The sequence below is a fragment of the Bombina bombina genome, chromosome 2, assembly GCF_027579735.1.
Source record: "Bombina bombina isolate aBomBom1 chromosome 2, aBomBom1.pri, whole genome shotgun sequence".
Taxonomy (NCBI): Eukaryota; Metazoa; Chordata; class Amphibia; order Anura; family Bombinatoridae; genus Bombina; species Bombina bombina.
This window is the reverse complement of record NC_069500.1, coordinates 602298320-602586677: the sequence shown is the minus strand read 5'-3', so window position 1 is coordinate 602586677 and position 288358 is coordinate 602298320. Positions and strand designations below refer to the sequence as shown.

At 38.8% G+C, this 288358-nt stretch overlaps 1 protein-coding gene across 3 annotated transcripts; it reads right to left on the bottom strand.

Annotated features, from left to right (window-relative positions):
* Positions 1–72974: 72974 nt before the first annotated feature.
* Positions 72975–284889, bottom strand: PTAR1 (protein prenyltransferase alpha subunit repeat containing 1). 3 transcript variants are annotated; one of them, XM_053702517.1, is made up of 8 exons: positions 284797–284889; positions 255670–255839; positions 218901–218967; positions 177478–177582; positions 152822–153035; positions 150467–150771; positions 106152–106495; positions 72975–74841 (listed from the first exon to the last, which is right to left on the bottom strand). In XM_053702517.1, exons 1-8 carry the CDS (start codon positions 284880–284882, stop codon positions 74786–74788), a joined length of 1347 nt encoding a protein of 448 aa, XP_053558492.1. In that variant the 5' UTR covers positions 284883–284889; the 3' UTR covers positions 72975–74785. The 3 variants fall into 3 exon arrangements, with proteins under 3 accessions (XP_053558492.1, XP_053558491.1, XP_053558493.1); XM_053702516.1 differs by having other exon boundaries at positions 106193–106495; XM_053702518.1 differs by lacking the exon at positions 72975–74841 and having other exon boundaries at positions 100017–106495.
* Between the last annotated feature and the right edge of the window lie 3469 nt (positions 284890–288358).

Sequence of the window (288358 nt, the reverse complement as noted above, 5' to 3'; positions counted from 1 at the left end):
ACTAAATACATACATACCTGTGAAATAAAATCTAAGCTTGCTGCAATATAACTAATAGTTATATTGTAGCTAGCTTAGGTTTTATTTTTATTTCACAGGTAAGTTTGTATTTATTTTAACTAGGTCGACTAGTTAATAAATAGTTATTAACTATTTACTAACTACCTAGTTAAAATAAATACAAACTTACCTGTGAAATAAAACCTAAGCTGCCTTACACTAAAACCTAACATTACAAAAAATACAAAAAATATCAAATGAAATTATCTAAAACAATAAAAAATTATTCCTATTCTAATACCCTTTTAAAAAAAATACCCACCTGAAAGTAAAAAAGCCTAATCTAGAATAAACTACAAAGGACCCTTAAAAGGGCCTTTTGTGGGCCCTTAAAAGGGCCTTTTGTAGGGCATTGCCCTAAAGTTAACAGCTCTTTTGCTACAAAACAAAACAAACACCCACTAACAGTATACAACCCCCACCCCCAAACCCACAAAATAAAAATAAAGTAAAACCTAATCTACCCATTGCCCTGAAAAGGGCATTTGTATGGGCATTGCCCTTAAAAGGGTATTTAGCTCTTTTTCCTGCCCTTAAAAGGGCATTCAGCTCTTTTATGAAATGCCCAATCCCTAATCTAAAAAAACACCCCAAAATGAAAAAAATACATTACAAAAAATAACAAATTAGCAAAAATAATAAAAATTATTCCTATTCTAATGCCCATTAAAAAAAAAAAAAAACCAAAATAAAAAACCTAATCTAGAAAAACCTACCAATAGCCCTTAAAAGGGCCTTTTGTAGAGCATTGCCCTAAGTTAAACAGCTCTTTTACCTGAAACAAAAATACAAAGATCCACTAACATTACACCCCCCCCCCAACCTACAAAATAAAAAAAACTATCTAAAAAACCTAAGCTACACATTTTCTGAAAAGGGCATTTGTATGGGCATTGCCCTTAAAATGGCATTTAGCCCTTTTGCATTGCCCTTAAAAGGTCATTTAGCTCATTTACAAAAAGCCCAAACCTTAAACTAAAAAAAAAAACACCCTAAACACCTTAAAAAATCCTAACACTAACCCCCGAAGATCCACTTACAGTTGCTGAAGTCCTGCTTGAAGGATCTTAATCTCGGCAGCTCCATCTTCTTTCAGGCAGCTATATCTTTATCCAGGCGGCTCCAACTTCATCCAGACGGCAGGCGGCTCCATCTTCATCCAGGAGGCATCTTCTATCTTCATCCCGACAGCGCGGAGCGGGTCCATTATGAAGACATCCGGCACGGAGCATTCTCTTCATATGGTCGCCGACGTATACTGAATCTTCATTGCAAGGTACGTGATTCAAAATGGCGTTCCTTGCATTCCTATTGGCTGATTTGGTTTTGGAAATTCAAATCAGCCAATAGGATGAGAGCTTCTGAAATTATATTGGCTGTTCAAATCAGCCATGAAAAACATGGTTGCCATGAAAAACATGAAAGGTCTTAGTTATGTTGCTGAGAAAAATGTTGCACTATGGGAGTACTAGCCTTACCTACACGAATAGTGGACAAATGTTCCCTAATTCTAGATCTTGTAGTGAGACCTACATACTGTTTCCCACACCTGGTGCAGGTGATACAATAGATAATGTAGGTAGAGGTGCAGTTAAGGCAGAAGTTTATACTGTATATTTGACCAGTAGTAGTAGAATGAAATACATCTGAAACAATAAGGTAGTCACAGGCCCCACATCTGGAACTGCTACATCTGTATGACCCTTACTACAATATTGTATTTTACCATCGTTACATTGACGATCTGATCCTGATTTGGAAGGGCAATGTGGAGGAGCTCAGTGACTTTATTGACAGGATTAATGACAATGATTTGGGTCTCAGATTCATCTATGAAACTCATCATAGGGATATTAACGTTCTGGTTTTGGTACTCAGTGGTACCTAAAATAACAACATAAAAACCAATCTGTACAGAAAACCCATATCTGGCAACTCGTTACTTCATGCCAAGAGCTGTCACCCTAAGCATGTGCCCTACGCAATTGTGAAGGGGCAATTTATTTTATTTATTTATTTATTTATTTTATTTATAAAATATTTTACCAGGAAGGATACATTGAGATTTCTCTCGTTTTCAAGTATGTCCTGGGATCACAAAACATTGCATTGATACAATAGGGTACAATAAAATACAAAAACAACAATAATAATACACAATATAAGCAAACATTTAACATAGAGCAGGTACAAAATATTTAATCAACCATGACAGGAGCATTCTGTTTTGAGATATGTATAGAGAGATCTCTTAAAGGATTTTAGGCTTGGGGAAGTTTTTAAAGTGTGAGGGAGGTCATTCCATAATTGTGGTGCTCTGTAGGAAAAGGAGGATTGAGCTGCTTTCTTTTTGTATTGAGGCAAGCTAAATAATGTGCTGTTATTGGATCGGAGGTTATAGGAGGTGGGAATAGCAGGGCAGAGCATTCTGCTCAGGTAGGGTGGGAGCTTTCCAGAAAGGCTCTTAAAGACAAGGCAGGAAAGATGGAGGGAGCGTCTGGATTCCAGCGACAGCCAGTTTAGTTCTTTTAGCATGTCACAGTGGTGGGTCCTGTAGTTACATTGTAGCACAAAGCGGCAGAACGAGTTATATAACGTATTTAGTTTATTAAGGTGAGTTTGTGGAGCAGGTGCATATACTATGTCCCCATAATCCAAGATAGGCATCAGCATTTGCTGTACAATCTTTTCCTTTACTGTAGGGCTGAGGCAAGATTTGTTTCTGTACAGGGCACCTAGTTTTGGATAAAGTTTAGAGGCAAGTTTTTCTATGTGGAGTCCAAAAGATAGATTGGGGTCTAACAACATACCTAAGTATTTAAAAGAGTGGACTGCGGTCAGCGTGCAATTGGATTTTGTTTTGATGCGAAGATGGGAATTTTGTAATTTTTGTATTTTAGGTCCCGTTCCAAAGATCATTGTGACCGTTTTGTCAGTGTTTAGGAAGAGTTTGTTTTTCGAGATCCACTTTTCTACCTCTGTGAACTGGTCTTGGAGCACTGCTTCAAGCTGCGGCAGATCAGATTTGTTTGCATAGATTACCGTGTCGTCTGCGTACATGTGTACAGTTGAGGATTTGCAGACATTAGGCAAATCATTTATAAATAATGTGAATAGTAGGGGGCCGAGAATGGAACCTTGGGGAACACCACACGTGACTGGGAGAGGGAGGGAGTCACTGTTAGAGACAGAGACATATTGTGATCGATCCGATACATATGATTTAAACCAGGTTAACGGGCGATCAGAAATACCAGAGTTTTTTAGTTTGAGAAGTAGTAGGTCATGGTCCACTGTGTCAAAGGCCTTTGCAAAATCAAGGAAAATAGCTCCAGTTAGGTCTCCTTGTTCCATGCCAGTTTGGATGTTGTTGCAAACTTTTAGGAGGGCAGTTGTAGTGGAGTGATTCGGTCTGAAACCTGATTGATCAGGGGTCAGATAGTTTGAAAGTTGATAATATTCGCATAATTGCGTATGGACGCATTTTTCTAAGATTTTTGATAATACAGGGAGCAATGATATAGGACGATAGTTAGAAACCAAGGTTAACTCCCCACTTTTATGAATAGGCACTACTCTTGCAGTTTTCCAGAGTTTGGGTATGTATCCAGACACCAAGGATTCGTTAATTAGGGTTGCGACAGGCTTAGCAATTGCCGGCGCACTGAGCTTCAACAGCATTGCTGGGATTTGATCAGGTCCTGACTGGTTTTTCATTTTTAGATTATTGAGGTGTTTCTTAATGACATTGAAGGGTACAGGTCTAAAATTGAACTTTTCTATATTGGGTCTTTGCTGTTTTAATGGGGCCTGATCCACATTTGTAGCTTCAGGACAAGTGCCATTTATTAGTTTGTCAATCAGGGTGGTGGAGCATCCTACAAAATAATTGTTAAAGGCATTTGCTACTTCTAAGGGGAGTTGCAGGTTTTGGTTATCCACATTGACAGTGGAGGGTTGGGAGTGGATTGGTGGATTTTGTAGGTTATTTATGATTTTCCAAAACTTTCTAGGGTTACATATATTATTGTTCAGATTTTCACAGAAATATTGTGCCTTAGCCAGTTTTGTTTGTTTAGTACATATATTTCGCCATTGTCTATATACACAGTGATCATTCATAGAGCCAGTATGCTTGAACTTTGACCACAATGAATCCCGAAATTGGTACATTTGAATGAGGTCAGCTGTGATCCAATTCAAGTGTGCTCCTTTTACTCTCACCTTACGCAGCGGTGCATGTAAATTCCAAACTTGTAGGAGTTCAGACTGAAAGAATTCAACTGCAGAGTCTAGATCTGGGATTAGGTTTAATCTGTGCCAGGGGAGGTTCTTGATGTCATTTAGAAATGATTGAAGATTAAATTTTTTGAAGGACCTGGTGATTTTAACCTTGGGAGAGGATTTAGTAGCCTTTATTTTGCGCACACAGTACACTAAGCAGTGGTCACTGAAATTGTTAGGGAGAACACCTGCCTCCTGGATTCGGTTGGGAGAAGAGGAGAGAATCCAGTCGAGCAGGGTATGATTATGGCTTTTGATGTTTATGCGAGTTGGGGAGGAGATTAATTGTGTTAGCTGCAAAGATTTAAACAGCGAGCGACAACTGTTATTTTTTGGATTCAGCCAATCGATGTTAAAATCTCCAAAAACCAAAATTTCACTTTTTGGGTTTTGAGTTATGGATTCACTAAGGAGCTGTGCTATGTCCGAAATGGAATGCACAGGGGAGCTTGGTGGGCGGTAGATTCCTGCAACAATGATTGATTTACTGCACGGGATCTCAATTTTGCCAGAAAGGAAATCAAAGTTGGCAGGAGAGCTAGATTTTTGTATGGGGGTGAACTTTGTGGAGTTGTCAACATAGATTACAATGCCGCCTCCTCTCTTTGCTCTGTCAATTCTATGGCATGAATACCCAGGTATTGCAATGGCAGAGTCAGGTATTTTTGCAGTTAGCCATGATTCAGAGATAACAATGATTTTTGGCTTGTATTGTAAACACCAAGCTTGCAGTGCATCGATTTTTGGAAATAAGCTGCGTATATTACAGTGCACAAAGGAGAGGCCTTTTTTAGCTGGAAAGCTAGGAATGGAATTTGCTGGGGGACCAGGGTTAGACTCTACATCATTTGCAAGGGCAAGTAGCATAAGGAATAGGAATTTGGACATAGTTTTTTTGCTATATAGTGAATGGCATACTTTATAATTTTGTGAGGTGGGGGTAGGAGTGCTATTTTTTATAACTCTCCACCAGCACTCAGCAGATAAGTTACAGCAACAGAGCAGGCCATGGTGTATGATAATTTGTTTTCCAGTTTGAGGTGGGTGATTATGGCGGTAATGAAGTGAACAAAATTGGAGTGAGAAAACGGTTGTCACAAATATCAGTATGGTCATATTTTGATACATGTTAGTGCTATGGAGTGTGTAGGTGAAAATAAATCAAAAATAGTAAAATATAAAAAAGAAATATATATATGTATATACACATACACACACATATATATTCACACACTATTGATGTGGGATATATAGCTATTTGTAGGGAGGGAGGGTATGTATTCTAAAGGGTTAAGTGAATGGAAGGATGTGCTGATTAGTGTATGCAGCTGTCAGTTTAGGAGAATGAAAGGTGTGTGGGAGACTATCTATAAATGGGAGAATGAACCTGGGGTGGGTGGGGTGAGGGGCAGGGTGGGAGGGTAACTATCATCCTTTAGCTACCTGATGCAGAGAGCAGTGTCAGCTGAATATGTTGGTCTGTGAAATGTTCTTTAGACTTGTTTTAAGTATACTTTAAGTCAGCTGATGCAGAGAGGTAAAGAGGAATTGTTCGGATAAGGGTGATTGCCAGACCCAGATGAGGGATGTAACACAACGTTTGAGACAAAGGGGATACCATGACAAAGTGGTCAGGAAACAGGGAGGTTTCATTTATGACTAGGTAAGCTTACTTCTAGACAAAAAGCATGAAAAAGTAGATTTCCATACTGGGATTACCTTTGTCACTGACTTTAGCTCCCAATATTATGAGATAATAGTGAAACATCACTTCAGAATGTTAGTTGCAGATGACAGACTAATCAATTGTGTACATACAGGAGCCAGATGTTCCTATCGTAGGAATATGACATTAGGAAATCTCCTGTCCGCATTAAGGATAAATTGGTGAGAGCTGATATTGGGGTAAAGAAAAAAGTACAGAGCACAATAACTGGTCAAAAACGAAAGGGATGTTACCCATGTCTATCTTGCATTAATTGCAATTCTATGATTAAGGGTGACACTTTTTGTCACCCCTATACGGGTAAGAAATATTCTATAAATGAATATTTGACTTGTAGGTCAGAGTATATTATTTACGCAATTAAATGTCCGTGCTCCTTGATGTACATTGGTCAATCGACTAGGGAGGCACGAGAAAGAATCTCTGAGCACAAGTCGAATATTCGTTGTGGAAAGAAGGATGCTCCAGTAGCTGGCCACTTTTTAGAGGCAGGCCACAGAATAAGTCAATTGCGTTTCCAAATCATTGAAAAGATTAATACACCCAGAAGAGGTGGTGATAAGGAAAATATACTGACTAGGAGAGAAACATTTTGGATAAATTAATTATGCACTTTTTGGCCGAGAGGCTTGAATAGGGAATGTAATTGGACTGCCTTTTGGTAATTCAATAAAACGGAATGATATAAAAAGTCTCCCTCTATAGTATTGTACTGTTAAAATAAATAAAAGGTCTCCCTCTATAGTATTGTACTGTTAAAATCATATATAGAAGTATGTGCGCCCACATATACATATTGACGTGAGATTTGATGTCTCTGAGAGTTCGTGAATAAGTACCTAATGTTGAATATCCAATATTGACCAAATATGTAGGTGTGTCGGTCTACTGATGGATAGTGAATTTAGATATTACAAAATCAAGTTAACTGATAAAATGAAATAAAATTGAAATAAAAACAATTCATCCATCTGTAGTTAGATACACTTGACATATATATGTTTTTAATTTAATATATTGTGGTTATCAAAACAATGATTAATTGAATTTTCAATGCATTTTTAAATTCTTATTAATATAAATTGTTGTCATTTATATATTGATAGATTGATTAACACTTATTATTTTTAATGTTTAATATATGAATTTTTCACATATGAAATGAAGATATATTTGCAAGACAATATGATGATGTTTCACTAGGTGGCGATATTGTTAGCCATCAAAATGCACTTTAATACACATTTGTATGTTATATTATTGCTCGTCACTAGAGGGCAACATTGTATCCCTTTCAATCACAATTATTTGGCGCCATTATGGCTATTTAAATGTTTGTTCACTAATCAATGGTCAAGCTTGAGAAAGGGCAAAGTGAGGGCCTGAAACGTTGCTTTTTTGTATCCCTATTTGCACAATAAAAAGTCTTTTTGCACCAGATGGAACATTTTTGTTTCTTTGTATCGATGCTGGGTTTGGTGAACCTGTTCCTGGCTGTGCAGTGAGTGCTGTGTTTCATGTTACATTGTTGCAGAAAGTACTTACCTGTCAGCACTCTTGTCTACTGTGCTTACCTTAGCTACAGTAACTGCTTCCAGTAGATGGGCCCATCCGAGGCAGAGCTTACAAGTAACAGCATTCTACAAACCAGGAGATTGGCAGATAAATCCGCATTTAGGGCTGTGGATCCCACAAGGAGTAGTCCAGGGTACTGGCAGGTAAAGAAGCGGGGACACTGACAATGTATTAAAAAAATAATACTTTAGATAGGAAGTGGCATGAAAAGGCTGCAAAATGGATTAGGCTTTAATCTGATTGGTCTCTATATGAAATGAAATGTGTGACTACTTTTTTTGTCGTGAAATGACTGAAGACTTTCATCTTTAGCAAAAGAAGAATATGTCTTATGGTACTTTAGATTACCGTAGGAACCACAAGAGATTCTTTTATACACATACACATTATTTATTATGATGCAATGTTTTTTCCAGCATGTAAGTGGCAATTTTGTAAATTAAAACTGAGATCATATTCAGTGAGAATTTTATTTTTAACTTTATTACAATAGAAATCATTAGAAATACTTATTGTAGAGATAATTACAGAGTCCTGCTATAAACGTTACCCAGCCACAGGAACATATCCAGGACTGTTCAACATAAGCACCTGGTTTTGAAAAGTGATTTTTACAGCTAAAATGTCTTTATTAAATAAAAAAAATATATATACAAAAGGTACAACACCCCCAGCACGATACCATCTACAAACAGGTGGAAACATTAAAGGGACATGAAAAAAAAAAAAATTCTTTTGTGATTCAGATATAGCATACAATTTTACACAACTTTCCAATTTACTAAACTAGCTGCTGATTGGTGGCTGCTTATATATGCTTCTTGTGATTGGCTTGCTGGTGTGTTGAGCTATCTCTCAGTAGTGCATTGCTGCTCCTTTAAGAAAGGAAACCAAAATAAATTAAAATAAAGTAAATTGGAAAGTTCAAAATTGTATGCTCTATCTGAACCATGACAGAAAATTTCGGTTTCATGTCCCTTTATTAATCTTTTCTGTACATGCTGTCACTACAAAATCTGATGGAAAATGCAATGTTGGATACTAAAATTTATGGTAGTAAGAAAATCTACAAATCTACGAAAAATAAATAAATAAAATGTATATTTTGCTTTAAAAAAATAATGTAAACCTATGAAGGCATTCACAATCTTGATATTTATATTACACACAGTAGCAATACTACTCCACAGGCAGACATTTTATCATGGAAGCGCTGCCAATGATATGATCAATAATTGTAAGTAAGTCAATTTTATGTGCACTTTTCCTTTTGAATGTAATGATGACACTGGCTAATATCATAGATGAATATTGCTATTTGTCACCAAGCTCAGAGCACTCACAATAAATTATTATAGGCTTTGAGTTGTGTTTTTGGTGGCGTGATCACTTGGGTCTTATAAATAACATTGAAAAAAAATAATCGTCAATACCATTTCACTGTATCAATTCCCTAGTATGTTTTGGGGAAGAAGAAAAAACAGACATTTGATTTTTTTTTTTTCATGGTTGGAGAAATCTCTCTTTAGTGAACTACATAATTGTCAGTGCAACTGGAGATGTCATGTGACATCTGATCTAATTAGCTATGTATAAAATCATATTATATGCAGGGTTATGCTACTGATCACAACATTTGTAATTTCTCCAGATTTTGTATGTATCAACCAGAACATTACATTTGGCTACATTTATTTTTCTGTTTGAATAACACACTTCTGTGTTACCAGCTCTAGTCCAACAATTTCCACATTGAATCTCAAAGAATAGGTTTTAAACTTTTAATATTTTTAATTATGTTTATGTATGAAAAAATAGTGATTTAAAGTTTAAGACATTTATAATAAAAAGTTATTTATTTCTCTCTTTCTTTCTTTTCTCCAAATATAAACACACAATAAGAATAATTAGAATGGCCTCCGCCAAACACAAATAAATCCCCCAACAACCATTTGCTAGCTCTTTTTTAAAGACAGTGATAAGTATAATTACACGTTGCACTGATCTCATGAATTGTAAAGTAAATATAACACAATACCAATATAATACAGTAATAATCATAATTACACTTTGCACTGATCTCATGATTGCTGGTTAGTCCCTTGGATATGTTGTATATTGTCACTTATTCTCTTACTTAAAGGGATACTAAACCCAAATTTTATTTCACGATTCAGATAGAGCATGCAATTTTAAGCAACTTTCTAATTTACTCCTATTATCAATTTTTCTTCGTTCTCATGCTATTTTTATTTAAAAAAAATAGGGCATCTAAGCTAAGGAGCCATCCACTTTTTGGTTTAGAACACTGGACAGCACTTCTTTAATAGCGGGTGCATTTAGCCACCAATCAGCAAGCACAACCCAGGTTGTGAACCAAAAATGGTCTGGCTTCTAAACTTACATTCCTGCTTTTCAAATAAAGATAACAAGAGAATGAAGAAACATTGATCATAGGAGTAAATTAGAAAGTTGCTTAAAATTGCATGCTCTATCTGAATCATGAAAGAAAAAAAATTGGGTTCAGTGTCCCTTTAACCCCTTAATGACAACTGACGTACCAGGTACGTCATGCATTAACAAGTAGTTAATGACAATGGACGTACCTGGTACGTCAGTTGTCTAAGAGAGTGCTGGAAGCGATCGCAATCGCTTCCAGCAGCTCTCAGGGTATTGCAGTGATGCCTCCATATGGAGGCATCCTGCAATACCTTTTTAGAAGACTCCGATGCAGAGAGAGCCACTCTGTGGCCCTCTCTGCACCGGTAGCGATGGTGCCGGTTCGTTGGTGGGTGGGAGCGTAACAGGGAGGCGGGTGGGCGGCCCATCGCTACCCGGCATCCGGTTCCTAGAAGTGCAATGTGCACGCCGGGTGCCGGGAGCATGCGGGGGCGCGCGTGCGCGTGCATGTGCGTGCGTGCGCGCGCATTACCTGGCACTGACACTGACACCAATGAGGAGGGAAGAGTAGGGGGAGAAAGATGTTTTAATAAAATAATATAAAAGGATCTGGGAAGGGGAGGGGGATTGGGGGATTGTGGGGGGCTGCTACACTACAGAAAACATAAAAAAAACCAAAAGAACAAAAAACACTTTTGTTTTTGGGGCAAATTGGGTACTGGCAGACAGCTGCCAGTACCCAAGATGGCCGCAATTAGATAGGGGAGAGGGTTAGAGAGCTGGGGGGGGGGATCATGGAGGTTGGGGCTAAGGCAGGAGTCCATCACAGCTAAAATATTTTATTTTTTTTATATAAAAAAAAAAAACTCCTTTTATTTAGTACTGGCAGACTTTCTGCCAGTACTTAAGATGGCGGGGACATTTGTGGGGTGGGGGAGGGAAGAGAGCTGTTTGGGAGGGATCAGGGGGTGGGATGTGTCAGGTGGGAGGCTGATCTCTACCCTAAAGCTAAAATTAACCCTGCAAGCTCCCTACAACCTACCTAATTAACCCCTTCACTGCTGGGCATAATTTACGTGTGGTGCGCAGCAGCATTTAGCGGCCTTCTAATTACCAAAAATCAATGCCAAAGCCACATAAGTCTGCTATTTCTGAACAAAGGGGATCCCAAAGAAGCTTTTACAACAATTTATGCCATAATTACACAAGCTGTTTGTAAATAATTTCAGTGAGAAACCTAAAATTGTGAAAAATGTAAAGTTTTTTTTTTATTTGCTCGCATTTGGCGGTGAAATGGTGGCATAAAATATACCAAAATGTGCCTAGATCAATGCTTTGGGATGTCTTCTAACAAAAAATATATACATGTCAAGGGATATTCAGGTATTCCTGACAGATATCAGGGTCCCAATGTAACTAGCGCTAATTTTGAAAAAAAGTGGTTTGGAAATAGCAAAGTGCTACTTGTATTTATGGCCCTATAAGTTGCAAAGAAAACAAAGATCATGTAAACATTGGGTATTTCTAAACTCAGGACAAAATTAAGAAACTATTTAGCATGGGTGTTTTTTGGTGGTTGTAGATGTGTAACAGATTTTGGGGGTCAAAGTTAGAAAAAGTGTGTTTTTTCCATTTTTTCCTCATATTTTATTATTTTTTTTGTAGTAAATTATAAGACATGATGAAAATAATGGTATCTTTAGAAAGTCCATTTAATGGCGAGAAAAACGGTATACAATATGTGTGGGTACAGTAAATGAGTAAGAAGAAAATTACAGCTAAACACAAACACCGCAGAAATGTAAAAATAGCCTTTGTCATTAAGGGTAAGAAAATTGAAAAATGGTCCGGTCATTAAGGGGTTAATAACCCCCCAATCCTTGCATGCCATTGCCCTCTTACATACACTTATTCAATAATCCTACAATTTTCCTCTCCATATTATGACAAACCCTCATTTCTACCATATAAACCCTTTATCACAGTCATAGTCACTCACTCACCATTATGCCAGATACCACTGTGTGACAATTGTAGTGTAACTGTAGCATTTCACTGATGAGATGTACAGAACTATATTAGCTCCCGATCCCTTAATGATCAAGCAAAAATGATATTTCAGAAATACTTTTTTAAATCTTAATAAAATATATTCAACTTCTGTATCATTTAAATAACCAGTATCCCAAAAACACGTGTGATATACCACGTCTGAAAGATGGGCTTCTAAAAACAATGATGGCATATTAAAAATACCATAAGAGCGTTAATTGCTACAACTTTTTATTGTTTCTCCTTGAGCCTCAGTGCTGGTTTTAGTTTTTACATTTACAGTCGAAATCAAAGGTGAGTGTAAATTTGTTTCTATTTTTTGTATTATGTTTATTTTTTAAAGTTTAGGAAAGTAAATAAAGAGTAAAAATAAAAAACCATTAATGACAGACTTTGAATTAATTCTTGGTTTCTGTTTTTTAACTCCCTACCCCAAAAAAGGAAGGAGATGCCATCCCTTTTCCCTATGTTTTATATTTACGACCCTCTCACATACGTCTAGAAATCCTAAATAATTCTTTATTGGGTTGTGCTATACATATAAAGATATATAGGATACAACAGCTACAGTAAAATAGAATACAAACGGTTAAATGCAAGTGACATTGTATTGATCTGTAGGTCAATGTGAGATAAACAACATTCTCTGTTCTAGATTACAGAGACCAACATATTCAACACTGAATAATGAGTCACTCTGTTTTAGTAAAATTGTATCCATTATTTATTCCAGCACGTTACTCCCTTCCCTCTGTAATATCCTAGCATATCTTTTATGTGAAACTTAGTGAACCAGAAAAACTGGAGCTAGCCATAGAAATTTTAGGCCAAATAAAAGGTATAATAGATATAATATAAAAATAGATATATGTAAAAGCATAAAAAGGGACATCATAGCTCAAGCCCTGATATACAACACCTTGTCCCTGTATGCAGCATATACTCTATGTTATGCTTTATTTGTATTTAGTTATTAGCTGTTTTACAAACAATTTCTTTATTACAGTACCTGCCAAAGACCTGGAAGCCTTTGGTTTCGACAGTCTTTGGTACTTACATCTGATTTATTGCTTTATGCAGTGCAACCTTCTTCACCAGTGGGAATACGTACATTTTGACACTATGTTACTGTCCTACACTTTTTTTTCTCTTGGAGGTCTATAGAAAAAGACTGCTTTGGAGAATTTGAACATTATATTGTCACTTTGACTGATATATTATGTCTGCTTTTTTCATTTAATGTTTTTCACATTTCAACATATGTTAAATAACTTGACACTGTGCTCTCAGTATCAATAGCTTTAAAGAAAAACACTTGGGACTTTCTCTGATAAGGTAGACATATCTTTAGCTATTCTCTTTTCTGATATGGATGAGTTTATTGCTTTCCAGTATCATATGGTGATAAGCTAAGTTCCCTACAGCTCCACCTACTGTCCAATCTACTAATCACAGATATTACATATAAAAAAAAAGTTGCTTGTGCAACTCTCACAATATGGAATAAGATTGCTGTCAAAAACGCACACCTGTCTCATACTTTATAATTGTACATAAATTATGACATAAGAATACAAATCTAATGTTTCAAATACATATTTTTGCTAGGCAAACACAGCCCTATCACTTACAGAAAATGGATAGTATTTTAGAGAAATGTGGCAAAATGGGATAAACAGATATATTGTGCTTGAAAGTTTGGTGTATTTGAAAGAATACAAATGTAAAACACAGTTTATCTACTACTACTTTACCTATAACGGCCCTATTATCAAAAACTTGCCAGCATGGGGAGAAATCAGGCAAAAGCTTTTTTAACATTATATTGTAATTTATGTATCTCTCCTTCTTCTGATCAGAAGCAGTAGTTTTCTGCTATTCCCAAACAGGGGTTAAACACATAGAATTGCACAGTCGCTAATACTAACATTTCATACTCTAACCATTTATATTTATTTGATAGAAACAATAGTGTTTATTTGGTGTACATAGGGCCAGATTACGAGTGTCGTGCTAAAATTTTTTTTTTACAAGTTGAAAGTAAATTGTTTGCGTGCAAGCAAAACCCAATGTGTGCTAACTTCAAGACTTCAGATATCACAGCCACATTAACTCCCATAGGACTTCAATGCGTGCTGTCAAATAAAAACCTAACACTTATTGCTCACGTGCTAACCCAACACCATGTAAGACCTACAGTGCTAATCCCGAAGGTAGTTATGAATATTTCACATTCCTATGTTCTTCACATAGAAGAAAATGTTCTTTTTTTAAAATATATATATTTATATATATATATAATTATTTATATATATGATTGTTTTTTGTAAAATATATATCTATAGTACCTATATATATATATTTATAAATATATTTATAAATATTTAAATACTCAAACCAAAAAAGAGATATATGGCAACTGGCTTAAAAACTAAAAAAATTCTTCTTTATTTCTTCCAATTAAAAACATGACTTTTAAAATCAAAATAACATGGCACAGACAGTAGACACGTCTAACATGTTTCGGCCCTGACTGGCCTTATTCATAGACACTCCTTGTCAGTCTCAGCTGTGTGGTTTTATTCCACTCTCTCTTATTTGATTGGTAGTCTGTGCTATGCCTCCTTTCTAATATTAACCCTTGATGTTGTATTTACTCACTACATGTACTCATATTCAATTCATTTAATTTGTGAGCTATGTTTGATTGCATAATAATAAAAGATGTGTGACACCTTCTTATTAATGTATATGCACTATTGAATGAATAAAGTAGTTTATATATTATTGTTACCTTTTTATAGCTAGTATTATTAGTTGCATCCCTGCTCATTGTTCATCTAAACAATCTCTATATATTTGCAGTTTCCAATAGATCTTATTTCTATATTACAACTTCAGATCACTTTTGCTATAAATTTAACTAACTTTATACTCTATGTCTCACATTAAAAATTCAAAATCAAAAAATTATTATTGTGTTGAAATAAATAGCACTTATGAATCACTTCATTATTGCAATCATGTGAGGTCTTATTTGTTTATGTGTATTATTAGCTTATCCTATTTAAGAAAAGCATGTCACAAACCTCCACAATTATTTCTTTTCTAGTATCTATGTTTTTAATAGATTAACTTAGTCCTGATATCTATAAGTATAGCAATGTTAAGACATAAGTGGGCCTTATTTGATAAATAAACAAGGAGGCTTTGGATTTGCAAGCATATGATTACCAATGGTTAATCAAATCCGTCTCAATATTCATGCCATTTGGCATACGTGTGTATAGCTTGAAAATCCAAAATGCCTCCTTTTTGTAGAGCTCCTTGATTTTACTACCTCCCCTAGGTTTATTCTTTATGATGTCAATGATCATCCAGGTGAATGTTTTTTTTCAATATCATTGAGATGCTCACGTATACGTTCTCTTGTTTCTCGCGTTGTACACCCTACATACTGTTTCTGGCAAGAGGAACAAGTTATCAGATATATTGCAAACTCTGAACGACAGTTCGTGCAGAAATTGCAATCAAAAACCCGTTGCGAGTAGCTTGACTGGAAAACTTTACCAGTTCCAGTGTAACTACAGGCTGTACAACCATGTGAGCCACATCTGTAATGGCCTTTACAGCTGAGCCAGCTGCTTTTTTTCAGTGGTTTTCTGAGAGCGCTAGGTGAGATGATGTTCCCTAGTGTTAGGTTCCTTTTAGAAACAAATCGGCAACCCTTATCTATCACAGCCTTTAGCGCTTCATCAGCCCTCAGAATCGGTAAATTTCTCTTGATAATGTCACAAACTTGTCTATATTGGTTGGTATAGTTAGTAACAAAGGTTATTTCACTCTTCTCTCTATCTTTTTCTTGTGTTTTAGATCTCAGCAGGTCTGCCCTTGGAATTCTCTGGACCTCCAAATACGCTTTGCGTAAGGGCCCCTCTGGATAACCCCTTGCTTTGAGCTTTTTCCAAAGTATCTTACTCTCTGCTTGGTAATCAGATTCTCTTGAGCAATTTCGTTTCAACCTAATAAACTGGCCCTTTGCCACGCCATAATTCATATGGCGCGGATGACAGCTCTTGGCGTGTAGAAGGGCATTGGCAGCAATAGGTTTTGTATAGAGGGTCGATATTACTGTTCCATCTTCTATGCTTCCCTCTAATTCCACATCTAAGTATGACACCTTTTTGTTTTCAAAGATATATGTAAATTGTAGCCCTGCCCTATTGTGGTTCAGATGTTCTACAAAGGAACTACTTTCTTCCTCTGTACCCGACCAAGCCATTATAAGATCATCAATATAGCGCTTGTACGCTATAATTGAGCTCCTAAATGGATTGCTATCTGTATAGACATGGGACAGCTCCCACCAACCCATGTATATGTTGGCAAAAGCTGGGGCAAATTTTGCCCCCATAGCTGTCCCACGCCTCTGCAGATAAAACAATCCATTGAACTCGAAAAAGTTGTGTGTCAATAGGAATAGGAGTGTACGCAATATGAAGCTTTTGAGATTATCATCATATTCGCTAAAGCAATCCAACATATATTTCACAGCCTCTAGACCTTCCTTGTGGGGTATTGCCGAATATAGGCCCACCACATCTATGGTGAGCCAACTATAGTTAGGCTCCCAAACAAAGTTATCTGTCAAATTTAACAGGTGCTTGGTATCTTTAAGAAATGATGGTAATCTCCAGACGACGGGCTGGAGTAGAGATTCAATCCAATTGGACAGGTTTTCAAATAGTGAACCTATACCTGACACAATTGGGCGTCCCTTAACATTGTCCAGGGACTTATGCACCTTTGGTAGATGGTGGAAGATCGGAGTGACCGGTTCCTCCACCATCAAATACTCAAAAGTGATAGAGTCTATTACACCACACTCCAGTCCGTCGTCCAGTAGATCCCTCATTTCTCTTTGATAGGTCTGGACTGGGTTCCCTCTTAACACGAGGTATACCTCCTTATCCTCAAGTTGCCTTAACGCTTCCTGAACATAGAAGCTCCTGTCCATGACGACAATGGAGCCTCCCTTATCCGAATTCTTTATTATCAGACTCTCTCTCTGCTTCAAAAGCTTTAGGCCTCTTTTTTGTTTCAATGTTAAATTCTCTCTATGGTTTGTTTCTTGTGACTTTAATCTCACTAAATCCTCTTCCACTCTCTTGTGAAATTGTTCAAGTATATTGCCCCTTTTCTGGGTAGGGTAAAAATCTGACTTAGGTCTATATCCTGTATGTGAGCCTTTGATTGTCTCTGATGTATTGCTATCTCTTTCTAACTGATATAATGTTATGAAATCTACAGCTTCATTCACCTGAAAATGATCATTCTCCACCAATCTCTCAGCAATATTCTGTAGTGGTACACCCTCTTGTTCGATATTTCTGGCATATCTCTGGCAGAAATAGAGGACTTATGAAAGGAAAGGACAATTAGCAGAGATTAATAACGGACATAGTCTGGAGACAAGCAATTAACAATGCTAAGATTGTGGGACGATTAAACGAATAAAATAGAAACTACTGACAATACAAACGATAGTCACTGTCAGGATTCTTTATATAGCTTCATACCTAACACTACTTATATATATATTGATAGAAGTGTTATAAGGTACATTAACATGGCTACCAGTAATTTTTATTCATTATTAACTCTTGAGGAACTAGAGAGAAGCAGACCAACACTGAAGGACATATTTAATCCTGAAAATGAAATTAAAGAAATCTCAGAGGTTTTTCTATTAATGGAAAAAGCACTAATGAGAGAATATCAAACATGGTGGGATATAAAGTCCCTGGAAAAGTATGTTGATTTAAATATGATACCTAGGGGTCTGAGGCTAAAGAAAAGGCCTACTCTCCTAGTGGTTGATGATGCATTTCTCGCAGAATGGAATGATATACTCACAGAGTGCTCTATAAGACTTATGAATCTAATCATTAAACATAAGGAAATAAAGTTGATAGAGGCAAGACAACACATACAAGACATACAAAAAGACCTAAATGAATTTGTGGGACATAAACAGTATGAGAAACTTGATAATCTACTTAAACAGACAGTGGACACTATGAAAAGAGACATTGATAAACTTAAGTTTCGGAAATTTACAAGGGACTCTGAGGACTATACCTACAATAGGGTCTATCTTAAGAATTCCCAGCAGAATAGGAGACACAGACGACAACGCAGACAGCACAAAGGGAGAGATCAAGAACCTCAAGAGACAAATAGACAACAACAACAGTCTATATCAAATAAAAAACAAGTCACCTTTTCTGATACTGACCCAGAGTCTAATGACGAAATAGAAGTACAAGACTTTGTGGACTTTATGACAAGTGGTCCCTCATCCGATGAGGCTGAATTGAATAATGAAATTGTTATAATGTATCCACCAGACCCACACCTTACTCAACCCTTACAGGCCAATACTAGTGGGGGCATACTCAAACATAAATCTAGACAGACTAGTAATAAAAATAGATATGTCAGAGCCATAAATAATGAAGAACAATCTAGACAAGGGGTTAATATTGAGCAGCCGCAGGTTTTTCAAGAGGCCGTGGCCGGACAGGGAGGAGGGGGAGGAAGGGGAAGGGGGAGAGGAGGGATACACAGACCCTAAACATCACAGGGAGGAGAACAACCACTAGCACAGAGAGAGAGAGAGATACACTAAGGAGAGGGAAACAGAACAGATACAAGGTGTGAAAGTAATTAATCTATCTTCTGTCACTCTAGAAGAATCAGAATTAGAAGTTCTAGGATTAGGACTTAACTTTGTGCCTTCAGTAGACTTTGATGTGTTTGAAACATTGTTAGATGTGAATAAGCTGGTACGTAAGCTTACATTAAAAAAGTTTTTCAATGCAGAAAATATCGAACAAGAGGGTGTACCACTACAGAATATTGAGATTGGTGGAGAATGATCATTTTCAGGTGAATGAAGCTGTAGATTTCATAACATTATATCAGTTAGAAAGAGATAGCAATACATCAGAGACAATCAAAGGCTCACATACAGGATATAGACCTAAGTCAGATTTTTACCCTACCCAGAAAAGGGGCAATATACTTGAACAATTTCACAAGAGAGTGGAAGAGGATTTAGTGAGATTAAAGTCACAAGAAACAAACCATAGAGAGAATTTAACATTGAAACAAAAAAGAGGCCTAAAGCTTTTGAAGCAGAGAGAGAGTCTGATAATAAAGAATTCGGATAAGGGAGGCTCCATTGTCGTCATGGACAGGAGCTTCTATGTTCAGGAAGCGTTAAGGCAACTTGAGGATAAGGAGGTATACCTCGTGTTAAGAGGGAACCCAGTCCAGACCTATCAAAGAGAAATGAGGGATCTACTGGACGACGGACTGGAGTGTAGTGTAATAGACTCTATCACTTTTGAGTATTTGATGGTGGAGGAACCGGTCACTCCGATCTTCCACCATCTACCAAAGGTGCATAAGTCCCTGGACAATGTTAAGGGACGCCCAATTGTGTCAGGTATAGGTTCACTATTTGAAAACCTGTCCAATTGGATTGAATCTCTACTCCAGCCCGTCGTCTGGAAATTACCATCATTTCTTAAAGATACCAAGCACCTGTTAAATTTGACAGATAAATTTGTTTGGGAGCCTAACTATAGTTGGCTCACCATAGATGTGGTGGGCCTATATTCGGCAATACCACACAAGGAAGGTCTAGAGGCTGTGAAATATATGTTGGATTGCTTTAGTGAATATGATGATAATCTCAAAAGCTTCATATTGCGTACACTCCTATTCCTATTGACACACAACTTTTTCGAGTTCAATGGATTGTTTTATCTGCAGAGGCGTGGGACAGCTATGGGGGCAAAATTTGCCCCAGCTTTTGCCAACATATACATGGGTTGGTGGGAGCTGTCCCATGTCTATGCAGATAGCAATCCATTTAGGAGCTCAATTATAGCGTACAAGCGCTATATTGATGATCTTATAATGGTTTGGTCGGGTACAGAGGAAGAAAGTAGTTCCTTTGTAGAACATCTGAACCACAATAGGGCAGGGCTACAATTTACATATATCTTTGAAAACAAAAAGGTGTCATACTTAGATGTGGAATTAGAGGGAAGCATAGAAGATGGAACAGTAATATCGACCCTCTATACAAAACCTATTGCTGCCAATGCCCTTCTACACGCCAAGAGCTGTCATCCGCGCCATATGAATTATGGCGTGGCAAAGGGCCAGTTTATTAGGTTGAAACGAAATTGCTCAAGAGAATCTGATTACCAAGCAGAGAGTAAGATACTTTGGAAAAAGCTCAAAGCAAGGGGTTATCCAGAGGGGCCCTTACGCAAAGCGTATTTGGAGGTCCAGAGAATTCCAAGGGCAGACCTGCTGAGATCTAAAACACAAGAAAAAGATAGAGAGAAGAGTGAAATAACCTTTGTTACTAACTATACCAACCAATATAGACAAGTTTGTGACATTATCAAGAGAAATTTACCGATTCTGAGGGCTGATGAAGCGCTAAAGGCTGTGATAGATAAGGGTTGCCGATTTGTTTCTAAAAGGAACCTAACACTAGGGAACATCATCTCACCTAGCGCTCTCAGAAAACCACTGAAAAAAAGCAGCTGGCTCAGCTGTAAAGGCCATTACAGATGTGGCTCACATGGTTGTACAGCCTGTAGTTACACTGGAACTGGTAAAGTTTTCCAGTCAAGCTACTCGCAACGGGTTTTTGATTGCAATTTCTGCACGAACTGTCGTTCAGAGTTTGCAATATATCTGATAACTTGTTCCTCTTGCCAGAAACAGTATGTAGGGTGTACAACGCGAGAAACAAGAGAACGTATACGTGAGCATCTCAATGATATTGAGAGAGGAAGAACAGCAACAGGGGCATCAAAGCATTTCATTCATGAACATGACGGTAGTGCTAAAACATTCACCTGGATGATCATTGACATCATAAAGAATAAACCTAGGGGAGGTAGTAAAATCAAGGAGCTCTACAAAAAGGAGGCATTTTGGATTTACAAGCTATACACACGTATGCCAAATGGCATGAATATTGAGACGGATTTGATTAACCATTGGTAATCATATGCTTGCAAATCCAAAGCCTCCTTGTTTATTTATCAAATAAGGCCCACTTATGTCTTAACATTGCTATACTTATAGATATCAGGACTAAGTTAATCTATTAAAAACATAGATACTAGAAAAGAAATAATTGTGGAGGTTTGTGACATGCTTTTCTTAAATAGGATAAGCTAATAATACACATAAACAAATAAGACCCCACATGATTGCAATAATGAAGTGATTCATAAGTGCTATTTATTTCAACACAATAATAATTTTTTGATTTTGAATTTTTAATGTGAGACATAGAGTATAAAGTTAGTTAAATTTATAGCAAAAGTGATCTGAAGTTGTAATATAGAAATAAGATCTATTGGAAACTGCAAATATATAGAGATTGTTTAGATGAACAATGAGCAGGGATGCAACTAATAATACTAGCTATAAAAAGGTAACAATAATATATAAACTACTTTATTCATTCAATAGTGCATATACATTAATAAGAAGGTGTCACACATCTTTTATTATTATGCAATCAAACATAGCTCACAAATTAAATGAATTGAATATGAGTACATGTAGTGAGTAAATACAACATCAAGGGTTAATATTAGAAAGGAGGCATAGCACAGACTACCAATCAAATAAGAGAGAGTGGAATAAAACCACACAGCTGAGACTGACAAGGAGTGTCTATGAATAAGGCCAGTCAGGGCCGAAACATGTTAGACGTGTCTACTGTCTGTGCCATGTTATTTTGATTTTAAAAGTCATGTTTTTAATTGGAAGAAATAAAGAAGATTTTTTTTAGTTTTTAAACCAGTTGCCATATATCTCTTTTTTGGTTTGAGTTACATTTACGGCATTGGAGAGTGCCGTTTTGGCCTGGCTACCTAAACTATTTCTATTATTCCCCACGGATGGAGGATTATCCCACAACAATCTGCTGAGGAACCGCCAGGACCGGTGACACCCAACCTGTAAAGCCTGCATAGCAACATACCCCGTTTTCAGTGAGGCGAGTAGAGATAACTGCAGCTACCCGATACCAGAGGCAGAGGCAAGTCACGTGACCGGAGGGTCGTGTGACGTCAGACGCCGAGACTGGTGCGAGGAAACGGAGTGCAGCGGCAGCATTCGGTTGGAAACCGTACAACCAGAGCAGGTGAGCTGCTTGAAAGTTTATAGACAAATCGCCAACATTACCTGGAGTAAGAGGGGACACTGCATTGAAGAGGAACACTCACAGGCGTCAAGTGAGGATCGGAGGGTGTCACAGAGAGCGGTAAGATTTCTTTTCATCACTTTCAAAGCCTTTACTTTTTGCAATCCTTTGGTTGATAAATTAAATATTTAAATATACACATATACCCAGGGGTCAAGTCCTACAAAATAAAGTGTGGAAACTCACCAAGACTTCCACCCTCCTTTATATATATATATATATATATATATATATATATACATACATACACACACACACAGGGGTCAATTTATTAAAGTCTGGTGGACATGATATGCTGCAGCGTATCATGTCCACCAGATATCGCTGAATACAGACAGCATACGCTGTCCGTATTCAGCATTGCACAAGCAGTTCTAGTGAACTGCTTGTGCAATACCGCCCCCTGCAGATTTGCGACAGATCGGCCGCTAGCAGGGGATGTCAATCAGCCCGATAGTATAGGATCGGTCGGATTGCTGTACGCAGCCTCAGAGGTGGCGTATGAGTTAAGGATCAGCGGTCTATAGACTGCTGCTTCTGAACTCCTGTTCCCGGCAAGCCTAAAAGGTGAATTGGCCCAATTCGACCAATAATAAATTGACCACACACACTCTATTTATATGTATTATAATTTATAGACTTTGGTTAATGAAAGCAAATTAAATTCAATGAAGCATTGAATGGTTGCCTTTGGGCCTGAGAATCCTCCTTTGTCACAGAGTCTCACCCACTTAAGGTGCAATTTTTATATTTCTGCTGAGGGGAGCTAAATAACCCCAGAGCAAACCACACAGAAATGTAACCACCATGTGTAATTAAATATAATAAAGATAATATTCATAACATGGGTGATAACACAGCAGGACTGCTGACAGTCTTACATATAGTGTATTGTAGGAAGTGTTACTGCCTATTACTAGAGGATCTCACTATCCCTCTAACCAGACTGTGGTCCAGCTCCTCCCATCAGCAGCAGCAGTGTTTACTGAAGTGTTTCTGTTCTCTGTCCAGAGGGAACATAGTTCCCCCTGCAAAAATAGTGCAGGAACTCCGTTCCCATGCGTTCCCGTCTAACTTGACCCCTGCATATACCTATATATGAAAAATATAAAAATATGAAAAACAAACTGAAATCTTTTAGGTAAAGGGAAATAAAAATAGAAAACTAAAATAATATGGTTGCATAAGTGTGAACACCCTTAAACTAATACTTTATTGAAGCACCTTTTGATTTTATTACAGCACTCAGTCTTTTTGGGTATGAGTTTTTCAGCATGGCACATCTTGACTTGGCAAGATTTGCCCACTCTTCTTTGCAAAAACACTCTAAATCTGTCAGAATGCAAGGGCATCACCTGTGCACAGCCCTCTTCAGATCACCCCACAGATTTTGAATTGGATTCAGGTCTGGGCTCTGGCTGGGCCATCCCAAAACTTTAATCTTCATCTGGTGAAGCCATTCCTTTGTTGATTTGGATGTATGCTTTGGGTCGTTGTCATGCTGAAAGATGAAGTTCCTCTTCATGTTCAGCTCTCTAGCAGAAGCCTGAAGGTTTTGTGTCAATATTGTCTGGTATTTGGAACTGTTCATTATTCCCTCTACCTTGACTAAGGCCCCAGTTCCAGCTGAAGAAAAACAGCCCCAAAGCATGATGCTGACACCACCATGCTTCACTGTGGGTATGGTGTTCTTTTGGTGATATGCAGTGTTGTTTTTGCGCCAAACATATCTTTTGGAATTATGGCCAAAAAGTTCAACTTTGGTTTTATCAGACCAGAACACCTTTTGCAACATGCTTTTGGGAAACTTCAGATGTGTTTTTGCAAAATTGTTTTTTTTTTTTTGTAAGAAAAGGCTTCCGTCTTGTCACTCTACCTCATAGCCCAGACAAATGAAGAATACGGGCGATTGTTGTCACATGTACCACACAGCCAGTACTTGCCAGATATTCCTGCAGCTCCTTTAATGTTGCTGTAGGCCTCTTGGCAGCCTCCCAGACCAGTTTTCCTCTCGTCTTTTCATCAATTTTGGAGGGACATCCAGTTCTTGGTAATGTCACTGTTGCACCATATTTTCTTCACTTGATGATGACTGTCTTCACTGTGTTCCATGGTATATCTAATGCCTTGGACATTCTTTTGTACCCTTCTCCTGACTGATACCTTTTAACAATGAGATCCCTCTGATGCTTTAGAAGCTCTCTGCGGACCATGGCTTTTGCTGTAGGATGTGACTAATAAAATGTCAGGAAAGACCTACTAGAACAGCTGAACTTTATTTGGGGTTAATCAGAGGCACTTTAAATTATGTCAGGTGTGTACTGACTCCTATTTAACATTATTTTGAATGTGATTGCTTAATTCTGAACACAGCTACATCCCCAGTTATAAAAGGGTGTTCCCACTTATGCAAACATATTTTATTTTTTTATTTCCCTTTACCTAAAAGATTTCAGTTTGTTTTTCAATTGAGTTGTACAGTTTATAGTTCACATTAAATGTGTAAAAAGTTCTGAAATGATTTATCTTTGTCTCATTTTTTTACATCACAGAAATCTGACATTTTAACAGGGTATGTAGACTTTTTATATCCACTGTATGTATATATAGATATATATATATAGATATATATATATAAAAGATGGTGTATATAAGCTGTGTGGTTTTCCCAATAAAGTCTGTTCATGTTTCACCTTAATACTAGTCTTGTCTGGTTATTAGGGTGGACTCAAGCAGGATCTTTTGGCGGAGATACCCAGTCGGGGTATCCGGGGTCCATCACAATGTCCACACAGGAATGGAAAAAGCCCTACCCACTTTAGGGCCAGGAACTGGTGTGTCCATTTCAGGGAGCCGAAGAATTGGAGTGCCCACATGGGATGAAGACAGGAGTGCACACTCTAAGACCGAGACAGGAGTGCCCATTCGAGGTTGAGACAGGAGTACCCACTTGAGGCCGAGATAGGAGTGCCCGCTTGAGGCTGAGACAGGAACAGGATACAGAAGCTGGGCAGACGCCCTCTGCAGAATTTGGGTACAGAGGCTGGAATCTGGTACTTGGCAGATACGCTCTACAGAACTTGGTCACTGAAGCTTGAAACTGGTGCTTGCAGGCTCCCCCCACAAGACTTAGTGCAGAAACAGGGAACCAGTGCTTGGTAGATGCCCTCTGCAGGATTTGGTGCTGAAGCAGGATACCAAAGGGTTTGGCAGGTGCCCTCTGCATGGCTTTGGTACAGGAGCAGGGTACCAGAGTTATACGATGGTGACACAGGATAACAGGTAGCTGAGACAGGCAGGTAACGAGATAGTAATCAGAAGTCTAGCCGAGGTCAGTTACCAGAAGGCAGTCTGATTAGTCATCAAACACTGGAGAATTTGGAAGAGTAGTAATAAGTCAAGACAAGTACCAGATAAAGCAAAAGATATGGATTGGGTGCACCCAGAGACACTGGAAGAAATGCTTTGGTCTTAAATTTCAGTTTAGCCCAGTATTATAACCAAGCAAATTAATGTCCTATTATAGTAAAAATTTTGTATCATAATATATTTGAGAAGTCATGCTCTTAACCATGACCAATAGAGAGTTTAAAATGTGTTTAAAATACATTTTACTTCATTGAAAGATACTATGTATACGTAGTTAAATATCAGAGCAAAACAGAAACAACAGATAAAATCAACAATTCATAAAACACCAATACATAAAAGCAATCACTAAAATGTTAAAGATATCACAACATCACATAAAAGTCAATAATGATAATGAGATATTTATGTATCTCTTTTCATGATATGAATGTCCTGTATTTATTGCATTCTGAGGGGGATTCCTTAGTATGACACTAATTACTTAGGATATGAATGTTGCAAGTTTAAAATATTGCAATTTCGCAAAGTGGCAGTTACTGGTAAAAGCCGTTAGTGGTATAAATCTTTCCCAAGCCATTCCTGCAGCTTACTTTAAAGCATTTCCTTGAGCTACGATCCTCACTTCCCTCCGTTCTGGATCCTGTGAGTGCTGGGAAGTCGCCTGACTCTCAAGTTACTCACTGCGACCTCTGGACTCGGGCTCGATTTATCAATCATTTGGGGAATTCTCCTTTCTGTTCTCCTATCAGTTCTCCGCATCTCGCCTATGGAGAGGCGCACATGTGCGCCCGTATTTATCATAAAAAAGTAGTTTTTTTCTTCATAGGAGAGCTGAGGAGAAATAATTATAAATTTCTCCAGTCGGATTAGTATCTTCTCCTTATTTATCACTAAAAATAAGCAACTATTCTCCATGTCAATCATATATAAACCAATAGAAATATTTATACAGCCTTCCTAGTAGCTTTGTTAACGCCCCTCTTCAGAAAACTTTCCTATAAGAAAATAGATCTACATTTTCATTGTTTTTGTGCTTCAATTTTAGCGCTTTTTATATCTTATTTTTTTGGCGCTCCATTATATATATTTTTTCACTCCATCAGAAATTATTATTGTGCTCCAATAACCATTATTATTGTGCTTTGTTATAGATAATTTTTGTACCTTGTACAACCCTTTTTTTGTAACTGCTTCTACAATTGGTAGAGAATAGATTTCTAATACTGTTCTCCACTGTAGCTATGGAGAACTTTAATGCAGGAAGTTGCAGGATAACTTTCAGTCCTCCACATGAGACTATAACTGATACATTTGTAAGTAGGAGAATTATGAGGAGAACTATATGAAATACGACTAAAGAGATCTAATTTAACCCTTTTTTTTGAGAACATGTTTGTGCCAAGTCTTTTCTATCTTGAGTAGTTATTATTTATTTGTTAATTATTTTTTTTTTTAGAAAAGGGGTTATACTAAAATTGATGTCTAACCCTTTTGGGTGTAATGTCTCTAACTCATATATTCATTTTAATTCTAATCTCAAAAATTCATTTTCTATGTCTCCTCCCCTCCAATTTGGTTTGAGTTTTGCGATTGCTGTATATCTGAAATTCTTTAGATTACAGTTATTACATTAAACAAAATGCTTTGGGGCTGGGAGGTCCTTGTTTCTGTCCTCAGAGGCATTTTCTATAGTCAGGATGTGTTCTCTGACCCTTTCTCTAGTTGACTCGCCTACATACTGCTTCCCACAGCTACAGTCTATTAGATTATATTTATGTCTGTACATCCAATGATGTCCTTAATTTCATATTCTTTGCCTGTTACATTTGACCGGAATCTTTTTTGTTTCTGTGAGTGTCTGCAATCTTTGCATGAACAACATGGAAAGAAACCTTTTAGGGCCTTGCCGAATAGGTCTCTATCTTCATTTTGCTTTTTATGTAATTCTGTGGGAGTTATTTTTTTTTTAAAGTAATTTTTATTACTGAAACACCAAATAAACAGATATACAAACATGAGACAGTTAGTTAATTCTATCCACAATACACAGTCATTAAGAGTCCAAGTTAAAGCGTCTCTAATAGGTGAAGCTACGTGGTGGTATTTCAGATTTTCCTGGTTTTCTTAACCTCGAAATCTTATGTTGTTAGTAGTTGTTTAAAGTCATTAGGGTACCGTTGAGATTGGGTACCACTCTAAGAACAAACAATTTTAAACAGTAATCGTTTTCACAAAAAGCAGTTTGTATAAGTAGGGTGTATTTCTATGAGGAGATTGGATTACTCTATGAGAACTGTTTCCAGATAATTTCTAAGAAATAAGCATAGTATTAGGGTCAATATTCCTCAGGATGCTCAGAAAGAGAGAGCAGGGGGAGAAAGGAGGAGAGAGAAAAAAACCAAGAGGGGAAGAGTAAGAGGAGGAACTATTAATAATGTAAGCAGAGATTTAGTAGTTAGGGAGTAGGAGGTAGAGAGTCCCAGGGTTCCCAAATCGCACAATGTAGATCTAGAATTCCTCTATTAAGGAATACCGCCTCTTCCATGTTTCTAATATATACTAAGATTTCATTAACTTTGGTTATGGTGGGGGCTGCCTGCTGTTTCCAATGTCTAGCTATAGATAACTGCGCCATCATGATATATATGTAGAGATATGTATGTGATTTACAGTTTATAGTTTGGGAAGTTCTAGGTGTAATAGGTGCATTTCTGGTATATTCCCTGCAGGGAGTCCTAAACGGGAGCAAAGGTCAAGAACTTTATACCATAAGCGTTGAATTGTAGGGCATTTCCACCAGATGTGGAGGTCATCATCTAGATTTTCAAAACCTCTCCAACAAGTTGAGGGGTTTTGGGGAGACATTTTATGTAATCTGCTTGGGATCCAGTGCCATCTTGTTAAGAGTTTGTAAAGAGTTCAAATAAGGTTATGCAATGTATAGCCTTTTTAGTGTCAGTAATAGCCAGTGACCAATGCTTAGGTGGTATTTCTTTGTGTAAATCTCTTTCCCAGGCAAGGATATTATGAGTTTTAAGCATGGCAGGGCAATCTAATAGGAGTTGGTAATGTGAGGTCAATGGTTTATATCCCTGAAGACCCGCTTTCCATCTGGATTCCCAGGGAGTCATTATTCTGGGTTTTTCTTAGTTTTGGGGGAATACACTTAGTTCTGCAGGAGAAAGCCATTTTTGTCCAAAGTATAGTTCACTAACCATTTGTATGCCAAGGCAATCCCAGCATTTGGGGTTAAATTCAGGGAGAGAAAATAGTCTCCCTATAACAGGAGACAAAATGCAATGCGCCACCGAAATGGCTTAAAAGACAACAAGAATGTCAGAGATATATGTATAATACTCAATGAGTGAAAAAAATGTGATAAAAAATTGTGTGCACTAAGATTAATGGGCACTGTGATATGTTATTGTGCAGACTAAAATAACAAATGTGTATAGAATAAAATGAATGTGAATTACTCAAAATAATGATGAAAAGGTGAGTTGATAAACGTGGGATAATGTAAGATCGTAGATCACAGATCTTATACCATAAGGCATTAATATTCTAAATAAAATGTGAAATGATATACAGTAAACAAATCAATCAATTTAATATCTCACAATCCTGTATTTTGAATCCTGTGAAGCGCCAAGTCTCTTAACTGAACAGACGCTGTAAAGCATCTTTCTCCGGTTCCTGTTGCTGGAATAATACAGAGACAGAACAGTGTTGCTGCTTGCATGACTGGATGATTCTTTTCACTTGGGGTTCCAGCCACAACATTCGGTGTAAGTAAGACTTGTCACCTTTAATTGTGGATCCGTTTGTGCTTCTCATTCGAAGCTCCTTATTTTCCAGTGTTCCTGTTCACACTTTGGAAGGAACACCAAAGACTATTTTTGGCATCATCCATGAAAGGTATTTTGTGGTATATGTGTTTTTTAATTATATGTTAGAGGGGGTGGAGTAAGTGCGCTAAAAAAAGCTAAAGGTATCATAAAAAGTTTAATTTCTTCTTAGTGATCGTTAGTGTTAAATTTGAAAAGAATTGTTATTTTTTATTTATTTTATAAAATATTTTCTTTTAAAGCAATACAACCTAAAAAATTATTTATGCTCTGTAACGTTAACCAGTGATAGAGGAAAAAAGTGTATTCTTATAAATTATATGTGCTAAAATTGCTCAAATAGTAATTAATAAACTTATCTAAGTGATGTTGTAAGAAAAAAGGGCTAAAGTGAAAGAATTGTTAAAAAGTTATTACTAGTGTTAGAAAAATCCTTATGTGTGAAGACTCCTCACATGGAGTGATAAAACTTATGAAAACTAAGTAGTCAAGAAGCTAATGATACACGATGGTAGTAATATCAAATGGCAATATTTGAGAATATCTATTAATGGGTTCAAAGCTGCATAAAAATGGCAAGTTCCCTAAAATCTCTTAGAAGATCCCTTATACAATAAATGTGCACAGATGTAAAAATCTCACTAATTTATTATCAAATAAAAAGTATAAAATTTAACAAGGGGACGTCTCCCCGGATTTCAACAAAAAAAATGTAAAAAAGTGAACCGATCTCTGTAGTAATCAACAAATAATCAGAGACTGTGTATCATATAAGCACAATATTTTGCTGTATTATAAACTCTGGTGATGACTCTTATATAGTGGATTCGTTATCCGGATTAAAGTTATTACCACTTTAGCAGTACAGGTAGATAATACAGAATTTCTATGCAAGTACCGTAATTGGTTATGTTAACGGACAAAGTTATGCTTTATAGGAGTGATCACACACTTCCTTTTGTTATAGTAAAGTCAAGTTGTAACGCTTACTTGTATCCTCTGATTCTTAGAAGAAACTCTGGAGCCTGTATCCGACGGCTATCTCCAAGCTGGGTCAGTACGCCACATGGGTCTTGGCTTCTGACGTCATCAGTAAATTTACCGGTTGTCAAAGAGAAACTTTCAGCTGGGATATATGTTATATCCAGATATGATTTGGAAGATAAGTCCGTTATTTAACAGTAGATATCACACCCTGCACCTAGTGCTGATGCACGCAGGGATAATTGGAGCTCAAATATTAATGATCCAAAAAGTAGAAAAATAACCCGGGTTACCTCAAAAATTAGTTAAAAGTTGTTGTAAAGTTCAGATGTCATCATCTGTAGTGGGCACAGTCACTTAGATCGACGCGTTTCACTCACCAGGGAGCTTTATCAAGATGCAGGTGACTGGCAAAAGGTGTTCTTATATAGGTTGCAGGTAGTTCTGATTGTTTCCTTCCAAATGCTTTTTTGTTAAGGTGGAATCACAGGTGTTATCTCCATACAGGTATCATACTCTTTATACATGGCCAGAGTCTTAAGGTGGAAATCTTTAAACTCAAATCAAAAGAGACTTTCACTTTTTTACATTTTTTTTGTTGAAATCCGGGGGGACGTCCCCTTGTTAAATTTTATACTTTTTATTTGATAATAAATTAGTGAGATTTTTACATCTGTGCACATTTATTGTATAAGGGATCTTCTAAGAGATTTTAGGGAACTTGCCATTTTTATGCAGCTTTGAACCCATTAAAAGATATTCTCAAATATTGCCATTTGATATTACTACCATCATGTATCATTAGCTTCTTGACTACTTAGTTTTCATAAGTTGTATCACTCCATGTGAGGAGTCTTCACACATAAGGATTTTTCTAACACTAGTAATAACTTTTTAACAATTCTTTCACTTTAGCCCTTTTTTTCTCACAACATCACTTAGATAAGTTTATTAATTACTATTTGAGCAATTTTAGCACATATAATTTATAAGAATACACTTTTTTCCTCTATCACTGGTTAACGTTACAGAGCATAAATAATTTTTTAGGTTGTATTGCTTTAAAGGAACACTCAATCAAAATTAAACTTTCATTATTCAGATAGAGCATGCTATTTTAAACAACTTTCCAATTTACTTCCTTTAACTAAATGTGCACAGTCTTTTTATATTTAAACTTTTTGAGTCACCAGCTCCTACTGAGCATGTGCAAGAATAAGTGTGCATGCATTAGTGAATGGCTGATGGCTGTCACATGGTACGTGTATGCATTTGTGAATAGCTGATGGCTGTCACATGGTACAGGGGGAGTGGAAAAAGACATAACTTTTAAAATTGTCAGAAAAAAATCTACTACTCATTTGAAGTTCAGACTAAGTGCTATTACATTGTTTTGTTATCTTGCATTTGTTGATTATGCAAATCTACTGTGTTGACTGGTCCTTTAAAAGAAAATATTTTATAAAATAAATAAAAAATAACAATTCTTTTCAAATTTAACACTAACGATCACTAAGAAGAAATTAAACTTTTTCTGATACCTTTAGCTTTTTTTAGCGCACTTACTCCACCCCCTCTAACATTAAAACTACACTGAGAAGAACGAAGGATCTTCTCATTCTGTAAGTTGTGTGGTATCCTCTTTGTACCAGCGCTCTACTGTCACCCCACAGACTACAAATACTTTTTTAATTATATGTTGTTTGGATTCCAACAGCTGTATTTTAATCCAATACAAATCAGATACTATGCTTTGTTACATTTGGCATTTGTAATGCTTTAAGTATCGATCTGATACTAATGTTGCAACATTCGTATATGTTTATTTCTATGAATTCCTTTTTTATTGTGAGATATCAAATTGATCACATTTTTACTGTATATCATTTCACATTTTATTTAGAATATTTATCCTTATGGTATAAGATCTGTGATCTACGATCTTACATTATCCCACGTTTATCAACCCACCTTTTCATCATTATTTTGTGTAATTCACATTCATTTTATTCTATACACATTTATTATTTTAGTCTGCACAATAACATATCACAGTGCCCATTAATCTTAGTGCACACAATTTTTTATCACATTTTTTTCACTCATTGAATATTATACATATATCTCTGCCATTCTTGTTGTCTTTTAAGCCATTTCAGTGGCACATTGCATTTTGTCTCCTGTTATAGGGAGACTATTTTCTCTTACTAGTATTGTCTAAGGGGATTTAGGGATCCCCTGTCTTTGTGCTCTGCTTTTGGCAACTTATCTACAGCGCAATTTTCTATCTGTTTCACTGGTGTTTGATTCAGGGAGGCCTTGCACAAGAACCTTGATACTTTGTATTGGGGAGGGGAGTGGGCGATCAAAAATGAGGGTCGAAGTCTGAACCATATTGACAGGAAATCGCTCATTATTGGGTTGGTGGTGGCAATCTAGGATTTGCAGTGTTGTGGGACCCATATTAGGTCAGGTAATAGAATACTGTGTGGAAAAGAGGCTTGTTTGAGGTCATACCATCTTGGGCATTCGATTAACGAACTTTAATCATTAGACTACAGCTGATGGTTTATATGATTTAATTAAGGAACAAAATAAGATTTATATTAACTAAAAATAACTCACAGCAACTAATTAATATTTAAGGAAATTGTATTATAATCTTAATGAGTAGAGATTTATCTATACACAACTGGGATCTCCTGTTAGGGATAAAGATCAGTGTATTCTATGTGTAAATCTATGTTCTGATTTAGATTAAGAAACCTTATATATGTAGATTATTGTTCATGCTTAGGTGTTTTATTTTGGTTAATCACACAAATGATAGATCTAACTCAGCTTTGTTCCATTAAGACCTGATTAATCTATAGTTTTATCACTCTATTGCATGTGCATATAATTCAATATATAGAACTGTAAACCTATAGAAATATAATTATTTCATGTAATCTCTGCTTGGTCTTTTCAAGGGTTAACACATTAGCTTTTGATATATTATATATAGATGCAGGATGTGAGAGTTTATTTTGGTTAAGAAATAAGTCTGTTAATATATAATATATAATTACCACAAAAGTGAAACTGTTTTCCCAAAAATACCTTTTGATACATTTTTTAGTGTTAAATCTTTAGACAATCTTTAAATTTACTATATTACAATATAGAGTTAAATTTGCCATTTCTAAATCAAAACACTAAATAAAATCATACAATGGAGCAATTAGAAGAAAATTCATATGTTTTAGGGAAATTTAATGAGGAAAATGATAATGAATATGAGCACATTGTCCACACATTGGATAGTTTATTTTTTGAAATAGATATGTTAAGGAAAAAAGACATCAAATTAGAACTAGACATCAAATCATTCATTTTATATAAACATGACAAACGAATCCCTAGAAGATTAAGAATGAGGAAATTTCCCTCATTCATTGTTAGTGATTCTGACTTTATTATAAAATGGAACAACATTTTAGACATGTGTTCTTTTACTTTAATGGACCTGTTGGTTGAATACAAAAAAAAATCAAAGGTCAGACTTACTAAATGAAATGAGGGAAGTACAAGAAAAATTAAAAACTTACCAAAATTCTGTGGCTTCGGAGGCATCGGGCTCGAACATTTGCTTATCCTTTCCAGGAGGCTAGCCCCACCATGACCTATTTGGGTATTCAGTTGTCCACCAACGTCCAAACTCTATACCATACTAACATCTCGCAGGTGTGCCAGGACATTGAACAGACCTTGGAAGGGTGGAAACGCCTTCCTGTCTTGCTTACGGGACGGGTTAACCTAATAAAAATGGTGATTCTTCCACGTATTTTGTACCCCCTTTTAATGGTACCCTTTTTAATAACTAAAAAAGACATGGCACTTTACACTAAGGCTCTCTCGAACTTCTTGTGGAAAGGGGGAAGGCCTAGAATAGCACTCACAAAGCTTTACGCGCAGCCGATGCATGGTGGGTTGGGCAACTGTACAATTGGGCAGCGCTTGACCGCCTCCTGCTCGACTGGCAGTTAAAAAGAAGGCACTTCTATTCACCTGCATTGGAGAGCCAGGCTTTGGGGACGTTTGATCTCTCTTTTTTGCCCTATGCTCTACCGAACAATATTCCTGCAACGATTAGGGAGAACTTTCTCTATAGGGATGTGCTGAGGGCATGGCGGCTAACTCTTGACCATATCGGTCGCCGGTATGTATCCCCAAGGACGATCCCGCTGCGACATAATACGAGTTTAACCCCCGGGATTGATACTTCCCCTTTTGTCGCATGGGATAAGGGACTATGCTGTGTAGGAGATGCTCTGGACCTTTCTAGAAAATGTATCAAATCATTTGCTGAATTACAAACCCAATTTGGGATACCGAGGGCGCACTTCTATGCTTACCTCCAGATGAGGCATTACATTGCTCTGCTGATTAGAGATGACCCACACTTCTGGAAGCCACATGCCTTGGGCGCAGCAGTGACCTCATTCAAAATAGGCAACTTCACAATCTAGGTAATATACAAAACACTACTAAATCAAATTGAAGTTAAAAATCTAGCCCTACTGGAGGAAAAGTGGAATGAGAACCTAGAAAGAGAGAATCTGACACTGGTGATACAACAGAGTATTGAGAATGTTAGAAGGGCGACGCTATCCATGACTCTCAGGGAATCTCAGATAAGATTGTTGCATAGAGACTACATTATCCCACGGAGGTTGGCTAAGTGGAACCCTAGAGTGATAAATGAGTGTAGTAAGTGTAGAGTTAGCGACCCGGAATTTCTCCACTACTTCCTCACCTGCCCACGGGTTCGACAGTTCTGGGGTAAGATCACTTTCTGGGTCACCAATGTAGTTAAACTCAAAGTATGGATTGACTTAGCACAGATTTGCTTTCTAGAGTGGACAGAACAAAACTCCAGAATAGCCCCGCTGTTGACTACCATAGTCCTGATAGCTAGAAAGGTTATCCTGGGGGTTTGGACAGAGAGTACGGCTCCTGCTTTCAGCATGTTCAAACACACCCTACACAAGCAGCTGCTCATAGAGCAATTAGACACTAGGATGGACACCAATAAAAGACTGAAACAGTTCATAAATAAATGGCGGGCATATATTGTGACTCTGAGCTTAGACTCACAACGGCAACTGCTGGCCCCTTTTGCAGATACGGAGTTCATGCTCGCTGCCTCTTTGAGGGGTGAATGGGGGTTCCTGTACCAGACTCAGGGTGGTGTGGGGGGAAGGGGGGAGAGAATTACCATATAGGGTGCGGTCTTCTCCCTTCTTCGGTTCCCCTTTTTTTTTCTTTTTTTCTTTTTTTTTTTTCCACAGAGAGCGTATATGAAGCACTAATTTTCTGTTTTGACAGATCAGCCAGTTGAGTTTAAGGTTATTAGTTGAGTTATGTTGTTATTACTTATGTTAGCTAGGTTTACATGAGCTTCCATTGTACAGGAGGAGGACGGATGTTGAGGTTAAAAAAAAATAAAAAATGAGGGGATGGAGAAGAATATTGTGATGTACTTGTTGACTTTTTGTATCAAACCTCTATGATTGTCTCACCTCAAGATGTACTTGCTAATTCTTTTTCATTTCCTCAATAAAAACAGTATTTAAAAAAAAAAAAAAAAAAACTTACCAAAAGGATATAGAATTTCAGAGTTATTGCAAACAATTTGAAATTAAGATAAATACTTTTAAAAAAGAAATGTGGCTATTCAAATCTAGGAAAATGCAAAGAGACAAGAGAGATTATGATTCAAAGCAAGTATATAGATGGACTTATGAGGAGCAGGGGAAGCCTAGATATTTTAAAAATCAAAGGAGATTCAGAAATAAGAAAAATGATAAAACAGTAACATTCTCAGATACAGATTATGATGTTGACTCATCTGATAATTAATACAACAATGAGGATGTAACTCCTGCTGTATTACAAACACCAGAAAATATAGATATACAAATCACGCAAACCAACAGTCAAAAAACGGGGATCCCCAGACATTATCAACAAGAAAAAAACACACAGAGGAAACAGGGGTAAAGACAGTAAGCTCAAACAAAAACAAAAACAAAAGCAGTTTCAATACTCAGAAATATCTTGCCCGCCGGCAATCTTACCACAAGGGGACACAGAAAAAATATGCAACCAGATCGCAAAGCCAAACAAATCAAAAATACATTTAGATAAGAATGTAATTAATTTATCAACAATTACTTTATTATTATTATTATTATTATTATCAGGTATTTGTAGAGCGCCAACAGATTCCGCAGCGCTGATTACTTTGAAAGAATCAGAAATATGTTATCAAAAGGGTTACATTTTGTGCCATCTACTCATTCTAATCTATTCGAAACAATACTAGATGTTAACAGATTTGTCCAAAAAATCACTTTAAATAAACACTTTTTTTGGTATGAATGAACAGATGACACAAACTAATACCATTGAAACTGTAGGGTGTAACAGTGATGAAATACTAATGTTTTCTGATTGGTGTGCAGTACAGGATTTACAACATCTGGCTAAAGAGAGTACAAATGAGGCTATTGACCTCATTGAAGACAAAGATGTGCAACATCTACATAAAAAAGCAAAAAGTAAATTTTATCCTGTTCACACGAGACCTAAGGTCCTGGATGTCTTTCAAAAAACGATAGAAGACAAACTAAGAAATCTTGATGAACAAGTCAAAAAATCTAAAATAAGTCAGCGAAACATTACAGTTAAAGAGAAACAAACTTTACAAGACTTAAGTGAAAATGAGGAGATAGTGATCAGGCCTTCTGATAAAGGAGGTAATGTGGTTATTCTAAATAAATCTGACTACATTACAGAAACAATTAAACAACTTAGTGATACGGAGGTTTATATGAAATTAAAATCAAATCCAACTCAGCAATTTAAAAATGAAAAGGTAGGAATAATTTTATTAGCAAAACATAATTGAGTAATAAACCAACAAACAAAAGATTCTCTTATACCATCATTTCCAGTCACTCCTATCTTTCACTATTTTCCTAAACTTCATAAGGATCCTCTACATCCTCCCGGTCAATGAACTTCTCTCTGATTTGATAGATACTTTCCTTCAACCGTTAGTAAAAATATCTCCCGGAGTTTTTTCTAGATACATATAGTAACTATGAACCAGCTACTAAGCGCTTCTTAGTAAGTGCAGTAGAGTATCTACTGACACACAATTTTTTCATGTTTGGAAGTGATTTCTTTCTACAGAAACGTGGGACAGCTATGGGGCCAAAATTGCCCCCTTATACGCCAACCTTTTTATGGGTTGGTGGGAGCTGTCCCATGTTTTTGGGGAGAGAAATCCTTTCAAAATGGATATAAAATACTTCTACAGATACATTGATGATTTGTTCTTCATTTTTGATGGGGACAATGAGAAGACAGATCTTTTCTGTCAATATCTGAATGACAATCAATGTGGAATAAAATTGGTAGGAGAGCATAACACTGAATCCATTAACTTTTTGGATATTACTATTTATGTAAATAAAGAACAACAGACAGCTGAAACTAAATTATATAGAAAATCAACGGCAGGTAACACAATACTTCAATCTAACTCATGCCATCCTCAACATGTAATAAGAGGCATTCCCAAAGGAGAATTCATAAGAGCAAAGAGGAATTGCTCAACTGAGGAGGAATATGTTAAACAAGCACAAATTATTACAGAAAGACTAAAAGTTTGAGGATATTCAGAAATGTTACTAAGTCAGGCCAAGGCAAGTGCAGATATAATGACCAGAGATCAACTTTTAAAATATAAACAACCTAAAAACATCAATAGACATGAGAAAGTAAAGTTCATTACAACTTATAGTACAGAATTCAGTAAACTCTGTAATATAATCAAGGAGAATATACATATTTTACACGCGGATACTGTTACTAAACAAATTACACAAAAAGGTTTTGAATTTGTTTCCAAAAAAGCGAAAACTCTGGCAAATTATTGGTCACCTTCTGAAGTATCTAAGAATACTAAATCTACATGGTTAAAAGGCAAGAAAGGTTGTTTTAAATGTAGAAGGACTGCATGTAAAACTTGTAAATATATCACTGAAGGAGATACGTTCAAATCAAGTACAACAGGACATGAACATAAAATTAAATATTTTATCAATTGTTATACTAAACATGTAGTTTACTTATTAACTTGTAATCAATGTCAGACTTTAAGTCCCCTAGGGATCAATATGAGGAGAGACCTAGACCTTTTCATATAGACATAAACCTAGTGCTATAGAATATATAGCCAGAGAGGCAGGTAAATTATAGATGACAATGTGTATAATAAGGTAAATTCTCATCATTCTTAAATCTATTTTGATGGCATAAGAAGGTAAATGTTTTCTGAAATGAATTTGACTATGTAAATATATAAGCATTTAAAATTTGTCTCTCAGGGATCATTTCTTTGTACTGCTTTTCTATATATAAAAAAATCTTCAATTGCAAATACACTAAACAAATGTTATATATATATATATATATATATATATATATATATATATATATATATATATATTCTGATGGCATAAGAAGGTAAATGCTTTTGAAATGAATTTAATTATGAAAATGTATACTACTACTATAAGTTCTAAAAATTGTCTCTTAGGGATTATTTCTTTCTATTGCTTTTCTATAAAAAGAATATTTCAATTGTAACACTAAACAAATGTAATATATATATCACTAATTATATGATAATAGATACTTTGTATAATCTGTGTTTTATCTATTAATGTTATCTAGATAGAAGACACATAGGGGCCTATCTATCAAGCTCTGAAAGGAGCTTGATGGCCTGTGTTTCTGGCGAGTCTGACTCGCCAGAAACACAAGTTATGGCGCTGCGGTCTAAAGACCGCTGCTCCATAACCCTGTCCGCCTGCTCTGAGCAGGCGGACAGAAATCGCCAGAAATCAACCCGATCGAGTACGATCGGGTTGATTGACACCCCCCGATTGGCCGTGAGTCAGCAGGGGGCAGCGTTGCACCAGCAGCTCTTGTGAACTGCTGGTGCAATACTGAATACGGAGAGAGTATTGCTCTCCGTATTCAACGAGGTTTTGCGGACTTCATCCGCAGTGTCGGATCAGGTCTGCAAGACCTTTCTTAAATAGGGGCCATAGGCATTATAGAAAAATGATGTATATCCCTTTAAAAATAAAGGTATTTAAAGGTGTGTGGTCTGGTCACACACATGCGGTGACCAAGTGCGCATGCGCACGAAACTAGTCTTCGTTGACTAAACCACACTTACCTGTGTTGTTTTTCTTCACCAAAGATTTGTTTTTACCTGCAATTTTCTAATAAATTTGTTGAACTTTTATTCTCGGAGTGGATTGATCCCTTTGTTTGGGGAGTTGGAGCGCACTACACCTTGGATTTCTTTTGCATCTTGGGCATTCGCCTGAGTTGCCTCAAGCAGAGATATGAGAAAGCATTGCAGCTTCATAGTATAATTTAATATTGGGATAGCCCAGACCACCTTTGTCTATTGGGGCTTGGAGCATGTGTCTAGATATTCGGGGGCGGGTATTTGCCCATACATAGGAGTTGAGAAGGGATTGGTAACTATCTATAAGGCTCGAAGGAAGTTTTAGGGTTAAGCCTCGGAACAGGTAGGTTAATTTGGGTAAAGCATAATTTTAAAAGCTGATATCCTACCCATCCTGGAGACTTCTTTGTATTTAAGCAGTGACAGGTCATGTTTAAGGGTGTGAAGCAAGTGGTGATGGTTGGTGGTAATCATTTATGGGAGATTGTGGGAGAGATAAACACCTAGGTGTTTAATGCCATTTTTATTCCATTTTGAAAAGGCACATGTTGAGCAAAAGGAGGTTGCTTTTTGGGTGGTAACTAGCCATAGAATAAGCTATTATGCTATTGTTCTTTCCCAGGTTGAGCACTTCTCTCTTTTTATTTATGCAAATTATGACTCTTAGGGAAGTCTCCCTAAGTGTGATGCAGGAATCCAGACGTGGACCCTTTACGCAGTGTGCTTAGAGGGATATGGCTGCACCTCACTGATGAGGCCCACACTAGGCCGAATCGTACGTCTGGCATTTTGCTGTTTCTCTTGTTCTGTCAGAAATCTATGCTTCACTGTTTATTCTCCTGCCTGTCACGTATGTGTCCGTGTAACCGAACCCACTTCCTTTACTTAATGTTCATGCAGACATTCACAGCTGCTTAGTTAATTTTGTTTCAAGCAATTAGCTGAGCTCATCGACTCCTCTACTCTCTGACTAGAGAGATATCGAATTATTCCACTCAATTGGATTACAACTTGTTTCCATCTTCCTGCTTATTAGCAGATACCTTAAAGGATTAACTTTGTTTACAAGTCTTGGCTTTTCAGCTAAAACTTACACACACTCTTCTCTGGAGAACTACAACCTTCCTGTCATTCATTCGTCCTCCTGTTTCCTCTAACAAGAGAGGATTTCTCCTACGGATATCAGCATCTAACTTACCGGACTGTTCCGCTCCTACAAAGTGACTGAGCCGCATCCTCTGATTCAATCCTGAATAGCGCTCCGTAACCGGAGTTTGGCCACTCCCCCAACTCTGAAAAGAATTGTTCTGTGAATAGGAATCACTTACACCAATTCCTATGACAGCCTCCTTATGATTCTGGAGACCAGCTGGTGCACTGAAGAGAAGCGCTCCGTGATCGGACCTGAGTCACACCCACCTCTCACGTCATCTTGTCAGTGTAGACTGAAGCTGCAGGTTCTGTGTAAGAAACGCTGATTAGTCTGCCAGTCTGAGATTGTGCAACCTTTTATCAAACAAAATCATATTGATAGCAACAAGTTGATACTTGTCTTTGCTACATAACATTCAGGTGCTTCTGAACAACTTCACTTAAAGCACATTCAGGTCTCATTCATAATTTGATCTAGTGCAAAGTGATCCATTTTCAAACTAACAAGGATTCTGCAGTTGAGATCCTTAAAGAAATACTACGAGGTCTAACTCAATGTTTAAACCTGACACGTTCAGAGAGGGATTGCCTGGTATTTCGGGGCTGGACTGTACTGTTAAGTCAGGATCAGACTGATATGCTACAGGAACATTCTCTGTGAAAGGCACATGTTGAGCAAAAGGAGGCTGCTTCTTGGGTGTTAATTAGCCATAGAACAAGCTATTATGCTATTGTTCGTTTTCCCAGGTTGAGCATTTTTCTCTTTTTATTTATGTTCTTATATATGTTTTAAAAAGTTTTTTTCCCTATACTGTTTATATTTTTTAGATTTTTTTGTGCTTTTGTAAATGATTGGATAAGCCTCTATAATTGGATAAAGAATGGTCCTCTTGTTTTAATTTATTTATAATTTTCTATTATAATTTTCCATTTAAATTTAAAATTTTATGAGTATATATACAGTTAAACGTTTTTATATGTGTACCTATTATAAGACTAAAACTTGAATATAGTTATATTACTCTCCTCTTAAAAATACTTATAAAGACTTATAAAGACAACTTTATCTGTGCATTTTCCTTCCATTTATTGTGCACAACTCATGTGTAAAATCTATATTGTAAATATTCATATTTAGAGCATGAGAATAGATTCCTTAAAATGTTTAAAAATAATGAGATCACGATTGTGTCCTATATTTGTATTTAAGAATTACTGTGGGTTCTGTTTTTCATAACGTTCAGATAATTTATTTGTTTTTATTATTATTATTATTATTATTTTATTTCTGTTAATTTCACTGTATTATATGTACAGGGAGTGCAGAATTATTAGGCAAGTTGTATTTTTGAGGATTAATTTTATTATTGAACAACAACCATGTTCTCAATGAACCCAAAAAACTCATTAATATCAAAGCTGAATAGTTTTGGAAGTAGTTTTTAGTTTGTTTTTAGTTATAGCTATTTTAGGGGGATATCTGTGTGTGCAGGTGACTATTACTGTGCATAATTATTAGGCAACTTAACAAAAAACAAATATATACCCATTTCAATTATTTATTTTTACCAGTGAAACCAATATAACATCTCAACATTCACAAATATACATTTCTGACATTCAAAAACAAAACAAAAACAAATCAGTGACCAATATAGCCACCTTTCTTTGCAAGGACACTCAAAAGCCTGCCATCCATGGATTCTGTCAGTGTTTTGATCTGTTCACCATCAACATTGCGTGCAGCAGCAACCATAGCCTCCCAGACACTATTCAGAGAGGTGTACTGTTTTCCCTCCTTGTAAATCTCACATTTGATGATGGACCACAGGTTCTCAATGGGGTTCAGATCAGGTGAACAAGGAGGCCATGTCATTAGATTTTCTTCTTTTATACCCTTTCTTGCCAGCCACGCTGTGGAGTACTTGGACGCGTGTGATGGAGCATTGTCCTGCATGAAAATCATGTTTTTCTTGAAGGATGCAGACTTCTTCCTGTACCACTGCTTGAAGAAGGTGTCTTCCAGAAACTGGCAGTAGGACTGGGAGTTGAGCTTGACTCCATCCTCAACCCGAAAAGGCCCCACAAGCTCATCTTTGATGATACCAGCCCAAACCAGTACTCCACCTCCACCTTGCTGGCGTCTGAGTCGGACTGGAGCTCTCTGCCCTTTACCAATCCAGCCACGGGCCCATCCATCTGGCCCATCAAGACTCACTCTCATTTCATCAGTCCATAAAACCTTAGAAAAATCAGTCTTGAGATATTTCTTGGCCCAGTCTTGACGTTTCAGCTTGTGTGTCTTGTTCAGTGGTGGTCGTCTTTCAGCCTTTCTTACCTTGGCCATGTCTCTGAGTATTGCACACCTTGTGCTTTTGGGCACTCCAGTGATGTTGCAGCTCCGAAATATGGCCAAACTGGTGGCAAGTGGCATCTTGGCAGCTGCACGCTTGACTTTTCTCAGTTCATGGGCAGTTATTTTGCGCCTTGGTTTTTCCACACGCTTCTTGCGACCCTGTTGACTATTTTGAATGAAACGCTTGATTGTTCGATGATCACGCTTCAGAAGCTTTGCAATTTTAAGAGTGCTGCATCCCTCTCCAAGATATCTCACTATTTTTGACTTTTCTGAGCCTGTCAAGTCATTCTTTTGACCAATTTTGCCAAAGGAAAGGAAGTTGCCTAATAATTATGCACACCTGATATAGGGTGTTGATGTCATTAGACCACACCCCTTCTCATTACAGAGATGCACATCACCTAATATGCTTAATTGGTAGTAGGCTTTCGAGCCTATACAGTTTGGAGTAAGACAACATGCATAAAGAGGATGATGTGGTCAAAATACTCATTTGCCTAATAATTCTGCACTCACTGTATTTCTTATTTCCAAATAATGTTTCTGACATTAAACCATATTTATCTATGAAACACCATATCACATTTTACAATGAAAATGAGGTTCATGTGCTTTAGCAGAGACTAATTGCTGGCATTAGATTGGATATAATTGCATCACCAAAATAAGTCCTCTACCAATTAATTAATTTAAATGACCTGCATAAGAAAGGTATTTAAAGGTGAAAATGAGGCAAACAGGATTAGCTGCTTGAGAAAGGCTGAAGTCCCAGCCGAAATGCATAGCAGAGACTAATTAATCAGTCACCCATAGAGCCACCGTATGCAGTACAGGAGCAAAAAGATCCAGAATTGTATACCCTTTAAAGTCCAGAGATCGCAGTGAGTAACGTGAGAGTAAGGCGGCTTCATGGCACTCGCAGGATCCAGGACGGAGGGAAGTGAGGATCGTAGCTCAAGGAGGTGATTCAAAGTAAGCTACAGGAACGGCTTGGGAAAGATTTATACCACTAACGACCTTTACCGGTAACTGACACTTTGCAAAATTGCAATATTTTAATCTCGCAACAATTATATCCTAAGTAATCAGTATCATACTAAGGAATCCCCTTCAGAACGCAATAAGTCCAGGGCATATATTGTAAAAAAAGAGATACATAAATATCTCATTATCATTATTGACTTTTATATGATGTTTTGATATGAAGTGCTCTGTAACATTTTAGTGATTGCTTTTATGTATTGTTGTTTTTATGAATTGTTGAATTTTTTTAATAAATATTTTTATTGTTTTTTACATAAAACTGTGACATTTTAAGCGAGAAAAACAGTCTAACAATATTGTAATGTACTTATCAAAACAGGTATGTTAACATCCATTAGAAGCTGTTACATTATCATACTTGTTTACATCATAAACTGTTTAACAGATATATTATGAAAATTATTAAAAGGATACAAACAATACCAGACTGTCTCTTTGTGTATCCATTTAACCATTTCTTCCAGAAAAAGGAAGGGAGAAGTGGGAAGAGAGGGAGAGGAAGGAGGGTTAAAGGACCAGTAAACACAGCAGATTTGCATAATCAACAAATGCAAGATAACAAGATAATACAATAGCATTTACTCTGAATTTCAAATGAGTAGTAGATTCTTTTCTAACACATTTTAAAGTTATGTATATTTCCACTCCCCCTGTACCATGTGATAGCAATCAGCCAATCACAAATGCATATACGTATAGTCTGAGTTCTTGCACATGCTCAGTAGGAGCTGGTGACTCAAAAAAAAGTGTAAATATAAAAGACTGTGCACATTTTTTTTTATGGAAGTTAATTGGAAAGTTGTTTAAAATTAAATGCTCTATCTGAATCATGAAAATTTAATAAAGCCTGAGTGTCCCTTTAAGGAACAAAGAGTGGAAGGGAAAGGGGAGGTGTTGGGAACTCCTTTATATTATTTCTTATTTTTGGGACTTAGAGGCCTACTTATCAATCCATCAACCGCAAATACGCTGGAATTCCACAGCGTAATCGTGGTGAGCTTGATTCCCCTTAGTTATCAAAGCCTACAGACTGGCAAAAGTTGAAATCTGTGACGTAACATACGATCCGCCAGTCTCAGTCCGACACAGATCGATGCTTACGTCATTACAGATGTTCCGAATGCAAATTCGGCACCATCTGACTACTTTTGCTAGTTAACAAATATCTAACAGGTACGCTCACCACTATTCCGGCCCAGTGTACCTGGTTTTCAATCCGCCGCCCTGGAGACAGCGGATGCCATAGGAATCAATGGGAGTCTGAAAGCAGCGAAAGCTCAAGTTCTCTGCTGCTCGATATCCCATTGATTACTATGGGAGAATAAAAGTTATGTTTACACCTAACACCCTAACATAACCCCAGAGTCTAAACACCCCTAATCTGCTGCCCCCTACACCGCCGCCACCTACATTATACTTATTAACCCCTATTCTGCCGCCTCCTACATTATGTTATTAACCCCTAATCTGCTGCCCCGACACCGCCGACCACCTACATAAAGTTATTAACCCCTATCCCGCCGCTCCCGGAGCCCACCGCAACTAAATAAAGTTATTAACCCCTAAACACCTGGCCTCCCACATTGCTAGCACTTACTAAACCTATTAACCCCTAAACTGACAGCCCCCCACATCGTCATAAACCAAATTAACCTAGTAACCCCTAAACCTAACAACCCCTTAACTTTACATTAAATATTAACTCATCCCTATCTTATAATAAATTTAAACTTACCTTTAGATTTAAATTAAACTAATAATTAATCTACCCTAACTATTATACTAAAATTACATTAAACTATATTAAACTAATAATTAATCTACTCTAACTGTTATACTAAAACTACATTAAACTACAAATTAAAATACTAATACAGGAATATCTGTGATACTAAGTACCACAGGTCTCCTATAGGAGGCGCTAGAAAGCGATGATAGATATTAAAAAATGCTGAGTGTGCATATCATAACACCATATACATAATGTAAAGAAGTTAAAATTGTAAAATATATGTATACAAACGTAGCACGTGACCAATATGGCAATAGATAAGTTCAAATAGTGTCACAAAAGTCCATATGTAGAACAGGCAGCTCTCAGTCTTCACCCAAAGGATGATGAAACTTCTATGATGGAAAACTGTAATGGAAACAGAAACAGAGGCGCCACATGTGTAGATCAATAAGGACCACGGGAAACCAAACGAGAATAGATACAGGGTACTCACAAACGTGAAGGCACTCTATTGTGCCTGTAGATGCAGGCTGGTATTCTAACAGCAAACCAGCTGGCTGTATAGGGCAATCCCCGTCGTGATATCCTGTAGCTCTGAATCTCCAAACTACAAATTAAATTAACTATATTATATATTTAAACACCTAACCCTAATTTAAATCTACAATAAAAAATTACAAAGTTACAAAAAACTAACAACTAAGTTACAAAAAAAAATAAACACTAAGTTACAGAAAATAAAAAATAAATTATCAGATATTTAAACTAATTACACCTAATTTAAGAGCCCTAAGAAAATAAAAAAGCCACCCCAAAATAAAAAAAACCTAACCTACAATAAACTACCAATGGCCCTTAAAGGGCCTTTTGCGGGGCATTGCCCCAAAGAAATCAGCTCTTTTACCTGTAAATAAAAAATACATACCCCGCCAACAGTAAAACCCACCACCCACACAACCAACCCCCCCCCCCCCAAAAAAAGCTAACTAAAAAAACCTAAGCTCACCATTGCCCTTAAAAGGGCATTTAGCTCTTTTTCAAAAGCCCAAACCCTAATCTAAAAATAGAACCCATCCAATAAAGCCTTAAAAAATCCTAACACTAACCCCCGAAGATCAACTTACAGTTTCTGAAGAGCCGACATCCATCCTCAACGAAGTGGCAGAAGTCCTCATCAAAGCCGGCTGAAGTCTTTATCCAAGCGGGCCTGACGTCTTCATCCAACCGGGCAGAAGTCTTCATCCAGACGGCATCTTCTATATTCATCCATCCAGCGCGGAGTGGCTCCATCTTCAAGACATCCGGCGCAGAGCATCCTCTTCTTACGACTTCTTCTTCGGAATGAAGGTTCCTTTAAATTACGTCATCCAAGATGGCGTCCCTTAGATTCCGATTGGCTGAAAGAATTTTATCAGCCAATCGGAATTAAGGTTGAAAAAATCCTATTGGCTGTTGCAATCAGCCAATAGGATTGAGATTTCATCCTATTGGCTTATCCAATCAGCCAATAGGTTTGAGCTTGCATTCTATTGGCTGATTGGATCAGCCAATAGGATTTTTTCAACCTTAATTCAGATTGGCTGATAGAATTCTATCAGCCAATCGGAATCTAAGGGACGCCATCTTGGATGACGTCATTTAAAGGTACCTTCATTCCGAAGAAGACGTCGTAAGAAGAGGATGCTCCGCGTCGGATGTCTTGAAGATGGAGCCACTCCGCGCCGGATGGATGAAGATAGAAGATGCCGTCTGGGTGAAGACTTCGACTGCTTGGATGAAGACTTCTGCCGGCTTTGATGAGGACTTCTGCCGCTTCGTTGAGGATGGATGTCGGCTCTTCAGAAACTGTAAGGGGATCTTCAGGGGTTAGTGTTAGGATTTTTTAAGGCTTTATTGGGTGGGTTTTATTTATAGATTAGGGTTTGGGCTTTTGAAAAAGAGCTAAATGCCCTTTTAAGGGCAATGCCCATACAAATGCACTTTTCAGGGAAATGGGGAGCTTAGGTTTTTTTTAGTTAGGTTTTTATTTGGGAGGGTTGGTTGTGTGAGTGGTGGGTTTTACTGTTGGTGGGGTATTTGCATTTTTTATTTACAGGTAAAAAAGCTGATTTCTTTGGGGCAATGCCCCGCAAAAAGGCCCTTTTAAGGGCCAATGGTAGTTTTTTGTAGGTTAGGGTTTTTTTAATTTTGGGGGGGCTTTTTTGTGTAACAATGTTTATTTTTTTTGTAACTTAGTGTTTGTTATTTTTTGTAACTTAGTTGTTAGTTTTTGTAACTTTGTAATTTTTTATTGTAGATTTACATTATTTGAGTAGGGTTAGCTGTTTCATATATAAAATATAGTTTAAGTTAATTTGTAGCTTAATGTAATGTTAGTATAATAGTTAGGGTAGATTAATTAATAGTTTAATATAGTTTAATGTAATTTTAGTATAATTGTTAGGGTAGATTAATTATTAGTTTAATATGGTTTAATTTAAAACTAAAGATAAGTTTAAATTTATTATAAGATAGGGATGAGTTAATATTTAATATAAAGTTAGCGGGTTGTTAGGTTTAGGGGTTAATAAGTTATTTAGTTTATGGCGATGTGGGCGGCTGGCGGTTTAGGGGTTAATAGGTTTAGTAAGTGGTAGTGATTTGGGAGGCCAGAGGTTTAGGGGTTAATACCTTTAGTTAGTTGCAGCGGGGTCCGGGAGCTGCGGGATAGGGGTTGATAACTTTATTAGATTTGCGGTGGGGTCCGGGAGCGTCGGTTTAGGGGTTAATAACTTGATTTAGTTGCAGCGGGGTCCGGGAGCGGCGGCATAGGGGTTAAACAGTTAAGTATAGTGGCGGTGTTTAGTGACAGTATATAAATAAAGCTGGGAAAAAGCAGAAGAGCAGTGAGATCGATGACTGTTAGTTAACAACAGTCCGCTGCTCATCGCCTCGTACTTGTCGTAGTCATTAAAGTGCTATTTATGCTTCTAGTGATCTCGCTCCAGTAATTCTGGATCAGGGGACATGTCCACCAGATATGATACAGGTTAGTTATCTCTCCACAGTGTCTCCAACAAAGTGGGGAGGCGTGTGGGTATGTACTGTGTAGTCTTTGTGGTGTTAAGTACCATCGCGAGAGTAGTTTATAGTTAATTTCTATTATAGTTTGGGAGAGTGATGATTTTTTTTAATCGTCATGAAGGCTTTCTTCCACTGTGTATCAGATAGTGTAGTATTTAGTTCTCTTTCCCATTTTTGTATGTAAAATGGTCTGCAGCCGGGGAAGGAATGTTGGATTATTTTATGTATCAAGGAAACGTTGGATTTGGGGATTCTTGGGTTGAAGCAGAATGTTTCAAATTGTGTGAGTGGACTGATTAGATCTAATCTTTGTGGGCTGGTGTTTATGGCATGATGCGCTTGAAAATAAGGGTACCAATTTTGGAAAGGGGGACCTATTCCGGGAGCGGCGGCATAGGGGTTAAACAGTTAAGTATAGTGGCGGTGTTTAGTGACAGTATATAAATAAAGCTGGGAAAAAGCAGAAGAGCAGTGAGATCGATGACTGTTAGTTAACAACAGTCCGCTGCTCATCGCCTCGTACTTGTCATAGTCATTAAAGTGCTATTTATGCTTCTAGTGATCTCGCTCCAGTAATTCTGGATCAGGGGACATGTCCACCAGATATGATACAGGTTAGTTATCTCTCCACAGTGTCTCCAACAAAGTGGGGAGGCGTGTGGGTATGTACTGTGTAGTCTTTGTGGTGTTAAGTACCATCGCGAGAGTAGTTTATAGTTAATTTCTATTATAGTTTGGGAGAGTGATGATTTTTTTTAATCGTCATGAAGGCTTTCTTCCACTGTGTATCAGATAGTGTAGTATTTAGTTCTCTTTCCCATTTTTGTATGTAAAATGGTCTGCAGCCGGGGAAGGAATGTTGGATTATTTTATGTATCAAGGAAACGTGGGATTTGGGGATTCTTGGGTTGAAGCAGAATGTTTCAAATTGTGTGAGTGGACTGATTAGATCTAATCTTTGTGGGCTGGTGTTTATGGCATGATGCGCTTGAAAATAAGGGTACCAATTTTGGAAAGGGGGACCTATTCTTTGGGCAATATCTGTTTGTGTGCATATTTGTTCATCCAACAGGAGAAGGTGAACCGGAAAGTTCGATGGTTTGTCATTGAGTTTAGGGATTTGTGAAAACTTAAGTCGGCCAAAAGTTGGGTTGTCTATCAATGTTGTCATTGGGGACATTTGACTCTAAATTGTTTGAGTGGTAGAGATTAGGTTGGCCCATATTTTTAATTTGCTGGCTATGTAATAGTTGGAGTATGTGTCAGTAGGTCTGTGTTTCACTGGGGTCCAGCACAGTTCACCTAGGTTTTCTCTCCCTATCATCTGGAATTCTATGTGGGTCCAGGGTTTCGCAGGTGATGAGTGATTCCACGTCACTATTCAGGCAAGGTGAGTGACTCTATAATAGTCTAGTAAGTTTGGGGCACCTATTCCTCCATGTTCTTTAGCTAAGTACAGTGTTTCTTTCGGTATTCTCGCTTTGTGGTGGGACCATATAATGGAATCTATAATTTTTTGTTGTGTGTGAATATAGGATTTGGGTAAATGTAGGGGTAGTGTCTGAAATGTATAAAGGTATTTAGGCAGGATAGTCATCTTGACAGCGTGGGCTCTGCCTGTCCAGGAAAGATGTCCTTTTTTTTTGCCATGAGTCTAATAATTTCTGAATTTCTTTTTGTAAAGGGATGTAGTTTAAATTATGTAAACTGGGTGTGGGCGGGGTTATGTATATGCCTAAGTAGTGTATAGAGGTTTGATTAGAAAATTTGTGTTGTCTGTGAGATATTGGATGTCAAAGTCTGGTAAGTTGACGGGCAGGAGAACTGATTTATCCATATTGATGGAAAAGTTTGAGACTTTTTTTAATGTCATAAACACTTTGAGGAGGGGAGAGATGGAGAGGGTGGGGGATCGTAATGTTAATATAATGTCATCGGCATATAATAGGCATTTTTGGTGTATGCGTCCAAAATCTATCCCTCTAAAATCAGGGTTTTGTCTGATACGGGCAGCAAAGGTTTCGACTGTGAGGGCGAATAGAAGTGGTGATAGTGGGCAGCCTTGATGTGTGCCATTTTTAATGGGGAAGCTGTGAGAGAGTGTTCCATTGGCTCGGACCCTTGTTGTTGGATCTGTATATAGAGCTTGGATGCGGGTGAGGAACATTTTTGGGATACCGAATTTCGACAGAGTGGACCACATGAACTTCCAGTCCACCCTGTTGAAGGCTTTCTCTGCATTGGTATAGAGTAAGATTAGGGGTATTTTATTGCTTGTAATGGAAAATAGGGTTTGTAATACATGTATTGTATTATCTTTGGCTTCTCTGCCAGGAATGAAGTCTACTTGATCGGTGTGGACCAGATCAGGTAATGCTTTGTTTAACCATTGTGCTAATATCTTGGCATACAGTTTTAATTCTAATATTGAGGAGTGATATGGGTCGTTAATTAGTTACTAGTCTTGGGCCTTCTTTGGTTTTGGGATAACTGAAATTGTGGCTTCTAGTAGGGATGTTGCGAGACTAGCTGATTGATCTATTGAGTTTTCTGCAAATTGAGCCTCTATGTCAGTGCTATGAAAGAGGTTATTTTTGTTTGTCCCTGTTATTTGCCGAATAGATGATTTATAATATTGTTTCTTCAGAGATCTGGCCATTAAACAGCCTGCCTTGTTATTTTCAGCAAAGTACTTAGCTCTTGTTGTGAGGGCTTGTAAGTGTGCATTTTTAACTAGGTGATTGTTCAGTTCTTCCCTAGCTTGCTGTAGGTCTGTTAAGTATTGCTCCGAGTCAAGATATTTCTTAAGAGCTTCCTCTGACACTAGGAGTCTTTTTGTGAGCGTGTTGTAATATCCTGATCTGAGCTTGCGTTGTCTGTGCGTGTGTTGCATGAGCTTGCCTTTTATGTAGCACTTGTAGGCTTCCCAGTTATTCAAGGGTGAGGTAGTGTCAGGGTTGTTATGGGTGACAAATTAAGTTGTTTTTTCAGTAATTTAAAGGGACAGTCAACACCAGAATTTTTATTGTTTAAAAAGATAGATAATCCCTTTATTACCCATTCCCCAGTTTTGCATAACTGACACTGTTATATTAATACACTTTTTACTTCCGTGACTAACTTGTATCTAAGCATCTTCTGACCGCCCCTAATGACATGACTTTTAGTTATCTATTGACTTGCATTTTATCCAATTAGTGCAGTGTCTGCCACTAGCCACGGGCGGGATCACAATGTTATCTATATCAGTGATTTGCAACCTTTTTTTGCCGTGGCACACTTTTTTACATAAAAAAATCCTGTGGCACACCACCATCCCAAAATTTTACAAAATCACACATTGTAGCCTAATACAGGATATATATATACAGTATGTGTGTGTGTATGTATATATATATATATATATATATATATAATATACACACTGTACTGTGCTGTCATGCCATGCCTCCTAGTACCTACAAACTATACATGACATATTGACATTTATTCACAAACAATCATAATGATTGTCTGTGAATTAATGTCAATGTCATGGTTGTAAATGATGCCCGATGAGCCTGTCACATACCTACCAATATTTCAAAATTTGAAAGAGGGACACCCTTGCACTGTTGTCAGTCTGCCGCGGCACACCTGAGGATCTCTCACGGCACACTAGTGTGCCACGGCACACTGGTTGAAAAACACTGATCTATATGGTTTACATGAACTAGCTCTCCCCTGTTTTGAAAAGTAAATAAAAAAGAGGCGCCCTTCAAGGGCTTAGAAATTATCGTATGAGCCTTCCTAGGTTTAGCTTTCAACTAGGATACCAAGAGAACAAAGCAAAATTGTTGATAAAAGTAAATTGGAAAGTTGTTTAAAATTACATGTCCTATTTGGAAAATGAAAGTTTTTTTTTTTTTGGACTTGACTGTCCATTTAAGTGATTAGTTGCACATCGCGAAGATATAGTCATTTAGTTTCCATGTGCAGTTGTTTTGTGGATTAGAGGACCAGGAGAAGGAGTTGAAAACCATGCTATGTCAGACCATGTTGTGTGGGATATACGGGAGCTAATCAGTGATGATAGAGTGGTTTGGTCACAAAAAAGGTAGTCAAGTCGAGTGTAGGTGTGTTGGGGGTTTGAGAAAAAGGTGTAGTCTCTGGTTTTGGGGTGTGTGGTCGTTGACCACTTGGCTTTTATTTGGCTTTTGCTCATGTATGAGTGACCTGTTGAGGTGTCTAGATGAGGGCAAATGGGAAAGTTAAAGTTACCGCCTAGTATCATTGGGCCTTTTCCTATAAGCGATTGATGACTGTGTGAAAAAAGGAGGATGTTGGGCGATTGGGTGCATAGAGGTTTGCCAATGTGAGCGGTCTGCCATAGTAAAGTCCTACTTATATCAAAAGCCTTCCCTCTAAATCTGAATATTTGTGTAATAGCTCAAAGGAGGAACCTTTTTGAACAAGATTTCCATTCCATTTTTTTGTTTGACCCTGAGCTGAGGAAGTGTTGGTCATAGTAGAGCTTGGAGATATTTGGCTCTTTGGTTTTTAGAAAGTGTGTTTCTTGGATAAGTGCAATGTCTACTTTTTGTTTATAAAGGTAGTGTAAAGCTATACAGCGTTTTTCAGGAGAAAGCAGAAAGTGTCTGTATCAGCTGGATCTTGATAGATAAGTATTTTGCCATTTTTGTTGATTAGTAAGGATACTGGGAATCCCCATCTGTACGGTATCCACAGGGAACGTAATAAATTGTTGATTTTAACTGTTGTTTCTTTTTTGCTCTGATGTTTAACTACGTGTACATAGTATCTTTCAATGAAGTAAAATTTATTTTGAACACATTTTAAACACTCTATTGGTTGTGGTTAAATGCATGACTTCTCAAATATATTATGAAACAAAAATGTTACTATAATAGTAAATTAATTTTCTTGCTTATAATACTGGGATAAACTGAAATTTAAGACTAAAGCATTTCTTACAGTGTCTCTGGGCGCACCCAATCCATATCTTTTGCTTTAAACTTGTAATTCCAATATTAGAGGTCTTTGTTGGATCCTTGTTTGGGTGTATATTTTCATTCTATTAACCATCACTATTAAAGGGACAGTACACTGTAAAATTGTTTTTCCATTAATGTATTTTAAATGACTTGTTATACCAACTGCAGGGTATAAAATATTTGAGAAATTCCATTTTCATGCTTATTTGTGTATATAAAGTAGCAGATTTTGTGCTTTGAAACCACAGCCTATTACAATGGGTTGAACTTAAAGGTGATATCAGATCTCATTATGTTCTAAGTTTGTGTAAACAGACTTGTTTCCTTATCATTTATTTTGCTGGAACACCAAAGCTCAATACATAGAGAGAACAATGGAAAATTATCATTTTATTACTTAACTATCCTGCATCCCACTGAGAGTGTAATCTCTTCTACTGGCTGTGTATACTTAGACGTTTCAATAGCCTATACTCCAGTATTAATTTGTTCAGTGTAGGTGGCGATACCACAGGCTAAATCAGCTATTTCAAATGCTGAAATAGGAGTAAAGGAGCTACTTGTAACCAATTTAATACACTAGCAGGTTAAAAGGATCATTGGGAATATTTTAAAGGGGAGAATATTTTTGGGTGAACTGTCCCTTTAACTGTGATACTATCTAAGAACTGTTTGATTTTTTATCAAGTACCAGATAAGCAGTCTAATCCTTTGTAGTACACTGAGAAGGTAAAAGAGAGAGGTCAGACGACAAGCCAGATACAAGAATTCAGGACAGAGGCACAAACAAAGCTGGTAAACCACAATGTCATAGCAGGGAGTGGTCTGTAGGGCTGCCTCAAATAGCAGTGCTGATTGGGAAACTACCTGCAGCTGGAGCTAGAGAGCTAGTCAGTGCAGGTAACAGCACAAAGAAACTATTAGACTGAGCCAGTGGCACAGTGACAGAACAACAGGCTGGGAGAGAATCAGCAGCAGAGGTTTCAGGTTCAATCCTGGGCATGACCGTGACTATGTATATATACATACTGTACATAATAGCCTTTCCAGACACCCTACCATATACCCTTTACTCTTATATTTGTTTTTATATTTAGATGAATATTATTTATCAGATAGTTTATGTATAAGTGTAACAATTTATTTTAATGTACTTATGTTGGGCTTGGTGCACATTTTTTTTTACCCCTTACGCTAGTTTTTCAGTCGCACTAATGCGATGAGTGCCAATTTTGTCTGCGTTTGAGCACACCCAATTACTTTCAACTTTTAATACACACGCAAAACCTGTCTTTATGTTAATTTTTGTTTATCACATGACTACCAGCATAGTAAAATGTTAAAGGAATTTTGAGATTTCAGAAAGCCTAGTTGACTAATGGTATGCTAACAATACTGCTGAAGGTTTTTCATTTTTTACTAATGGGACATTAAACACTATTAAATAGTTACTCTTGAAGATCATTCATAATTGTTACTAACTTTCCTAGGTAAAGGAGCAAAGATAAAATGTTTTGTATTGGTGGCTTGTATTTATGAAGGTTGGTGGAGCAAACAAACCTCACTCCCTGACAACTTCCCAACTCCACCACTTTGGATCTCATGAGACAAAAAAGAGAGGATGGATTAGTGCACAAGTAGCAAGACTATTTATAGTGTAATATTAACTCACAGGGGGGCATGGTTGGAACTACCACTTGTGCCAGGGCCGGTGCTAGGATTTTTGGCCACAAAGGCGAGGATACATTCCCCCCCCCCCCCCCGATTACATACCATTCCATTGCTAGTTAAAGGGATATGTAGCCCAAATTTTTATATCATGATTCAGATAGAGCATGACATTTTAATCAACTTTCTAATTAACTCCTTTTATCAATTTTTTGGTTCTCTTGGTATCTCTATTTGAAAAGCAGGAATGTAAGCTTAGGAGCCAGCCTATTTTTGGTTCAGATCCTGGGTGGCGCTTGCTGATTGGTGGCTAAATTCAAATCAAACAGTAGTAGTGATGCATAGCAAATCAAACAGTGGTAGTGCTGCATGGCAAATCACTAACACACAGTAACAGACACTAATACACATATACACACACTAACACAGTCACAGACACTAACACAGTCACAGACAATACACACACACAGTCACAGACAATACACACACTAACACACAGTCACATACACTAATACACATGTACAGACATACACTAACACACAGTCACAGACACTAATACACATATACACACACACACTTACATACAGTCACAGACACTAATACACATATACAGACACACACACAATTACACAGTCACAGACACCACTAATACATATATATAGAGACACACACACTAACACACAGTCACAGACACCACTAATACATATATACAGACACACACACTAACACACAGTCACATACACTAATACACATATACAGACACACACACCTACATACATTCACAGACACTAATACACATATACAGGCACACACATAGACACCACTAATACATATATACAGACACAGACACTAATACACATATACAAACACACACTTAAACACAGTCACAGACACTAATATACATATATGGACACACACACTTACATACAGTCACAGACACTAATACACATATACAGACACACACACACACAATTACACAGTCACAGACACCACTAATACATATATACAGACACAGACACTAATACACATATACAGACACACACGTAAACCTAGTCACAGACACTAATATACATATACGGACACACACTAACACACAGTCACAGACACTAATACACATATACAGACACACTCTAACACAAAAAAGTGCTGCTGCACTGCAAATATTTAAATGACTACATAAAGAGTATGTAGTAAGATAGCAGAGAGAGCCAGGCCAGCGTTGCATGCATGTTACCAATATGACTAGATTTTCAGATGTAAGGGAAGCCACAAAACCCACAATGCCCCTAAATAACCCCAAATATGTAATGCATTTGGACAATACCCTCTAAACATTTAAAAAAGCTGCCTAGAGTACATAGGGCTCAGCAAAAGTAATTCTTTTAGACCCCCCTCTTCCCACACTCAAAGATAAGAGAAGTGTTATAGGGGGAAGGTTAAAGAAGGGAACAATTCTGTGATATCTGCAAGTCAGTTAAGTTATTAGGAGACACTATCACATCTGGAAACTGTGATTTACTACTTGTTCAGCACTAAACCTTCGTGGCTCCTAAGACCTATCTGCCTGTTATCAGTATCAAATAGCCTAGCCTGACAATAATATAACGTCTTCCTTTTCACAGGGCTAGACCTTTTATTACCAGTGGTGGTTTATTTTCTATGTCACACACACTCACAGGCACTCCATGTAATATGGCCACCTGATTCCTGAACAGCAGCCAGCGCCCAGACCAGCCCCAGGCCAGCACCTATACAAGGATTTGTGTCTACTGTGTCTGTGTGACACTCACTCACAGAAATGAAATTATATTTTAAGGATGTATTAGGTGACCGGTCCGGTCCGTGCTGGGATCTGGCTGCTTGCTTCAGCCTTCAGGTCAGCCATATATAAAATATATTTATAAGGAACTGTGCCCCACCCCACCATTCGTTGGTACTTCTACTAGTAGAAATGCCAGCTCCAGTCTCCAGCCGGACCCCTCCTCAGAGCTCCCCCCATTCCTAAATGCCTCCGGATCCCTCCTCAGAGACGCCCACCAGCCCAGGCCACCACAGTGCCACGCACCATTCCTACCTGCTCCAGTCTTCTTCACTCGTTGTCATCTGCTAGACTGTGGTGGGCAGCGCCGCGGGCGGGCAGGCTCACTCAGTCACCACTGCCACCTCACTCACGTGGCTGAGGGCTCAGCCTCAGATGGATGGTGGCAGTGCTGCTGCTGCAAGATTTCTCCCCTCCCTGAGTGATCTCACTACTCTGGCAGCGGCAGGCAGGCAGTGCAGCAGCTGCGCAAGGCAAGTGAGCTCCGCCTTGTTGCCTCCAGTCCACTGTCCTCCTCTCCACTATGACTCTGAGAGTCTGACACACTGTGACTCCACACACCACTGAAAATAAGTTTAGTTGCGGCAGCCGGCAGGCGCAGAACCACCACGCAAGAAGCGATATTCAAAATTAAAAAAAAATATATATTTTTTTAAATCATAGTAGGCAGTTGGCACCACTCTTAGCGCCCCCCTGCTAATGCGCTCTAAGGCGGCTGCCTATTCTGCCTAATACAAAACGCCGGCTGTGACCACGGCACTACGGCCCAAGTGCTGGAGGGGGCCCATAGCAGCTATTCTACACATAGTCTGGTGAAGAAGGTTCACAATCCTAAGGCAGGGAGCCTTTTATTATTGCATCTTAGGTCCATCTTATCTATCTATCCTCAAAATCATTATACAGAGCAGCATGTATTTGATTACTATTGCTTATTACTGAGTTACCTTTGGGCACCCTATGCTGAGTAGGTCCACTACTGTAGGGGAGAAATATATATATATATATATATATATATTGGACTATATTACAAGTGGCTGTGGCACGCTAATGATAGTGTGCACGCGATATCTAGTTTCGCTTGACTGTGCTACCATTAGCACTCAGCTTTGATACTACAAGTCTATAGTAAAGTGTGCAAACCAGAAAAGGGTTAGTGCAGCCAACTTCGATAGAGCAAAACTATTACTTTCAATAGATATTGCGACTGAGGTAATTTGCACTGGTATTACGTAGAAAGTTATAGTTTGTACTCGAGCAAAAGCCAAAACTGCGCTAGAATACTTAGCTCACCTTCAGACCTGACACGATTTTTTGCCTTTCGATTTAAAAAACAAACAAACCCTGTCTGTCCCTCTGTCCTGCCAAGTATACCATGCTGCACAGATGCTCTTGTATTTATGGCAGCCCTGGAAGAGCCCTCCTCCTCACAGAGCCAGTAGTTGGCTCTAGTCTTTAGCAGAGGAATAGGGGCGGAGTTCATTTTGTTCTGCTTAGTCAGGCTTGCAGTGAGTGGCGGGCTATTTAATTCATAAATGGGACTGTTAACTGTTAGGAGTGACTGAAGTGCAAAGCCTGATATCTGACTCCTCTGTTTCCAGCATAGGTTGTTACTGTCATAGCAGTGGCTACATGCATCATCACCCACAGATCTGGAGCATAAGCAGGAGGGGCTGATGAGCTGCTCCTGCTGTATGTCACTCAGCACATCCGTTTTGTTTAAGCTTCTCACTATCAGTCTCGGCCGTTTGGTTATCAGCAGGAGCTGCCGCACTAGTTTTACTTTGTTTTGACATACTTACAGCACCACCACGCTGCACTCTCTCTGCTTCCTGCTCCACCATGCTCCTAGTATTTGCTGATCGAATGAGTGAGGTCTATCTGTGAATCACATAACATGGAAGCACATTATATCTGTAGCAGTTTTGTTCTTCCTGGGACTCAGCACTTACAGGTTAGAGACACAGGGCTGACATAGCTAACATTCTTATTTATCCTAGTTGCAGGCACACAATACTAAACACAGTTGTACAATGCCTGAAACCAAATAACAGCCCATTTAAATTAAAGCTGTGAGATGCTACATAGTTGTCCCTTCTGTATTATATAAATGTGTATGCTATGCCTAGTTGTACTTGAATGTACATGTTTTGTGTGTATGTTGTGTGTCTGAATGTATGTGGTATGTATATGCTGTTGTGTGTCCGCATGTATGTGGTGTGTGTATGGTATTGTGTGTCTGCATGTATAAGGTGTGTGTATGTTGTTGTGTGTCTGCATATATGTGGTGTATGAATGTTATGTTGGTGCATGTTTATTTGTAAGCTTTGCAGTGTATATGTTGTGTGTCTGCATGTATGTGAAAGCTGTGTAGTGTGCGTAGGCTGTTAATATGGTGTGTCTATGTTGTGTGTCTGCATGTATGTGGTGTGTATATGTTGTTGTGTGTCTGCATGTATGTGGTATGTGTGTATGTTGTGTGTCTGCATGAATGTGGTGTGTGTTGTGTGGGTGCATGTTTATTTGTATGCTCTGCAGTGTGTATGCTGTGTGTTGCTGGGTATTTGAGACTGTGTACAAATGTGAATACACTGTGTAGTGTGTGTTTTTTGTGTAGTGTGTGCGCGCATGTTTATTTGTATGCTCTACAGTGTGTGTGTCAGGATTTGGGCGTCTGGCGGTCTCCACGCGGTCAAAATTAGGAACAACAACCTTATTGTGAGCATATATTTATTTATAAGATTCTGTACAGTTTAATGCATTTTTCATTGAGAAATGTACGTTTAACAGTTATTTTTAAAAAATCGCTGTTAAAAATTGTGATCGCGATATTTCATGGCCAAAAATCGGGATATTCATTTTTCCCATATCGCAAGCCCTTTGTATGTATATATATATACATATATATATATATATATATATATACACACACACACACACACACACAGTGCAGGTTGCGAGGACGATAGCAGCCATGTTTGTCTCCCCAGTCATCAGCTGCCAAGACAAACATCGTCTGACCTAGTTTCTGTAGTTGTAATAAAACTTAGATCCCCATGGCAATATTTGAAGTGTGCCTTCACTGAAACTAATTTTAGTTTCAGTGAGCACAATGTCTGCACTGTGTAAGTACACATTAAATAGCCCCCCCTCCGCAGTGAAATGCAGATGAACGGTGATGTCGACGATTTGGGCATTAGTCACGCTCCCATTGACTTCTATGGGAAAGACATCGGTGCTCATCGGCATAGCTCGGACATGCCCCTTTTCTTTGAACATTCTGACAGGCTGGGATGCCGACGAGGCAGTCAAAGCAGTTTCCTGACAGTCCGTCAATTTGCTGTTTTGCACTTACCTGATTTCCCTGATACAAGTCTAGAGTGTGCCACAGAGTATGCAGTTTGATACACATTTCTGTCTGGTTTGAAAAGAGACACATTTGTTAATTTATCACTCAGACCTAAAAATGTGGAATTACATGAAATGGTTAAATATTTTATATGATGATCCCTATAATATATATATGTTCTAGGTGAAATTGGCTAAAAAAAAGTATCAATCTAATTTGGAGGAAAAGAAAAACCCTTGCAACAGGGAATAAAGATAGAGAAAGAGATAAACCTTAACATTAAATAAAGGCGTTTCATGCATACAGCTATTTGCTACAGGGATATCCACATGTAAAAAAGATTATTTGCTGACCATGATTAGAAATGCTGTGTCGTCACAGGAGGAGCGCTTACAGCAGGTTACTCTAACAAACATTCGGTGTACGAGCTCTCGTCAAAGAGAGGCCCTGAAGGCATTTAAGTGAGCCACTCTGATGGAAACAAACTTCCTTTTGTAAAGAGGTATTCCTTATCCACTTTCAAAAACCTGGTCTTAGGATATATCTAGCCTGACCCTGAGTGCAGTTATTAACCGTGGTCGCTTGCTGGATACTAAGTTGAAGAAACTGTGGCCTAGATTTGGAGTTTGGCGGTAGAAGGGCTGTTAACGCTCCGCGGGTTTTTTTCTGGCCGCACCATAAATTTAACTCTGGTATCGAAAGTTCAAACAAATGCTGCGTTAGGCTCCAAAAAAGGAGCGTAGAGCATTTTTACCGCAAATGCAACTCTCGATACCAGAGTTGCTTACGGACGCGGCCAGCCTCAAAAACGTGCTCGTGCACGATTCCCCCATAGGAAACAATGGGGCTGTTTGAGCTGAAAAAAAACCTAACACCTGCAAAAAAGCAGCGTTCAGCTCCTAACGCTGCCCCATTGTTTCCTATGGGGAAACACTTCCTACGTCTGCACCTAACACTCTAACATGTACCCCGAGTCTAAACACCCCTAACCTTACACTTATTAACCCCTATTCTGCCGCCCCCGCTATCGCTGACCCCTGCATATTTTTTTTAACCCCTAATCTGCCGCTCCGTAAACCGCCGCAACCTACGTTATCCCTATGTACCCCTAATCTGCTGCCCTAACATCGCCGACCCCTATATTATATTTATTAACCCCTAATCTGCCCCCCTCAACGTCGCCGACACCTGCCTACACTTATTAACCCCTAATCTGCCGAGCGGACCGCACCGCTACTATAATAAAGTTATTAACCCCTAACCCGCCTCACTAACCCTATCATAAATAGTATTAACCCCTAATCTGCCCTCCCTAACATCGCCGACACCTACCTTCAATTATTAACCCCTAATCTGACGACCGGAGCTCATCGCTACTATAATAAATGGATTAACCCCTAAAGCTAAGTCTAACCCTAACACTAACACCCCCCTAACTTAAATATAATTTACATCTAACAAAATAAATTAACTCTTATTAAATAAATGATTCCTATTTAAAGCTAAATACTTACCTGTAAAATAAATCCTAATATAGCTACAATATAAATTATAATTATATTATAGCTATTTTAGGATTAATATTTATTTTACAGGCAACTTTGTAATTATTTTAACCAGGTACAATAGCTATTAAATAGTTAAGAACTATTTAATAGTTACCTAGTTTAAATAATAACAAATTTACCTGTAAAATAAATCCTAACCTAAGATATAATTAAACCTAACACTACCCTATCAATAAATTAATTAAATAAACTACCTACAATTACCTACAATTAACCTAACACTACACTATCAATAAATTAATTAAACACAATTCCTACAAATAAATACAATTAAATAAACTAGCTAAAGTACAAAAAATAAAAAAATATTTACAAACATTTGAAAAATATTACAACAATTTTAAACTAATTACACCTACTCTAAGCCCCCTAATAAAATAACAAAGCCCCCCAAAATAAAAAATTCCCTACCCTATTCTAAATTAAAAAAGTTACAAGCTCTTTTACCTTACCAGCCCTGAACAGGGCCCTTTGCGGGGCATGCCCCAAGAATTTCAGCTCTTTTGCCTGTAAAAAAAAACATACAATACCCCCCCCCCAACATTACAACCCACCACCCACATACCCCTAATCTAACCCAAACCCCCCTTAAAGAAACCTAACACTAAGCCCCTGAAGATCTTCCTACCTTGTCTTCACCATCCAGGTATCACCGATCCGTCCTGGCTCCAACATCTTCATCCAACCCAAGCGGGGGTTGGCGATCCATCATCCGGTGGCTGAAGAGGTCCAGAAGAGGCTCCAAAGTCTTCCTCCTATCCGGCAAGAAGAGGACATCCGGACCGGCAAACATCTTCTCCAAGCGGCATCTTCGATCTTCTTCCATCCGGTGCGGAGCGGGTCCATCTTGAAGCAGGCGACGCGGATCCATCCTCTTCTTCCGTTGTCTCCCGACGAATGACGGTTCCTTTAAGGGACGTCATCCAAGATGGCGTCCCTCGAATTCCGATTGGCTGATAGGATTCTATCAGCCAATCGGAATTAAGGTAGGAATTTTCTGATTGGCTGATGGAATCAGCCAATCAGAATCAAGTTCAATCCGATTGGCTGATCCAATCAGCCAATCAGATTGAGCTCGCATTCTATTGGCTGTTCCGATCAGAATGCGGTCGGCAGATTAGGGGTTAAAATATTTTAATCGAGTGGCGGCGATGTGGGGGGAGCTCGGTTTAGGGGTACATAGGTAGTTTATGGGTGTTAGTGTACTTTAGGGTACAGTAGTTAAGAGCTTTATGAACCGGCGTTAGCCAGAAAGCTCTTAACTCCTGCTATTTTCAGGCGGCTGGAGTTTTGTCGTTAGAGCTCTAACGCTCACTTCAGAAACGACTCTAAATACCGGCGTTAGGAAGATCCCATTGAAAAGATAGGATACGCAAATGGCGTAGGGGGATCTGCGGTATGGAAAAGTCGCGGCTGAAAAGTGAGCGTTAGACCCTTTAATCACTGACTCCAAATACCAGCGGGCGGCCAAAACCAGCGTTAGGAGCCTCTAACGCTGGTTTTGACGGCTACCGCCGAACTCCAAGGCCTGTGTGTTTAACTTCTAGGCCTGTGTGTTTAACAGTATTTCACTTCCTGGAATCTAACAGTGCTTTCGATAAATTTGGAAGGTGATAACCGCTTGTATTTCGATACTGATTTTGATACTTTGTTTTAACAAGCAGCAGGTTCTAAATGAAGATAACTAAGGCTTGCAAGTATTTTGCTTAAAGCAGGATTTGATACATTGAATAATGTTGCAAGAAACTTGGTTTAATCCATACTAATTTCAGTCACAAGGGAATGTAATCCTTTATTGTTGTATCACACAGAAACCTGGCAATGTCTTATAGATATATATTTGGAATAAAAATGTTGACTGTATTACAAAGTTTAAAAGAGTGCTGAATTCCCTTTCTTTAGAAAAGAGGATATAGCTATTCTCTTTGTAACTTTCTTTCTTAGATTCTGACATATTGATTTTAAAGGGTCTGCACCAATACCTTTTAACAAGGTTATTTGAAAGAAGAAGGGGATTGTACTCCCCAAATAAACTTGACTTATGTTTGCAAAATCCTGAGACATCATTGTTTTTTGATATATATACTTTGAGTGTTTACCCAGGTGGTTGTACCAGGAGGGCGGATTCATGCTTAGAAATGTGTATATATATATATTAAATTTAAGGGTTGAAAAAGTCCTGCAAGTCATTTCATGATATACAAAACGTTGCCCTGAGATTCTCAAATCATACCAGTAGAAAATGAATTATAGATACTAAGTGAACTAAGGAATACATTGTCCACTTCATATAGGGTTAGAGGTATATACATTATACAAAATTAAATATTATAGAATATAAAATTATTTAATTGTGTACCTCATTGAACCACATATATAACTGGTGTTTACGCACACATATATAAATGTGCATATGTGTATATGAGATATAAAGTATGTATTTATATATACATATTTAAATCGTTATATAGAGAGTTGATGACCTTTTTGGTTTATATCTCCTATGAAAATAATGTTTATACTCTTCTTTGACTCAGAATGGAACATACATTTCTTTTGGAACTATGAAATGGTTATAGTAAAAACCCAACCCTGTTTCTGAATGAGAACATGACCTTCTACTGCCTGATCTTAATGCCATAAAGCACAGTTAAAAAAACATTTTGGAAGAGGGTTGCCACTTGAAAGCAGATACACTTTAATGATGAGATTAATCAAAGCATTTAAAAAGACATGAAACACAAACATTTCTTAGGATAGAACATGCAATTTTAAACAACTTTCCAATTTACTTCTATTATCAATTTTGTTTCATTCTCTTGGTATCCTTTATTGAAGGAGCAGCAATGCACTACTGGGAGCTAACTGGACACATCAGTAAACCAATGATAAGTGGTATATATGTGAATTCACCAATCAGCAGCAAGCTCCCAGCTTCTAAACCTACCTAGTAATTATTATTATTCTTTATTTATAAAGCGCCAACAGATTTCACAGCGCTGTCCATGGGTAACAAAGATAAAAGGACAGTACAATATGATACACCAGACAAAATTTAACAAACAAATACAGGGGGAATTGGGAGCCCTGTTCCCTTGAAAACTTACAATCTAGATGGGTAGGAAGGAGGGTGAGAAACAGGAGGTGGAAACTGCAAAGGTGGGAATGATGATAGTGTGGAGTTAGATGAGGGCAACTATTAGGCAAGTGGAATTAATTAATTACTGATTTGCTGATAGGCTTCCCTGAACAAGAATGTCTTTAGGGAGCATTTAAATGAGGAGATGTTGGGGGAATGTCTGACAGCTCGAGGAAGTGCGTTCCAGAGGGTTGGTGCTGCACGAGAGAAGTCCTGTAGTCTAGCATGGAAGTAGGTGATGGTAGAAGATGCATGGATTCAATCATTGCTGGATCTTAGTGGACAGGTGGGAGTATATTTGCTGGTGAGTGAGGACAGGTAAGGGGGGCTGCTTTGGTAAGGGCTTTGTAGGTTAGAGTGAGAATTTTGAATTAAATTCTGCTGTGAATGGGGAGCCAGTGAAGGGACTCACAGAGGGGTGCAGTAGATACAGAGCGTCGGGAGAGGTGGATTGGCCTAGCAGAGGCATTTTTTTTTTTTGAGGATGGGGGTGACCTTTGCATGTTTGAAGGAAGATGGAAATTAACCAGTAGTAAGGGATCGGTTGAATATGTAAGTAAGAGCTGGAGTGAGGGTAGAAAACAGAAAAGGTATTAGATGTGAATGGATAGGGTAAAGTGGGCAGGTAGTGAGGTGTGAGGAAGACATTTGGGAACTCACTTCATTCTCAGTGGTTGGGGGGAAGGTATTGAGAGTGGTGGAGGGGGTGACCGGGGAGATGGAAGGTTGCAGTCTTGTGTTGGGATGTTATTTTGGATGGTAAATGTTTTGTTGAAAACGTAGTCTGCCAAGTCTTGAGCACTAAAGGAGATGAAAAACATAATTTATGTAAGAACTTACCTGATAAATTCATTTCTTTCATATTAGCAAGAGTCCATGAGCTAGTGACGTATGGGATATACATTCCTACCAGGAGGGGCAAAGTTTCCCAAACCTCAAAATGCCTACAAATACACCCCTCACCACACCCACAATTCAGTTTAACGAATAGCCAAGAAGTGGGGTGATAAGAAAAAAAGTGCGAAAGCATATAAAATAAGGAATTGGAATAATTGTGCTTTATACAAAATCATAACCACCACAAAAAAAAGGGCGGGCCTCATGGACTCTTGCTAATATGAAAGAAATGAATTTATCAGGTAAGTTCTTACATAAATTATGTTTTCTTTCATGTAATTAGCAAGAGTCCATGAGCTAGTGACGTATGGGATAATGACTACCCAAGAAGTGGATCTTTCCACACAAGAGTCACTAGAGAGGGAGGGATAAAATAAAGACAGCCAATTCCTGCTGAAAATAATCCACACCCAAAATAAAGTTTAACGAAAAACATAAGCAGAAGATTCAAACTGAAACCGCTGCCTGAAGTACTTTTCTACCAAAAACTGCTTCAGAAGAAGAAAATACATCAAAATGGTAGAATTTAGTAAAAGTATGCAAAGAGGACCAAGTCGCTGCTTTGCAGATCTGGTCAACCGAAGCTTCATTCCTAAACGCCCAGGAAGTAGAAACTGACCTAGTAGAATGAGCTGTAATTCTCTGAGGCGGAGTTTTACCCGACTCAACATAGGCAAGATGAATTAAAGATTTCAACCAAGATGCCAAAGAAATGGCAGAAGCTTTCTGGCCTTTTCTAGAACCGGAAAAGATAACAAATAGACTAGAAGTCTTACGAAAAGATTTCGTAGCTTCAACATAATATTTCAAAGCTCTAACAACATCCAAAGAATGCAACAATTTCTCCTTAGAATTCTTAGGATTAGGACATAATGAAGGAACCACAATTTCTCTACTAATGTTGTTGGAATTCACAACATTTAGGTAAAAATTCAAAAGAAGTTCGCAACACCGCCTTATCCTGATGAAAAATCAGAAAAGGAGACTCACAAGAAAGAGCAGATAATTCAGAAACTCTTCTGGCAGAAGAGATGGCCAAAAGGAACAAAACTTTCCAAGAAAGTAATTTAATGTCCAATGAATGCATAGGTTCAAACGGAGGAGCTTGAAGAGCTCCCAGAACCAAATTCAAACTCCAAGGAGGAGAAATTGACTTAATGACAGGTTTTATACGAACCAAAGCTTGTACAAAACAATGAATATCAGGAAGAATAGCAATCTTTCTGTGAAAAAGAACAGAAAGAGCAGAGATTTGTCCTTTCAAAGAACTTGCGGACAAACCCTTATCTAAACCATCCTGAAGGAACTGTAAAATTCTCGGTATTCTAAAAGAATGCCAGGAAAAATGATGAGAAAGACACCAAGAAATATAAGTCTTCCAGACTCTATAATATATCTCTCGAGATACAGATTTACGAGCCTGTAACATAGTATTAATCACAGAGTCAGAGAAACCTCTTTGACCAAGAATCAAGCGTTCAATCTCCATACCTTTAAATTTAAGGATTTCAGATCCTGATGGAAAAAAGGACCTTGTGACAGAAGGTCTGGTCTTAACGGAAGAGTCCACGGTTGGCAAGAGGCCATCCGGACAAGATCCGCATACCAAAACCTGTGAGGCCATGCCGGAGCTACCAGCAGAACAAACGAGCATTCCTTCAGAATCTTGGAGATTACTCTTGGAAGAAGAACTAGAGGCGGAAAGATATAGGCAGGAAGATACTTCCAAGGAAGTGATAATGCATCCACTGCCTCCGCCTGAGGATCCCGGGATCTGGACAGATACCTGGGAAGTTTCTTGTTTAGATGGGACGCCATCAGATCTATTTCTGGAAGTTCCCACATTTGAACAATCTGAAGAAATACCTTTGGGTGAAGAGACCATTCGCCCGGATGCAACGTTTGGCGACTGAGATAATCCGCTTCCCAATTGTCTACACCTGGAATATGAACCGCAGAGATTAGACAGGAGCTGGATTCCGCCCAAACCAAAATTCGAGATACTTCTTTCATAGCCAGAGGACTGTGAGTCCCTCCTTGATGATTGATGTATGCCACAGTTGTGACATTGTCTGTCTGAAAACAAATGAACGATTCTCTCTTCAGAAGAGGCCAAAACTGAAGAGCTCTGAAAATTGCACGGAGTTCCAAAATATTGATCGGTAATCTCACCTCCTGAGATTCCCAAACTCCTTGTGCCGTCAGAGATCCCCACACAGCTCCCCAACCTGTGAGACTTGCATCTGTTGAAATTACAGTCCAGGTCGGAAGCACAAAAGAAGCCCCCTGAATTAAACGATGGTGATCTGTCCACCATGTTAGAGAGTGTCGAACAATCGGTTTTAAAGATATTAATTGAGATATCTTCGTGTAATCCTTGCACCATTGCTTCAGCATACAGAGCTGAAGAGGTCGCATGTGAAAACGAGCAAAGGGGATCGCGTCCGATGCAGCAGTCATAAGACCTAGAATTTCCATGCATAAGGCTACCGAAGGGAATAATTGTGACTGAAGGTTTCGACAAGCTGTAATCAATTTTAAACGTCTCTTGTCTGTTAAAGACAGAGTCATGGACACTGAATCCATCTGGAAACCCAGAAAGGTTACCTTTGTCTGAGGAATCAAAGAACTTTTTGGTAAATTGATCCTCCAACCATGATCTTGAAGAAACAACACAAGTCGATTCGTATGAGATTCTGCTAAATGTAAAGACTGAGCAAGTACCAAGATATCGTCCAAATAAGGAAATACCACAATACCCTGTTCTCTGATTACAGACAGCAGGGCACCGAGAACCTTTGTAAAAATTCTTGGAGCTGTAGCTAGGCCAAACGGCAGAGCCACAAACTGGTAATGCTTGTCTAGGAAAGAGAATCTCAGAAACTGATAGTGATCTGGATGAATCGGAATATGCAGATATGCATCCTGTAAATCTATTGTGGACATATAATTCCCTTGCTGAACAAAAGGTAAGATAGTCCTTACAGTTACCATCTTGAACGTTGGTATCCTTACATAACGATTCAATATTTTTAGATCCAGAACTGGTCTGAAGGAATTCTCCTTCTTTGGTACAATGAAAAGATTTGAATAAAACCCCATCCCCTGTTCCGGAACTGGAACTGGCATAATTACTCCAGTCAACTCTAGATCTGAAACACATTTCAGAAATGCTTGAGCTTTTACTGGATTTGCTGGGACACGGGAAAGAAAAAATCTCTTTGCAGGAGGTCTCAACTTGAAACCAATTCTGTACCCTTCTGAAACAATGCTCTGAATCCAAAGATTGTGAACAGAATTGATCCAAATTTCCTTGAAAAAACGTAACCTGCCCCCTACCAGCTGAGCTGGAATGAGGGCCGCACCTTCATGTGGACTTAGAAGCAGGCTTTGCCTTTCTAGCTGGCTTGGATTTATTCCAGACTGGAGATGGTCTCCAAACTGAAACTGCTCCTGAGGATGAAGGATCAGGCTTTTGTTCTTTGTTGAAACGAAAGGAACGAAAACGATTATTAGCCCTGTTTTTACCTTTAGATTTTTTATCCTGTGGTAAAAAAGTTCCTTTCCCACCAGTAACAGTTGAAATAATGGAATCCAACTGAGAACCAAATAATTTGTTACCCTGGAAAGAAATGGAAAGTAAAGTTGATTTAGAAGCCATATCAGCATTCCAAGTTTTAAGCCATAAAGCTCTTCTAGCTAAAATAGCTAGAGACATAAACCTGACATCAACTCTGATAATATCAAAAATGGCATCACAGATAAAATTATTAGCATGCTGAAGAAGAATAATAATATCATGAGAATCACGATGTGTTACTTGTTGCGCTAAAGTTTCCAACCAAAAAGTTGAAGCTGCAGCAACATCAGCCAAAGATATAGCAGGTCTAAGAAGATTACCTGAACACAGATAAGCTTTTCTTAGAAAGGACTCCATTTTCCTATCTAGAGGATCCTTAAACGAAGTACCATCTGACGTAGGAATAGTAGTACGTTTAGCAAGGGTAGAAATAGCCCCATCAACTTTAGGGATCTTGTCCCAAAATTCTAATCTGTCAGGCGGCACAGGATATAATTGCTTAAAACGTTTAGAAGGAGTAAATGAATTACCCAAATTATCCCATTCTTTGGAAATTACTGCAGAAATAGCATCAGGGACAGGAAAAACTTCTGGAATAACTACAGGAGTTTTAAAAACCTTATTTAAACGTTTAGATTTAGTATCAAGAGGACCAGAATCCTCTATTTCTAAAGCAATTAGGACTTCTTTAAGCAAAGAACGAATAAATTCCATTTTAAATAAATATGAAGATTTATCAGCATCAACCTCTGAGACAGAATCCTCTGAACCAGAGGAATCATCAGAATCAGAATGATGATGTTCAGTTAAAAATTCATCTGTAGGGAGAGAAGTTTTAAAAGATTTTTTATGTTTACTAGAAGGAGAAATAACAGACATAGCCTTCTTTATGGATTCAGAAACAAAATCTCTTATATTATCAGGAACATTCTGCACCTTAGATGTTGAAGGAACTGCAACAGGCAATGGTACTTTACTAAAGGAAATATTATCTGCTTTAACAAGTTTGTCATGACAATCAATACAAACAACAGCTGGAGAAATAGCTACCAAAAGTTTACAGCAGATACACTTAGCTTTGGTAGATTCTGCACTTGACAGCGATTTTCCTGTAGTATCTTCTGACTCAGATGCAACGTGAGACATCTTGCAATATGTAAGAGAAAAAACAACATATATATAAAGCAAAATTGATCAAATTCCTTAAATGACAGTTTCAGGAATGGGAAAAAATGCCAAAGAACAAGCTTCTAGCAACCAGAAGCAATAAAAAATGAGACTTAAATAATGTGGAGACAAGAGTGACGCCCATATTTTTTCGCGCCAAATAAGACGCCCACATTATTTGGCGCCTAAATGCTTTTTGGCGCCAAAAATGACGCCACATCCGGAACGCCGACATTTTTGGCGCAAAATAACGTCAAAAAAATGACGCAACTTCCGGCGACACGTATGACGCCGGAAACGGAAATAGAATTTTTGCGCCAAAAAAGTCTGCGCCAAAAATGACGCAATAACATGAAGCATTTTCAGCCCCCGCGAGCCTAACAGCCTACAGGGAAAAAGTCAAATTTAAGGTAAGAAAAATGTTAAATTAAAATGCATTATCCCAAATATGAAACTGACTGTCTGAAAAATAAGGAAAGTTGAACATTCTGAGTCAAGGCAAATAAATGTTTGAATACATATATTTAGAACTTTATAAACAAAGTGCCCAACCATAGCTAGGAGTGTCACAAAAAAAAAGATTTACTTACCCCAGGACACTCATCTACATATAGTAGATAGCCAAACCAGTACTGAAACGAGAATCAGCAGAGGTAATGGTATATATAAGAGTATATCGTCGATCTGAAAAGGGAGGTAAGAGATGAATCTCTACGACCGATAACAGAGAACCTATGAAATAGACCCCTTAGAAGGAGATCACTGCATTCAAATAGGCAATACTCCTCACATCCCTCTGACATTCACTGCACGCTGAGAGGAAAACCGGGCTCCAACTTGCTGCGGAGCGCATATCAACGTAGAATCTAGCACAAACTTACTTCACCACCTCCATCGGAGGCAAAGTTTGTAAAACTGAATTGTGGGTGTGGTGAGGGGTGTATTTGTAGGCATTTTGAGGTTTGGGAAACTTTGCCCCTCCTGGTAGGAATGTATATCCCATACGTCACTAGCTCATGGACTCTTGCTAATTACATGAAAGAAAGGGTGGTGCAGGTGGATAGAGGAGAGAGCTGAAAATGGAGAAGAGACATTTAGGTGAGAAGATATAAGAGAAGAGAAGTAGTTTTGCTTGGCTAAGTGAAGGGCAGAGGAGTAAGAATAAATAATTAAAGGGAAACTGAACCCAAATTTTTTGTTTCATGATTCAGATAGAGCATGCAATTTTAAGCAACTTTCTAATTTACTCCTATTATCAATTTTTCTTCATTCTCTTGCTATCTTTATTTGAAAAAGAAGGCATCTAAGCTATTTGTTTGGTTCAGTACCATGGAAAGCACTTGTTCATTGGTGGATAAATTTATTCACCAATCAGCAAGAACAACCCAGGTTGTTCACCAAAAATGGGCCGGCATCTAAACTTACATTTTTGAATATCAAATAAAGATACCAAGAGAATGAAGACAATTTGATAATAGGAGTAAATTAGAAAGTTGCTTATAATTGCATGCTCTATCTGAATCATAAAAGAAAAAAAATTGGGTTCAGTGTCCCTTTAACTTATAGTGTAGGAAATCAGGTACAGAGCAGGATTTCCTCCAGGTACGTTCAGCAGCACGTGAGCATTTTTGTAGATAGCGTGTTTGCTGAGAGTGCCAGGGCTGGAGCTAACAACGTGGAATTTTGCGTATTTGTGGAAGAGCAAGGGTGTCGAGTGCAGAGGAGAATATTGTTATAGTGGTTTGTAGCAAGGTCAGGGCAGGATACCGTGGAAGTGTCGGGGAGGCTTTTTGAATAAGGTTGGAAAGTTGGAGAGGATCCACAGTGTGCAGATTTCTACAGGTGCAGGGGCAGGGGGAGAAATAGGTTTAGCATGTACGTTGAGATTATAGGTGAGCAGATGGTGGTCTGAGATAGGAAATGGGCGACAGGTGACATCAGAAAGGGAGCAGAGGTAGGAGAATACCAAATCAATAGGATGTCTGTCACGGTGAGTAGGGAATAGGGTGGATTGTGAGAGACGTAGTTTAGAGGCATCAGGGACAGATGGGTTATCAATTGGGATGTTGAAATTCCATAGGATTTGAGCAGGTGTATTTGTAGAGAAAAAAAGTGGGAAAGCCAGGCAGCAAATTTGTCAAGGAATTGGGAGGTTGGTCCAGGGGTGCGATAGATAACTGCCACCTTGAGGGAGAGTGGACTTCAAAGGAGGAGAAGGAGACAGATGAATGAGGATGCAGGTGCTGATAAGAGCAGGAGGGGTTAGTAAGGTACCAACACCGCCACCATGTCTCTCACCTGGCCTAGGTGTGTGGCCAAAATGGAAACCTCCTTGCTTGAGAGCAGCAATGGAAGCAGTGTCAGAGGAAGATAGCCAGGTTTCAGTAATTGCTAGAAGATTGAAAGCGTTAGAAACAAACAGGTCATGAACAGTTGTAAGTTTGTTACAGGCAGAGCGAGCATTCCAGAGGGCACAAGAAAAGAGAGGGGATAAGCGCTGTGGGTTAATGGAGATGAGATTGTAAGGATTGCATGACCTGGAATTTGTATTGTGAGAGACTGAGCAAGAGTGTAGAAGTGTGGTGATTGCTGCAGGGCCAGGGTTAGAGAGATGTCACCAGCAGCAAGTAGTAGTAGGAGTGTGAGTGACAGAAGGGGAGTGAGACTAGTAGGAGCGTGTATGATTAGAGACAGGAGAGTTAGATGGGGAAGTATTTCTAAGGAGGCAGAGTAGTTCATGAGAGGACATCATAGGGGAATGAGAGAAGGGAGGGAGAGATACGGATATTGCAGGGATTATTGATGTTATAGGGGCATGCATTGAGTTTTAGGAAAATGGCAGACAGAAAGAGCAGAAAGGACATAGAGAGCATTGTGCAGGTGTATAGTTAGTAAGTATTACCCGTTAGTGGGGTCTGCAGTTTCCCCCTCCAGTTTCTAACTCTAGTTCTTAACTCTGCTACTTGTAAGACAGGGAACTTAGAATCACAGGGCACACATATCCATGGCTCAGATAGCCTGTTCTCAGCTGTATATAGCAGTGAAATCAGAGTTGGAATGATTTCATTCAAGGCAGCTGTGTTACAAGTAGACTAGTTAGAAAGACTGGAGTTACACACTTGTAAATTAGGTGGGGGAGAAACAAATGACTGGGGGATGCACAGATAAATTATACAAAGGAGCTGATAAAAAATATACAGAAAAGCCATAAATTCAGATTAGATGAATACCAGGGAATTGAAAATACATTAAAAGGACGTGGAATGGCAACCAGGGTAGAAAATGCAGAGGAGTAGATGCATATCAGGGATTTGAAGATACATTAAAGGGTCATGGAATGGCAACCAAGGTATAAAATGCAGAGGGGTAGATGCATACCTGTAGAGAGATGAGATAACGAATAGTTAGAACAATGCTTCATGTTGTTAGTAAAGCATTCTGGATGATAGCGTTATGGATTTAAATCCAGTTCTTAAGTCTCCCACTTGTAAGACAGGCCACTTAAAAGCACAGGGCACACATTTATGTTATTAATTATGAATTTTAACAAAGGATACTAAGAGAACAAAGTAAATTAGATAATAAAAGTAAATTGTACAGTTGTTTAAAAATCCATGCTCTGTCTGAACCATGAAATAAATGTTTTGGGTTTCATGTCCCTTTAAAATTTCAGACAATGAATAACAATTACATTCTTGTATAATTTTAAAAAATATGGTTCATGGTTCCATGTTTATTAGCAATATAATTGTCATGCAATGCTATTTTGTGGGTTCTTGTCACCATCCAAGTGTTAACAAGAGAGGGGAAAGAAAGCATTTCTACCATGTATCATTTTGTTGTATCAAAAGAACCAGAGATTGCTCTATTAACTCATATCTTAAACAGATGATTACATATGACCACAAACTCCAGGAAACTGCATATATTTGATCTTGCGCAAGTTGTATTGAAGGGACACAAAACCCAATTTTTTCGTTTAGTATTCAGATAGAGAATACAATTTAAAAAAAAATGTTCCAAATGTACTTCTATTACCAAAATTGCTTTGTTCATGTTATTCTTTGTTAAAGAGATACCTAGATAGGTAGCGTGCACATGCCTAAAGCACTACATGACAGGAAACAGTGCTGCCATCTAGTGCTCCTGTATAACATTGTTGCAAAACAGCTGCCATATAGTGCTTGTCAGGGTACCTGTGAAATAACATTGAATAAACTACAGATGTATCCCAGAATGTAATATTTCATTTTAGCTAATATCTAATTTGATATAAATGGATCTCACTACAACCCCTATCCCCTCGCTGCTGTTTAAAGGGACAGTCTACAACAGAATTTTTATTATTTAAAAAGATAGATAATCCCTTTATTACCCATTCCCCAGTTTTGGATAACGAACACAGTTACATTAATATATGTTTTACCTCTGTGATTACCTTGTATCTAAGCCTCTGCAGACTTCCCCGTTATTTAAGTGCTTTTTGACAGACATACAGTGTAGCCAAACAGTACAGACTCCTAAATAACTCCACGGGAGTGAGCACAATGTTATCTATATAACACACATGAACTAGAACTGTCTAACTGTGAAAAACTTTCATAATGCTCTGAGCTAAGAGGCAGTTTTCAACAGTTTAGAAATCAGTTTGAGCCTACCTAGGTTTAGCTTTTCAAAAATACCACCAAGGGAACGAAGCAAATTTGATGATAAAAGTAAATTGTAAAGTGGTTTAAAATGGCATGTCCTATGTGAATCATGAAAATTTAATTTTGACTAGACTGTCCCTTTAAGAGAAGTGAGGACAAAGGGAAGACATTTGGTTCAATTAGTGAAGATATAAAATAAACATTTAGTCTTTAAATCTCATAGCTCCACATGAAGGATAAACATTGGGCCTGATAATTACCCGAGCCTGGGAGCATCCTGGGGTGTTGGAGACAAAATTCTCTACATAAGTCTGATATGCAAACGAAATGCTGAGGATATAGTAATTAGCACAGGCCTGTTAATTGCCCCTGAACCTCAGATACATAAATAATCTGAATTCAAGTTACTTACAGACATATGGGAATGCTGTGGCAATCTTCATTTAAGATTATATTAACAACATGTATGTATGTATGTGTATATATATATATATATATATATATATATATATATATATATATATATATATACAGTTGCGCTCATAAGTTTACATACCCTGGCAGAATTTATGATTTCTTGGCCATTTTTCAGAGAATATGAATGATAGCACAAAAACTTTTCTTTCACTCATGGTTAATGTTTGGCTGAAGCCATTTATTATCAATCAACTGTTTTTACTCTTTTTAAATCATAATGACAACAGAAACTACCCAAATGACCCTGATCAAAAGTTTACATACCCTGGTGATTTTGGCCTGGTAACATGCACACAAGTTGACACAAAGGGGTTTGAATGGCTATTAAAGGTAACCATCCTCACCTGTGATCTGTTTTCTTGTAATTAGTGTGTGTGTATAAAAGGTCAATGAGTTTCTGGACTCCTGACAGACCATTGCATCTTTCATCCAGTGCTTTCATGGGGAAAGCAAAATAATTGTCAAAGGATTTGCGGGAAAAGGTAGTTGAACTGTATAAAACAGGAAAGGGATATAAAAAGATATCCAAGGAATTGAGAATGCAAATCAGCAGTGTTCAAACTCTAATAAAGAAGTGGAAAATGAGGGGTTCTGTTGAAACCAAACCACGGTCAGGTAGACCAACTAAAATTTCAGCCACAACTGCCAGGAAAATTGTTCGGGATGCAAAGACAAACCCACAAATAACTTCAGGTGAAATAAAGGACATGTGGTGTGGCTGTTTCAAGATGCACAATAAGGAGGCACTTGAAGAAAGATGGGCTGCATGGTCGAGTCGCCAGAAGAAAGCCATTACTACGTAAATACCACAAAGTATCCCGCTTACAATACGCCAAGCAGCACAGAGACAAGCCTCAAACCTTCTGGCACAAAGTAATTTGAGTGATGAGACCACAACCATAAACGCTACATTTGGAGAGGAGTCAACAAGGCCTATGGTGAAAGGTACACCATTCCTACAGTGAAATACGGAGGTGGATCGCTGATGTTTTGGGGATGTGTGAGCTACAAAGGCACAGGAAATTTGGTCAGAATTGATGGCAAGATGAATGCAGTATATTATCAAACAGAATGCCTCATTTTCCACTTCTTGATTAGGGTTTGAACACTGCTGATTTGCATTCTCAATTCATTGGATATCTTTTTATATCCCTTTCCTGTTTTATACAGTTCAACTACCTTTTTCCCACAGATCCTTTGACAATTATTTTTCTTTCCCCATGACTCAGAATCCAGAAACAGTGCAGCACTGGATGAAAGATGCAAGGGTCTATCAAGAGTCCAGAAACTCATTGACCTTTTATACACACACACTAATTACAAGCAAACAGATCACAGGTGAGGATGGTTACCTTTAATAGTCATTCAAACTCATTTGTGTCAACTTGTGTGCATGTTATCAGGCCAAAATCACCAGAGTATGTAAACTTTTGATCAGGGTCATTTGGGTAGTTTCTGTTGTCATTATGATTTAAAAAGAGTAAACACAGTTGATTGATAATGGCTTTAGCCAAACAATAACCATGAGTGAAAGAAAAGTTTTTGTGTTATCATTCATATTCTGTGTATATGTATTGATCTGAAACTTACTGTATTGGATAGATTTCTGCTGTATTGAAGGGCTGCATTGGTGAATTTTAAATGTGCTATAGAGTCTCAGAATAACAACATTGTTTCTTTCATTTCAGACCGAGGGGAAAACAGTAAATTGTCCCATAAATTATATTTAAATTGTGTGTTTCATGCACTCAAAATAACACTATCAAGAGATGTACAAAGATGTCGGCTATATTTATATTGAAAAGGAATGAGACTCCAATAAGCATATTTTAACATAGAATTGATAATATACGCGTGTTTGATCTCAAATTCTACATTTTCAATTATATTAAATGGGATATATATTCTGACCAGATAAGTTTATTAATACTGCATTTCTGGTTGTCTTCTGCCATCTAGTGGTTTGTGCAAGAGTTGCAACCAAAAATTCCTCCTCCTTTTCTTTAATCATTCCCACAAGATTTTGATAGGCCCTTAACGGAGCTTGCCCCTGATTGGACTATTATCTCACAAAATTTACTTCTCAGTTCTATAGGCCTGATATGATAGTTGGAATCCTGAACTCATTATATAAGGGGAGCTCATGTATGGTATCAAAATAATCTACTAAATGCTAATTCTATGTAAGGATATCTATCGGAGATATCATCCAAACAGACATTCATAGCAATTCCTGTTTTATTTTTACACAAAGATGCTGCCAAGGACTCCAAGATCTATGTAACTGAAAACCTAAAGGAAAAAAATATGTTCCCTTGTAGTCATATACAAAAACATAATTTATGTAAGAACTTACCTGATAAATTAATTTCTTTCATATTGGCAAGAGTCCATGAGCTAGTGACATATGGGATATACAATCCTACCAGGAGAGGCAAAGTTTCCCAAACCTCAGAATGCCTATAAATACACCCCTCACCACACCCACAATTCAGTTTAATGAATAGCCAAGCAGTGGGGTGATAAAGAAAGGAGTAGAAAGCATCAACAAAGGAAATTTGGAAATAATTGTGCTTTATACAAAAAATCATAACCACCATAAAAAGGGTGGGCCTCATGGACTCTTGCCAATATGAAAGAAATGAATTTATCAGGTAAGTTCTTACATAAATTATGTTTTCTTTCATGTAATTGGCAAGAGTCCATGAGCTAGTGACATATGGGATATCAATACCCAAGATGTGGAGTCTTCCACTCAAGAGTCACTAGAGAGGGAGGGAATAAAATAAAAACAGCCATATTCCGCTGAAAAAATAATCCACAATCCAAAAAATAAGTTATTTTCACTTTTGAAAGAAAAAAAACTTAAATCAAAAGCAGAAGAATCAAACTGAAACAGCTGCCTGAAGAACTTTTCTACCAAAAACTGCTTCCGAAGAAGCAAATACATCAAAATGGTAGAATTTAGTAAATGTATGCAAAGAGGACCAAGTTGCTGCTTTGCAAATCTAATCAACTGAAGCTTCATTCTTAAAAGCCCACGAAGTGGAGACTGATCTAGTAGAATGAGCTGTAATTCTCTGAGGCGGGGTTTGACCCGACTCCAAATAAGCTTGATGAATCAAAAGTTTCAACCAAGAAGCCAAGGAAATAGCAGAAGCTTTCTGACCTTTCCTAGGACCAGAAAATAAAACAAATAAACTGGAAATCTTCCTGAAATTTTTAGTAGCTTTCACATAATATTTCAAAGCTCTTACCACATCCAAAGAATGTAAGGATCTCCCCAAAGAATTCTTAGGATTAGGACACAAGGAAGGGACAACAATTTCTCTACTAATGTTGTTAGAATTCACAACCTTAGGTAAAAATTGAAAAGAAGTCTGCAAAACTGCCTTATCCTGATGAAAAATCAGAAAATGAGACTCACAAGAAAGAGCAGATAGCTCAGAAACTCTTCTAGCAGAAGAAATAGCCAAAAGGAACAACACTTTCCAGGAAAGTAGTTTAATGTCCAAAGAATGCATAGGCTCAAATGGAGGAGCCCGTAAAGCCTTCAGAACCAAATTAAGACTCCAAGGAGGAGAAATTGATTTAATGACAGGCTTAATCCGAACTAAAGCCTGTACAAAACAGTGAATATCAGGAAGTATAGCAATCTTTCTGTGAAATAAAACAGAAAGAGCAGAGATTTGTCCTTTCAAGGAACTTGCAGACAAACCCTTATCCAAACCATCCTGAAGGAACTGTAAAATTCTAGGAATTCTAAAAGAATGCCAGGAGAATTTATGAGAAGAACACCATGAAATGTAAGTCTTCCAAACTCTTTAATAAATCTTTCTAGAGACAGATTTATGAGCTTGTAACATAGTATTAATCACTGAGTCAGAGAAACCTCTATGACTTAGAACTAAGCGTTCAATTTCCATACCTTCAAATTTAATGATTTGAGATCCTGATGGAAAAACGGACCTTGAGATAGTAGGTCCGGCTGTAACGGAAGTGGCCAAGGCGGGCAACTGGACATCCGAACCAGATCCGCATACCAAAACCTGTGTGGCCATGCTGGAGCCACCAGTAACACAAAAGACTGTTCCATGATGATTTTGGAGATCAGTCTTGGAAGGAGAACTAGAGGCGGGAAGATGTAAGCAGGTTGATAACACCAAGGAAGTGTCAGCGCATCCATTGCTTCCGCCTGAACATCCCTGGACCTGGACAGGTATCTGGGAAGTTTCTTGTTTAGATGAGAGGCCATGAGAACTATCTCTGGAAGCCCCCACATCTGAACAATCTGAGAAAACACATCTGGATGGAGAGACCACTCCCCTGGATGTAAAGTCCCAATTGTCTACGCCTGGGATATGCACCGCAGAGATTAGACAGGAGCTGGATTCCGCCCAGGCAAGTATCCGAGATACTTCTTTCATAGCTTGGGGACTGTGAGTCCCACCCTCATGATTGACATAAGCCACAGTTGTGATATTGTCTGTCTGAACACAAATGAACGGTTCTCTCTTTAGCAGAGGCCAGAACTGAAGAGCCCTGAGAATTGCATGGAGTTCTAAAATATTTATTGGTAATCTCGCCTCTTGAGATTTCCAAACCCCTTGTGCTGTCAGAGATCCCCAAACAGCTCCCCAACCTGAAAGACTCGCATCTCTTGTGATCACAGTCCAGGTTGGGTGAACAAAAGAAGCCCCTTGAACCAAACGATGGTGATCTATCCACCATGTCAGAGAGTGTCGTACATTGGGATTCAAGGATATTAATTGTGATATCTTTGTATAATCCCTGCACCATTGATTCAGCATACAAAGCTGTAGAGGTCTCATGTGAAAACGAGCAAAGGGGATTGCATCCGATGCTGCAGTCATGAGACCTAAAACTTCCATGCACTTGGCCACTGAAGGGAATGACTGAGACTGAAGGAGCCGACATGCTGCGACCAATTTTAAACGTCTCTTGTCTGAGTCATGGACACTGAATCTATCTGGAAGCCTAAAAAAGGTGACCCTTGCCTGAGGAATCAAGAAACTTTTTGGTAAATTGATCCTCCAACCATGTTTCCGAAGAAACAACACTAATTGGTTTGTGTGAGATTCTGCAGTATGTAAAGACTGAGCTAGTACCAAGATATCGTCCAAATAAGGAAACACCGCAATACCCTGTTCTCTGATTACAGATAGTAGGGCACCCAGAACCTTTGAAAAGATTCCTGGAGCTGTTGCTAGGCCAAATGGAAGAGCAACAAATTGGTAGTGCTTGTCTAGAAAAGAGAATCTCAGAAACTGAAAGTGTTCTGGATGAATTGGAATATGAAGGTATGCATCCTGCAAGTCTATTGTGGACATATAATGTCCTTGCTGAACAAAAGGCAGAATAGTCCTTATAGTCACCATCTTGAAAGTTGGTACTCTTACATAACGATTCAAAATTTTTAGATCCAGAACTGGTCTGAACAAATTTTCTTTCTTTGGTACAATGAATAGGTTTGAATAAAACCCCAAACCTTGTTTCTGAGGAGGAACTGGCATGATTACCCCTGAAGACTCCAGGTCTGAAACACACTTCAGAAAAGCCTGAGCTTTTACTGGATTTACAGGGATGCATGAGAGAAAAAATCTTCTCACAGGAGGTCTTACTTTGAATCCTATTCGATACCCTTGAGAGACAATGCTCTGGATCCAATGATTTTGGACAGATTTTATCCAAAAATCCTTGAAAAACCTTAATCTGCCCCCTACCAGCTGAGCTGGAATGAGGGCCGCACCTTCATGCGGACTTAGGGGCGGACTTTGGTTTCCAGAATGGCTTGGATTTATTCCAATTTGAGGAAGGCTTCCAACTGGAAGCAGATTCCTTGGGAGGAGGATTGAGTTTTTGTTCCTTATTCTGATGAAAAGAACGAAAACGGTTAGAAGCCTTAGATTTACCCTTAGGTTTTTTATCCTGAGGCAAAAAAACTCCTTTTCCTCCAGTGATAGTTGAAATAATAGAATCCAACTGAGAACCAAATAAATTATTACCTTGGAAAGAAAGAGATAGTAATCTAGATTTAGATGTCATATCAGCATTCCAAGATTTAAGCCACAAAGCTCTTCTAGCTAATACAGCTAAAGACATGGATCTAACATCAATTTTGATATCAAAAATGGCATCACAAATAAAATGATTAGCATGTTGCAGTAAGCGAACAATGCTAGATATGTCAAAATCCAATTCATGTTGCGCTAAATTTTCCAACCAGAAAGTTGATGCAGCCGCAACATCACCCAAAGAAATAGCAGGTCTGAGAAGATGACCTGAATATAAATAGGCCTTCCTTAGATAAGATTCAAGTTTCCTATCTAAAGGATCCTTAAAGGAAGTACTATCTTCCATAGGAATAGTGGTACGTTTAGCAAGAGTAGAAATAGCCCCATCAACTTTGGGGATCTTTTCCCAAAACTCTATAGATTTTGCTGGTAAAGGATACAATCTCTTAAACTTTGAAGAAGGAATAAAGGAAGTACCTGGCTTATTCCTTTCCTTAGAAATCATATCAGAAATAGCCTCAGGAATGGGAAAAACACCTGGGGAAACCACAGGAGGTTTAAAAACAGCATTTAAACGTTTATTAGACTGAACGTCAATAGGACTGGTTACCTCAATATCCAAAGTAATTAACACTTCTTTTAATAAAGAACGCATATACTCTATTTTAAATAAATAAGTAGATTTGTCAGTGTCAATATCTGAGGAAGGATCTTCTGTTTCAGATAGATCCTCATCACAAGAGGATGAATTATTATGTTGTTGGTCATTTGAAATTTCATCAGCTTAATGAGAAGTTTTAAAAGACCTTTTACGTTTATTAGAAGGTGGAAATGCAGACAAAGCCTTCATAATAGAATCAGAAACAAATTCTTTAAAATGTACAGGTATATCATGCACATTAGAAGTTGAAGGAACTGCAACTGGCAATGTACTATTACTGATAGAAACACTATCTGCATGTAAAAGTTTATCATGACAACTATTACAAATGACATTCGGTGGAATAATTTCTACAATTTTACAACAAATGCACTTAGCTTTGGTAGAACTGATGTCAGGCAGCAATGTTCCAGCAGAAACTTCAGAGGCAGGATCAAATTGGGACATCTTGCTCAATGTAAGAGAAAAAACAACATATAAAGCAAAATTATCTATTTCCTTAAATGACAGTTTTAGGAATGGGAAAAAAATGCAAAAGCATAGGCCTCTTGATAGAAAAGAAAGCAGGAGGCAAACAACAATGGGGTATTGAAATAATGAAGAAAAAAATGACCGGAAATGACACACTTGCGTCACTAATGACGCCGCCATGTGAAAGGTCTCAGTGTCACGTATGACGCCGGAAATGACGAAGTTGTGTCAAAAACGTATTTTTCCGCGCCAAAAATGACGCAATAAAGTCTAACATTTGACGCACCCGCAATTGCAAAAAATAGTCAAATTGAAAAAAGACTAAACCCCAGGTAAGAAATACATTTCTTAAAGTGTTTATATTCCCAAATATGAAGCTGACAGTCTGCAGAAGGAAATACATGAACCTGACTCATGGCAAATATAAGTACAATACATATATTTAGAACTTTATATAATTTGCATAAAGTGCCAAACCATAGCTGAGAGTGTCTTAAGTAATGAAAACATACTTACCAAAAGACACCCATCCACATATAGCAGATAGCCAAACCAGTACTAAAACAGTTATTAGTAGAGGGAATGGTAAATTGAGAGTATATCGTCGATCTGAAAAGGGAGGTAGGAGATGAATCTCTACGACCGATAACAGAGAACCCATGAAAAAGACCCCGTTAGAGAAATCATCGTATTCAATAGGTGATACTCCCTTCACGTCCCTCTGACATTCGCTGTACTCTGAGAGGAATCGGGCTTCAACAATGCTGAGAAGCGCATATTAACGTAGAAATCTTAGCACAAACTTACTTCACCACCTCCACAGGAGGCAAAGTTTGTAAAAACTGAATTGTTGGTGTGGTGAGGGGTGTATTTATAGGCATTTTGAGGTTTGGGAAACTTTGCCCCTCCTGGTAGGATTGTATATCCCATATGTCACTAGCTCATGGACTCTTGCCAATTACATGAAATAAATATTCTATATTTTAACATATTCATTACATCTGTATTCTCCAGTTGAAAATAGCTATAAAATGCCTAATGACCCGGCTGACTTCCGGTGGGCGGAGCTACAGACCAGCAGCATAGTGAAAGAGCTCCTCAGATTGTGCTCCGTTTAAGCCTAAAAAGCTGCCGGTCCCTGCTACCCACATACGCAAACCGCGGGCGCCATCTTGGAGTGCGGCCCACGCTACCCCCGCATTGGAAACGGCTGATACCCGGCTACCAGAGGGAATTCCCTGTTGCTACATATTACCGGAGGGAGTGAGTACAAGCCGCTTGGCTGCACTACTAAGTGCATTTTAGCCCCCCACAAGCAGTGTATAAAAGTAAAAAGTGCAGGACCGGAGGTATTGATATATGAAGGAGAACGTGTAAACCTGACACATGCACACTCAGATGATCTTGCCAAAGGTACACCCCTAAGGATTCATACTTGCTCTAGGGTAATTGGGAACACTTAATTTATCTGGACTGCACAGTCTATAGTAAAATAAGCACCACACAATTATAGGGGCAGAGTTTCAAAGCATCTACTGTAAAGCATATGAACTGTTCACATTGAAGCTTCAAACTTTATTCTGATAAAGAAGCTTACTCCTCACCCAGCTGCAATTTCCCTTTCTCTATTTGCACATATTATGCTGAACATTCACTTTCAAGAAGTTAGGGTGTAACAACAGAATAGAAGAAAAATGGTTGTCTCATGAAGCATTTGTGTTCAGATCACTGGATGGGAGTTTATTCCTTTTGGTTTGCTGATATAGGGGCTGATGCTGCCATCTAGAGGAGACTCACACTCATAACAAGAGAACTTTGTTTATACTGTAAGCAACTTAGTGCAAGGTTTGCATGAAGCTAGATCAATACTTCAAGCCTATATCAAGCTCACTGGCAGACAAAATGACATCCAGGCATAAGCAGTCAGATAAGAAGAGGCCTGCACCGGAGTCACATACTGAATCTCCACCCTCTCCCAAATCCTCACACGTAATTACAACTGACTCCTCTGCTCTCCTCCAGGAACTCAAGTCTTTCTTTCTACCGAAGATGGAGTCCCTTCAGGCTGGGGTTGATACGTTAACCAGCGAAATATGCCAATTCTCTACTAGAATTTCCCACGTGGAGCAGCGTTTATCAGATGTAGAGGATAGACAAAATTCAACCTCCACCTCAGTAAGGCAACTACAGCGCCAAAACCAAATATTGCAAGACAAAGTGGATGATCTTGAAAATCGGAGTCGGAGGAATAATCTCCGAATGGTTGGTGTACCTGAAACAGTGAAGAACAAAGATCTGCTTGAATTCACCGCTTTAACAATCCCTAAGCTGCTGAAAATGAACCCAGATCACCTGCCCCTAGACATGCGAGCCCATCGCATAGGCCCGGATAGAGGCCTTGAGACTTTAAACTCTCGCCCGCAATAAGGGATTTATAAGTGCCTCAACTACCAGGAGAAACTTGCACTGTTGCGAGCTTATAGGGCTCACTCAGGAGATCTGATCTTTGAGGGAAAGAAAATATTCATTTTTCAGGACTTTTCTGCAGAGGTCACCAAACTCCGGAAAGAATTTGCTCCACTGTGCTCCAGCCTTCATAAGGAGGGGAGACAGGCTTCCCTGCTGTACCCTGCTAAATTAAGACTGCAAACACCTGCTGGTCCCAAGTTTTTCAGCTCCCCCAAAGATCTGCAAGAATATCTTGATAAAGATGACCAACAAGATGTACACTGAATATAGAAGATTTCTTTTCTAGCCACAACTTTCTCCAAGCTCTCCATTACATAATGGAGAGATGGGGTGTTGCAACATGTCCCATGGCAGGGAGAGTAACTGGGATTGAACTCCTGAACAGCTCGTATGTGATAAGCCGCTACTCCCAGAAACTATGCTATGGGAACATATACACTCTCCCACTTCTTGGTTCAGGAAGACCAAAGACCAAAGCTATAGATTTTGGGAAACTACTGGTTTGGTTCCTCAGTGTTATTCTGTTTTATGTTTTACATGTATTTTTGAAGGTAACAATTTATGCTTTTTGTCTCCCATGTTTGGCACTAGTCCCCTCCCCGCATAATGGTGGAGAGGTGGCACTTTCTCTCCTCCCAGGTTTTAAAACTGAGCCATACGTGGGGTCCCTAACCTCTAGCACGGCTGGTAAGCTCCCTTTCCCTTGTTTAGAACCTTCTATACCCAGTAGTCAAACTGTAAGGGGGTCGCCACATGACATAATCCTGATGATAAAGAAAGGGAGGGGAGGTGGGCTTGTCATCCCTCTAATGCTCACTATGGTAACACCCTCATACTGTGCCCCCTGTTGTATTTTAATGTCCAAGAGTCCCTGTGTATGTGGCCACTTCAGTCATCCTGGTGGTAGAGCCTGGGAGATGGATCAAAGAGGCTTTAATTCCAACTACAACGCTCCTAGCCAAATAGACCCCCACTCCCCCTTAGCCGCCATAGAGGGATGGGTATGGGGGGCTGCTCATTTCATGTTCCTAGACTATGTTTGCCTAACCATTTCTTTCTTTCTATTTGTTATTATTATGTTTATCCTTAGGGATGTTTATGCTGAGCTCAGCATGGTTTTTGTTAAGTATCTAGCCTGCTACCAAGATATTCTTATGATAAAGCAGGGACTCCATCTTCTTTCTCAGGCTGGTGAGGTCTACTGGTGTCTGGTTAGAATTTGTCTGTCATGTTTATGTGATCTGTCCTCAATATCTGTACTGTGTGATGCACTAATGCTTTTGTGTCTCTGCCTTCGGCAACAGATGTTCCTCCACTCTGGGGGGCCCCCGCACCATGCAATCCTTGACATGTGGAAACCTTGTGGTTTGACTTCCCGACTCTATCCCACCCGGCTGATTCGTGAGTACAACTCCCTGGCACATATTGATGATACGCTCTCCCCATACCACACTTTTCCCTATACCTCAAGGTACCCATATTTTATCTTACTGATCCGCCTGCTCCACAAGCCGCCCCTTAGAATAGCAAGGCTAGGTGGAACATTCCATATTTTCTTTAGAGGATGGCGCAGCGTTATAATGTAGTATCCTGGAATGTTGGGGGTATCACCTCTCCAGCTAAAAGAAGCAAAATACTCCACTACCTCAACTCAATTCATGCAGACATTGCACTGTTGCAGGAGACTCATTTGACACAGGAAGAGCATGACAAGCTGAAGGTTAGATGGGTGGGCCAAGTTATAAATACGCCAATGACGGGCAGAAAGAAGGGGGTGGCGATCCTGGTCAGGAAAGGGTTACCAATAGCTTTTACAGACACACATATAGATGTGCAGGGAAGGTATATCATCACTAACTTACATATATCTTCCAAGACCTATATACTTTGTAGTGTCTATGGGCCGAACAATCTCTCTCCCCACTTCTGGTCCCAGATACAATCACTCCTAACTAAACGTAATGGCTCTCAAATCCTCATGGAAGGGGACTTTAACATGGCCCAACTATCCCCACTTGATAGATTTTTAAATCCCTCACACTCCTCCAACATAAAACCGGGCTCTCAGAGACAGAAAAATGAATCCAAAATTACTTTAAGACTTAAGGAGGGTTTGGGATTGGTCGATTTATGGAGATTGCGTAATCCGGAGGTTAGAGACTACACCTGCATGTCTAAATCACACCACACACTGTCCAGGATTGACTATTTCCTCACGTCTCCTGGCCTCACCCCTATTATACCCTCAACTAGAATACAACCCATCACCATATCAGATCATGCCCCTATCACATTGACGCTAGATTTTACCCCCTCTGGAAACCTACACAAAACATGGAGGTTTCCTTCCCATCTTTACAACAATGTAGATTTCCGCCAAAACTTACTCTCATACTGGATAGACTACAACGCAGATAACGCCCAACACCACGACAACCCAGATCTCTTTTGGCACGCCTCAAAGGCTGTGCTAAGGGGGAGAATTACAGCATACACTTCGCATCATAAGAAACAGGCTAAGAGGCTCACTGATCAAATGCTAAGAAATCTCACAGATGCATATAATACATATCTGCAACATCCGACAAACCAATCGAGGCAACACTATTACAACTTAAAGCAAGAGAGAGACACCCATATCCAAATGGTGGATAATATACACACACTACATAGGCAGGGGAGATTCTACAGGTATGGGAATAAGGCGGGGAAAATAATGGCAAACATGGTCAAAGTGGTCACCCCTAGATCTAACATTCCAGCAATCATCACAGATAAGGGGCTTTGCAGTGACACCCCAACGATAATGAAAGAGTTTGTGTCATACTACACTAAATTATACACTAAACAAGATATATCAGAGCATAATAAGCAATCATTCTGGCGCAATGTCAATATCCCCACCATGACACAGGAACAATTGGCTACGCTTAATGCCCCTATCCAAACACAAGAAATCGTGAATACCATACGAAGCATCAAACTAGGGAAAGCGGCGGGACCCTATGGTCTCCCCGCAGAGTATTATAAAATCCTATGCCCTGAGAAAGCGCCAACCTTGGCGAGGCTTTTTTCTGATTATTTAGCAGGGAGGTCTGTACCGGACTCTAGATTTACTGATGCTAACATATGCGTCATTCCCAAACCGGATAGGGATTCGACTCTGCCGTCCTCTTATAGGCCGATTTCTTTATTAAATGGGGACTATAAGTTAATGACCAAAATTCTCGCAAATCGGCTGGCAGAAGTTCTGCCACTGCTGGTCCACTCAGACCAGACGGGTTTTGTCACAGATCTTCAGTTATCAATTTACGCAAAGCACTGGCAGTCATTGCGCACTACCATCAAGCCCGAAATAACCGGACAGACGCCCCATTACAGGATCCCTGTTTCCTCTCTGTCGACGCCGAGAAGGCGTTCGATAGGGTGGAGTGGGATCATCTATACACTACTCTTATAAACTTCGGTATCACAGGCCACTTCTTAGACGCTATACGTAGACTATATGATTCACCCTCGGCATCCATCATTATCAATGGTGGTCTTTCCCCCTCCTTTAGGCTAGAAAGGGGCAAAAGGCAAGGTTGCCCACTGTCCCCACTCCTATTCGACCTTGCCATTGAGCCACTGGCATGCTATATCCGGCAACATTGCGCTGGCCTTAGACTTCACGCACAGTGTTTACATATCTCACTGTTCGCTGATGACCTCTTGCTATATATTAGTAATCCTGATCTTAATGCTCCTCAAATACTGGAGATGACAAAATTTGGTACCTTTACTGGATACAAAATAAATGAGGACAAATCTGAGGTCACTTGGCTTCAAAACCAGAGAGGCACCTCCCTACAGGACACGAGTCTTAAAGTCACAGATGGGTCCTTTAAGTACCTCGGGATTCACTTACATGTGGACCCCACACGTATTTACCACCTCAATATCCCAAAAGTCATACTCTGTTCACAGGACACCATCCAAGGTTGGAGGGGTCTTCCCCTCTTCCTTCATGGTAGAATCCATTTATTGAAAATGGTAATACTACCGAAAATCTTGTACCCCTTGCAAATACTTCCTCTTCTGCTTCACAACAGGGACATACAGGTTATCTCTTCTACTTTTGCCTCCTTTGTGTGGAATCAAAAAAAGCATAGGATCAACACAACCAGACTATCTATGCCACTGGAGGCGGGGAGACTTAGGTTCCCGAACATACAGTGGTACAATTGGGCAACGTTAACTAAGCTAGTTCTTGGCTGGTTGGCCGGATCTGAATACTTTAGCCACGCTGTGGAAGTGGACTGTGCGTCACCGCTGAACTTAGCCTATCTCCCACACTCTACCTTGCCTGCCTTGCCCCATCACATCTCTCAGAACATACTGTTTAGAGACCCGTTGAGGGCATGGCACAAGCTATGTCGATTCTGGAACAGAGATCATAAAGTGACCAAATACCTGCCCATACAGGGAAACCCTAGGTTCATACCTGGCTTCACCACTAGGGCCTTTCAGAGATGGAAGGCCTCTGGCCTGACTTCTATTGCGCAGTTCATTAATCCTAGCACGCTTCAGATTCTCCACTTCTGGGAGCTAAGAGAAACCTTTGCTATCCCTGCTGATACCATGTTCGCATATTTTCAGTGTAGGCACTTTGTCAGGGCTCTCATTTCAGATAATCAGCTTCCTAAAGTAAGCTCTGGCGTGGATAGACTAGTCCGCATGACGAAACAGGGATCACACTCCATAACCCGCATATACAACGAAATCACAAGTCACTTAGAACAGTCTGTCCTTCAAACAATACACAACAAATGGCAGGGGACAAGAGACATACAGATTACGGCACAAGAGATCGTAGATAGCTTTCAGAGAGTAAGGGCAGCTACCCTTTCAGCTTATTCAAGAGAGGCACACACTAAATTAATACATCAGGCATATATCCTCCCTAAACTAAGACTCAAGTGGGTCCCTCAGGCAGTAGACAAGTGTAACAAGTGCTCCCTTACATCACCTGATCTCATACATTTGATATGGGACTGCCCCAAACTAAAAAGACTGTGGGGCAAAATTAGGTTTTGGCTCCAGAGGGTACTCCAGCAAGAGATAGCTTTAACTCCCTCCATCTTTATTTTCCTGACTGATCTGGGGATTACACCTCAACATCAGAAATTTCTGAACTCTGTGATTCTGCTCTCTAGGAGACTAATCATGCAGTATTGGGTAAAGGATAAGGCCCCGCCCTTCAAGAAACTGTTGGGGGCGATACGCACTCAGGCCTTGTTGGAGCAGGCGGACGTACAGGGAGATCTTGATAAAAGAATAAAATCTTACATTCACAAATGGGAACCATATTTATTGTACATCTCTCCACAAGTAAGACATAGGATACTTTATCCCTTTCGCAATTCAACGTTTATCCTGGAGGAAAACTTGAGAGGGAAATGGTGTCTCTCTCGGTCACTACCCCCCACCCCTCCCCTCTGCCAACCTGACCACACACGCCTGGTTCCATAGTAGACCATATCTCCCTTTGATAAATGTGCCGGGGAGTTCTGTCCCCCCCCCCCCCAAACCCTACCCCCCCCCTGGAGTGGAGGGATTCGATTCGATAGGACTGTTTAGGCCATACACTTACTGTTTTATGGTTTGTATTAGTTGTTTGATGTTTTATAAAAAAAAAGGAAAAGAACCAGATTAGCATCTCAGTGTGGAGATATCCTACTTGGGGAAGGCTCTCTCCCTCAGATTGTGGGGGAGGAGGGTTGTTGAATTCCCCTTCTGTATCTTACATATGTAAATTCTGATGTATTACATACTGTGATTTCCATATTGTGATGAGTCTGGATTATAAATAAAGTTTAAAAAAAAAAAAAATGCCTATTGACCCACTTGTCATTTTTCAGGACAATTAACCATTTTGATATTGCATATTAATCATTAATCACGTGTCTGTGTCATATTATTTAGGTGTAAAACTGATCATGTGTATTTACTTATTCAGGTACACATACACATACTGTGTATATATATATATATATATATATATATATTATTCATCAGTATTGATATGTAGCTATTAACTAGTGTTGCTTGTCAATATATAATTGCTTATGGTAAAGTTTTTGTATTTTAACAAAATAATTAATGTTTAGTTACTTTTATATTCACGGTCCACAACATAGCTGCATGATTCCTATTATAATATTATTATAAATATCCAGTAAGTCCCTTAGTCTATAAACATTAGTGGGATTTAAGCATAGTTTATGGTCAAATAGAGACACTAACTTGTTTTTCAAAACATATTTACAAAATACATATTTATCTATTATAGCTTAGTGACAAGTGCCATCTTCCGGGAGAAAAAACTTAGGGATCATTAACAAAAATGTGAATAAATCCGTAATTAGTGTTAGCCAATCATTTATGTGATCCTAACCTTATCGGTTGGGGTGGAGTTAAGAGCTTTCCTTAAAATACACACTCCCACACAAAAGGGGGGAACAAGCAGGGGCCACACAGGGCATGCACAATGACCACACCCTGTCCAGAGGAGATGGGAGGCTAAGCTGACCAAACAAACTAGTCAGGATAATACAATATCGAAGTATGAAACAAACCCACATGAAACAGTTTTGTTAATATGTGTTTTTTACATTTATATTTGAAGTTTCCTTATTTTAATCAGGTAAGTTAGTAATTTCTCATTGTCCTTTTATTGTCACAATTGTTTTGTTAAGTAATTCCTGTAAATCTGGTCTTGTCCGTCTTCAATAACACTGAATCAATCAGGAAGCTGGTAATATCATTAACAAATGGTTTGTCATGATTATTAGCTTACCTGATTCTTTTAATAACTATTGTTTCTGTTTCTCTATTATACACGCAAGCTACTGCAAGTAAAATAATTTAGTGACTGTTTTCATAAGTTCTGATAATTATTAAATAGTTGTAATGATGTATGTTTATTGATGTTCTTTATTCAAATAATGCTTATTATTTCCAATAATTATTTTAATAAACTATGAATCTGTTAAAAAGAAACAATCTGGGGGGGGGGGTGTCTAGGCGGCGGCATTGATAGGTCGCAATATTTGTGGCTCCTAGTGTGATCTCCTTAATCCGCCGGTTATCGAAAGTGATCTGCAGCATCTATTTACCCAGCTTTCGCTAGGTTATGACACACAGATCTGAACGATACTAAATTCGGCAGAATTTATTATTATGATTTATGATTGCCAGGCCCCGATCTGGACTGTTCAGACCTCAGGTGGCGGCCATAACACAAGGCTTCAACACCCCGTGGAGCGGGGTATACAGTCAATCTTAGACTGCTATCACCATCTCTAAGGGGGAACCATTTATTGCAATTAAAGGGCTATCTGCAAAGATAATCTCACCGAAGAGGATCCATCTGAGCCATATAACGCAAATGGAGGCTCTAGATCGATGGGAAACTAAGATGAACCAGCTTATACAAGGCCACTTCCAGAGCTTAGAGAAGGAGCTGTGCAGTTATCTGTGGTTTACACCCACTTTAGAGAATTGATCGGCGGCCCGTTGACGGCTACCCAGAAAGCAGCTCAAGTTTTTTTCCCCCCCAGAACCAGCATGGCAAGTAATGAGATTACCCTCTCAACTAATTCTGTGAACCTGGTCTCTGAAAGAACCCTACTCACCCTTGAGCATTCCACGGAGGTCCTTGAAACCCTAATAGACATGATCTGCAATGCAGAGCCCTCTACCTCTCAAGTGAACATCATGCCTGGTCGAAGAGAAGGTATCATGACTCTTTCAGGCGTGACAGAAGACTGTACCTTTTTACGTGATGTCCGTCCGATAGATGGAACTGTAACAGAGAAGCAGAAAAGTTCCTTTTTCCTTAACTTACTGGGAACTACAGATCCGGAGATCATGTGCCTAAACTCCGGGATTGTCATTCCTTATCAATCGTTAACTTCAGCTGATGTTGGGGTTAAACTAGGAGAACTATATCCTGTCTCTGAGATACAGATTCAAGTGAAAACAAATCACTGATTCCCTGGAGCCGGCAACTTTTTCAATCAGGGCACATTATCCCAATTAGCATCTCCAGCTCTGAATGCCATGGAGTGGGCTGAGAGAGACATGAGAACCAGGACCTCTCCACATTAATGCACATAAGGATATTTTATTGGTCATCAAGGTAACTACTTACGAAGTCCTTCTCTGCTATAATGAGCTCTAAAGAAATAGGAGCGAACTGTTGTATTTATTCAGTGATATCCCAACTCAACTAAAGTTTATTCATAGACTGTTATATTCATGAAGAGTTTTAGTCTGAGATATCATTAATGGCTAGAAACTGTCTATACACCTCAACCACTGAATGTAATTTACATGTATGTCTTAAATCTCTTAGTTATAACAGTACTACATATCATATTTGGTTTATATGTTTCACAGCTAAGCTCCTATAAACATATATATATAATACCTCTGTTCACTGTGTATGCTAAGTTATTGCGATTAAGGGTTGTCAATGCTATATTTCACTATACAACCTCCTTTATGATGTACTCATATCCTGCAGACTCCATAACATTTAAGTTAGGTTGGAATTGGGTTCATATAGTTGGCTAATAAGTGAGACACAATATAGTTATTCTATTAGCTACTTGCTTTATTTTTTACAAAGGTTATTTTCATGTGGGCAGAGTTCCACTTTTGTTTCCAGAAGCGGTAACCCAGTTACCTCGCAAGAACTGTAGTGAAATTAAAGTCCTAACTTCATAGAATAGCAAAGTCTAGACTATCAGTCATAAACTCTTGTGCACAATATTTATATACACAAGTGGTGTATATTATTTAACCCTTTAAGGACACAGCTTTCAGTTTGCTCAATTGTTTTATGACGGAAAAATTCCGTCATATGTCCTTAAGAGGTTAAGTAAGCTAAACTTGATCATTATATATTATTTCACTTAGTATACCTATTTTTTCCTACTGTAGGGTGGTGTAATTACTCATTATATGCTGCTGATGTGCTATCCGTGGCCGGGGTGGCACATCCTTAGTCTTGCACCTAGAGATAATCAATATTACAAGCTATAGGAAACCACTTATTGTTAAGAGTACCTAACACATTGGGTTCTTTAATATTCTAATCCTCTGAAGTTTGAATTTATAGCTCAGGATTTATAGTAGAAATATATCTTACCATACTGATGTAAGCAACTGTTTACCAGGGAGAATCCATCCTACACCTGCTAATCTATACTATTATACCCTTTGGAGTCACTATATCACAACACCTACTATAATTATACTATAATTAGGCCAGTAAAGGTGGTTCCCCCACCAACATATTTGTCAGCTTTATCCAGATGGTCCTGAATACGTGCTGATCATTGTTTAGCAGTCCCTAATTCCTTTTTCTTCAATCTATCTAGACCAAAAGTGATCATAACATTTTATAAGCTACTTCATTTACCAAAGTCTAACGCCTAGATTTGGAGTTCTGCGTTAGGCTTAAAAAGCAGCGTTAAGGGGTCCTAACGCTGCTTTTTAATGCCCGCTGGTATTACGAGTCAGGCAGGAAAGGGTCTACCGCTCACTTTTCTTCCGCGACTCGAGGCTACCGCAAATCCCCTTACGTCAATTGCGTATCCTATCTTTTCTATGTGATTTGCCTAACGCCGGTATTACAAGTCTTGGAAGAAGTGAGCGGTAGACCCTCTACCGCCAAGACTCCAACCGCTAAAAAAAGTCAGTAGTTAAGAGTTTTATGGGCTAACGCCGGAACATGAAGCTCTTAACCACAGTGCTATAAAGTACACTAACACCCATAAACTACCTATGAACCCTAAACCGAGGCCCCCCCACATCTCAAACCCTATAATAATTTTTTTTAACCCCTAATGTACCGACTGGACATTGCCACCACCTACATTATCCCTATGAACCCCTAATCTGCTGCCCCTAACATTGCCGACACCTATATTATATTTATTACCCCCTAATCTGCCCCCCCCCCACCTTGCCGCCACCTACCTACACTTACGGACCCCTAATCTGCCGACCAGACATCGCCGCCACTATAATAAATGTATTAACCCCTAAACCGCCGCACTCCCGCCTTGCAAACACTATAATAAATTGTATTAAGCCCTAATCTGCCCTCCCTAACATCGCCACCACCTACCTACAATTATTAACCCCTAATCTCCCGCCTCCAATGTCGCCGCTACTATAATAAAGTTATTAACTCCTAAACCTAAGTCTAACCCTAACCCCCCTAAGTTAAATATAATTTAAATACATCTAAATAAATTTACTATAATTAAATAAATTATTCCTATTTAAAACTAAATACCTATAAAATAAACCCTAAAATAGCTACAATATAACTAATAATTACATTGTAGCTATTTTAGGATTTATATTTATTTTACAGGCAACTTTGTATTTATTTTAACTAGGTACAATAGCTATTAAATAGTTAATAACTATTTAATAGCTACCTAGTTAAAATAATTACAAAATTACCTGTAAAATAAATCCTAACCTAAGTTACAAATACACCTAACACTACACTATCAATAAATTAATTAAATAAATTACCTACAATTATCTAAACTAAAATACAATTAAATAAACTAATCTATAATACAAAAAAACAAACACTAAATTTCAAAAAATAAAAAAATCTTACAAGAATTTTAATCTGATTACACCTAATCTAAACCCCCTAATAAAATAAAAAAAGCCCCCCAAATTAATAAAATGCCCTACCCTATACTAAATTACAAAGTAATCAGCTCTTTTACCAGCCCTTAAAAGGGCTTTTTGTGGGTCATTGCCCCAAAGTAATCAGCTCTTTTACCTGTAAAAAAAAAATACAACCCCTCCAACATTACAACCCACCACCCCTACTCTAAAACCCACCCAATCCCCCCTTAAAAAAACCTAACACTACCCCCCGCTCCGGGTGTCCTCTTCTGTCCCATCGGTGGCCGGCTGGCTGAAGATGACTCAAGGTAGGGTGATCTTCAGGGGGGTAGTGTTAGGTTTTATTAAGGGGGGATCGGGTAGATTTTAGAGTAGGAGTGTGTGGGTGGTGGGTTGTAATGTTGAGGGGGTTTTATTTATTTTTTTACAGGTAAAAGAGCTGATTACTTTGGGGCAATGCCCAGCAAAAAGCCCTTTTAAGGGCTGGTAAAAGAGCCGATTACTTTGTAATTTAGTATAGGGTAGGGAATTTTATTATTTTGGAGGGCTTTTTTATTTTATTAGGGGGATTAGATTAGGTGTAATTAGATTAAAATTCTTGTAATATTTTTTGATTTTTTGTAATTTAGTGTTTGTTTTTTTGTATTATAGTTTAGTTTATTTAATTGTATTTTAGTTTTGATAATTTAAGGTAATTTATTTAATTAATGTATTGATAGTGTAGTGTTAGGTGTATTTGTAACTTAGGTTAGGATTTATTTTACAGGTAATTTTGTAATTATTTTAACTATGTAGCTATTAAATAGTTATTAACTATTTAATAGCTATTGTACCTAGTTACAATAAATACAAAGTTGCCTGTAAAATAAATATAAATCCTAAAATAGCTACAGTGTAACTATTAGTTATATTGTAGCTATATTAGGGTTTATTTTATAGATAAGTATTTAGTTTTAAATAGGATTAATTTATTTAATGATAGTAATTTTAGTTTGTTTTATTTAAATTATATTTAACTTACGGGGGTGTTAGGGTTAGACTTTAGGGGTTAATAACTTTATTATAGTAGCGGCGACGTTGGGGGTGGGAGATTAGGGGTTAATAATTGTAGGTAGGTGGCGGCGATGTTAGGGAGGGCAGATTAGGGGTTAATACAATTTATTATAGTGTTTGCGAGGCGGGAGTGCGGCGGTTTAGGGGTTAATACATTATAGTGGTGGCGAGGTCCGGTCGGCAGATTAGGGGTTAATAAGTGTAGGTAGGTGGCAGCGACGTTGGGGGTGGCAGATTAGGGGTTCATAGGGATAATGTAGGTTGTAGCGGTGTCCGGAGTGGCAGATTAGGGGTTAATAATAAAATGCAGGTGTCAGCGATAGCGGGGGCGGTAGATTAGGGGTTAATAAGTGTAAGGTTAGGGGTGTTTAGACTCAGGGTTCATGTTAGGGTGTTAGGTGCACACTTAGAAAGTGTTTCCCCATAGGAAACAATGGGGCTGCGTTAGGCGCTGAACGCTGCTTTTTTGCAGGTGTTAGGTTTTTTTTCAGCCAGCTCAGCCCCATTGTTTCCTATGGGGATATCGTGCACGAGCACATTTTTCCATCTTACCGCTACCGTAGGCAACACTGGTATTGAGGGTTGAAGTGGTGCTAAATTATGCTCAACACTCCCTTTTCTGAGCCTAACGCAGCCACTCAGACAACTCTAAATATCAGCGTTGTCTTAAGGGTGCGCTGGAAAAAAAAGCAGCGTTAGCACCGCGGGTCTTTACCGACAAAACTCTAAATCTAAGCATAAATGTGTTACTAGCTAGCTGCTAGTAGTGCAATGCTTTTCTTTCAGCAAAGGATAAGATAATGAAGCAAATTTGATAAAATAAGTAAATTGGAAAGTTGTTTAAAATTGAATGTTCTGTCCAAATCACGAAAAAAAATTTGGGGGGTTTTCTGTCCTTTTAAGATCTCAGACAACACAGGATATGGCTTAAAGATATATTCTAATATTCCCCCATATCTGTGTTTAGCTTGGACATATGTTCTCAATATACAATTGCAATTTGTTAACTCTTTGGGAGCTAGCTATATACAGTTTACAGTGTATAGCATATTTTTTGCCAATAATACTAAGCCTTACCAGTTGCAGTTTTTGGAATTTTCAATTCAAGATATTTAAATAAGTAAATTAGATTGAGATTATCCTTACATATTTATATTATCCTCATCCTGGGCTTTTTGCTTGACACTTATCTCCATACTATGCTATGCTGGTTTTTATTTTCTTTTTTGTTACTCAATTGCTGAACTATGTTAGAAGTTTGGGTCAATATGTTTATCAGTATCTCTGCCTTACTTGTTATGTTATGTTCATTTTAAGATTATCTAAAAAAGTAATTTCTGACTGATTGACCCTCTACTAGTTTTATTCTATTCTTTGGATCCATAAGTGTCCCTTGTTGTAATTTTTGTTGCCTATTATCCCCCTATTCTTCATTAAGTTACTTTGTGTGTGGTTCAAGAGAGGCCATTACTCTTCAAAGGGGACACATTTGTAATGCTTAGCTCCATGGTTTCCCTAGGGGATACTTTAAAGATATCATATATTAAAAAATCAAGTGAAGATTTTTCTATGTAATTCTGTTTGTAGTGGGCTAGTTTAACTACTCACTTATGCAAGCTGAATGTCTAACTTTAACCTGTACTACAAATATGTTTTCCACTACATAAGTTTCAAATGTTGATACAATTTGTAAACTATGTACTGTATTGCTATAACCTCACCAATAAACATCACTTATAAAAAAATAATAAAAAAAAATAAAAAAAGAATATTTTTTTTAAAAATGATTGTAATTTGTAATGTGTCTTTGTGCTTCTAGCTGATTTACATTAGCACATTTTAAATGTCAATGTATGAAACCAGATTATATAATCTTTACCTATTACTTAACCTTTATGTACAGTAATTCTTTTAGGGCAAAAACATGTTTTAAATACCTAGTGATCAGCTTTTTAATATTTCATGCTAATGGTTCCTTAACTAAACTTACAAAACCAACTAATACATGAAATAAATATATGTAGTAGTACATTGTGTTTCTTTTAATGCAAATACAAGTTTTATTTCAGATGGGTTATTTATTTAGGAAATGTCAATGAAGTATTTATTCTTAGGGACAACATGTCAGGATATTATCAAGTCTGAATTTGCTGGCCTAAAGAAAAATAGTCAAAATAAATCAAATCTCTACATAAAATAAAGTTGCAGTTGGCTAAACTAACTGATTAGAAATTACACCTTTATAGAGTCCCATGTATCTAATAAAAAAATGGACTGAATTAGTATTTGTTTTTATGTTTATACTAAATACAATTTGTAACAAATTCCAGTTTGTCTCATGTTGACTTTTGTTGTGTCTTAGATAAGACAAATAAGTTAATATTGTAATGGTTGGTATTACATTTTAATTGCTTCTCCATTTTTTTCTTTAATCAGCTGTGATTGTGACATTTTACAGCCGTATGAATCATATGATAAATTGTACAGCATTCATATATAATTTTATACAGAAATGCAAGAAAGGTAAAAATGTGTCAAAAATAAAATGTTATGCTAAAAACCTATACAAATTTCACTTCTCAAATTCCCATACATTTTCATAAAAATTACAATATGGTATTTTTCATCCTTAAAATAAAATATAAATTGCTTTTTTCTTAGATCAGTTAATATAACCACTCCCCACACACATACTGCCAAAGTTGTGCTGTAGGTAAGTATATGACCAGTGGTGCTTCTCTGAGTGCTGAAGTCACCTCTTCCCTTCGGCCTATCTAGTTTCTAGGCCCTCCACCATCACAGCCTTTCCAAGGGAACCCTATGGCTAGTGTGACATTGGGTTCTCTTTGGAGCAACTGTGTCTTATGCATAACCAAATGAAAGGTAAACCTCATACTTTGAATGGATCCTTTAAAACAGATTCCTGGGACTATGGTAACATTGAACTAAAAAGATCAGCTGCAAATAAACCTGAGAAACAAAGTAAAGTTCCTATCATAGGAGTTAATAGTATAAATCTCTATGCAAGTCTGGAAATTATGTACGCTATAGGATTATGAGAGGACATTGGTCATAAGGGGACATTGAATGCTTAGATTTGCTTAAATGTTTCCTTCTTATCACTAACTGGAATAGGATCAATATATCTCTCAAGAAGATTGATTAAACAAATTAGACTGCAAGGTAGAAAAAGTGGGCTTGGAAAGAAGAGAAAACTAGGATCTTCATTAAAAAAAAATATAAAAAAATCCATTATGCAGCAATATCTTACAAAGCAATTGTTTTTGTTTTTCATCCTTAAAATTGTGACTGTTGCCTACCCTACAATTCAACACTTAGCAATGAGAATATTCTATCTCAGCAGAAGATGTGTAACAGCTTATATTTCATACTATATTTTTTTCACCGTCAATTCTGATTAGAAATAACTGCTCAATGTTCATGATTATTTGCAAAAATGTATTTCTCAATAATAAAAGGGCCAAGTATCTGAACTTATTTTTATTGGTTACATACCAGTAAACAAATACTTCAAACTCTATAGAAAGCCAAAATACTAATCAACTTATCTGCAAGAAAACAGGAAATTATCTGCAGACAAATCTGCTATTACTATATCTTGGCCCACTTATAATTGGATCCCCATTGCCTTGAAGAACCCCCCTTTCCTGAAGTGGACGGAACAGAAACAGGCCCACCCACATAGACTCAAATATAAGCGAACATCCTAACAAACTCCCCCATGACTAGTTTGATGTCCAATGGGAAAGACAAAGGAAAAATCTAATAAGTTAAAAAGGGGGTTCAATGGGGATCCAATTATAAGTGGGAAAATATATATAAATTGCAGTTTTATCTGCAGATAATTTCCTGTTATTTAGGCCCCTTAATTGGATCACCATTGGCTTGTAGAGATCCCAAAGCAGTAAACAATGGGTGGGACAAAATACAGAAATACAAAAATATATGCTGCAAAAAGTGTACAAGATTAAGAAAAACGGAGGTCAAAACACTTATTCCAAATTTAGCAGAAGAGGACTGAAGAATGTCCAACTTGTAATGAGTCAACTTGACAAATCTCAGATACCGAGGCTTTAGCCTGCAAAGCCGAGGATGTGGATACTGCTCTAGTTGAGAGAGCCTTAATGCCATCAGGAGCAACAACTTGTTGAAGCTTGTATGCTGTTATGATGCACTTGACAATCCATACAGCAATAGTCTTCTTCACTGGAGCACAACCTTTCCTTTTTCCAAAAGGAATAATTAACAAACAAGATGTTTTCTAAAAGTCCTTAATTCTTTCCAAGTACATACTTAAAAGGATATTGTACACTAGATTTTTCTTTGCATAAATGTTTTGTAGATTATACATTTATATAGTCCATCTGCTAGTATTTTTATAAAAATGTATAGTTTTGCTTATTTTTTTAAGAACATTGTGCTGATTTTCAGACTCCTAACCAAGCCCTACATTCTCAGATGTATACATGTGTTTACAGACTCCTGCAGGCTCCGGTTTATGTTATCTGTCTTTTCATATGCAAGGAGGGGGAGGGATTGTCTGCGCTTTTTTTTTTTACCAAGACCCTTTCAGTGGTTGTCCCAGACTACCTCATCAACAGCGCTAAACTGGGAGCTTCAAAGTAAGTTTTTAAAAGGTTTAATACTAGATTTTGAAATCCACCTCTGTGCATATTCTTCTTTATAGTAGTATCTATTACATGCAGTTATATGAAAACTGGAGTATGCTGTCCCTGTAATAGGCTTTCTGTCTGTACAGAAGGTGGGAAGGACAATCTATAGATTCTTGTGAAAACCTGACACTACTTTAAGAAGAATCTCTGGTACTGTATGAAGGACTTCCTTGTCTTGGTGAAAAACTGTATAAGGTGAATATGCTGAGAGAGCTTGAAGTTCAGAAACTGGTCTGGCCAAAGAGACAGCAAGAAGAAAAAAAAAAGTTTTCAAAAGTAAGATATCACAAATTAACAGACTGTAATGATTCAAAAGTGGCAGAAATCAAAACAGATTAAACCAGAGGTTTTATAAATAAAAAGTCCAAGCAAATCTTCCATAGCCCATTTAACCTCAGTAATTACAGAGATTGCTGAAACTTGAACTTTTAAGGTTGATAAACTTTTGGCATCCATGAAAAAACAAAACTCCAAAACTGGAGCATAAAGTTTATAAGGCTTTTTGAAAGCCCTAACTTCTGAAAGCATCCATACCCTGAAGGAAAGAGATTGATGATCCACATGAAATACTGGCCCTTGACAAAAATATCCAGAAGAATTGGAATTTTTTTTGGAGGAAGAGGAGGTGGAATGCGCCATAATTACTGAGCTCATAAATCCAAAAACGTAATGAAGAGACTGGTAATCATTATACGTACGCTTCTGCAATATATAAGGCCTCAACCAAGATGGTGACACCCATAGAGACACAGCAATGACATAATCAGTTCTTTACTTGCATGCTGACTTCACTGAGCCATGCAATCTATAGTGTTTCTGTGCAAGAAAAGGTGCCAAAAACAAACTGGAACCAGCAAATAAAAAGGCATTACAGACACAGGACACATCTTCAAATGCCTTAGGCCATGGCAAAAGCAGAATCTTGCAGGCCTAAAAAGGAACAACTCTCACTGCAAAGAAACTCCACCTGCACAGTAAAATAAACTGGTGAGGGAAGGAGCCAGCTTCCTATCCATACCTATAAAGAAAAATAGTAATGAGGAATCTGTTAGGGGTTTGCTTATATTTGGGCCTGTTTCTATCTCGCCCCTTCAGGGAAGGGGGTTCTTCAAGGCAATGGGGATCCAATTAAGGGACCAATATAGGAATATGAGAAGAGGCACTCACAGATAATGATCAAATGTTCACAGTCCTATAAAACACAAGAAGAGGCGACTTATAGTGTAAAACAGTATAAAATATAACGGAATACGTGGCTTGCGACAAGTACAGACTCACAATTTGTTATGGCACATAAAGTGCTGGAAGGACAGACCGAGGCTTCAGAGCTGCTCAGCAGACTCGCTCCTGCTACAGGAATCAAAGACCAGCTCAGGGAACGTCAGCCGCTACATTAGCAGCAGAGGGTGAAGTCCGGACCATAGTGAAGCCCCCCAGGGGATCACTGCACACCGGACGGTGAAATAAGCAGCCAGACCACGCTTGATAACTCAGATGGGCTGAACATGCACTGCAAAGTCTCTTGAAGCAAGGCTCCAAGCAGAGCGAGGGTCAGATTAAAAAAACTAATTAAAACAAGCTTAAAATGTAACAACAACGCGTTTCTCTGCAAACATGCCGTTTCATCAGGCTGATAATTTATGATGACCTTGCTCTGATGTATAAAAAGATAAACCAATCACAGTGGATAATGGGCACCCTCCCTTAGAGGCTAATCCCATTATAAGTTAACACTAATCGACAAGAAATACGAAATATCAAATACATTTTGGCTAGATGTATTATTGCTAAATATGCTATATGTTATACTGTTTTACACTATGAGGCACCTCTTCTTGTGTCTTCTAGGACTATGAACATTTGATCGTTACCTGGGAGTGCTGCCTGACTGTTCGCCATTTTTTCACTTGTGTAAAAGAATGAGCATGGAGCAGCATCAAAACACAAGAGACTAAAGCAGACTGTTGCTACTTGCACACAAGCTCTGCCTCCTAATGTCTGCAGTGCTGGCCCTAAAGTAACAGAACAGAAAAGCAATCACAGCTGTTTGGGAAAACATTCAATAAAATCCTAACAATAGGTTGCTGATGCAGAAAAAAACGAAACTTTTTACTCTATCATGCATTCCAATAATAAGAAACAAAACAACCTGACAGTATGCCCAGGATTAATGAACTAAATCATCTGAGAATTGCAGGATACATCATGGCACACATTGCAAGAAAAAGATCTTTGCCATAACATAATTGACACACACCTTTCCTGCTCCTGTAACAAACGTACCCGGAAAGAAGACCTTGCCTCATAAACATAAGACAATGAAACCTTTTGCAACAAAATACAGGTATGCTCACCTATTGGAAAGACCTGCAAGTTGGGTCCAAAACTGGCCACAAGCAACCCTGAGTGTGATCAAGGGATGCTGAAACCTTGCAGCAGCAGTTAACTGTACATACAAGTGTTATTGCTATGTCTGTCGGTGCACACTAACTTCCTACTGAGCAGGAGTATACTGTATATGAACAATCACACACAACATGCAAAAACCATTTTTTTAACATACTTTCCAAATAACCCGTTTCACTTTATTGTCTTTACAGTTTTGAAAAGAAATACTGAATTTCTGATCTTGCTATAAAATAATTAGATTTTTTAGAGGTGATGTGGCCAAAGCAATTATATTCGGTTTGCCCAGTTGTGGTACATTAGCAAAAAGTAACAAAAAAAAAAAGCTATACTGTGAGCAATAAACGCAACAATACTGATTTTTGTGGAATATCCAACCTTATGTTTAGATGCAGTCTGTCATCCCTGATAGTCTCACAATGTTTTGATGTGTCTATAGATTTGACAAATTAGTTTTCTTCTTAAAAAAATAAAAATAAATAACAAAATATCATGCCCATACTTGCTTTCTACCAGCACTCAGACCTGCCTAAAGAAAAAAATAATTTATATAATGTATTACCTAAGTCCAGTTAGTTAGTTTTTTGTTGGCTGCAAAGAGAAGTATTTTATTGAAAATATGTTATAAAAGGAAGGGGCACAGTGCTGTGTAAGAGGAAGTTCCAGCCTAACCTCTAGGGCTATTTCATTGCAAGGCAGTGCTACTTCCACTTGAAAAAAAAACACAAAAAAAAAACAATGGGTGACCAGCTCCCTTTTGTCCCCTTCCCTATACCCTTTGCAAGTAAGGTAACACTATTCCCAAGTCAATAAATAACTAAGAGCTACACACAAAGCATTAGCTTAAAGAGATGTAACATGGTTGATGAGTCGTTTTCTTTATCTTCTGCTAAAAAATGCTTGAAGTAACTGTTAAAAAAATAAATAAATTAAAACCCATCAAAAATGTCCCACACTTGAATAGATATTTCCATTAGTAAAAGTGAGAAGCACATGATTTACATTGTAACCATGGCAACTATTGCACCATCAGTTATGTGTACATGAAGTTTTCTTTGTTAGTGACCTAGTGAAGATGTCAGCCATTTTCTGTATGAAGCAGCAAACCTGGACTGCTCGGAGCTTCTGCAGTTGGATAAAATGAAATTGATGAACCTGAGCTCTGATTCGTAAGTAAAGGGATCTTGCATAGGAGCACGTTTCAGACGTTTTGTCTCTTGAGTATAACCATGCTTGCTGGGATCGTTCACCCCATCTACATCCATAGCATTAAAGGCACAGTCAGGGAAGCTGGATTCTGAATGCAGACCGTTTCCTGGGGCTTCACTGCTGTCTGAGCTCATGGCTTGTTGGTTTGGTGAATGAGACTTTTCACTGTGCAAATGATGAATCAAATTGAATATCTGGCGTCTTCAAAAGGATTATGGGGAAAAAAACAACAATAGTTTAAAAGTTATTAGTGGTTTAGCATGCATGCCCAAAGAACACATTTTATTTATTCTGCAATATAGTATACACACAAAAAGCTTGTCAGTGTTTTGCTTTAACTAAATAGAATGTGCTTTAAAATCTCACATTTTTAGTACTATAAACAAAAAATTAAACCATACTTACTGAAAGTTACATATAGAATTATCCATCTCAAGTCCATATGGATTAATCCATCTCAAGTCCATATGGATTAATCCATCTCAAGTCCATATGGATTAATCCATCTCAAGTCGTCCAACCTAGGTTGCTTGACCATTTTTAATTTTCCTAATTTTTTATTTTTTTTTGAGGAATTACCTCTATGTATTGGTATTGCAAAACCACCTGTTTTTAAATTTTATTTATTTTACTTGGTTTAACCATGGTGGCCATCTATGTGTCATGGCACATAAAAGATTTTAGTTATACAAATGTTTATGGAAACCTCAATATATCAGCTCAGGATGGTTCTAGCTCATTGAAACAAAAACTTAAGTCTAGAGCACATTACGAGGTACAATATATATACATATATATATATATATATATATATATATATATATATACATACACACATATATATATATATATATATATATATATATATATATATACACATATATACATATACATATATACACACATTTTGCACATTCGTGTTTCTTAGATTTAGAACTTTAGTCCTAATATAATGATCAAGATCGCAGAAAGTTCCACTTTAAGGGTCAATTTATAATAGGAAGGGTTCGAGTCTCTGTCTTAAATTTTTAGGGGGTAAGTATAGTGTGAATGCAGAACATTTCAGATTTGAGACTTCTATTATTATTTTTTTTCTTATGGGGCGAGAAATTGCATTTTTCTCTGGTGCGCGACCAGATCAGATATAATGGTAGTTTGAAATTCCACTGGTTAAAGAGGTAAGGCTAGCAGTAATCTGGGGAAAAGCCTACTTATTCATGTGTTTTGAGAAATGAACATATGTAATATAAGCATAACAAATAATAAAAATGAACAGTATTTTATAGTAATTATGTTTATGATTATTGTGTTGGTACTGGCATAAACATGACGTTAGGGCAGGAAGACTCGTCTCTGTATATCTGGACATGCCCAAACCTGCAAGTGTGTGGACAAATCTTGTCGTGTTGGAGGCATTCATGCGAGTTAGATGCTAGGAACTGAAGTGTTAGTTTTAAGTGATGCATGAATAGATTATATCCAGATATGGAAATACAGTACTCAGTTGGGAGTTTTACAAATCATTAGTGTCCTTAACAGAGCTATGGTGTTGTTTCTACTGTGATAAAAAGCAGTTAGTGACTAACACAGCTCATTTTCTTCTGAGCTGTAAAGGGTAGGATGTGATGTTATATCAGTTTAAAAGTACCATGAAAACAATTTCTATTGAAATATCAACACCTATTTGGCAATGGTTGTTGTAATCGCAAAAAACAAAATTTATGCTTACCTGATAAATTTGTTTCTTTCTTGACACAGTGAGTCCACGGATCATCATATTTACTGTTGTGAATATCACTCCTGGCAGCAGGAGGAGGCAAAGAGCACCATATCAAAGTTGTTAAATATAACTTCCCTACCCACAATCCCCCCAGTCATTCAACCAAAGGGAAAGTAGAGAAAGGAAGTAACACAAGGTGCAGAGGTGCCTGAGGTTTATAAAAAAAAGAAACTGTCGGAAAATACAGGGCGGGCCGTGGACTCACCATGTCAACAAAGAAACAAATTTATCAGGTAAGCATAAATTTTGTTATCTTTTTAATGACACGGTGAGTCCATGGATCATCATATTTACTGCTGAGAATCAATACCCAAGCTAGTGGACACAGATAAGGGAGGGACAAGACAGGAACATAAACAGAAGGCACCACTGCTTGAAGAACCTTTCTCCCAAAAGAAGCCTCAGCCGAGGAAAAAGTATTCGAATTTAAAGAATTTTGAAAAAGTGTGCAAAGATGACCAAGTTGCAGCCTTGAAAATCTGTTCCACAGAAGCTTTATTTTTGAAGGCCCAGAAAGAAGAAACAGCCCTCATGGAATGAGCTGTGATTTTCTCAGGAGGCTGCTGTTCAGCGGTCTCATATGCCAAGCGAATAATGCTCCTCAGCTAAAAGGAAAGTGAAGTAGCCGTAGCTCTCTGACCCTTGAGTTTCCCAGATAAACAAATAAACAATGCAGAAGACTGACAAAAGTCCTTAGTTGCCTGCAAATAAAATTTTAGCACTCGCACAACATCCAGATTATGTAACAAGCCTTGTTTGTGAGAAGGAGGATTATGACACAAAGAAGGTACAACTATTTCCTGATTAAAATCTTGACTGAAACAACCTTGGGCAGGAAACCGAACTTAGTACTCAGAGCCACCTTATCAGAGTGAAATATAAGATAAGGAGAATCACACTGTAAAGCAGAGAGTTCAGAAACTCTCTGAGCAGAGGAAATAGCAACAAGAAACAAAACTTTCCAAGATAACATCTTAATATCTAAAGAATGCATAGGCTCAAAGGGAGCCTGTTGTAAAACTTTAAGAACAAGAGTAAGACTCCATGGAGGAGTAACAGGTTTAAACACAGGCCGAATCCTGACCAAGGCCTGACAAAACGATTGCACATCTGGCACATCCGCCAAACGCTTATGTAACAAAATAGATAATGCCGAAATCTGACCCTTTAGAGAACTTGCCGACAAAATCTTCACCAGACCATCCTGGAGAAAAGACAAAATCCTAGGAATCCTTACTCTACTCCAAGAGTATCCTTTGGATTCACACCAATACAAAGTATTTACGCCAGATCTTATGGTAGATCCTGCGAGTCACAGGCCTGAATCAAGGTCTCAATGAACGACTCTGAAAATCCACGCTTAGATAAAACTAAGCGTTCAATCTCTAAGCAGTCAGCGAGATTTGGATGAAGGAAGGGAACCTGAAGTAGAAGGTCCTTCCTCAGAGGGAGTCATCAAGGAGGAAAGGATTAAATTTCCACTATGTCTGCATAAAAAATCCTGCAAAGACACACCGGGGCTATGAGAGCAATGACTCTTGGAAGGAGAGCAAACGGAGGAAATGGGTATGCTAGACAAAAATTCCAAGGAACCGCCAGAGCATCTATTAGAAATGCCTGCGGATACCTTGACCTTGAGCCGTATCTCGGGAGTTTGGCATTCTGACGAGAAGCCATGAGATCCATCTCCGGCCGCCCCCATTTGAGGGTCAAGCTGGAAAACACATCCGGATGAAGTTCCCACTCCCCGGGATGAAAAAAGTCTGTCTGCTTAGAAAATCCGCTTCCCAATTGTCCACTCCTGGGATGTGGATCGCAGAAAGACAGCAGTTGTGGGTCTCCGCCAACTGAATAATTTGGGCCACCTCTGACATGGCCAAGGAACTCAGAGTTCCCCCCCGGGTGGTTGATGTAGGCCACCAAGGTTATATTGTCCTATTGGAACCTGATAAACCGGGCTAAAGCTAACTGAGCCCAGGCCAGTAGAGCATTGAAGATCGCTCTCAGCTCCAGGATGTTTATGGGCAGAGCCGACTCCTCCCGACTCCATAGGCCCTGAGCCTTCAACGAGCCCCAAACTGCTCCCCAACCCAGAAGGCTGGCATCCGTGGTCACAATCACCCAGGAGGGTCTGCGGAAGCAAGTTCCCTGGGAGAGATGGTCCTGAGAAAACCACCACGGAAGAGTCTATTGATGCCTGATCTAGATCTATACGCGGAGACAGGTATGTATAGTCCCTGTTCCATTGACTGAGAATGCATAACTGCAGAAGTCTGAGATGGAACCGAGCAAACGGAATGATGTCCATAGAAGCCACCATCAGACCAATTACCTCCACACATTGAGCCACTGACGGCCGTGGAGAGGACTGATTGGCAAGACAAGAGTCAAAAATCTTTCTTTCTTCATTAACAGGGAGTCTATTATGGTCCCCAAAAACACAACCCTTGTAGCTGGAACCAAAGAACTTTTTTTCACGATTCACCTTCCATCCGTGGGATCGAAGAAAAGACAACAAGATCTCCGTATGAGATTCTGCTTGTTGAAAAGATGGCGCCTGAACCAGAATGTCGTCTAGATAAGGTGCTACTGCAATGTCCCGAGACCGAAGAACAGCTAAAAGAGCCCCCAGAACCTTTGAAAAAATTCTGGGGGCTATGGCAAAGCTACAAACTGGAAATGATTGTCCAAGAAGGCGAATATCAGAAACTTGTGATGGTCCCTGTGAATGGGAACATGAAGGTATGCATCTTTTAGGTCTATGGTTGTCATGAACTGACCTTCTTGTACCAAAGGAAGAATGGAGCGTATATAGTCTCCATCTTGAAGGATGGCACTCTGAGAAACTTGTTTAAACATTTAAAATCTAGTATTGGTCGAAAAGTTTCCTCCTTTTTGGCAACCACAAACAGATTTGAGTAAAATCCCAGACCCCTTTCCTGAATGGGAACTGGAACTATTAGCCCCAGGGCGGCAAGGTCCTTGACACAATGTAAGAACGCCTCTCTTTATCTGGTCTACAGATATTCTGGAGAGGAGAAACCTGCCTCTGGGAGGAAAAGATTTGAAGTCTATTTTGTATCCCTGGGAGACAATGTCCACCGCACCAATGATTCGGTACATCTCTTATCCAGGCCAGGCCTGGGAAAAAAAGAGAGTCTGCCCCCTACAAGATCCGCTCCCGGATCATGGGCCAACCCTTCATGCTGACTTGGAATCAGCTGAAGGCTTTTTAGATTGTTTTCCCTTATTCCAGGACTGTTAGGCTTCCAGGAAGGCTTGGCTTGATCTTGCTTGGAGGAAGGGGAGGAAGACTTGCCTTTAAAGTTACGAAAGGAACGAAAATTACTCTGACGTCCTTTCTGCTTATTCTTTTTATCTTGAGGAAAAAAAAAGAACCCTTCCCTCCAGTAATATGAGAGAATTTCCACCAAACCAGGTCTAAACAAGGTTTTACCCTTGTAAGAAATAGCCATGAGCTTAGATTTAGATGAAACAGCCGCAGACCAGGACTTTAACCACAGGGCTCTGCGGGATAGAACTGCAAAACCAGAAATTTTGGCTCCCAGCTTAACCTGTAAGGAAGCATCTGTAATGAAGGAATTGGCTAATTTAAGAGCCTTAATCCTGTCCTGGATCTCCTCAAGAGGAGTATTCGTCGGAAGAGATTCAGACAACGCATCAAACCAGTAAGCCGCAGCGCTGGTAACAGTGGCAAAAAACACAGCAGGTTGCCATTGTAGAACCTGGGGACATACATCTTTATTAGTAAAGCATACGATTTTTTATCCATTGTATGCTTAAAAGAACAACTATCCATTATGGGAATAGTAGTCCTCTTAGCCAAAGTGGAGATCGCTCCTTCTACCTTAGGAACCATCTGCCACGACTCCATAAAGTAAAGTTACATGTTGCACTATTAATATTCGGATATAACATTAAAAATAAGGTGCAGTTTCATTCATCATTTTGTAAGGTTCAATTTCAAAATACCTTTTTTAGTTTGATTACTGTGTACAACTTATTATGTGTTCCTCCACCCGCAAATTTTTTTTTTATTTCTGTTGTGGTGACGAAACTATTGGTCTCTAACCGTTTGGTTCCACCATTGGCGTCTCGATCGCCCACGTCTTCTATTGCGCATGCGGCTAACTGCGATCTCATTCTGGCTCTTCAAGCACGTTCTTGTTAGACGCATGCGCATAGAGAAAGGGAATCCTGTCTTCATTATTTACAGGTACACAGAGCTTCGGATCATACTGCGCATGCGCCAAATTCATACTGCCCATGCACCAAATTATCCGTGTAGGGTACGAGCGCGCATAGGGACGTGAATGACGGCTATTTCAGTTGAAGTGTAAAGCACACACTAACCCGGAAGAAGGCAAGGGGGCGGAGGAACACAGTAGAAAATTTGATTGGTAAATAGATAAATAATATAAAACATGCTACATTATAATAAAAAAAAGCTTAGCGACTTTAATATTTGATATGATTGCTCTCTATTGGTTTCTTCCATGTAAGCTAACTTTACTTTCATTTAATAGAATCCGCTATAGGAAATATCTTCTTAAAAATAGGAGATGGAGAAAAAAAAATACCAGGTCTTTCCCATTCTCGAGCAATAATCTCCATAGCACGGTAAGGAACCGGAAAAATCTCCACCGCGGAGGGAACATCAAAATATTTGTTCAATTTACTACATTTTTTAGGGTTGACTACGATAGTTGAGTCGTCCAATATAGCCATAAACCTCCTTAAAGGGCCACTGTAAGTAAATATTTTCTATGCCTGTTACTAACTAACTATCCCAAATACGCTTTTTATCAATAGCATTTCATTAACATATCTCTACCATATATCAGAAATCTTGTCTGCAAATTTAATTGTTTTCCAAACCCACTCCGTGGGTATCCTTTGCTCTGTACCAATCCGTTAACAATACCTAGGTTTCAAAATGGCGCTTTAAACACAAAGTTATTGGTTTAAGTATTTTGAACACTCAGTGCTGAAAATAGTGGGCAGGATAACATGACATCATCGGCGAATAAAAGATATAACTTTTAGAACGTTATGAAACTTCGTTTTGGAGAAAATATAGGTCAGTAGGTTTTAATTAATGTTTATTAACTTTAATATGTTAGTTGTTTAGCTTAAAAATTATAACAGAAAGTAATCCTTTAAGTAATAAGCGAAGGTGTTCTATCTTAAATCTGAAGGATACCACTTCAGCATCAGAAGAAGGAATTTACCCCTCAGACGCTACCGACAGGTCATCTTCCTCAGGCTTATTGGAAAGGACACTCTGTATAGCCAGAACTTGATCAGAAACCTTACTGTTTCCTTAAATTTCCTTTTACGCCCTCCCTGCAACATGGGGAAAGCTGACAAGGCCTCAGATACCGCAAGGGATATGTCTTGTAGAGAAAATCCTACCGCATTATCAGAGGAAATACAGGGCACGGTATGTGGAGACTGAGAAGGCTGGGACACTTGAGGAGAAAGCTGCGGCATATTTGCTACAGGAGACACATGAACAGCAATTGCCTGGGATAATGGTGGCTCATGGTCAAATATTTTATCTCTATAACTTAAAGTTCTCTCAATGTATGAGGAACAAAAATGAATTGAAAGTTCTACCTGAGCATCAAAACATAAATGCAAGCAGCAACTACGCCTGGGATACTGGTTTGAAAAGGCTCTTGATCCATCTTTGTGTAATAAAAAAGGATAAGTGTAAAATTTCTTTATTTCAAAATAAAAAATAAAAGTGTACTGTGTCTTTAAATGAGTGTTAGCGAAACAAACCAAATAAACTTCAGGCTACCTATACACCTCAGTAGCTTTACTGAGGTGCCTACCTGTCCTGTAGCTCATGGAGTGACTTCCCTCACAGAAGAAACTATTTAGACTTTAAATAATAGCAGTGCAGTGAAAGTAGAGGATGGAGCAGCCGAATACAACGTCACAGCTACGCAGCTCTCTTCAGTTGAACTAAAAGTGCGCCAAAAGGAAACCGCTTCAGCAAGGACCCTCCCCTTTTCAAAAACGGAGCGGTCCTATCGGTTACAGAGCCCTTACTGCCGAAAAAAACGGCTAACAACAGTAAATTTTTATGACCAAACACAATTAAAAAGTTAAAGTCCATAAAAACTACTATAACTTACTGAGCCACCATGACTCCTACTCCTCACAATGCCCAACTGCCATAAAGAAACCCCAAACATGAAGGTTCAATAAAGTCCCATTTTAAATAAAAGAGCTTTTAGCTGAAACAAGTGCCAGCAATCACCTTGCAAAAGAAAATGAAAAACAGAATTTATGCTTACCTGATAAATTACTTTCTCTAACGGTGTGTCCGGTCCACGGCGTCATCCATAACTTGTGGGAATATTCTCTTCCCCAACAGGTAATGGCAAAGAGCACAGCAAAAGCTGTCCATATAGTCCCTCCCAGGCTCCGCCCACCCCAGTCCTTCGACCGACGGACAGGAGAAAAAAAGGAGAAACCATAGGGTGCCGTGGTGACTGTAGTTAAAGAAAGAAATTTATCAAACCTGATTAAAAAACCAGGGCGGGCCGTGGACCGGACACACCGTTGGAGAAAGTAATTTATCAGGTAAGCATAAATTCTGTTTTCTCCAACATTGGTGTGTCCGGTCCACGGCGTCATCCATAACTTGTGGGAACCAATACCAAAGCTTTAGGACACGGATGAAGGGAGGGAGCAAATCAGGTTACCTAAACAGGAAGGCACCACAGGCTTGCAAAACCTTTCTCCCAAAAATAGCCTCCGAAGAAGCAAAAGTATCAAATTTGTAGAATTTGGCAAAAGTGTGCAGGGAAGACCAAGTCGCTGCCTTACATATCTGATCAACAGAAGCCTCGTTCTTGAAGGCCCATGTGGAAGCCACAGCCCTAGTAGAGTGAGCTGTGATTCGTTCGGGAGGCTGCCGTCCGGCAGTCTCGTAAGCCAATCGGATGATGCTTTTCAGCCAAAAGGAAAGAGAGGTAGCAGGAGCTTTTTGACCTCTCCTCTTGCCAGAATAAACGACAAACAGAGAAGACGTTTGTCTGAAATCCTTTGTTGCTTCTAAATAGAACTTTAAAGCACGAACTACATCTAAATTATGTAACAAACGTTCCTTCTTTGAAACTGGATTCGGACACAAAGAAGGCACAACTATTTCCTGGTTAATATTCTTGTTGGAAACAACCTTTGGAAGGAAACCAGGTTTAGTACGCAAAACAACCTTATCTGAATGGAACACCAGATAGAGCGGATTACACTGCAGAGCAGATAACTCAGAAACTCTTCTAGCAGAAGAAATAGCAACCAAAAACAGAACTTTCCAAGATAACATCTTGATATCTATGGAATGTAGAGGTTCAAACGGAACCCCTTGAAGAACTGAAAGAACTAAATTCAGACTCAAGGGAGGAGTCAAAGGTCTGTAAACAGGCTTGATCCTGACCAAAGCCTGAACAAAAGCTTGAACATCTGGCACAGCTGCCAGTCGTTTGTGTAACAAGACAGATAAAGCAGAAATCTGTCCTTTTAGAGAACTCGCCAATAATCCCTTATCCAAACCCTCTTGGAGAAAGGAAAGGATCCTAGGAATTTTAATCTTACTCCATGAGAATCCCTTGGATTCACACCAACAGATATATCTTTTCCATATTTTATGGTAAATTTTTCTAGTTACAGGTTTTCTGTATAGTCCCCATTCCACTGTTTCAGCATGCACAGTTGTAATGGTCTTAGATGAATTCGCGCAAAAGGAACTATGTCCATTGCTGCAACCATCAACCCTACTACTTTCATGCACTGAGCTATGGAAGGTCGTGGAACAGAGTGAAGAACTTGACAAGCGTTTAGAAGTTTTGACTTTCTGACATCTGTCAGGAAAATCTTAATTTCTAAGGAATCTATTATTGTCCCCAAGAAAGGAACTCTTGTCGACGGAGACAGGGAACTTTTTTCTATGTTCACCTTCCACCCGTGAGATCTGAGAAAGGCCAGAACGATGTCTGTGTGAGCCTTTGCCTTTGAAAGAGACGACGCTTGTATCAGAATGTCGTCCAAGTAAGGTGCCACTGCAATGCCCCTTGGTCTTAGAACTGCTAGAAGGGACCCGAGTACCTTTGTGAAAATCCTTGGAGCAGTGGCTAGCCCGAATGGGAGAGCCACAAACTGGTAATGTTTGTCCAGAAAGGCGAACCTTAGGAACTGATGATGATCTTTGTGGATAGGAATATGTAGATACGCATCCTTTAGATCCACGGTAGTCATAAATTGACCCTCCTGGATTGTAGGTAAAATTGTTCGAATAGTTTCCATTTTGAACGATGGCACTCTGAGAAATTTGTTTAGAATCTTTAAATCCAGAATTGGTCTGAAGGTTCCCTCTTTTTTGGGAACTACAGATTTGAGTAAAACCCCAGTCCTTGTTCCACAGTTGGAACTGGGTGTATCACTCCCATTTTTAACAGGTCTTCTACACAATGTAAGAATGCCTGTCTCTTTATTTGGTTTGAAGATAAGTGAGACATGTGGAACCTTCCCCTTGGGGGTAGTTCCTTGAATTCCAGAAGATAACCCTGAGAGACTATTTCTAGTGCCCAGGGATCCTGAACATCTCTTGCCCAAGCCTGAGCGAAGAGAGAGAGTCTGCCCCCTACTAGATCCGGTCCCGGATCGGGGGCTACTCCTTCATGCTGTTTTGGTAGCAGCAGCAGGCTTCTTGGCCTGCTTACCCTTGTTCCAGCCTTGCATCGGTTTCCAAGCTGGTTTGGTTTGCGAAGCATTACCCTCTTGTCTAGAGGCTGCAGAGTTGGAGGCCGGTCCGTTCCTGAAATTGCGAAAGGAACGAAAATTAGACTTATTCTTGGCCTTGAAAGGCCTATCTTGTGGGAGGGCATGGCCCTTACCCCCCAGTGATGTCTGAGATAATCTCTTTCAATTCTGGCCCAAAAAGGGTTTTACCCTTGAAAGGGATATTAAGAAATTTTGTCTTGGAAGATACATCCGCTGACCAAGACTTTAGCCAGAGCGCTCTGCGCGCCACAATTGCAAACCCTGAATTTTTCGCCACTAATCTAGCTAACTGCAAAGCGGCATCTAAAATAAAGGAATTAGCTAACTTAAGTGCGTGAATTCTGTCCATAACCTCCTCATACGGAGTCTCTCTACTGACGACTTTTCTAGTTCCTCGAACCAGAACCACGCTGCTGTAGTGACAGGAATAATGCACGAAATAGGTTGCAGGAGGTAACCTTGCTGTACAAAAATCTTTTTAAGCAAACCCTCCAATTTTTTATCCATAGGATCTTTGAAAGCACAATTATCCTCAATAGGAATAGTAGTGCGCTTGGCTAGTGTAGAAACTGCCCCCTCGACCTTAGGGACTGTCTGCCATAAGTCCTTTCTGGGGTCGACCATAGGAAACAATTTCTTAAATATAGGAGGGGGGACAAAAGGTATGCCGGGCTTCTCCCACTCCTTATTCACTATGTCCGCCACCCGCTTGGGTATAGGAAAAGCGTCGTGGTGCACCGGAACCTCTAGGAACTTGTCCATCTTGCACAATTTTTCTGGAATGACCAGGTTGTCACAATCATCCAGAGTAGATAGCACCTCCTTAAGCAGTGCGCGGAGATGCTCTAATTTAAATTTAAATGTCACAACATCAGGTTCTGCCTGTTGAGAAATTCTACCTGAATCAGAAATTTCCCCATCTGACAAAACCTCCCTCATGGCCACTTCAGATTGGTGTGAGGGTATGACAGAGCAATTATCATCAGCGCTCTCCTGCTCTACAATGTTTAAAACAGAGCAATCGCGCTTTCTCTGAAATGCAGGCATTTTGGATAAAATATTTGCTATGGAGTTATCCATTACTGCCGTCAATTGTTGCATAGTAACAAGCATTGGCGCGCTAGAAGTACTAGGGGTCTCCTGCGTGGGCAAAACTGGTGTAGACACAGAAGGAGATGATGTAGAACTATGTCTACTCCCTTCATCTGATGAATCATCTTGGGCAACTTTACTATCTGTGGCAGTACTGTCCTTACTTTGTTTGGACGCTATGGCACAATTATCACACATATTTGAAGGGGGAGACACATTGGCTTCCATACATACAGAACATAGTCTATCTGAAGGCACAGACATGTTAAACAGGCTTAAACTTGTCAATAAAGTACAAAAACCGTTTTAAAACAAAACCTTTACTGTCTCTTTAAATTTTAAACAGGGCACACTTTTTTACTGAATATGTGAAAAACTATGAAGGAATTGTTCAATTTTAACCAAATTTTCACCACAGTGTCTTAAAGCATTCAAAGCATTGCACCCCAAATTTCAGACCTTTAACCCTTAAAATGAGGAAAACGGAGCCGTTTACAGTATTAACCCCTCTACAGTCCCAGCTCCAGCCTTTGTTGCGACTTTACCAAACCCAGGGGGATATACGATACCAAATGAAGCCTTCTAGGAACCTTTTCAACTACTTCCAGACCCACACACATGCAGCTGCATGTACTGCTCTCAAAAGTAACTGCGCAGTAATGGCGCGAAAATGAGGCTCTGCCTACTACAGAGAAGGCCCTTCCTGACTGGGAAGGTGTCTAAACCAGTGCCTGACGTAAAAAAACGTTCCCCAAAGTTAGAGTGTGTGAATTTCAACATCAAACTGTATAAAATGCCCAAATAAAGCAATCGATCTAGCCCATAAAAGTGTCTACCAGTTTTATAGCCCATATTAAGCCCTTTATTCTGTTTGAGACTAAGAAAATGGCTTACCGGTCCCCATGAGGGGAAAATGACAGCCTTCCAGCATTACACAGTTTTGTTAGAAATATGGCTAGTCATACCTTAAGCAGAAGAGTCTGCCAACTGTTCCCCCCAACTGAAGTTATCTCATCTCAACAGTCCTGTGTGGGAACAGAAAACGATTTTAGTTACTGCTGCTAAAATCATACTCCTCTCACAAACAGAACTCTTCATCCTTTTCTGTTTCAGAGTAAATAGTACATACCAGCACTATTTTAAAATAACAAACTCTTGATAGTAGAATAAAAAACTACAACTAAACACCACATACTCTTCACCATCTCCGTGGAGATGCTGCTTGTTCAGCGGCAAAGAGAATGACTGGGGTGGGCGGAGCCTGGGAGGGACTATATGGACAGCTTTTGCTGTGCTCTTTGCCATTTCCTGTTGGGGAAGAGAATATTCCCACAAGTTATGGATGACGCCGTGGACCGGACACACCAATGTTGGAGAAATGGCACTTACCTGAAAGTGCTGTTCGGCAGCAGGACAGCTCATCTGGTTTGAGAGGGTGCAGCAGCTCACATGGACCTGTGAAGAAAGAAAGAAACTGAGTAAACCTACTTAGGCTTTCTGGATAGGGCAGCATATTCTTGAGAAAACGCAGTGAGGATTGTACCCCACAAGTTCTCAAGTGCTCAAAAGCCACCACTGCCCTACTGAAGAGACTGATGTGGACTAGGCTAGACCCCAGAAAAGATCAGAGTAAGCTTACTGTGCTTTAAAAATAATAAAATCTTGATTGAAGAAAACTTCTCATCAGACACCTAAACTTCACCTCCTCCTTGCACTACAGGCAAAGAGAATGACTGGGGGATTGTGGGTAGGGGAGTGATATTTAACAGCTTTGCTGTGGTGCTCTTTGCCTCCTCCTGCTGGCCAGGAGAGATATTCCCAGCAGTAATTATGATGATCCGTAGACTCACCGTGTTATAAGAAAACAACAAAAAAATTTACAAAAGGACTACAAGAAATTTGATTAAAGCACTCTAAAACGTGTCCCTAGTACGTCACTGTGTCCCACCTGCTACAAAAAATGTTTGTGATTGAAAAAGACACATGCATCAAACAGAGTGAAGACTATGTATTACCCAAATAATCTCTTCAGAAGGTTGACTCAGTTTGTGCTAGGAAGATAAGTGCAGATAAAAGATAAAGGGGCATATTTATCAAGCTGCAGACTTGCCAGAAACAGCAGTTACTAAGCAGCGATCACAAAGACCGCTGCTCCATAACCTGTCCGCCTGCTCTGAGCAGGCGGACAGACATCACCGGAAATCAACCAGATCGAGTTGATTGACACTCCCTGCTGGCGGCCTATTGGCCGCGAGTCTGCAGGGGGCGGCCTTGCACCAGCAGCTCTTGTGAGCTGCTGGTGCAATGCTGAATACGGCGAGCGTATTGCTCGCCGTATTCAGCGAGGTCTGTTGGACCTTATCCGCACTGTCGGATCAGTTCCGACAGACCTTGATAAATAGAGGCCAAAGTGCTTTGAGAGCTATAATAGGAACGATTTTTGAAACCTTGAAAAGAAATCTACATCAAAAAACAGTTTTGATATGTGTTAGAGAATTCCGGGTATGAGAAAATTTAACTGTTTTCAGACGGTATCAGAGAGTACGATCAGGTGCTTCTTTACATCTGCATCGCAAGAGTTTGAAGAACATGCAGTGATAAAATCTGTTCCCCTGATCCTATGGAATAATCGCTGGGTCTCTTGTGTCTATGATGACCAATGGTGGTTAAACTTTGAGGACATCAGCATGAAAAACTGTGATGTTTTTGTAAAATTCTTCTACTCACCTGGACCAAGAACATCATTCAAGATATCTGCTGAGGATAAAGCGTGAGTTTCCATGAACAATGTTCTCAGAAAACTGACACCTGCCGAGTTGACTACTGCCACCGGATGCTCCCATAACATCTCTGAGCGACTGAGCAAGGAAATCTCACAGCTTCTAATCAAACATGTAGCTTGAACTTGTGGTGTGTCAAATATATATATATATATATATAAATATATACATACACACACACACATATATATATATTTATATTTGTTATGCTTAATTTCCCCAGATTTCTACTAGCCCTACCTCTGTCACCAGTGGAATATTAAACTCAATTTCTTTTACAGCAAAATGCTACCAAAGAGGACTTAAATCTGTGAAAAAAAAGGTTTCTATCTGATCTCAGAAAGTGGAAATTTCAGCGATCTTAATCATTGCATTAGGACTTAAGTTCTAAGAGTAAGGAACACAACATGTGCAAATTGTTTATATATGTACATGTACCTTGTATTGTGCTCTAGACATCGGCTTTTGTTTCAAGGAGCTAGGGCCATCGTGAGCAGAGATATTGAGGTTTCTGTTAACACCTCTATAAACAAAATTTGTTAAGCACCGTGACACAAAGATGACCGCCATGGTTAAACCAAGCAAAATAAAATAAAAAAACTGGTAGTTTTGCAATACTAAACACATAAAGGTAATCACTGAGAAAAAAAAGGAAAATTAAAAATGGTCAAGCAATGAACTTAACAACTATTGGACCACTTGAGATGGATTGATCTATATCTTAACTTATCTCCCTAAATAGAATGAACCATGGCTTCTTAAATAAAAAAGTGGACCCAAGGCCTGAAACACCTCATTTTCAGTTGTGTAGAAGACTCCTCATCATTGTCAAAAAATAGTAAGGATTTAAAATTTCTATTTATATTGGTTTATCCTAGCAGCACTCCACAAAACAGTACCAATTAGTTGAATACAAGGGCTGCCAGAACAAAAAAGAAGAATCAAGTCCAAAATTAAGCTGAAAGCTTTACTAAATCTGAGAGACGTACAATTTATAGAGTTTTAGAAACATGTTGGAACAAGGCCAATCTACTGATTTGTATAGGCCTTCAAGAGATATCTGCTTCAGCTGCTATAAACATCCCTGCAGGATAAGCTTCAGGCTCCAGTTGCACAGGTTTTTACGTTTTTGTGCATCAATCAATAATTTGTAGATTTTCCAGCACATAACATTTGCAATGTCTCCAGAACCCATTTGACTCCAGTAATGCAGGATAAACCAACAACCTTAAACTAAGACCTTTTATGAAAACTCCCTGTAGAAAACATAATTTATGTAAGAACTTACCTGATGAAATTATTTTCTTTCATATTGGCAAGAGTCCATGAGCTAGTGACGTATGGGATATACAATCCTACCTACCAGGAGTGGCAAAGTTTCCCAAACCTCAAAATGCCTATAAATACACCACTCACCACACCCAAAATTCAGTTTAATGAATAGCCAAGTAGTAAGGTGAAAAAATATTGAGTAAAAAAGCATACAAAAGAGGAACTGGAAATAAAATTGTGCTTTTTATACAAAAATCATAACCACCATAAAAAGTGTGGGCCTCATGGACTCTTGCCAATATGAAAGAAATGAATTTATCAGGCAAGTTCTTACATAAATTATGTTTTCTTTCATGTAATTGGCAAGAGTCCATGAGCTAGTGACATATGGGATAGAAATACCCAAGATGTGGGAGACCACAGAAGAGTCACTAGAAAAACAGCTATTTCTACTGAAAAAAATTAAATCCACAAAAAAAAGTCTTTCCTAAAAATTTCACATAAATTTCCAGAAAAAAACTTAAATCATAGGCAAAAGAATCAAACTAACACAGCTGCCTGAAGAACCTTTCTACCAAAGACTGCTTCAGAAGAAGCAAATACATCAAAATGGTAAAATTTAGTAAATGTATCCAAAGAAGAGCAAGTTGCTGCTTTGCAAATCTGATCAACCGAAGCTTCATTCTTAAAAGCCCAAGAAGTGGCGACTGATCTAGTAGAATGAGCTGTAATTCTCTGAGGCGGAGACTGTCCCGCCTCTACATAAGCCTTGTGAATCAAAAGCTTTAACCAAGATGCCAAAGAAATGGCAGAGGCTTTCTGACCTTTCCTAGGACCAGAAAAAACAACAGACTAGAAGTCTTCCTGAAATCTTTAGTAGCTTCAACATAATATTTCAAAGCTCTTACAACATCCAAAGAATGTAGAGATCTTTCAAGAGTATTCTTGGGATTAAGACACAAGGAAGGAACAACAATTTTCCTACTAATGTTGTTAGAATTCACAAAAAATTTAAATATAATACAAAATATAAGTGCGCAAAGTGGATGCTAAAGTATACAATTAAAAAGGGGTTTTTTAATTAAACTCAGAATTCTGAATGTTTGACCATGTGCAAAAATTCAAATCTAGTATATTCAAAATGCAGAGAGGCTTTTATGGGTCCTCACACCAAAGGGTTAAAATTAATTCCCATATACTTCGATTAAATTAAATTAATGGTGAATACAAACATGAAACAAACCACATATGATTAAAATATATATTGTATTTTATAATGCTTAAAAATGAAATAAACAATTTGAAAATACTCTTTCTAAAATTATGAATCTAACATTTATTTATTTAATACAATTGATAGTGACCGGCCCTAACTTAAAAAACACATCTAAATTAATAACACATCTAAATTAATACCACATACATTGATAAAAGGACAAATATGATCACAAAATAAAGTGTAAATTTTTAGGACTCAGGTGGAAACTTTGTAATTAGTCCCAAAAGGAAAGTCCCAAACGATGTCCTTCCCAAGCTTTCCACAAAAGCACAATGCACGATGATAGGCAAGAAAAAACTTCTGATTCCTCCCAGCTGGTCCTGAGCAGCGTCTAGGTCAGGACCAGCTGGGAGGAATCAGAAGTTTTTTCTTGCCTATCTAAAAGAATGCCAAGAGAATTTCACCATGAAATATAGGTTTTCCAAACCCGATTATAAATCTTTCTTAAAACAGACTTACGAGCCTGTAGCATAGTATTAATCACCGAGTCAGAGAAACCTCTATGACTAAGCACTAAGCGTTCAATTTCCATACCTTCAAATTTAGCAATTTGAGATGCTGATGGAAAAACGGCCCTTGAGACAGAAGGTCTGGCTTTAAAGGAAGTGGCCAAGGTTGGCAACTGGATATCCGGACAAGGTCCACATACCAAAACCTGTGAGGCCATGCTGGTGCTATCAGAAACACATGCAATTGTTACAATATGATCTTGGAGATCACCCTTGGAAGGAGAACTAGAGGCGGGAAAATGTAAGCAGGTTGGTAAAACCAAGGAACTGCTAACGCATCCACCATCTCTGCATGAGGATCCCTGGATCTGGAAAGGTACCTGGGAAGCTTCTTCTTTAGATGGAAAGCCATCAGATCTATTATGGGGAGACCCCACTTCTGTACAATCTGACAAAATACATCTGGAGAGACCAAGACTGACGACTAAGATAATCCGCTTCCCAATTCTCTACACCTGGAATATGTATTGCAGAAATTAGACAGGAGTTGGATTCCGCCCAAGAAAGTATCCGAGATACTTCTTTCATCGCTAAAGGACTGCGAGTCCCCCCCCTTGATGATTGACATAAGCCACAGCCATGATATTGTCTGTCTGAAAACGAATGAATAATTATCTCTTTAATAGTGGCCAAGCCTGAAGAGCCCTGAAAATAGCACAGAGTTCTAAAATATTGATTGGAATCCTCAAGAGGCGAGGTTACTAAACTCCTTGTGCTGTCAGAGACCCCCAGACAGCTCCCCAATCTGTGAGACTTGCATCTGTTGAAATCACAGTCCAGGAAGGACGAACAAAAGAGGTCCCTTGAATAATCCAATGATGGACTAACCACCAGGATAGAGAGGAGTTGAATGTTGGGATTTAAGTATATCAACTGTGATAGCCGAGTACAATCCCTTCACCAATGATTCAGCATGCAAAGCTGCAGAGGTCTCATATGAAAACGAACAAATGGGATCGCGTCCGATGCTACATCTATCTGGAAACCTAAAAAGGTGACCCTTGTCTGAGGAATCAAGGAACTCTTTGGTAAATTGATCCTCCAACCATGTCTTTGAAGAAACAACACAAGTTGATTTGTGTGAGATTCTGCTAAATTAAAAGATGGAGCCAGTACCAAGATATCGTCCAAATAAGGAAATACCACGATACCCTGCTCTCTAATTACAGATAGAAGGGCACCAAGAACCTTTGAAAAAATTATTGGAGCTGTTGCTAGGCCAAATGGAAGAGCAACAAACTGGTAATGCTTGTCTAGAAAAGAGAATCTCAGAAATCAATAGTGGTCTGGATTAATCAGAATATGAAGATACGCATCCTGTATGTCTATTGAGGACAAGTAATGACCTTGCTGAACAAAAGGCAGAATAGTCCTTATAGTCAACATCTTGAAAGTTGGGACTACAAAATGATTCAAAAACTTCAGATCCAGAACTGGTCTGAAAGAATTCTCCTATTTCGGGACAATGAATAGATTTGAATTAAAACCCAGACCCTGTTCCAGAATTGGAACTGGTAAAATCACTCCTGAAAGTTCTAGATCTGAAACACATTTCAGAAAAGCCTGAGCTTTCACAGGATTTGTTGGAATGTGAGAAAGAAAAAAATCTTCTCACAAGAGGTCTTATTCTGAAACCTATTCGATACCCATGGGAGACAACATTCTGAATCCAATGATTCTGAATGGAACCTGCCCACACATCTTGAAATAATTTCAATCTGCCCCCCACCAGTAGAACTGGATTGAGGGCCACACCTTCATGCAGTCTTGGGGGCTGGCTTTGGTTTCTAGTAAGGCTTGGATTTATTCCAACTCGAGGAAGGCTTCCAATTGGAGCCAGAGTCTTTAGGGGAAGGAGTGGTTTTCTGTTCTCTATTCTGTCGAAAGGAACGAAACCGATTATAAGCTCTAGATTTGCCTTTAGACTTTTTATCTTGAGGCAAAAAAAAACTCCATTCCCCCCAGTAATAGTGGAAATAACTGAATCCAACTGGGAACCAAACAAATTATTACCCTGGAATGAAAGAGATTAGGGATGCAACTAACGATTATTTTCATAATCGATTAATCGGCAGATTATTTTTTTGATGAATCGACTAATCGGATAAAAAAGAATCCATAATTGTTTCCTATATTTTAAATAAAATCCACATACTGAGTGTTACTAATATTAACTTCAGACTAACACTTTACATTAACACAACTGTTTGTCCAATTTTAAGCAGCAGAACCCATTTTTTAAGCAAAACAAAACCACAAACTGTTTGATAAGAGTTAGAACTAGAAAAAGGTAGACTATCACTGTTTTCAACATTCTGTTATTCACTCTTTCAGAAACTTTGCATTGAAATGACAAAATCTGGACATGCTCCTGGCTAAAGGCTGGTTCTCTGTTTGCAGCTATATTTCTTGCAGCAGAGAAGAGGCACTCAGATGGTGTTGAGGTGCTTGAGATGCATAAGTAGGGTTTTGCCAATTTCGCCAAAGTGGGATATTTATTTGTGTTAGCTCTTCACCAATGCAAAGTGTTTTCCACCTTGGCAAGGGGCCTCTCAATAAAGTAAGCCTGGACTTCATTCTAACAAACAAATATCTTGAATATCTATATGCAATGGTAAATAACCAGCTATAAAGGTTAGGGGAAAATATCTAGTCCGCTCTAAAAATAACAAATATATACTTATAAAGATTGAATCTGGTACATATTATCACAATTTATAAAAAAAAAAGAAAAAAAAAGCGTTAAGGACTATATATCAATAACAGGACAAAGCCTTACACATTTATCTATACAGTACATATAATCAGCAATAGCAAGCAATCCATTAATAATTGTGCAAACAGATAATAGTACAAAATAACTAGTAGTAGTTAAAATAACTCCCACCAATCTAGGGGCTAGGTGTAAATAACAAGCTTTGTACTATATCATGCAAAGCATAGTCCCAAATAACCTGATTTAATATAAACAATCCAAATGATGGACTATTATATCTGGGTTGCACATAAGCAAGGAGTAGTTGTAAACTTATACTGTCCTGAAAAAGTGGAAAGTAGACGTCCTTTAGGCTAAGGGCATAACCATAAAACACAATACCAAGTGCAGGAGCTTATCAAAATAAAGCAGCTGGTGTTGTGCACAGACCAACTAACTGCAAACTAATTAATCGATTATGAGATTCGTTGACAACTATTTTCATAATCAATTATTATCGATTATGACGATTAGTTGTTGCAGCTCTAAAAGAGATAGTAACCTAGATTTATATACCATGTCAGCATTCCATGATTTGAGCCATAAAGCTCTTCTAGCTAAATTAGCTAAAGGCAGAGATTTAATATGTATCTTTATAATTAGCATTTTGAAGCAAACTAACAATGCTATGCAAATCAGAGTCTTTTTCCCGTTGTGCTAAGCTATTCAACCGAAAAGTTGATGCAGCCGCAATATCAGCCGTAGAAATGGCCGGTCTGAGCATATAGAATGCTAGAATTCAAATAAGCTTTCCTTAGATAAGATTCAATCTTCCTATCTAAAGGATCCTTAAAAGAGGTACTATCTTCCAAAGTAGAAATAGCCCCATCAACCTTAGGGACTTTTTCCCAAAACTCTAATCTAGCCAACTGGCAAAGGATACAACTTTTTAAACCTTGAAGGAGGAACAAAAGTAGTACCAGGCTTAGACCATTCCTTAGCAATCACATCAGAAATGGAATCAGGAACAGGAAAAACCTCAGGAGTAGTCACAGAAGGTTTATAGACAGAATTTAAACGTTTACTGGATTTATTATCGAGAGGACCAGACTCCTCCATATCTAAAGTTATTAAAACTTCTTTTAACAAAGAACGAATATACTCAATCTTAAAAAGATAAGATGATTTATCAGTGTCAATGTCTGAAGTAGGATCCTCTGAACCAGAGAGATCCTCACCAGAGGAGGTTATATCCGTATGTTGTCGGTCATTACAAATTTCATCAATATTATGAGAAGTTTTAAAAGACCTTATAAATTTATTTGAAGGCGGTATAGCAGCCATAGCCTTCTGTATCGCATCAGCAATATAAATTTTCATATCAACAGGGATATCATGTACTTTAGATGTTTAAGGAACAACAGATACTGTACTAGCACTAATAGAAACCTTTTCTGCATTCAAAAGCTTATCATGACAACTGTTACATACTACAGCTGGAGATATAATCTCCACTAGCTTACAACGGATACACTTAGCTTTGGTAGACCTGTGTTCAGGCAGCATGGTTCCTACAGCAGCTTCTGAGACAGGGTCAGATTAAAACATCTTGTAAAATGTAAAAAAAATAAAAATAAAATTAAACAGAAATATCTTATTTCCACATATAGCAGTTTCAGGAATGAGAAAAAATGCAAGTGCTAAATTTAGCAAAAAAAGCAAATAGCATATCCCTCTGAGCATAAAGAAGGCAAGGAGCATATAAGAAGTGAGGTAAAATAAAACTAAATTTTTTGGCGTCAAGTATGACTCACAATGCAAAAGAAAGTTGAGAAATCTTTTGGCGCCAACCAACATCCGGAAATGTCACAACTCGCGTCATAACACAATTTCGCACCAAACAACCTAGCGTCAACTAAGACGCAGGAAATGACAAACTTGCGTCATGACCGACACACATTCGCAAACAAAAAAATTCTTGCACCAAGAATGATGCAATAAATAACAGCATTTTGCGCCCTTGCGAGCCTAATTTGCCTGCAAAAAAAACAAGTCAAATTGAAAAAAAGACTATACCTCACGTAAGACAAACTTCCTAAGCATGATTCCCATAATGAAACTGCTGGACTGCAAAGGGAAATACACAAAGACCTGACTCATGGCAAGTATAAGTAAAATACATATATTTAAAACTTTATATTAATACATAAAGCACCAAACCATAGCTGAGAGTGTCTTAAAATGATACATACTTACTGAAAGACACCTATCCACATATAGCAGATAGCCAAACCAGTACTGAAAGCTATCAGCAGAGGGAATATTATATGAGTATATAGTCGATCTGAAAAGGGAAGTAGGAGATGAATCCCTACGACCGATAACAGAGAACCCTTGAAAAGATTTCCCATGAGGAAAACCATAAAATCAAACAAGTGATACTCACTTCACATCCCTCTGACAAACACTGTACTCTGAGAGGAATTGGACTTCAAAATGCTCAGAAGCGCTCATCACAGAAGAAATCATAAAAATCAAGCACAAACTTACTTCACCACATCCATAGGAGGCAAAGTTTGTAAAACTGAATTGTGGGTGTGGTGAGGGGTGTTTTTATAGGCATTTTGAGGTTTGGGAAACTTTGCCCCTCCTGGTAGGAATGTATATCCCATACGTCACTAGCTCATGGACTTAAAGAAAAGTGAATCAGGAAGGCTCAAGATGTAACCAGTTAGTGAGACAAAAGTTTATCTACTACTCAATTAAATAGTTTAATCATTCTTAAAGGGACAGTAAACAAATTAAGATTTTTTTATATGAAAGATTTGAAACAATTTTACAATATATTTTATTTTTTCTCCCTTTTCATGTAGATAAGCTCTGAAAAAAGAGCAATTTCTAACTCTCAGACTTTGAAATGCACCCTGCTAACCTATCAAGGCTAACTCTGATACATTGCAAAAAAACAGGGAATTAAACTGCGCTAGCAGATATAATTGGTGAATTACCGCAAAGATCTATATAAAGATATGAACACCCTTTTTTCAAGAGAAGTAATTGTGACAAAAGAGAATGTAGAATCTTTTTTTGATTTAATTAAAGAATTAGAAAGTAAACTTTTGTTAGAAATGAAACATAGAACCGAATACATATTTTTATATTTGGGAGGTTACGAGAGTCCCAAGAGGGTTAAGAATAAAAAAAGTGTGCATTTAATATTGAAGATCCTGAGTTTAAAAGTTAAATGGAGTTAATATCCTTGAAGAAGCGTCATTTAATTAAATGAAGTTAATTAAAGAATATAGAAACCAAATCCTAAAAACATTAGAAGCAGAAATCAGAGATTTGGAAGAAAAATTACAAGAATTCAATGAGTTAGAGGAGTATAAAAAGAAAGAAAAGGAAATTAAAAAAAACTAATGGAATCTACTAAGGAGGAATTATTAAAAGTAAAAATAGGAAAATTCAATAGGGATAAAGAGGATTATCTAACACACTTGGAAAATCCAGAAGACAATAATTATGTCTCACATAGATGGAGGAGTGCAAGAAAAGAGAAAAATAAGGAGGTTCTAGTTACTCACCAACAGAGAACTGATTATAATATGCAGCATAATAATGTAAGATTCGTTGACAATTATAGAAACTATACCCATGATCAAAGAGAATATAGAGACACAAGATCAGACTCCACCCATTTCGGGCCAAATAGAGGATTTGTCCCTTTTAAACAACTGAGATATTCTCATAATAACAAGGGTAACTCCTTTAAATATCACAATAGAGATCATTATAACAGATCGGAAGGATTGAAAAATAATCCAACACCTAGCAATAATTGGAGAAATCATAATTATCATACAAACCAGTATCAAAATAGAAATATAGGAATAGTATTAGAAAACAGATATGAACCATTAAGACATATGGAAGAGCTTAGATGTAATTCTCCTAGGCCAAGCACCTCTAGGCAAATGGTAAATGATAATTCAAATAGAAATGATAAAAGTAACAAAAACCAACATTTTTTTAGGGATAGGCCAAAGGCAAACACAAGAAAGCCCATTACCACAAAGAAACTTAAGAAAAAGACGGGCATCAGTAAAAGAGGAAAGAGAGGAGGAGCCAAACGGACACAAAAAAATAAGAAATTGGGATTAAATAAACATAATGGGATTTTTAATCTAAGTAAATGTCAATTAGATAAAAGTCATGAAGATATTTTGAGTAAAGGCTGGACATTTGCCCCCACTAGTAAACTAAATAAATTTGGTACGTATATAGATGCCCATAAATTTATTAAAAGACTTACGGTAAAAAGATGGTTTGCTAGAACTGAGAGTGAAAAGAAAGCACAATCGAGTCTAACAGACACACATGGTTTTATCCATTCAAATTTAAAAAAGAAATCTAGTTTTTATCCAAAACATGACAAAGGATATGCTATAGAGACATTTGAAAAATTGATTACTCGAGATATAGAAAATATAAAAGATGACAAAATTGAAAAAGTACTTAATAATCTTAGCAAAAAAACTATTAAAAGTTATTATAGAGCTAGAAGAAAATGGGAATACAGTGTTGAAGCCAGTGGATAAGGGTGGGGGAATAGTTGCTCTAAACTCTGAAGATTACAATAAAATGTGTGAGAATATTTTAGGGGACTTAAACACTTATTGTAAGATCCCAAATAATCCTACAGTACAGTTTAATACACAATTGGGAAACCTTCTAGATAAGGCTAATGAAGAAGGAATATTAAATAAAAAAGAGAGAGTATTTATTTCTAAAAAATCCCAAAATTCCTTTACTATATTGCTTACCAAAGATTCATAAATCCCTGGTCTCCCCACTAGGGAGACCAATAATATCAGGAATTAATTCATTAACTTCTATTGTCTCTGAGTATATTGACATCTTTTTGCAGAAATATGTGAGGGAATTGCCCTCTTTTTTAAAAGATTCCACTGACGTTCTAAAATTATTAGAAAATATCGTTTGGGAAGAAAATTTCTGGTTTGCTACATGCGATGTTGCTTCATTGTATACCTGTATCTCCCATAAGGATGGGTTAAAAGCATCTAAATTCTTTTTAGATAAAGATGACACTCTAAAAACCTTAGAGATCTATTATTTTGTATAATGTATAAATTTTATACTATCCCACAACTATTTTTCTTACAACAACCAATTTTATTTGCAAAAATGTGGTACTGCAATGGGGACCATATTTGCTCCAAGTTATGCTTACCTCTTTATGGGGTTATGGGATAGAGATTTCCTCGAAAATAGCATACTTGTGGCAAATCTGGTCCTCTACAAGCGCTATATTGATGATATTATACTAGTTTGGAAAGGAACAAAAAATGAGTTTGAGAGTTTTCTGTCTGAAATGAACACTTATGAAATAAATTTGAAATTTACTAGTGAATTAAATAAAGAAAAAATTAATTTCTTGGATTTGGAAATTTATATAACAAATAATGTCATCAACACCAAAACGCATTTTAAAACTGTTGATGCAAATAATTATACCATCAAACGAGTTGTCACCACAAAAAGTGGAAGGAAAATATACCAAAGGGGCAACTACTACGGATTAGAAAAAAAACTTTAAAAATGATATGGATTATGATATTCAAGCAGATATTTTGAAAGAAAAATTTGTAGCAAGAGGGTATGAAGAAACAAAAATTGCAGCTATTAAAGAGGATGTAAGGGCTCGAGATCTGATGACAAAGAGACCCATAAAAAACAAAAATAAAGATAATGAATTATTTATCCCCTTCATCATAAAATACAGTCAAAATAGCCATATAATTGAAAAAAATATTAGGAAGCCTTGGGCAATACTCAAAAGCGATGATAGAATAGGAGACTTACTACCAAAATACTCAAAGTATAGTGTATAAGAGATCCCAAAATCTGAAATCAATTTTGGCACCCACTGAAATAAAAAAAAAAATTAGAGATCAAGACCTTATGGTTAAGGCGATTAATGGCTTCTTCCCATGCCTTACATGTAAAGCATGTAAACGTGCAGAAAAAAGGAAAGAGATAAAATCTAATGTGACAGGGAAAAAGTATAAAATAAAACAACAAATAAGATGCTGTAATAAAAATGTGGTATACCTTTTAGAATGTAGGTGTGGCCTACAATACATAGGTGAATCTGAAAGACCCCTAAGAGACAGAATTAGGGAGCATATCTTGTCTATCAAACACTATGATCAGGAGAGAAATAAGGATCTCCCTATACCTAAACATTTTCTCAGCTGTAATAATGCTAATGAGAAATGTTTAAGGTATACAGGTATAGCAAAAGTTCAAAAAAACTGGAGAGGCACTGACATACATAATAGCCTTCTAAAATTAGAGAGTAAGTGGATCTTCGAAATGAAGACCCTAACACCTAAGGGACTAAATCAGGAATTAGGTTGCTACCTTACAGAATAGTTTATTCTCCTTAGTAATTTAATTGGCCTAAAATAAATGTATTCTAATCAGTAATATAATAAATTAAAATGGTTTTATGAGTTAAATATTATTCTCCTATAATATAATGACTTTAGAGATATATCATTTATCATATTAAGGCACTAAATGAAGAAATTAACTCTAATAATATCATTAAGATGGTTTTATACTCTTTTTTACAATTTTTTATAAATTGTTTATATCTAGGAAAATAATTCTTTAAGAATAAGATGTGGCTAGTACTTGTATTTGTCTCTAATCATTTGGTTATAAGTAGATTGTGAGCTTTTGTCCGAAGTAAAACTATACACGGGTAGCTATTATCATATTTATAATAAGTATTTTTAAGGATTATCTTCCTAAATTATGATACTAAGTATCATTTGTTCGAAGTAAACTATACACGGCCAGTATTTAATATAATTTGTTTTACCCCTATATTAAGCCCTAATGGACATTGGCAAGATAGAGCTTGAGAAAGGCTGCTGAAAGCCGAAACGCGTTGCTCCTAAGTTTGACCATTCCAGTGATCCGTAGTTACTGTTTGGATCACAGACGTTCGACAGAACAGCTGAAACCGGCGATTGCGGTGATCCTAAGGAGACAAGCACATGAGCGAGGCACGCTCACTATCACTCATACCCTGATAGAGGAACGACTCCAAACACCCTCCGGTGTAAGTAAATTTGGACACCTTGGTTGTTGAACTATTTTTTGCTGTTGAAAAGTATTTTCTTGTCTTTATTTCTAGGAATCCATTTGCCGTTCATTATTTCTTGGAGATTGTGTTTATTTGATCTGGGTTGTATTGGCGAATTGTTCTACGGAGCACAAGTGTTTGCTACACATTTTCTAAGTTCGCAAAACCCACAAACACCTGAGTCCTGTCATAAGTTTACCTTATGTTTTTTAGCCTAAGCTTTTTATGTATCGTATGAATTTATCTATGAATTTGTTTATGCATTGTATTTTAGTCAATTTTTAACCATGTTTGATTTGTGTTTTTTAACTGTTGATATTGTTTATGTAAATTTTAAGATTAAACCATTTAACCCTGTAATTGCTTGGTACTAGAGAGTATATTACATAATCACACCCTTTATGAGCCATACAATAGTTGGTTTTAAGCTTTTGGTAGCGCCACAGATAACTGACGGTTTCTGCTCCTCTTTAGGAAAAGAGCTGTCTATACTTGTCATAACTCTGATACATATCTGTCCATAATTGGCTTTAACAGATAACACATTATACTAACTTTCCAACAGTGCATAGCTTTGTTGTCTGCAGACTAAAGCCCAGACTGGCTCATCTAAATTAGGTAAATGGTGGGTGGAGTTTGGCTAATGAAAAATAATTACAATAAAAAGGATGTTAATTTGTTTTTAAAACATGGTTGATATGTTATTTTATAGCAACTTAAAAATTTTGAGTTCCATGTCCCTTTATTTCATGATTCAGACAGAACACACCATTTTAAAATAACTTTCCAATATACTTTTATTATCAATTTTTCTTTTTTCTCTTGGTATCCTTTGGTGCAAAGCATACCTAGGTAGACTCAGGAGCAGCAATGCACTACTGGGAGCTAGCTGCTGATTGGTGGCTGAAAATATTTGCCTCTTCTCATTGGCACACTCAATATGTTCTACTAGCTCAGAGTAGAACACTGCTGCTCCTTCCACAAAGGATATCAAGATAATGAAGCAAATTTGATAATAGAAGTAATTTGAAAGCCGTTTAAAATTGTATGATCTATCTGAACCATGCAAGAAAATGTTTTGGGTTTCTTGTCCCTTTAACAGAAAAACAGAATTTATGCTTACCTGATAAATTACTTTCTCCAACGGTGTGTCCGGTCCACGGCGTCATCCATTACTTGTGGGATATTCTCCTCCCCTACAGGGAAAGGCAAGGAGAGCACACAGCAAGAGCTGTCCATATAGCTCCCCCTCTGGCTCCGCCACCCAGTCATTCGACCGACGGTTAGGAGAAAAAGGAGAAACTATATGGTGCCGTGGTGACTGTAGTGTATAAAGAAAAAGAAAAAATTTTCAAACCTGATTAAAAAACCAGGGCGGGCCGTGGACCGGACACACCGTTGGAGAAAGTAATTTATCAGATAAGCATAAATTCTGTTTTCCCCAACATTGGTGTGTCCGGTCCACGGCGTCATCCATTACTTGTGGGAACCAATACCAAAGCTTTAGGACACGGATGAAGGGAGGCAGCAAATCAGGTTACCTAAACAGAAGGCACCACGGCTTGCAAAACCTTTCTCCCAAAAACAGCCTCCGAAGAAGCAAAAATATCAAATTTGTAAAATTTGGCAAAAGTGTGCAGAGAAGACCAAGTCGCTGCCTTACATATCTGATTAACAGAAGCCTCGTTCTTGAAGGCCCATGTGGAAGCCACAGCCCTAGTGGAGTGAGCTGTGATTCGTTCAGGAGGCTGCCGTCCGGCAGTCTCATAAGCCAATCGGATAATGCTTTTCAGCCAGAAAGAAAGAGAGGTAGCAATAGCTTTTTTGTCCTCTCCTCTTACCAGAGTAAATGACAAACAAGGATGAGGTTTGTCTAAAATTCTTTGTTGCTTCTAAATAGAACTTTAAAGCACGGACTACATCTAAATTGTGTAACAAACGTTCCTTCTTTGAAACTGGATTCGGGCACAGAGAAGGAACAACTATTTCCTGGTTAATATTCTTGTTGGAAACAACTTTTGGAAGAAAACCAGGCTTGGTACGCAAAATAACCTTATCTGAATGAAACACCAGATAGGGTGGATCACACTGCAAAACAGATAATTCAGAAACTCTTCTAGCAGAAGAAATAGCAACCAAAAACAGAACTTTCCAAGATAGCAACTTGATATCTATGGAATGTAAGGGTTCAAACGGAACCCCCTGAAGAACTGAAAGAACTAAATTTAGACTCCAAGGAGGAGTCAAGGGTCTGTAAACAGGTTTGATTCTGACCAAAGCCTGTACAAAAGCTTGTACCTCTGGCACAGCTGCCAGTCGTTTGTATAACAAGACAGATAAAGCAGAAATCTGTCCTTTTAGAGAACTCGCTGACAATCCATTATCCAAACTTCTTGGAGAAAGGAGAGGATCTTAGGAATTTTAATCTTACTCCAGGAGAATCCCTTGGATTCACACCAACAGATATATCTTTTCCATATTTTATGGTAAATCTTTCCAGACACAGGTTTTCTGGATTGGACCAGAGTATCTATCACTGAATCTGAAACCCCACGCTTGGATAAAATCAAACGTTCAATTTCCAAGCAGTCAGCTGCAGAGAAATTAGATTTGGATGTTCGAATGGACCTTGTACTAGAAGATCCTGTCTCAAAGGTAGCTTCCATGGTGGAGACGATGACATATTCACCAGGTCTGCATACCAAGTTCTGCGCGGCCACGCAGGAGCTATCAGAATCACAGAGGCCTTCTCCTGTTTGATCCTGGCTACAAGCCTGGGAAGGAGAGGGAACGGTGGAAACGCATAAGCTAGGTTGAACGACCAAGGCGCCACTAATGCATCCACTAGAGTGGCCTTGGGATCCCTGGATCTGGACCCGTAGCAAGGAACCTTGAAGTTCTGACGAGACGCCATCAGATCCATGTCTGGAATGCCCCATAATTGAGTCAACTGGGCAAACACCTCCGGGTGGAGTTCCCACTCCCCCGGATAGAAAATCTGACGACTCAGATAATCCCAGTTGTCTACTCCTGGGATGGGGATTGCAGATAGGTGGCAGGAGTGATCCTCCGCCCATTTGATGATCTTGGATACCTCTCTCATCGCCAAGGAACTCCTTGTTCCTCCCTGATGGTTGATGTAAGCTACAGTCGTCATGTTATCTGACTGGAATCTTATGTATCCGGCCTTCGCTAGATGAGGCCAAGCCTGGAGAGCATTGAATATCGCTCTCAGTTCAAGGATGTTGATCGGGAGAAGAGACTCTTCCCGAGACCATAAACCCTGAGTTTTCAGGGAATCCCAGACCGCGCCCCAGCCTGATAGACTGGCGTCGGTCGTGACAATGACCCACTTTGGTCTGCAGAAACTCATTCCCTGAGACAGGTGATCCTGTCTACTGGAGCATGTACAGTTGTAATGGTCTTAGATGAATTCGAGCAAAAGGAACTATGTCCATTTCTGCAACCATCAACCCTACTACTTCCATGCACTGAGCTATGGAAGGCTGCAGAATAGAGAGAAGAACTTGACAAGCGTTTAGAAGCTTTGACTTTCTGACTTCTGTCAGGAAGATCTTCATTTCAAAAGAATCTATTATTGTTCCCAAAAAGGGAACTCTTGTCGACGGAGACAGGGAACTCTTTTCTACGTTCACCTTCCACCCGTGAGATCTGAGAAAGGCTAGAACAATGTCTGTATGAGCCTTTGCCTTGGAAAGAGACGACGCTTGAATTAGAATGTTGTCCAGATAAGGTGCCACTGCAATGCCCCTTGGTCTTAAAACCGCTAGAAGGGACCCGAGCACCTTTGTGAAAATTCTGGGAGCAGTGGCTAGTCCGAATGGGAGAGCCACGAACTGATAATGTTTGTCCAGAAAGGCGAACCTTAGGAACTGATGATGATCTTTATGGATAGGAATATGTAGATACGCATCCTTTAAATCCACGGTAGTCATATATTGACCCTCCTGGATTGTAGGTAAAATTGTTCGAATGGTTTCCATTTTGAACGATGGAACTCTGAGAAATTTGTTTAGAATTTTTAAATCCAGAATTGGTCTGAAAGTTCCCTCTTTTTTGGGAACTACAAACAGATTTGAGTAAAAACCCCTGACCTTGTTCCACAGTTGGAACTGGGTGTATCACTCCCATCTTTAACAGGTCTTCTACACAATGTAAGAATGCCTGTCTACTTATTTGGTTTGAAGGTAAGTGAGAATGTGGAACCTTCCCCTTGGGGGTAGTTCCTTGAATTCTAGAAGATAACCCTGAGAGACTATTTCTAGTGTCCAGGGATCCTGAACATCTCTTGCCCAAGCAAAGAGAGAGAGTCTGCCCCCTACTAGATCCGGTCCCGGATCGGGGGCTACCCCTTCATGCTGTCTTGGTAGCAGCATCAGGCTTCTTGGCCTGTTTACCCTTATTCCAGCCTTGCATTGGTTTCCAAGCTGGTTTAGTCTGGGAAGCGTTACCCTCTTGTCTAGAGGCTGCCGAGTTAGAAGCCGGTCTGTTCCTGAAATTGCGAAAGGAACGAAAATTGGACTTATTCTTAGCCTTGAAAGGCCTATCCTGTGGGAGGGCATGGCCCTTTCCCCCAGTGATGTCTGAAATAATTTCTTTCAATTCTGGCCCAAAAAGGGTCTTACCTTTGAAAGGGATATTAAGCAATTTTGTCTTGGAAGATACATCCGCCGACCAAGACTTTAGCCAGAGCGCTCTGCGCGCCACAATTGCAAACCCTGAATTTTTCGCCGCTAATCTCGCTAACTGCAAAGCGGCGTCTAAAATAAAGGAATTAGCTAACTTAAGTGCGTGAATTCTGTCCATGACTTCCTCATACGGAGTCTCCCTACTGAGCGACTTTTCCAGTTCCTCGAACCAGAACCACGCCGCTGTAGTGACAGGAATAATGCACGAAATAGGTTGAAGGAGGTAACCTTGCTGTACAAAAATCTTTTTAAGCAAACCCTCCAATTTTTTATCCATAGGATCTTTGAAAGCACAATTGTCCTCAATGGGAATGGTCGTGCGTTTGGCTAGTGTAGAAACCGCCCCCTCGACCTTAGGGACTGTTTGCCATATGTCCTTCCTGGGGTCGACCATAGGGAACAATTTCTTAAATATAGGAGGAGGGACAAAAGGTATGCTGGCTTCTCCCACTCCTTATTCACTATGTCCGCCACCCGTTTAGGTATCGGAAAGGCATCAGGGTGCACCGGGACCTCTAGGAACTTGTCCATCTTGCACAAGTTTTCTGGGATGACCAGATTGTCACCTCCTTAAGTAATGCGCGGAGATGCTCTGATTTAAATTTAAATGTCACAACATCAGGTTCTGCCTGCTGAGAAATTCTTCCTGTATCAGAAATTTCTCCATCTGACAAACCCTCCCTCACTGCCACTTCAGACTGGTGTGAGGGTATGACAGAAAAATTATCATCAGCGCCCTCCTGCTCTACAGTGTTTAAAACAGAGCAATCGTGCTTTCTCTGAAATGCTGGCATTTTGGATAAAATATTAGCTATGGAGTTATCCATTACTGCCGTCAATTATTGCATAGTAACAAGCATTGGCGCGCTAGAAGTACTAGGGGTCGCCTGCGCGGGCATAACTGGTATAGACACCGAAGGAGAAGATGTAGAACTATCTCTACTTCCTTCATCTGAGGAATCATCCTGGGCAACCTTACTATTTGTGAAAATACTGTCCTTACTGTGTTTGGACGCTATGGCATAATTATCACATATATTTGAAGGGGGAACCACATTGGCTTCCATACATACAGAACATGATCTATCTGAAGGTACAGACATGTTAAACAGGCTTAAACTGGTTAATAAAGTACAAAAACCGTTTTAAAACAAAACAGTTACTGTCTCTTTAAATGTTAAACAGGGCACACTTTATTACTGAATATGTGAAAAACTATGAAGGAATTATCCAATCTTTACCAAATTTTCACCACAGTGTCTTAATGCATTCAAAGTATTGCACCCCAATTTTCAAGCTGTTAACCCTTAAAATGTGGAGCCATTTGCAATTTTAACCCCACTACAGTCCCAGCCACAGCCTTTGTTGTGACTTCAACTATCCCAGGGGGGTATTTCAAGCCTTCTAGGAACGTTTTCAGTGGACACCAGACCCTCTCACATGCATCTGCATGCACTGTACTTAAAAGAAACTGCGCAATAATGGCGCGAAAATGAGGCTCTGCCTAATACAGTGAAAGGCCCTTCCTGAATGGGAAGGTGTCTTAACTAATGCCTGGCGATAAAAAACGTTCCCCAAATAATAAAAGTGTGAAATCCACTTCAAACTTTAAATAAACAATTGATTTAGCCCTTAAGAGTGTCCACCAGTTAATAGCTCATAATAAGCCCTTTATTCTTTCTAAGTCTAAGAAAATGGCTTACCGATCCCCATGAGGGAAAAATGACAGCCTTCCAGCATTACACAGTCTTGTTAGAAAATGGCTAGTCATACCTTGAGCAGAAAAGTCTGCAAACTGTTCCCCCCAACTGAAGTTCTCTCAGCTCAACAGTCCTGCGTGGGAACAGCAATTGATTTTAGTTACTGCTGCTAAAATCATACTCCTCTTTTAAACAGAACTCTTCATCTCTTTCTGTTTCAGAGTAAATAGTACATACCAGCACTATTTTAAAATAACAAACTCTTGATAGAAGAAATAAAAAACTACAACTAACACCACAAACTCCTCACCATCCCCGTGGAGATGCTACTTGTTCAGAGCGGCAAGGAGAATGACTGGGGGGGGCGGAGCCAGAGGGGGAGCTATATGGACAGCTCTTGCTGTGTGCTCTCCTTGCCTTTCCCTGTAGGAGAGGAGAATATCCCACAAGTAATGGATGAAGCCGTGGACCGGACACACCAATGTTGGAGAAAGTAAATTACAAGGTGTTTACTATCCCTTTAAATTGCACTGCTCAGACACAAAGCCGTCAGATGCAAGACATGCATATCCACAAGCTTTGGCTTGCCTAGAATCAGTTGCTCTAGAAAAGGGGACCATGGAAATCTTATAAAATATAGGGTAAAATTGTAACCCGCCTCACTTTGTCTTTTTGAATTTACCTTTTCTAATTACATACAAGACCCAAACAAAGATCTGAAATTAAGAAATGTCATGTTCACTTTGCCTGAGTCTGATGTTGTCTTGCTACTATGGAGTCCTACTAGTGTTTGTACGTTTTATGGGAATGGAATACATTTTTTTTTTGTCTAAAAGGGTCAAAATATAAATTTTGATATTATGTTTTTATAATTGAGGAGAAAACACTGCCCTCCAAAACTTTTTAAAATTACAGAATTTAGCAGAAGTACAAAAATAATATTAGTACTGAAGGGCAAAACACAAATATTTGTTTCACAGCCTGTATCTGCTCATCAAAAGGAAGGACACCCAATCTTTAAGGTGATCACATTTGAGAGCCTTGACCAAATCCCAAACTCAGCAAACAAAAAACTCATGTCAATGGCAGTAGTCTTTGGCTGCAGAAAAGTGCAGAAGTTCAAGTAATATTTTGTTGATCATATATACACACTATCAATTTCTTGTTTCACAGCATTCTGTAAACTGCAGAAATAATGGAGAGAAAAATTACCTATAGATGACAGCAGGTTGTAAATAAATGTCCCAGAAAGCAATGATTGTTAATCTATACAGATACAGTCATAACACTAATGTTCAGGGAGTAAGGTGGCGCTAAAACTTAAGCTATGGGTTAATAAACTCTACAAATTAAGAATCTCGTGCTGTTTAAAAGGTATATTGATGATATCAACTTGTGGAAAAGCAGTGAGGAAGATTTAAGAAACATGTTTGACATTATGAACAATAATGATAAAGGTCTGACTTTTACTTACCAAATAAATAAAGAAACTATAACATTCTTGGATTTGGATATCAGGGTAGAAAAGGACAAATTAATAACGAGGACTCATTTCAAACCGACAGATTCCAATAATTATATACACGCATCTAGCTTCCACTTTTCTAAGTGGAAAAATAACATACCAGTAGGGCAGTGCCTTAGAATTAGAAAAAAATGTACTGAGATAGACGACTTTGAGGAACAAATTAAATTATTGGAGAAGAAATTTGAGGAAAGAGGATATAAAGAGGAGACCATAACAAATGCAGTAACAAGAGCTAGAAAAACTAATATGGACTCACTATTGATCTACAAAAGGAAAGATAACCAAATTAAAGATGAATATGACATACCATTTGTGACTGAATATAGTGATGACCATAATAAAATAAGGAAAATATTAAGGAAACATTGGCACATCATTAAGAATGACCCTATAGTAGGGGATAAATTACCACCATTTCCCAGAATGGTATTTAAAAGGAAAACTTAAAATCAATGTTGGCCCCGAGCAAATTCAAAAAAGGAAGAACACATCAGAAAGACAAAGATAGGGATTTGTGGGGCAAAGAAGTTAATGGGTTCTACCCCTGTATCTCGTGTAAGTCATGTAAACACAGTACAAAAAAGAAAAGTATTAATATTCCGGGATTAAACATAGATTATAAAATCAGTGATACCCTAAAATGAAGCAGCAAAGGTGTCATATATATGCTACAGTGCTCATGTAGTCTGATCTACATAGGAGAAATATCAAGAATGCTCCGAGATAGAATTCGTGAGCACTTCTCGCATATTGAAAAAGGTAACCTAGAGACGCACTTATACCAGCACTTTAGAGACTTCCACAAGAAGAATACAAAGGACCTGAAAATTTTGGGGCCTATGTAAAATAAAAGGGAATTGGAGGGGGGGGGGGGGGTTTAGATAATCTACTCCTTAGGAAGGAGGCGGAAATCATTTATAACTTTAATACCCTGCACCCGAATGGTCTGAGCTGGACATTAGTCCCTTTCTAAACTAAAAGTACTCATGAAAATAGACTTTTTAGGATAATAAAATATTGTCTATATTTTAGAGTTCTTTAATCATAGGAATGAGTTTAACAATCACTTTTTTACCATCTAAGAAATATTAAAGCCTTTAGATGAAGAAACTCACTAGTTATTGATTTGTTGTAATGATACGTTTTAAAAATAGCTGTTAGAGTTCTTATAAATGAAAGATCATATACACTATTATAAGCCCCTTTGGCTTAGTGGTATTGCTTTAGCCTTTCAGCTTAGGTACCCTGGGTTCAATCCCACATACAGGAAGATTTTTAAGAAACTATATATGAAAATATTAGGACGTCTAAGAGAGTAGAATTTATAGCATCTTAGTTTTAGTTTAAGGAATGATATAACCTGAAGAAATAGTTGTTAGAGTTTTATAAGTGAAAGATCACATAAAGATCCATAAGCCACCTTGGCTTAGTGGTAGTGTTTAAAGTCTCCGGCTCAGGTAACTCTAGGTTCAATCCCCTCTATAAGAAAAAAAAAAATGTAAAGAGAAATTTTATAAAGAGAAAATTTTTTAGATATATAAAAGGAGAAGGTTCATAGTACATCGAATCTGATTAAAAAGTGTGGTTGTGTAGCTTAGTATGATTGAATATTCTATATTATTTTTTAACAGGAACATTATACACAGCCTCAAGTGGCATAGTAGAAACATCTTAGCCCTTTGACCTGGGGATCATAGGTTCGAGTCCCCTTGAGATTTTATGTACAATGGCAAAAAACATAATTTATGTAAGAACTTACCTGATAAATTAATTTCTTTCATATTAGCAAGAGTCCATGAGCTAGTGACGTATGGGATATACATTCCTACCAGGAGGGGCAAAGTTTCCCAAACCTCAAAATGCCTACAAATACACCCCTCACCACACCCACAAATCAGTTTAACGAATAGCCAAGAAGTGGGGTGATAAGAAAAAAGTGCGAAAGCATAAAAAATAAGGAATTGGAATAATTGTGCTTTATACAAAAAAATCATAACCACCACAAAAAGGGTGGGCCTCATGGACTCTTGCTAATATGAAAGAAATGAATTTATCAGGTAAGTTCTTACATAAATTATGTTTTCTTTCATGTAATTAGCAAGAGTCCATGAGCTAGTAACGTATGGGATAAGGACTACCCAAGATGTGGATCTTTCCACGCAAGAGTCACTAGAGAGGGAGGGATAAAATAAAGACAGCCAATTCCGCTGAAAAATAATCCACACCCAAAATAAAGTTTAAATTTTATAATGAAAAAAACTGAAAACATAAGCAGAAGATTCAAACTGAAACAGCTGCCTGAAGTACTTTTCTACCAAAAACAGCTTCAGAAGAAGAAAACACATCAAAATGGTAGAATTTAGTAAAAGTATGCAAAGAAGACCAAGTTGCTGCTTTGCAAATCTGATCAACCGAAGCTTCATTCCTAAACGACCAGGAAGTAGATACTGACCTAGTAGAATGAGCTGTAATCCTTTGAGGCAGAGTTTTACCCGACTCGACATAAGCATGATGAATTAAAGATTTCAACCAAGATGCCAAAGAAATGGCAGAGGCCTTCTGACCTTTCCTAGAACCGGAAAAGATAACAAATAGACTAGAAGTCTCGGAAATTCTTAGTAACTTCAACATAATATTTCAAAGCTCTAACTACATCCAAAGAATGCAATGATTTCTCCTTAGAATTCTTAGGATTAGGACATAATGAAGGAACCACAATTTCTCTACTAATGTTGTTGGAATTCACAACCTTAGGTAAAAATTCAAAAGAAGTTCGCAACACCGCCTTATCCTGATGAAAAATCAAAAAAGGAGACTCACAAGAAAGAGCAGATAATTCAGAAACTCTTCTAGCAGAAGAGATGGCCAAAAGGAACAAAACTTTCCAAGAAAGTAATTTAATGTCCAATGAATGCATAGGTTCAAACGGAGGAGCTTGAAGAGCCCCCAGAACCAAATTCAAACTCCAAGGAGGAGAAATTGACTTAATGACAGGTTTTATACGAACCAAAGCTTGTACAAAACAATGAATATCAGGAAGATTAACAATCTTTCTGTGAAAAAGAACAGAAAGAGCAGAGATTTGTCCTTTCAAGGAACTTGCAGACAAACCTTTCTCCAAACCATCCTGAAGAAACTGTAAAATTCTCGGAATAGGAAAAATGATGAGAAAGACACCAAGAAATATAAGTCTTCCAGACTCTATAATATATCTCCCTAGATACAGATTTACGAGCCTGTAACATAGTATTAATCACAGAGTCAGAGAAACCTCTTTGACTAAGAATCAAGCGTTCAATCTCCATACCTTTAAATTTAAGGATTTGAGATCCTGATGGAAAAAAGGACCTTGTGACAGAAGGTCTGGTCTTAACGGAAGAGTCCACGGTTGGCAAGAGGCCATCCGGACAACATCAGCATACCAAAACCTGTGAGGCCATGCTGGAGCTACCAGCAGAACAAACGAGCATTCCTTCAGAATCTTGGAGATCACTCTTGGAAAAAGAACTAGAGGCGGAAAGATATAAGCAGGATGATACTTCCAAGGAAGTGACAATGCATCCACTGCTTCCGCTTGAGGATCCCTGGATCTGGACAGATACCTGGGAAGTTTCTTGTTTAGATGAGACGCCATCAGATCTATTTCTGGAAGTCCCCACATTTGGACAATCTGAAGAAATACCTCTGGGTGAAGAGACCATTCGCCCGGATGCAACGTTTGGCGACTGAGATAATCCGCTTCCCAATTGTCTATACCTGGGAGATGAACCGCAGAAATTAGACAGGAGCTGGATTCCGCCCAAACCAGAATTCGAGATACTTCTTTCATAGCCAGAGGGCTGTGAGTCCCACCTTGATGATTGATGTATGCCACAGATGTGACATTGTCTGTCTGAAAACAAATGAACGATTCTCTCTTTAGAAGAGGCCAAGACTGAAGAGCTCTGAAAATTGCACGGAGTTCCAAAATATTGATCGGTAATCTCACCTCCTGAGATTCCCAAACCCCTTGTGCCGTCAGAGACCCCCACACAGCTCCCCAACCTGTAAGACTTGCATCTGTTGAGATTACAGTCCAGGTCGGAAGAACAAAAGAAGCCCCCTGAACTAAACGATGGTGATCTGTCCACCACGTCAGAGAGTGTCGTACAATCGGTTTTAAAGATATTAATTGAGATATCTTTGTGTAATCCCTGCACCACTGGTTCAGCATACAGAGCTGAAGAGGTCGCATGTGAAAACGAGCAAAGGGGATCGCGTCCGATGCAGCAGTCATAAGACCTAGAATTTCCATGCATAAGGCTACCGAAGGGAATGATTGTGACTGAAGGTTTCGACAAGCTGATATCAATTTTAGACGTCTCTTGTCTGTCAAAGATAGAGTCATGGACACTGAATCTATCTGGAAACCCAAAAAGGTTACCTTTGTCTGAGGAATCAATGAACTTTTTAGTAAATTGATCCTCCAACCATGATCTTGAAGAAACAACACAAGTCGATTCGTATGAGATTCTGCTAAATGTGAAGACTGAGCAAGTACCAAGATATCGTCCAAATAAGGAAATACCACAATACCCTGTTCTCTGATTACAGACAGAAGGGCACCGAGAACCTTTGTAAAAATTCTTGGAGCTGTTGCTAGGCCAAACGGCAGAGCCACAAACTGGTAATGCTTGTCTAGGAACGAGAATCTCAGAAACTGATAATGATCTGGATGAATCGGAATATGCAGATATGCATCCTGTAAATCTATTGTAGACATATAATGCCCTTGCTGAACAAAAGGCAGGATAGTCCTTACAGTTACCATTTTGAATGTTGGTATCCTTACATAATGATTCAATATTTTTAGATCCAGAACTGGTCTGAAGGAATTCTCCTTCTTTGGTACAATGAAGAGATTTGAATAAAACCCCAGCCCCTGTTCCAGAAATGGAACTGGCATAATTACTCCAGCCAACTCTAGATCTGAAACACATTTCAGAAATGCTTGAGCCTTCGCTGGATTTACTGGGACACGGGAAAGAAAAAATCTCTTTACAGGAGGCCTTATCTTGAAGCCAATTCTGTACCCTTCTGAAACAATATTCTGAATCCAAAGATTGTGAACGGAATTGAAACGTAATCTGCCCCCTACCAGCTGAGCTGGAATGAGGGCCGCACCTTCATGTGGACTTAGGAGCTGGCTTTGATTTTCTAAAAGGCTTGGATTTATTCCAGACTGGAGATGGTTTCCAAACTGATACCGCTCCTGAGGATGAAGGATCAGGCTTTTGTTCCTTGTTGTGACGAAAGGAACGAAAACGATTATTAGACCTAAATTTACCTTTAGATTTTTTATCCTGTGGTAAAAAAGTTCCTTTCCCTCCAGTAACAGTTGAGATAATAGAATCCAACTGAGCAACAAATAATTTATTACCCTGGAAAGAAAGGGAAAGCAGAGTAGACTTAGAAGACATATCAGCATTCCAAGTTTTAAGCCATAAAGCTCTTCTAGCTAAAATAGCTAGAGACATATACCTGACATCAACTCTAATGATATCAAAGATGACATCACAAATAAAATTATTAGCATGTTGAAGAAGAATAATAATGCTATGAGAATTATGATCTGTTACTTGTTGCGCTAAAGCTTCCAACCAAAAAGTTGAAGCTGCAGCAACATCCGCCAAAGATATAGCAGGTCTAAGAAGATTACCTGAACACAAGTAAGCTTTTCTTAGAAAGGATTCAATTTTCCTATCTAAAGGATCCTTAAAGGAAGTACCATCTGCCGTAGGAATGGTAGTACGCTTAGCAAGAGTAGAGACAGCCCCATCAACCTTAGGGATTTTGTCCCAAAATTCTAATCTGTCAGATGGCACAGGATATAATTTCTTAAAACGTTTAGAAGGAGTAAATGAATTACCCAAATTATTCCATTCCCTGGAAATTACTTCAGAAATAGCACCAGGAACAGGAAAAACTTCTGGAATAACTACAGGAGATTTAAAAACCTTATCTAAACGTTTAGATTTAGTATCAAGAGGACCAGAATCCTCAATTTCTAATGCAATTAGGACTTCTTTAAGTAAAGAACGAATAAATTCCATTTTAAATAAATATGAAGATTTATCAGCATCAACCTCTGAGACAGAATCCTCTGAACCAGAAGAGCCATTATCAGAATCAGAATGCAGCGATTTTCCAGAAGTATCTTCTGACTCAGCTTCAACATGGGACATCTTGCAATATGTAATAGAAAAACAACATATAAAGCAAAATTGATCAAATTCCTTAAATGACAGTTTCAGGAATGGGAAAAAATGCCAGTGAACAAGTTTCTAGCAACCAGAAGCAATAAAAAATGAGACTTAAATAATGTGGAGACAAAAGTGACGCCCATATTTTTTTTAGCGCCAAATAAGACGCCCACATTATTTGGCGCCTAAATGCTTTTGGCGCCAAAAATGACGCCACATCCGGAACGCCGACATTTTTGGCGCAAAAGAACGTCAAAAATGACGCAACTTCCGGCGACACGTATGACGCCGGAAACTGAAAAAAAAAATTTGCGCCAAAAAAGTCCGCGCCAAGAATGACGCAATAAAATGAAGCATTTTCAGCCCCCGCGAGCCTAACAGCCCACAGGGAAAAGTCAAATTTTTAAGGTAAGAAAAAAAAAAATGTTTTATTCAAATGCATTATCCCAAATATGAAACTGACTGTCTGAAAATAAGGAATGTTGAACATCCTGAGTCAAGGCAAATAAATGTTTGAATACATATATTTAGAACTTTATAAAAAAGTGCCCAACCATAGCTTAGAGTGTCACAGAAAATAAGACTTACTTACCCCAGGACACTCATCTACATGTTGTAGAAAGCCAAACCATACTGAAACGAAAATCAGAAGAGGTAATGGTATATATATAAGAGTATATCGTCGATCTGAAAAGGGTGGTAAGAGATGAATCTCTACGACCGATAACAGAGAACCTATGAAATAGACCCCGTAGAAGGAGATCATTGAATTCAAATAGGCAATACTCTCCTCACATCCCTCTGACATTCACTGCACGCTGAGAGGAAAACCGGGCTCCAACCTGCTGCGGAGCGCATATCAACGTAGAATCTAGCACAAACTTACTTCACCACCTCCATAGGAGGCAAAGTTTGTAAAACTGATTTGTGGGTGTGGTGAGGGGTGTATTTATAGGCATTTTGAGGTTTGGGAAACTTTGCCCCTCCTGGTAGGAATGTATATCCCATACGTCACTAGCTCATGGACTCTTGCTAATTACATGAAAGAAATTTTTTTTAAGGAATGTATTGAAGAATCAATTTTAAAACACATCTAAAGCCTAAGTTATTATTTTTTATCAGGGTATAAAAGAAGTTTGTGGCAAGCTCTGTTTTTAGTCAAGTACACTAAAATTAATGTAAGATTGGACTTCAACAACTACGATTATTTTTACCTGATATATAGAAATGCATGAGGATCCCACCTTTGAGGATTAACTTCCAGAGTGAGATAGGAAGTAATCAAGTGACAACGAATCAGAGGCAACTACGGGAGATTTAAGGTACAATCTATTAACATACAGGATCTTGAAAAAGCCCCACACCTTAGGGGTGAAAAGCGTAGAAAGGTGCCTGTATACTTTCTGTGAACCTTGGAGAAGCTGACTTTCAACCGACACGGACTCTGCGTACATAGTACTTAAAGAGCAGAGATTACGTTATATGCTGATAGCTGGGATACGGCGGTAACTGAGGTAAGACTTGCGCAAGTGAAAACAGTTACAGAGTAGGACCCGGAGGTCCGAGACGCACAGTGAACAGCATAACCAAACAGGAGAGGTAAAACCGGATGACATATATAAAGAGGAGCAGGTGAGAGTGGTTGTGCCTAGCCTTGATTCCCCTGCACAGTTGCATCTGCATTAAACCACGGAAGTCCGTTGTGGATCATTATAAACTTAAAATAGACTTGGTATTCAAAGTCTTTCTGTGTCTCTGGAAGTGACTTTTTAACAGGACTGGTGATATTCAAATACACAACGCTTTATTATCATCATCACTACCAAAATATTACAAATTGTAATTAATAGAGATGCCTAATAACAAGCTTCTAGCTAAATCATCTTGTTATTGTTTTTACCTGTTTTTTCTACTATTGCTACTAAGCCAAAGTCAAATAACTGACCGTTTGGATTGGCTAAGTCTTTTCATTGTTAAGCCATCAGCATTACAACACAGGAGACTGCTGAATGAGCGTATATTGCCTTAGTATGATTGCCAAAGGAGCTTTTATTGCCATAGTATTATTGTGAATCCAGGCACAAGCTTTTATTTAATGTATATTGTCTTATTGATACACATTGTTTTACTGGTGATATATAGTAATTTTAACATTCTTAGATTGTATGGTTGATGAATGGGAAGTTTGGGCCAAAACAATTGAATGTTTCTTCTCTGTATTATCATATTGAAAGGACTGTCTAATAAACTTATTGTAGTTTTTTGAAAGACATCTGTATCTAGAAATGTATTTATTTTTTGAGACAACTATTTTTTGAGACGATTATAAGAACTAGCTGAAATTGGTTTCTTTGGAGGTTATACCTTTCAACAGAGGTCACATATAATTATTTATATTGGACTTAAATTTGTAGAGTTTATTAACCCATAGCTTAAGTTTTAGCGCCACCTTACTCCCTAAACTTGGATTTCTTCTGACATAAAACTACCTAGGAAGGAGGTAGTAAAATTAGGTTGGCTACTTGGGGCTAGTCCAGCGCATCACTTCACAGCATTTTTATAAACATAACACTAATGTTAAAAAGTTCTCACCTGTGACACCAGAGTGTTTCGTGCCCTGGATAGGAATTAATAAGATCACTGATAAGCTCCATTTCTTCTTTCAACAACAGAAGATGCTCAAATATTGTGGGATCCCAGCTTATTTCTCCTTCTCTTGGAAGACACAGATTCTGCTTGCTTGGACATAGGTTTGTTACTTTTCTAGAGTTTTCACAGTCTACTAGTGATCTGTCCAGCAAAGACTTCAACAGGAACTGGCGGTAATGGAATCCACTGTGGTCTGAAACGTGCATAGAGACCCAATGCTTTGTGGAAGATAGCTCATCAAGGAGTAGCTGAAAACAAAGAAAAACATACAAGTTATTTTTCAGTACACATACATGATCTTTCTCAACAATCTTTGAACTGTATCCCCCTCAAGTACTGTATTCACGTGACATTTTTCCCCCGAATCTTTTTAATGAGGAGCACAGGTATGTTACATGCATCTTGAGTTGTCAGACTAATACACACAAAACTAGTCCGTGTACAGAAACTATATTTCCAGCTCCTAGTGAGAGTAGAGGTAATTAACAAAATTGATCCTTTGCAGCTATTTTTGCCAAAAGACAGTGTTCAATTCAAGAAATCAACTGTCCATATTTGAAGAAACATATAGCTCAAAATCAATGTAATCACACAAATTTGATCCTTGGTTGTTATTAACTACAGACATCACCTGCGTTTCTCAGCATTTTTGATATATCTAACCAACATAAACTAACAAGGCCCAAAGGAGGCCAAAATGATCGTCTGGGTTGCAATTTCCCTTGTTCAGAGGAGAATTGCCTGGTATTTCAGGGCTGGACTGACCTTGTTAGTCGTAAATAGACTGATATACTTCGGTAAAGTTTTTCTTTGTGAAAAGCACAATTGGGCTACAAGAAGCTACTCCCTGGTGGTAACTGGGCCATAAAACAAGCCACTGAGCTATTGTTCCTGATAGACTGCTTCTCTTTGTATTAAGTAATTTTGAATCTGAATTGCGAAAAAAAAAAACAAATAAGGTGCTTAGCAACAGAAGGCTGGGAATCAGGATTCTCAATTGCTTATAGATATTATAAAAACCTAATCAGGTCTTTTTGTGCAAACTACATATTGTTTATTAGGGTCAGGAAGGATAGAAGAAACTATCTCTGTTCACAGGCAAGTTGTATTGAATAGGCCACAACTAGGTTATCATCTGTACAGTGAAAACCTTGCACACACACTTCTCAGTTCTGAAATTAAAACACTAGGACCTTTGTGAATAATCTTTGAGCTGTGGAAAGTCTGAAACATCAGCAAACAGGCTCAAAATAGCAGATTCCTAAACCATATTGTAAACAACGATAATGAGCAGCAGTGACTGGAATATACAGATGAAACCAAGGTTTTTGGGACTAGGACTGTTTTGTTAATGAGGTACTTCAAAATCGTGAAATGTCTTTTACTATATGTGATCTTTATGATTAGGAGACTGGACATAGCAATTGTCTGTTGGTATTATTTTGAATTAGATGTGGTAACTGTTTTTTTATTTTACACCTATGACCCAAAATTACAGCAGAGGCTGCTCAATCTTCCAGAAACAATGACAGATGTTACTCCCCCTGGAGAGGCCTGGGCAGGCTGACAGTTTGATGAGTGGGTCATTTTGTGAAAATGAATAGTTTCTCACAATACTCTGTATGAAGGTGAACATTTACATAATCTAAAATGTGATCTTATAGTTCGGGTTTTATCTTTTCTAGAAAGTAACATTACTAAGATATCAGAGAGAACAGCAAAGTAAGACTAAGGATCTCTGCCCCTGCCATTAGAAGAAAAATAAAACATACGATGGTCTGAGGCAGGTAAGGAGATGTGTTCTACCCCCTTGAATTGGAGGGGTTTCTGTGTAGCCACTTAATAAAGGGTGTTGGTGAGTGGATAAGACAAGATATACTAAAATATAGATTAATGGGGGGGGGGGATTTAAAGAGTAAACTGATTGTGCTTTTTGTTTTTGTGGATTTACAGAAAAGTTGGTTAGTCTGTGGATTTAAGAAAATAATTTGTGAAAAACAAAAGAAAAGATATACAAGGGATTCCTGTAATGGTTAAAGCAGACACTAGCTGAAATGCTTCTTTAGACAGGGACCTTAGTGTCCCAAATGTTTGCAACTGATTTCTATCTAAGTTGGCTATTCAAGTGATAGCCTCTTTTTTGCCTGCTACTGTTTTCACCAAAAGCCTTTTGCTGAATGTAGAACAGAAAATACAGCTAAATGCCAGAACATTGCACACGAGATATGTTACTTGTTAGAAGCAGAAGATGTGTAGCACAAAGTCAAATGAGTTTAGTAATAAAGGTGTTTACTGTACCTTGACATTCAGTTTTCCCAAGTGCTGTATAACCCAGATGCGATGGGACCAGGCATTGTAATTGCTTGGGTACCTTCCTGCAGCTTCACAACACACCTGCATCTCCTCTTGTAAAACTGTAGTAATTCTCTCCTCAGGGTCTGGACAGCTGCCTTCCTTAGTGACCGCAGTAGGTGGTGCACACTCTTGCAAGAAGCGCTGTAATATCCATCGTCTGTTACATTGTTATAGGAGAAAATGAAAATAAATACATAATAAAAACACAAAGAAATAAAAAATAATTATATACAAAATCAAGAAGTAATCAAAGACAAAATGCATTTAAAAGTGACGAAACAATGCAACTTAATCTGTTCCTAAATACCTAAATATTTTTCAGTGTTTATATTATGAGTGATAATGTAATGAGGTGTGCTGTCCCTGCAAGATCAGCCCTTTTCATTTGGTTATGGTTTAAATATACAGAAACAACTATTTCACATAACAAATAAACCTAAAGGAACAATTTACATTACACTTTCAGCTGGTACAACAGTTAAGGGGAAAACAATTTTATAGTATAGTGTCCCTTTAATAAGAATGAGTTTAAAAATGTCCTTTACTTTTACTAGCATTTCCACTTGGCAGTCTTGCAATTACTGTAAGTACTTGTTTCTCATCTTCTAAAACACAGAGCAATTTGTTTCCTGGAGTACAATTTGAAACATAGCAGGAGAAATAATACTTTCTTAGATCTAAAACATATTGGCAGAGTCCATTCCTGACAGTGATGTGTTTATCACTCCTGCATACAGCACAAATCATCATTTTACACAACAAAAGGAAATATGATGAAAGCTGATAGACTACCTCTGTAGCTTACGGGATTTTCTCACAGAGGATGAATTCATTTGTCTCAACAAAACTGGTCAATAAAAACCATACTGACCATATTAATCAAATACATTATTTCCCATAGTACTTAGGGAACTGTGAACTACTTTAGTGAAGAATGATGGCAGCTCAGAATAGTGTAAAGATGTGGCAAAAACTGTTACTATTAGTTTCATTTATTTTATTCAGAGCACATTACTTTGCAAAGAATGCCAACCTTTCATGCTTCTCGCCATGCTACAATGCTATAGGCAAACAGCCTGACAGAAAACTATTACAAAAGTGACAAATCCCCGGGGAAATCATGTTAAAAAGTTATTCACTTGGGAAACCACTAGGCATTGTGGAAATATTAAATGGAAAAAGATGAATAAAAATATGAATTAAAATAATATTAATCCACTACTTTTTTTAAATAACAGTTTAAAAATCTACCAGCTACAAAATTCTTTCTTGAACTGTCCATGGTAAAGAGAGAAAATATACTACTTTCTTTCCTTGACTGTACAGAGACCTAACTACACTTTGGTTTAAAACAAAGAAAACATTGGCATGACAATTAAAACATTTTTAAAAAACAAAAAACAAAACATGAAATGCATTATTGTGCACAATTTCATCAAGGGTAATACAGCTCCCACAGCACTATTGTTGAACAGTGGCAATTTGAAACCATACTAAACTTACAAGATAGTTAAAAAACAAAACAACTTTTTTTAAAATAATAGTTAAAATATACTTCATATCACACTTTTAAATTATGTATCCAGTGCACAAAAAAAACTATTTTTTATGTAAGAACTTGTGAGATCAGTGCAGCATGTGTAGTTATCAAGTGTGCTAGTTCATAAGTGTAGGGAGTTATAACAAGGGAAATATTATATATATATATATACAGAACAGTGACTGGTATATAATTGGAACATATTTGGAAATCCATTTTAACCCTGCATCTTACACTTTAACTGCCTTTCCCCCTACAATCTTTTATCTTTGGTATGTGTTTATTACCTTAAAACTTGTTTTCTCTGTCTTCCACTTTGATAAGATAGGTGTCATAAGCTTTGTCTGTTTAGGCCTTGTTTGATCCTGCAATAATTTATGACCTTTGCTAAGTAGCATCATGTGACTGTTTTTACCTTTAAATTGAATACCCAAGCTTGTTACATCAAGCTTGCTTGTGAGATCACTGCAGCATGTGTAGCTCTCAGGTGTGCTAGTTCATAAGTGTAGGGAGTTATAACAAGGGAAACAGACAAAGGAGTGGACAACAGAAATACTTTAATATCACCAAAATTAACTGCAAACATGCTACACTAATGTCTGCATTAACCTTTTCCTCCCTTCTCCTTAAAGTCACAGCTGTTCCTTTCACAAACGGCACAAAGACAATTCATATTTCTCCTCTTCTACCTTCCCCCCTCTACAACCCCTCTACAACACACATGAACTCTATTCCTATCTCACATCCCTCAGCCAGCCATGCTTCACTGATTCTAAACTTAAACACTCACATATGACACATTCTCATCTCCTTTCGCTCACCACCTTTCTTCTTCTTGCAGCTGGGGATGTCTCGCCTAACCCAGGTCCACCCTCTGCTTCCATCAGCTCACTATGCCAAATAGCACCTCATATACCTTGCCCACATAACCCTCAAAACCTCATTAACTGCACCTCTGTTAGCACACCCAAATTCTGTGCCCTTTGGAATGCACGCTCGGTATGCAATAAGCTTACATCTATTCACAACCTATTTATCGCACGTTCACTTAACCTGTTAGCCCTCACTGAAACTTGGCTTTCCACCTCTAACACAACTGCTGTAGCCTCTCTGTCCTATGGCGGCCTGCACTTCAGTCACACTCCCAGGCCAGGCGACAAACAAAGAGGGGGAGTAGGAATTCTCCTGTCTCCACACAGTACCTTTCATTGCATTTCTTCACCCCCCCTCTCTTTCCTTTTGATCTTTTGAAGTTAATGCTATCCGCATCTTCTCCCCTCTGGCTCTTCGTGTTGCAGTTATTTATCGGCCCCCTGGCCCAGCATCACAATTTCTGGACCACTTTGAAGCCTGGCTTCCACATTTTCTCTCTTCTAAAATGTCCCATCTCTCATCTTAGGGGACTTCAACATACCCATTGATAATCCTAACATGTCTGCTGCCTCTAAACTTCTATCCCTTAACACCTCTTTTGGCCTGTCCCAGTGGACATCTCCAACCCACTGTGAAGGCAACTCCATAGACCTGGTCTTCACTAATCTCTGTGCCGTTTCCAACTTCCTTAACTTCCCCTTTCCTCTCTGACCACCATCTACTAGCTTTCTATCTTACTCTACCTGCTACATCTTTGCAAGCCCCCAAGAAACTACTATTGCCAACAGAATTAAGGGTTTTTTGTCCAAAATAATACATGTGGCTCAAACGGGTTTTATGAATGAACGCTCAGTAACATCTAATCTCCGGAAAGTTGAGACTCTATTAGATTTCTTTTGGAATCAAAATTTGACTCCAAAAGAGATAAAGGAGAAGTCAGATAAGGACTTAGCTATATTATCCATAGACGCTGAGAAGGCTTTTGATTCCATATCATGGGATCATCTACTATACTCATTAGAACGTTTTGGTATTAAAGGGTATTGTCTAGACTTTATTGCCAAGATTTATAAAAACCCATATTCAGCACTTCTAATAAATGGTAACCTTTCAGATTTGTACTAGGACGGGGTACTCGACAAGGTTGCCCCTTGTCCCCCTTATTGTTCAATATTTCAATTGAATCGTTAGCAATCTGGCTTCGCACAGAATTAGCAGGGATAAGAGTTGTTACAATGGCTTTCAAAATTTCACTTTATGCTGATGATTTGCTAATCTTTTTAGAGGATTCAACAAAGTCTATCCCTAGAATTCTTTATATACAGGGAGAGCAGAATTATTAGGCAAATGAGTATTTTGACCACATCATCCTCTTTATGCATGTTGTCTTACTCCAAGCTGCATAGGCTCGAAAGCCTACTACCAATTAAGCATATTAGGTGATGTGCATCTCTGTAATGAGAAGGGGTGTGGTCTAATGACATCAACACCCTATATCAGGTGTGCATAATTATTAGGCAACTTCCTTTCCTTTGGCAAAATGGGTCAAAAGAAGGACTTGACAGGCTCAGAAAAGTAAAAAATAGTGAGATATCTTGCAGAGGGATGCAGCACTCTTAAAATTGCAAAGCTTCTGAAGTGTGATCATCGAACAATCAAGCGTTTCATTCAAAATAGTCAACAGGGTCGCAAGAAGCGTGTGGAAAAACCAAGGCGCAAAATAACTGCCCATGAACTGAGAAAAGTCAAGCGTGCAGCTGCCAAGATGCCACTTGCCACCAGTTTGGCCATATTTCAGAGCTGCAACATCACTGGAGTGCCCAAAAGCACAAGGTGTGCAATACTCAGAGACATGGCCAAGGTAAGAAAGGCTGAAAGACGACCACCACTGAACAAGACACACAAGCTGAAACGTCAAGACTGGGCCAAGAAATATCTCAAGACTGATTTTTCTAAGGTTTTATGGACTGATGAAATGAGAGTGAGTCTTGATGGGCCAGATGGATGGGCCCGTGGCTGGATTGGTAAAGGGCAGAGAGCTCCAGTCCGACTCAGACGCCAGCAAGGTGGAGGTGGAGTACTGGTTTGGGCTGGTATCATCAAAGATGAGCTTGTGGGGCCTTTTCGGTTGAGGATGGAGTCAAGCTCAACTCCCAGTCCTACTGCCAGTTTCTGGAAGACACCTTCTTCAAGCAGTGGTACAGGAAGAAGTCTGCATCCTTCAAGAAAAACATGATTTTCATGCAGGACAATGCTCCATCACACGCGTCCAAGTACTCCACAGCGTGGCTGGCAAGAAAGGGTATAAAAGAAGAAAATCTAATGACATGGCCTCCTTGTTCACCTGATCTGAACCCCATTGAGAACCTGTGGTCCATCATCAAATGTGAGATTTACAAGGAGGGAAAACAGTACACCTCTCTGAACAGTGTCTGGGAGGCTGTGGTTGCTGCTGCACGCAATGTTGATGGTGAACAGATCAAAACACTGACAGAATCCATGGATGGCAGGCTTTTGAGTGTCCTTGCAAAGAAAGGTGGCTATATTGGTCACTGATTTGTTTTTGTTTTGTTTTTGAATGTCAGAAATGTATATTTGTGAATGTTGAGATGTTATATTGGTTTCACTGGTAAAAATAAATCATTGAAATGGGTATATATTTGTTTTTTGTTAAGTTGCCTAATAATTATGCACAGTAATAGTCACCTGCACACACAGATATCCCCCTAAAATAGCTATAACTAAAAACAAACTAAAAACTACTTCCAAAACTATTCAGCTTTGATATTAATGAGTTTTTTGGGTTCATTGAGAACATGGTTGTTGTTCAATAATAAAATTAATCCTCAAAAATACAACTTGCCTAATAATTCTGCACTCCCTGTATTAGCAACTTTTAGCTCTTTTTCAGGATACAAGATCAATGTTTAAAAAAAGTGAACTTTTATGGATATAAAAATGTAAGGGAAGTTTTAAAGATCTTAAAATTTGGGCTTCTTTTCCCCTTTCTCTTCTTGCCCGAGTTAATTTGGTTAAAACAATCATCTTTCCCCGGATACTTTATCTGCTCCAAAATCTGCCTTTATTTATTTCTAACTCGGAAATTCGGAAATTTTATGCGTCATGCATAAAAGGCACGTATTTCAATAGCGAAACTCTGTCAAAAAAAGATGAACGGTGGATTCGCGTTGCCGGATATTAAATTAGATAATCTGACTACGCTAGCCAAAATAGCTATAGGATAGTTGAGTGGCTCAAACTCTGCGGAGGCAGAGACTATATTCATAGCCCCTTTCTCTTTAAAGGCGGTTCTGCACTGTCCCATAAAAAAACTTCCGGCTAATATCTGCAATATTGTATCTTTTAAAAATATTATTTTAGCCTGGCAAAAGATGTGTGCTGTGTTGGACATAGATTATAGAGTTTTAGCTTTTTTACCAATCCAAGGTAATTCAGAGTTTATTCCGTTAATACACGATCCAAAATGGACTCAAATATATCTTTCAACTTACTTCCACCTCTGGACAAATGCTTTCTTTTAATAAGCTAATGACTCTATATGAACTTCCTAGACATAGTTTATTTGCCTACTTTCAAACACAGCATTATATTAATTCACAAGATTAGGGTAGCTGCATCGATGTTCGGTGGTCAGAGATCCATGAATGTATTAAAAAGGCTGTTACGGGTAAATTTACAATGTCCCTCTTATACAATATTATGTTAGCTAAACAGGGACAAGTCTTTTCCCAAAATTTGGTCTCTTCTTGGTGCCATTATTTTCCACGATTTGAGTTATTGAATATCTCTCAGAGTTTTTCTGTCTTAGAGAAACTGAAAATATCAATTGCCTGGAAAGAATCTCATACTAAACTATTACATAATACATATTTAACTCCTCGTAAAATGTCTAAATTCTCTGCAGCAACACAACAGTGGTGTTCACAATGCCAATTATTAAATGCAGATATTATACATATGCTTTTTTATTGCCCAAAAATAAATCAACTTTGGGGCAAAGTCAACTATTGGTATAATAGGCAATTCTTTGACAATTTCAAAATACAAGCCTATCATGTAATTTTTCTGATACACCCCAATTTAGTTGAAGTTAAACCTAAGAATATTAAGATATTAAATATGATAATCATGGTAACTAGAACTCTGATCTGGAAAGATGTACTATCACCTAGTTTTTCCCATTTTCGTAATATGCTCCTCCAACAACTAGTGTTTGAATCACATAATACCATATTCCAGTATAAGGATTGCAGAGTTATAATTAAGTTATACCCATTTACTATACAGAAACAAATATTGGCCCCTTTGGGTTCTACTGAAGCATATAGGATTATTTTGTTGGCTATTAAGTATAGCAATCCTAGTCTAGGACTGGATTTCGGGACCTTTGATTGAGAGAGGGGGGAGAGGAGATAGTTATTTGAGCTATGGAAAATCTTAGGCCTAAATTGTGGCCCATAATAGGATTGAGAAAGTGTAGACTACACTATTTCTTTCATGTAATTAGCAAGAGTCCATGAGCTAGTAACGTATGGGATATACATTCCTACCAGGAGGGGCAAAGTTTCCCAAACCTCAAAATGCCTATAAATACACCCCTCACCACACCCACAATTCAGTTTTACAAACTTTGCCTCCCGTGGAGGTGGTGAAGTAAGTTTGTGCTAGATTCTTCATTGATATGCGCTTCATAGCAGGCTGGAGCCCAGTTTTCCTCTCAGAGTGCAGTGAATGTCAGAGGGGTGTGAAGAGAATATTGCCTATTTGAATACCATGGTCTCCTTCTACGGGATCTATTTCATAGGTTCTCTGTTTTCGGTCGTAGAGATTCATCTCTTACCTCCCTTTTCAGATCGACGATATACTCTTATATACCATTACCTCTACTGATTCTCGTTTCAGTACTGGTTTGGCTATCTACTATATGTAGATGAGTGTCCTGGGGTAAGTAAAATCTTATTTTTTGTGACACTCTAAGCTATGGTTGGGCACTTTATATGTAAAGTTCTAAATATATGTCTTTAAACTTATATTTGCCATGATTCAGGATAATCAGTATTCCTTTATAATTCAGACTGTCAGTTTCATTATTTGGGAAAATGCATTTTAATTCAATTTATTTTTCATTACCTTGAAAATTTTCAATTGACCATTTTCCCTGCGTGCTGTTAGGCTCGCGGGGGCAGAAAATGTTTCTTTTTATTGCGTCATTCTTGGAGCGGACTTTTTTGGCGCAAAATTTTTTGTCATTTCCGGCGCCGTAGTTGACGCCGGAAGTTGTTTTCTGTAACGTCATTTTTTGACGCATGTGTATTCAGACATTTTTTTCCCGCCAAAAAATGTGTGCGTCTGTTTCGGCGTCAGAGGATGTGGCGTCATACTTGGCGCCAAAAATATGGGCGTTGTATTTAGCGCCAATAATGTGGGCGTCATATTTGGCGCAAAAAAAAAAAAAATGTGGGCGTATTGTTCCATTTTTTCCTCACATTATTTAAACCTCACTTTTTTATTGCTTCTGGTTTTTAGAAGATTATTATTTTGCATTCTTTTCCCATTCCTGAAACTGTCATTTAAGGAATTTGATAATTTTGCTTTAAATATTGTTTTTTTCTATTACATATTGCAAGATTTCACTGTTCCTGTTTCAAAAATGTTCTAAGGGATTCCTGTTGACTGAGTTCAGTCCTACCAAAGCTAAGTTCATTTATTTTAAAATGTTATGCATGTTTTTCTTTAGCTATGGTTTGTAATAAGTTATCATGATAAACATTTACATGCAGAATCCGTTAGTATTTATGCTTTATATATTTGCTATTCTTTTTACATCTTATGTACAAGAATTACTTAGAAGATTTATAAGACTATTTTTCTGATTCTATTTTAAAGGCTTTGTCTGACATCGTGCCTTCTAATAAATTTTTTAGGTCTTTTTCAAACTTCTTTTTTAATTATTGAAGTTTCAAATGACCAACAACATAATGATTTATCCTTCTCTGATGATGTTTTTTCTCATTCAGAATTTTCTTCATCAGATATTGACACTAACAAATCCACTTTTTTATTTTTTTATTAAAGTACATTTGTTGAAAACGTGTTGATTATTTTGGATATTAAGGTAATTAGTTCTTTCAAGACTAACTAACATTTTATTTCTGCTTATTTATTCTTCTGTATTTTCAGAGGTTTTTTTCCAGTTCCTCATACTAGGGAATGGAATAGGCTGAGAATTTTCTTTTATTCCTTCTTTAAAGGTTTTAAACTATATTCTTTGCCGGCAGTTCATTTCAATTTTGAAGGTTCTCCAATTTAATGGGGCTCTCTCTACTTCTGCTAATGATGCTATTGTTTCTATAGCAAAATAGTATTTATTTTTCCTTTAGATGGTTGTATCTTATTTAAGGAAAATTATTTATTTTCAGGTACTTTTCTTGGACCTGTGATTTATTTGAATGATGTTGCAATTGCTTCATTTTTTCTGTTTACTTTAAAATCAAGTATCAGATTATGATTTATTTTAGCATTGTTAAGGACAAAATCTACTAGACTAAGTGCTGTTGCATTTGTCTTGTTGTTTTGCATTTGTTGATTATGTAAGTCCAGTGTGTTGACTGTTCCTTTAACTGGGTTATCATGCTAATATTTTTCATTTGTGTCTTCATTTTATTGAATATTTTTGCAAATGAGGTTTATTCTATGTCTTTAGCTGTTTTAGCTAGAAGAATTTTGTGATTTATAAAAAATCCATATTTCTTTTTTTTTTCTAAGATAATCAATTATTTGGTTTATAATTGGATTCAATTCTTAACTGTTACTCTGGGCTTCAAGATTGAGTTCCAAGACTAAACTTTAAGCTTAGATTAGTTTGGTTGTTCTTATTAAGGAACAAATTCCCAAGTAACATGTTTTTAATTGGAGAAAAAAAAAAATTTCATTCATTTTTTTGAAATTTGTTGTTTTGCAAATTTCTTTGATTTTGGATACAGAATAAAGTTCAGAGTAAAACCGTCCGTGAGAAGTCTTTTTTCTCTTTGATATTCCAGCTATTCCAGTAAGGCTAACACTTTTTGTGTGTTTCGGTCCTATATATTTTGGGACAATGTTGAAGTGCGGCTGATCACCCATTGGGGCTCAAGTGCTGCTCAGACCTGGAATCTTCTGGGGTATTTCTTCCAGTTCCATTTTTAGGAACTGGGTTTTGGGGTTTTATTCAAACCTATTCATTGTTCCAAAGATAGAAAATCTTTTGTTATATAAATGTATCATGTATAAATGGTCTATTCTGCCTTTTGTTGGTCAGTGATGGCATTATTTGTTTTCATTAGATACAATAAATGCATATCTTCATTTTCTGTTTTCATTCAGATTATTTTCTGAGACTGTGGAATCTCATATGATTCAACTTTGTTCTTTCAGGACATAGTTAGAGGAACTTTTTTTCAAAAGCTCTTGATTCCTCACACAAGGGTCACCTTTTTTTAGGTTTCCAGATAGTTTGTGTCACTGTCTTTGTCTCTATCAGACAAGGGACAATTTTATTGGGTTCCGTCTGTCGGTACCTTTAGTCTCTGTTATTTCCTTCAATTGCTATATATGCATAGAAGTTTTAGGTCTTATGGCCACAGCATTGGATTCAATTTCCTTTGCTCATTTTCAATAGAGATAACCTCTTCCAGTTTTTTATGCTGAATTATGGTGCAGAGATTCTAGGATTTTACATTTTAAATCTTCAAATCCTAATATTTATCTATCTTGATTTGGTGGTTAAGATCACCATCATTTAGTTCTACAGGTCTCTTCGTTTCTTTCAACCTAGGCCATGATCTTTACAGATGTGAGTCTTTTTGGTTGGGAGGCTGTCTGATCTCTGTCAGCACAAGGGGTTTGGAAATCTCAGGAGGCGAGATTACCATTTGATATTTTAGAACTCCGTGCATTCTCAGAGTTTTTCAGTTAGTTTCTTTTTGAAGAAGAGACGTTTTTTGTTTTCAGACAATATCACTACTATGGTGTATGTCAATCATCAGGGTGGGACTATCAGTCCTTAGGCTGTGACAGCAGTGTCTCGGATATTAGCTTGGGCTAAATCCAGCTCCTATCTAAATTCTGTGTTTTTTTCCCCAGGTATAGATATTGGGAAGCGGATTATCTCTGTTAATCAAGCTTTATATCTGGGAGAATGGTCTCTCATACCCAGATATGTTTTTCAGATGTGAGCATTTCTAGAAATAGATCTCTTGGCATCTCATCTGAATAAATAACTTCCCAGGGGCCTATTCAGGTCAGGGGATCCTCAGGCGGAAGTAGTATATGCATTGAAATTTCTTTGGTATTATCTTTTTGCCTATTTCTTTCCGCCTCAAGTTCTTCTTCCAAAGTGATTTCCAAAATTCTTATGGAGTATTTGTTTGTTCTGCTGGTGGCTCCAGCATGGCCTCTCAGGTTTTGGTATGCGGATCTCATTCGGATGGCCAGTTGCCAAACTTGGACACTTCCGTTTAAACCAGACCTTCTTTCTCAAGGCCCATTTTTTCCATCAGGATCTCAAATCATTAAATTTGAAGGGATGGAGATTGAACGATTGATTTTTAGTCATAGAGGTTTCTCTGACTCATTGATTAATACTATGTTTCAGGCTCTAGAAAGATTTGTTATAGAGTCTGGAAGACCTACTTTTCTTGGCATTCTTTTAAAATTCATAGAATTTTATTATTTTTTCAGGTTGGTTTGGATAAGGTTTTGTCTTCAGTTCTTTGTTAGGACAAATCTCTACTCTTTCTGTTCTTTTTTCACAGAAAGATTGCTAATCATCCTGATATTCATTGTTTTGTACAGGCTTTGGTCCGTATCAAGCCTGTCATTAATTCAATCTCTCCTCTTTGGAGTTTCAATTTGGTGCTGAGGGCTTTACAGGCTCCTCCGTTTGAAACTATGCATTTTCTGTACATTAAATTACTTTCTTGGAAAAGTATTGTTCCTTTGGTTATTTCTTCTGCTAGAAGAGTTTTTGAGTTATCTGCTCTTTTTTGTTAATATCCTTTTCTGATTTTTTCATCAGGATAAGGCAGTATTACTTCCTGATATTCATCATTTTGATTCGTATCAAACCTGTCATTAAGCCAATTTCTCCTCCTTGGAGTCTTAATTTGATTCGGAAGGCTTTTCAGGCTCTTCTATTTGAGCATATGTTTGCTCTGGACATTAATTACTTTCATGGAAAGTATTGTTCTTTTTGGACATCTCTTCAGCTAGAACAGTTTTTGAATTATCTGTTCTTTCTTGTGAATCTCTTTTTTCTGATTTTTTCATCAGGATAAGGTGGTTTTTGCTGTCCTCATTTCAATTCTTACCTAAAGTTGTAAATTCTAACAACATTAGGGAGGACTTATTGTTTTCCTAAGACTTCTTTGGTGAGATTCTTACTTTCTTTGAATATGATAAGAGTTTTTTGAAATTCTATGTTGAAGCTATTCAGATTTCAGATAGACTTCTAGTCTATTTGTTATCTTTTCTGGTTTTAGGAAGGTCAAAAGGATTCTGTCATTTATTTTCGCATCTTGCTTAAACTTTTGATTCATCATACTTATTTGGAGTCGGGTGGATTCCCGCCTCGGAGGATTACGGCTCATTCTACTAGGTAAGTTTCTACTTCCTGTTGATCAGATTTGCAAAGCAATGACTTAGTCTTCTTTGCATACTTTTACTATGTTCTACCATTTTGATGTTTTCTCTTCTTTAGAAGCAGTTTTGGTAGAATGGTACTTCAGGCAGCTGTTTCAGTTTGATTCTTCTGCTTATAATTACAGTTTTTTTCATTATAAAAATTGAAACTTTTTTGATTAGGGTAGTGGATTAATTTTTCAGCGGAATTGGCTGTCTTTATTTTATCCCTCCCTCTCTAGTGACTCTTGCGTGGAAGTTCCACATCTTGGGTATTTATTATCCCATACGTCACTAGCTCATGGACTTTTGCTAATTACATGAAAGAAAACATAATTTATGTAAGAACTTACCTGATAAATTCATTTCTTTCATATTAGCAAGAGTCCATGAGGCCCACCCTTTTTATGGTGGTTATGATTTTTTTGTATAAAGCACAATTATTCCAATTCCTTATTTGATGCTTTCGCTCCTTTCTTATCACCCCACTTCTTGGCTATTCATTAAACTGAATTGTGGGTGTGGTGAGGGGTGTATTTATAGGTATTTTGAGGTTTGGGAAACTTTGCCCCTCCTGGTAGGAATGTATATCCCATACGTCACTAGCTCATGGACTCTTGCTAATATGAAAGAAATGAATTTATCAGGTAAGTTCTTACATAAATTATGTTATTAATTTTTGTTATATAATCTAATATCTATATTTAAACTTTGTAAAATATCTAACATCTATATTCAATTATCCTTTGTACATTGATTGTTTTTTTATATTTACTTGTATAGATATGGTTTATATATGTAGATACATATGTATGTATGATTAATAGGTTATAGGACAATTTCAGGTATAATCTGGCTATGTGTCTTCAAATTGGCCAAGAAAGATCAATATATTTGAGAGTGTGTTTGAAATATAACTAAGGTAAAGATATATGTTTTATGAAACTGTAAGGCCTAATGCATGACTTTTATTGGGCCAGGAAAGAGCATGTTGTATTACTTTGTTTTCTTATATGATTTACCCTGCAAGGTGCAAAGAATGAATATTTTCGCTCAAATTATGTTTTGTACTCTGTTGGTTAACAAATAAAGATGTTAAAAACAAAAATCAGAATGCCTCAAATAAAAAACAATGTGATGGGTAAAAAACAAAAACAAACTGCCTTATCCTGATGGAAAATCAGAAAAGGAGACTCACAGGAGAGCAGATAATTCGGAAACTCTTCTAGCCGAAGAGATAGCCAAAAGGAACAACAACACTTTCCAAGACAGTAGTTTAATATCCAAAGAATGCCTAGGCTCAAAAGGAGGAGCCTGTAAAGCCTTCAAAACCAAATTAAGACTCCAAGGAGGAGAAATTGATTTAATGACAGGCTTGATACGGACCAAAGCCTGTACAAAACAGTGAATATCAGGAAGCTTAGCAATCTTTCTGTGAAATAAAACAGAAAGATTTGTCCCTTCAAGGAACTTGCAGCCAACCTTTATCCAAACCATCCTGAAGGAACTGTAAAATTCTAGGAATTCTAAAAGAATGCCAGGAGAATTTATGAGAAGAACACCATGAAATATAAGTCTTCAATACTCGATAATAAATCTTCCTAGAAACAGATTTACGAGCCTGTAACATAGTATTAATCACTGAGTCAGAGAAACCTCTATGACTGTAACAACCCAGACATACAAAGTGTCGTTATTACTATTATAAATAGATTTACTAAGTTACTCTTAGACATAGTAGAAATAACCCTCACTCATGTAACAGTACCATATCAATAGTTGTTAAATATAGGTGTGTTATCCCAAGCATAAATATATATAAGCAGGTTCTGATACCTATATAGATTGCTAAGGATGTTAATATAGTTATTTACTAGCTCAGTGTCAATATCTGAATGACACTATAGCTAGCAAGACAACATGGTGGATAGTAAGGATATATAGCAAGTGATCACACAGATTAAGATGAGCAATGATAATATAGATTAAGTTTAGGAGAAGTAAACTACTGAAACAATATGAGACAAGTAATAAGTCAGAGTTCGTTACCAATCGTTGTTGTGGTACCAAAGATTGCCTGAGGCTGAGAGCGTTGATACTGTTACTGAGCAGAGCGGTGTGAAGTTGCAGAGAGCAGCCGGAGAGCTGTTTGCAGCGTGGGGTTGCGGATGAATCTGATGCGGCTGTCGGTGACGTCACCCGCCAAACAGCTGAGCGTGTAGGATCCGGAGAAGTGGCAAGCCGTGCTGGGAGAGGTGGCTGAAGTATCTGGTACAGCGGTAAATGCTGTAAGTAAGAGTTCTGATGTAGAGGGTCAGAGTCAGTCTCAGCAAGAGACTAAAAACAAGGTTGGGACAAAAAGTAGTCCGAGGATATCGGAGGGGCTAGTATCTCTGTAGTTAGGACATTCAATACCAAGCAATGATACTAAACAGAGGTGTGCCTTATAAAGGTGTTGCAAGATGAGATGGAGGCTGGGAGGATTAACCCATCATTACCCATAAGGATGTGACAGAGGGGTCCCCCAAAATGAACCACTCTGGGGTTCAAGGATGAGGCCTGTCTGGGTTACGCCGATGGAAGATAGAAATGAGTCTTGGGGCGGACAGATTAACGGAAGGCTCCCAGGAATCATCTTCAGAAGAATACCCTTTCCAACGTATCAAGTACTGCAAGCGGCCAGAGACTCTTCTTGAGTCTAATATTTTCTCCACCTCAAATTCACAATCTGGAATAACAGGAACCTGAGGAGTAGAACTAGTAGATGGATTCCTTAGTTCTTTGTATGGCTTTAGCAGGTTAACGTGAAAGGTGGGGTGTATCCTATAGTCGTCGGGGAGTTGCAAAGTGACTGCATTGGAGTTTATTATCCTCTTAATTGGGAAGGGTCCAATGTAGAACCTATTCAATTTCCTTGTGGGTGTACTGAGACGAAGGTTCCTCGTTGATAGCCACACCAGATCTCCAATCATATATTCGGGTGCTGGTCTTCTCCTCAAATTGTAGTAAACTTTCTGTCTATCCTGAGCAGTTTTGATATTGTCGGAAAGAATAGAGAAGGTTTCAGCGATATTGTTAGTGGTGTCATTAACTACTGGGCACTGACTGTCATATTGAGGATTGACATGAAACAGTGGATGAAATCCATAGTTGGCGAAGAACGGAGTGGTCTTGATAGTGGAATGATGAGCGTTGTTATGGGCAAACTCTGCCAATGGAAGTAGTGATGACCAGTTATCTTGATTTTGTGTGGCAAAACATCTAAGATATTCCTCCAACCACTGATTAGTTCGCTCCGTTTGACCGTTAGTCTGGGGATGGTATGCGGTACTTAAACGTTGTTCAATGGAGAGAGCCTTACAGAGTTCTTTCCACATTCTAGAAGTAAATTGCGTTCCTCTGTCTGTGGTAATTGACAGAGGCAACCCATGTAGTTTTATGACGTTATCAATAAGTAGGGATGCGGATTCCATAGAGGTTGGCAGTTTGTGAAACGGAATGAAGTGTGCCATCTTCGTGAACAAATCAACAACCACCATGATAGTGGTATTATTGCTGGATTTTGGTAGCTCGACTATAAAGTCAGCAGCAATATGAGTCCAAGGTTTTTCAGGTATGGGTAAAGAGAGTAGATATCCTACCGGCTTGTGTTTTTCAATCTTGCAGGTAGTGCAGATGTCACAAGACTGAATGTATTTCTGTATATCTGTGGACATATGTGGCCACCAGTAAGATCTCTTAGTAAGTTCTAAGGTCCTTTGTACCCCTGGGTGTCCCGTTAAGGTTGAATCATGCATAGCTTTGAGTATAGAGATTCTTAGAGATGGAGGAACATATACCTTATTATCTTTATGGTATAACCCGTCAGTACCTTTTTTTAGCAAGTATTGAGGCAAAGTAACATCAGTTTGCTGATGTTCATGGAAGGAAAATCCTTCATTAAATAGTAATCCAAGTGATTCGCGAAAACAGTGATCTGGAATAATAGTTCCATATGGAGGTTGTACATTAGGTAATTCAGGTAGTCTTGAAAGAATGTCAGCTTTTTTATTTTTTGATGCGGGTCTATAAGTTATGTTGTATGTGAACCTTGAAAAGAAGAGACTCCATCTGACTTGTCTAGAAGTCAATGTCCTATGGGTTTTGAGGTATTGGAGGTTTCTATGATCTGTATAAATTTGGATAGGTTTGTCAGTACCCTCCAGGAGATGCCTCCAATGCTCCAGAGCTGCCTTCATGGCAAGTAGCTCCTTCTCTCCAATATGATAATTCAATTCTGAAGCTGTAAGAACTCTAGAATAGAATGCAATAGGGTGAATGGGTTCTTGAGGTGAGGGGCGTTGGGATAGGATGGCACCAATAGCGTAGTGGGAGGCGTCAACCTCTAAGATATATTGGAGGTTTGATTTGGGAAAAGATAGTATGGGTGCTGTAGTAAAACATGTTTTCAAATACTGGAAAACTTTATTTGTGCTTTGTGACCATATAAATGGAGTTTGGTTCTTTGTTAGTTCAGTTAGGGGTTTTGTTATGCTAGCGAAATTCCTTATAAATTTTCGGTAAAAATTAGAAAAACCTAAAAACTTCTGAAAGTCTTTCTTCGTTTTTGGGATTGGCCAGTTAAGTATAGTTGAAACCTTGTCAGTTTCCATGGAGATACCCTGTGGTGTAATGTGGTATCCCAAAAATGTAATGTCCTGAGAATGGAAGATACACTTCTCTAGTTTCACGTACAAGTGATGTGCCTGTAGCCTAGATAGTACAGTTCTGACTAGCTTGATGTGTTCATCAATGTTAGATGAATAAATTAATATGTCATCTAGGTAAATCACCATTGACATATCAAGTAGATCTCTGAATATATCATTTATGAACCTTTGAAAGGTAGCAGGGGCGTTACAGAGCCCGAAAGGCATTACGGTGTATTCGTATAGGCCGTAACGGGTTCTGAACGCCGTAAGCCATTCATCACCTGGTCTAATTCTTATCAGATTATATGCACCCCTTAAGTCAAGCTTTGTAAATATAGATGCACCCCTAAGATGTTCTATTAACTCTGGAATCAAAGGAAGGGGGTAACGGTTTTTAACAGTTCTTTTATTTAATTCCCTATAGTCTACAATGGGACGCAGGGAATGGTCTTTGTTTTTGACAAAAAAGATACCTGCTCCTGCTGGAGAGGTGGAAGGTCTTATAAACCCTTTCCGTAAGTTTTCGTTTATATATGTTTTTAAATGGGATAACTCATTTTCAGATAGTGGGAAAATGTGGCCATAGGGAATATCTGATCCCGGGATTAAATCTATTGGGCAGTCATATGGCCTATGTGGTGGGAGAGTTTCGGCCTCTTTTTTACAGAAAACTTGTTCAAATTCTATGTATTGTTGTGGTATTTGAACCTCTGTGACTGACAGTATTTGTATATTTGGTGTACATGTAGACTGACAGTATGGAGAGTTAAAAAGCACAGTGTTGGATTCCCATAGTATCGTGGGTTGGTGTAACCTAAGCCATTGTAGCCCAAGTATCAAAGAATAGATAGGTGATGTAAGTACATCAAAAGTTATGTACTCGCGGTGGTTATTTTGTGTTGTAACCAATATGGGTACTGTCTGGTGTGTAATAGGCCCTGACTCAAGTTGTTTACCGTCAATAAGGCACACCAGAACAGGTTTCTGCTTCTTAACAAGTGGTATTTTATTAAACTTGACAAGTGCATAATCAATATAACAGGAATATGCGCCAGAGTCAATAACAGCTTCAGAGCTGAGGCGGCGGTGGTCCCACTGCAAAGAGATTGGAATAAGACAGTTTGTTACCTGGGAGTTGGTAATTTTCAAGGTTAACACTGTGTCAGAGTTCTTACCCTTTTTAGTTCTTTTAAGTACTGGGCAAGTGGAAACATCATGTTCCTTTGAAGCACAGTATAGACATAGGTGATTAAGTCTTCGTCTGTTTTTCTCCTCTAAAGTGAGAGGTCCCTTGATGGCCCCGATATCCATTGGCTCCTCTGTACCCTTTAGTTGTAAAGGACTTCGGGGATCATGGTATCTAATATTGGTGTCATGAGAAACTTTTTCCTGTTTTCTCTCTCTAATTCTGTGATCAATCTTTATGCTTAGTTGCATTAGACCTTCCAAATTATCTGGTAAGTCTAGTCTTGCAAATTCATCTTTAATATGTTCTGAGAGTCCTAGTCTGAACTGACTTTTTAGGGATACTTGATTCCAGCCTGAATCTAATTGCCAGATTTTAAACTCTGAAATGTAATCTTCCACAGCTCTTTTATTTTGTTTCAGATTCCTGAGTTTGTGCTCTGCAGTGCTTTGTCTGTGGGGGTCCTCATATAAGGAAGATAAGGAACTGAGGAAATCATCAAGTGAGTTTAACATAGGACTATTTTGTTCGTAAAGCGAATCTGCCCAAACCCTGGGTTCACCCCTTAAATAGGATATCATTGTTAAAACCTTGATTTTGTCAGTTGCAAAGGTTTTTGGTTTTAAAGTAAAGAATAAAGTGCAGGCATTAATGAACTGTCTGAATTGCTTCCTGTCACCACTAAACTTATCAGGTGGACTAACAGGGGGCTCTGGTGGGGTGTCAGTGTGATGAGGTGCTGGGGTAAGCCCTTCTTTAATTATATTTTTCAAGGTTTGGTTTTCTATCTGTAGATCTCTCAGGCCTAAATTTAATTGATCCACCTTTTGGCCTAGAGTGACCACATAATTAGAGAGCTCTGCAGGATTCATCACACCTATATATCTTTTTTGGGCTTGGTATTCCTGTAACAACCCAGACATACAAAGTGTCGTTATTACTATTATAAATAGATTTACTAAGTTACTCTTAGACATAGTAGAAATAACCCTCACTCATGTAACAGTACCATATCAATAGTTGTTAAATATAGGTGTGTTATCCCAAGCATAAATATATATAAGCAGGTTCTGATACCTATATAGATTGCTAAGGATGTTAATATAGTTATTTACTAGCTCAGTGTCAATATCTGAATGACACTATAGCTAGCAAGACAACATGGTGGATAGTAAGGATATATAGCAAGTGATCACACAGATTAAGATGAGCAATGATAATATAGATTAAGTTTAGGAGAAGTAAACTACTGAAACAATATGAGACAAGTAATAAGTCAGAGTTCGTTACCAATCGTTGTTGTGGTACCAAAGATTGCCTGAGGCTGAGAGCGTTGATACTGTTACTGAGCAGAGCGGTGTGAAGTTGCAGAGAGCAGCCGGAGAGCTGTTTGCAGCGTGGGGTTGCGGATGAATCTGATGCGGCCATCGGTGACGTCACCCGCCAAACAGCTGAGCGTGTAGGATCCGGAGAAGTGGCAAGCCGTGCTGGGAGAGGTGGCTGAAGTATCTGGTACAGCGGTAAATGCTGTAAGTAAGAGTTCTGATGTAGAGGGTCAGAGTCAGTCTCAGCAAGAGACTAAAAACAAGGTTGGGACAAAAAGTAGTCCGAGGATATCGGAGGGGCTAGTATCTCTGTAGTTAGGACATTCAATACCAAGCAATGATACTAAACAGAGGTGTGCCTTATAAAGGTGTTGCAAGATGAGATGGAGGCTGGGAGGATTAACCCATCATTACCCATAAGGATGTGACAATGACTAAGCACTAAGCATTCAACTTCCATACCTTCAAATTTAACGATTTGAGATCCTGATGAAAAAACGGTCCTTGAGACAGAAGGTCTGGTCTTAAAGGAAGTGGCCAAGGTTGGCAACTGGACATCCGGACAAGATCCGCATACTAGAACCTGTGAGGCCATGCTGGTGCTACCAGAAACACAAACGATTGTTCCATGATGATCTTGGAGATCACTCTTGGAAGAAGAACTAGAGGCGGAAAGATATAAGCAGGTTGGTAAACCCAAAGAACTGCTAATGCATCCACCGACTCCGCATGAGGATCCCTGGACCTGGACAAGTACCTGGGAAGTTTCTTGTTTAGATGGGAAGCCATCAGATCTATTTCTGGAAGACCCCACATCTAAACAATCTGAAAAACACATCTGGATGGAGAGACCACTCCCCCGGATGTAAAGTCTGACGGCTGAGATAATCCGCTTTTCAATTGTCTACACCTGGGATATGTACAGCAGAAACTAGATAAGAGCTGGATTCCGCCCAAGAAAGTATCCAAGATACTTCTTTCATAGCTAGGGGACTGTGAGTCCCACCCTGATGATTGACATATGCCACAGTTGTGATATTGTCTGTCTGAAAACAAATGAATGGATCTCTCTTCAACAGAGGCCAATCCTGAAGAGCCCTGAAAATAGCATGGAGTTCTAAAATATTGATTGGTAACCTCGCCTCTTGAGGTTTCCAAACCCCTTGTGCTGTCAGAGATCCCCAGACAGCTCCCCAACCTGAAAGACTTGCATGTGTTGTGATTACAGTCCAGGTTGAACGAACAAAAGAGGCCCCTTGAACTATACGATAGTGGTCTTACCAACAAGTCAGAGAGAGTCAAACATTAGGATTTAAGGATATTAACTGTGATATCTTTGTATAATCCCTACACCATTGTTTCAGCATCCAAAGCTGGAGAGGTCTCATATGAAAACGAGCAAAGGGGATCGCATCCGATGCTGCAGTCATGAGACCTAAAACTTCCATGCACATAGCCACTGAAGGGAATGATTGAGACTGAAGGTTCCGACAAACTGAAACGAATTTTATTTGTCTCTTGTCTGTTAGAGACAGAGTCATGGACATTGAATCTATCTTGAAACCTAAAAAGGTGACCCTTGTCTGAGGAATCAAGGAACTTTTTGGTAAATTGATGCTCCAACATGTCTGAAGAAACAACACTAGTTGACTTGTGTGATGTTCAGCAGAATGTAAAGATTGAGCTAGTACCAAGATATCATCCAAATAAGGAAACACTGCAATAACCTGTTCTCTGATTACAGAGAGTAGGGCACCGAGAAGCTTTGAAAAAATTATTGGAGCTGTTGCTAGGCCAAATGGAAGAGCAACAAATTGGTAATGCTTGTCTAGAAAAGAGAATCTCAGAAACCGATAGTGATCTGGATGAATCGGAATATGAAGATATGCATCCTGTAAGTCTATCATGGACATATAATGACCTTGCTAAACAAAAGGCAGAATAGTCCTTTTAGTCAGCATTTTAAAAATTGGCACTCTTACAAAACGATTCAAAATTTTCAGATCTAGAACTGGCCTGAATGAATTTTGTTTCTTTGGGACAATTAATAGATTTGAATAAAACCCCAGACCCTGTTCCTGAAATGGAACTGGTATGATTACCCCGGAAAGCTCTCAATATGAAACACACTTCAGAAAAGCCTAAGCCTTCACTGGATTTGCTGGAACGCGTGAGAGAAAAAATCTTCTCACAGGAGGTCTTACTCTGAATCCTATTCGATACCCTTGAGAGACAATACTCTGAATCCAATGATTTTGGACAGAATCTGCCCAAATGTTTTTGAAAATATTTAATCTGCCCCCCACCAGCTGAGCTGAAATGAGGGCCGCACCATCATGCAGACTTGGGGGCTGGCTTTGGTTTCTTAAACGGCTTGGATTTATTCCAACTTGAAGAAGGTTTCCAATTGGAACCAGATTCTTTGGGGGAAGGATTGGCTTTCTGTTCCTTATTCTGTGGAAAAGAACGAAAACGATTAGAAGCTTTAGATTTACCCTTAGATCTTTTATCCTGAGGTAAAAAAACTCCCTTCCCTCCAGTGACAATTGAATCCAACTGATAAATTGTTACCTTGGAAAGAAAGATATAGTAATGTAGACTTGTCAGCATTCCAATATTTGAGCCACAAAGCTCTTCTAGCTAAAATAGCTAAAGACATGTATTTAACATCAATTTTGATGTAAAAAATAGCATCACAGATAAAATTATTAGCATGTTGAAGCAAATTAACAAGGCTACACAAATCAGGATCTTTTTCCTGTTGCGCCAAGCTTTCCAACCAAAAAGTTGATGCAGCTGCAACATCAGCCATAGAAATGGCAGGCCTGAGAAAATAGCCAGAATATAAATAAGCTTTTCTTAGATAAGATTCAAGTTTCCTATCTAATAGGTCCTTAAAAGAAGTACTATCTTCCATAGGGATAGCAGTACGTTTGGCAAGAGTAGAAATAGCCCCATCAACTTTGGGGATTTTTTCCCAAAACTCCAATCTAACTGCTGGCAAAGGATACAACTTTTTAAACCTAGAGGAAGTAATAAAAGTACCACCAGGCCTATTCCATTCCTTTGAAATCATATCAGAAATAGCATCAGGAACTGGAAAAACCTCTGGAGTAACCACAGGAGGTTTATAAACAGAATTTAAATGTTTACTAGTTTTAGTATCAAGAGGACTAGTTTCCTCAATATCTAGAGTAATCAACACCTCTTTTAACAAGGAATGAATATACTCCATCTTAAAGAGATAAGTAGATTTGTCAGTGTCAATATCTGAGGTAGGATCTTCTGAATCAGATAGATCCTCATCAGAGGAGGATAATTCAGTATATTGTCGGTCATTTGAAATTTCATCAACTTTATGAGAAGTTTTAAAAGACCTTTTACGTTTATTAGAACGTGGAATAGCAGACAAAGCCTTCTGAATCACATCTGCAATAAAATCTTTTATAATCACGGGAATATCATGTACATTAGATGTTGAAGGAACAACAGGCATTGTACTAGTAATGATGGATATGTTCTCTGCATGTAAAAGCTTATCATGACAACTGTTACATACTACAGCTGGAGAAATAATCTCTGCTAACTTTCAACAGATACACTTTCTTTAGTAGAACCGTTATCAGGCAGCAGGGATCGAACAGTGGTTTCTGAGACAGAATCAGATTGAGACATCTTGCAAATGTAAGAGAAAAAAACAACATATAAAGCAAAATTATCAATTTCCTTATATGGCAGTTTCAGGAATGGGAAAAAAATGCAAACAGCATAGCCCTCTGAGCATAGAAAAAGGCAAGAGGCATATCGGAAGTGGGGTTTAATAATTAAATTATCCGGAAATGACACAACTCACGTCATGGCAGACGCACCTTGTGCAAGGAACCTGGAGCCAACTAAGGCACCGGAAATTACGAATTTGCATCACCGAACGTACCTTCGCGCCAAGAATGACGCAATAAATATCAGCATTTTGCGGCCCCGCAAGCCTAATTTTGCCCACGAAAGTTAATGAAAACAGTCAATTTTGAAGAAAAGACTATACCCCAGGTAAGAAAAAATAACTTCCTAAATATGTTTTTCCCAATTTTGAAACGGATAGTCTGCAAAAGGAAATATACATAAATCTGACTCACGGCAAATATAAGTACTATAAACTACAAATATAAAGTAATGAAAACATACTTACCGAAAGACACCCATCCACATATAGCAGATGGCCAAACCAGTACTGAAACAGTTATCAGTAGAGGTAATGGAATATGAGAGTATATCGTCGATCTGAAAAGGGAGGTAGGAGATGAATCCCTACGACCGATAACAGAGAACCTATGAAAAGATTTCCCGCGAGGAAAACCATAGAATTCAATAGGTGATACTCCCTTCACATCCCTCTGACATTCACTGTACTCTGAGAGGAATTGGGCTTCAAAATGCTGAGAAGCGCATATCACAGAAGAAAATCAAGCACAAACTTACTTCACCACTTTCATAGGGAGGCAAAGTTTGTAAAACTGAATTGTGGGTATGGTGAGGGGTGTATTTATAGGCATTTTGAGGTTTGGGAAACTTTGCCCCTCCTGGTAGGATTGTATATCCCATACGTCACTAGCTCATGGACTCTTGCTAATTACATGAAATAAATAAAATATGACACATTTGAAGGTTCAGACATATTCTAAATTATGTTATACATTATATATAGTTATTAATTGTACACATAATACATAGATACTGATTTTTTAATAATAATAAGTTATACATTTTAAAATGAACTTCCTTTTTAAAGTTCCTTCAAACCCCTAATCCCAATTTGCATTATTTTGTAATACAGTTTGGCATGTTGTAGAGATGAGGTACCATCAGTGTGTTGCACATGAGGAGACTAAGAGATGAGGAAGTGAAGGGAGACAAATAAAAATCGCCTCACAGCCCCAGGCCTTAGTTTGGATATTTTTTTGTCAAAACAATTATGGATTAAGTAGCATAATTTTTTTAATTATTATCCAACTATAAAATTACAAACTCCTAGAAGAGTTACTGGAGCATAACCTTATAAAAGAGGGAGTCATTGATTAGTCCAATAATAATAAATCTCTTACATACAACAGGTTCTTTATATACACTGCAACACATGTAAACAGTGTAAATAAAGGGAACTCAAATTCCAATTAAAGAAATACTAAAAAAAAAAGCATATATAAATATTACATGCAGTATTTTCTTTATGTGCTCACAAAGATTAAACAGACAGGTTGAATAAATGAATCAGAAAGACATGCTACATATACAGAAAAAGAATAATAGACCTGTGTATCCATGTCTCAGGGCTTTTAGGAAACTTTGTTAATGCCAGTTTTCCAAGTTGTAGGTCCTTAATTGGATTCAAGGCTCCAAGCTGTATTAACTCCTTCCTATCAAAAGAATAGGAAACATTAAACAGACTAAAAGAAAAACGGTTTATCATAAACTCATTTTCTAGTCCATTTTTTGGTATTTTTAAATGGAAATGCCTCATTCGCTGACTTGATGGCGGGAAACACCAATCACTGTAGTACACAGATTAAAGGGCCCTTACCAGCTCACCTCAGATATCTAGAATTTTTGTTATCCCTCCGTTTAAACAGAAATAAAGCCTTTTTTTTTAAATTTATTTTTGTATTTAATATATATATATATACACACATACACATATACATACACACACATATATATATATATACACATACAGTATATACTGTGTGTGTAAATAAATATATATATATATACACACACATATATATATATATATATATATACATACATACACACATACACACACACACACACACATACATAGTGGATATAAAAAGTCTACACACTCCTGTAAATGTCAGGTTTCTGTGATGTAAAAAAATGAGACAAAGAAATAATTTCAGAACTTCCACCTTTAATGTGACCTATAAACTATACAACTCAATTGAAACACAAACTGAAATCTTTTAGGTAGAGGGAAGAAAAAATATAAGTAAAATAATATGGTTGCATAAGTGTGCACACCCTTAAACTAATACTTTGTTGAAGCACCTTTTGATTTTACAGCACTCAGTCTTTTTGGGTATGAGTCTATCAGCATGGCACATTTTGACTTGGCAAGATTTGCCCACTCTTCTTTGCAAAAACACTCCAAATCTGTCAGATTGCAAGGGAATCTCCTGTGCACAGCCCTCTTCAGATCGACCCACAGATTTTCGATTGGATTCAGGTCTGGGCTCTGGTTGGGCCATTCCAAAACTTTAATCTTCTTCTGGTGAAGCCATTCCTTTATTGATTTGGATGTATGCTTTGGGTCGTTGTCATGCTGAAAGATGAAGTTCCTCTTCATGTTCAGCTTTCTAGCAGAAGCCTGAAGGTTTTGTGCCAATATTGACTGGTATTTAGAACTGTTCATAATTCCCTCTAGCTTAACTAAGGCCCCAGTTCCAGCTGAAGAAAAACAGTCCCAAAGCATGATGCTGCCACCACCATGCTTCACTGTGGGTAGGGTGTTCTTTCGGTGATGTGCAGTGTTGTTTTTGCACCAAACATATCTTTTGGAATTATGGCCAAAAAGTTCAATCTTGGTTTCATCAGACCATAACACCTTTTCCCACATGCTTTTGGGAGACTTCAGATGTGTTTTTGCAAAATGTAGCCTGGTTTGGATGTTTTTCTTCGTAAGAAAAGGCTTTGGTCTTGCCACTCTACCCCCTAGCCCAGACATATGAAGAATAAAGGAGATTGTTGTCACATGTACCACACAGCCAGTACTTGCCAGATATTCCTGCAGCTCCTTTAATGTTGCTGTAGGCCTCTTGGTAGCCTCCCAGACCAGTTTTCTTCTCGTTTTTTCATCAATTTTGGAGGGACGTCCAGTTCTTGGTAACTTCACTGTTGTGCCATATATTGTCTACTTGATGATGCCTGTCTTCACTGTGTTCCATGGTATATCTAATGCCTTGGAAATTCTTTTGCACCCTTCTCCTGACATACGTTTTTAACAATGAGATCCCTCTGATGCTTTGGAAGCTCTCTGTGGACCATGGCTTTTGCTGTGGGATGCGACTAAGAAAATTTCAGGAAAGACCAACTAGAGCAGCTGAACTTTATTTGGGGTTAATTAGAGGTACTTTAAATGATGGCAGGTGTATGCTGACTCCTATTTAACATGATTTTGAATGTGATTGCTTAATTCTGAACACAGCTACATCCCCAGTTATAACTTATGCAACCACATTATTTTTTATTTATTTTTTCTTCCCTCCACCTAAAAGATTTCAGTTTGTTTTTCAATTGAGTTGTACAGTTTATAGGTCACATTAAAGGTGGAAAAAGTTCGGAAATTATTTATCTTTGTCTCATTTTTTTTTACATCACAGAAACCTGACATTTTAACAGGGGTGTGTAGACTGTTTATATCCACTGTACATACACACACATATTATATATATTAACAACAATAATGAAGAAGAGAAATTACATAAAATAATGACATTTTTAAAGACTGGGAATACAGCACTCTTTTAAAAAACAACAAAACACTTGTAGAAATTTATTGATGAAAAGGTAGTTTATTGTGCAGCCAGTAGCCCCAGACCAGGCTAGATCCAACTATAAAAAAGCATATAGATGTACACCAAAACAAAATATTGTGGCAAACTCAAAACATAAATCAAAAAAGTAACATAAAAAGGGCCGGCCCATGTGAACCCATGCGGGTATGGAGCAAAATTGATGGCTAGATCAAGTGCTGCAGAGGGGAAGGTTATTCACTAATGTACATCAGACCTGAACGGTTTTAGTGAAAACCGAGACATTTAAAAAAGTGAATACCTAACATTCCCAAATGCAGTCCTTGTCCTGTATAAACGTGTAAGCATCAAACTTAAGACAAGGAAACAGTTATTTGCACAGAAATGACCATCATATATAATAAGTAATCAAGCACATTTGACAAACGTATGTTCCTTTAAGAGACATATAATGTTATAAAGTCCCCAAATTGAAGCAAGTAGAACTAATAAAAAGTCCCAAGGTAGAGAGCAAAATAATTCAAGGTAGACAATTGCCATGGATGTGCAGATGTGAACACATGATGAAATGAGGCAGTTAGTTATAGATGAATAAACACAGCCAGTATGTTAGCGTGCATAGAGCAGTCAAGCGTGTTAGTGCAACAGGTATCGGGAGATACAAAGCAAGCAAGCCAGGTTGAAAAGAGGGTAGTGGGGATGCAAGAGGATACAGACTTATCAAACAGTACCCCTCTGTCGACTGCACCCTTCCACTACGGTCGTCGTAGAAACTTATATGCTTGTCAGATCTTCCGATCACATAGGCACCAATCTTGGAACGAGAAACATACATCCGCTGTGTTCAAAGTAACATCGGTTTTACCTTTGTGGCATGCTCATCTACTTTCCATTACAGTCTCCAAGACATACAGGTGATTGCCAATGGTACACGGAACTTGAAAACTTTGTCACGCTGCAAGGTTCAGCAGCAAGCTCCGACAGCTCCAACAGCCAGCATGGATGCTATGTGGGTCGGCTACGCAAAGACGCCAACAAGTGTTTCACCCCACGTCATTAGAAAACGGGGCTTCCTCAGGGCATGTGACTTAGCACGTCATAGGTGCTAATTTATAACGAAATAAAGTAACGCCCATATTTGGAGGTGAAAAAACCAACGATGCATAAACAAATTATAATAAGTGTAAGATAAATTTACCATAAACTCATAAATACAATAGAACACTCAATATGCCACAAAACCAGATATGCTGGAAGCTTGGTTTGTAACAGTCAAAAAACTGATCCTTCGGATGTAAGGGAGATTCAAATATTTTAAATAGATAGATGGACATATATGAACAAGAGAGGCTTTAAAGAAAGCTTCCCATATCCAATTTCTCATTTAGACCATTTTGCCCAATGGTTGAGGGGTTATAGATCCACCTGCATTCTTTCTGCAGGAGGATTTTATCATTATTTCCCCCTCTCCCATTGGTAATGCCCTTGTCGATGCCTGTCACCCTCATACCATCAGGTATGCTATTATGGTGACTTTCAAAGTGTCTAGCGACACTGCTAGTTTGTATCCTATTCTTGATGTCGTCCCTGTGTTCCAGGATTCTATCTTTCAGAATCCGTCTTGTTTTGCCAACATAGAAACAAGAACACGAACAAGAAAGAAGGTAAACAACACCTTCTGTGTTGCAATTAAAAAAGTATTTCAGGGGACGGAGCTAGACACCGCCATGGCAGGACGCATTTTAGCTGAGCTCCTGATCTTTATATAGTATTTGTGCCTATTCTCTAAGCTTATTTGCCTCTCATGGGCCACAACTTGCCCGATAACAAACTGAGGATCCCTACTGCATATGGGCAGACTTCAAAAACTGTGACTTGGATGGCAGGACAGATATAAGCCCGACAGGAAAACCACATGGTGTACGCCTGCACAAACATGGAAGCCATTGAGAGTATCTAGTTCGCTAGCTACTCAACCCTAGAAACCTGTGATATCTGTTGAGCTGATCCGGAGTTACAAGCTATTACACAGCCTTCTCTCCTTTATGACAACGAGAGCCGTGAGTGCAGCGTATCTACCCAGTGCCTAACTCATTGTGAGGGCCGCCGCTCATACTAACAGGAACATCGCTCAGCGCACCTTCAGAATGCTAGATCTAGCCTACATCCTCGCTGAACTTAGCTCCCGATTTGACCGGCAGCAAACAGACCTTCTTCACACCCTAAGATCCGCGGCTAACTGCCCTAATGGGGAAACCCATCAGCAAGACCTACCAATTGGCCTAACCACGGCACTCATAGTGCGCAGCGCTGAGCAGCCTTTGCAGCAACAGCTACACATCACCCTAACAGAGCACAGGAATGTGAAGTCGGATCGAGGGCTGTCTTGCACCCAGACCCAGAAAATGGCGGCAGCCCATGTGGTGATACTTGAAGAAAGACCCACGCCACTAACCTCCATGCCACTAACCTCTATGCCAGAACGGAAGGAAAGCCTGAAGTTTCCGTTAGCTTGTCCCCTAGCACTGCAGCATCCCAGACAGAAGCCCTTGAAGTGTCCGGATATGCAGGTCAGTTCATCTGATCTGACGGAGATGGAGCTTGTGGGGCAGACCTTCCCAGAAACAGTGGAGACCTTCATGCAGCCTCACGAGCACCACATGGGTGCAGAAGTCGCACGCTATTTACTCCATGACACGGGGAAACTCGAGCTTAAGCAGAGAATTCCGCTCTCTTCAGCGGAGTACAGAGTGACCAATTACTATGTGGAGGGCCTTGAGAAATCCCATGCTTTGCACAACACACGTCTGCTTTGTCAAAGGGCTAAACCTAATATCCTCTATTTTATGTACAGACACCATATTATTCCCATTTGTGTTAGTCTTGTGGTAAAGACTTTGGTGCCGTTTTGAGATAGTACAGATGGCTGGAGCGGGAGTTACACCTGCTATGGGCATCGGTTAAAGAGCAGGGATACCGATAACAGCACAAACTGAACATGAGGGCTTATGTGCTGGGACTCCTATGTGTCTGCCACAATTTGTGCACTTATGCCATATGTCCGGAACGATATATATATCCACGCTACACACTCAATTTTAAAGTTTGTTTTTTTTTACCCAAATATATTTGCAGCAGGTAGAATTCCTATATTTGAAATATGGACATATTACTATTGGGAACTATCTATGCGATCTTCTGATTGCAAGGCTGTTAGGTATGGGCACTGGGATTGTTAATTTCTGATGTGTAAGGGGTATGTGATGCAACATGAGGGTTGAGAACAGTGCAATGTAATCCCTCTGTTTGCAGTCTGCTTTCCACCTACGAATGTACTGGAGAATGACTTGAATATTGCTATCTCTTCTGCTATGCCCCCACATTTGAAAGTCTAATCTGACCCCTCACAGCCACATGTTGATTCTCAGCCACTGCTGCAACCTGTTATATATTAAGCCTACATAGTAGCTCCTGTTTCTTTGGTTCATACTTGAGTTCAACAACAGCACTATTGTTTTATTACGCAGATTATCCCATTGCTCTTTGAGTGTATGCCATGCAGTGGAAATGTTGAATATTAACTTGAACCACTTATAACCTCCCTAACTTAGATTTAGTGCTCCTAGCTGATTGGGGTAAGTAATCTGTAACGCTCCTAGCATCAGGAAAAGAAATATGCACATATTATCTACAAAACATTTCTATACTCTATGTTTACTTAGTAGTAATGGTTGTTGTTCTATGGTTATCCATATATGTTTAGATATATGGCACAATTTTTTATTTTTTTTTTATAACTGTAGACATACCTCTACCTGCTATAACTTACACTCCAAGTGTTTACTCAAGATAAGTTAGACAGAGGCCTTCTAATTATATACCACCAACTGCTACACTTTATTCTCATTGAGATTAAGAGATTTGAATAGGTCTACCTATTTGTATGCAATGTGTGTCCCTCTGCTTAGTGCTGGCATTTTCTTGGGGGAAATATCTACATGACGCCTATCAGTTGAACTTAAGACAGAGCTCTCTCTTTTACACTAAACAATCCTTTATTGTGTTTATTATGTTATGTATTTACCCACTGCTTCACATATTGTTCAGCTGCATATGTTTATATAGTGCAGAGGGTACGCATCCAAACTTATCCAAACTGCTAATCTTTGTAGCTGCACACAACACCCACATACAAGTTACTTATTCTAGAAGGACTGTTTTGGTGTAAATGCATTTTATTATTAGACATACTATATAATGGAGGTATCTAGGTTTAAACTTCACTGGAACCTCCTCCTGTCTCGTAGGCCTACAGGTTTGAAATACACTCTATATTCACACGATAGGCCACCTATATTTGTGCCTAGCACCTTCAGATCCACAATACCCAATAGCCTATATTACATTAGGATATACCGTTGCACTACATGATATTAAGCGTCATATGGTTTATACCGACATTTTCTTCCACAACTGACTCTTCTGTCCCTACGCTGACTTTATTACTACAACAAATTTTCTGTTTTTGTTGAGCTACTCTCCTCCCTTTCCCGTCGGCGCTTGTTGCCTACGGGTCATATCCCTATTCCTTTCCCCACATCGCCTATAGTTGGCTCTTCCCCAGGAGAGGAGTTCATCCAGAAGCCCCCTATAATTTAATTTATATTTTTCTTATATTCTATTTTATATCTTTTAGTTTTTGTATTAGTTCCCTATTCTAACATGGGTGATTGACACGCTCCAGTAACCCCAGTGGGACTTTTTCTATTGATCTCAGGTGTAATAGGTCACCATTTGCGCTATAGCTAGGACAATTTTATAAAATGTACATCTCAGAGTTATTTAGATTTATTGCCCTAGATATGCTATCACTATGTTTAGCGGGTTTTAGCAGTTGTTTTTACATCATCTACCTTTCCTTCATAATTTTTCTTAAATGTGTTTTTATTGTTTATTTTCAGCATGGGTTAGATGTGCTATTATTATAATGTCAGATATTGTTTTAAGGTCGTATCGACTTATTATACGCTTTGAAATAATTTTAACTAGTTAATCACTTTACTCTGATAAAGCTATGCCCCTCCCTCTTAGTTATATAAACAACAGACCCTTCCTTTAAAGCCCTTCCTTGTAACTATATAATAAATCCTCCACTGTCTGTTCTCCTGCCCTCTATAGCTCCGCCCCCCCCATTCCCTTCCCCACTCCACTTTGAGCGGCTCCTGCCCGCTGCACTCCCTTATCCTTCTCCCCGCTAATTTGGTCCATAAGTGGCCAAACATACACTAATCTACATTTGTCCCACCTCTACTAGGCTATATAGCGTTATAATTTTTCATTATGGCAATGTGGAGAATATAATTTATTATTTCCCCGTCCCCTATTCACATGAAACCAACCCCCCCTTGCTTCTTTATTTCTTAAATATATGTCTTATGACATGTTTATTTATCACAAGGCGGGGTCACTTCTAACCTATATATTTTACAAAATATAAAACTGAAGTCCTAATATTATTAGTCCAAACTCTTTGCTAATGCTTTAATGAACGGGATTTATATACCCCTTCTATTTAATTCTATTGCCTAGTCAACCCCCTCACTTCCTCATATCTCTTGCCAATTATAGCCTCTTCATCCTATAAATAATCCTTATCGAGTACCACTCTTTAATCTCATAAATGCTTATTGGGTTGGCATAATTTGTTTTGTTGACTTGGCAATGTTATTATATCAATACTGTATTCTTCTTATCTGTAATTATTGTTGGATGTATCACTATTGTCACATTTGTTTATGACTTCAATAAAAAATTTAAATTTAAAAAAAAAAAGTATTTCAATTTGTAGATTTTGTCTTTATTCACTGAGAAAACTTTGGTCTGCAACATAAACCTGCACGCCACACATCTTTTGCAAGGGTAGTTGCCCACCTGTTTTTTTCTTGACAACCAATTCTTTTGGGGGGAGACAAATTTACTATTCACTAATTTATCTTTTAGATTAGGAGCTCGTCTTGCTGTAATCATTGGTGTCTCTCCTATCTCTTGGGCAATATTTTCATCATTTAAGAGGACACTCCAATTCTTTTTGAGTATACCTCTTAAATGATCCCAATGACAGTTAAATTCCGTAATGATTCTAATTTTGTTGTCTTTCTCCCTTATTTTGGGGAGTAGTAACTCCCTTCTTACTGACTTCTGTGCAAAAATTCTAGCATTGGACACAACCCTTTTCAAGTAGCCTCTCACTCTAAAGTGTATTATATATATATATATATATATATATATATACACACACACACATACATACACACACACACACATATATATACACTGCTTTTTTTTGTAAAAGAAAAAGGTACCGGTACTCAAAAAAAAAACAAAAAAAACCTGGTACTCATTGATTGACAGTAATGTGTCCTGATCTCCTGATCTGATCTTTTAGGAATCTGAGTAGTTAAGTTAGATACAAACAGCCCAGTGCCTTCAAATACAAGAAGAAAGCTGAAATATCTGGCCACAACTAGCCAACAAAAAAGGCATTATACACTGTAAACTCATAAGAGTTGCTATTCCAAGATTGATAATTGCATAAAGATTAGAGACATGTACTAGCCAAACAAAATAATTTCTCCATCTTCCTGTTGATGGGAAAACCCTTTAAACGTTTAAAGATTTAGGAAAGTTGTATGGTTCAGATAGAGTAGGTTATTTTAAGATATTTTTAAATGTACTTCTATTAGCAAATTTAATTTGTTCTCTTGGAATCCTTTGTTGAAAAGAATATACCCATATCCTACACCACTGAGAGTTAACTAGTCTCTTGTCATTGGCTCCTCGGATGTGTTAAGTTAGCTTCCAATAGTGCATTGCTGCCCTGGAGCAGAATTTAACTATGTGTTTAATTCCTTTGCAGAGGTTAAATACAAATTATTTACAAGAAATAGTGCAATAATAAAATGGATCTAACACATTTCTACCTTCTGTAGTAAACACACCACTGCACTATGTCCTGGAAATAAAAAAATAGCTTTGGTGCATTGTGGATGTAAATGGGTTCCTCATAGGCAACATTAAATATTTGATTCCACTGTTATAAAATATGATACTTTGGCACACAGACCTAACAAACTTTATCTAAATATCCATCAAGATACATTTTAATAAAAAAGAGAATCTGTTTCAGTGACGAAGTCTCATAAATGCAATTAACAATAAAAACAGGTTTTGAAAGTTGCCTGTGTCTATGAGATAAGCTAAAAAAAGAAAGTCATGCGAGTTGCCTAGCAGATGTTTATCACACAGCATCACTACATTAACAGGTAGGATGAAAGAGCACAAGATGGGCTTAGCAGCTTAAAGGGATATGAAACCTAGATTGTTTCTTTCATAATTCAGATATATCATGCAATTTTAAACAACTTTCTAATTTACTTCTATTATCATGTTTTCTTTGTTCTCTTGGTATCTTTTGAAAAGCAGGGTCGTATGCTTAGGAGCCAGCTTATTTCTGGAGCACTATATGGCAGCAGTTTTGCAAGAATGTAATCCGTTTGCAAGAGCACTAGATGGCAGCACTATTTCCTGCCATATAGTGCGCCAGGTGCCTACCTAGATACAGTATCTCTAACATAGAATACCATGGGAACAAAGCAAATTAATTTCTTTTTTGTCTTGGATTTTGTGGTGTTTATGCTAATGGTTCCTAAACGTCATGCGTTTTCATTTTTTGCTATACACACACACACACACACACACACACACATACATACACACATACATACACACACACACACACACATACACATACACACACACACACATACATACACACACACATACACACACACACACATACACACACACACACATACACACACACACACATACACACACACACACATACACACACACACACATACACATACACACACACACACACACACACACATATATATATACATACATAGTTTTAGACATAGCAGCAGATAAAGACCTTAAAGTGGTCAAAACATAATAAAAATATACGTTTTAGCTCAATCATAGGATACCAATGAACACATTGAGATTTTCTATTGTTAAAAAGTTACAGGATTTTGAGTTATGTGATACTCTATGTTTTTTTGTTGTTGGTTTGTTTTTTAAAACTTTTTTTCTGGTTATTTTACAATAATGCCTTAAAGGGATAGGAAAGTTAAAATTAAACTTGCATGATTCAGATAGAGCATGTAATTTTAAGACACTTTTAAATTCACTTCTATTTTCAAATGAGCTTCATTCTCTTAGTATCCCTTGTTAATAAATGAATACGCACATATCATACACTAGTGGGAGCTTCTGCTAATTAGTGCCTGCAACACATTTGTCTCTTCTGATTGGCTAAATAGATATTATCAGCTTCCTGTCAGTAGTGCAATGCTGTCCCTTCAGCAATGTTTAACTTCCTGAACAGGCAAGCAATAGGTCCTCCTGGTTGACCAAGTTTGGTATGTTTAAGTGCCACAACAGTTCCGGTGTGGCCTGTGAAAGAGTAGAGATAGGGGAATTTTTTAAATCCACAGTTACAGGACAAACTTTCCAAAAACGCTCCTGCTTAAATTGCAGGTCCACTTTTGTAGTTTATTTAATCACCTGTGTAAACTAACAAAGTCCAGCGAAGTGAGATCAAGAGTCAGAGAGCATTTATCCAGTATTAAATATGGTATGGCCAGTACTCCCCTAGTCCAACATTTTGCACAAATACATGCTAAGAGTGCTGCCACACTCAGGTAGACCTGCATTGAAAAAGTTATTGCTCCCCACAGGGGAGGGGATAGAGAAAGACTATTAGGAAAAAAGGGAGGTTTTTTTTTGGATCTTTAAGCTACAAACCAGATATCCCAATGTTCTGAATTCTGACTATGACCTGATACATTTTTGGGAATAGAAGGCCCCTAACCGATAGTCTCTTTTTCCCTATCTCTTGTCTTGAGCCATCATTTTGGGTGAATTATTTAGCGTTTCTGTACAAGTAACAAGTTTCTGCCCCATAACTGTTTTTTAGTGACTTAGAACACACTATATTATTATATTATGGCCCTTGACATATCCAATCCAACCAAGTGTATTGTTACATAGATTGGTTTATCTCTTAAAGGAACAGGGACAACATGGCTATCTGTATTGACAGTAATGGTAGGGCATTTTAAAGTATTTAAGTGACCTATTTAAATGTCATACGAATGATACATTGGGTTACGCAAAGTTCAATGGACAAACTTAGAGCTTACCACTCAGGTTCTGTGTTGTACGTCCCTGGTTAATGCTCACCATGGGACAGGGGGCTAGTGACTACAAGAGGTTACTTTCCCCTCTGTCTGCTTTTATATAAAAGATACCGTGTTGTGACCATATTACCCTTATAAAAACAATAAGGGAAGTAACTAGTACCACTGATTCACTTTCATGGTCACCTTAAGCAGTCCCCACTTAGTGGCCTGGCTATGCCCCTTTCATTATTTAGTATTATACTGTAGTAGATTTATCCTTATTTATATGTGTCAACATTTGGGAACCTTGCCCTTTAAGCACCGCTACAGTGCATACTTGTTATATAATAAGACAACAGTGTTCTATTAGTTACAAATACCTTTCACCCTTTAGTGATAAATGAAAACATTAGGTACTCTTTCCAATGCGATGTTAGGATTTACACATTTATTTGTACCGTATTGTGTGTATAATCATGGTGCTGTATTTACTATTATTGTCCATTGCACTGTGAATAATATTCTGTGTGTGTTCTCTGTACAGCCACAGTAATGCGTTACTTATTCAAGCTCATATGGTGTCAATTAAGTATTTAATTGATTGTCCAATAGGAGCAAGCTACTGCTTTTAAATGCTTGTTCTTTTTTACATTTTTGCTAACAGCTTCGAATACGGCAACTGCCGAAACACATCAGATACGCTTATCTTGCTGACCTCCTATGTCACAGCCTGAGCCAGGTTTTTAACTTTGTATTTTAATGTTTTACTCCCGACTGGTGCTCTTTTCCTCTTGAGCTCTGTCTATACTGACCAATTCTAGTGCAGCACAGCCGGTGGGAGAACTCCACTAAAGCCCCAAAGGTTAATTGGAGTTTAGCGGAAGCGGGACCTATCAGGAGTGCCCTAGGACCTACACACCCTCGAGTGGCAGATTGGATTGGCCCGCAGATACACACACCCTTGGGTGTCAGAGCAGAGTGTTCCAATCAGACGGGGAGACAGCATCTCTGCAGAGTTCCGGGCTATCACAGAGGCACAAGTCAGTCACTCGCAGCAGCACACCACTTAACAAGTTCAGGAGGGAGGAGCGGTATTAAAGAGTTGCTTAACAGGCATTAAGAGTTTTGGGGAACCCCAAACACTGGAGTCCGAGTGAGCCCTGAACTTCCCGCATCCTACTTTCAGGTGTGTGCCAGATTCCAGAGTTAAAAGATGGTAAAGCGTTGTTACTTTGAAACACAGTAGCTTACTTGCATGACGAGTGACTGTTTGAAAACCTGTTCAGCCGCCACACTCACCAGTGAACCTTCATCTGATTAGACGTTCAGTTACAAATAATGTTTCTTTAATCTCCAGACAAAATTATGCCACACATACCCCAAGAGTGAGAGAGCCCCCTTGTTGTGCTATCCATGTAATTTTAAGACATTTTTAAATTCACTTCTATTTTCAAATGTGCTTCGTTCTCTTAGTATCCCTTGTTAAAAAAAAAAATGCACATATCATACACTAGTGGGAGCTGCTGCTAATTGGTGCATGCACACATTTGTCTCTTGCGATTGGCTAAATAGATATTTTCAGATTCCTGTCAGTAGTGCAATGCTGTCCCTTCAGCAACGGATAACAAGAGAATAAAGAAAACGTGATAATAAAATTAAATTGGAAAGTTGTTTGTTCTATCTGAATCATAAAAGAAAATTGTGGGGTTTTCGATCCCTTTAATTCTTTGACTTAATAGCTAGTTGAAATTGTTATCCTCTGAAAGCTCTTTTCATGACAAAAAAATAAAAGTTCTCATAGGTAAATGTTTTCTGTTTAAAAATAGCTAATAATTATTTTCTCTGAAAATCTAGGTAGTGAAGGGGTTAAACTGAAAAATGTCCGTAAACGTGTTTTCGATTGTTATGTTTTTGTTAGTTATCGAAATTGTAACAAAACTGACAAATACCATTGCCATTTGGCACCTCTAAAGATTACATTACAGGTACATAAAAAAAAAAAAACCAACAAAAAAAAAACAAAAAAACTGTTTTTAACTCATCTACTGCGACAGGTTTAATGCATTATTTTTCTTAAATATGTGTTAAAACTAAAATAAAACCCATAAATAATAAATATAGACAGTATTGTATGAGGCAGGTGTGAATAATTGCAGTAAAACTAAAATGTTTTAAAATATAGAAAGGTTAATAGTTTATTTAATCAATTAACAAAATGCAAAGTGAGTGTACAGAAGAAAAATCTAAATCAAATCAATATTTGGTGTGGCCACCCTTTGCCTTCAAAACAGCATCAATTCTTCTAGGTACACTTGCACAAAAGGTTAGTGTTCCACAATGTTTGTAACAACCTCAGTTTTTCTGTGGATTTATGCAGCTTCAGTTGTTTCTGTATTCATGTAATCCAATACTTAATGATGCTCAGGTTAGGGCTCTATGGGGACCATACTATCACTTCCAGGACACCTCCTCCTTCTTTACGCTGAAGCTACTTCTTGATGGCTTGTTTAAGGTCTTAGTCATGCTGCATAATACATTTTGGGCTAATCAGATGCCTCTCTGATGGTATTGCAGAATGGATAAGTATCTGCCTGTACTTTTCAGCACTGAGGAGACCATTAATTCTGACCAAATCCCCAACTCCATTTGAACAAATGCAGATCCAAACATGCAGGGAACATCCACCATACTACACTGATGCCAGCAGACACTCATTCTTGTACCGCTCTCTGCCTTCTGCTACAGCCAAATAATTTAAATGTGGACTCATCAGTCCAGAGCACCTGCCACCATATTTCTGCACATCAGTTCCTGTGTTTTTGTGCATAGATGAGTTGGTTGGTATTGTTTCAATGTCAGAGGTATGGATTTTTGGCTGCAAGTCTCCCATGAAGACCACGCCTGACTAAACTTCGACAGGTGGGTGTACCAGGGTCCCACTGGTTTCTGCCAATTTTAAACTGATGGCACTGCTGGACATCTTCGGATTGCGAAAAGAAGCATGATGTGTCTTTCATCTGCTGCACTTTCCTTCATTCATCTATGATCCTCAATGTTTCCCGTTTATTTGTGCTTCTTCAGAACAGCTTTGATGGCACATCTGGAAACCCCTGTCTGAGGCCCAAAAGACTTGGATTATGAGACACTTTTACCAGATCTGCAATAGGGAGCCCCCTCACCACAACAGCTATTCGTACAAAATGGACAAATATGATGAAGGCGCTGCAGGGTTACATACCACCTTATAATAAATGTAATATTGGTTTCTACTGTAGAAGAATCTGGAAGGAGAAAAAATGTAAGGTTTCTTTCCATGCCACTCGTGCAAATCCAACAAATATAGCACTAAATCGAAAGAAAATGTTCTCTACGGATGAGAAAAGGAGCTTTAAAATCAGAGAAATTCTGAGATGTAGTGACAAGAATATGATATACTTAATTAATTGTTCATGCAATCTAATCTATATAGGGCAAACCAGTAGATGTCTACGTGATAGAATCAGGGAGCATATATGGAGCATCAAACAGCAGAAAACTAACAGTACTTTATCAACATTTTAAAGAAAAACACCAGGGGGATCTTAAATCTTTTAAATACTGGGGGATTTTTAAAAACAAAATGTATGCTTACCTGATGAATTTCTTTCTTTCCGGATATAGAGAGTCCACAATGTCATTCAATTTCTAGTGGGAATATCACTCCTGGCCAGCAGGAGGAGGCAAAGAGCAACACCGCAAAGCTGTTAAAGGGACAGTCAAGTAAAAAAAAAAAACCCACGTTTCAAATAGGGCATGTCATTTTAAACAACTTTCCAATTTACTTTTATCACACATTTTGCTTTGTTCTCTTGGTCTCATCACATGCTTTTTTTATTTGCTTTTCACAACAGGGGAGAGCTGTCAGGGTTTTTACCTGTTTTGTTTGCCATGTGCTGCTGGCAGCCATTTTACTCACCTCTCTTGCAGACTATGGTGCATTGTGGGGGATGCTGCTCATTTCCTGCACTTCCTTTTATGGCCAGACTGGTGTGCATCATCCATGTGAGACAGGATGCAGTCTCAGAATTGTGATGTCATCACTTATTATTTAAAGGGCCTCTGTTCAGTATGCTTTGCCTTTGCGTTGTCTCAGACCTGTTTGTGAGAGCTCCTGTATATTACCTGGCTATCCGACGTCCCTCCTGGTTCCTGATCCCTGGCTTGTTCCTGACTCTGCTGTTTTCCTTGTTCCCGATTCCAGCTCGTCTGACTACTCGCTTTGGCTACTGACTGGGCTCGTCTGACTACCAGCTCTGGTTTTTGATTCCTGGATTGTTATTCGACTTGTGGACTTTTTATTATTTTTTGCTATTAATAAAAGGTGTGATTATTTTTGCACTTCTCGTCTGACCCTGACAAGAGCTAGTTCATGTAAGCCATATAGATAACACTGTGATCACGCCCGCGGCTTGTGGCAGACACTGCACTAATTGGCTAAACTGAAAGTCAATACATAATAAATAAAATGTCATGTGATCAGGGGGCTGTCAGAAGATGCTTAGATACAAGGTAACCACAGAGGTAAAAAGTGTATTAACAGTGATGGTTATGCAAAACTGGGGAATGGGTAATAACTGGATCTATCTTTTTTAAACAACAAAAATTCTGGTGTTGATTGTCCCTTTAAGTGTCACTCCCCTACCCATAATCCCCAGTCATTCGACCGAAGGTAAATGGAAAAGGATTAACATAAAGGTGTAGAGGTGCCTGAGGTTTAGTAAAAAATAACTGTCTGGTGGGGTCGTGGACTCTCCATATCGGAAAGAAATTTATCAGGTAAGCATAAATTTTGTTTTCTTTCCTAAGATATGGAGAGTCCACAACGTCATTCAATTACTAGTGGGAATGAATACCCAAGCTAGAGGACACAGAATGAACAGGGAGGGAGAACAAGACAGGCAGACCTAAACAGATGGCACCACCGCTTGAAGAACCTTTCTCCCAAAAGAGGACTCCGCCAAGGCAAAAGTATCAAATTTGGAAAATTTGGAAAAAGTATACAGAGAGGACCAAGTTGCAGCCTTGCAAATCTGTTCAACAGAAGCTTCATTTTTGAAAGCTCAAGAAGAGAAGACAGCCCTTGTGTAATGAGATGTAATTCTCTCAGGAGGCTGCTGTCCAGCAGTCTCATAAGCAAATGAATCATACTTCTCAACAAGAGGGAAAGAGAAGTAGAAGTAGCCTTCTGACCCTTACGCTTTCCTGAGAAACAAACAAACAGGGCAGTAGACTGGCGATAATCCTTAGTCGTCTGTAGGTAGCATTTTAGAGCATGCAAGTTGTGCAACAGACATTCTTTATGAGAAGGATTGGGATAGAGAGAAGGAACGACAATTTCCTGATTAATATTTCTATCCAAAACTACTTTAGGAAGAAACCCCAATTTAGTACGAAGAACCGCCTTATCCGCATGAAAGATAAGGTAAAGCGAATCCCACTGCAAAGACGAGAGTTACGAAACTCTCCGAGCAGAAGAGATAGCAATAAGAAACAAAACCTTCCAAGATAGCAACTTAATATCTATGGAATGCATTGGCTCAAACGTAGCCTTATGCAAAACTTTAAGAACAAGATTAAGGCTCCAAGGAGGAGCAACAGGTTTAAACGCAGGCCTGATTCTGACCAGGAGACAACAAACTGAAAGGCACCAGGTCTCCAACAATCACAGGACACTCACATCCAATAAAAGGAAAAAGGTATTTATTAGGCATTCAAAAAACGAAAATTACCTTCAGGTGGTTATTGAAAAAGTACACCATTATCTATACGAAACATGTTTGACCATGTCCTGTGATGACTAATAAATACCTTTGCTTTTTTTGGATGCGAGTGTTCTGTGATCGTTGGAGACCGGGTGCCTTTCAGTTTGTTGTCTGCTGTATCTTTGGAGGGTGTTTGATGGAGCACTCTGGAGTGGCACCGGAGGATGACGTCATCAGCTGAAGACCATGTGAGTTCTGAGCGTGTTTCATTTGGATTGAACTTGTCAGCGTGAAGGCGGCTGAAAGGACTTTGCAATACTTTCAGTTGGTGAGTGCTGGATTCTGAGCACTACCTGTTTTGTTGTTGGTCTCCGATTCTGACCAGGGCCTGACAAAAAGATTGAACATCTGGCACATCCGCCAGACGCTTGTGTAACCAAATAGATAATGCAGAAATCTGCTCTTTCAGAGAACTGACTGAAAACCCTTTCTCCAGACCTTTTTGAAGAAAAGACAAAATTCTAGGAATCCTGACCCTACTCCAAGAGTAGCCCTTAGATTCACACCAATAAAAGGTATTTACGCCATACCTTATGGTAAATTTTTCGAGTAACAGGCTTAGACAGAACTAAGCGTTCAATCTCCAAGCAGTCTGCTTCAGAGAAACGAGATTTGGATGGTGGAATGGACCCTGAGTTAGAAGGTCCTTCCTCAGAGGCAATCTCCAAGGCGGCCGAGTTGATATCTTCACTAGGTCTGCATAGAAGATCCTGCGAGGCCATGCGATTAGAATTACTGATGCTCTCTTTTGTTTGATACGAGCAATAACTCGTGGAAGGTGCGCAAACAGAGAAAACAGGTATTCTAGACCGAAATCCCAAGGAACCACCAGAGCATCTATCAGAGCGGCCTGAGGATCTCTTGACCCTGGACCGTACCTTGGAAGCTTGGCGTTCTGCCGAGACACCATCAGATCCAACTCTGGCACCCCCCATTTGAGGGTTAACCTTGAGAACACCTCCGGATGGAGAGCACACTCCCCGGGATGAAATGTCTGTCTGCTCAGGAAATCCACGTCCCAGTTGTCTACTCCAGGAATGTGGATGGCAGATAGACAACAATTGTGAGCTTCCACCCACTGAATAATCCGTGCCACCTCCTTCATGGCTAAGGAACTCAGAGTTCCTCCCTGGTGGTTGATGTAAGCCACTGAGGTCATAATGTCCAAATGAAACCTGATAAACCGGGCTAAAGACAATTGAGGCCAAGCCATCAGAGCATTGTAAATGAGAGCAGACTCCTCCTGAGTCCATAGTCCCTGCACCTTTAACGAGTCCCAAAGTGCTCCCCAGCCTAGCAGTCTGGCGTGCCTGTGGGCACAATCACCCAGAAAGGTCTCCGGAAGCATGTGCCCTGAGACAGATGGTCCTGAGAAAACCACTACGGGAGATAGTCTCTTGTCGACTAGTCTAGATCTAGACAGATCCGAATGGTCTCCGTTCCATTGTCTGAGCATGCAGAATTGCAGAGATCTCAAATGGAATCTAGCAAAGGGAATGAGGTCCATGGAAGCGACCATCAGACCAATTACCTCCAAACATTGAGCCACCGATGTCCGAACAGTAGACTGAAGAGAGAGGCAAGAGGAGAGAATTTTGGAGTTTCTGACCTCCATCAGAAAAACTTTCATAGATAGGGAATCTATTATGGTCCCTAAGAAAACCACCCTTGCAGCTGGAACAAGGAAACTTTTCCAGATTTACTTTCCAACTGTGGTAACGTAGAAAAAAACAACAAGATCTCTGTATGAGAGTTTGCTTGTTAAATAAATGGCCCTGAACCAATATGTTGTCCAGGTATGGCGCCACTGCAATTCCCCTAGACTTGATCACTACCAAGAGAGCCCCCAGAACTTTTGAGGAAATTCTGGGAGCTGTGGCAAGTCCAAACAGAAGAGCCACAAACTAAAAGTGTTTGTCTAGAAAGGCGAATCTCAGGAATTTGTGATGATCCCTGTGGATGGGAACATGAAGATACGCGTCCTTCAGGTCTGTGGTCGTCATGAACTGACCCTCTTGGACCAAAGGAAGAATGGAACGAATGGTTTCCATTTTGAAGGACAGTACCCTGAGAAACTTGTTGAGGCACTTTAGGTCTAAAATGGGTCAAAAAGTTCCCTCTTTTTTGGGAACCACGAACAGATTTGAATAGAATCCTAGACCCTGTTCCCTTACTGGAAATATCACTCCCAGGGAGGAAAGGTCCTGAAAGCAGTTCAAGAATGCCACTCTTAATCCTGGTCTGCATATAATCTTGAGATACTATGTCCAGAGCCCAAGGATCTGGGACATCTCGTCTCCACGCTTGACCAAACAGGGAAAGTCTGCCCCCCACTTGATCTGATCCCAGACCGGGGGCCGACCCTTCATGCTGACTTAGACTCAGCTGAGGGTTTCTTTGATTGCTTCCCCTTATTCCAAGACTGATTGGGCTTCCAAGAAGACTTGGACTGCTCCTGCTTGGAAGAGGGAGAGGAAGACTCTTGATCATTGAAGTTATAAAAAGGAACGAAAATTTCTTTGACGTCCTTTGAGTCTGTTCTGCTTGTCTTGCGGTAGAAAAGAACCTTTTCCAAACGTAATATCAGAAATTATTTCTGCCAGACCAGGTCTGAACAAGGTCTTACCCTTGTAAGGAAGCGCCAGAAGCTTGGACTTAGAGGTAATATCAGCTGACTTTAGCCACAATCCCCTACATGCTAGGACAGAGAAGCTCCCAGTCTAATAACTTGCATGTTAGCATCAGAAATAAAGGAATTGGCTAGTTAGATAGCCTTCCCAGATTTAAATCTCTAAATTAATTTAGCCAAAGAAATTCATTACTTAGATCACAGGAACCCCTGGAAGGAACAGACTGTCCCTCTGCAAGAATAAGGGAATATACAAATTTACTCAGAGCATACAGCTGTCCTCATCTAGGTGTTAAATTGTCCCTGCTGAGATTTGATACAGATTCTCAGTTGAGAAGGCATCTGAACTCAAGTTACCTACAGCACATGAGAAACGAGATTTCAGATAAAGAAAACAGAATTTATGCTTACCTGATAAATTACTTTCTCCAACGGTGTGTCCGGTCCACGGCGTCATCCTTACTTGTGGGATATTCTCCTCCCCAACAGGAAATGGCAAAGAGCCCAGCAAAGCTGGTCACATGATCCCTCCTAGGCTCCGCCTACCCCAGTCATTCGACCGACGTACAGGAGGAAATATGCATAGGAGAAACCATATGATACCGTGGTGACTGTAGTTAGAGAAAATAATTCATCAGACCTGATTAAAAAAAACAGGGCGGGCCGTGGACCGGACACACCGTTGGAGAAAGTAATTTATCAGGTAAGCATAAATTCTGTTTTCTCCAACATAGGTGTGTCCGGTCCACGGCGTCATCCTTACTTGTGGGAACCAATACCAAAGCTTTAGGACACGGATGAAGGGAGGGAGCAAATCAGGTCACCTAAATGGAAGGCACCACGGCTTGCAAAACCTTTCTCCCAAAAATAGCCTCTGAAGAAGCAAAAGTATCAAATTTGTAAAATTTGGCAAAAGTGTGCAGTGAAGACCAAGTCGCTGCCTTACATATCTGGTCAACAGAAGCCTCGTTCTTGAAGGCCCATGTGGAAGCCACAGCCCTAGTGGAGTGAGCTGTGATTCTTTCAGGAGGCTGCCGTCCGGCAGTCTCATAAGCCAAATGGATAATGCTTTTAAGCCAAAAAGAAAGAGAGGTAGAAGTTGCTTTTTGACCTCTCCTTTTACCAGAATAAACAACAAACAAAGAAGAAGTTTGTCTGAAATCTTTAGTGGCCTCTAAATAGAATTTTAGAGCACGGACTACGTCCAAATTGTGTAACAAACGTTCCTTCTTTGAAACTGGATTCGGGCACAAAGAAGGTACAACTATCTCCTGGTTAATATTCTTGTTGGAAACAACTTTCGGAAGAAAACCAGGCTTAGTACGCAAAACCACCTTATCTGCATGGAACACCAGATAGGGCGGAGAACACTGCAGAGCAGATAACTCAGAAACTCTTCTAGCAGAAGAAATTGCAACCAAAAACAAAACTTTCCAAGATAATAACTTAATATCTACGGAATGTAAGGGTTCAAACGGAACCCCTTGAAGAACTGAAAGAACTAGATTAAGACTCCAGGGAGGAGTCAAAGGTCTGTAAACAGGCTTGATTCTAACCAGAGCCTGAACAAACGCTTGAACGTCTGGCACAGCTGCCAGCCTTTTGTGAAGTAAAACAGATAACGCAGAAATCTGTCCCTTCAGAGAACTTGCAGATAATCCCTTCTCCAAACCCTCTTGTAGAAAGGATAAAATCCTAGGAATTTTTATCTTGTTCCATGGGAATCCTTTAGATTCACACCAATAGATATATTTTTTCCATATCTTATGTTAAATTTTTCTAGTTACAGTCTTTCTAGCCTGAATCAGAGTATCTATTACAGAATCTGAAAACCCACGCTTTGATAAAATCAAGCGTTCAATCTCCAAGCAGTCAGTTGGAGAGAAACCAGATTCGGATGTTCGAATGGACCTTGAACAAGAAGGTCCTGTCTCAAAGGTAGCTTCCATGGTGGAGCCGATGACATATTCACCAGGTCTGCATACCAAGTCCTGCGTGGCCACGCAGGAGCTATCAAGATCACCGAAGCCCTCTCCTGGTTGATCCTGGCTACCAGCCTGGGAATGAGAGGAAACGGTGGGAAAACATAAGCTAGATTGAAGGTCCAAGGTGCTACTAGTGCATCTACTAGAGTCGCCTTGGGATCCCTGGATCTGGACCCGTAACAAGGAACCTTGAAGTTCTGACGAGACGCCATCAGATCCATGTCTGGAATGCCCCATAATTGAGTTATTTGGGCAAAGATTTCCGGGTGGAGTTCCCACTCCCCCGGATGGAATGTCTGACGACTCAGAAAATCCGCTTCCCAATTTTCCACCCCTGAGATGTGGATTGCAGACAAGTGGCAGGAGTGATCCTCCGCCCATTGAATTATCTTGGTCACTTCCTCCATCGCCAGGGAACTCCTTGTTCCCCCCTGATGGTTGATATATGCAACTGTCGTCATGTTGTCTGATTGAAACCTTATGAATTTGGCCTTTCCAAAAAACTCTTCGCCATCTCCGTGGAGATGTTGCCTGTGCAACGGCAAAGAGAATGACTGGGGTAGGCGGAGCCTAGGAGGGATCATGTGACCAGCTTTGCTGGGCTCTTTGCCATTTCCTGTTGGGGAGGAGAATATCCCACAAGTAAGGATGACGCCGTGGACCGGACACACCTATGTTGGAGAAATTGTGTCTAAATCCTCATGATAATTTAAAATACACAGATCATATTTAAAACATCTGTGTATAAATATATATATATATATATATATATATATATATACACACACACACACATATATATGTATATATATGATATATATGGAGAGAGAACGATCTGAAAATTATACTATGTTAAAAATATATCTGTTGTATTAAATAATAACTGCATTGGTATAAAAAATATTGACCCAATTATTTCAAGATAAACACATTTTTCTTTGTTTTCTAAAAATCTAGTGAAAATTACAAGGAAAAACTGATGTGAAAATGAGATTTCTAAACAAGATGTCCTATGAATATTGATCATAAACATGAATCTATGCACTCAAAAATTATTAGAAACGTGAAATGTGCTGTATTTATTTAAGATGCAATACAATACCAGGATGTTGAATGCTATGATTATGTGAAGAAGGATGGTTAACAGTGAGTTTCTTATTAATATGATTACTAGAAGTATAATCATATTTAATATTAAAATAATCAGAGAGAATACCACTATAGGGTCCCATATATGTTGGCCAGATAAGTTTATTAATACTGAAAATTATAGTAAATAAAATAAACATTTTATAGGTTAGATAATTGAATTGCAGCAATACTTGATGAGATTGCATTTGTGATTGTCTGCTGCCCCCTAGGGGATTAAAATTAGTATGCAAGCCAAATGGATTGACTACTAGAACACATGCAAATCCAAATGAACCAACGAGAGGGACAAGCTCCGAGGGCCAATAGAAAGACAGCTCTGTTAAGGGCCTATCGAATTTATCACCAATGATTAGAATAAAAAGGGGTGGGGTTATATCACGTGATATAACCTCAGGCAAGAGAAAGAAAAGGTCTCTGCCGCTGAGTTTTTGAAATCCCAGTCTCTGATGTGCAAATCTGGGCCTAACTTTCATCTATCTTGCAAAAATTTACCTCTTTTAATTTAGGAGGTGAAATTGGACTTATCGGAGAAAAATTGAAACAATAAATTGGTTATTTGGGTAAAGTATAAGAAACTGTTTTAATATTTTAAATCAAAGGCTATAGTAAGATTACAGTTAGTAATTTTAAAACGGCACACTTTGTATTTTATGCTTATATCCATAGTCCTGTGTAGTCTTAGCTAGTCACATAAATTGGCTGTTTGCATTAATAATAATAATAATAATATATACAATTTCTGGTGTTTTCATTTGAAGTTATATAGAATAATTTGCGGGCTAAAAAACTTAATTATAGTTGTCTGAACGTTATCTTAAATCTATTGAAATCCATTAAGTTTTGGGTGAAGTATCTTGGTATATTGTTTATCTAAACACTGTGAAGTTTGCGATCCATATTGTGATATTTTAATGCAACTCTGATTTGGGAGATTATTGTGAATAAGGTCATTTGTAAAGGTATATTTTTATGATCTTTGTATAGAATATTATAACAGCATAAGTGTGGATCATTTGATTCATAATCTGGTTTTCTATAAATATAATTCAATGTGTTTATAATTAACTAATATAAAGAATTTAGGAATAAAATATTGAGTTTTAATTGTTTTGTATATGCATTTTATTGGGGGTTTGTTTTAAAGAATAATTATTAAATAAATTGTACTATAACCCGGCCATATACCGACAATGTCCATAATACTAAATAAAAAAATCCCAAAATTGTAGAAATGTTTTAAATACACTGTAACTTTAAGAATTTTTAATACCACAGCCACTCAACGTTATGCAAAAATTCTTTAAAATAATAAACCAATCAGGCCCCCTACACCTCCGACAAGCTTAGGGGCCTTACCGTAACACATACACAATTTGCCTGCCAGAAGTCTCTAAAAAGATTATATAGTAGATCGACACTGAAGAGGCAAATTCAATGACGCTGCTCTGCTCCGTGAATATCAGACAGCAGAGAGAAGTCACATGACCAGCAGAGAGGGGAAACTATGCAGCAAGAAAAAGGCGCACGTTTCCCTCTGCGTACAACACCGGAGCTTAATTTACACAAACGCTCAAGCAGTCTGTCAGTTAGTCTGTTCTAGCTAAGCAAGCCAAGAAAACCAACTGCCAAATTTTAAGTTTATACATAAATCCCTGTATAAAACATAAGTATTTCAACAAAATTAGCCCGAAGAGGAAAAAGTCCCAATAAAGGGAAGATTAACTCCTAGTCTCAACATACATAATGTGCCTGCCCACTGCCAAAGAAAATCCTGTATAAAGGATTTAAAAAATGTCCCCATCTACTGCACATAATGTATTCTTTTGAATTACAAGGCCCCTAAAACCTAGAAGACAAAAGCACTTACCTGCAGTCTAGCTGTCAGGCAGGAAGACAGCTCACAAGGCATAAAAAGGACACATACACCTTACCTGTAGAAAAAGAAAGAGTAACCAACTCTGGCTTTCTGTATCCTGGGCAGCAATGTGTTAGGAAACAAAGCAAGGACTACCTCACAACTTCCTAACTGCATAAAAGCCGCCACTACTCTACTGAAGAAATTGACGTGGACTCAAACCCAAATCCTTGCTTGCAGGGAAAAAGGACCCGAAAAAGGAATTCATTTCTAGACACCAAACTTCACCTCCTCCATTGACAAGAGAATGACTGGGGATTATGGGTAGGGGAGTGACACTTAAAGGGACATGAAACCCAACAAATTTCTTTCATGATTTAGATAGAACATACAATTTTAAACAACTTTTCCGTTAACTTCTATTATAAAATTTGCATTATTTTCTTTGTATCATTGGTTGAAGGAGCAGCAGTACAATACTGGTTTCTAACTGAACACATGGGTGAGCCAATGACAGTCGGTATATATATGCAGCCACCAATCAGCAGCTCAAACCTAGGTTCTTTGCAGCTTCTGAGCTTACCTAGATAAACCTTTCAGCAACAGATAACAAGAGATAGAAGCAAATTAAATAGAAGTAAATTGAAAGTTGTCTATAAATTGTATGATCTATCTAAATCATGAATGACTAATTATGACGTTACTTTCCCTTAAACAGCTTTGCTGTGCTGCTCTTTGCCTCCTCCTGCTGGGCAGAAGTGATATTCCCACTAGAAATTGAATGGCTTTGTGGACTCTCCATATCTTAGGAAAGAAATACCCAGGTAGCCCTCGGTTTACACCGTTTCAATTTGCGCCGTTTCAGAATAACAACCTTTTTTTTTCAGTCATGTGACTGCTATTGAAAAGCATTGAAAAGCAGTGCACTTATTAAAATAGTCAGTAGGTGGAGCAGTCCTCTTATGTTGCAGTAAAGTTATGCAACTTAGCAGACTGAAATAAATCTGTGTACACAGACCAGACCTATCGAGCAACAAGATCTAGCAGCCACTTCCCTATTATCTTCCTGTCCAGCTGGTTGAGGCGAGGGTGCCTGCAGCCTAACTGCCTAGTAATCACTCCAGATTGAAATGCATAGAATAGGTGAAGAGCAGACCCAATATTATCTAACATGCTAACAATGCAGAAAAATGCAAGTAAAAAATGTTTTGTTCATTAAACTTAGTTTGATGATACAGTCTGTTTTGTGATTATTTAATTAGGTTTATAATGCTTTTAGCATTTAAAGTCTTTATTTCAAAGCTTTAAAAATAATGTATTAGGTGTTACTTATGACAATTTTGAGAGGGGGCCAGGAATCTAACTCCCTCACTTCCCATTGACTTACATTATAAACTGGGTTTCAATTTACAACGGTTTCGATTTACAACCATTCCTTCTGAAACCTAACCCTGGCGTAAACTGAGGGCTACCTGTACACAATAATACCAGAGGGGGCAACATGGAAAAAGTCCTATTGAAAAAACATAATTTATGCTTACCTGATAAATTTATTTCTCTTGTAGTGTGTTCAGTCCACGGGTCATCCATTACTTATGGGATATATTCTCCTTCCCAACAGGAAGTTGCAAGAGGATCACCCAAGCAGAGCTGCTATATAGCTCCTCCCCTCACATGTCATATCCAGTCATTCGACCGAAACAAGACGAGAAAGGAGAAACTATAGCAGTGGTGACTAGAGTTATAATTTAGAATTTAGAACCTGCCTCAAAAAGACAGGGCGGGCCGTGGACAGAACACACTACAAGAGAAATACTGTTACAGAAGCATTAGTTATTTTGTTGTGAAGAGCTTATTTCCCAGCAGCAATGCCTGAACCAGCAAGCCAGCGCCTAAGAAGGGCTCCAAGAAAACCGTAACAAGTATCATTTCATAAAGAGTTAACTTTTTTCAGCTTTTAGAAACTATTGCCTAAATACACATTTGCTGGCTTCAGCTCTAAGTTTAGAGATAACCAATCCCATTGTCTAATCACCTCCGGAGCCAGACTGCTAATTGATAAGATGAACTTGTAAACTTGTTATCTTAAGTACTGTAATCCTATTGTGGCCTGTCAAAGGACAGTGCTCTCTATCTAAATGTGTGATGGGGGATTTTGTGCTTCCCCCCCTCTCCCCCTGGGAGTGCCCTGTGTGCATGTAACCTTAATAAAAAGCAGGCTGGGCATCCCAGTCCTGAGTTCTTGTTTGACCCTCAATCGCAGCGTTGACTCGTTTTTGTGGGCAGAAGGGTATCCTAGCTGTACTGCAGCTAAGGGAGATTATTCTATATTTGCGAGACTCATATAGAATACTATGGAAAGCAGCTTCTCCCCTCTTTAGCAATAGGGATCCAGGCTACTAAGCGGTCCATCTCTCAGCGAGACTAAGGGTAACCGTAACATTTGGCGGCAGCGGCGGGATTTTCCTGGATTTCCTAGGAGAGGTACAGAACGGATGGAGAGCGCTTACGAAAAATTGAAGCGTACAACCCTAAAGGATTTACTTGAAAGCAGAGGGGGGTACGCCAGCAACCGGCCGAGGAGAGAGCTGATCACAGAATTGACCGAACTGGATCAGAGCTTCACAATGGCGGAAACACCGACCACGATTAGTGACGAAAAAACCAGGATTGTTCGGGAAAGGCTCTCATTATACGGGCCGAACCCCTCCATGGAATTGGTACAGCAGTTGATGGCGGAGGCGGATGAGGATATACGAGAGACTCGAGCCCACGAACTCAACCTAGCGAATGCACACCGCAATGCTGAAGCCCCGCAGGTAATCATCCCTGTCGAAAATGCTGGGAGGCCCAAGATACCCTATGCAGCATTTCGACCCTTCCTAGAGAGCGAGACAGGGATTGATGAATATTTGTCGGACTTCGAAAGGCAATGTGCCCTGCACCAGATTCCCAACAGAGAGTGGCCCACGATATTGTCTGGGAAACTATCCGGGCGAGCCCTGGAAGCCTTTCGTACTCTGGGTGCTGAGGAAGTGACACAGTATGAGCTAGTTAAGGAGACACTGTTGCGACGGTACGCTGTAACTCCGGACACATATCGCCGACAGTTTCGGGGCATGAAAAAGAAGCCTAACGATACCCATATGGAATGGGCGCACCGAATGCGGAGAGCGGCAAATCACTGGCTGAGCGGAAGTAAAGCGGTGACTGGTGAGGAAATTTTACAATTGTTTCTCTTAGAACATTTTTATAATGGCATGGAACAGCAAGGGAAGGAATGGCTGCTAGACAGGCGGCCTTCTACCTTAGAAGAAGCAGCCAAATTGGCCGATGAACATTATGACTCCCGTCTTCACGAACCCATGAACTACCGAGCTCCAGCACGGGTCGAACCCAGAGAGGTTTACCGTGCACCCCCTCGTGCTGAATTTCGAGCCCCAGTGCCCACAGGGCCCGTCCGACACTCAGGACCACCCAATAACAGCTCTGAGCGTCCCAGACCGACTTGCCACCGATGCAAGCAACCAGGGCATTTCATGGCTAGCTGCCCCCTTAATACGCACCAGACACCCAGGAATTACAATTACCCCTCTGGGTCCTATCGTCCGGCCCGGGCCCTCTGTGTTAACCAAGAGGCCCCTATGGAGGGATATGTGGGGCCGCTTCACGAGGCAGACCCTGTATATGCTGCCTCAGATAACCGCCAGCACCATCGGCAGAGGGTATGGCTCGAGGGGCGATCTACCGAGGGATTGCGAGACACAGGGGCTACTATCACGCTGGTACAGAGTCATTTGGTGCCAGAGCACAAGCGATCCGGACAGACTGTGGCCGTTAGAGTGGCGGGGGGGGATGTGTACAAAATTCCAACAGCTAAAGTGCATCTTGATTGGGGAGCGGGAAAGGGGGCTGTGAACGTGGGCCTAATGGATAATTTACCTGCCGAAGTACTACTGGGCAACGATTTGGGCCCCATGACTTCTGCCTATGCTCCAGTATGCAACAACGAGGCGGACCCAGTGACTACACGGGCCCAAGCCCGGACGGAGCGAGAGCTCTCACCAGTGCGGGAGACACAGGTAAGACCTACCCCGACCTTGCCTGACAGGTTAGGCCCCATACCCTGGGACACCCCAGATGCTTTCGAGGCAGAGTCTAAGACTGACCCGACCTTACAAAAGTACCGGGAACGAGCAGAGACCGGAGGGGGCGGGGCAGATAACGAAACATTCTTATGGGAAAAAGGGAAACTATACCGCTGGACAGAGAAAAGGGGACAGCGTAGGCGACAGCTGGTAGTGCCCCACAAATACCGTCAAGAAATCCTCAAAATAGGCCACGACATCCCCTTAGCAGGCCACCTAGCCGTAACCCGTACCCTACACCGCATTACTCACACGTTCTTTTGGCCAGGGGTGCACGCTGACGTTAGAACTTACTGTAACACCTGCGATGTGTGTCAACGAGTAGGAAGGCGAGGCGATCACCCTAAAGCCCATCTAGTAAATATGCCCATTGTAGAGGAACCCTTCAGCCGGGTTGCTATTGACCTAGTGGGACCACTGGCTACCCCTAGTCCCTCCGGTAAGCGCTACATTCTTACCGTAGTGGACTACGCTACCAGGTACCCAGAGGCTGTCGCCCTATCCAACATACAAGCGGATACGGTAGCGAATGCACTAGTACAGGTGTTCTCCCGGGTAGGATTTCCAAAAGAAATCCTATCCGACCGAGGCACCCAATTTACAGCTGAATTGACCCAACAACTCTGGCAGGTTTGCAAAATTAAGTCCCTCCTGAGCTCCCCATACCACCCCCAGACGAACGGGCTGTGTGAGAGGTTCAATGGGACCCTCAAGCAAATGCTCAAGACGTTCACTCAGGAATACCGAGACTGGGAACGCTTCCTGCCGCACCTCCTATTTGCTTATCGGGAGGTGCCCCAGGAAACGACAGGGTTCTCTCCCTTCGAGTTGCTCTACGGAAGAAAGGTACGGGGACCCCTCAACCTGATCCGGGAGCACTGGGAGGGAGAGATGGAGGCTGACGGTGTCCCCATTGTGCCATACGTGCTGGAACTCAGGGACCGAATGGAGCAATTAGCCAAATCCGTGCGGGCTAATCTCCAGTTGGCCCAGAGAAGACAGAAAGTATGGTACGATCGTGGGGCCCGAAAGAGAATCTTCACCATAGGACAAAAGGTGCTAGTACTTAAGCCAGTGAAGACAGACAAATTGCAGGCGTCCTGGCAGGGTCCCTACCAGATCGTAGAGAAAAGGGGAGACACCACTTATGTGATAGCTAGCTGCCATGACAACAATCTTAGAAAGACATTCCATGTAAACATGCTCAAGGAATATTTTGAGCGACCAGAGAACGTGACGGCCGTATGTTGTTCCCCTCAGGAAGACCCAGACAGTCTACCCATTCCAGACCTATTAGAAAAGAGTCTCCCCACCGGAATAGTGGCTCAGGTTCAGATAGGAGACCGACTTAGCCCCACTGAAAGGGAGCAGCTCAGCCAACTCCTCCAGTCCAAACACCTCACCTTCTCCCCGAAGCCAGGGTACACTACTTTAACCACCCACCAGGTAGATACTCCGGGACAAGCTCCCTTGCGCCAGGCTCCGTACCGAATCCCCGAAGCAGTTAGGACAGGAATGAAGAAGGAGATCGATGAGATGCTCCAGCTCAGGGTAATTGAGCCCTCCGATAGTCCCTGGGCCTCCCCAGTTGTCTTGGTGCCCAAGAAAGATGGGACCACCCGGTTCTGCATAGACTATCGGAGGCTCAATGAAAAAACCGTGACGGACGCTTACCCTATGCCCAGGGTAGACGAGCTACTCGATCGTATAGCCAGGGGAAATTACCTGACCACTATTGACCTCTGCAAAGGTTACTGGCAGATTCCCCTGGCCCCGGAGGCTATCCCCAAGTCGGCATTCGTCACCCCATTCGGCTTATATCAGTTTAGGGTAATGCCGTTTGGGATGAAGAATGCCCCAGCTACATTCCAGCGCTTGGTGGATAGGCTCCTGGATGGCTTCCAGAGTTTTGCTTGCGCCTACCTGGACGACATAGCGATCCACAGTGAGTCCTGGGAGGACCACTTAGCTCATGTAGGAATGGTTCTGGATCAGATCCGGGCTGCTGGCCTGACTCTGAAGCCAGAAAAATGTCACTTTGGGATGGCCGAGGTACAGTACCTGGGTCACCGGGTGGGGTGTGGAAAGCAGCGACCAGAGCCGGCCAAGATAGAAGCTGTCGCCAATTGGCCCACCCCCATCACTAAGACTCAGGTCCTAGCCTTCCTGGGCACGGCAGGGTACTATAGACGGTTCGTACCAGACTACAGCACACTTGCCAAACCCCTGACTGACTTGACCAAGAAGAACTTACCTCGACAGGTCCTGTGGTCTCCCCACTGTGAAACGGCTTTCCAGGCTCTCAAAAATGCTCTAATTAACGCTCCTGTCTTGGCGGCCCCAGCCCTTAACAAACGTTTTATCGTCCATACAGATGCTTCCATGTTTGGGCTGGGAGCCGTCCTCAGCCAAGTAGGCGAAGATGGAGGGGAGCATCCAGTTGCCTACATCAGCCGGAAGCTCCTGCCCCGCGAAGTCAGCTATGCAGCGGTCGAAAAGGAGTGTTTGGCTTTGGTGTGGGCATTAAAGAAATTGACTCCCTATTTATATGGGCAGGAGTTCACTCTGGTCACCGACCATAACCCGTTGGTGTGGCTGAACCGGGTCTCTGGAGATAACGGCAGGCTATTACGTTGGAGCTTATCGTTGCAACCCTTCAATTTCACCATTACTTACAGACCTGGGAAACAGAATGGCAACGCCGACGGGTTGTCCAGACAAACCGACCTCAGCCCCGCATAACCAGCGGTCTGGACAGCCTTAGTCTGCCCCGAAAAGGGGTCAGACCGTGTCTGCCAGAGTGTTCCACAGAAAGGGAGCACTGTTACAGAAGCATTAGTTATTTTGTTGTGAAGAGCTTATTTCCCAGCAGCAATGCCTGAACCAGCAAGCCAGCGCCTAAGAAGGGCTCCAAGAAAACCGTAACAAGTATCATTTCATAAAGAGTTAACTTTTTTCAGCTTTTAGAAACTATTGCCTAAATACACATTTGCTGGCTTCAGCTCTAAGTTTAGAGATAACCAATCCCATTGTCTAATCACCTCCGGAGCCAGACTGCTAATTGATAAGATGAACTTGTAAACTTGTTATCTTAAGTACTGTAATCCTATTGTGGCCTGTCAAAGGACAGTGCTCTCTATCTAAATGTGTGATGGGGGATTTTGTGCTTCCCCCCCTCTCCCCCTGGGAGTGCCCTGTGTGCATGTAACCTTAATAAAAAGCAGGCTGGGCATCCCAGTCCTGAGTTCTTGTTTGACCCTCAATCGCAGCGTTGACTCGTTTTTGTGGGCAGAAGGGTATCCTAGCTGTACTGCAGCTAAGGGAGATTATTCTATATTTGCGAGACTCATATAGAATACTATGGAAAGCAGCTTCTCCCCTCTTTAGCAATAGGGATCCAGGCTACTAAGCGGTCCATCTCTCAGCGAGACTAAGGGTAACCGTAACAAATACATTTATCAGGTAAGCATAAATTATGTTTTCTCTTGTTAAGTGTATTCAGTCCACGGGTCATCCATTACTTATGGGATACCAATACCAAAGCTTAAGTACACGGATGAAGGGAGGGACAAGGCAGGAACATTAAACAGAAGGAACCACTGCCTGTAGAACCTTTCTCCCAAAAACAGCCTCCGAAGAAGCAAAAGTGTCAAATTTGTAAAATTTGGAAAAAGTATGAAGTGAAGACCAAGTTGCAGCCTTGCAAATCTGTTCAACAGAGGCCTCATTTTTAAAGGCCCAAGTGGAAGCCACAGCTCTAGTGGAATGAGCTGTAATTCTTTCAGGAGGCTGCTGTCCAGCAGTCTCATAGGCTAAACGTATTATTCTCCGAAGCCAAAAAGAGAGAGAGGTAGCCGAAGCCTTTTGACCTCTCCTCTGTCCAGAGTAAACGACAAACAGGGAAGAAGTTTGTCGAAAATCTTTAGTTGCCTGTAAGTAGAACTTCAGGGCACGGACCACGTCTAGATTATGCAAAAGACGTTCCTTCTTTGAAGAAGGATTAGGACACAATGATGGAACAACAATCTCTTGATTGATATTCCTGTTAGAAACAACCTTAGGCAAAAACCCAGGTTTAGTACGCAGGACTACCTTATCTGAATGAAAGATCAGATAAGGAGAATCACAATGTAAGGCAGATAACTCCGAGACTCTTCGAGCCGAGGAAATAGCCATCAAAAACAGAACTTTCCAAGATAAAAGCTTAATATCAATGGAATGAAGGGGTTCAAACGGAACACCCTGAAGAACTTTAAGAACCAAGTTTAAGCTCCACGGAGGAGCAACAGCCTTAAACACAGGCTTAATCCTAGCCAAAGCCTGACAAAAAGCCTGGACGTCTGGATTCCCTGCCAGACGCTTGTGTAAAAGAATAGACAGAGCAGAAATCTGTCCCTTTAGTGAACTAGCGGATAAGCCCTTTTCTAAACCCTCTTGTAGAAAAGACAATATCCTAGGAATCCTAACCTTACTCCATGAGTAACTCTTGGATTCACACCAATATAAATATTTACGCCATATCTTATGGTAAATTTTTCTGGTAACAGGTTTCTGAGCCTGTATCAATGTATCAATAACCGAATCCGAAAACCCACGCTTTGATAGAATCAAGCGTTCAATCTCCAAGCAGTCAGCCTCAGAGAAATTAGGTTTGGATGGTTGAAAGGACCCTGAATTAGAAGGTCCTGCCTCAGAGGTAGAGACCATGGTGGACAGGACGACATGTCCACTAGGTCTGCATACCAGGTCCTGCGTGGCCACGCAGGCGCTATCAGAATCACTGATGCTCTCTCCTGTTTGATCCTGGCAATCATTCGAGGTAGCAACGGAAAAGGTGGAAACACATAAGCTATGTTGAAAACCCAAGGGGCTGCAAGTGCATCTACCAGCACCGCTCCTGGGTCCCTGGACCTGGATCCGTAACGAGGAAGCTTGGCGTTCTGGCGAGATGCCATAAGATCCAGATCCGGTTTGCCCCAACGACGAATCAGTTGAGCAAATACCTCCGGGTGTAGTTCCCACTCCCCCGGATGAAAAGTCTGGCGACTTAGAAAATCCGCTTCCCAGTTCTCCACACCTGGGATGTAGATCGCTGACAGGTGGCTAGAGTGTGACTCTACCCAGCGAATTATCTTCGAGACTTCCAACATCGCTAGGGAACTCCTGGTTCCCCCTTGATGATTGATGTAAGCCACAGTCGTGATGTTGTCCGACTGAAACCTGATGAACCTCAGTGTTGCTAACTGAGGCCAAGCTAGAAGAGCATTGAATATTGCTCTTAATTCTAGAATGTTGATTGGTAGGAGTTTCTCCTCCTGAGTCCACGATCCCTGAGCCTTCAGGGAGTTCCAGACTGCTCCCCAGCCTAGAAGGCTGGCATCTGTTGTTACAATCGTCCAATCTGGTCTGCGAAAGGTCATTCCTTCGGACAGATAAACCCGTGACAACCACCAGAGAAGAGAATCTCTGGTCTCCTGGTCCAGATTTAGCAAAGGGGACAGATCTGAGTAATCCCCATTCCACTGACTTAGCATGCATAGTTGCAGCGGTCTGAGATGCAGGCGCGCAAATGGCACTATGTCCATTGCCGCGACCATCAAGCCGATTACTTCCATACACTGAGCTACTGATGGGCTTGGAATGGAGTGAAGGGCACGGCAAGCATTGAGAATCTTTGATAACCTGGACTCCGTCAGGTAAATCTTCATCTCTACAGAATCTATAAGAGTCCCTAGAAAAGGAACCCTTGTGAGCGGTAACCGAGAACTCTTTTCCACGTTCACTTTCAACCCATGCGACCTCAGAAATGCTAGAACTATCTCTGTATGAGACTTTGCATTTTGAAAACTTGACGCTTGAATCAGAATGTCGTCTAGGTACGGAGCCACCGCTATGCCTCGTGGTCTTAGTACCGCCAGAAGTGAGCCCAGAACCTTTGTAAAAATTCTCGGGGCCGTAGCTAACCCGAAGGGAAGAGCTACAAACTGGTAATGCCTGTCTAGAAAGGCAAATCTTAGGTACCGATAATGATCTTTGTGAATCGGTATGTGAAGGTAGGCATGATTTAAGTCCACTGTGGTCATATATTGACCCTCTTGGATCATGGGCAGGATGGTCCGAATGGTTTCCTTCTTGAACGATGGAACCCTTAGGAATTTGTTTAAGATTTTTAAGTCTAAGATTGGTCTGAAGGTTCCCTCTTTTTTGGGAACCACAAATAGATTTGAGTAAAACCCTTGTCCTCGTTCCGTTCGCGGAACTGGGTGGATCACTCCCATCACTAAGAGGTCTTGTACACATTGTAGAAATGCCTCTTTCTTTACTAGGTTTGTTGATAACCTTGACAGATGAAACCTCCCTTGTGGAGGAGAAGTTTTGAAATCCAGAAGGTATCCCTGAGATATAATCTCCAACGTCCAGGGATCCTGTACATCTCTTGCCCAGGCCTGGGCGAAGAGAGAAAGTCTGCCCCCCACTAGATCCGTCTCCGGAGAGGGGGCCCTGTCTTCATGCTGTCTTAGGGGCGGAAGTAGGCTTTCTGGCCTGCTTGCCCTTGTTCCATGACTGGTTGCCTTTCCAACCCTGTCTGTAACGAGCAGTAGTTCCTTCCTGTTTTGGAGCGGAGGAAGTTGATGCTGCTCCTGCCTTGAAGTTACGAAAGGCACGAAAATTAGACTGTTTGGACTTTGATTTGGCCCTGTCCTGAGGAAGGGTGTGGCCCTTACCTCCTGTAATGTCAGCAATAATTTCCTTCAAGCCGGGCCCGAATAAGGTCTGCCCTTTGAAAGGAATGTTAAGTAGTTTAGACTTAGAAGTTACATCTGCTGACCAGGATTTAAGCCATAGCCCCCTGCGCGCCTGTATGGCGAATCCGGAATTTTTAGCCGTAAGTTTGGTTAAATGCACTACGGCATCCGAAACAAATGCATTAGCCAGTTTAAGCGTTCTAACTTTGCTCAAAGTCTCATCCAATGGTGCTGTGCGAATCGCCTCTTCCAGAGACTCAAACCAAACCAGAATGCCGCTGCAGCCGTGACAGGCGCAATGCATGCAAGAGGCTGCAATATAAAACCTTGTTGAACAAACATTTTCTTAAGGTAACCCTCTAATTTTTTATCCATTGGATCTGAGAAAGCACAGCTATCCTCCACCGGGATAGTGGTACGCTTGGCTAAAGTAGAAACTGCTCCCTCCACCTTAGGGACCGTCTGCCATAAGTCTCGTGTGGTGGCGTCTATAGGGAACATTTTTCTAAATATCGGAGGAGGGGAAAAGGGCACACCAGGTCTATCCCACTCCTTACTAATAATTTCTGTAAGCCTTTTTGGTATAGGAAAAACGTCAGTACATACCGGTACCGCATAGTATCTATCCAACCTACATAATTTCTCTGGGATTGCCACCGTGTCGCAATCATTCAGAGCCGCTAACACCTCCCCTAGTAACACGCGGAGGTTCTCAAGCTTAAATTTAAAATTTCTGAATCCGTTCTCCCCGGATCAGAACCGTCACCGACAGAATGAAGCTCACCGTCCTCATGTTCTGCAAATTGTGACGCAGTATCAGACATGGCTCTCGTGTCATCAGCGCGCTCTGTCCTTAACCCAGAGCTATCGCGCTTGCCTCTTAATTCGGGCATATTGTATAATACTTCTTTCATAACATTAGCCATATCATGTAAAGTGATTTGTAAGGGCCTTGATGTACTTGGCGCCTCAATCTTACGCACCTCCCGAGCGGGAGACGCAGGTACTGACACGTGAGGAGAGTTAGACGGCATAACTTCCCCCTCATTGTCTGGTGATAATTTCTTTATCGGTACAGATTGACTTTTATTCAAAGTAATATCAATACAATTGGTACACATATTTCTTTTGGGCTCCACATCGGCTTTTGAACATAATGAACAAGCAGATTCCTCTGTATCAGACATGTTTAAACAGACTAGCAATGAAGCTAGCAAGCTTGGAAATCACTTTCAATAAGTTTACAAGCAATATAAAAAACGCTGTAGCGCTTTTAAAAACACAGTTGAATAACAAAGAAAACTAATTCAGTTATAGTCAACAATTCTTAACGAGAAATGTATTAATTAGCAGAGGATTGCACCCATTAGCAAAAGGATGATTAACCCCTCAATACCCAAAAACGGATATCAAATTAAGATTTAACGCTTTTATCACAGTCAAACACACTGTCACAGAACTGCTGTGACTGATTACCTCCCTCAAAAACGAATTTTGAAGACCCCTGAGCTCTCTAGAGACGTCCTGGATCAAGGAGGAAGAAACAGGAAGACTGTGCTAGAATTTTAACTGCGCAACAAGGCGCTAAAACAAGGTCCCTCCCACTCATATTACAACAGTGGGAGACCTGATATAACGGTTTCTATGCAGAAAATACGTTAGCCATGTGGAAAAAAAATCATGCCCAAAAAGATTTATCACCAAAGTACCTCACAAAACGAATAACATGCCAGTAAACGTTTTAAAAACAACATTTTGAATGTCATGCAAAGTTATCACTAAGCCTGCTACCAGTCGCTTCCACTGCAGATAAGGCTTAAACATTATTTCTGTATTAACAGTATTTTCTCAGTCAAATTCTAGTCCCTAGAAAATAACTCAACTGCGCATACATTTATCAGCCTGATACCAGTCGCTACTACTGCATTTAAGGCTGTACTTACATCATATGGGTAACAGCAGTATTTTCTTAGTCAATTCCATTCCCAGAAAATAATGTACTGCACATACCTCATTTGCGGGGGACCCCGCATGCTATTCCCCTCTTTCTGAAGTTACCCTACTCCTCAGAATGTCGAGAACAGCCAGCAGATCTTAGTTACGTCTGCTAAGATCATAGAAAAACGCAGGCAGATTCTTCTCCAAATACTGCCTGAGATACAAAAAACGGCACACTCCGGTGTCATTTTAAAATAACAAACTTTTGATTGAAGAATAATTAAGTAAAAACTCCAACTCCTCTCGCAACCTCCTTCTTTGTTGAGGGTTGCAAGAGAATGACTGGGTATGACATGTGAGGGGAGGAGCTATATAGCAGCTCTGCTTGGGTGATCCTCTTGCAACTTCCTGTTGGGAAAGAGAATATATCCCATAAGTAATGGATGACCCGTGGACTGAACACACTTAACAAGAGAAAAGAAGCTCAACTTATTTTTAATTTCAAGACATTGTACCGTAAAGGCCTAAATAATGAACTAGACCTCTTTTTTATATTAAATAAATCCACCTCTTATTATGGTACCCATGCAATACAACACTTTGTCTCTTTCTCAATAGGATTTCCCGTAGTTAGGGATTACTATTTTGGTATAGGTTGTATCCTTAGATATTTCACCTTGTATAGTTAGTCACGAATATTATTTTGTTAACATCCAAGTTAAATTTCACAATAGAGACCACATTATGTCATATTCATTATGCTTGCACTATGCACTTTATGATGTACCAGACCCTAACTATGTCTGGTAAATTAAACTATTTTAAATGTTTATCTTATTTTTTTGTAACTAGTCTCATGTTTGTATTTATTTTACCTACACATTAGTATGTTTAATTTAGTGATATATAACCCTTAAAAAAGTAACATTTAAAAAAAAATGGTTTTATTATGATTAATATTGATATGTGCAATTTCCTCTAAGGATTTTTTTACATCATAAATGTAATATGTTCTATAAATCTATTATGGTTCTGTAAAAATAACACCTATGTAGGACATTTGAACACCATTTTCATATATACCACCTTAAATAATTGGCAGATAAGGTTTTGAAAATAACCCACCAATCAGTCAAACAAAGCAACCTCGGGAATGGATAATAGACTAAGCAATCAAAAACATGAATAAAGGATAAGGGTATATAAAAGAGTCAGAAGTCAGTTAGCGATCATCTTGATAAAGGCAGGTACGCTGCCGAAACGCGTAGATTTTGATAACCAACTTCTTGGATAAAGGTTAATATAGAAGCAGGACAGGTGCAAGTTACACTTTGTGATATTACGAGTGTTAACTACATTCTTAAATACCCTGTTGTGGCGCTTCTATCCACAAACAGAATCCCACTCTACAATACAATTCCTATACAGCGAGCTAGACAGGAACTACAGCTGAACTACAGCTAAGCTAACCCGTTGAGGAGCCCGACTGCACTGTAAAACCTGGGATTACGATTTGTCATATCAATAAGTAACATTGTATTGAAGCAAATCTTACAGAGGAAACTGCTCATGAATAACCCCGTCTGATTGGTCGACCGAGGGTCACGTGACCAGAGAGTCTACAATCACGACTGACGAGCCGCATACAAACTAACCGAGAATATCAAGGTACTTTGCAGCTGTGCACAGCGAAGATATATATATATATATATATATATATATATCTGAGTATTTTATTCACTACTTCAAGGACTCAGCACATATTGTTAAAGACGGTATAATACCGATTTCTGAGCCCCGCTATACTATTGGTCTCTGATCCGCACTCACTCACTTATAGGCTATTTGTCCTTATTTTTTAGGTGTTCAGCAGAACTTTATTTTTTAATATAAGTAATCTGTATGTTATTTTATTTATTTATGTGAATTCATTTTTGTCATTTGATGCCGGCATCTTTAATATATGTTTAATTTTTCTATAAAGATTTTACTCTTATATCCATTGTGTACTATTTTTAATATCTAACAGTTTAATATTTACATCCACATATATCACTGATTTTAGGAGTGTTTTGTAAATTTGCAATTTTGATACAGTTAGCTCTTTTTTGAGCGCTTACTCTACTTCTCTAAACAATATCAGGACCAAGCCACCTCAACCAAAGTATATCTATGAATTGGAATTTAACCACTGAATCCCATATGGAACTCCATATGCAGGGAAAAAAATAATCATGTTTAGCCTTCATGGTGTAATGGATCTTTTCCAGGGAGAGGGTATAAGAAACCATATTTACTCAGATTTAGGAGCTGCCGGCTTCTTCCAGTACCTCAGTATCATCAACTTGTCATCAAAATGAAAAGGGGTAGTTTCAATTTGCAGGAAATACAAATATTCCCATTCATAAGGATTATTAAGACATTGCTTCGCAATGGGCAAGTAAGCATCACTTGCATAGTGCCCAAGACCAATGACCAAAAGACTTGGATTATGAGACACTTTTACCAGTTCTGCAATAAGGTGCCCCCTCACCACATCCCCTCCAGCAGCTATCCGTACAAAAAAGACAAATATGATGAAGGCGCTGCAGGGTAACATACCACTGAATAATAAATGTAATATTGGTTTCTACTGTATTGTGGAAATAGAAGACGTATGGGTAGCTAGGAATATCTTTCTCAGAGTTTAATCCAGGAGGGAAATGTTCCGGTCCGCCTCCCATTTATTCACATAGAAGGGATTATTAGAGTTCAAAGCTTGTGTTAATAATTTGTAGCAAATTGATAATATTACACTATATTTATTATTACATAAACTTTCAAAAAGGTGTGAAGGATCTACTAAAGTATTCTTTATGTGTGTCTTATTATATAATTCATTGTTTGAAAATATCACAAGTATTGAGATGGTTAATGGAATTCTGCTTTGATAGTGTTAAAGTCGTTCAAGCCATTAGCATACAAAAAACAGGTAAATTGCAATAATTAAAAGGTGAACTATGAATTTCTACTAGTTTACAAGGGTTCTTATAAGGGAATAAGGAATTTCCTATTGTAGAGATCTGTATTCTGGATTTATTTATTCTATCCTGGTCTATACAGAATTCTTTTTTACCTCTTTAGTGGCGCTGATTTGTAGGTTTAGCATTTTCATAAACCTAAATTCGACTTGGGTCTGCTGAGTTCCAAAATTTGTGTTCTGAAGTACTCTTGGCTATCCCTTGTTTTTAAATGATATAATATTGCATTATAGTATATTATATAAATTAAACAAATAAAATAAATTGCTGCAGCACTACAGGTAATTTAAGTTATTTTAGTACAAGCAAGAAAAAATGGCAACATTTTGGGCAGAACCCCTACTCAAGCCAAGTACTCATATACATATAAACATGTTTTTTGTTTGTTTTTTATGAGAAAGATGTAACTGTTATTGTGTCAATAAATTTGTTTTTATGCCCAAACATGTGGAGTGGCATACAACATTGTTTTCTATGCTATGCTAATTATTTTCTGTTCAAGAGAAAAAACCCAGCAAATGTATATTTCAGTCATGCTTTGTGATTACTGATTCAGCAGATATGTGAATTTAAATGTATTCTTTGAATTTATTGGGTCACTAACAAACTGACAAACTTCCCTAGCGGAATAGTTTTAACAACTTAGTGAGTGCACCATACCTCACATTCCATGCTGTGGTAAAGTCCGGGTTCAGGAGCAACAGAGTGCAGGTAACGTCGATAAGCTCTGCAAATAAATAACATTGCAGATTACACATTGAATTTATTAATAAAAGACTGGCAGTTACATTTTTATATCTAGGCTCATATGCTTGGATAAAACTCACCATTGCAAAACCTATAATGATGGGGGTGGGACAAAAACAAACAAATCACCTTTCACTATAAATGTGGCTCCCCTACTGACCAACCTTTGCTCTTAGAGCCTGATAATATAAAGCTATCGAATCTAGTGAGATTAAATAGATGTCACTTCTGTATTGTGATGCCCCTCAGAAACTTTTTTTAGAAATGCACATTTTAGCTTGAGAGTTTTTTAATTCACTATGCAGTATTCCAAATTTAAATGAGAGACATATACATTACAATATACTGATATAAAAGCCCCAAAAGATATGCATGGTTTCTCTCCATGCAGGCAAGTTTTTTCACCTTCAGAGCTTCAGTTATATCCAGAACAAGATAGACAATAGTAGAAGGTTAGGAAACCTGCTGAGAATTATTTAAATAAAATGAGCAAGCATATTGAAATGTCTATTTTGAATTGTTTCTAGTTATATTAGCTCATCCTGGCTAATACTCACCAGTGAAACAAATACAAACTGCACAGGATGCCTCCACATTGGAATGAGGTTTAGAGAGTAGATCGCTCCTTAGTCATGTTCACCTTGTGAAGAGCACAACTAAGGGGTCGATTTATCAAAGCCATTCTCCTTTAATTCCGTCCAGAATAGCGCATGCAACCTGATCTTCATATTCATCACAGCACGCTGCTCCTATAATTGCGCAAATGTGAAAGAAAATTCTTCGCACTCCGCTTGCATTCGCCTAGGCGCACGGGCGAGCTCCCGACAGGGCTAATGCACATTGGATACAGACGTAATTTTAGATGCAGACATAGAAATACGACTTGTTTGGAATTCATCATTGCTTTGCGCCGATAGGGAACTGAAATTTCGGCTTCAATTGCGTGTTGTATATTTCGCCATACAGACTGAGGCGAACACCATTATAATACATGCTTTTACATCTTGTGATGCAGTACTTTCTTCTTCTAACTACTTTTTTAAAGGCTCAGCGACAACAAGACTTATTGCAAGAAATTTGCGCTTCCACAGGCGCATATGAGTACCAACAGTTTTATATATACAGTATATATATATCGATATATTTATTTTTGTGATCTTCAATTATCAACATATGGCAATATCAGCACAGAAACATTATATAATATATATAAGCTAAATAGTTACCTAAAAAACGCTTTTTTAATAATCAAAACATTGCAGGCTAAATATTTATAGGGATGTACTGTGATAAATAGGGAGTAAATGCTTTTGCCGACAGGCGAAATTTATCATTATTACGCCCCAGCTCGCCTTCGCAAAGTTACTTCTATTTTTGTGATAAATTCAGGCGCACATGTGCGCTTCTACGGAGGCGAGCTGGGGCACAGTTACAGGCAAAGCACATACAGAGTTCGCCTAGCCTTTGATAAATCTAGCCCTAAGAGTTAAGAGAGGTAAAATGGGGAGGAACAGAAGTAGTCTTTTTCTGTACATCTGCCTCCCAGGAGTGGTCTATTACTGGTGTGTAGTAGCCAGGGACAGCCAAGATAAAAATACAATTTTAGAATTTTATTTTGTTACTGAGATGTTTTAAAGGGACATAAAAACCCAAATTTGTCATTCATGATTCAGATAGAGCATACAATATTAAACAATTTTCCTATTTACAGTGCATTCATAAAGTATTTAGCGTTATCCTAAAATTGTTTAAATAATTTTTTTCACATCAATCTACACTCCATACCCGATAATGACAAAGCAAAAAAAAAACAACAGATTTTTGATAAACTTTGCACATTTATTAAAAAGAAAACTGAATTATCACATGGATATAAGTATTCAGACCATTAAAGGGACATGAAACCCCAAATTTTTCTTTCATAATTCAGATAGAGAATACAATTTTAAACATTCCAATTTACGTCTATTATCTAATTTGCTTCATACTTTAGATATCCTTTGTTGAAGAAATAGCATTGCACATGGGTGAGCCAATCACACAAGGCATCTATTTCCAGCCGCCAATCAGCAGCTACAGAGTCTATTTAAATATGCTTTTCAACAAAGAATATCAAGAGACTGAAGCAAATTAGATAAAAGTACATTAGAAAGCTGCTTAAACTTGAATGCTCTTTCTAAATCATGAAAGAAAGAAAAATTGAGTTTCATGTCCCTTTAACTCTGTACATTGTTGAAGTTCCTTTGGCAGCAATTACAGACAAGCCATTTTGGGTAGTATGCAACAAGAATTGCACACCTGGATTTGGGGATTTTATGCCATTCTGGTCTGCAGACCCTCTCAAGCTCTGTCAGGTTGGATGGGGACTGTTGATTGGGTTCAAGTCCGGGATCTGGCTGGGCCACTCAAGGACATTCACAGAGTTGCCCCTAAGCCACCCTTGCTCTGTCTTGGCTGCAAGCTTAGGGCCATTGTCCTTTTGGAAGGTGAACCTCTGGCCTAGTCCGAGGTCCTGAACGCTCTGGACCAGGTTTTCATTAAGAAAATTTGCTGCGCTCAGCTTTCCCTCAACCCTGACCAGTCACTGACACTGAAAAACACCCCCATAGCATGATTCTACCACCATGCACACTGTTGGGATGGTACATAAATGTATTTTAGAGTCTGAAGAAGGGGGACCACCCCGAAACGTCACTTAATGTTAAAGTATCTTAAATCCAAAGAGTGCCTGATCGTTTGTGAAGTAAATATATATGTGTGTGTTATTTAGAATTTTTTAGTACATATAAAATCTTAATAATGATTAAAAATTATTATAGATTTAATATTTCAATAATGTGCCTTAAGATAACTAATTTTTCGGTTGAAACAAATAAAGGAGCTATCTACATGAAGTATCTTATACTTCATGAATGAAAGTCCCCTTTATTTGTTTTAATAGTCTATCCTAGCGTTTGTACAACGTTAGGATTGACTTTCACTTTAATATACTTTTTACCTCTGTGACTAACTTGTATCTAAGCCTTTTCTGACAGCCCCCTGATCACATGACTTTATTACCTATTTACTTGCATTTTAGCCAATTAGTGCGGTGTTGAGCACAACTTCACGGGTGTGAGCACAATGTTATCTATATGGCCCACATGAACTAGCAGTCTCCTGTTGTGAAAATAAAATAAAAAAGCATATGATAGTCTGTAGTGGCTTAGAAACAGGCAGAAATTTAGAGGTTTAAATTTTATAAAGTATATTAATATAACAATGTTGGTTGTGCAAAGCTGGGGAATGGATAGTAAAGGCGTTGTCTATCTTTTTTAAACAATAACAATTTTGGTGTAGACTGTCCCTTTAAGTAAATAAGTTTGTATATCTTTATTTAGGACATTTCTATTTAATTTTCCAATATTTATTATACTGTGTATTATACCGCACAAACTGTTACTTTTTTTAAAAAAATCTAGATTTTTTTTAATTCCAGTTGTCAAGATGTGATCGCCTGTAATCTATTAGACATGAGGACATAACACGAATACATGAGTTATAGAAACCGAAGGAAGAAAAATTATACAGATAATTGCTGTACTAATTTAGTATAACAGAAAGGTTTTCTCTACCTCTTACATCCTTGAGGACCGAGTTTTATACACACTTTCCTATGCAAACATTGTATATTATAAAAGGCCAGGTATGTTTGTCCGATGCCGTCATGCGCAGTAGAGACTGCAGCGCAAGACAAACCTACCTGGCCATAAGGAAGGATCAGTCAGTAAGGATCAGACAGCAGAGAGGGGAAACGCGTGCCCGTGGGGGGGGGGGGGGGGGTCGGAGCTGCACTACAGGAAAAAAAAAAGTTGAGAGCGGCAGGGAAGAGGAAGGAGGAAGACGGGATCCAAGTGAATGGGCTTTAGGACTAGTATTAATATAATCGCTTAATTCCTTTTTTCCATTTGCAACTTTAACAATTGCAAAATGAGATGACCACTGGTTAACAACATTACAGGGACAAAAAGAAAAAATGCTGTACTTTTTATTATTTATTTGCTGCTTGTGTGTAACTATGTGTTTACACCCTACAAACATGTTAAACACACAGTTAAACTTACCTCCAGAGCAGCAATTTTCAACTGGGACCAATCTGAACACATCTGGTGAGCCAATAACAAGAGGCAAATGTGTGTCCACAAAGTTAAACTTATCTCGTTTCCTCTCCAGGCTCTTCTGATCAGGTCTTCTTTTCAAAAGCAGTTTGCGGGCGGGCTACTTAACTAAAATGTAGCTCGCTCCCGCTACCAGGTAAGAGTGGGAGCGTGCTACATTTAGTTCAATAGCATGATCAGGCGAGCAGTGATTAGACAGTGCACCCGCGTAACGCTTTTGAAAAGTAGTCCTGGTCAGAAGAGTCTGAAGAGGAAACGAGGCAAGTTAAACTTTGGGGGCTAAAATCTCTCAAATCTTTTGATTTTTAAAGCCGTCGATAAGATAATGTTAGCAAAATATGTAACATTGTTTAAGTTTACTGTCCCTTTAAGCTAAAACTGCTTTTTAACAAAGGATACTGAGAGACTGTGGTAAATCTGAATTTATTTAATGCATTTTCCATTTGAATCATGAAAGTTTCATTTTGACTTTCATGCCTTACATTGTTGCTAATGTAAAACAGATTTAATAACAATACCAGTTAGTTAAGGCACTGATAGATTAATATGCTTCTTTCCCCCTTACAAATGCAGATATGGTTACATTATTTAGATGTCTTCTTTACACATGTGTCAAATGTGTAGCACTGCTGCATTTTGCAAAGAGAAAAACCCATATGAAAAATGAGGCTAGACATGGGCCACTTATGTACAAGCTGATGGCAGCTTATTGATTATGCAGCTACTAAAAGCATCTGAAGCCCATACCCATTCCCTTTCATGCCAGTTATTGCTCACAACCACAATGAAGACATGTAAACACTTTGTCTAGGAAGTAGATATCTGCTGCGTCACATTTAATGAATAAATGAAATATGTATGTGCAAACACATGCACGTGATAGCAGGTAAACATGATCTCTGCTGCATCACAATACACATAAACATTCTGTTTTGCTCTGTACCATAACAACAAGAATAACAGAATCAAATGTCACAGTTTTGATGTTGACACACAACTCTCATTATTAGTTATATCAGAAAAGTTAAAGGGATATTAAAGTGCAAAAAGAAAAATTCTCTAATATGTTAGAGCATTTTATTATTGCACTACTGCTACTATATAATTATGTGCTTAACTCCTACAAAAGAGATTAAATACATAGTTAAAGACAGCTTTAGAGCAGCAATGCACTATAGGGAGCAAACTGAAGACATGTTTGTAGCCGTTAATCACCAGCTAGCTCTCAGTAGTGCCTTTCCGCTGCTGAGGATATGTACATATTTTAAAAAATTATACCAAGAGAACAAAGTCAATTTGTTAAGAGCATTTAAAAGGTGGAGGGCGGAGCTAAGCCACAGCCATGGTCAGACGTCTATTGCAGAGGCTCTTATGATAATCCTCAGAATCTAACGAATAACTATATAATTATACCTCATTTTACAAAAAGACTCTCAAACATCAGCTGCGGAACAGATTATATGTAGGATCCTGCTAATAAAGCCGTAATCTTACCTCTAAAAGACATGCTCTGATCGAGACGGATTTTACCACCATCCCCCCCCCCCCCCGGCTTCCTATTGTGCCGGGTAACCGCCGAGATACATGATGGAGGAGTTTTACTCACACGTAGCCGCTTTGTTGGAGGAATTAGGTCGCAAAGCTGAAAGAAGGCTTAATGACCCTGACCACCTTCGGACATACAAGCCTTCAAGATGGAGCCAGCCTACCCACAGTGCATAATACTAACCCTTTGGTGCCGATTACCGACCTCAATATTGTATAAAAATGTGTATTTGTGGATCTAAGAAAAAAATGCCTAACAATAACAGTCAATTTAAAATGTCCAATTTATTTCAAAATTAATAACCTATTCTTTTTATTTTTCAGGCATCTGACAAGTGCATGTGTAGTTGGTGCTGTAAATTGTGTCATATGTTTTTGTGCACTCAGCAAGAGGCATACTGAATATGGAGCATACTGTATTTATATAAATATGGGACAACAATAATCAAATGCAACTTTAAAGGCATCTTCTAAAATATTATGAGAAATATATCATATCTAGTCTTGAAATACTCAGGATAAATAGTATGATATAATCCAATACACATGGAACATATGACTTATTAATACTAGAAAATATAACAGAACAAAATCCAAATAAATATACTGCTGGGTTTATCAGGGCATATCAGACTTTGTAAACCCTTAGGCAGTATATCTTCTAACTTCTGCACCAGTTTCAACATATTTAGACTTTTTCTTTTGCTGTCTTTCATTAGCAGTTTGTAGAAATCTATTTGTAATGAGACAGATGCTGTTAGACATTTGCCAGCTCTTACTAAACCTCGCAGCCGGGTAAGACATTAAAATATCATTATGACTTGCTCAAGGAAATTCTTGTTATTGTCAGAAGACATTTTTCTGTTTTCCAAAGTGGCCTCAATTTGCTCCACGTCTGTCACAATTATTGCAATGTACCCTGCACTATTTTACATTTAGGACATGGGCTTCTAACATCTTAATTAAGTAATAAACGTTATGCTTTATCATAAAACCTCCCATATTTTTTCATTGTTTAAAAAGAAAAAAAAAAATGCACAATACAAATTAAAAACAAAATTAGAACAAAAATTGACAAATTTGCTTGAAATTTAGGAGCCCCAATGGAAGTATTAACTCCTTGGCTACAAGTAAAGAAAAGTACCGTGACCTACTTGCAATTTTGCCAGTTCTGAATCCATGCCAGACCTGACCAATGGCCCCTACCACCTCTTAAAGTAATCAAAGAGAAAAGGGACAGTCTGTCTTTTTCAAAGATGGCCGCCATTCTACCCCCCCCCCCCACCTGCAATGCGAGTGAGAGGGTAGAATGGACTGTGGCAACTGTATATGTTGTTCCCTACTCAGAGGAACTAGGAAAAAGGTTATAAACAATGCTCATTGCTGCCCATTAGCATTATTGATTCATGTATATGTGAGAATGTACAGACCAAGAAAGACACCCACATAGGATCTCATCTGATCTCCTGTATCCTACACCTTCATCTGTACATGTTTGGTGCTAAAAAAAAGAAAAATACTGGATGGAAAAATTAGGTCCCTTAGCAATAGGTTGGGCATGCCCGAGTTTCAGCTAAATTAAAGGGGACACTGACATTCCTTAATGTCTTAATTTCTAGAGAGTGTATTCTACAGAATGTATTGCGATTAAATGTTCTTCTGTCCACATGTTAATCTAAAAATCTGTCCAAAAACATTCTACTGAGATTATGCACACAGAGTAATGACATTATGGTTAATTATGCATTTTAAAAGCTTTGCGGAGTAACATTAGGAAATTAAGATCTTCCACAAAAAAAGGTAAAATGGGCAGATGAACAACTACTATAATGCAATGTAAAAAAAAAAAAAAAAACATAATTTATGTAAGAACTTACCTGATAAATTCATTTCTTTCATATTAGCAAGAGTCCATGAGCTAGTGACGTATGGGATATACATTCCTACTAGGAGGGGCAAAGTTTCCCAAACCTTAAAATGCCTATAAATACACCCCTCACCACACCCACAATTCAGTTTAACGAATAGCCAAGAAGTGGGGTGATAAGAAAAAAGTGCGAAAGCATATAAAATAAGGAATTGGAATAATTGTGCTTTATACAAAAAAATCATAACCACCACAAAAAAGGGCGGGCCTCATGGACTCTTGCTAATATGAAAGAAATGAATTTATCAGGTAAGTTCTTACATAAATTATGTTTTCTTTCATGTAATTAGCAAGAGTCCATGAGCTAGTGATGTATGGGATAATGACTACCCAAGATGTGGATCTTTCCACGCAAGAGTCACTAGAGAGGGAGGGATAAAATAAAGACAGCCAATTCCTGCTGAAAATAATCCACACCCAAAATAAAGTTTAATGAAAAACATAAACAGAAGATTCAAACTGAAACCGCTGCCTGAAGTACTTTTCTACCAAAAACTGCTTCAGAAGAAGAAAATACATCAAAATGGTAGAATTTAGTAAAAGTATGCAAAGAGGACCAAGTTGCTGCTTTGCAAATCTGATCAACCGAAGCTTCATTCCTAAACGCCCAGGAAGTAGAAACTGACCTAGTAGAATGAGCTGTAATCCTTTGAGGCGGAGTTTTACCCGACTCGACATAGGCATGATGAATTAAAGATTTCAACCAAGATGCCAAAGAAATGGCAGAAGCTTTCTGGCCTTTTCTAGAACCGGAAAAGATAACAAATAGACTAGAAGTCTTTCGGAAAGACTTAGTAGCTTCAACATAATATTTCAAGGCTCTAACAACATCCAAAGAATGCAACAATTTCTCCTTAGAATTCTTAGGATTAGGACATAATGAAGGAACCACAATTTCTCTACTAATGTTGTTGGAATTCACAACCTTAGGTAAAAATTCAAAAGAAGTTCGCAACACCGCCTTATCCTGATGAAAAATCAGAAAAGGAGACTCACAAGAAAGAGCAGATAATTCAGAGACTCTTCTGGCAGAAGAGATCGCCAAAAGGAACAAAACTTTCCAAGAAAGTAATTTAATGTCCAATGAATGCATAGGTTCAAACGGAGGAGCTTGAAGAGCCCCCAGAACCAAATTCAAACTCCAAGGAGGAGAAATTGACTTAATGACAGGTTTTATACGAACCAAAGCTTGTACAAAACAATGAATATCAGGAAGATTAGCAATCTTTCTGTGAAAAAGAACAGAAAGAGCAGAGATTTGTCCTTTCAAAGAACTTGCGGATAAACCTTTATCTAAACCATCCTGAAGAAACTGTAAAATTCTCGGAATTCTAAAAGAATGCCAAGAAAAATGATGAGAAAGACACCAAGAAATATAAGTCTTCCAGACTCTATAATATATCTCTCTGGATACAGATTTACGAGCCTGTAACATAGTATTAATCACAGAGTCAGAGAAACCTCTTTGACCAAGAATCAAGCGTTCAATCTCCATACCTTTAAATTTAAGGATTTGAGATCCTGATGGAAAAAAGGACCTTGCGACAGAAGGTCTGGTCTTAGCGGAAGAGTCCACAGATGGCAAGAGGCCATCCGAACAAGATCCGCATACCAAAACCTGTGAGGCCATGCCGGAGCTACCAGCAGAACAAACGAGCATTCCTTCAGAATTTTGGAGATTACTCTTGGAAGAATAACTAGAGGCGGAAAGATATAGGCAGGATGATACTTCCAAGGAAGTGATAATGCATCCACTGCTTCCGCCTGAGGATCCCGGGATCTGGACAGATACCTGGGAAGTTTCTTGTTTAGATGAGACGCCATCAGATCCATTTCTGGAAGCTCCCACATTTAAACAATCTGAAGAAATACCTCTGGGTGAAGAGACCATTCGCCCGGATGCAACGTTTGGCGACTGAGATAATCCGCTTCCCAATTGTCTATACCTGGGATATGAACCGCAGAGATTAGACAGGAGCTGGATTCCGCCCAAACCAGAATTCGAGATACTTCTTTCATAGCCAGAGGACTGTGAGTCCCTCCTTGATGATTGATGTATGCCACAGATGTGACATTGTCTGTCTGAAAACAAATGAACGATTCTCTCTTCAGAAGAGGCCAAGACTGAAGAGCTCTGAAAATTGCACGGAGTTCCAAAATATTGATCGGTAATCTCACCTCCTGAGATTCCCAAACTCCTTGTGCCGTCAGAGATCCCCACACAGCTCCCCAACCTGTGAGACTTGCATCTGTTGAAATTACAGTCCAGGTCGGAAGAACAAAAGAAGCCCCCTGAATTAAACGATGGTGATCTGTCCACCACGTTAGAGAGTGTCGTACAATCGGTTTTAAAGATATTAATTGAGATATCTTTGTGTAATCCCTGCACCATTGATTCAGCATACAGAGCTGAAGAGGTCGCATGTGAAAACGAGCAAAGGGGATCGCGTCCGATGCAGCAGTCATAAGACCTAGAATTTCCATGCATAAGGCTACCGAAGGGAATGATTGTGACTGAAGGTTTCGACAAGCTGAAATCAATTTTAGACGTCTCTTGTCTGTCAAAGACAGAGTCATGGACACTGAATCTATCTGGAAACCCAGAAAGGTTACCCTTGTCTGAGGAATCAATGAACTTTTTAGTGAATTGATCCTCCAACCATGATCTTGAAGAAACAACACAAGTCGATTCGTATGAGATTCTGCTAAATGTAAAGACTGAGCAAGTACCAAGATATCGTCCAAATAAGGAAATACCACAATACCCTGTTCTCTGATTACAGACAGAAGGGCACCGAGAACCTTTGTAAAAATTCTTGGAGCTGTAGCTAGGCCGAACGGCAGAGCCACAAACTGGTAATGCTTGTCCAGAAAAGAGAATCTCAGGAACTGATAATGATCTGGATGAATCGGAATATGCAGATATGCATCCTGTAAATCTATTGTGGACATATAATGCCCTTGCTGAACAAAAGGCAAGATAGTCCTTACAGTTACCATTTTGAACGTTGGTATCCTTACATAACGATTCAATATTTTTAGATCCAGAACTGGTCTGAAGGAATTCTCCTTCTTTGGTACAATGAAGAGATTTGAATAAAACCCCAGCCCCTGTTCCAGAACTGGAACTGGCATAATTACTCCAGCCAACTCTAGATCTGAAACACATTTCAGAAATGCTTGAGCTTTCACTGGATTTACTGGGACACGGGAAAGAAAAAATCTCTTTGCAGGAGGTCTTATCTTGAAACCAATTCTGTACCCTTCTGAAACAATGTTCTGAATCCAAAGATTGTGAACAGAATTGATCCAAATTTCTTTGAAAAAACGTAACCTGCCCCCTACCAGCTTAGCTGGAATGAGGGCCGCACCTTCATGTGGACTTAGAAGCTGGCTTTGCTTTTCTAGAAGGCTTGGATTTATTCCAGACTGGAGATGGTTTCCAAACTGAAACTGCTCCTGAGGATGAAGGATCAGGCTTTTGTTCTTTGTTGAAACGAAAGGAACGAAAACTATTATTAGCCCTGTTTTTACCCTTAGATTTTTTATCCTGTGGTAAAAAAGTTCCTTTCCCACCAGTAACAGTTGAGATAATAGAATCCAACTGAGAACCAAATAATTTGTTACCCTGGAAAGAAATGGAAAGTAGAGTTGATTTAGAAGACATATCAGCATTCCAAGTTTTAAGCCATAAAGCTCTTCTAGCTAAAATAGCTAGAGACATAAACCTGACATCAACTCTGATAATATCAAAAATGGCATCACAGATAAAATTATTAGCATGTTGAAGAAGAATAATATTATGAGAATCATGATCTGTTACTTGTTGCGCTAAAGTTTCCAACCAAAAAGTTGAAGCTGCAGCAACATCAGCCAATGATATAGCAGGTCTAAGAAGATTACCTGAACACAGATAAGCTTTTCTTAGAAAGGATTCAATTTTCCTATCTAAAGGATCCTTAAAGGAAGTACCATCTGACGTAGGAATAGTAGTACGTTTAGCAAGGGTAGAAATAGCCCCATCTACTTTAGGGATTTTGTCCCAAAATTCTAATCTGTCAGACGGCACAGGATATAATTGCTTAAAACGTTTAGAAGGAGTAAATGAATTACCCAAATTATTCCATTCTCTGGAAATTACTTCAGAAAAAGCACCAGGAAAAACTTCTGGAATAACCACAGGAGATTTAAAGACCTTATCTAAACGTTTAGATTTAGTATCAAGAGGACCAGAATCCTCAATTTCTAAAGCAATTAGTACTTCCTTAAGTAAAGAACGAATAAATTCCATTTTAAATAAATATGAAGATTTATCAGCATCAATCTCTGAGACAGAATCCTCTGAACCAGAAGAGTCATTAGAATCAGAATGATGATGTTCATTTAAAAATTCATCTGTATAAAGAGAAGTTTTAAATGATTTTTTATGTTTACTAGAAGGAGGAATAACAGACATAGCCTTCTTGATGGATTCAGAAACAAAATCTCTTATGTTATCAGGAACATTCTGAACATTAGATGTTGATGGAACTGCAACAGGTAATGGTACATTACTAAAGGAAATATTATCTGCATTAACAAGTTTGTCATGACAATTAATACAAACAACAGCTGGAGGAATAGCTACCAAAAGTTTACAGCAGATACACTTAGCTTTGGTAGTTCCAGCACCAGACAGCGATTTTCCTGAAGTATCTTCTGACTCAGATGCAACGTGAGACATCTTGCAATATGTAAGAGAAAAAACAACAACATATAAAGCAAAATTGATCAAATTCCTTAAATGACAGTTTCAGGAATGGGAAAAAATGCCAGTGAACAAGCTTCTAGCAACCAGAAGCAATAAATAATGAGACTTAAATAATGTGGAGACAAAAATGACGCCCATATTTTTTTAGCGCCAAATAAGACGCCCACATTATTTGGCGCCTAAATGCTTTTGGCGCCAAAAATGACGCCACGTCCGGAACGCCGACATTTTTTGGCGCAAAAGAACGTCAAAAATGACGCAACTTCCGGCGACACGTATGACGCCGGAAACAGAAAAGATTTTTTGCGCCAAAAAAGTCCGCGCCAAGAATGACGCAATAAAATGAAGCATTTTCAGCCCCCGCGAGCCTAACAGCCCACAGGGAAAAAAGTCAAATCTTTAAGGTAAGAAAAATATTTGATTCAAATGCATAATCCCAAATATGAAACTGACTGTCTGAAAATAAGGAATGTTGAACATCCTGAGTCAAGGCAAATAAATGTTTGAATACATATATTTAGAACTTTATTAAAAAAGTGCCCAACCATAGCTTAGAGTGTTACAGAAAATAAGACTTACTTACCCCAGGACACTCATCTAAATGTTTGTAGAAAGCCAAACCAGTACTGAAACGAAAAAATCAGCAGAGGTAATGGTATATTTATAAGAGTATATCGTCGATCTGAAAAGGGAGGTAAGAGATGAATCTCTACGACCGATAACAGAGAACCTATGAAATAGACCCCGTAGAAGGAGATCATTGAATTCAAACAGGCAATACTCTCCTCACATCCCTCTGACATTCACTGCACGCTGAGAGGAAAACCGGGCTCCAACCTGTTGCGGAGCGCATATCAACGTAGAATCTAGCACAAACTTACTTCACCACCTCCATAGGAGGCAAAGTTTGTAAAACTGAATTATGGGTGTGGTGAGGTGTGTATTTATAGGCATTTTAAGGTTTGGGAAACTTTGCCCCTCCTGGTAGGAATGTATATCCCATACGTCACTAGCTCATGGACTCTTGCTAATTACATGAAAGAAAAGGCTGCTTTAATTTTTTTTTGGTTACATAATCTCAGTATTTGCACTGATGCAAATTGGTTAAAGAGACATGAAACCCAAAAGTTTTCCTGATCCCCATGATTCAGAGAGAGCATACATTTTTAAACAACTTCACAGTTTACTTTTCTTATCCAATTTGCTTAGTTCTCTGGTATCCTTTTTTGAAAAGCATACCTAGGTAGGCTCAGGAGCTGGGAGCTAGCTGCCGATTGCGGATTGGAACAGCCAATAGGATGAGAGATGCTCAAATCCTATTGGCTGATTGGAACAGCCAATAGGATTTTAGCAGCTCTAATCCTATTGGCTGATTGGAACCTTTCAGCCAATAGGAATGCAAGGACGCCATCTTGGATGACATCACTTGCATTCAAGTTCCAGTTTACGGCAGTGACCGTATTGAAGAGGAGCTCCGTGCCGGATGTCTTTGAGATGGACCCGCTCCACACCGGATAGATGAAGATAGAAGATGCTGTCTGGATGAAGACTTCGCCGGCTGGATGAAGATGGAAGAGGCCGCCGGATGAAGACTTTGTGCAGGCTGAATGGATCCTTCAAGCGGGACTTCAAGAACTGTAAGTGGATCGTCGGGGGTTAGTGTTAGGTTTATTTAAGGTTTTTTTGGGTGGGTTTTATTTTTAGAGTAGGGTCTGGGCAGTAAAAGAGCTAAATGCCCTTTTAAGGGCAATGCCCATACAAATGACCTTTTGAGGGCAATGGGGAGTTTAGGTTATTTTAGATAGGCATTTTATTTGGGGGGAAAAGGTGGGGTATGGACAGCGCTAAAAAAGCTTAAAAGATCACCACAACCACAATAAAAGTTAATAGGTTATAATTTAATTAATAAAATATCAAATATTCAGTAGATTATTAAAATGCCATATACTGGTTGCTATATACAATAAATGTAGTGACCAATCAAAAAATTCGAAATAATTAATGTCTTAAAAAAATAAAAAATCGCTAAACACTGCTAAAATCAAATAAACATAGCTACAAACTATTCATGTCATGAAATGGCTAAGTAATGGATAAGTAGAAAATAATTTAAACAAGTGGCAACAGATGTTTCAGTAGGTAATAAGGTAGTCCGTAATATATGGAATACTCACAAACAGAGAGAGCTTCTCTTTTATTGAGTGCACCCTTTATTATTCTTTGGTACATTTAATATCTATTGGTTGCCTTAACAAGAAGGCAAATTTAGATGTGGAAAGGGTGTAATATGTGTCAGTATATATTCTATAATCCAGATAAATCAGAGGAACTGGAAATAAAATGCAGAAACACCTGTGGTATGACACTATATATTAAATATATATATTGTTAATTTATTATTGTTAATTTATTAAACTACTGTTCAAAGTCAAGAAAAATAAAAGAAGGAGATTAAAGTATGAAATATCAGAAAGAATAAAGCCAATCTTGCCCGGCACTTGGATTATCCTGTTAAGTTAACTAATGCATTACCTTTGAGACAGGGATTAACCAAGGGTAAATAACGGTACCATTAAAATATCAATTTAAACACAAAACTTGCTTCAATATGTACTAATTTATTTGCCATTACTTAAACAGCATTGTAGGCTATCCTATTTGAGCACATTACAAATCTTATCACAATATAATTCGATATTAACCCAAAGTAATAAAGTCCATTTAAGCTGGGGATCCCCAATCAAGATGGTAACCGGCAAGTATGAACTTGCAACTGCTGGAGTGGATATAATTGACAGAGGGATTGTGACAAGCAATTGCGATGACAATCGGCAAGTATTGACTTGCAATCAGTGGAGCGGATATACCAGACACAGGAACCGCAACAAGTAATTGCAGCCCGTGGGAACTCCGAAATCGGTTGGTATTTCGCAAGGTGAAGGGGAGGATGACTGTCATAAATCAAGTGAGTAAATCTGAGTGACCGAAGTATGCGGAGGATCGCACGGTGAAAGGACAACAAAGTCATTGATTTGGTTGTTATTTGCTAACCCCATCTCTGAAACCAACCGGAGGCACTACTTAAAAGTGAACTGTTTATATTATCGCAAATGTTGCTTTTCTCACAAAAGGTTTATGGATACAGTTAACTGTGAACTGGGCAATATAAATTGTTTCAAAATAAGTTCTTGATTAAAAGATAACTGGCTACATCAGAACCACCTCTGGGGATCCCCAGCTTAAATGGACTTTATTACTTTGGGTTAATATCGAATTATATTGTGATAAGATTTGTAATGTGCTCAAATAGGATAGCCTACAATGCTGTTTAAAGGGACACTGAACCCAATTTTTTTCTTTTGTGATTCAGATAGAGCATGCAATTTTAAGCAACTTTCTAATGTACTCCTATTATCAATTTTTCTTCGTTCTCTTGCTATCTTTATTTGAAATAAAAGCCATCTAAGCTTTTTTGGGTTAAGAACTATGGACAGCACTTTTTCATTGGTGGATGGATTTTTTTCCACCAATCAGCAAGGACAACCCAGGTTGTTCACCAAAATGGGCCGGCATCTAAACTTAGATTCTTGCATTTCAAATAAAGATACCAAGAGAATAAAGAAAATTTGATAATAGGAGTAAATTAGAAAGTTGCTTAAAAATTCATACTCTATCTAAATCACAAAAGAAAAATTTTGGATTCAGTGTCCCTTTAAGTAATGGCAAATAAATTAGTACATATTGGGCTCCATTTATCATTGCAATTCTCCTACATTTACGCCTATAAATACGCCGGCGTAAATTCTCTCCTATGTATTAAAACAAAATCAGACCAAAAAAACTTATTTTCGACCGAAAAATCCGACCACTCTATTCTATCTCGCCAAGGCGCACATGTGCGCCGATTGAAGCTTAAAACAGCGCTTTTTCGGTCGTATTTTCATCAAATCGATGATCGCCAAATTTCATATTTATCACTATTTTGCGCCATGGGAGAACCTAATATTCTCCTACAATTACGCCCTCCAAAGTTCTCCATATCCACTGAGGAGAACATTTCATTTACTTCATTTTTTGTGAGAGAGAAGATGGAATATTTTCTGCTGTTGTCTGCTATTTCTTTGGCAAGGGCCCGTGAAAATCGTCTTGCTGATGGTAATATGCCCATACGGAGACGCCAAAGAGTGCCTAGAGTTTTTTTACCCCGGTGTGGACTACAGGCATTGTCTGATAAGGAGATAAAGCAAAGATTTCGTATAAATAGGGAGAGTATTATAAATCTTTACTCTCTGATCCAAAATGACATAGACCCTAGGACAAGAAGAACAAGGGCGATACCTGGACTTTTAAAATTATTAGCAGTTTTGCATTTCTTGTCAACTGGTTCATTTCAGGCAGTCTCTAGTGCTGTGGTGGGCATTAGCCAGCCTTCATTTTGCAGGCATCTAAGAATTGTTTTAAAAGCAGTTTTGAAACATCTGAAGAAGTTTATTTTTGTACCCAGGAATATGCAAGAATGGCACACAGTTAAGGCATCTTTTTATCAAGTAGCTGGTATGCCTAATGTTCTTGGTGCAATTGATTGCACCCACATAGCTTTAAGACCACCAGCTTTAAGGGAGGAGCAATACAGGAATAGAAAAAGCTTCCATTCACTGAATGTTCAGGCTGTTTGTGATGCCAACCTAAAAATTTGGGCTGTGCGTTCAGGATTTCCAGGTTCCTGCCACGATTACCATATCCTCAAACAATCAGCATTATTTACATCGTTTGAACGTGGAGACATGCCCCATGGTTGGCTATTGGGTGAGTTTAACTTTATATTTTTTGGTGTTATTGTTTTTATGTTTAATTTTGGTTTTCAACTTTGAAGGACATAGATTTGTAGTTAGATGTATATACACTTTAGACCTTTTTTTTTTGTGAAAATTAATTTTATGATCTTTTCATTTATGTTATTATTTCATTAATTTCTGTATTGCTAAAAGTGCATATAGATTGTTATTCCAATGTAATAATTCTTTTAATTTTTTTATTTGTAGGTGACAGTGGTTATCCGTGTAGGCCTTGGCTTCTGACACCAGTACCATCGCCCCATACACGTGCAGAGATCAAATACAACGAGTCACACCGTAGTACAAGAAGTGCTATCGAGAGAACCTTCGGTGTGTTGAAGATGAGATTTCGTGTGTTGGACAGGTCAGGGGGAGACTTGCAATACTCACCAGAGAAGTGCAATGACATTATTTTAGTATGCTGCATGTTACATAATATTGCAATATCTCAAGTTAACGAAGATGATTTGTGTCTTGAGGATCAACCAGATGACATCTATGTCCCCCAACAAATATTAAACAGGCACACTACTAGGGCCGGTGTTCAAAATCGTATGGAAATTATTGAGAGATATTTTTCATGTAAGTAATTGTATTTTTTTTGGGTGGGGGTGGGGCAAAGAATTAGTATTATATTTCTGGATTTCTAATTATCTTAACATTGTATTACAGAAACCACGGATAACACAGGAGTTGTTTGAAAATTGTCCAATAATAATCCTCACTACTGTTATATAATCAGACAGATGAAAAAAAAAAAAAGTTGTGTTTATTTGTTAATAAAAAAATTTAGTTTTTATTCTTTTAATAAAAAAATTTTGAACAAACAAACAGCCTTAATTCTTTTTTGTATTTTAAATAACATTTTTATTGTAATAACAAATACTTGAATACTGAAGCATGTAACATTTTTTCAAAAATAACTTAAACTGTAACCAAATTCTAGTGTTTAACTTTTCAACATATAAACAATTTGAACATTAAAGTGCAAAAACAAGAAATATTAATAATTAATTATTGAGTAGGAAATCTTCGATTCAAAATTTCTAATTTCTTTTTGGAATAATCCCTCTTAAATTCTGAATCAGCTTTTAAAATTGCATTTCTTTCTTCTTGTAATCTGATCAGTTCTTTAAAAAATGCACTTTGCTCATTCCTGAACCCCAATGCCATGTCTGTGAGGTTTTGTATATCATTTCCCCTGCCTGTGACATCTTCTGGGTTTATCAATTGTTCTGGTCTTTCATCTTCTTCAGAGTCATTGACCATGATATTCTGAGGAGTTTCTAGATTTGGTGGTGTTGGTCCCTCTGATGTTTGTCCCTCAACCTGAGTCTCATCCTCATCTTCTGGACATACAGAATCCTCAACCAGAGGTTCCAAATTGATTTCAACCTGATCTTCTGTATGACATGGAAAATATGTATTATTAATAGGTTACATTCATAAAAAAACAAAAAATTAACATGACAATTAGAAGACAACCTACCCTCGAATAATAATATAGAATTGTCCTGCATGGATTGTAGTAAAGCACGAACACCTACAACAACATAAAAATAATATTAGAATATCAACAGCATCGATTTATACAATCAAAATATACATTAGACCACAAGTTATCAACAGTGCTCATCTGGTTGTTAATTGTTATTAAAATATATAAAAACTATTGGGTTTTTTTTTACAAATAACTTACTCTCCCCTTCTTCTCTTTGTACTGTGGATGTGGAGGGTTCTTGGTCTTGTGAGGTGAATTCATTTTCCAAAGGTTGATCCTCTTGTGCATCAATCTCCTCTTCCTGACGTCCCTCATCTTCTTGCTCTAAATAATATAAATATACTTGTATTAAATTTCAATAATTATAGATAAAAACACAATTTCAAATATTTAGATAGATTTAGATAGACAATAGATAGTTATAACAATGACTAGATTACTTTTATTATAGTTCATGCCTCCATTTTCTCCATAATCCTTATTTGCCAAATAAAAATGTAAACTAATCACAATTTTAATATCCAATAGCAGAAATCTACAAAATTAAAGAGATAGTGAGCATATCTACATATACTTTCCATAAAGGAATATCTATTGAATCGAAATAATTACATAATAGATTTCAATAATAAAGATATATAATTTTTAATTCTCTTTTTTTAAATTATGAACAACAAAATTTGGGTGTCGTTTACATTTAACTTACCTCTAAAATCCATAGTGTCTGCTGGGACATCCAGGCCAACCACAACGGCATCACCCATCCGTGCATAAAGCATCTGTTCAAAGTCCGTTAATTCGGCCCTATATCCAGGGCCTCCACCGGTTCCTTTGGCAGATTGCTTTTCCCTGCAAACCTTTTTCTTTATGTTTTTTCTAATATCAGTTACTCTCTTCCGACAAGCCCGCACATCCTTAGGAAAACTTCCTTCAGCTGAAACAGATCTACTGATTTGTGTCCAAATTGTTCTCTTTCTCTGTGGGTTTACAGTTCTGGCTTGGTACCCAATGATTTCATCGTAGTGTTCGATAACAGCTTCGACCAAAATACAATTTTGCCGATGAGTGAACATGATACTTCTCCCGCTTTTGGTCTTTCCAGCTTGGGAAGATGCCATTGCAAAAATGTGATACAATAGAGCGCAAAAAATAACTAAAAAGTGTTGATACAAACTAAATAAAGTTTTCTTTTATAACGGTTTCAAAAAAAGTATCTAAAATGTAGTTGATGAAAATGGGCGTATACTGTATGATGTTCTGGAAAGATATATGTCGCAGTTTATTTTTCATATGGAATACCTGGATTTCCATTTTTGTTTTTAATAACAATTTTATATGTAAATAAAGATAATTTGGTTATGAATAACAATATTAAATTTAAATATCATTACATTGTTTTACTTTTATTTCACCTTATCAACGGATACATGTAACATTTGTTAATGTTGCCAAAAAAATAGTGCTGTTGTGGCGCAGTTCTATACAATGTTTCATTGTTATTAAAATGGATAAAAAAAAACATCAAGTTGTATACTAAAATACGATTTTTGATAATATTTTCCAAAATATGTATCCAAATTGAGTGCTATTTGTAAAAATAGGTATTAGCTTACAAAATTGCGCATTTAAAAAAAAAAAATTAGTCCCGTCAGTGAGTAGAGATTGAATAATATTTAGAAAATGCCACGATCCAAGAAGTTCTCTATTGGAGAATTATTGATTATTTCTTACACTATGGATAAATATTTTCCAAAAAAAAGGAAAGGGATTTTCACTTTGGACCAGGACACAAGAAACCGAATTCTCTGTGAAATGGTGCGAAGAGTAAGGAGAGTCTCTTGCCCACAGTTTTTATGGATAAAGATAGGACTCAAGACACAGGTATAAAAAATGTAACTGTATTAAAGTAAATTTATCTTTTAACTTTTTTTAAAATGCTATAGATAATAGCACTCCAAATAATAATCCAATGGATGAGCAAGGAGAAGAAGATATGGATAACATTGAAGGTAATTTTAAAAAAAATTATTTGACATTTCTTTAACATATATATTTTATAAATATAAATTTATTTGTAATAAAAATTTTAGGACATGTAGAGCCTACAGAGTCAGAAATTGAGGATACTATGCATAGTTGGCAAGATGAAGAACATTTGGAACAAGAGGACGAGGAGGGCCATGAAGAAGATGAGGTTCATCAAGGAACATCAGGTGATTTTTTTTTTAATTTTTTAATGGTGATATATCTATTCTACAAACATTATATATATATATATATATATATATATAAATAACAATAGATATGTATGCATATATATATATATTTATATATTTTTATATACACATATATATATATATATATATATATATATATATAGATATAGATCAATTTTATTAATATGTGTATAAAAATTTTTTAAATACACAAATATATATATATATATATATATATATATAAACACAAACACACATATTTTTTTATATATCAATATATATATATATATATATATATATATATATATATATATATATATATATATATATATAGATATATTAATATATATATCGACAGATAGATATATGTATATAGATCAAAAAAGACAGATTTAAATATAGAAATAAAATTTATTGAAAGATAACATAGATAGAGAGAAAAATATAGTGTAAGATAGATATATTTTAAAGTTACATTATCAATACATTGTAATCAAAATTTTGTTTTTTGAAGAAACTCAACAAAATATAAGAAACTTAGAGGTGCACGATGAAGACTCTCAGTCACCTCAATATTATAACTGGGGTAAGTGTTATAGCATTTATGAATAAATATATGTTATTGCTGTTGGTAATTCCATTGACAGATATTTTTTTTACTCTCATGTCTATAAATGCTATTCAAAAGAATCAAAATATACGTTTAATATAAATATATATATTTTTTATTTTTTAGTTTCGGATGATGAAAAAATTGTAATAAGCAAAAAAGAGCTCCTTGAAGTCCTGCTTAAAGCTGAAACTGGACTGATAAGCAGTTACTCAGCAGTCAGGAAAATGAGGCTGAAATATGAAAAAATTTAACTTTTTCATTTATGTGTTATTAAAAAATTTATGAATGTGCTAGCAACATTTTTTTTTATTTTATATACAGAATAAATGCATATATTATTTAACAAATATAAACAATTGTCGTTATTGTGTAATATATTGAAACATCTTATCAATGAAAGGGTAAGATTAGGTCAATGTAAGACGTTAATTTGAAAAGAATAGTATTGAAATGTCTAGAGGGGTTGTGTAAAGTAGGTAGAGAAAAACAAATTAGTTGGTAAAGATAAAAGACGTGTTGAAAATCAAAAGGAATAATAGTTAAAGGTCTGCATGGGGTGTCTAAAATAGCTAAACAAAAGACAAAAAAACAAGACTTTGTAAGACATGTGCTAAAATAATGTAGAATAATAGTAAAAGGTCTGTATGGGGTGTCTAAAGTAGATAAACCAAAAAATAAGGACTTTGTAATATGTGAGACGTGTTAAAATAACGTTGAATAATAGTATGGGCTCCATTTATCATGATAAATGGAGGCCTAAAAGGTCTGTATGGGGTGTGTAATGTAGAGAAACCAAAACACATGACTTTGTAATAAGTAAGACATGTGTTAAAAATAACGTTGAATAGTAGAAAAAGGTCTGCATGCAGTGTGTTAAGTAGATAAACCAAAAAAAATGACTTTGTAATATGTAAGCCATCTGTTAAAAATAACGTTGAATAGTAGTAAAAGGTTGTGGTTTGTAAAAAAAAACACAAAAAGAATAATAATATAGAAATTCATATTACAAATATAAATGTTTATATAACATTAAATTACAACAATTATATAAAATTAATAAAAAGAATGGCTATATCCAGTAATAAAAAAGGAAAATACCAAAAATATGCGTTTTTTTACGATGATGGAATGGTAAATATAGTCGAGATTTATCATTAACACGCCGCATCTCGACTTTGGAAAAAAGCGGTATAATACGACCAGTTTTTTGATAAATATTGGCGCACAAGTGAGCCTCACAGAGGGCGAGCTGCGGAGAACTTCTTGGAGAACTGAAAGTCGGATTTCTCCAAACAATGATAAATGGAGCCCATTGAAGCAAGTTTTGTTTTTAAATTGGTATTTTAATGGTACCGTAATTTACCCTTGGTTAATCCCTGTCTCAAAGGTAATGCATTAGTTAACTTAACAGGATAATCCAAGTGCCGGGCAAGATTGGCTTTATTCTTTCTGATATGTCATACTTTAATCTCCTTCTTTTATTTTTCTTGACTTTGTTAATTTATTAAACTACTGTTCAATCTCCATGCACCTTGTTCCTGCAAACATTGCTAAGAAAAGCAGGAACAAGAGGATCTGTGTAATTGTTATATCTTTGGTGCTGCTAGTTTTATATTACTTATATATATATATATATATATATCATACTATACATATATGTGATTTAACAAGGGCAAATACTGTTCATTTTTATCATATTATACCATGAAAACAATGCCAATTTTATGAACTGGAAGTGAATTTAAAAGTGTCTTAAAATTGCATTCTCTATATCTGAACTATAAATGTTTCATTTTGACTTTCATGCTTCTTTAAATTAATATAGAAAAAAGATGGCATCCACCTTCTAGCTGAATGCATAAAAAAAACTATTTATTTGTGCAACTTCATTATAAAACTGACACTTGAAAGATCAGACTAAGAAACGGTAAATAAATCCCTTGCGACAGATCTGACAATATTGGGCAGTCAGAACTCCTACTTTGGGGGTATAAGGGAAACGTGAGCTTAATACCAAGAGGTCATGTATTACCTTTCCAATATGCGACTTTCTCGGTTTTGTAGTGTTAAGACACTTACTGTTATCCTCAGCTGTACCGCAGTCTCTTACTCTCCTTGTACGGTGGTCTTATTTTGCATACCTGTCTCTGTGTGTTGTTCCACTGCTATTGCGGGATACAGTGTTGCCGGTCTGTGGAGTCTTCCTGTCACGTGTGTCGCCTTTGTCACGTGCAACACTCCAGCCAATCGTAGCTTCTGAAACTCAGCTTTTCGAAAATTAATCCGTGAGGGTTCTAGGGTTGTTTAACACTGCGCAGAGTTTAGGCTCTTACTTTCTAAGCCTGCTGGTGGACAGACAATGCCCTTAGATCAACGTGTTTCTCCTTCTGGAAGGCTTTTTCAAAAAATTTAGTTTTTGGCGATGTGGGGGGCTGGCGGTTTAGGGGTTAATAGGTTTAGTTCGTGGTAGTGATGTGGGAGGCCAGAGGTTTAGAGGTTAAATACGTTTATTTAGTGGCGGCGGAATCCGGAAATGGCGGGATAGGGGTTAATACTTTTATTTAGATTGTGGCGGGGTCCGGGTGCGACGGAATAGGGGTTAATAACATTATGTAGGTGGCGGTGATGTCGGTGGCGGCAGATTAGGGGTGTTTAGACTCGGGGTTTATGTTAGGGTGTTAGGTGTAAACGTAACTGGTTTTCTACCATAGAAAGCAATGGGATATCTGGCAGCATCGAACATAAGCTTTCGCTGCTTTCAGACTCCCATTGATTCCTGTGGCATCTGCGGCCTCCAGGGTGGCGGATTGAAAACCAGGTACGCTGGGCCGGAATAGCCGTGAGCGTACCTGTTAACTATTTGATAACTTTAAAAAAGTGTCAAATAGTGCCAAATTGTGTATTCGGAACATCTGTAACAACGTAAGCATCGATCTGTGTCGGATTGAGACCGGCGGATCGAGTTACGTCACAGATTTCAACTTTTGCCGGTCTGTAGGCTTTGATAACTAGGTCGGATCAAGCTCGCAACAATTACGCTGCGGAATTCCAGCATATTTGCGGTTGACAGCTTGATAGATATCCCCCCCAATATCTCAATTTGGGATCTACATCTGGACTTCAATCTGATAGCATTTTGAAATACAGAAGATTTCCTCTCAGCAGATACCTTTCTTTTCAGGATTGCTGCCTGTTCTCAAAATCTAGAGCTTTTTCCTGAGGTTTAGGCCTCAACACAAACCCCCCCTGAGATTTTCCTATTGGACTTCACTACTGTGCAGCGCCATATGTGCGCTGATCAATAACAATCTCAGATACCTGCACAAAGCTTTGTCATAGAGATTGAAAATGGAGACTGCTACATATATCTTGACTGAATTGAGCCGTTTGCTCAAAGGCTACAGAGTCAAATTTGAGAAGTTACAAATGGCGTCTAACCCTATCAGTGCTTGCTCCTCTGAAAAATGTCTCTAATCGGAGCCTGTTTGCTTAGAAGAGGAGACACACAGAGCTTCTCATCCCCAGTGCATAATACCCGCTACTAGACATTCCTGTACACTTACTACAATTCCTAATACCAGGGATAATATAGCGCTAAGGGAGATTCACGGTTGGCTCTACAACCAAGGGTTGTTCTGCTTTTACAGTGGGCTATGATACCAGCAACTAATGGGACCGCAGTCAACATCTCTACCAGACCAAAGACGAATAACTGGCTACTAACACTCACATTACCTGGACCGGAGGACCCATTGACTAGGCGAGACTTTGCTGCAAATTTTTCAGTTTGTCCACAGCTGCCATCTGCCTCCATTCGAACGGAGACGCCAAATGTGAGCCGGGACACAGGTACTGTCTTTCCATCTCCCAAGCTGCTCTGTCTCAAGCTAGACGTTGCAGAACTGGCTCCTAGCGTAACCGTGCTACCAGTAAAAATCCCCTCATTTGTCCAGGAACTGTGCTGCCTGAGGGATATCTGGTACCGGAGATCTGCCCAGCTGGACCGCATTAGAGTGGGCTAATGGTCTTTTATATTCTCCCTTCTGTCCTAGCTTAATTACCTTAGCCATCCCAATGGAAAACAGCTGGGCAGCAATAACAAGAACACTAATAGACTCACTTCATTAGCAATTCTTCAAAGTACGTTATAGGCAAAAATAAAGTTATATACACCATGTTAAAGGGTAATATTATTACACCCCTGCCTTCCTATACCTATGCCCCAAATTTGCCTGTAGAATCTACTGTAAATCTATATATTTTCAGAAATTGAAAATAACTGTAACAAATAATCTATATCGATGTCAAGTTAAAGCTAGATTCACCAGGGATATTTTAGACTTAAATAAGTTACCTAAGTTTATTTTATTTTATTAGTGTTAATATGTATATTTCACTGTCATAAGAAATGTTTACTCTCCTCATATATATGTCCAGACATACAAGCTATAAAGCAGCATATTTTCTACTGGTTCATTCACACAATATTCCCATGGTAGGGTCTTATATGTTATAATTGTGATATTTCTAATTTCCTTGTCTCTATAGCACCGCACCCAAAGGGGTGTTTGATTCTTTAAAGTATGTTATAGGCAAAAAATATATTTCTATGCACCATATTACCGGGTTATATTATCCCTCCTTTGTCTTTAAATACCTATGTGCCCGATTTGTCTATAGACCTAATGTGCCTATAGAACCTAACTTGTTAGAAAGGGACATATGTAATGTATCATGTAGCTGAGCTGCCATCCCTTACTCTGTACAAAAGAACTAGAAAACCCATCTATTCTCATCATTTGTTGTGTAACAGTAGCTCCCCTTGAGAGTATACATCTAGATCTTAGTTATCACTAGCAAAAAGCGAATACAAGTTTTAATTTATATACATGGTAGATACTGCAGTTCTCACATTGTGTATTGAGCAGATATCCATATTCAACCTGAACCTTAAGACGTTGGACTTTGCTACTAAGCGGACATAACTTTACCATTATTTAACTTTCCTACAGTTGTAGTTTATTTTACTCTAGAACTAGATTGTGTTAATGTTCAGAATTTTAAATCCTACTTGTAGGCCCATAAGTGGCCTAACACCCTCAACACCTCCAGCAAGTGTTATCTCTATTAGAAATGAAAGCCCAAAAGTGGCTTTAGTACAGCAGAGGAGGTATGAAATCTACAGAAGCTAAAAAAGAGGTTTCAAGGATAAAGGTCATGAACTGTCATGGAGTATTATCACTTATGTGTCTGGTATTGTTTTACAGGCCAGTTTTTATTCTGTCATTATATATACTTCTGACATTGTTGTGAAATTCTGTAAAATCAGGGTTATTCCACCAAAACAGAATTTATGCTTACCTGATAAATTACTTTCTCCAACGGTGTGTCCGGTCCACGGCGTCATCCTTACTTGTGGGAATATCTCTTCCCCAACAGGAAATGGCAAAGAGTCCCAGCAAAGCTGGCCATATAGTCCCTCCTAGGCTCCGCCCACCCCAGTCATTCGACCGACGGACAGAAGGAAAAATATAGGAGAAACCATATAGTACCGTGGTGACTGTAGTTAGAGAAAATAATTCATCAGACCTGATTAAAAAAACCAGGGCGGGCCGTGGACCGGACACACCGTTGGAGAAAGTAATTTATCAGATAAGCATAAATTCTGTTTTCTCCAACATTGGTGTGTCCGGTCCACGGCGTCATCCTTACTTGTGGGAACCAATACCAAAGCTTTAGGACACGGATGAAGGGAGGGAGCAAATCAGGTTACCTAAACAGAAGGCACCACGGCTTGCAAAACCTCTCTCCCAAAAACAGCCTCCGAAGAAGCAAAAATATCAAATTTGTAAAATTTGGCAAAAGTGTGCAGTGAAGACCAAGTCGCTGCCTTACATATCTGGTCAACAGAAGCCTCGTTCTTGAAGGCCCATGTGGAAGCCACAGCCCTAGTGGAGTGAGCTGTGATTCTTTCAGGAGGCTGCCGTCCGGCAGTCTCATAAGCCAATCGGATGATGCTTTTAAGCCAAAAGGAAAAGAGAGGTAGAAGTCGCTTTTTGACCTCTCCTTTTACCAGAATAGACAACAAACAAAGAAGATGTTTGTCTGAAATCTTTTGTAGCCTCTAAATAGAATTTTAGAGCACGGACTACGTCCAAATTGTGTAACAAACGTTCCTTCTTTGAAACTAGATTCGGACATAAAGAAGGTACAACTATCTCCTGGTTAATATTCTTGTTAGAAACAACCTTTGGAAGAAAACCAGGCTTAGTACGCAAAACCACCTTATCTGCATGGAACACCAGATAGGGCGAAGAACACTGCAGAGCAGATAACTCTGAAACTCTTTTAGCAGAAGAAATAGCAACCAAAAACAAGAACCCCTTGAAGAACTGAAAGAACTAGATTTAGACTCCAGGGAGGAGTCAAAGGTCTGTAAACAGGCTTGATCCTAACCAGAGCCTGAACAAATGCTTGAACATCTGGCACAGCTGCCAGTCTTTTGTGTAGTAAGACAGATAAAGCAGAGATCTGTCCCTTTAGAGAACTTGCAGATAATCCTTTCTCCAAACCTTCTTGTAGAAAGGAGAGAATCTTAGGAATTTTTATCTTATTCCATGGGAATCCTTTGGATTCACACCAACAGATATATCTTTTCCATATTTTATGGTAAATCTTTCTAGTTACCGGTTTTCTGGCCTGAACCAGAGTATCTATCACAGAATCTGAAAACCCACGCTTTGATAGAATCAAGTGTTCAATCTCCAAGCCGTCAGCTGGAGGGAGACCAGATTTGGATGTTCGAATGGACCCTGAACAAGAAGGTCCTGTCTCAAAGGTAGCTTCCATGGTGGAACCGATGACATATTCACCAGGTCTGCATACCAAGTCCTGCGTGGCCACGCAGGAGCTATCAAGATCACCGAGGCCCTCTCCTGTTTGATCCTGGCTACCAGCCTGGGAATGAGAGGAAACGGTGGAAATACATAAGCTAGGTTGAAGGTCCAAGGTGCTACTAGTGCATCTACTAGAGTCGCCTTGGGATCCCTGGATCTGGACCCGTAGCAAGGAACCTTGAAGTTCTGATGAGACGCCATCAGATCCATGTCTGGAATGCCCCATAATTGAGTTAGTTGGGCAAAGATCTCCGGGTGGAGTTCCCACTCCCCCGGATGGAATGTCTGACGACTCAGATAATCCGCTTCCCAGTTTTCCACACCTGGGATGTGGATCGCAGATAGGTGGCAGGAGTGATCCTCCGCCCATTGAATTATTTTGGTCACTTCTTTCATCGCCAGGGAACTCCTTGTTCCTCCCTGATGATTGATATACGCAACGGTCGTCATGTTGTCTGATTGGAATCTTATGAATCTGGCCTTTGCTAGCTGAGGCCAAGCCCTGAGAGCATTGAAGATCGCTCTTAGTTCCAGAATGTTTATCGGGAGAAGAGACTCTTCCCGAGACCATAGTCCCTGAGCTTTCAGGGATTCCCAGACCGCGCCCCAGCCCACTAGACTGGCGTCGGTCGTGACAATGACCCACTCTGGTCTGCGGAAGCTCATTCCCTGGGATAGATGGTCCAGGGTCAGCCACCAACGGAGTGAATCTCTGGTCTTCTGATCTACTTGAATCATTGGAGACAAGTCTGTATAGTCCCCATTCCACTGTTTGAGCATGCACAGTTGTAATGGTCTTAGATGAATTTGTGCAAAAGGAACTATGTCCGTTGCTGCAACCATCAACCCTACTACTTCCATGCACTGCGCTATGGAAGGACGTGGAACAGAATGAAGAACTTGACAAGTGCTTAGAAGTTTTGACTTTCTGACCTCTGTCAGAAAAATTCTCATTTCTAAGGAATCTATTATTGTTCTCAAGAAGGGAACTCTTGTTGACGGAGACAGAGAAATTTTTTCTAGGTTCACCTTCCATCCGTGTGATCTGAGAAAGGCCAGAACGATGTCTGTATGAGCCTTTGCTTTTGACAGGGACGACGCTTGTATTAGAATGTCGTCCAAGTAAGGTACTACTGCAATGCCCCTCGGTCTTAGAACCGCTAGAAGGGACCCTAGTACCTTTGTGAAAATCCTTGGAGCAGTGGCTAACCCGAATGGGAGGGCCACAAACTGGTAATGTTTGTCCAGAAAGGCGAACCTTAGGAACTGATGATGTTCTTTGTGGATAGGAATATGTAGGTACACATCCTTTAGATCCACGGTAGTCATAAATTGACCTTCCTGGATAGTGGGTAGAATCGTTCGAATGGTTTCCATCTTGAACGATGGTACCCTGAGAAATTTGTTTAGGATCTTCAAATCCAAAATTGGTCTGAAAGTTCCCTCTTTTTTGGGAACTACGAACAGATTTGAATAAAATCCCATTCCTTGTTCCTTTATTGGAACTGGGTGTATCACTCCCATCTTTAACAGGTCTTCTACACAATGTAAGAACGCCTGTCTCTTTATTTGGTTTAAGGATAAGTGAGACATGTGGAACCTTCCCCTTGGGGGTAGTTCCCTGAATTCCAGAAGATAACCCTGAGAAACTATTTCTAGTGCCCAGGGATCCTGAACATCTCTTGCCCAAGCCTGAGCAAAGAGAGAGAGTCTGCCCCCTACTTGATCCGGTCCCGGATCGGGGGCTACTCCTTCATGCTGTTTTGTTAGCAGCAGCAGGCTTCTTGGCCTGCTTACCCTTGTTCCAGCCGTGCATCGGTTTCCAGGCTGGTTTGGGTTGTGAGGCATTACCCTCTTGCTTAGAGGATGCAGAATTAGAGGCCGGTCCGCTCCTGAAATTGCGAAAGGAACGAAAATTAGACTTATTCTTGGCCTTGAAAGGCCTATCTTGTGGAAGGGCGTGGCCCTTCCCCCAGTGATGTCTGAGATAATCTCTTTCAATTCTGGTCCAAATAGAGTTTTACCTTTGAAAGGGATGTTAAGCAATTTTGTCTTGGATGACACATCCGCTGACCAAGACTTTAGCCAAAGCGCTCTGCGCGCCACGATTGCAAACCCTGAATTTTTCGCCGCTAATCTAGCTATTTGCAAAGCGGCATCTAAAATAAAAGAGTTAGCCAACTTAAGTGCGTGAACTCTGTCCATAACCTCCTCATATGGAGTCTCTCTACTGAGCGACTTTTCTAGTTCCTTGAACCAGAACCACGCTGCTGTAGTGACAGGAACAATGCACGAAATGGGTTGTAGAAGGTAACCTTGCTGTACAAAAATCTTTTTAAGCAAACCCTCCAATTTTTTATCCATAGGATCTTTGAAAGCACAACTATCCTCGATAGGAATAGTAGTGCGCTTGTTTAGAGTAGAAACTGCCCCCTCGACCTTAGGGACTGTCTGCCATAAGTCCTTTCTGGGGTCGACCATAGGAAATAATTTCTTAAAAATAGGGGGGGGAACAAAAGGTATGCCGGGCTTTTCCCACTCCTTATTCACTATGTCCGCCACCCACTTGGGTATAGGAAAAGCGTCGGGGTGCACCGGAACCTCTAGGAACTTGTCCATCTTGCATAATTTCTCTGGAATGACCAAGTTGTCACAATTATCCAGAGTAGATAACACCTCCTTAAGCAGTGCACGGAGATGTTCTAATTTAAATTTAAATGTCACAACATCAGGTTCAGCTTGTTGAGAAATTTTTCCTGAATCTGAAATTTCCCCATCTGACAAAACCTCCCTCATGGCCACTTCAGATTGGTGTGAGGGTATGACAGAACAATTATCATCAGCGCCCTCCTGCTCTTCAGAGTTTAAAACAGAGCAATCGCGCTTTCTCTGATATGTAGGCATTTTGGATAAAATATTTGCTATGGAGTTATCCATTACAGCCGTCAATTGTTGCATGGTAATAAGCATTGGCGCGCTAGATGTACTAGGGGCCTCCTGCGTGGGCAAAACTGGTGTAGACACAGTAGGAGATGATGTAGTATCATGTTTACTCCCCTCATCTGAGGAATCATCTTGGGCAATTTCATTATCAGTGGCAGTACTGTCCTTACTTTGTTTGGACGCTATGGCACAATTATCACACAAATTTAAATGGGGAGACACATTGGCTTTCATACATATAGAACATAGCTTATCCGAAGGCACAGACATGTTAAACAGGCTTAAACTTGTCAATAAAGCACAAAAAATGTTTTAAAACAAAACCGTTACTGTCTCTTTAAATTTTAAACAGAAAACACTTTATTACTGAATATGTGAAAAAGTATGAAGGAATTGTTCAAAAATTACCAAAATTTCACCACAGTGTCTTAAAGCATTAAGAGTATTGCACACCAATTTTCAGAGCTTTAACCCTTAAAATAACCGGAACCGGAGCCGTTTACAAATTTAACCCCTATACAGTCCCAGCTATAGCCTTTGCTGTGACCTAACCAAGCCCAGAGGGGAATACGATACCAAGTGACGCCTTCTAGAAACTTTTCCAGCTACTTTCAGATCCTCACACATGCATCTGCATGTCTTGCTCTCAAAAAACAACTGCGCAGTAATGGCGCGAAAATGAGGCTCAGCCTACAACTGGGAAGGCCCTCCCTGACTGGAAAAGGTGTCTAACATAGTGCCTGCCGTTAAAAAACGTTCCCCAAGTTTATAAATGTGAATTATCAGCATAAACATGTATAAAATGCCCAAATAAAGCAATCGATTTAGCCCATAAAAGTGTCTACCAGTTTTATAGCCCATATTAAGCCCTTTATTCTGTTTGAGACTAAGAAAATGGCTTACCAGTCCCCATGAGGGGAAATGACAGCCTTCCAGCATTACACAGTCTTGTTAGAAATATGGCTAGTCATACCTTAAGCAGAAAAGTCTGCTAACTGTTTCCCCCAACTGAAGTTACTTCATCTCAACAGTCCTATGTGGAAAAAGCAATTGATTTTAGTTACTGTCTGCTAAAATCATCTTCCTCTCACAAACAGAAATCTTCATCCTTTTCTGTTTCAGAGTAAATAGTACATACCAGCACTATTTTAAAATAACAAACACTTGATAGAAGAATAAAAAACTACATTTAAACACCAAAAAACTCTTAACCATCTCCGTGGAGATGTTGCCTGTGCAACGGCAAAGAGAATGACTGGGGTGGGCGGAGCCTAGGAGGGACTATATGGCCAGCTTTGCTGGGACTCTTTGCCATTTCCTGTTGGGGAAGAGATATTCCCACAAGTAAGGATGACGCCGTGGACCGGACACACCAATGTTGGAGAAATACTGATTTCCAAACTCTTGCTAAGTGAAAACATTAGTATAGTGTTTAAAAATGAATATGAACTTGCTTTCTTTGTATTATTCGAGGGCTGAAAACACTGCATCATATTTGCTGTTTTGACCAGCTGTCATTTTCTGAAAATAAATGCTCTGAATGACAATATTTTTATTTGGAATTTGGGAGAAATGTTGTTAGTAGTTTATAGAATAAAACAAAAATGTTCATCATTTTTAAAAAAAAATTTTTTGAATTGCGAAAGTTTGATTTTAACTTTATTTTATAGTTTTTTTTATTTTATGGAGGATGAAACAAAAACATTTCCAGCAATTACGGTCAAAGTACAAAAGGGAGTCACATCTTTTGGATTTTCAATCACAGCTTTCATGCGTCTCTCCACCAGTCTTTCACATTGCTGTTGGGTGACTTTATACTACTCCTGGTGCAAATTCAAGCAGCTTAGCTTTGCTTGATGGCTTGTAATCAACCATCTTCCTTTTGATCACATTCCAGAGGTTTTCAACAGCGTTCAGGTCTAGAGATTGGGCTGGCCATGACAGGTTCTTGATCTGGTGATTCTCCATCCATACCTTGATTGACCTGGCTCTGTGGGACGGAGCATTATCCTGCTGGAAAAACCAATCCTCAGAGTTGGGGAACATTGTCAGAGCAGAAGGAAGCAAGCTTCCACCACCAATCCTACACCAAATTTCACAGTGGGCGCGAGACACTTTGGCTTGTGCACCTCTCCAGGTCTCCGTCTAACCGTTAGACAAATAGGTGTTGGGAAAGCTGAAAACTGGACTCAGAGAAAAATGACCTTACTCCAGTCCTAAAAAGTCCAATCCTTATATTTTTTTGCAAACCTCAGCCTCTCATAGATGAAGGGCTTTATTCTAGCTTTGCTCGACTTCAGCCCTGCCCCTAGGAGCCTGTTTAGAACAGTTCTCAATGTGCACTTCACCCCAGCTTCCATCCTTTTTGTAGGTCACTTGAGGTCATACTACAACTGTTGAGTAACATTCAAACGAGTTAGCGGCCGTTCCGGGTGGTGGAGAGTCATTTTCACACTCTGTAGCTTTGTTGTCCGCAATGTCTGCTGTCTTTGAAGTTTTAAGGATGGAAGCAACCTGACGTTCACTGTATCTCTCTGCCAGTAAAGCCACAATTGAACCCTTCTTTTACTCACTCAAAACATTTCTTTTCAACTCTTTTGGCATGATCAAGTTATTTTATTATTCCAATTACTTTTGAGGTACTACTAGCACTGTTTTTACCATACAGCTGGGCCTTTTACAAGAGGGTAGTGATGACCAGCAGTGGTATGTATGTAATGCAAAGAGACATTTGAGTAAATTAGAATAGCACATAACTGCATGGATTTCTCAGGCTATAAAACAATCACAATACTTCTCCCTATTATATATAAAGCAGTTATCGTTTGTTTTTGTTTTTTAATACAATATGAAGTAACACAATAAAGCACCATTGACAGTAAATGTATTGAGATTGTAATTGAAAATATTTCATTTTGTGTAGTAGAAAAGCATTTTGTAATATACTATTATTTATTTCACCCCCCTTTTCCTGTAATTTAAGAGAGACATGGAAGTCAAAATTAGCCTAGGCAGGCTCAGCTGCAGAAATGCATTAATGGAAACTATTTGATGATTGGTGGCTACATACATATGCCTCTTGTTATTGTCTAACCAGACATGTTCCGCTAGCTCCCTGTAGTGCAGGCAATAGTACAATAATAAAATGACCTAACACAGTTTCTCAACTCCAGTCCCCTAACAGGCCAGACTTTCATATCTGAATTAGAGCACATATTAAATAATCAGCTAATCAGTAACGTTGGTTATTAACTTGCTCTCATCCATCAGCTGATTATTTCACATGTGTTTTAGTTCAGATATCATGAAAATTCAGCCTGTTAGGGGAGTTCTAACTGGAGTTGAGAAACACTCAACTCAGATATTTATCTTTATGTCCCTTTAAATCACTGGTGCATAAGCACTGTTTTATACTCTTGATTGCATTTAAGATATACAGTAGAGGATTTGCCATATTAATTGACTCTTATGTCCTCATGAATCTACAGCCTGGGTGCAATCCCTTGTTGTGACAGAGGTAGTGATGAGCTATGGCACACATTTTATTTATTATTAAATTGAAAAAATGTGCAACAAGCGGCAGGCTAAAAGGCTACAAGGGAAGTACCTTAGCTTAACGGAGTAGGCGCCTCATCCTTGAACGCCAGATTCACCTTCTGGTTGTAGATAGGTGAGAGTCAAATATAAACCAAGTATAACTCCTGGGTGAAGTGAAATTTTCAATGTTAACGTCTAAGTGTATTAGTACAAAATACCATGCACAGCCCAATATCGGATCAAAGTAAAAAGTTAATCATTTATTATCAACAAGTAAAAAATGGAAAACTCCCAAAGCGGTTAGCAGGGTGCCTACGTCATCTGAAAAGTTTCGCGCTTGTATTGCGCTCTCTCAAAGATTGGCCGGATTATAGGCGTGTACCCTAAAGGTACATGTTGTATTGTGTCAAATTGCACTATAGATAAGACCTTATATTACGATCGGTATGCAAAGTAGCAAACCTAACATAAAAACAAACTAGAGTAGTCTACTTTCCTTTCTAGTTTGTTAGTACAAAATACCACGGACTGAGCCTGGTATTTTGTACTAATACGCTAAAGCGTTAACATTGAAATCTTCACCTCCCCCAGGAGTTATACTTTGTTTATATTATTATTATATTACTATTATTATCTTGACAACCCGATAAAGACGATAGAATAAATTAAGGCCAGACTGCGACAGAAGGATTACAGATCCTTGCTCCCTAGAGAGCAAACAATCTAATTTAAAAATATCTGTTTTACGATTAGGGAAATATAGGGAAAATTTATGTGAAGTCAGACATAAATTAATCCAACTGGAGAAAGAGCGAGAGAAAAAAGCAAAACAAAAAACTAGATCACTATTCCTAGAAAAAAATAAAATAATAATTTGAATACTTAAACGAAATTCATATAAACAAATAATTCTAAATAGTGAACACCTGGACTGTACTGATTAACATGAACATTGTTCCAAAGAACCAGATAATAGGTCCAAGAAGTGAACAACACACTAATAAGGATACACCAAGAAGAAATGGGATTCATTCCCAAATGGACACTCAAAACTTGGTTACTAACCCATAGCACTATATACATAAGATATAAAATGAAGAATGGTTAGAACTACAAAATGAATATATGTATCCACTTGCTTGTAAAAGGTATATAAAAGGTTAAAGATGATATGTTAATAGAAAAATATTTTAACATAAATATGCATTTTTTTTAATTAGAAAAAGGTTAAAAATGTAGGATAAACAGCCCAGCCTTATCATGCTGGTTGATGTCATAAAAAGTATCAATTCTATAAATAGTGAACACATTAAACAATGTAAAGTATATTACGGAGTGGGATAAAATAAACTACAAAATCAATGACATTAAAAAAAAAAAAAAAAAAAACAAACGAACAAATTTGGGATCTAAAAGTGCTAAAATTCCAATATACACTATGAATGCAAGAAATAAGCTATACATTAACCATTGTTTTTAAATAAATCCACTGATTATATAATACTTCTTTGTTTTATGTGAAGGGTAAATAATTGTAAGCTGCAGAGGCCAACATAATAATTACAATGTAAAGGAGTTACAAAAGTATAATGTCCACACCCATATATTATTTGTAAAGATGTTTTGTATGTATCTTAAAAAAAAAAAAAAAAAATATCAGAAGTCAGTGTGTGACATCTCCATGTTATTTCCTCAGTGAAATAACAAATCTAATAATTGTACCCAGGATAAAATGTTATGTTACATAGCAAGAAGTACTCACCATCTCTGTTAAGCAATCGCTTCTTCTGGCGGTAAAGGAGGAGCTTGTTGTGAACATAAGGAAGCAGGAACTTGATGCACCAGCTCTCTACACCAAGTTTGTTTTCTACTAAGACTATTGGACTGCGGTTATACCTCGCTTCAGGACAAGGGATTAATCCAATTTCATCTCTGACAAAGAAACAGAGGAAACACATATTTCAGTGGACCAAACTACTAAACAATAAAAACAACTGTAAAATAATTATTAAATGTAATTTGGTATTTAGATTGACATTGGGAACAAGTTACCACACAACTTTTTATATTTTTCAATTTTTTAATACTTTTACACCTTATTTTTCTATTTATTTAGTTGCAAAGCCAAATCAGAAATTATTTAACAAAAGGCTGATATATTTATTTATTTATAAAATATTTTACCAGGAAGGATACATTGAGATTTCTCTCGTTTTCAAGTATGTCCTGGGTCCACAAAACATTGCATTGATACAATAGGGTACAATAAAATACAAAAACAATAATACATAATATGTGCAAAAATTTAACATAGAACAGGTAGAAAATATATAATCAACCATGACAGGTGCATTCTGTTTTGAGATATGTAGTGAGGGATCTCTTAAAGGATATTAGGCTTGGAGATGGTTTGAAAGTGTGCGGGAGGTCATTCCATAACTGTGGCGCTCTGTAGGAAAAGGAGGATTGAGCTGCTTTCTTTTTGTATTGAGGCAAGCTAAATAATGTGCTGGTACTGGATCGGAGGTTATAGGAGGTGGGAATAGCCGGGGAGAGCATTTTGCTCAGGTAGGGTGGGAGCTTCCCAGAAAGGCTCTTAAACACAAGGCAGGAAAAATGGCGGGTGCGTCTAGATTCCAGCGTCAGCCAATTTAGTTCTTTTAGCATGTCACAATGGTGGGTCTTGTAGTTACATTGTAGCACAAAGCGGCAGAACGAGTTATACAATGTATTAAGTTTATTAAGGTGAGTTTGCGGTGCAGGTGCATATACTACGTCCCCGTAATCCATGATAGGCATCAGCATTTGCTGTACAATCTTTTCCTTTACTGTAGGGCTGATTCAAGATTTGTTTCTGTACAGGGCACCTAGTTTTGGATAAAGTTTAGATGCAAGTTTTTCTATGTGGAGGCCAAAAGATATATTAGGGTCTAACAACATAACCAAGTTCTTGGACAGCGGTCAGTGTGCAAATGGATTTTTGGATTTTGATGCGTAGATGGGAATTTTGTAATTTGTGTAATTTAGGTCCCGTTCCAAAGATCATTGCGACACAGTTTTGTCAGTGTTAAGGAAGAGTTTGTTTTTGAGATCTACTTTTCTACCTCTGTGAGCTGGTCTTGGAGCACTGCTTCAAGCTGCGGCAGATCGGAATTGTTTGCATAGATTACCGTGTCATCTGCATACATGTGTACAGTTGAGGATTTGCAGACATTAGGCAGATCATTTATTAATAATGTGAATAGTAGGGGGCCGAGAATGGAACCTTGGGGAACACCACACGTGACTGGGAGAGGGAGTCACTGTCAGAAATGGAGACATATTGTGATCGATCCGATACATATGATCGAAACCAGGTCAATCAGCAATACCAGAGTTTTTTAGTTTGAGCAGTAGTATGTCGTGTGATTTTAACTTTGGGAGAGGATTTAGTTGCCTTTATTTTGCGCACGCAGTACACTAAGCAGTGGTCACTGAAATTGTTAGGGAGAACACCTGCCTCCTGGATTCGGTCGGGAGAAGTGGAGAGAATCCAGTCGAGCAGGTCATGATTATTGCTTTTGATGTTTATGCGAGTTGGGTGAGGAGATTAATTGCGTTAGCTGCAAAGATTTAAACAGTGAGCGGCAACTGTTATTTTTGGGATTCAGCCAACCAATATTAAAATCTCAAAAAAAAAAAAAAATCACTTTCTGGGTTTTGAGCCCAGTGGCAGAACTTTTTTCACTTTCTACGATGAGATTTTTTTAGTGAAAATGTTTCTGCAATTTTAAATAAGGCAGTTACACTAAAGCACTAGTTCAATTGTAATGTGTTGGTAAACTGGAGAATAAAGACATTTTTAATGTTTTATAAAATAGTGCAGTAGTTGAAAATTGCATTGCAAATTTGCTGCAGAAAAAAAAAGAAATGGTAAAATGTCTTGAATACATTTTTTCTCTTGGTCTATCATAGAAATGTAATTAAAAAAAAAGGTTGCAATGTTCATACAAACGTCTTACATTCAGAACAAACAGCTTTGCAGACTGGAAAAGGCTGGGTGGGTTTTAAAAAATCTCTCAGAGCCAGTGGACAATCAATGCATTGCTGCTTTGCAGCGCTATACTGCATATTTGATAGTTCACTTCAAACAGCACTTTGCTCTGGATGCACTGTGTTAAAGAAAACTTACAAAGTGCTGCCACAGCACAGCTCTGTTTGAAGAGAACTGTCTAATGTCGAGCAGCGCTGCAAAGATAAAGCACTAACATTTCTTGCATGTTTCCTGTTCTTTCTGCGACATGCTGCATTTTCTGTGAAGACATCTCCGATCACAGCATGTTCTGCCTTGGGGGTTTTGAGCTATGGATTCACTAAGGAGACGTGCTATGCCAGAAATGGAATGCACAGGGGAGCTAGGTGGGCGGTAGATTCCTGCAACAATGATCGATTTACGGCACGGGATCTCAATTGTGCCAGAAAGGAAATCAAATGTGGCAGGAGAGCTAGATTTTTGTAAGGGGATGTACTTTATGGAATTGTCAACATAAATTACAATGCCGCCTCCTCTCTTTGCTCTGTCAATTCTATGGCATGAATACCCATGTACTGCAATGGCAGAGTCAGGTATTTTTGCGGTTAGCCACAATTCAGAGATCACAATGATTTTGGGCTTGTATTGTAAACACCAAGGTTGTATGAATCCTGACTATAAGAATCTTGTAAAAATATATAAGCGTACACCAATTCACCTGTCTCTTGCACATAATAAATTATGTTAAAGGGACACTAAACCCAATTTTTTTCTTTCGTGATTCAGATAGAGAATACAATTTTAAACAACATTCCTATTTATTTCTATTATCAAATTTGCTTCATTCTTTAAATATCCTTTGTTGAAGAAATAGCAATGGACATGGGTGAGCCAATAACACGAGGCATCTATGTGCAGCAACCAATCAGCAACTACTGAGCCTATCTAGATATGCTTTTCAGCAAAGGATATCAAGAGAATGAAGCAAATTAGAAAGTTGTTTGAAATTGCATGCTCTTTCTAGATCATGAAAGACAAATTTTGGGCTTCATGTCCCTTTAAAGCAGTAAAAAACAAATTATGCTTATCTGATACTTTTCAATTCTTTAGATGGAAAGAGTCTACAGCTGCATTCATTACTTTTGGGAAATCAGAACCTGGCCACCAGGAGGAGGCAAAGACACCCCAGCCAAAGGCTTAAATACTCCTCCCACTCCCCTCATCCCCCAGTCATTCTGCCAAAGAACAGTAGAAGAAATATCAGGGGGAAAAGGTGCCAGAAGAACAAACATTACGGTCGTGCCACATAAAAACACGGGCGGGGAGCTGTGAACTCTTTCCATCTGAAGAAAATTATCAGGTAAGCATAATTTAATTTTTTTCTTCATAAATAGAAAGAGTCCACGGCTGCATTCATTACTTTTGGGAGAACAATACCCAAGCTAAAAAGAGGACACTGAATGCAAAAACGGGAGGGTATAAAAATGCGGCCCATTCTGAGGGTACCAGGCCTGAAACCCTCACCCAGCAAAAACCAGCTTTGTCCGAAGCTGAGAAAACTCTGAAAAAGGACACTGACCCACAGAAGGTCACAAGCCTTGCTAGAGACCGCATAAAATAGACTCGATTGAGCCAACACGCCACTGGGAGACACCTTCGCCCAGCAGTCGGCCCCCCACAACACACCCCTTACAAGAGAAAGAGATCAATTAACGTAAACTCCCAAAACGAAGAGAACACAGAGAAACCAGACAAGGATACCCAGAGACCCTAAATAGGGCACAAGTTCCAAATAAAATAAGCAAAAAACTCTAGAACCAAGTCAAGCTCACACAGAGACCAAAAAACAGTCCTAAGAAACAAGGGAGGCAACACCAAGACCCCAAAAAGTACGGAAACCACAAGATTAGGACCAGGATCTGAAAACAGAGAAGAAACATCTCCGATTACAGTGCAAACACAACCTAAATAACAACAGAAAAAATAGTCCTCAAGTTGCAAGGCACTCAGAATATCAAGATATTCAGAGCCAAAATACGTGCCACAAATCCAGATAGAAAACACCTGCATGGCGCACACACAGTAGTCCTACCAGGATGACCTGTAGACCAAAATACTTGCAGAACAAGTAAGTAAAGAGCAGCTGAAGTAGATTTGATAAAAGTACACTCCCCATAAATGGGAATAAAACCTGAGTTGTTAAATACCTAAGCTGTTGCTCTAACCATTATACCAGATCAGAGCACCAACCCCACCTTCAAACTGTGAAACATCCACTGAACAGTGGACATATCACAGGCTATCCACAAGCCCCAAAGCTACTTGCATAACTGGAACATGGAGAAGCACCGAAACCTCAAAGAGGCTCACCATACCTCAAGACCCGAGGACTAAGCCCAGGTCCCAGAGTCTGCTCCCAACCCAGACCAGCCCAGCGACAGGCAGATCTGACAAGCAGGGGGAACAAAAAGATCCCAATTTCCGGCCCAGAAAAAAAGGACAGAATGGGACGGATCTAGCCACCCCAATAGAGTTCAGGAGCCAACACAGAAGGTCCCTCAATTAGGAATTCCCAAGAGAACCTCAAAGTTAAACGGACAAATGCAGTAGAATGCCATAAGACCCAGCACAATAGCAATGACAGTCTCAACACGGAGACTTCAATCTCCACAGATGGAACAGAACAACTCACTATAGGTAAAATACATATCCCAATCACATACCCATAAGACCGGATAGTCAACTTTCTGAGAGAGATAAACTCTCCCTCCTAAAGGAGAACAAAACTACCCCCCCCCCCCCCCAAGGGGGAGAGCACAGAGAACAGCACACAAGCCCCAAACAGGAAGCCGTAGCCTGATGAAACAAAAGCTGAATGAAAATCATCCAGACACCACGAAACACAGAAGAACTTCCATGAAGGAGAGCACCCATCATTCAGAGGACTGGACAGACCAAAAGGAGCGTACCCAAAAAACGCACAGATCCTGGCCAAGCTGCAAGCAGCTCAATTAACTAGACCATAAGTCATAGCCAAGGTTCCCTGGAAAAACTGAACCACTGAACCAGCCACAGAATCTTAAGGTTCCGGACATCCAGAAAGATCCAAGACAAAAACTATAGGCCCGAGCCCAGAAATGTGTGGAACCATCCACACCCCAGGGAACACAAATACCCCATCTGAAAACAGACCTCACAGGGAAATGACCAGACTAACCTGGAAAAACGGAAAACAAGAGTCACTCGAAAATTCAAAAGGAAGAGAATACCACTTGCCGGAGCCCAGCACTTCAAAAGGAACTAGAGCTACAAGACTCTAGAGCCCAAAAGGCGTGCAGAACACCAAGACATCCAAGACCAAGGAAAAACATTGAGGACCAAGTTGTACGAAAAGGGAGTAGAACAAAGCTAGAGCAGACCACAAGGCCACGCCAGTGTGCCCCTAAAACGTCTCCATAAACACCTCAGAGAGCCAGAGGAACCCACCTAAGGAAAAGAATGCAAAGCATCCCAACCCCTGTAGAAAAACTCCTAAGCAAAGCTTGGAGAAGGAGACAACACAGCCTATCGTCCCCCATAGGAAAAAAAACTAACTCCCAAAAAACAGGAAAAAGGTCACAGGTCCTCCCAGAAGGCTAAACCGCAAAGGAATGTGGCCAAAAAGCACCCAAAAAGGTAAGACGGCCAAACCTTCACCCACGTGGGAAGGAACACTAAGTCCCGACAGACATCAGAACGACTGAGTTTGACGCAGCGGAACTCCACCGAGTCCCAAGCGCTAAAAAGTCTAATGAGGACTGAACCAATCCTCCACGCCACACAAACCCTTAGCCTCTTCCAGAATGCTCAGCAGAACTTGTAAATTAAAAACAAGAAAAATAATAATGTGAAGCACTCAATGCCTTAACCGGATCAGCCCGGCAGAACAGGCGCCACGAGTCTGAAATAGGGACAGAAGGATCTGAACCCAAGCAGGACTAGCATGCAACCAAGGACCCAAGGCCTCATCTATTCACCCCCAGAGGGAGAATAAACGCAGATAATCATTCTAGAACAAACTTCCGTAGAAGTAAACAGTGCGATCAAAAGGTCGCGAGTATCTATTCCAGAAAATAAAATTCCCAAAGCGTGCCTCAATAGAACACGAAGGTGCGCCAGTCTATACCGAAAAGCACATCATACCTCCGCCAGAGCAAAAAACGACTCCAGCTCCGAAGGTTGACCCCCTGAAGCCTCAGGGACAGTTGTTCCCCCAGAGAGGTGAACAGACCATCCCATGCCTGAGGAGCCACGGATAACGGAACACGAACAATATCTAAAGCAACTTTCTGGAAGTTGCAGATTCCCCAGTGCCAAAATAATGGACATGCAACATCGTGCCAAAACCCCTGGTGGGAACAAGCCACCTAACCAAGAGAAGGATAAGCAAAGTCTGGGTTACCTGCATGCGTAGCAAGAGATGGTGGAAGGGAACTCGCCACTCGGACGACAGAAGCCCCAGAGGCGGATGGCTCAGCGGGCCCTTGATTCCCTGATCCCGAGGAATTGAGCACTTTAATACGGAATTCAGAACATAACTGATAGGCTAGTATCATCCGGGGCAATACGCATTCTGCGCAAAGAGTAGAACTTGAAACAGAGACGTCCGTCTCCACAATATCAAAATCTCCTCCATAACTAGGATATTGACACAAAAAAGTGGACTAAAAAAAAATCATAAACGGCACCTGACACCCACAATGGCTGGGGCACTTACCACCTCCAATGAACCAGAGACCAGCGGACCAGAATTTCACCGTCGCCACATGGTCAGGAATGTGGAAATGGAGCCCAAAAACGTAACCACGCCCGGTCACAAGGTGAACCGTATAGTCCAAAAAACGCGTGCCCGCCCATAAGGTCGCGTCACCTTCCAAAAGCCCTTATGTTCCACAAGCCCTGAGCCAAAATAACACTACACATAAGCAGGTTGAATCATAACAAACATGATTTAAAAAAACCTTATTCAATAACCCCCCTCAGGAGATATTACCCTTGATTCCAAGATACAAAAAGGAGCCTCACTGAGACCCTGTGATATAAGTTAGTCCCGCGAGGTGGTAACCCCTCAGGAAAACATAATAAAGTACATTTCATGAAGTAAAATAAAATGATCTTAGCGGAATCTACGCCGTGGAACAGGAACACGGCCCTTCAAGTGTGACAGATAGTAGCATCGCTTCTGCCATGGACTTGAGAGAAGAAAGCAGGTAGCAAAACTCGTCAATGCCGAATGCTTGTGGAGCTTTTTTTTTTTTTTTTTTATATATATTTTTATTGAGGTAATTAAACAGGCTCACAATATGTAAAGAGTATTACAATATACACATACAACATATTCCATAAGTAAGTATAATAAGAACAGTATGTTCACACTGAATTTTGTGGCTCAACAAAAGCATACTTAACCGATTAAGTTAACAGCATTGATACCTATTGCCTGTACATTGTAAAACCTTCCAAACCAGACTCGAAACACCACTTTTGGGCCTCAAATGTTTAAAGGTGGGCATAAATAGAAGAAGGTAGACTGAAATAATAAGACCTCTCTTGGGTCTCAGCTGAAATACCTCAGGTTTTTATAGTTTTCTGGGGAGTTTTTTTTTTATATGACTTAGTTTTAGTGGAGTATAAATAATATGGGGTGGAAGAGAAAATGGTACCTGCTTGGTTTTAGTAGATTATGTAAACATTATATGGCTCTGAAAAGCACTTGATATGGGATAAAATGATATAAAAATAGGGGAGTATGATAAGATGCAAAGGAAGCATTAAAATAATAAATTATGAAGGCTCTACCTAAACTGGGAAAATAATTTAACGCTGATACTGAGGATAGATGATAAAAGAATAAAATATAAGGGGATAATCTTACTCCTCAACGTAGAGCATGGGAGCATAAAGGTTGCGTTGATGTTATATAAAAATTACGAGTAAGGGTCATCTCAAGTGGACTAACATTAGGGTAAACTGTACACGATTCAGCGGGTGAGCTAGATTGCCTACAATAAGGGTAAGAAGATATATAGGATAGAAATAGCTGGGAAAGGTATTAGTGTGGCTAAGCAGTTATAAACTTCTGCAAAGGTTGCATACTGGATTAGTTTAGTTTGAATTAAATAGGGCTGGCATCAGTAAAGGCATGGGAGAATCCACTACCCCGGCCGCAGGCAGCAGACCTCTCCACTATACATAAACTTCCAGAAGCACTTGAAATTGTCAGCTTCCCAGCTCATCCCAAGTTACTTCCCCAAGGGGGAAAGATGGCAGAATATGAGGACTACAAAAAAGCCGCCCTCATAACAAAAGAATGCAATTCTATAGTTCACATAGAAATATGCCCAGAAAGAGCATAGGTCTACAGACCCCAGCTAGTAATATTGTTTATAAAATTTCCATATCATGAGGGTTACAAAATGACACCGTCTGAACCGTGAACACAGCATAAAGGAAAAGATGATTACTATATAACTTTCACATTCGCACTCATAAGCCCCCATGCACACAGGTATAAAATAAAACAAACAGATGTTGTTAACAACTAATCTCCCTGTCGGGAGTATATACATTGGACATCTATAAGAGCAATCAAGTGCTATTGGAACAGAATATTGTTGCGATAAAACTATTACGCCTAAGTAGGTGGAGACCATGCACTATTAACTCATGAATGCATGGCAGCTAAGCGTGCCACCCTAACTGCGAACATATAGCAAGCAATAATCTGCAGAAAACACATCTCAATGATATTTGGGTAGGCAAACATAGGTGTACAGCTGTGTAACCCATATCATGGGGTGAGAATTAAATTCAGTTCTAGTGCAGTCTTAGTCTCTAGACATTGGACAGAAAATCCATATGGTTGTAAATGTTCCGGTGCACTGTTAATACATGGATATATGGGGAGCAAATGAGCTATGATCGCAGCAAACATATGACTAGCATTAACTGTGAAAAACATATCCTAATGGTATCAGGGAAAACAAACATAAGTGCACAACTGTTTAACCTCTGTCTTGGGATGAGAGTTAGGTACGGTTTTAGTGCAGGCCTGGTCCCCAGCCACATATTAGAAAGTCCGTACGGTTGTAAGTGTTCCGGTATTCTAAGAACTGTGAAGGGTCCCCTGATCACCACCAAAAGTCATGCGTGTATTTTGATTTCTAGTCCACTCTGGTTCTCAGGTCAATGACATGGGACGCTGGATATGCAGAATCGCAATAGAGGACTGAATAGATTTGCCTGCTTGACTGAAGGTGTCCCCTTGTAAAAAGTGTGCTTGAATCACTTGATCGGTTGTATGTAGAGCGGGATGCAGCCACATTACCAGCAACTACCTCACTAGATATCGGCTCCTTAAACTGCTGTGCACGAACAGCGGGCTTTCTTTTCCTCAGAGCCGGTCGTCTTGGAATCTTCCCAGGGGCCGAAAGTGGTGCGGTAAAAAAAGTTTGGAAGGCATAATGCAGGCCGCCGTATACAATCTCTCATGTTTCTCTGTAACAGCTAGAACCCTCACTCTTTCTCTGTAGCCTACGCATGTTGAAGGAGTCTCGGCCTGTCGTTTTATCAGTATGTTGCACTCTTCAGTAGACTCCGGCTTAGGTTTCACCGCTGTAGCTGCGCCTGTGCTGTGCTGTTGAGTATGAGCACCGCCATTTCCCCAAGCTGCGTCTATGTCACTCATTAGTTGTGTGAAGTGATCATTGAGAAGAATGGTGATCTGTTCGAGTAGGAGAGCTTCTCCGTGTTCCATCTTGTTAATATAATAAGTGAATCCCCGCTTAGTGAGTATAGAGTCAATACTTTTCAGGTACCTTCTAAGACAGAGACCCAAGGGTGCTCTGCCGGGGGGTTGATTAGGAGGCCTCAACCTCAAAATGATTCCGGTCAATCGTAGCGTGCCTCAATTTTGATAGTAGTTAGTACTAGTTGTCAAGCTTCTTGAGTAGTATCTCTTGCGATGCAAATAGCTGAGCGATGGCTGTTGTAAAGGTTGATTAGAAGAAGATTAGTGATGAAGCTTATAGGAGCTAGCAATTGAGCGACCTATGATGGCCGCCGCCCGGAAGTTCCCCCCTGCTTGTGGAGCTTTTAATATGAATCGGGATGGTTTTGCAGAAAGACTCTCCCTGCATCTCCGGACTCCAACTTTCATCCATGCTTTCACTGAAAGGCTGACAGGACTACTTAAAACTCCAGTCCCATGCCGAAGAGTACTACCCTCCATAAGAGACTAATTCTAAAACTTCTGACACTTCTCTGCCAACCTCCTGAGACGAAAGGCAAAGAATGACTGGGGGATGAGGGAAGTGGGAGGAGTATTTAAGCCTTTGGCAGGAGTGTCTTTGTCTCCTCCTGGTGGCCAGGTTCTGATTTCCCAAAAGTAATGAATGCAGCTGTGGACTCTTTCCATTTATGAAGGAAAAAAAAACAGCATTGCATCCCCCCCATTGCATTCAAATTAACCTTATCTTGCCTGTAGTAAATTAAGTATATAGGGCTCTCCCCCACTTGTAAAAAAAACTGGTGGTTATTTTAATTGGGTCCTCAAGTACCCCCAAAAGGACAGATTTTCACATCTTAAAAGGGACATTACCTTGCACACTTCAGTTTAGCTCACATAATAGAGGGCAGAAGTGTTACATTTTCACTAGTGATGCACCGAAATGGAAATTCTGGACCGAAACCGAATCCGAAAATTCGGGATGCACTCTGCCGAAAACCGAAACTGATACCGAAAATGAATTTTTTCAAATTTTTTTTAGTTTTTTTTTTTTTGCAGCCAATAAAAAAAAGCCCACACTTTTATTGAAAGTAACACACTAAAATTGGACAAAAATATCTTAAAACAATATGCTACACAATAATTTTACCAAGAAAAAAAAAAACAGGCAAAAAATGCCATTTTCGACCAAAATGACCAAAATTTTGGTGCATCCCTACTTAAAACAATTAGAAATATCAATATACTGTTTTATTCTTCATTTAGTACTATGTAACAATCATATTTAACAGGTTTTTTTTTACCAATTATCCAAATAAAGTAGAATCCTAGAAAACTCATTGTAATCAGAACAGTAAGTGAAGTAATAAACAGCAGCTCTAGGCTAGCATCAAATTTGAAATATGCTACACAATAATTTTACCGAAACTAACAGGCAAAAAAACCGAAAAACGAAATAGCCAAAAATGCCATTTTCGGCCGAAACTTTCTGCGGCCGAAATTTCGGTCCATCCCTAATTTTCACAGTTCAACAGTTACATATTGAATATAAGCTCCAAGGTGGAGGCGTCCAGTGTGAAGATGCTTTACTAATAAATACTTGTAAGGGGTTAAAATAAGAAAATTATTTTAAAAGACAGCTGCAGTTAGAAAATAAATAGCATGGTGAGTAGTATCCATGCTATCGTAGTTGTACCCGGCAGTTCAATGTTCCTTTAACCCCTTAATGACCGAGGACGTGCAGGGTACGTCCTCAAAAAAAAGGCAGTTAATGCCTGAGGACGTACCCTGCACGTCCTCGGTGTGGAAAGCAGCTGGAAGCGATCCTGCTCGCTTCCAGCTGCTTTCCGGTTATTGCAGTGATGCCTCGATATGGAGGCATCCTGCAATAACCATACATGGCCATCCGATGCAGAGAGAGCCACTCTGTGGCCCTCTCTGCACCGGACATCGATGGCCGGTATCGTTGGTGGGTGGGAGCCGAATTGGGAGGCGGGTGGGCGGCCATCGGTGTCGCGCGTGACGTCACGGGGGGCGGGATCGGGATCGTGATCGTTGGGGGCGCGCACGGGCGCGCGCGCGTGCACGGGGGGTGGCGGGCGGGTGCATGCACGGGGCGGGAGCGGGTGGGAACCGCTACACTACAGAAAAGTAGAAAAGGAAAAGTAAAAAAATAAATAAATAAACTTTTTTTAAAAAACATCTAAGGGATCTGGAAGGGGTGGGGGGTTGGTCTTGGGGGGGGGGAAAGCTACACTACAGAAAAGGGACATATTTTATTAAAAAAAAAGCATTTTTTTTCACTAAACTGGGTACTGGCAGACAGCTGCCAGTACCCAAGATGGCGCACATTAAGTCAGAGGGGGAGGGTTAGAGAGCTATTTAGTGGGGGATCAGTGAGGTTGGGGGCTAAGGGGGATCCCTACACAGAAGCATATGTAAATATGCTAACAAAAAATGCACAAAAAAGCCCAAATATACCTTTTATTTTAGTACTGGCAGAGTTTCTGCCAGTACTTAAGATGGCGGGGACATTTGTGGGGTAGGGGAGGGAAGAGAGATGTTTGGGAGGGATCAGGGGGTCTGATGTTTCAGGTGGGAGGCTGATCTTTACACTAAAGCTAAAATTAACCCTGCAAGCTCCCTACAAGCTACCTAATTAACCCCTTCACTGCTAGCCATAATACACGTGTGATGCGCAGCGCCATTTAGCAGCATTCTAATTACCAAAAAGCAACTCCAAAGTCATATATGTCTGCTATTTCTGAACAAAGGGGATCCCAGAGAAGCATTTACAACCATTTGTGCCATAATTGCACAAGCTGTTTGTAAATTATTTCAGTGAGAAACCTAAAATTGTGAAAAATTTTACGTTTTTTTTAATTTGATCGCATTTGGCGGTGAAATGGTGGCATGAAATATACCAAAATGGGCCTAGATCAATACTTGGGGTTGTCTACTACACTACACTAAAGCTAAAATTACCCCAAAAAGCTCCTTACATGCTCCCTAATTAACCCCTTCACTGCTGGGCATAATACACGTGTGGTGCGCAGTGGCATTTAGCGGCCTTCTAATTACCAAAAAGCAATGCCAAAGCCATATATGTCTGCTATTTCTGAACAAAGGGGATCCCAGAGAAGAATTTACAACCATTTATGCCATAATTGCACAAGCTGTTAGTAAATAATTTCAGTGAGAAACTGAAAGTTTGTGAAAAAAATTGTGAAAAAGTGAACAATTTTTTGTATTTGATCGCATTTGGCGGTGAAATGGTGGCATGAAATATACCAAAATGGGCCTAGATCAATAATTTGGGATGTCTTCTAAAAAAAAATATATACATGTCAATGGATATTCAGGGATTCCTGAAAGATATTAGTGTTCCAATGTAACTAGCGCTAATTTTGAAAAATAATGGTTTGGAAATAGCAAAGTGCTACTTGTATTTATGGCCCTATAAGTTACAAAAAAAGCAAAGAAGATGTAAACATTGGGTATTTCTAAACTCAGGACAAAATTTAGAAACAATTTAGCATGGGTGTTTTTTGGTGGTTGTAAATGTGTAACAGATTTTGGGGTTCAAAGTTAGAAAAAGTGTGTTTTTTTCCATTTTTCCTCATATTTTATAATTTTTTTTATAGTAAATGATAAGATATGATGAAAATAATGGTATTTTTAGAAAGTCCATTTAATGGCGAGAAAAACGGTATATAATATGTGTGGGTACAGTAAATGAGTAAGAGGAAAATTTCAGCTAAACACAAACACCGCAGAAATGTAAAAATAGCCTTGGTCCCAAACGGACAGAAAATGGAAAAGTGCTCTGGTCACTAAGGGGTTAAAGGGACAATCAAGTCCAAAAAAAACTTTCATGTTTCAAATAGGGCATGTAATTTTAAACAACTTTCCAATTTACTTTTATCACCAATTTTGCTTTGTGCTCTTGGTATTCTTAGTTGAAAACTAAACCTAGGAGGTTCATATGTTAATTCCTTAGACCTTGAAGGCCGCCTCTAATCTAAATTCATTTTGATATTTTTTCACCACTAGAGGGCATTAGTTCACGTGTTTCATATAGATAACATTGAGCTCATTCACGTGAATTTACCATGGAGACAGGTCTGATTGGCTAAGATGCAAGTCTGTCAAAAGAACTGAAATAAGGGGGCAGTCTGCTGAGGCTTAGATACAAGGTAATTACAGAGGTAAAACGTGTATAATTATAACTGTGTTGGTTATGCAAAACTGGGGAATTGGTAATTAAGGGATTATCTATCTTTTAAAACAACAAACATTCTGGTGTTGACTATCCCTTTAACTAGAGAACAGGAAACATAAATCAGCTGATCAATAACTATGGTTACTAGCCTGCTTTCACATATAGGCTAATTATTTCACCTGTGCTCTAGTTCAAATATTGTGAAACTATGGTCTGTTGGGATATGCTATGACAGCGTTTCTCAACTCCCAGTCCACAAGTAATCCTAATGATCACAGGTCAGTTTGGAAAGAAACCCAGTATATAAATATTAATCTCCTTATTAATAAGACATTTGTAGTTATCAATTTATAGTACTTGTTCATTGCTTTTGGGAGATTAACCCCTTAAACCATTTGGACGTAGGTACTACGTCACAAATACTTTGCCCTGCACACCCTGTTGACTTAATACCAATGTCCAAACTTCTAGCTCATGCTGCAGACCCCGCTGTCAGCTTTGACAAAAATTATCAATCTTCCTTTAGCATATGAAGGCAGATTGCTGTGTCAGCGTCTGTATAGGCTTGCAGTGATGCCTTGGGGTTGCATCGCGGGAGGGGAGAGTTCTCTACGCTAAAAGGAAGGGTTCCCTATGCTACAGAAAATGGAAATGACATGGGGAGGGGGGTTCGTAGAAGCAATCACTTGCAGAGGAAAGGTGTTCCCTACACTACAGAAAACTTTTTTTTTTTTTTTATTCAATAGTTTTTATTGTTTTTTTTGTTTCAAAACAATACATCCGAAAAAAAAATTTACATTCAACATTTGAAACACTGTATAATTGCAAATTCAATAATTATTAATCAATGGCTTATTTGTGAAAGATTGTTATACAGCATGAAAAGAAAATAGTATAGAAAAACATAAGATTCAAAGAGAATACAATCAATCTTTGGTTATTGATAAGCTGTCCGATAATAATGTCCCTTATTTGAGGGGCAGTGGGGGAAGGAGGGGGGGGAGGAGGGAGAGGAATAGGGAGGGCGGGAAAGGTAGAGTGCCAGAGGGATTTATAAGGAGTTCAGGAACATTTCTGGTCTATCCCTATTTTATGCTTTATGCTTCACTGTCTTCGTTTAGGTTATGGAGGCCTTGTTCCCAAATAAAAAACATGTCATTAAAAAAGTCTTGTTTTCCCACATAGTAGAAATGTTGTTTTTCTAGTTTCAGTATGTGTCCTACTTCTACTACCCACTGTGTGTGTGTTGGAATGTTTTGCGTCTTCCACATTCTAGGTATCAGTCTCTTTGCACATGCTAACATCAATTTGAGAAGTTTCGTGCGATACATGCAGTGTATTGGTGGGATCATATTGAGCAATACAAGTCTAGGGTTAAAGGTGATTTCCAGGCCTAAAATTTTATTAGTACAACTCTCTATGTTTTGCCAGAATTCCGACAAGAGGGGGCAACCCCACCAGATGTGGGTCATTGTCCCCAGCCCTCCGCAACGCCTCCAACAGGTTGATGAAGCAGTAGGGTAAATATATCTGAGGCGCTGGGGCGTTAAATACCACCGGGCAAGTATTTTGTAATTCAGTTCAGATATGAACAGAGAAGTTGAGGCAGAGTGTGTCATTGTGAAGCTATTTCTCCAGTCTTCTTCTATGAAATTATCTATTATTTCTGATTCCCATTTCATAATGAAAGAGGGACGCTGATCCGGGGAGGAGCGTCTTAACAATTTATAAGTTAGCGACAAATGAGCTTTTTTGCTCTCAGGGTTTGTACATAGCTTCGCGAAAGTGGTCAATGGTCTAAGTGTATTAGCTTTAAATGTATTCTCTGAGAGCGCATGTCATCTGCAGATATGAATACCAGCTATGGAAGGGTGGTCCTAGTTCCTCTTGTAATTTTAATCTATCCTTAATCTTCCCCGACTCCACCAGAAGGTAAATTGGTAAGTTATGTAAGTGTTCTTCTTTGTTCACATGGGAAAAAGAAGGGTTCTGTAGGAAAATCTGGTTATTCAATAGTGGGGATAGGGGGGAAATAGAGGTGGATATGCCTACAAAGTGTGTTATCACATGGTCCCACACGTCTAAAGTGGCTTTAACATAGTTATTCCGATATGCCAGCTGAGGTCTGTGAGATTTGGGCAACCATGCCACATCTCTCATAAATCTAGTCTCCAAAAGAGAGCTTTCGATTTGCACCCATAGGGCAGAATCTGCGGAATGGGTCCAAGAGATCACTCGGGATAAGTGCACAGCTCTATAGTAGTTTAGAAGATTTGGAACGTTGAGTCCGCCGTCTTCTTTGTGCATGTATAGTGTCTGTTGGGCGACTCTGGGTTTTTTGTAGGACCATATGAATAAGTTGATCATATTCTGTTGGGTTTTTAGGTATGAGACCGGCAGGGCCATCGGCAGTGTCTGGAATAAGAATAGGTATTTTGGTATGATCATCATTTTTACAGTATTAATTCTACCCATCCACGACAGATGACCCTGTCTGTGCCATCCTTCTAGTAGGGTGTTTACTGATTTTTGGAGGCCCAGATAATTAATTTGGAATAAATCTTGGTGATTGTGTGGGATCAATAGCCCTAGATATTTAAGTTTATCAACAATTCGAAATGATGTTTGCTGGCTTACAAAGTCTAAGTCACTGTGAGGAGAGTTTAATAGCATGATTCCCGACTTCTCCATGTTGACCGAGAAGTTAGACACCCGCCCATACTCTTTCAGGGTTTCTAACAAGGCGGGTAAGGTGGTTGAAGGGGCTCGGAGGGTGAAGATCACATCGTCTGCAAATAGCAAACATTTCTGATGGATTTGATTAAATTGTAGGCCTAATATATCTTTATTGTCCCTGATCTTGATTGCCATAACCATAGAGATTTTGGCTAACAATAGTGGGGACAATGGGCATCCCTGGCGGGTTCCATTAGTAATTGGAAAGGGGTGGGATATAGTTCCATTTACTCTGACTCTAGCTTGTGGGGTGGAATATAACGCTTGAATCCTATCAACAAAGGTTTCAGAGAAGCCGAACTTCGACAGGGCCCCCCACATGAATTGCCAGCTGACCCTGTCGAAGGCTTTCTCAGCGTCGGTCGATAGGAGCGCCAAGGGGGTTTTGTTATCATGCGCAGCCTGTAAAGAGTGCAGGACTCTAATTGTATTATCCTTAGCTTCTCTACCTTTGACGAAGCCTACTTGATCTGGGTGTATAATTTTTGGTAGGATTATATTAAGGCGATTAGCCAGAATTTTAGCATAAATCTTTATATCTATATTTAGAAGTGATATGGGTCTATAGTTACCCGCCAGGGTGCCCACCTTGTCCGCCTTTGGGATTACAGTGATTGTAGCTTCTAGTAGAGAGTTAGAGAAAGCCTCTCCTTTGTCTATAGAGGTAAATAGTGCATACAGGGGCGGGCACATTTGTGATTGGAACAGTTGGTAAAATTTGGCCATTAGCCCATCCGGTCCAGGGGATTTTCCATTAGGAAGTGCGTTAATGGTGTTGAGAATTTCTTGGGTTGTAATAGGAGCGTCTAGGACATGTCTATCGTCTTCTGATATGCTAGGGGTCTCTAAAGTGGCAAGATAGCGTGTTATACTATCGCTAATATCGTGGGTTATGTTGGGGTTAATGTTATATAGTTTAGTGTAGTAGGATACGAATGTTTCCGCAATTTCTTCATGCTTGCTAACCATTTTGCCAGAGGGGTGTGAAATGGATCTGATGAATGAGTTATATTTCTGCTTTTTGAGTGATCTCGCCAGCAGCCGCCCAGCTTTGTTGCTTTCTGCAAAGAATTTGGCCTTAGTAGTTAAGGCCCTTAAGTGGGCTTGTTGGGTTAGAAATTTATTTAGGCATTCTCTGGCCGAGATAAGGTCTGCTAGTTTTTGGGTTGAGGTCGGGTCAGTCTTATGTAACCTGTCTGCTGTGGTTAAGGTGTCAGTTAAGGATGTTACTTGGGCCTTCATCATCTTTCGTATTTTAGCCGTATGCTTTATTAGGAAACCCCTAATATAACATTTGTATGTTTCCCAATTGTTTCCTGCAGATGTGTCTTCAGGTTTGTTATTGAGAAAAAATTCGTCAGTCGCCTCTGTCAGTTTTTCCAACGTTTCCTGGTTCGTCAGGATGGTCTCATCCAGTCTCCAGTTTAAAGTGTTTATCGGTTTAGTAGACCACTGGAAAGTGGATAAGACCATGCTATGATCTGACCATGGGGTATGTGATATTTTAGATTGAACCAGGTTAGTTAGGAGTGTCTGGCTGCATAGTATGTAGTCCAGCCTAGAGTAGGAGTGTTGCGGGTGGGAAAAGAATGTGTAATCTCTTTGTGTGGGGTGCGCTATTCTCCAGGTGTCGAACAGGGAAATAGAGCATAAGGCCGCACAATTGGCTTTTAGAATTTTGTTGCCGAGGTATGACTTCCCTGTGGAGTTGTCTATGGGAGGATGCATAGTGAAATTGAGGTCACCTCCTAAGATGATTGGGCCTTTTGAAACATCTAGGATGGTATTTATGACCGATTTATAGAACCTGGGTGTGGGTCTATTTGGGGCATAAACATTGGCCAAAGTGACTAAGGCGCCATAGCACAGTCCCACTAAAATTAACAGTCTCCCATCTTTGTCTGAGTGTTTTTGTATTAATTCGAAGGGGACATTACGCTTAATTGATATGCATACTCCATTTTTCCTACTTAACCCTGAACTAAAAAAATGCTTGTCAAAGTAGCGCATAGCTAGGTGGGGTTCATTTCGTCTCTTAAAGTGTGTTTCATGTAACATGGCTACGTCAATGCCCTTCTTATAAAGGTCGAAGTATGCTATAGAGCGTTTTTCAGCGGATAGAAATCCTTTTACGTTTTGGCTTGCTATTGTCACAGTGTTCATTTTTACTGTAAGGGAACTATAGGCAAGGTGGGTGGATATAGGGTTTTTTTCTCCTGAGCGTTTACGTGTAAAAGGTGAGAGAAGGATAGGAGAAAGGAGGGAAGAAGGAGGGAAGAAGGAGGGAGCTTGGAGGGGGCAGGAATGTATAAATAGACTGTAAATTGCGGACAGAGCTCAGTGCTTTACAGTGTCTATTAGTTTCACAAACAATAGTATAGAAATGATTGTATTTAATAAAAAATATAAACTTGAAAAACTTTCAACAGGTGAGGCAGGTTAACAAGCCTGGTGGCTACTTACGATGCACATCTTGTGTTCAGCTCAACATAGAAATAACAATAACAATTAAAGGTTAGTTATAACTTAGGTACAGAGCATACAATTATTAAAGACCTTTCTAATTAGGAGGCAGTTTCCTATGTCATGATTGAACGTTTCGGGAGTGTATATTCTCATACTGGTTTTTAATGTGTAACACCGGCAGTTCAATCTATCAGGTTCCCTGTCTAGGTCTTAAAGGTGTATGAGATCATTCAAACCCCTGCGCACCAACAGTGCCCTCCTTCCGCCTTCAGCCACAACTGGGCTGTGTGATAGTGAGATCGGATAGAGTAGAGCCGGTTCACCGTAGGGTGCCCAGGGGTGTGAGATAATAGACATATGGCACCAACAACTAGCTATAATACTAGCTTACTAGCCCATATCGGCCTAAGAGAAATAATGTAAAATAAACAAGAACTTTAGGTAACTAGCTCCTTGACCACCGAGATCAAGCAGGCGGCCAAAAGGGGAGCCTTTCGTTTCTATATAAATTGTTAAAGTGTGTTAGAAAAGAGAATCTACAACTGGCATGAGCCTAAAACAGAGAAAATAAAAAAAAGAACATCAACCTTAAACAGTTAATACATACACACAGCTATCTTGTAAACAGTTCAGCAGGGCACCAACAAGAGATATACTTGCCACGTTGCTCTGCAGCTGCTGCAGTGTGTAAAGTTCCAACCACCCAATGTTAATATCAAGTGGAGGCCAGTCTCTGGCAGGTAAGATCAAATTTGGCCAGATGTAATGGGCAAGGCCCATAGTAGGGTATTAAGTATGAGATCCTTGTGTGGTCAGTCCGGTTGTATTAAGTCAGATTCCACGGGGCTGATCTGCTTTCTTTTAAGTTGGCTTGATGGTTTTGTTACTCCAGGTGTTCTCTGCAGCTTAAGGGCCGATCTTCCTATCAATGGGTTTTGCGGAGGTAGTTCCAAATCTCCAGTTGGGACTGGGATTGCCAGCATATGGCAGAATTTTTCAATGTCAGATAGGCATCGGCATTCAAACTTCTTCCCATTTTTCATGGAGATTACTGAAGTAGGAAATCCCCATCTGTAAGGGATCCTTAGCTGCCTAAGATGGAGTGTCAAAACTGAAAAGTCTCTCCTTTTTTGCAGTGTCCTTATGGATAAATCTTGGTAGATCTGTATACGGTGTCCTTGGTATGACACTGTTTGCTGTTTTCGGGACATATTGTAAATATCTTCACGATGTTGATAATTTTGGAATTTAACAATAATGTCTCTGGGTGGAGAGTCCTCATCAGGTTTAGGGCGCAGAGCTCTGTGCGCTCTTTCTAGAGTAACATTCGTCAGCTCCATATTTCCTTTCTCGGCCATTTCAGAAAAAAGACCTTGTAGAAATTTGCGTATCTCATTATTTTGTACTGTTTAAGGAATGCCTCGAAAGCGCAAATTATTGCGCCTAGTACGATTTTCGAGGTTGTCTAGCTTGTCTTCCATGTCTGCGAAACTTTGGTGGTGATGTGAGACTTTGGAAGTCAATTCCGCTATCTTCTGAGAGAAGACATATTCATGCTCCTCAAGTGAGTCAACTCTGCGGCCCAAGTCCAAAATGTCTTTTTTCAAGTCTGCACATTCTTCTTTTATGCAAACTTTAACCTGATCTATCAAAGCTTTGATGGCCTTATAGGTAATGGGTGGATCAATAGCTGTTTCAGGTGTTTCAGGTGACGAGCTTCTGGAGCTGTCAGAGCAGCCCTCTCTTTCATCAGGGGCAGTTGAGTGCAGGGGAGCTGTATCGCTCTTGTGTTTGGTTTTATCCACTTGTTTAAAAAAAAAGGTACTAACGGCCTCCTGTGGTCTTTGAGGAGTTTTCTGCGGTTTGTCTCACTTTACTTGCCTCCTTTGCGACATTTTCTCAAGTATAGATATTGGCTTGGTGGTTATATAAAAAAAGAGAGGAAAAACTTGCAATGGATAAAGAGGCCTCACTCCCCAGGGGTTTTACTCTTGCAGAGCGATCTCGGGAAAGGGAAAGTGGATATGACCCACTGACATCAAAGACAGCGGGAAATGGGAGGGGACTGAGGCAAGGCCTATAAGTTCGGTAAAACTATGCACTTTCCACAAGTCTTTATTTGTTATAGTTTTGTTTTAGGTTCAGATTGTGCTAAACCCTCACTTTCTGATCTAAGTGTTTAATAAAAGTGTCCAAGAGAGTCTCCAAGGGTTCAGGAAACAGATTTGCAGTAGTTGTGTATAGGCCGCGTGGTTAATATTAAGCTCAGGGCTTAGAGAGAAGTTTAGAGAGCAGTTTGGGCCTTGTCTGATCCACAGGCGTTTCTTTCACGCATATTCAGCAAAACACTTGCAGTAAGGGAGTGGTACCTTTTTAAAGATCGTTATTTCAGTAATAGAGTTCTTAAGCAGTAATATGGAACACCTCTTGCCAAACTTCAAGCAACTGATGATATCGTGTACAAGGCCCTGCACCATTTGCAGATCCCATGAGCTTCTATTATAAGGAGTAATAAAGCATTCCCTCTTTTGCAAAATGTCATTATGGGCTTGTTGACAGTGTCATTGCAGGGTTGTTATCACTAAGGCTGTGTTGATCAGTGACTGCTTTTTGTGTCCTGCAGATGTGGTGCAATCTTTCCAAATAGCTAAATGCTGTTCTTTTATGCAGAGGGCCCCCGCTGTTTTCCAAATTAAATTCAGATATGTGTCATCTAGGCCCGCCTTAATTCACAGTCCCCGGTTAACATGTTATAGTACTTCTTTCTTACTGCTCATTATGGTACTTAGTTTGCTCCCATCGGATATCTGCTGCCCATTAAACTGTGCGCTTACCGGTGACAGGAGCGGGCGTAACTCAGATTCTTCCTATGCTCCAGAGCGGGGGGGTCCGTCGCACCGGAGTCACAGCTGCCACAATCGTATTCAAGGAGCCTTCTCTCAATGCCGCTATAGCCCGCGGCAATGCTTCATGTGTGGTAAGTGATGAGCCACAGCTACCCGGTGGTGATCGGGTAGGAGCTTGAACCTCTGCATACGCGGTCGTCGTCGGCTCGCTGCGTCACTGATATGAGGCCTCCGTGTCTCGGATCTTTGCCGATATGGTTCAGAAAGTCTTTTGAAAGGCATCTACATGATCCTGCTTAGATCACACAGCTGGGTGTATCTCAGTAATTAAGAAAGGAGCTGAATAGCTTAAAATAATTCTGGTAGCTCCTGGCTTGTCTTTAGAGCCTTAGTGTTTGGCGGCCATCTTGACAGACCGCTCGCTCCGCCTCCTACAGAAAACATTTTTATTAATACAAAAATAATAAAAAATGACTATACCTTACTATCCCAAGATGGCGACTTTTAGAGTGATGGTAAGGGTTTTTGTTTTTTAAATGAACAAAACCTGCATACTGGCAGACTGTCTGCCAGTACCTAAGATGGTGGTGACCAGTGGGGAGGCAAGAGAGCCGTTTGGGAAGTAGTGGGAAGGTAATCTCTACCCTACAGATAAAATTAACCTTACAAGCTACTTTTTTAACTGCTTCACTGCATGGAATGTAAGAAGTGTGGTGCCTTCTAATTACCAAAAAGCAAATGAAGAAATGGTGAAATTAAATATACCAAAATGGGCCTAGATCAATACCTTGGGTTGTCTACAAAAAAATAAATAAAGGAGCTCTGTTTCTGTTTAAACTGAGTGATTGCAAAAAAGCTAAAAAAAAAGTCCGGTACTTTGGGCAAGTTTTTCTCTAAAATTCCTGGTCCTGAAAAAGTTGAAAAGGATTAACTCATCCACCCCGGTCTGATTGCCATTTAAAGAATTTTCTGTAACCACTGATCTAACATACCCCAAACTTTCATCAGGTATTGAAATTGTCTAAACAGATGTTATAGGTCAGGATTGTTATGTTGGTACTTGGGGCATAAAATCAGATGAGTTTCATTTTTGAAAGACTTTAGAAGTGATATAGTTAGTATTAAATATGTTTATGTGTGCTTCCCTCTCCCTTTAAATCCATATTCCCTTGTAATAGCAAGACTTTGGTATGAGTTCTTTATACCTAACCATTTACAAATTAGACGTCAAGAGATTCCCTCAAGAGACAATTTGACTCAAAGGAGACATTTAAGTTTTATGGGGTAACATATAGGGAAGTATCAATAAAGACCAAGGTTTAATCAGTTCTCTTACGAGATTTGAATATGACAAAATGGTCTTTGTATGTGAACCAATCCATTATGATTTTCCCCAGAGCTGTACAATTATACAGTTCAATCCAAGTCCCCCACTGTCCACTGAACAGGTCAATTTCCGTTTATCAGCAATCACTTTAAACTGATAAGCTCAGCTCGGTTTGAGATTTGTGGACTGTCAGTAAACCACAGTATTTCAGACTTTTTTTGTTTATTGTTGATTAGATATCCCAATATTTCCCCAATCTGTTAAGGTAATAGCTTTTGGTAGGTTTATTTCTGGATTCTGTGTGAACAGGACCATATCATTTGCGTATAAAGATAGATGAGTAGTGTAGGTGCCTATCTGGAGTCCTAAGTTTAATAATACAGTTGATACAAAAAAATACATATGGAAAAAATAACCACCGGTGGCTAACGAAGCTAAACAAAATGTCAAAAATATATTAAGCACTAATTGATTGGCAAAAAAACTCTTATAGAGATGAACACAAAGTCTTAAGATCTTGATAATGGCCTTGAACGGCTGAAACGTGTGGATACGTATTATCTCTTGAATCACTGCCTGAGACTTCTTTGTTTGGACACAAAGCGCTTTGTATTTCCTATCTGGATGCTGGACTTTCTAAGAAATAATTTTACAAATACCGTGGTTGACTCAGCTCATAGCAGAACGACTATTGGAGAACACTGGTCACGTGACCATCACTAACCAAGAGAGGAGCATAATCCCCCGGATGACAGCATGCCAGAGAGGTACTACGCCAGCAAGTCAGATTGCAAGGAAATCGACTGTCTTTGGGCAACAAAACGTACCATATGGTTTGGGGAAACTACCATGATCAAATATTTAAAAATGCGTTAAATATTGTATAAAGTTTATCTAATGTTTAATACATATAATTCATTATTGAAATTTTACAGGGGGGGGGGGGAAATAAGTTTACTTTTTGATACACTGCTAAAAGTTTCTTATAAAAAATGCCTAAAAATGGAATAGGGTGTGAGGTTTGTAAATTGATATGAAAGTTGAGTGAAAATTATGTCACACAACTACCAATAAAGGTCACACCAAAACAGTCTAGCAAGACTAGATGCCCATGATAATTTGGCTACTGGAATATCACAATATAAGATCAGTCATTTTATAGTTCTTAGAATCTTGACTTTACCTTCTCAATATTTTCAGCTTAAAGGGACACTCAAGTCAAAATAAACTTTTATGATTCAGAAAGAGCTTACAGTTTTAAGCCATTTTCCAATTTACTTCCATTATCAAATATTGCAGTCTTTTTATACACACACTTTCTGGAGAACAAGAGCCTACTGAGCATGTGCACAAGCTCACAGGGTATACGTATACTAGTCTGTGATTGGCTTATATCTGTCACATGATACAGGCGGCCAACAAATGGGAGAAAAAATAAATTTGTCAGAAAAAAAAAATCTACTGCGGAGTATGAATCTTTTTATAATGTATTTTTAACTTGTCTGCTGCATTTCTTTTTCAATAGCCAGACTCCCCTTGCCATATTTGTGAGGAGCTGGATTTGTTAGTAGAATATCAGTTATTTAGCAGTATGTTGTGCATCACCTATGCTGAGGCCAGGGCAAAATTTGTTAGGGTGTTAGGATTATGAATTCCACAGTGTGCACTTATAGTTCTCAAAATTTCAGTTTTCAGAGTAAAATTACAAAGAAAGGGGACAAAATAAATATCTAAAGTATATTGCAATTTTACAGTACATAATTATAGCTCCTTTACCTTTATTTTGTCATATGAAATAGCGGATCCCCAAGTCGTTGGAAACTTTTAAACGGGCATGAAACCCAATTTTTTTCTAGAGCAGACAAGTTTAAAAAAACAACTCTACAGTTTACTTCTATTATCCAATTTGCTTCATTCTCATGGTATCCTTTGTTGAAGGAGCTGCAATGCACTACTGGAGCTAGCTGAACACACCGGGTGAGCCAATAACAAGAGACATGTATGTGCAGCCAAAATCAGCAGCTAGCTAACAGTAGTGCATTGCAGCGCCAAATCCTGTGTAGGTTTGCTTTTCTACAAAAGAAAATAAGAGAACAAAGCAAATTAGGTAATCAAGGTAAATTGGAAAGTTGTTTAAAATTGCATTCTCTATCTGAAGAATGAAAACTTAATTTTTACTTTACTGGTCCTTTAAACAAATTTTTTTTTTCCTTTCATGATTCAGACAGAGCATGCAATTTAAAGCAACTTTCTTATTTACTCCTATTATCAATTTGTCTTTTTTCTCTTGGTATCTTTATTCAAAAAAGCAGGAATGTATGCTTAGGAATCGCCCATTTTTGGTTCAACACCCTGAGTAGTGCTTGCTGATTGGTGGCTACATTTAGCAAGCGCTACTCAAGGTGCTGAACCAAAAATGGGCCGGTTCCTAAGCGTACATTCCTGCTTTTTTGAATAAAGATACCAAGAGAACAAAGACAAATTGATAATAGGAGTAAATTAGAAAGTTGCTTAAAATTGTATGATCTAAATCACGATGGAGCATATCATATCCCTTTAATAAATAACTCCACAGCTATACGAATCGTTACAAAATGACCAGCTAGATAAGATTTACATTTGATTGTGGGTATATTGCACTGGTTTTCAAACCTCTCCTCAGACCTCCCTAACAGGCCAGATTTTGAGGATATCTGAACTGGAGCACAGGTGATATAATGAGCTGATTAGTAACCATGGTTACCTGCTCTCACCCAAGGTAATCCAGAAAATCTGGCCTGTTAGGGAGGCCTGAGGACAGGTTTAAAAAAAAACAGTGGTATATTCCTATGGATTAGAATGCCTTTGAACAGAAAAAAATACAATGAGATGCAAGAAAAAGAATAAAAATACTCAGAGCCAAAACAGGCACCAGTAGTATAGTTACCGATGCTTGCTGACAACATTAGATCATTTCATGTTTATTTTTATGCTGTATGGGCTTTGTAAACTGAGCTGCAAACATCAAGAACATTTCATCTAGGAAAACAGTGACATGAGTAAACAAAGGAAAAAAGAAGATTGCATAACCGTAGCTCATGGTAATGTGCTAAAGTGCTGTAAGAAACAAGTGTTATACACATAAAAGTACAAAGGCGCAACAACAAAATGCTCTGAGCTAGAACATTTTTAATGTTGCACTATTAGAATAGTTAAAGGGATACTAATTACTAAACCCACATTTTTTTCTTTAATGATTCAGATAGATCATACAATTTTAAGCAACTTTCTAATTTACTCTTATTATTCGTTCTCTTGCTATCTTTATTTGAAAAGCAGGAATTTAAAGCTTAAGAGCCGGCCCATTTTTGGGTCAGAACCTGGGTTATGCTTGCTTATTGGTTTGCTAAATGTAGCCATCAATAAGCAATCGCTATCCAGGGTGCTGAACCTTAAATCTGAATCATGAAAGAAAAAAAAATGTAGGTTTAACATCCCTATCAAGTGAAAGTAAATCCTAGCGTTTGTGAAATGCTAGGATTGACCATTGGAACAAATAAAAGGGGACTTTCAGTCATGCTGAAAGCTACTTTATTTGTTTGCAGAGTTCGCCGCACTGAGCTGCCCAGGCGGCCCACGGCAGAACGCAATTTGCCTGAGAGGTGACATTTTCACCTCTTAGCCAAAAGATGTGCGGGAAATCCGGCTTGACCCCCGTGTGGCACCGGATTTCCAGCACGCTATTTGCTAAGAGGCGGAAACATGACCTCTTAGCAAAACAGCGTTCTGCCATGCGCTACATGAGCAGCTCTGTCCGGCAAACGCTTGAAACAAATAAAGGAGCTTTCTGCATGAAGTATGTTATAGTTCATGAATGAAAGCCCCCTTTATTTGTTTCAATGGTCAATCCTAGCGTTTCACGAACACTAGGATTGACTTTCACTTTAAAGTCAGCTCTACTGGTTCACAGCTGAACACAGCCACTAAGCCAATCAACCCAGTGTAACCACCAGTCACCAGCTCAGTTCCACTTGGGAACAACCGTGTATTGCCAATACAAAGATGACTTTAAACTATGTGTTTAATCCAGTTGCTTGCAGTAGACCCCCACTTAAAAAATAGAGGGTGGACAAGATTCCCAGCTAGAAAATCTGTCCGTCCGCGTTAGCCGGTTGGAGGAGGCACCCGCTATCAGCATACTACTGTATATTGCACACGGTTTTGGGCTTGTGGGCTCGCATGAACAAGTCTGTACCACATGGGCTCCCAAGATGCATCCACAGCTGGATAAATGGAGCCTATTTGTTCTGTTCAAGCAATAATAATTTAAGTATGTTTGTTCAGTAGAGAATCATACAATTAATTTAAATGGTGTGCATTCTGACAGTAAGCTCTGCTGAAAAAAAAAATCAGAAATTGATGCAATTAACTAAAACACAATAAATGCCATTATGTACAATTTAAAATTGTATTAAATATTAACATGAATAACAATTTGAATGGTATGTCAAACTATAACATTGCTATTAAGTACAGTATACACAATACAGTGATGCTACCAGATTACAAAAAAAAAAAAAATACAATAAACTAAATAATATACAGCATCACAGGCTTTTCAGCATAGTCATGTACTTAGGTAACGTACCATTAAATAACATAAGGTGGTGACAAATTCTAACATCCCAATGGTGATCTGATGTCTGGCTGCTATTTAGCAATGTGAAAGCAAAACTCATAACAGGACTTCTGGGAACTAGTGTGACATAGCTCATAAAATGTTATTCCTGGATAGTTACTGTTAGAGCCTCTCACATCTAAATAAATTACTTCCCCAGCTCCTAAGTTGCATACAGATTTGTCAGTTTTTCTTCTACATAAGTATAGAGCAAATGGTAATTTTGTAAATAAGATTAGTTAAAATAGTGGTTCTTAATCAGCAGCTTCAATATTAGGTTATTTCTAAAAGAGAAATTAAACTATTTGGTATTATTCACCCCAATTGGATTACCCATTACATCACTACAAAGTCCTTTACAGACAATCCCCTGATATATAATGATATTGATCAACACTCACTGATGACAGTTGCCACTATAAAACCGTCACCTCCAGATCCACTTAGCCACAAAGTAATGAAAACATAAAATAAAAAAAAACTATGAACGTACAGACACAAAACGATTTTTTTAATTCTAATATTAGTTGGGAATAGGTTTGATATATTTCCCATCATCTGTACTGATAATATAATAACTCAAATAATATACAAAATATACAAAAGTGTGTGTGTGTGTATATATATATATATATATATATATATATATATATACACACACACACACACACATATATATTCAAAAAAACAAATTCAAAATGTTTAAAAAAAAACAAAACTATAAAATAGAAAAAAATGTGATGTCTAATGTCTACAGCTCAGCTGAAAGTTTCTCAAGTTTAAAGCATGCATGCATTGCACAGCGATGACGTCACATGCCGGTGCGTGACGCCACGCTGCCCTCTTGGCGTGACTCACATGTTGGGGTTCCTGCGGAAAGCGCCAGTAATATCCTTCACCACCCGCTGCACCAGCACTTCCACCTCCTCCTTCCACTCCGCCATCTCCACGGCTGCGGGGCGGAGACTATGAAAAGAGCAAGCTAATAGACATAAGCTTCCGGGTCAGGCGCTGGGTAGAGCTGACACTCCCCTAATGTTGTTCGCTGATCCAGTTTGCGGCTGTACTGTAGTGCTGTGTGTTAACCTCTTGTATACCGCCTGTCTGTAGGCTAAGTGGAGAAGTAAATGCAATTAGTCAAATGCTTATTACGGTTTGTTTCGTGATGTGACAACGAATATTGTAGCCTGTTGCATAAGATCTCATCTCCGGATCTCACGTCGAAAATGTATTTCACATTTTAATAGGGACAGCAGATGTTTTCTATGACGCATAATAAAGAATATGTTAATATATTAATACACAATGATTTGAACTGCCTGCTGTAACACATACATTTATATGTCCTTTTATGCCATACGATGTAATACTATTTAACCTATTGTGTTCTTAACATTTTTTTCTTGTTTTTAATGTCACAATTTTAATAAAAGTTAAGTTTTAACACATCATGGTAACAAGATATTAATGTGTCATTTACCTTTGTGAGTGCAATAAGTGTATTCTTTTTCAGTCCTTTACTGAACATTGTGCTGTGGGTGGCCTGAGGCGTTTAGGTTGGCACATAAGCCACGGCAAGATTGAGATAGCCAGTGAAATACTCCAAAAGGCAGTCCTGCTGAGAGGCATTTTACTATATATCTCAGTGTGGCGACATAATGCCCACCGCAACCTAACCCCACTACACTATTAACACCTAAAGTGACAAAAGACACAACAGTAATCATAACCAACATATCACAGAAATGCTAGGATTTACCATCACTAAAAATAAAGGGGAATTTCATTCATCAGTTTAAAAAACAACTCATGAATAGGTACCTTTATTTTGCCATGGCTTCAGAACTTTCCGAATCGCCTTTGGCCACCCACGGCACAGCTCAATGAGGTGACATTTCCACCTATTAGCTAATAGCTGTGTTAATCTATGGCATAATGTCAAATGGCAAGCTCAGCTACTGGCAAAGAGGTGGAATCTACCTTATTCAAAAAACTGAGGTGTGCCGTGGGTGGCCGTAGGCGTTTAGGTTAGTGCTGAAGCTGCAGTTAAATTAAAGTACATATTGATCTTTTTTCTAAACTGATGCGTGAAGGTCACCTTTATTTTTAGTGATGGTAAATCCTAGCGTTTTTGAAACACTAGAATTTGCCATCACTTTAACTTCGGTGTGGTTTCTTGTGGGGTTTTGTTTTAATATTTGTTAACTTTGTTGTGGTTTATTGTTGAGGATTTGGGATTTTTGTGATATGTTGGTTTTGTTTACTGTTGTGGCGTATGTCGCTTTAGTGGTTAATGGTGTAGTGGGTTTAGATTGCGGTGGGGGTTATGGCATTTTAGGGGTTAATAGAGTAGTGTGGTTAGGTTGACTTGGGGTTATTGCACTGTAAAGGTTAATAGTGTAGTGGGATTAGGTGTTGGTTGGGGTTATGGGACCTTAGGGGTTAATAGTGTAGTGTGATTAAGTTGCAGTGGGGGTTATAGTGCTTTGAGGGTTAACAGTGTAGGGCTATGTAGCGGTTTTATTGGGTTGTTCTTTTTGCATTAAAAGAATAAGGAATAAACTAATGCATTAAAGCTTTTCATTAATACATTCTTTATTCTTTTAATTCATGTATGCAGCACAAATTAAGCAATGCACATGTGTAACATATAAAAGGGATCATTTACATTACATTTTCAATGCAGGTGGCGATGCTGCTTTGAAAATATTGCCAGTATCGCCACACTCTAAGATGCATAGTAAAACGCTTCTTGGTGAGACTGCCCTCAAACACTGATTTCAACCCTTTGGAATATTTCACCGGCAATCTCAATCCTGCAATGGATCCCTTTTGAATATATTGCCACTTTGATGATATTTTGATCATCAAGGCCACTGTGAGAAGGGGTGGTCATTCACAGATCACTGATACTGATGTCTTCTTGACAAAACGTATTGTTCTTTACAGCTTAGAGTGCATAATACAGAGCAGGAGCTGGGGATGTTTGCAGTGAGTACATTGCTGTTTATCATCCCTGAGGCCTTTTTCTATTTGTTATGTAACTTTTAAACTGTGTAAAAAAAAAAAACCCCTACAAAATATGTAAATCTTCTGTTTTCTGTTGTGTAAGCTAACCCAAAGTGCAAGGTACAATTGTCAAAAGGCAGTAGCATCACTAATCTGTGAAAGCACACTACCTTTATCAGAGGATGCAATAATTACGCAAGCTACAAGATGGCAGCGCCCAGTTTAAAGATTCAGAGCTTTACCAACAAAGTTCTATAATGGGTTGTAACAGGAGTTAAATGCCACTTGTCTCCTGAGTATACAGATAGGTACCACAGTAGCCAATATCTCATAGGCATGCACAACATTCCTTTTTCATCACTGAATAAAAAAAAAATACTATTCTTTAGTTGTTGAGGTAAACTATCCTACAGATACTATTAACCCTAAAAGTACACACCTTAAAGGACAAATAGAATACTGTACAATTACATAATCAACACAAACATGATAAAACAAATACTGTACAGTAACATTCTAAATTTTAAATGAGAAGTATATTTATTTCAAATTTTAAAAATGTCTTTCATTTCCCTGCCCTCAAATCATGTCACAGCCATTAGTGAATCACAGACTCAAATATGTAAACACTATGAACTCTTACACATGCCCAGTATGAGCTGGTGCCTCCAAAAGTGTGCATATAAAAAGACTTGCACAGTTTGATAATTCATGTAAATTGGGATTTTTAAAATGTCATACACTATCGGAATCATGCGAGTTTTGACTTTAGTGTCCCTTTAAGGAACATACAATTCCACAAAAGGTAAATACTTGGAAAGATCAGTGTTTGTTTTTTTGTTTGTTTTTTTAAGAACATGTCCTCTTGTTCTTGGTTGCCAGCTAATCTTTGGGCAGGTAATGGTATGTAGAGAAAATGGTGATTCATATGAAAGCCCAGTGTCCCCAAGTTAGTACATAGTTACCAAAAGTATATGTTTTCTAAATGCCATGGCTAGCAAAGCCCACAAATTTGTAACATTTCCAATTTTCTTCTCTTATCAGTATTGCATTGTTCTTAGTATCCTTTGTTGAAGCATAAACCTAGGTAGGCTCATAGGAGATAAGGAGCACGTCTTTAGCATACTGTGGCAGCAGTGTTTGCAGCAAAGTATAAGAGTGCTATAGTGTTGCATGTGCATAGAAGTAGGAAATGGCTATTGTTTCCATAAGAATAGAACAATAGATTAATACCTGTTTTGTGCAGTGTTCCCCCTAAGGTGCATGGTGGTGTGACTGTGCACCTTCTCTTTCAGTGTACTGCAGGCAGTATATCAAGCTGGATGTCTTGGTCACTGAGCCACCCAGTAAACGATCAGAGCTTCACTGGAAGTTTTAGTTGTGCCGGCCCATCAGAAACATGTTATTATAG

What these genes read in the sequence shown, in the direction of transcription:
- PTAR1 (XM_053702516.1), bottom strand. Translation starts at nt 284,882, where the DNA reads ATGGCGGAGTGGAAGGAGGAGGTGGAAGTGCTGGTGCAGCGGGTGGTG. An exon ending in TTCCGCAGGAACCCCAACAT is followed by an intron (nt 255,840 to 284,796) that starts GTGAGTCACGCC and finishes TTTCTTTGTCAG; the next exon opens with AGATGAAATTGGATTAATCC. An exon ending in AGAAGCTCCGAGCAGTCCAG is followed by an intron (nt 74,842 to 106,192) that starts GTTTGCTGCTTC and finishes ATCTCTCTACAG; the next exon opens with GTATGCATCTACCCCTCTGC.